General features: G+C 40.9%; 2 protein-coding genes across 2 annotated transcripts; one reads left to right on the top strand and one right to left on the bottom strand.

Annotated features, from left to right (window-relative positions):
* The first annotated feature begins 40934 nt into the window (after positions 1-40934).
* LOC140480039 (probable ATP-dependent RNA helicase DDX60) lies at positions 40935-129659 on the top strand. Its single transcript, XM_072574627.1, has 37 exons — positions 40935-41279; positions 41374-41443; positions 50315-50504; positions 57621-57974; positions 59425-59538; positions 59960-60118; positions 65461-65616; positions 68482-68626; positions 69923-70078; positions 74275-74380; positions 76401-76516; positions 77064-77257; positions 83134-83389; positions 85574-85743; positions 87216-87374; positions 87886-88035; positions 91581-91700; positions 93801-93896; positions 95254-95369; positions 96564-96697; positions 100395-100504; positions 101196-101300; positions 102078-102206; positions 103423-103550; positions 105956-106114; positions 108703-108841; positions 109840-109992; positions 112108-112212; positions 114811-115011; positions 115879-115983; positions 119897-120050; positions 120704-120828; positions 123102-123249; positions 124449-124597; positions 126234-126385; positions 126474-126536; positions 129378-129659. Exons 1-37 carry the CDS (start codon positions 41003-41005, stop codon positions 129481-129483), a joined length of 5469 nt encoding a protein of 1822 aa, XP_072430728.1. The 5' UTR covers positions 40935-41002; the 3' UTR covers positions 129484-129659.
* A 7764-nt stretch (positions 129660-137423) lies between these two features.
* On the bottom strand, positions 137424-170194 carry LOC140480088 (uncharacterized). Its single transcript, XM_072574762.1, has 11 exons — positions 169485-170194; positions 163119-163205; positions 162619-162852; positions 158489-158511; positions 154829-154983; positions 152941-153044; positions 152711-152794; positions 148781-152252; positions 144822-144977; positions 143195-143265; positions 137424-140276 (listed from the first exon to the last, which is right to left on the bottom strand). The coding sequence occupies exons 1-10, from the start codon at positions 170016-170018 to the stop codon at positions 143207-143209; spliced, it is 4908 nt and encodes a 1635-aa protein (XP_072430863.1). The 5' UTR covers positions 170019-170194; the 3' UTR covers positions 137424-140276; positions 143195-143206.
* Between the last annotated feature and the right edge of the window lie 44258 nt (positions 170195-214452).

The raw sequence follows: 214452 nt of genomic DNA on the forward strand, positions 1-214452 counted from the left end.
ACCTCAGGTCGGTGTCTCTTTATGCCTTTTTTAAATCATGTTTTTGTTAGCTTATCATCATGTCCACTGTGTTAATCAGAATTATCTCACTCCAGCTCGATAATAAACCAATGATGTTAGTTCCCATTATCCCTCTAGTTCTGCCACTATGGTTTTTCCTGCGTTCTACTTAATATTATTCTAATGTCACAATTAGATAACTTACTGTCACCTCTGCAACAATGGTCTTCCATCTCAGACCGTACTTAATATTATTCTAATCCTTATAGGATTATAGCCTTATCCTTATTGGTTGCAAAATTCATGTGTTTGTTAGGTACCTTGGTGTATTTTTGCAGTGTATCTTACAGCTGGTCCACACTGCTGCCACTGTGAGTTGATGGTGGAGAGAATAAATGTTGAAGGTGTCTGATGAGGTGCTAAACAGACAAGCTTTTTTTATCTTGAATGGTGTACATGCTCCTTGAGAGTGCTGTCAGAGCTGCATTCTGCTGGAAATACATATGCAATTATGCACTAAGAGAAACTACAGTGTGGAACTAAAAACCAAAAGAATTGTGGATGCTGTAAATCAGGAACAAAAATAGAAGCTGCTGGGAAAAGCTCAGCAGGTCTGGCAGCAACTGTGAAGAGAAATCAGAACTCATTTTGGAGGAGAGGTCACCGGACCCGAAATGTTAACTTTGACTTTTCTTCAAAGGTACTACCAGCCAGGGTGAGCTTTTCCAGCAACTTTTGCTTTTGCAGTATGGAACTGTTTGAACATTTCTGGCTGAAGAGGCTACATCATGTGATTACTTGGAACTGAAAAGTCAAAATGTCAAAGAAAAATTTGCTTACCTGCTATTTACAAAAAGTTGAGTTACTTTTGGAGAATTAAGATTTTGAGAGAGATCAATTTTATGACTTTATTTGAGAGAACATTCTAGTGGAAGATGCCCCGAAGATGCTGAAAGTTCTCCAGCAATAGCCTCTAATCTGCAGTTGCTCATCAGTAAATATTGTAATTTCTGACTTTATTTTTAAGGGAAGGCAATTGATGAAGCAGATGAGATGGTTGGGCTGAGGATACTGCTCTGAGGAACTCCTGCATTAATGCACGGAGATGACTGACCTTTAAACACAAGCATCTTAGAAACACAGGAACATGGGAACTAGGAGTAGAACTAGGCAATAAACTGTGTTGGGTTAGTCAAAGAAATGCCTGAAAACTGGAAATGCTAGTCTCTGACCCTTCAGAAAATAATAGAAAGCCTTAAAGCAGAATCAGGTGCAAAGATCTATCTTAGCTGAAATACTGTAAGAACTTGCTAAGGTCAAATATCAGGGCTTCTAACCAATTCTCATGTATACTGCAATCAAATTTGAAAATCTCTGGCAAGATTGTATTCTTAATGACGGCAAATTGACTGGACTGTGTGAAGTCTCCCATTATTTTATCCTAGAGTTTGGATTGTTGATCCCACTAGGGTGTTTTCACATTTGAATTAAACAAACACATATAATCTCTGAAGAGCTATGATGTTTTATCTTATCATGGATGAATACTTGTGTTCCAGATTGAACAGAGATCATTTGATTCTGAACAGTATTTTACTTGATAACCAGTTTTTCTACTTGTTTAAATAACAAATTTATTTCAATAAGCATATTATTTCTGAGACCGGGTGAATGCCTCTTCTGATCTAGCCAACAGGAAAAAAAATCGAATTGATTTAGTATGGCTTATGGAGTAGTAGGGCTTGATTATTAGCTTGATTGTTATTATCCGGTCAGACATGAAACAATTTATCCAGACAAGTGGAGAATACTCTGTTACATTGTTGACCTGTGCTTTGTTGATGGTGGATAGGCTTGGAGGATTCTGGAGGGAAGTTACTTGTTTTAGAATTCTCATTCTCCAACTTGCTCTCATATTCTTAGTGGTTTGTATGGCTGGTCTAGTTCAGTTTCTGGTCAATGGTAACCCCGAGGGTGCTGATAATGAGGAATTCAGTGATTGTAATGCTATTTAATTTCAAGGAGAGACAGTTGGATTCTCTTTCAGTAGAGATGGTCATTGCCTGCCACTTGTGCAGTGAATATTGAATATCTGAATGTTGTCCAGGTCTGGCTATATTTGTATTAATTCATGAGCTGAGGGGTTGATAAAAGTGCTAAACATTTAGCACTCATCAGTAAATATTGTAATTTCTGACTTTATTTTTAAGGGAAGGCAATTGATGAAGCAGATGAGATGGTTGGGCTGAGGATACTGCTCTGAGGAACTCCTGCATTAATGCTCGGAGATGACTGACCTTTAAACACAAGCATCTTAGAAACACAGGAACATGGGAACTAGGAGTAGAACTAGGCAATTCAGTCCTCTGAGTCTACTCCATCATTGAACATGATCATGACCAATCTTATCCTGATCTCAACTCCACTGTTCTGGCTGCCCCCCATAGCCCTTTGTCCTGTACTTCCTCAGAAACATATCAATTTCTTTCTTAAATCTGTTGATTGATTCTGCCTCCACTTCACTCTGAAGCAGTGAATTCCATGGATTCACAACCATCTGAGAGAAGTAGTTTCTCTTCATCTCAGTTTTGATTTGATTTGAGTTATTGCTGTCAAATGTACATAAATACAGTGAAAAGTTCTGATTTGCAAGCAGTGCAGGCAGATCGTAACATTCAAGGGTGATTTATGATCGTAGGGTGTTTAAAAAGAGTGCAGCATATAAGGTTACAGCTGCACAGGAGGTGCACTGAAGCAAGATCAGCATTAGATTTGAAATTAGAGAGGTCCATTCAGCAGTCAAATGACAGCAGGGAAGATGCTGTTCTTGAACCTGTTGGTGTGTTCAAGTTTCTATTGCTTTTTGAACCTACCTCCTCTCTCTGTATATCTATGACCTACAGTTTGAGATTGTCCCACAGGGGGAAGCTTCTGTCCAATGTCTAGGCTATCAATCTCCTTAGTATTTTATACACCTCAATAAAATTGCCCCTCATTCTTCTAAACCCCAGTGAGTACAAACCCAAGCTATTCAACCACTCCTCATATGCCAGCCCTTTCATCCCTTTCATCCCAAGTGAACATCCTCTGAATTGCCTTCATTGCCACCATATCCTTCCTCAAGTAAGGAGGCCAAAACTGGATAGAATACTCCAGGTGTGATGTCATCAGACACCTTATATAATTGTAACAACACTTCTTTACTTTATAATCCCATCCTTTTGATATAAATACCAGGATTCTATTTGCCTTTCTTATTGTATACTGCACCTGCATACCCACTTTCTGTGCTTCATGCACAGGGACTCCAGATCCCTCTGCCTGAAAGACTCCAAATCTGCTTCCCATTTAAATAATAATTTTTCTGCTCAAAATGGACTTTCTCTGTACTTGGGAAGAAGGAGTCATAGATAATAATCAGGTTTCCTTGCCCATTTGTGGCCTGATGCCATGAGACTTCATTGGGCCTGATATTAAAGCTGAGGACTTCAAGGGTAAGTCTGTCCTGACTGTGTACTACTGAGTCACAATCTCCAGTCCCACTGACAAAAGTGCTGATGGTGGTGTCTAGGGCAGTTTCTGTAAGGTACGATATCATGAAGATAGTCGTATCAGGCTGTTACTTGCTTACTCTGTGGGATAGCTTTCCCGATTTCCCAACACTTTTCCAGCTGTTGGTGAGGGGGAACTTTGCAGGGTTGACACAGCATCACAGTTTCTGATACCTGGTCAATGCTGGCAGTCTGGTTAGTTTTATTCCTTCTTGTCAGACTTTGCAGCAGTTTGATATAACTGAGTAACTTGCTCAATGATTTCAAAGGACACTTAGTTTAACATCCTTGGTTTAACGTTAGATTGGATTCCCTACAGTGTGGAAACAGGCCCTTTGGCCCAACAAGTCCACAGTGACCCTCCAAAGAGTAATTCACCCCACCCCCGTGACTAATGTACCAAACAACTATGGGCAATTTAGCATGGCCATTCACCTGACCTGCACATCTTTGGACTGTGGGAGGAAACCGGAGCACCCGGAGGAAACCCACGCAGACACGGGGAGAATGTGCAAACTACACACAGACAGTCGCCTGAGGCTGGAATCAAACCTGGGACCCTGGCACTGTGAAGCAGCAGTGCTAACCACTGAACTACCATGCCGCCCCTCATTAGCCAGACCAGTTGACAATGGCAGATTTTCCTTCCCGAAGGGATGTCAATAAACCAGATGATTTTTACGACAATTGGCACTTACCATGAGACTAACTTTTGTTGTTGAATTTCAAGTGTATTAATTGAATTCAAATTTCAACATCTGCTATGGTGGGATTTGAACACTTATCTCCAGAGCTTTAGCCTGGATGTCTGGAGATACAGGCCATGAAAATTGTACTATCACTACCAATTGGAGGAAATATATTCATGAATTGTTTATTCTCAGTGATGAAAGAGCCCAACACATCAGTGCAAAAGAATAGGCTGAAGCATTTGCAGCAATCTTCAGCCATAAGTGCAGAGTGGATTGATCCATCCTGGCTTCCTCCAGTGGTGCCCAGCATCACGGACACCCGTCTTCAGCCAATTTGATTCACTCCATGTGATATCAAGAAATGGCTGCAGGCACTGGATACTGCAAAGGCTGTGGGCTAAGACACCATTCCAGCAAGAGAACTGAAGACATGTGCTCCAGAACTTTGCTGTACTCCTAGCCAAGTTGCTCTGGTGCAGTTACAACGCTGACGTCTATCTGACAATATAGAAAATGGTCCAGGGATGTCCTGTATATAAAAAGCAAAACAAATCCAATCACCACCCCATCTGTCTACTCTCGATAATCAGGAAAATGATGGAGGTGTCATCAACAGTGCAGCACCTGCTCAGCAATAACCTGCTCACTGAAGCCTACTTTGGGTTCCACCATGGCCACTCAGCTCCTGACCTCATTGCAGACATGGACAAAAGAGCTTGAATTCGAAAGGTGACATGAGATGACAGTGCTTGACATCAAGGCTGCATTCAACTAAGTGTGGCATCAAGGAGCACTAGCTAAAGTGGAATCAATGGGTCTCAGGGGCAAAGTTTCCATTGTTTGGTGTCATAACTGACAGATAGGAAGATGGTTGTGGCTGTTGGAGGTCAGTCATCTCAGCTCCAGGACATCTCTGAAGGAGTTCCTCAGGGTAGTGTCCGAGGGCCAACAATTTTACGTTGCTTCATCAATGATCTTCCCTCCATCATAAGGTCAGAAGTGGAAATACTCACTGATGATTTCACAATGTTCAGCCTCTGGTTGCAGCTCCAACAACACTCAAGAAGCTTTACGTGCTCCAGGACAAGTAGCCTGCTTGATTGGCACCACATCTACAAGGATCTACTCTCTCCACCACCAAAACTCTGTAGGAACAGTGTGTGCTATCTACAAGATGCACTGCAGCAATTCAACAAAGATCCTCAGATAGCATCTTCCATCTAGACTGTCAAGCGCATCAGATACGTGGGAACACTATCACTGCAAGATCTCCTCTGAGCCACTCACCATCCTGACTTGGAAATATATCACAGTTGCTGAGTTAAACTCCTGGAATTCCCTCCCTAAGAGCACATGGACTACAACAGTTAGAGAAGGCAGCCTGCCACCATCTTCTCAAGAGCAACCAGGATGGGCAATAAAGCCAGTGGTGCCCATATTCCTTCAGTGAATAAAAAACATATTGCTCAATGAATGCTCTTTGCTTATGTCATTATATTTTGCACAGTCATTTTGAAGGTTTGTGAGTTTAATTGTCCAAACATATTTTTCCATGTGACTAAGATCCTGACACTCATAAAAACTGCTGAAAATAATGATAGTTTCCAACCATAAATATTTTCAGACACAGTATGTAAAGAACTTGAAGATGGCTAAAAAAATCAATATACATTATTGTTTGCCAAATCTTGGCAGACCACATTTACACAGCGTTGAGGTGGAAGAGGAATAAGTCACAGTTGTGCTGCTCCATGTTTAGGAAATGTGTTACGTATCAAATGAAACGTTTTTGCATAACAACTTGGAGAATACCAAGTGTTAATTATTTTTAGTTTCATTAATGAACCATAAAATAGAAACACAAAGTTGTTGAATTTGTTATCTTTCTGACAGAAATATGTTGGTTTTCTATTGTTGACAAAGTAAACTGTTATCTGAAGATGAATGAATACAGCATTTAATCCAACAATGCAAGATCCCTGACCTAAACTCGTCTTCGCAAGTTGTCAATGTTCACCATTTTATCAGGGGAACATTCAGAATGGAGGTCATGAACTTCTGTTCAGAGGCAAAAAGTGCTGATGAGTGCATTGCCTCGATCAATGCTGTCCATACCAGAAGGAGTCTAGGAACTGATTGCATGCTCATTCTCGCTGGAAAGGATGTTTAAATGAAGCAGGCAAATCAGAAAAGAAAATTAATTAAGCATAACCAACAATAAAAATAATAATCTTCCTCTTTCTGCTGAAATTGATTTTTTCCCAAAGGCAATACTCTGGTTTGAGGTAAGTGAATGCCTGATTTGTAGTTGATTGAGGGTTACAAGGGTGCAGGAAATAGAGAGTCTTCATTGTGTTGATCTTAGACCTCAGGGTGGCTGATGCAGAGTGCTGTTGATTCAGGGTCAAGTGACGTGTCAGGAGATAATTCTGCAGGATTCTGCAAGTCTATGGCCCTGGATTTTATACTTCATTGCTGGCTGGATTGAGTCAGGGGGAAATTGTGTAAAAGTCAGTTGTTGACCAACTCACTACCTGCCCATGCATCTCTGCTCCTACTGCAGTTTCACTAATATTAGGGATGGTTTTGGGTAACACCCAAACCCGGAAGTCTGTCGGTGTCCTTAGGGAGGTAATTATTTCCCATTTCAGGCCTCCTTCTGCTTTAACTAGCAAAGGGGGAGAGGCCTACAGTAAGTGACTAATCCAGTAGATGTCCTAAAATATTATTCCCAACATTCCATGACCTTTGCAACCTCATTTCCCGACTTCCCCCCTCCTCCCACCACCCCCACAACCCTCTAAATGCTTAGAAAGTCATGATTCAGTCCAGCTTCTGCCCTCAAACACAGTCACAGTACTGGCAGTGACCACTGTTCCCCGCATTAATGCGAATATTGGAGAGGTACTGGTCTCTGATTGGTTAGCAGCTTTTTATGGTGTATCGTCCTGTTACCAAGGAAGTCCCATTATAAGTCTATTAATGTCCAATCAGGCATTGAATGGCTGCCAGAGCTGGACCGGCTCTTTTATAGTGGTCACCATAGTAGCTTGTAAAGTCCAGCCCCTTGTAAGGTATTCAGTGAAACTACAGTAGAGTGATCAGAATAATTTGTTATTAACTATTATAGAATTTAGACTATTTGGGAAACTTGCTGATGTGATGTTGTCAGCTCTTTAAAGCAGATACCTATCTATAACTTGTCAGTTTTCACCAGTGCCTAAATCGTCTGAAAATCAGTTGCACAATTATTTGAGAGTTATTCACTGTTAATGGTTCCACTTAAATTCCACAAGCTGTGTACAACTTGGTTCAAAAACATTGATACAATAAAAGAGCATTTGAATTTTCTGAAAAAGCATCACTGGATCGAAATATTGACTCTGCTTTCTCTCTACAGATGCTGCCAGACCTGCTGAGTTTCTGTTTTCATTTCAGACTTCCAGGCATTTTAATTGCCTTTTATTTATCACGCTGTCTTGTAGTTATCAGCAAATAATTCAAATTACAGAAACATGTTCTTTAAATATACACTTCAATGTCACATGGCTGCATATAGCAGTGTAAAGTACACACTTTCTAAGGCTGCTTCATCTCAGTGCATTTTGTTTTTTCAGACTGACAACAGATATTACGATATACATTGTATGATGTGAGTGCTGCGAAGAGGCTACTTGACTCCATCTCAGACAGAATGCAAGACCGGTTCTATCGTGACTCAAAGAACAGTTTCAAAATACGTTGACCAGACCGAAGTAGTTGATTTTGGTGAGTCAGAGTAAAGTACATAACTCTCTCCAATCAGATGAAGTCCTTGACCTTATTCAACTATCTTTGACCCTACAGATTCGTTGGCAGTGGGTGGATCATGAAACCAAGAGGCCGTGGAATGCACAAAAAATTATATTTGTCCTAACTTTGTATTTTTTAAAGGTTTAATTTATACAATTAAATGGCACTGTTTTTGTGGTGTACTTATACACATTTTACTGTATTTTCACAAGTACAGGTAACAGTAAGTTTCTGGCTATAACCTTTAGAACTGTTACCTTGCATGAATTTGAAAAAGCAATCAAGATACAGTAGGTGCTGGAAATCTAAATGAAAACAGAAAATGCTGGGAAAATCTTATCAGGTTAAGCAGAATTTATATAGGAAAGAAACACAGATGTAACAGACTGCATCGTACATTGTTTTGGCTAATTCCAAGTTGCTTTAGGCATTTTAGAGAATTTTCACTGCAAGACCCAGCAAGTTTTATTGCCCTATCTTACCAAACTTGCTTATTAATTATCTATCCGCATCAATGACTTCTCTCATATCTGACTTCCACCCCATCCTTTGATGCTCTGTGCTCAGAATAACTTGCCATTCCGCAGAAAACTATCAAAGTAATGGCATGCCTTATGCCTGAGCCATGTTTGAAAGGCTGTTGTTCACCCACATGAACACTGGTATTCCAGACAGTCAGAACGTGATGGAGAAGGGCAAGATGGCATCACAATTTTCCAACAGAAACCTGGACCTGGAAGAAGTTCTGACTTTTCTACCCTCTTTAAATGCTGTGGGTTACCGTGTGTGCTCCACATCAAATGCTCCACACAAATATGATTTACTCTTGTATTCAAACCAGGAGGCTGATTGCCATATGAAATACACACATGAGCATATAAGAAAGAAAGAGAAGCAAAGGAAAGGATTAACAATTACAAATAACTTTTCTAACAAAATTGAAGATTTGGGCATTACTTGACATGTTTAATTTATCCAGTTACTTGTCTGCACATGATATTTTGGGCAGCACGGAGGCACAGTGGTTAGCACTGCTGCCTCACAGCGCCAGAGACCCGGGTTCATTTCCTGCCTCAGGCGACTAACTGTGTGGAGTTTGCACGTTCTCCCCATGTCTGCATGGGTTTCCTCCGGGTGCTCCAGTTTCCTCCCACATTCCAAAGATGTGCAGGTCAGGTGAATTAGCCATGCTAAATTGCCCGTAGAGTTAGGTAAGGGGTAAATGTAGTGGTATGGGTGGGTTGCGCTTCGGCGGGGCGGTGTGGACTTGTTGGGCCGAAGGGCCTGTTTCCACACTGTAAGTAATCTAATCTAATCTAATTTTAGAACATAAAACATAAAAGCGCAGTACAGGCCCTTCTGCCCTTGATGTTGCACCGTCCTGTGAATCCAGTCTGAAGCCCATCTCACCGACACTATTCCATTTTCATCCATATGTTTATCCAATGACCATTTAAATGCCTTTAAAGTTGGTGAGTCTACAACTGTTGCAGGTAGTGCATTCCACGCCCCTACTACTCTCTGAGTAAAGAACCTATCTCTGACATCTGTCCTATATCTATCACCCCTCAATTTAAAGCTATACCCTTTTGTCCAAGCCATCACCATCTGAGGAAAAAGGCTCTTACTATCCACCCTATCTAACCCTCTGATTATCTTATAAGTCTCAATTAAGTCACCTCTCAACCGTCTTCTCTCTAATGAAAACAGCCTCAAGTCCCTCAGCCTTTCCTCAAATGACCTTCCTTCCAGACCCGGCAACAACCTAGTAAATTTCCTCTGAACCCATTCCAAAGATTCCAAGTTCTTCCTACAATGTGGTGACCAGAACTGTATGCAATACTCCAAGTGCGGCCGCACCAGAGTTTTGTACAGCTGCAGCATGACCCCATGGTTCCGAAACTCAATCCCTCTACCAATAAAAGCTAACACACCACATGCCTTCTGAACAACTCTATCAATCTGGGTGACAACTTTCAAGGATCTATGCACATGGATATCAAGATCTCTCTGCTCATCTACACTACCAAGAATCTTACCATTAGTCCAGTACTCTGCATTCCTGTTCCTCCTTCCAAAGTGAATTAACTCACACGTTTCCACATTAAACTCCATTTCCACCTCTCAGCCCAGCTCTGCAGCTAATCTATGTCCCTCTGTAACCTGCATCATCCTTTGGCACTATCCACAACTCTACTGACTTTACTGTCATCCACAATTTTACTAACCCTTCTATGACCTCATTTATAAAAACAACAAACAGCAGTGGACCCAAAATAGATCCTTCTGGTACACCACCAGTAACTGAAATCCAGGAAGAACATTTCCCATCATTCTATGCCTTCTTTCAGCTAGCCAGTTTCTGATCCAAACTGCTAAATCACTCTCAATCCCATGCCCCATATTTTGTGCAATAGCCTACTGTAGGGAACCTTATCAAACGCCTTACTGAAATCCATATACACCACATCAACCGCTTTACCCTCATCCACCTGTTTGGTCACCATCTCAAAGAACTCAATAGAGTTTGTGAGGCACAACCTACCCTTCACAAAACTGTGTTTACTATCCCTTATCAACTTATTCCTTTCTAGATGATTATGAATCCTATCTCTTTTAACCTTTTCCAATAGTTTACCCACAACCGAATTAAGGCTCACTGGTCTATAATTACCAGGGTTGTCTCTACACCCCTTCATGAACAAGGGGACAACATTTGCTATCCTCCTGTCTTCTGGCACTATTCCTACAGACAATGATGACATAAAGATCAAAGCCAAAGGCTCGGCAATCTCCTCCCTGGTTTCCCAGAGTACCCTAGGATAAATACCATCCAGTCCAGGGGACGTATGTATTTTCACACTTCCCAGAATTGCTAACACCTCCTTCTTAGGAACTTAAATCCTATCTAGTCTGGCAGCTTGTGTCTCAGTATTCTCCTTGGCAACATTGTCTTTTTCTAGTGTGAATACCAATGAAAAATATTAATTTCGTGCTTCCTCTATCTCCTCTGAGCCCACGCACAACTTCCCACTACTGTCCTTGATTGGCCCTGATCTTTCTCCAGTCGTTCTTTTATTCCTGATATACCGATAGAAAGCTTTAGGATTTTCATTGATCCTATCTGCCAAAGACTTCTCATGTCCACTCCTGGCTCTTCTTAGTTCTCTCTTTAAGTCCTTCTTGGCTAACGTGTAACTCTCAAGTACCTTAACTGAGCCTTCATGTCTCATCCTAACATCAGCCTTCTTCTCCCTTTTGACAAGAGATTCAACTTCCTTAGTAAACCACTGCTCCCGCGCTTAACAACTTCCTCCCTGCCTAACAGGTACATACCTATCAAGGACATGCAGTAGCTGTTCCTTGAATAAGCTCCACATTTCATTTGTGCCCATCCCCTGCAGTTTCCTTCCCCATCCGATGCATCCTAAATCTTGCCTAATCATATCTTATTGCCTTTCCCCCAGCTATAAGTCTTGCCCTGTGGTATATACCTATTCCTTTCCATGGCTAAAGTAAACATAACCGAACTGTGGTCACTAACATCAAAGTGCTAACTTACCTCCAAATCTAACACCTGGCTGGGATCATTAACAGTACCAAATCTAATGTGGCCTTGCCCCTTGTTGGCCTATCTACACACTTTGTCAGGAAACCCTCCTGCACACATTGGACAAAAACTGACCCATCTAAAGTACTCGATCTATAGTAGTATATCTATATATAATATTTGCATAGTTGAAGACCTCCATAATAACTACCCTGTCACTCTTGCTCCTATCAAGAATCACCTTTGCTATCCTTTCCTCTTCATCTCTGAGACTATTCAGAGGCCTATATAAAACTCCCAACAGGGTGACCTCCTTTCCTATTTCTAACCTCAGCCCATACTACCTCAGTAGACGACTTCTCAAATGTCCTTTCTGCAACCATAATACTGTCCTTAACTCACAATGCCACACCCCACTTTCACCATCTTCTGTGTTCTTACTGAAACATCTAAATCCCAGAACCTGCAACAACCATTTTCCTAGAAGACATGTTAATTTGCAGGACAGGAAGTGGATGCTGGATATAGTGTAACAATGATGGAGACAGTGGACAGTTGGAATGTACCTGTACATAGGAACAGGTAAACTCTGTGGCCTGATTGTTAAACAGCAACTATGCTGTGTAGGGAGTGCTGGTTGGCTTATTGAACACCAGTTCCCTGGTTCTGACAGTGGGCTTTTGTAGTGAGGTGAGGTGTGGTGTTTTGAAAAATGCAGGAGGCAGCTGCTTCAGAGGCAAAGGAAACTCTGATTTTAATAAAACAAGCGAAATTGAAAATATGTACGATAACTGAAAAATAAAATGAATACTTCAAAAAACCCCCAATGTTACAGATCAAATGAAGTGAGATTTATCTGATATCTAACTAGCACCCCAGTTAACCCTTGCAGTCTTGACTTGGGACTGTGGGTTTAAAATTACAGAGAGCTGTTAATTAATGGGTGACAGAGAAAGGGTAGAGAGAGAGGAAAAAATACCCACTAATCCCAGTGTCCTATCCTGCTTTCCTTCCCCTTGGGTGCCCTGCACCATTTGCTTACTCCCCTATCTAACTGAGCTGGGACAGAGGCTCTCGATGACCGTATGCTCATCCCTGAAGTGACATCTATCAGCACGGACAGTGGTGGATGTCACTGGCGCTGAGCTGGCCGATACCTCGGCGCTCCAGTCGCCTTCAGTCGCTTCTCGTCAGAACGTGGAGTTTCGTGGGTGAGAAGATCACCTGTTCTCTTTCTTTTCCTGATTTGGAGATGCCGGTGTTGGACTGGGGTGTGTAAAGTTAAAAATCACACAACAGGGCCTAACAGGGAATGCAGATGAACTCAGGGCATGGTTAGGAACAAGGGACTGGGATATCATAGCAATGGCTCAGGGATGGGCAGGACTGGCAACTTAATGTTCCAGGATACAATTGCTACAGGATGGATAAAAAAGGAGGCAAGAGAGAAGGGGGAGTGGCATTTTTGATAAGGGATAGCATTACAGCTGTGCTGAGTGAGGATATTCCCGGAAGTACATCCAGGGAAGTTATTTGGGTGGAACTGAGAAATAAGAAAGGGATGATCACCTTATTGGGATTGTATTATAGATTCCCCAATAGTCAGAGGGAAATTGAGAAACAAACTTGTAAGGAGATCTCAACTATCTGTAAGAATAATAGGGTGGTTATTGTAGGGGATTTTAACTTTCCAAACATCATCTGGGACTGCCATAGTGTTAAAGGTTTAGATGGAGAGGAATTCTTAAGTGTGTACAAGACAATGTTCTAATTCAGTATGTGGATGTACCGACTAGAGAAGGTGCAAAACTTGAGGAGAAAGTGAGGACTGCAGATGCTGGAGATCAGAGCTGAAAATGTGTTGCTGGAAAAGCGCAGCAGGTCACGCAGCATCCAAGGAGCAGGAGAATCAATGTTTCAGGCTCATGCCCGAAACGTCGATTCTCCTGCTCCTTGGATGCTGCCTGACCTGCTGCGCTTTTCCAGCAAAACAAGGTGCAAAATTTGACCTACTCTTGGAAAATAAGGCAGGGCAGATGACTGAAGTGTCAGTGGGGGACCACTTTGGGGCCAGCGACCATAATTCTATTCATTTTAAAATAGTGATGGAAAAGGATAGACCAGATCTAAAAATTGAAGTTCTAAATTGGAGAAAGGCCAATTTTGACGGTATTAGTCAAGAACTTTCAAAAGCTGATTGGAGGCAGATGTTCGCAGGTAAAGGGACGGCTGGAAAATGGGAAGCCTTCAGAAATGAGATAACAAGAATCCAGAGAAAGTATATTCCTGTCAGGGTGAAAGGGAAGGCTGGTAGGTATAGGGAATGCTGGATGACTAAAGAAATTAAGGATTTGGTTAAGAAAAAGAAGAAAGCATATGTCAGGTATAGACAGGATAGATCGAGTGAATCTTTAGAAGAGTATAAAGGAAGTAGGAGTATACTTAAGAGGGAAATCAGGAGGGCAAAACGGGGACATGAGATAGCTTTGGCAAATAGAATTAAGGAGAATCCAAAGGGTTTTTGCAAATATATTAAGGACAAAAGGCTAACTAGGGAGAGAATAGGACCCCTCAAAGATCATGGATTAGTGGTGCTGGAAGAGCACAGCAGTTCAGGCAGCATCCAACGAGCAGCGAAATCGACGTTTCGGGCAAAAGCCCTTCATCAGGAATAAAGGCAGTGAGCCTGAAGTATGGAGCATCAGGAATAAAGGCAGTGAGCCTGAAGCATGGCTTTTGCCCGAAACGTCGATTTCGCTGCTCGTTGGAAAGGGCTTTTGCCCGAAACGTCGATTTCGCTGCTCGTTGGATGCTGCCTGAACTGCTGTGCTCTTCCAGCACCACTAATCCAGTATTTGGTTTTCAGCATCTGCAGTCATTGTTTTTACCCCTCAAAGATCAGCAAGGCGGCCTTTGTGTGGAGCCACAGAAAATGGGGGAGATACTAAATGAATATATTGCATCAGTATTTACTGTGGAAAAGGATATGGAAGATATAGACTGTAGGGAAATAGATGGTGATATCTTGCAAAATGTCCACATTACAGAGGAAGAAGTGCTGGATGTCTTGAAACGGTTAAAGGTGGATAAATCCCCAGGACCTGATCAGGTGTACCCAAGAACTCTATGGGAAGCTAAAGAAGTGATTGCTGGGCCTCTTGCTGAAGTATTTGTATCATCGATAGTCAGAGGTGAGGTGCCGGAAGACTGGAGGTTGGCAAATGCAGTGCCACTGTTTAAGAAGGGCGGTAAAGACAAGCCAGGGAACTATAGACCGGTGAGCATGACATCAGTGGTGGGCAAGTTGTTGGAGGGAATCCTGAGGGACAGGATGTACATGTATTTTGAAAGGCAAGGACTGATTCGGGATAGTCAATATGGCTTTGTGCGTGGGAAATCATGTCTCCCAAACTTGATTGAGTCTTTTGAAGAAGTAACAAAGAAGATTGATGAGAGCAGAGTAGTAGATGTGATCTATATGGACTTCAGTAAGGCGTTTGACAAGGTTCCCCAAGGGAGACTGATTAGCAAGGTTAGATCTCATGGAATACAGGGAGAACTAGCCATTTGGATACAGAACTGGCTCAAAGGTAGAAGACAGAGGGTGGTTGTGGAAGGTTGTTTTTCAGACTGGAGGCCTGTGACCAGTGGAGTGCCACAAGGATTGCTGCTGGGTCCTCTACTTTTTGTCATTTACATAAATGATTTGGATGTGAGCATAAGAGGTACAGTTAGTGAGTTTGCAGATGATACCAAAATTGGAGGTGTAGTAGACAGCGAAAAGGGTTACCTCAGATTACAACTGGATCTGGACCAGATAGGCTGAGAAGTGGCAGATGGAGTTTAATTCAGATAAATGCGAGGTGCTGCATTTTGGGTAAGCAAATCCTAGCAGGACTTACACACTTAATGGTAAGGTCCTAGGGAGTGTTGCTGAACAAAGAGACCTTGGAGTGCAGGTTCATAGCTCCTTGAAAGTGGAGTCACAGGCAGATAGGACAGTGAAGAAGGCATTTGGTATGTTTTCCTTTACTGGTCAGAGTATTGAGCACAGGAGTTGGGAGGTCATGTTGTTGCTGTACAAGACATTGGTTAGGCCACTGTTGGAATATTGCGTGCAATCCTAGTCTCCTTCCTATCGGAAAGATGTTGTGAAACTTGAAAGGGTTCAGAAAAGGTTTACAAGGATGTTGCCAGGGTTGGAGGATCTGAGCTACAGGGAGAGGCAGAACAGGCTGGGGCTGTTTTCCCTGGAGCGTCGGAGGCTGAGGGGTGACCTTACAGAGGTTTACAAAATTATGAGGGGCATGGATAGGATAAATAGACAAAGTCTCTTCCCTGGGGTGGGGGAGTCCAGAACTGGAGGGCATAGGTTTAGGGTGAGAGTGGAAAGATATAAAAGAGACCTACGGGGCAACATTTTCATGCAGTGGGTGGTACGTGTATGGAATAAGCTGCCAGAGGATGTGGTGGAGGCTGGTACAATTGCAACATTTAGGAGGCATTTGTATGTGTATATGAATAGGAAGGGTTTGGAGGGATATGGGCCGTGTGCTGGCAGGTGGGACTAGATTGGGTTGGGATATCTGGTTGGCATGGACGGGTTGGACCGAAGGGTCTGTTTCCATGCTGTACATCTCTGTGACTCTACGACTATGACCAGGTGATAGTCCAACAGGTTTATTTGGAAGCACTAGCTTTCAGAGCGCTGCTCCTTCATCAGGTGGTTGTGGGGTGTGAGAACGTGTTGGACTGCAACCTGGTGTTGTGTGCTTTTTAACTTCTTTTCCTAAGTTACAGTCTGTGACCCACTGTGGACCGGCTGTGTCTGATTCTCTCCACTCTGGCTGAACCTCTCGCTGACCCGAAACCCCTTGAGACATGGGAGTTCTCCAGTTATATCGACTGTTGGTTCCCCCTATGTCCCGCCAAATCTGGATTTGATTACTGAGCTGTTGTTGCTCTTCTTGGGGGTTAATGGGCCTCCTGATTATTAGATAAGGTGTAACTGGCTCTGTGATACATGTGAATGGGTTTCTGTTGTTTTGAATGTCCAGTGTGGATGGATGGATGCAGGTTAAAGTTTTGCTGGTAATGTAAGGTCTTTACATTTAAAGGCAAATGTCAACCTGGTGTTGTGTGATTTTTAACTTTGTACACCCAGTCCAACACCGGCGTCTCCAAATCAGGAAAAGAAAGACAACAAATGATCTTCTCACCCTTGAAGCTCCATGTTCTGACGAGAAGTGACTGAAGGAGACCGGAGAGCCGAGATGCCGGCCAACTCAACGCCAGCGACATGTAGAACTATAGTGTGAAATGTTCAGTATTCCAGTATAGAATGGATAGGAGTGAGAGTGAGAGGGTAGTTGTTTTGAGGGTCTTTAACTTTCCAAATATTGACTAGGAATACTGCGGCCGAGCAAACTGATTAAAAGTTGAATGGTACTGCATTTTTGTAGGTTCCAGAACCACTCAGTTGTTTGTACTGCAAGCTGGTGTTCCTTGTCTTTAGCTGAGATGTTCATGGGGACCTTCCTTTAGCTGTCCAAGCTAAATCCCTGTTCCGGACAGCTGCTCCGAGCCTTGCATATTGCCTAGTCTGTCTCAGTCAGAGAGATAGTGAACTTTACTTCAAGTGTGAATTACGCAAACGCATGTCCCAAGTTCAGAAGGTTTTGGTCCAGAGTATCTCCCAGGTGCCAGGGTTCCTGATGTCTTGGATTGTATTTTCAGGATCCTTGAGGTGGAGGGGGAGCACCCCAAATCGTGGTCCACATCGGCACCAACGACATAGCTCGGAAAAGGAATGGGAATTTAAGGCAGAAATTCAGGGAGCTTGGGTGGAAGCTTAGAGCTAGAACAAACAGAGTTGTTATCTTTGGTTTGTTACCCATGCCACATGCTAGTGAAGCGAGGAATAGGGAGAGGGAGCAGTTGAGCACATGGCTACAGGGATGGTGCAGGAAGGAGGGATTCAGATACCTGGATAATTGGGGCTCAACCTGGGGTAGGTGTGACCTCTCCAAACAGGATAGTGTACACCTGAAACAGAGGGATACCAATATCCTGGGGTGAGAGGAAATTTGCTAATGCTGTTCGAGACGGTTTAAACTAATTCAACAGGGGGATGGGAACCGAATTTGTAGTTCCAGTGTCCAAGAGGTTGAGGTTAGTGAGGTCAGTAATATGGTTTCAAGGTCGCAAGAGTTCACCGGCAAGCAGGAGGTGTTTGAAGGTGGGTGAACTTGCAGCATGAGTTGGTACCTGGGAGTTCAATATTGTGGCCATTTCGAAGACATGGATAGAGCAGGGTCAGGAATGTATGTTGCAGGTTCTGGGGTTTAGATGTTTCAGTAAGAACAGGGAAGATGATAAAAGAGGGGGAGGTATGGCATTGCCAATCAAGGATTGTATTACGGTGGCAGAAAGGATGTTTGAGGACTCGACTATCGAGGTAGTATGGGCTGAGGTCAGAAACAGGAAAGGAGAGGTTACTCTGTTGGGAGTTTTCTGTTGACCTACGAGTAGTTCCAGAGATGTAAAGGAAAGGATAGCAAAGATGATTCTGGACAGGAGCGGGAGTAACAGGGTAGTTGTTACGTGGGTATTTAACTTTCCAAATATTGACTGGGACTACTATAGTTCAAGTACTTCAGATGGGTCAGTTTTTGTCCATGTGTGCAGGAGGGTTTCCTGACACAGCATGTAGATAGGCCAGCAAGGGGCGTGGCCACATTAGATTTGGTACTGGGTAATGAACCTGGTCAGGTGTTAGATTTGGATGTAGGTGATAGTGACTACAATTTGGTTATGCTTACTTTAAATGATGGAAAGGGATAGGTATATACAGCAGGGCAAGAATTCTAACTGGGGGAAAGGTAATTATGATGCGATTAGGCAAGATTTAGGATGCATCAGATGGGGAAGGAAACTGCAGGGGATGGGCACAATTGAAATGTGGAGCTTATTCAAGGAACAGCAACTGCGTCTCCTTGATAAGTATGCACCTGTCAGGCAAGGAGGAAGTTGTTGAGCATGGGAGCCTTAGTTTACTAAGGAAGTTGAATCTCTTGTCAAGAGGAAGAAGGCTTATATTCAGATGAGATGTGAAGGCTAAATTAGGGTGTTTGAGAGCAAAAGCTAGCCAGGAAAGACCTAAAGAGAGAACTAAGAAGAGCCAGGAAAAGATCAAGGAAAATCCTAAAGCTTTCTATCGATATATTAGGAATAAAAGAATGATGAGAGTAAGATGAGGGCCAAGCAAGGACAGTAGTGGGAAGTTGTGCGTGGAGTCTGAGCAGGTATGGGAAGTGCTAAATGAATATTTTTCATTGGCATTCACACTGGAAAAGGGCAATGTTGTCAAGGAGAATACAGGCTACTAGACTAGACGGGATTGAGGTTCACAAGGAGGAGGTATTAGCAATTCTGGATTATGTGAAAATAGATAAGTACCCTGGACTGCATGAGATTTATCCTAGGATTCTCTGGGAAGCCAGGGAGGAGATTGCAGAGCCTTTGTTGTCTTTGTCTACAAGAATACTGCCAGAAGACGGGGTGATAGCAAATGTTGTCCCTTTGTTCAGGAAGGGGAGTAGAGACAACTCTGGTAGTAATAGACCAGTGAGCCTTACTTTGGTTGTGGATAAAGTGTTGGAAAAGGTTATAAGAAATAGGATTTATAATCATCTGGAAAGGAATAAGTTGATTAGGCATAGTCAACACAGTTGTGTGAAAGGTAGGTCGTGCCTCACAACCTTATTGAGTTATTTGAGATGGTGACCAAATAAGTGGATGAGGGTAAAGCAGTTGATATGGTGTATGTAGATTTCAGTAAGACGTTTGAGAAAGACTCCCACCATAGGTTATTGCACAAAATATGGAGGTGATTTAGTGGTTTGGATCAGAAAATGGCTAGCTGAAAGACAACAGAGAGTGGTGGTTGATGGGAAATGTTCATCCTTGAGTTCAGATGTACCAGAAGGATCTGTTTTGGGTCCACTGCTGTTTGTCATTTTAATAAATGTCCTGGATGAGTGTGAGTGCATAGAAGGATGGGTTGGTAAATTTGTGGATGACACTAAGGTTGGTGGAGTTGTGGATCATGCCAAAGGATATTGCAGGTTACAGAGGGTCATGGAAAAGCTGCAGAGCTGGGCTAAGAGGTGGCAAATGGAGTTTAAAGTGGAAAAGTGTGAGGTGATTCACTTTGGAACGAGCAACAGGAATAAAGAGAACTGGGCTAATGGTAAGATCCTTGGCAGTGTACATGAGCAGAGAGATCTTAGTGTCCATGTACATAGATCCATGGAAGTTGCCACCCAGATTGTTAGGGTTGTTAAGAAGGCATATTGTGTGTTAGCTTTTATTGGTAGAGGGATTGAGTTTCGGAGCCACAAGGCCATGCAGCTGTACAAAACTCTGATGTGGCTGCTCTTGAAGTATTGCGTACAAACAGTCACTGCATGATGAGAATGATGTGGAAGTTTTGGAAAGGGTTCAGAGGAGATTTACTGGGATGTTGCCTGGTATGGAGGGAAGGACTTGTAAGGAAAGGCTAAGGGAATTGAGGCTATTTTCATTAGAGAGAAGAAGCTTGAGTGGTGACTTAATTGAGGCATAAGATAATCGGAGGGTTAGATAGGTGGACAGTGACAGCCTTTTTCCTCAGATGGTGATGGCTAGCATGAGGGTACATAGCTTTAAATTGAGGGGTAATAGATATAGGACAGATGTCAGAGGTAGTTTCTTTACTCAGAGAGGAGTGGGTCTTGGAATGCACTGCCTGCAACAATAGTAGGCTCGCCAACTTTAAGTGCATTTAAATAGTCATTGGATAAACATATGAATGAAAATGGAATAGTGTAGGATAGATAGTCTTCAGACTGATTTCACAAGTTGGTGCAACATTGATGGCCGAAGGGCCAGTACCGCGCTGTAATGTTCTATGTTCTATGTATCTGATGGGGATTTTTGCCCCACATTACAGGTGAGAGAATGGGATTGTGTGTGTGTGTGAATGAGTGTCACAAGCAGAGAGATTTTGTGGCTGCTGTGAGGAGTAATGACAGATTGTCATCCTTTGTCTGGGTGCTCAGCTCATTTTAAAGATAGTGTGGGCACACAAGGTGCCAGTCTTTTCGTGGATATCTGCTGAGCACTTAGTCATTTTGGGAAATGCTCTGGGTAAGAGTGGAATAGAAGTGGGTGAGAGGGAAACCATAGAGCGGGCAAAAAGTCCTCCAAAAAACTAGACTCAACTGGCACTTAGCCAATAAAACATGAGATTCAACTCTGCTTTGCTCTCCCCAGATGCAACATGACCTGGTGAATATTTCAAGAAAGTTTTGTCCTAATATTGTAACCATGGAATGTTAGTAGGAACCTTTTCCAACTTGAAAGTTGGTGTTGATAGTATGGCTAGACTTGGCAGGTTTACCTTTTTTATCAGTTGCTTAATGACTTGCTGAATATTTCAAGCATTTCAGTCTTTGTTTCATTTGAGAAGGGGAAAGAAAACATTTTTAGTGTCAGCCACTAGAGGGAAGTGTAGGGGGGACTGGCAGCCACTGAACTCTCAACTTGCATCGTGGTCAAATAAATGCTCCATTTCCCTCTAGTGGCAGCCACTCAGAAACAGATTGCAACAAATTGTTCAAATATTCAGTGTCATAGTCATAGAGTCAGACAGCCTGAAAACAGGCCAGTAGGTTCAAACACTCCATGCTGGCCTTAATCCCAAACTAAAATGGTCCCACCTGATGCTCCTGGCCCCAAATCCCTTCAAATATTTCTTATTCATGTATTTATCAAAATGTTCCTTAAGTGCTGTAACTATACTGCATTCACCACTTCCTATGGAAACTCATTCCACACACCAATCACTCTCTGTGTAAAATAGTTACTCCTCCTGTTTTTTAAAATCTTTCTCTCCTCACTTTAAAAATATGGTCAGTGCTTTGAGTACAGAAGTTGAAATGTTATTTTGCAGCTGTACAAGACATTAGTTAGGCCACTTTTGGAATACAGCATTCAATTCTAGTCTCCCTGCTATAGGAAGAATGTTAAATTTGAGAGGGTGCAGAAAAGATTTGCAAGTATGTTGCCAGGGCTGGAGGGTTTGAGCTATAGGGAGAGGCTGAATAGGCTGGGGTTATTTTCCCTGGAGCATTGCGGGCTGAGGGGTGACCTTATAGCGGTTTATAAAATCATGAGGGGTATGGATAGGGTGAATAGTCAAGGTCTTTTTCCTGAGGTGGGGGGAGTCCAGACCTAGAGTGCATAGGTTTAATGTTAGAGGGGAAACATATGAAGGAGACCTCAGGGCAACATTTTCACACAGAAGGTGGTACATGTATGGAATGAGCTGTCAGAGGAATTGGTGGAGGCTGGTACAATTAGAATATTTAAAAGGCATCTGGATGGATATGTGAATAGGAAGGGTTTAGAGGGGTCCGGGCCAAATGCTGGCAAATGGGACTAAACTTATTTAGGTTATCTGGTCAGCATGGATGAGTTCACTTACAGATCTGTTTCTGTGCTGTGTAACTCTGTTGCTGTGTGACTCAATATGTTCCCTAGTCTTGAAACCCCCACACAAGAGAAAAGATCTATCTATTCACCCTATTTATACCCCTCATGATTTTATGGTCAAAGGTCTGAGCACTGAAGGCAAGTGTGCAAAATGTCTTCTTAAATCTGATGCAAACTTCAAAGAATTGTCTACCTGAATCTGTAGGTCTCTCTCTTCTACAACATTACCTAAAGCCCTATGTTTAATTGTATAAGTCCTGCCCTTGTTCGTTTTGCCAAACTTCAATACCTCACATTTATCCAAATTAAACTCCATCTGTCATTCTTCAGCTCATTGATCCAATTGATCAAGATCTCTTTGTAATCTTAGATAATCTTCTTCACTGTCCACTATATTACCAATCTTGGTGTCTGCAAACTTACTAACCATACCTCCTAAATTCTCATCCAAATCATTTATATAAATGACAAAAAGCAGTGGACACAGCACCAAACCCTGTGGCACGCTGGTGGTCATAGGACTCCAGTCTGAAAAGCAACCCCCTGCCATCACCATCACACAAAGCCATGTTGACTATCCCTAATCTGACTATCTCTCATCCCTAATCTATCCTTGCCTTTCCAAATACACATAAATCCTGTCCCTCAGAATTCCATCCAACAACTTGCCCATCACTGATGTCAGGCTCACCGATCTGTAGTTCCCTGGTTTTTCCTTATCTCCTGTCTTAAATAATGGCACCATGTTAGCCAATCTCCAGTCTTCTTGAATCTCACCCTTGGCTGGTGGTGATACAAATATCTCAGGAAGGAGGTCAGCAATCACATCCCTAGTTTGCAACAGAGTTTAGGGGTACACCTGATCCAATCCTGAGGATTTTGCGGGGTGAGGGCATTGCTGACTGGGCCAGCATTTATTGCCCCTCCCCAATTGCCCAGTAGACAGTTTAAGAGTCAACCATATTGCAGAGAGTCACATGTAGGCCAGAGCAGGTAAGAATCAACTAGGAGAAAGTAAGGACTGCAGATGCTGGAGATCAGAGCTGAAAAATGTGTTGCTGGAAAAGCGCAGCAGGTCAGGCAGCATCCAAGGAACAGGAGAATTGACGTTTCGGGCATAAGTCCTTCTTCAGGAATGAGGAGGGTGTGCCAAGCAGGCTAAAATAAAAGGTAGGGAGGAGGGATTTGGGGGAGGGGTGTTGGAAATGCAATAGGTGGAAGGAGGAGACATTGGGGAGACAGGCCGCCTACTTGCGGAACATTTCAGAGAACACCTCTGGGACACCCGCACCAACCAACCCAACTGCCCCGTGGCTGAACACTTTAACTCCCCCTCCCACTCCACCAAGGACATGCAGGTCCTTGGCCTCCTCCATCGCCAGACCATGGCAACATGACCCCTGGAGGAAGAGTGCCTCATCTTCCGCCTAGGAACCCTCCAACCACAAGGGATGAATGCAGATTTCTGCAGCTTCCTCATTTCTCCTTCCCCCACCTTATCTCAGTCCCAACCCTCGCCTTCTTGACCTGCAATCTTCTTCCTGACCTCTCCCCCCATCCCCTCTCCTTAACCTCCTTCCCCCAATCGCATTCCAAATGCCCCTCCCCCAAGTCCCTCCTCCCTACCTTTTATCTTAGCCTGCTTGGCACACCCTCCTCATTCCTGAAGAAGGGCTTATGCCCGAAACGTCGATTCTCCTGCTCCATTGATGCTGCCTGACCTGCTGCGCTTTTCCAGCAACACATTTTTCAGAGCAGGTAAGAATGGCAGTTTTCTTCCCTAAAAGGGATTAGTGAACTCAATGGGGTTTTCCCGACTATCAATTCATGATTATCATTAGACTCTTAGTTTATTTATTGAATTCAAATTCCTCTATTTGCCGTGGTGGGATTTGAACCCATATCCTGAGAACATTACCTGCATCACTGAATTAATATTCAAGCGATAATACCACTAGGCCATTGCCTCCCCATTACACACTTATATACTTTTTAAGACACCCAGCACCTCTTCCTTTGTAATATGGATACTTTTAAAGGTGTCACTATTTGTTTCCCCAACTTCTCTAGCTTCCATAGTCTTCTCCACAGTAGACATTGATGTGTTATGGACCACATCAGACCCCCTCAAAACATTTCAAGAAGGTAGCTCAGACCCTAACTTTGCTAGCTGTTTTCAGCAGATGTATGTGGATATTCCGGGAGAGAATCAGCTGGCCCACCCACTTAGTTTTAAACAAAACAGAACTTATTTACAAGATTATGAAACGAAACACAAACAAAAGAGAACAGAATACAGAATGATGTAACCGCTCCCAATACCCAACGAATCATCCCGACTTAATGATGCTGTTCCAAATAATTGCAACAATCCCCATAAACACCTTTTGGCACAAAAGGCAAAATCAAACTCAGGGTCTGACAGGAGAGAAGTCAGAGAGAGAGGATGATCAGCCTGGACCTGCTTCTTTGGGGTCCAGCAGCTATTCAACACGACTGCTAAAAACCAAACCAAACCAGGGTGAAGCTGAGCTGGGAGAACTGGCCACTCCCCTTTCATTGTGCAGGTGTTTTCTTTTTTCAAAAACTTGAAAACCTGTTGCCAGAGGCAGTATCTGTTAGCTACAGTCAAACTGGCCCTAAAACACTTCAACTTAGTCTTTTCAGAGTCTGTGTCTTTTACAACCTCTCTTAAAATAAACCCCACAGACAACATAACCTTGTTAAAGGAGCAGTTTCATCACAGATGCAAAATACTTATTTGATATCTCACCCACCTTCTGTGGTTCCACAAATAGGTGACCTTGCCGATCTTCAATGGGCCTATTTCCTCCCTAGGTTCTCTTTTAGAGAGTCATAGAGTCATAGAGATGTACAGCATGGAAACAGACCCTTCGGTCCAACTCATCCAAGCCGACCAGATATCCCAACCCAATCTAGTCCCCCTTACCAGTACCTGGCCCATATCCCTCCAAACCCTTCCTATTCATATATCCAACCAGATGCCTTTTCAATGCTGCAACTGTACCAGCCTCCACCACTTCCTCTGGCAGCTCATTCTATACACGTACCACCCTCTGCATGAAAAAGTTGCCTCTTCGGTCTTTTTTATGTTTCCCTCTCACCCTAAACCTATGCCCTCTAGTTCTGGACTCCCCCACCCTAGGAAAAAAACTTTGTCTATTTATCCAATCCATGCCCCTCATGATTTTATAAACCTCTATAAGTGTGGAAGGAGGCCATCCAGCTCATCAAGTTTTTACCAACCATCTGAAGAACATCCCATTCAGACACAGACTCCAATGCTCCAGGGAAAACAGCCCCAATATATTCAGCCACTCCCTGTAGCTCAAATCCTTCAAACCTGGCAACGTCCTTGTAAATCTTCTCTGAACCCTTTCACTTTTGTCCTTAATGTATTTGTAGAAACCCTTTGGATTCTCTTTAGCTGAACTTGTCAAAGCTCTTTCATGTCCCCTTTTTGCTCTCCTGATTTCCCTCTTAAGTATATTCCTACTACCCTTATACTCCCCTCAGGATTCACTTGATCCCAGCTGTCTATACCTGAAATATGCTTGCTTGTTTTTCTTGACCACAACCTCAATTTCCCTCGTCAGCCAGCATTCCCTGAACCTACCAGCCTTGCCCTTCATCCTAACAGGAACATACTATCCCTAGAATGTTTTTATCTCATTTTTTAAGGCTTCCCACTTTTCAGCTGTCCCTTTACCTGCAGATATCCACCCTCAATCAACTTATGAAAGTTCTTGCCAAATATTGTCAAAATTGTCCTTCCTCTGGACGAGAACCCTGACTTTTGCATCAGGTCTATCCTTTTCCATCACTATTTTTAACTAATAGAATTATGATCATTTGCCTCAAAGTGCTTCCCCACTGTCACCTCAGTCACTTGTCCTGCCTTATTTCCCCGGAGAACTGGAGAATAGCCAATATTGCTCCTTTTAAGAAGGGCAACAGGATAATCTGGGAAATTAAAGTTGAGCCTTATGTCATAGAATCCCTTTAGGGTGTAGGTTTGCTCGCTGAGCTGTAGGTTTGATATCCAGACGTTTCATTACCTGGCTAGGTAACATCATCAGTGGCGACCTCCAAGTGAAGCCCTAAACCTCAACCTGAGCTACAAACCTTCACAAACCTTGCATAGAATCCCTACAGTGTGGAAGGAGGCCATCCAGCTCATCGAGTTTTTACCAACCCTCTGAAGAACATCCCATTCAGACACATAATTGCACATTTACCATAACTAATCCACCTTTAACATCCCTTGACACTACAGACAATTTAGCACATCTGCACATCTTTGGACTGTGGGAGGAAACCAGAGCACTGGCAGAAACCTACGCAGACATGGGGAGAATGTGCACACTCCACACAGACAATTACCCAAGACTGGAATCAAATCTGAGTCCTTGGTGCTGTGAGGCAGCAGTGCTAACCATGCTGCCCCACCACATCAGTGGTAGGGAAATATTTGGAGAAAATTCTTAAGGACACGATCTACTCATATTTGGAAAAATATTGAATTATTAGCAATTGATGCAGCATGCCCAACAAATATTGTGAAAGTTTATTCTGAATGTTTATACAAGAGCATTGGAATTTACCTTTAAATTAAAGTTACTCATGATATTTATTTTCAATTTATATTCACTGATACTGATCTTTATCTTCAGATCTTGCTTACCTGGCTTTTTAAAATTCATATCTTCTTGATCTACTGAAAATATGCAGTCTGTGGTAATGCTATAATTTATGACTCTTCTGCACTAATGATAAGCTAGTACAAAGGTTCTCATTATCTGTATGTTCAAACATTGCCTCAGAAGCCTGAATCACACCGTTATGTTCCTCATTTGTGAAAGATGCTCAAAATACTAAGAGTGATGCATACAAAAAACTGTGCAGTTTGTTATGATCAGATGCTACTGAACAAGAAAATCAAGCATTGTTCTGAGACAGAGAGCAAGAAAAACAGCACATGGAAGATCAGGGTGATAGGACTGAATATAAATTTCCGGGGTGCGCTGTAGAAAGGAAAGTTGAAGGCAAATTTTTGAAGCTGAAAATTCAACAAACTGAACACGCTGTCAAAGTTATTTGAGTCATTTATAAAAATTGTAATAGCGATCTGTGTAAGGGTGGGTCTTCTGCTCATTTCTCCATTCTTTATTTTATGGTGTTCTCCAATTCATTTGGTTGTTGGAGCCTTGCATTTTTATTTCAATGAGCATTATCAAAGAAAAAGAACATTTGAGGTTATTTTCCATTGTCTTCTACATTTGTGATTAAAGTAACAAGTCTTACATGTCCTCTCCCTAAAGGACCCTCCACCTGTAAGCATTCATTGTTCTTCTATTCAGACTGGAGGCCTGTGACCAGTGGAGTCCCACAAGGATCAGCGCTGGGTCCACTACTTTTTGTCATTTATATAAATAATTTGGATGCGAGCATAAGAGCTATAGTTAGTAAGTTTGCAGATGACAACAAAATTGGAGGTGTATTGGACAGAGAAGGTTACCTCAGATTACAACAGGATCTTGATCAGATAGGCCAATGGGCTGAGGAGTGGAAGATGGAGTTTAATTCAGATAAATGCAAGGTGCTGCATTTTGGGAAAGCAAATCTTAGCAGGACTTATACACTTAATGGTAAGGTCCTAGGGAGTGTTGTTGAGTGCAGGTTCATAGCTGCTTGAAAGTAGAGTCGTAGGTAGATAGGATAGTGAAGAAGGCATTTGGTATGCTTTCCTTTAATTGTCAGAGTATTGAGTACAAGAGTTGGGAGGTCATGTTATAGCTCTACTGGACAACATTGGTTAGGTCATTTTTGGAATATTGCACGCAATTCTGGTCTCCATCCTATCGGAAAGATGTTGTGAAACTTGAAAGGGTTCAGAAAATATTTATGAGGATGTTGCCTGGGTTGGAGGCTTTGAGCTATAGGGAGAGGTTGAATAGGCTGGGGCTGTTTTCCCTGGAGCGTCGGAGGCTGAGGGGTGACCTTCTAGAAGTTTATAAAATCATGAGGAGCATGGATAGGATAAATATACAAAGTTTTTCCCCTGGGGTGGGGGAGTCCAGAACTAGAGGGCATAGGTTTAGGGTGAGAGGGGAAAGACATAAAAGAGACCTAAGGGGCAACTTTTTCACGGTGAGGGTAGTACGTGTACAGAATGAGCTGCCAGAGGAAGTGGTGGAGGCTAGTACAATTGCAACATTTAAATGGCATCTGGATGGGTATATGAATACGTAGGGTTTGGAGGGATATTGGCCAGGTGATGGCAGGTGGGACTAGGTTAGGTTGGGATATCTGGTCGGCATGGATGGGTTGGATTGAAGGGTCTGTTTCCATGCTGTTTATCTCTATGACTCTATGTTCTTGCTCTATCGCCACTGAAAATTTACAGCCTCAACCATTGGCCATGATTCCCAACTCTGAGCATGGGATCCTCACCTGGGACTGGATCTAGTTATCAGTGTCTCAAACCAAGCATTCTTATTTATTTGTGTGAGTTAGTAGTAATGTTACTGGACAGGCATTACAGAATCCCAGGCTCTTGTTCTGAGGACATGGGTTAATATCAGCATCAATAATGAAATATGAATTGAATAAAAATCAGGAATAAAAGGTCAGCCTAATGGTGACCATATTACCATTATCCATAAAAATAAATCTGGTTCACTAATGTCCTTTAGTAAAGTAAATCTGCCATCTTTACCTGGTCTGGCCTGTATGTGACTCCAGATCCATTGCAATGTGGTTGACTCTTAACTGCCCTCTGGGGCAATTAGGGATTAGCAAGAAATGCTTGCATAATCAGTAATGCCCACATCCAATGAGTAAAACAAAATTACAAATGTCAATCTTCAAGTTAAGCGTTATATTCCTGAAACTGAAAGTTAGAGAATTATACATTTTTCACAGCACTTAATTGTCGTTCTTGATTTTACAATTATGCCTTTTTACCTTTTAAAGATTTTTTGTCTGCTCCTCTTAATCCAAACCTTATTTCACTTTCTTTATTCTTTACTTAACTGATTGATTCATATTTTGTCTGAATCTTCTTCATTGTTTGCCTGCTCATTTTTCAATTCTTATATCTCATTGTTTATGTAGATATACTGTTAGTCCTATCAGTTATTAAGATACCAGAGATACTGTGTGGAGGATTTTGAATTGGCAGCACCATTGTGCATCAGAAACCTATTAACAGATTCAGCGGACTTTGCCATGACTCTTTAACTAAATCACGGAATTAGCATGATGTCTGCAGGTTCCCAGATCAATTAAGGAGGGTGGGTGGTTATGATATGATATCTGTCAGAGGAAGAATTTCCAATTATAGGGACCACAGTATAGGTGATGTTGGGTCAGTTCACAGCTAAGATATGTCACAGTAAGGAAGAAAGATTATAGGAAGGGGAGAAGCTCACCACTATTAACTAGAGAAGTTAGGGATAAAAACATAGAAAATAGGAGGAATAGACCATTCAGCCCTTCCAGCCTCCTTCGCCTTTAAATATGATATAGCAAATCAAGTAACTCAGTACTCTGATCTGTTTTCTCTCTCTACCCTTTGATATCTTTAGCCTTAAGATTTGTATATCACTCCTTAAAAACATTCAATGTTTTGGCTTCAAAGACAGGGAAATCTAACCGCTCTCTAGGTGAAGAAATTTATCCTCATCTCAGACATAAATGGCGTATTTACATCTTCGGCGGACAATTCATGGCACTGGATTGCCCGGTCATAGGGAAGTTCCTTCCTGTATTTACTATATCTAGAATTTTCCAGGTTTCTTCTAAACTCTGGTGAGTATAGTCCTAAACCATCCGTACCCCTTTCATATGTCAGTTCTGCCAAATTAGGAATCAGTTGGACAACCTTTGTTGCATTCTCTCCATAGCCAGAATATTCTTCCTCAGATAAAGAGACCAAAACTATACACAACATTGCAGGTATAATCTCACCAAGACATTCCTGCTCATGTATTCAAATCCTCTCATGGTGAAAGCTAACCATTTGCCTTCTTCATCATTTGCATGCTTATTTTTAATGACTGGTTAACACCGCTTCTTATTGTACCCCTTCCTTTCCCAATGTTACCAAAATGAATAACCTCACAGTTACCCATATTATACTTGAGCTACCATGCATTCGCCATTCACTCAACTTGTTACAAATCACACTGAAGTATTTCTGCATCCTCATCACAGCTCATCCTCCAGTCCAGCTTTATGTCCTTTGTAAATGTGGAGATATTACACTTAGTTCTCTCTTCTATATTTTTTAAGGTATATTGCAAATAGCTGGGGTCTAAGCACTGATCCCCACATCCCTCAACAATCACTTCAGTAACTCAGAAAATGATCCATTCAATGCAATACTTTGTTGCATAGCATCACACTGAAAGAAAAAAAAATGTGGCGATGATTATTACTAAACCAAAGAATTGGGCAAGTTTAAAACAACAACAAAAGATGATTAAAAAATAAAGAGGCAGAGGATAAATATTGAGGGTAAACTTGTAAGTAATATCAAGTCAGATAGCAAGAGCTTCTTTATATAAAAGCGAAGAGAGAAGTCAAAGTGAATGTAGACCCCTTAGAGAATGAGGCTGGGAAATGGCAGGGTTGAATAAAATAATAGATACTAACATCATTCCAAAATTACTAAGTAATCGAGGGGCAAAAGGAAATGAGGAAATAAGTATAATAGCTATCACTATGGAAACTAATCAGGCTAAAGACCACTAAGAGCCTAAGGATGTGATGGCGTACAGTCTAGAAGATTAAAGGAAGGAACTACAGACATAATGAATGTACGGGTAGCAATCTTCCAAGAGCTTTTAGAAAAGTTGCAGAGGATTGAAAAACTGCCAATGTAATGCCGTTATTCAAAAGAGTAGACAACAAACAACAGTTACATATATGCCAACTAGGCTATCACCTGTTATTCACAAAATTCTACAGACTATTCTAAAGGATGCAATAGCACAGCATTTAGAAACAGATTAAGGTAAATCATGTCTAGCAAATTTACTGAAATTCTTTGAGGAATTAACAAGCAAGATAAATAAAGGGGAAGCAGTGGATGTAATATGTTTGGATTTTCAGGTGTCTGATAAGGTACTACATATTAGGCTACTTAACAAAATAAAAAATCATGGATTTTTTAGTAGATTGAAATGGGTAGAGGATTGGCTAACTATCAGGGGTCATTTTCAGGATGGCAATTTATAATGAATGAAGTGCCACAAGGATCAGTGCTGGGACCACAATTATTTATAAGATCTATATTAATGACTCAGATGAGGAACGTGAGTGTACTGTAGAAAAATAGGCACAAAAGCAGGTGGAAAGGCAAGTGGTAATGATATCACAGTCTGCAGAGGGATCGAGGCAGTTTAAAAATGACAAGGCAAAAATCTTGGCAGCTGGAATGGAATATAATGTCGAAAAATGTGATGTTGTACACTTTGGTAGGAAGAATGCAGGAGCAGAGTATCATTTAAATGGAGAAAAGTAGCAGAAAGTTATAGAACACAGGATTCGGGAGTCCTCATGCATGAATTAAAAAAAAAACATAGCATCCAAGTTCATTAGGACAGTAGGGAAGACAAAATGTAATGTTGGCCTTTATTTCAAAAGGAATGGAATATAGAAATAGAGAAGCCTTGCTACAACTATACAAGAAACTCGTCGGAGCTGAAAATGTGTTGCTGGAAAAGCGCAGCAGGTCAGGCAGCATCCAAGGAGCAGGCAAATTGACGTTTCAGGCATGAGCCCTTCTTCAGGAATGTCACCAGCCATCACCCGGCCAATATCCCTCCAAACACTTCCTATTCATATACTGCCCCGGCTGACCCATTGTCTCAGCCTGCTCCTGCCCTACCGAACTCATCTCTGCCTACCTCGACACCGTCCTGCCGCCTCCAACCTCATAGTCCCACAACCCTGCACCGCCCATTTCTACCTCCTGCCCAAAATCCACAAACCTGACTGCCCCGGCCGATCCATTGTCTCAGCCTGCTCCTGCCCCACCGAACTCATCTCTGCATACCTCGACACGGTCCTGTACATTGAATAATTCTTCCGCCGCCTCCGCCTCCGCACCTACTTCTTCAACCAGGATTCTTGTCCACCCTCTGATGACCCCTTCTCCCACCTCCAACACACCCCATCCACCTGGACACCCCGTGCTGGCCTATTACCTGCCCTCGATCTCTTCATAGCCAACTGCCGCCATGACATTAACCGCCTCAACCTGTCCACCCCTCTCACCCACTCTAACCTCTCACCCTCGGAATGTGCAGCCTTCCACTCCCTCCGTTCCAACCCCAACCTCACTATCAAACCAGCAGACAAGGGAGGCGCGGTAGTAGTTTGGTGCACCGACCTTTATACCGCTGAGGCTAAATGCCAGCTCGCAGACACCTCCTCCTACTGCCCCCTTGACCATGACCCCACCTCCCACCTCCCACCACCAAACCATCATCTCCCAGACCATCCACAACCTCATCACCTCAGGGGATCTCCCATCCAACCCCTCCAACCTCATAGTCCCACAATCCTGCACCACCCGTTTCTACCTCCCGGCCGACCCATTGTCTCAGCTTGCTCCTGCCCCACCGAACTCATCTCTGCATACCTCAACATGGTCCTGTACACATTTTCAGCTCTGATCTCCAGCATCTGCAGTCCTCACTTTCTCCTAGAAGAAACTCGTCAGACCATAGCTAAAATACTGTGAACAATTTTGGAGCTGAGAATGATCAGATCAGCCATGATCTCATTGAATGGTGGAGCACTCTCGATGGACTGAATGGTCTACTTATGCTCCTGTATCTTACGATCTTCTGGTTTTAACTGATCACAGGAATACAGAGAAGATCTGGACGGACAACTCACCAGATCTTCCAGTCTGAGCTGGAGGTTCTGTAATGGGTTCTGAGAGACTGCAGTAGGGTGATGTTTTCCAAGGAGGAATGAAAAGGACAACATCTTTGATCCTTGATAGATTAATGAAACACTGAAGTGTGATCCTTCTATCCTACTTTGTGATAACGGAAAAGGTGATTGGCAGAACATTGTAGAATGCCAAGCCCCACACTTTGACTTTTACAAATTTTTAAATGCACAGTAACTCTCAGAATAGCTCACCTCGCAGCTCCACCCATTCCTTTCTCTACAGGCAACTCCTCACATCCCATCCCACCGTGAATGCTCATCATCACCCTTTTGCCTTTGTTCATGCAGTTCTATTCGGATTTCCAGGCCTTTGACAAGGTGTCGTACAGGAGATTACTAAACAAAGTAAGAGTCGATGGTATTCGGGGCAAGGTATTGTCATGGATAGAGGATTTTCTGACTGGAAATTCGGGATAAAGGGGTTTTCTTCAGGATGGCAGCCAGGAACTTGTGGAGTTCTGCAGGAGTCCATGTTGGGATTACAACTATTCATTTTATACATTAATGGTCTGGATGAAGGAAATAAGGGCATTGTTGCCAAGTTTGAAGATGACAAAAAGACAGATGGAAGGGCAGATAGTGCTGAGGAAGTGGGGAGGCAGCAGGACTTGGACAGGCGAGGGTGGGTAAAGATGGAATGCAATGTGGGGGAATGTATGAGGTTATGCACTTTGGCAGGAAAAATTTTCGAAATGGGAAAAGGCTTCGAAAAGATGAAGCACAAAGGTACTTGGAAGTCCGAATTCAGGATTCTCTGAAAGTTAATCCTGTTAACCCTTAAGGTTAAGCTAGCAGTTAGAAAGGCAAATGGAATGTTAGCATTCATTTAAAGAGGGTTAGAATACAAGAACTGAGATGTACTGCTGAGGCTGTATAAGGCTCTGGTCTTACCACATTTGGAATAACTTTGGGCACCATCCCTAACAATAGATGTGCTGGCCTCAGAAGAGATTCAGAGGAGATTTACATACCTGGTCCTGGGGATGAAAGGCTCAACATATGAGGAATGCTTAAGGGCTTTGGGTCTGTACTTGATGGAATCTAGAAGGGTGAGGGGGGGGAGGGGGGGGGGGGGGTTCTCACTGAAACTTACAGAATACTGAGAGGCCTATATACTGTAGACATGGAGAAAATGTTTCCGCTAGTAGGAGAGAATACAACTGAAGACACAGTCTCACAGTGAAGGGACAACCCTTCAGAATAGAGATAAGGAGGACTTTCTTCAGCCGGAGGGTGGTTAATCTGTTGAACCCACTGTTGCAGAGGGTTCTGGAGGCCAAATCATTGCATTTATTTAAGACAAAGATCGATACGTTAAGTATGTAAGTTAGCTCGCTGAGACGGAAGATTTGTTTTCAAACATTTCTTCACCACACTCGATAACATCATCAGGGACATTCTCTGGTGAAGTGCTGGTGGTGTGTCCTGCCTCACTATTTATAGGTCTTGTTTTCTTAAGGTGGGTGATGTCATTTCCAGTTCATTTTTTTAAGGGAAGTTGGATGGGATCAAAATTGATGTGTTTATTGATGGAGTTCTGGTTAGGATGTTCTTGATTGGTAAGGGGATTGAGGGTTATGTGGAGAAGACAGGGGGATGGGGTTGAGAAACATATCAGCCATAATGGAGAAGACTTGGCCTGAATGGCCTATTTTTCCTCCTACAGCTTGTGGCTTGCGGAGTATGATGGAGGAGTAAGATTGTGAGGATGGAGTGTAGGCAAGAAGGAGGATTGCAAGAATGGAGTCATTGTGCAGGAGGAGGTGGAGTGAAGATGGAGTGAGAGTGAGCGAGGAGTGTGGATGGAGTAAGTATGGAAGACGTGGAGGAGAAGTGTGAGGGTGGAGAGTGTGTGGAGGATGGAAGAGTGAGAATGGATTGAATGTGACTGAGAAGTATTTAAGGATGGACTGAGGGTGGAAGAGGGGAGAAGGCAATGCAAGGATGGAATGAGTGTGACTGAGCGATGTGTGAGGATGAAGTGAATGTGGGGGTGGAGGAGTGAGAATGGAATGAGTGTGTGGAATATGAGGATTGTGATGATGGAAAGAGTATGGGAGGGGGGATGGAAGAGTGTCAGGATGGAGTGAGTGTGGATGAGCAGGATTATGAGGTTGGAGTGTAAAAGAGTTGGAATGTGAAGATGGAAATTGGGTGAGGAGGAAGAATGTGAGAGTGCGAGTGAGGAAGGAGGAGTGACTGTGGAGAAGGAGGAGGAATCTGGAGGAGGTGTGAGGAGGGAATATGATGGGGCAGAATGGTGTGAGTATAGAGCAAGAGTATGAAGAGGGAGTGTGGATGGGCAGAATGGAGGGAGTGTGAGAAGGGAGTGTGGAGGAGGAGGAGGGGAAGAGGAGTGTAGAGGAGTGTTAAGAGGGAGGGTGGAGGTCGATGATTGAGTGAAAGTGGAGAAGGAGGAGTATACAGGAGGAGACTGAGGAGGGAATGTGGAGCAGGAGGAGGGAGATTGGAGGTGGATGATGGAGAGAGAGTATGAAGAAGGAGACGAGTGAGTGAGAGTGTAAGGGGGTGATGGAGTGAGAGTGTAAGGGGATGATGGAATGAGAGTGTAAAGCGATGATGCAGTGAGAATGGGGAGGGAAGGAGTGAGAGTGGCAGGAATGAAGGAGTGAGAGTGTAAGGGAATGAAGGAGTGAGAGTGTAAGGGAATGATGGAGTGAGAGTGGAGGGGGTGATGGAGTGATAGTGGAGGGGGATGATGGAGTGAGAGTATAACGGGATGACTGAGTGAGACTGTCGGGGTGATGGAGTGAGAGTGGGGGGGTGATGGAGTGGGAGTGGAAGGGGATAATTGAGTGAGAGTGGAGGGAGTGATAGAGTGATGGTGGAGGGTGGTGACGGAGTGATGTGGTTGGGGGTGATAGAGTGAGTGTGGAGGGACTGATAGAATGAGAGTGGAGGGTGGTGATGGAGGGAGAGTGGTTGGGGGTGATAGAGTAAGAGTGGAAGGGTATGATGGAGTGAGAGTGAATGGAGTGATGGAGTGAGAGTGGACAGGGTGATGGGGTGGGAGTGGAAGGGGTAATTGAGTGAGATTGGAGGGAGTGATAGAGTGATGGTGGAGGGTGGTGATGGAGTGAGAGTGGAGGGTGGTGATGGAGGGAGAGTGGTTGGGGGTGATAGAGTGAGAGTGGAAGGGTATGATGGAGTGAGAGTGGACGGGGTGATGGAGTGAGAGTAGAGGGGATGATAGAGTGAGAGTGGAGGGATGATGGAGTGAGACTGTAAGAGGGTGATGGAGTAAGAGTGGAAGGAGGTGATGGAGTGAGAGTGGGGGGGTGAAGGAGTGAGTGTGGTTGGGGGTGTTGGAGTAAGAGTGGAGGGGGGTGAAGGAGTGAGAGTGGAGGGGGGTGAAGGAGTGAGAGTGGAGGGGGTGAAGGAGTGAGAGTGGAGGGATGATGGAGTGAGACTGTAAGAGGGTGATGGAGTGAGAGTGGAAGAAGGTGATGGAGTGAGAGTTGGGGGGTGATGGAGTGAGAGTGGAGAGTGGGTGATGGAGTGAGAATGTGTGGGGTGATGGAGTGAGAGTGGAGGGGGTGAAGGAGTGAGAATGTTTGGGTGTGATGGAGTGAGAGTGAAGAGGGGGTGATGGCGGGTGACTAGAGGAGGTTAATGGAGTGACAGTGTTAGAGGATGATGGAGTGAGGGTTGTGGGGGTGCTGATGGAGTGAGAGTGTCGGGGGGTTTGGAGAGTGTGTGGAGTGGTTGATGGAGTGAGAGTGCGAGGGGATGATGGAGTTGGAGTGAGGGAGTGGGGGATGATGGAGTGAGAATGTAAGGGGCGTGATGGAGTGAGAATGGAGGGGGGTGATGGAGTGAGAGTGTATTGTGGGTGATAGAGAGAGAGTGACTGGAGGTGTTGGAGGGACAGTGAAGGGGGATGATGGAGTGAGACTGTAAGGGGGTGAAGGACTGAGAGTGGAGGGGGATGATGGAGTGAGAGTGCAAGGGCAGTGATGGAGTGAGAATGGAGGGGGTGATGGGGTGAGAGTGTAAGGAGGGTGATAGAGTGAGAGTGGGGGGTGATGGAGGGAGAGTGAAGGGAGATGATGGAGTGAGAGTGGAAGGGGATGATGGAGTGAAAGTGGAGGGGGATGACGGAGTGAGAGTGGAAGGGCATGATGGAGTTAGAGTTTAAGGAAGATGATAGAGTGAGAGTGTGGGGAGTTGATGGAGTGAGAGTGTAAGGGGATGATGGAGTGAAAGTGGTGGGGGATGATGGAGTGAGAGTGTAAGGGGGTGATGGATTGAGAGTGGATGGGGTGATGGACTGAGAATGGAAGGGGGTGATGGACTGAGAGTGGAAGGGGACGATGGACTGAGCATAGAAGAGCATGATGAGTTGAGAGTGTAAGGATTGTGATAGAGTGAATGTGGGGGGAGGTAATGGAGGGAGAGTGAAGGGGGATGATGGAGTGAGAGTGTAAAGGGATGATGGAGTGAGAGTGGAGGGGGATGATGGAGAGTAGGTTGGCATGATGGAGTGAGAGTGTAAGGAGGGTGATAGACTGAGAGTGCGGGGGTGATGGTGGGAGAGTAGGGGGAGGTGAACAAGGGAGAGTGAAGAGGGATGATGGAGTGAGAGTGGAAGGGGATGATGGACTGAAAATAGAAGAGAATGATGGGTTGAGAGTGTAAGGACTGTGATAGAGTGAGAGTGGAGGGGGTGATGGACTGAGAGTGGAGGGGTGTGATGGACTGAGAGTGGAGGGGTGTGATGGACTGAGAGTGGAGGGGGATGATGGAGTGAGAGCGGAGGGAGATGATAGAGTGAGAGTGTATGGGGATGATGGAGTGAGAGTGGAGGGGGATGATTGAGTGAGAATGAAGGTGGATGATGGAGTGAGAGTATAAGGGGGTGATGGAGTGAGAGTGTAAAGGGGTGATGGAGTGAGAGTGGAGGAGGGTGATGGAGGGAGAGTGGAGGTGGATGATGGAGTGAGAATATAAGGGAGTGATGGAGTGAGAGTGGAGATGGTGTGATGGAGTGAGAGTGGAGGGAGATGAAGGAGTAAGAGTACAGAGGGGAGGATGGAGTGAGAGTGGAGGAGGGTGATGGAGGGATAGTGGAGGTTGATGATGGAGTGAGAGTATAAGGGGGTAATGGAATGAGAGTGGAGGAGGGTGGTGGAGTGAGACTGTAAGGGGGTGATGGCGTGAGAGTGGAGGGGGGTGATGGAGTGAGAGTGTAACGGGCGTGATGGAGTGAGTGTGGAGGAAGGTAATGGAGGGTGAGTGGAAGGGATGATGGAGTGATCGTCGATGCAGATGATGCAATGAGAGTGAAAGTGGGTGATGGAGTGAGAGTGAAAGTGGGTGATGGAGTGAGAGTGTAAGGGGATGATGGAGTGAGGGTGGAGGGGTGATGGAGTGAGAGTGAAAATGGGTGATGGAGTGAGAGTGTAAGGGGATGATGGAGTGAGGGTGGAGGGGGTGATGGAGTTAGAGTGAAAATGGATGATGGAGTGAGAGTGTAAGGGGATGATGGAGTGAGGGTGGAGGGGGTGATGGAGTGAGAGTGGAAGGGGATGATGGAGTGGAGCAGGGTGATGGAGGGAGAGTTGAGGTGGATGATGGAGTGAGAGTGGAAGGGATGATGAAGTGATAGTGGATGGGGATGATGGAGTGAGAGTGAAAATGGGTGATGGAGTGAGAGTGTAAGGGGATGATGGAGTGAAGGTGGAGGGGGTGATGGAGTTAGAGTGAAAATGGATGATGGAGTGACAGTGTAAGGGGATGATGAAGTGAGGGTGGAGGGGTGATAGAGTGAGAGTGTAAGGAGATGATGGGGGTGGAGGGGGTGATGGTGTGAGAGTGGAGGTGGGTGATAGAATGAGAGTGGAGGGGGTAATGGACTGAGAGTGGAAGGGTGATGGAGTGAGAGTGTAAGGGGATGATAGAGTGAGGGTGGAGGGGGTAATTGAGTGAGAGTGGAGGGGGGTGACGGAGGGAGAATGGAGAGATGATGGAGTGAGTGGAAAGGATGATGAAGTGATAGTGGATAGGGATGATGGAGTGAGAGTGAAAGTGGGTGATGGAGTGAGAGTGTAAGGGGATGATGGAGTGAGGGTGGAGGGGGTGATGGAGTGAGAGTGGAAGGAGGTATTGAATGGTGGAGGGGGTGATGGTGAGAGAGTGGAGGGAGGAAATGGACTGAGAGTAGAAGGGGATGATGGAATGAGAATGGACGAGAGTGATGGAGGGAGAGTCGAGGTGGATGATGGTGTGAGTGTGGTGATGGAGTGAGAGTGGAGGGGGCTGATGGAGTGAGTGTGGAGGGCAGTGATGGAAGGAGAGTGGAGGGCAGTGATAGACTGAGAGTTGAAGGGGATGGTGGAGGAGGGTGATGGAGGGAGAGTGGAGGTGGATGATGGAGTGAGTGTGGAGGGGTTGATGGAGTGAGTGGGGAGGGCGGTGATGGACTGAGAGTAGAAGGGAATGATGTATGAAAGTGGAGGGGGTGATGGAGTGAGAGTGCATGGAGTGAATGGGGAGGGTGGTGATGGAGTGAGAGTGGAGGAGGGTGATGGAGGGAGAGTGGAGGGGGTGATGGAGTGAGTGTGAATGGAGTGAGTGTGGAAGGTGGTGATGGAGTGAGTGTGGAGGGCGGTGATGGAGTGAGAGTGGATGGAGTGAATGGGGAGGGTGGTGATGGAGTGAGAGTGGAGGGCAGTGATGGAGTGAGAGTGGATGGAGTGAGTGTGGAGGGCGGTGATGGAGTGAGTGTGAATGGAATGAGAGTGGAGGACGGTGATGGATTGAGAGTGGATGAAGTGAATGTGGAGGGCGGGATGGATTGAGAGTGGATGGAGTGAGTGTGGAGGCGGTGATGGATTGAGAGTGGATGGAGTGAATGTGGAGGGCGGTGATGGATTGAGAGTGGATGGAGTGAGTGTGGAGGGTGGTGATGGAGTGAGAGTGGAGGGCGGTGATGGAGTGAGAGTGGATGGAGTGAGTGTGGAGGGCGGTGATGGGGTGAGAGTGGATGGAGTGAATGGGGAGGGTGGTGATGGAGTGAGTGTGAATGGAATGAGAGTGGAGGACGGTGATGGATTGAGAGTGGATGGAGTGAATGTGGAGGGTGGGATGGATTGAGAGTGGATGGAGTGAGTGTGGAGGCGGTGATGGATTGAGAGTGGATGGAGTGAGTGTGGAGGGTGGTGATGGAGTGAGAGTGGAGGGCGGTGATGGATTGAGAGTGGATGGAGTGAATGTGGAGGGCGGTGATGGATTGAGAGTGGATGGAGTGAATGTGAAGGGCGGTGATGGGGTGAGAGTGGATGGAGTGAGTGTGGAGGGCGGTGATGGATTGAGAGTGGATGGAGTGAATGTGGAGGGCGGTGATGGGGTGAGAGTGGATGGAGTGAGTGTGGAGGGTGGTGATGGAGTGAATGTGGAGGCGGTGATGGAGTGAGAGTGGATGGAGTGAGTGTGGAGGGCGGTGATGGAGTGAGAGTGGATGGAGTGAATGTGGAGGGCGGTGATGGGGTGAGAGTGGATGGAGTGAGTGTGGAGGGCGGTGATGGAGTGAGAGTGGATGGAGTGAGTGTGGAGGGCGGTGATGGGGTGAGAGTGGATGGAGTGAGTGTGGAGGGCGGTGATGGAGTGAGAGTGGATGGAGTGAGTGTGGAGGGCGGTGATGGGGTGAGAGTGGATGGAGTGAGTGTGGAGGGCGGTGATGGAGTGAGAGTGGGGGAGGGTGCGTGTCAGAGACGCATTAGTCCCCGCGCAGGCGCACTCGGAGCCGGCTGGCGGTGAGGGGCGGGGCCTCCGGGAGAGTGCATGCGCAGGCGCAGAGACCGTCACCCCCCCCCCCCTCTCCCCACAGACACACGGACACGGACAGACGCAGACCGAGACCGTGAGCCATGGATTCCGGAGATGCCGACCTGATGGAGGGCAGCAGCGGCTTCAGCAGCGACTCTGAGGCGGAGAGCGTGGGCGGCTCGGATGAGCCGGGCGATGAGGATGTAGAAGAAGAGGAGGAGGAGGAGGCCTTCTCGGATCTGTCCGGGGAGGAGGAGCTGGGCTCCGAGCTGGAGGAGGCCGCGGCGGAGGCCGGCTCTGGGCCTGGGCCTGGGCCTGGGCCTGGGCCTGGGCCTGGGGCTGGGGCTGGGCCTGGGGCGGATAGCGAGCTGCCAGCTGGTAAGCGCCGGGCGGTGAGGGTTCAGGAGTCTGAGGAATACCGGCTCATGTCACGGCGTGTGTTTTAATTCTTGTGTTTAATTTCTTGGGGCAGATGTGCAGAGGCAGCTGAAATTCCTCAACACTGTTTCCAACATCGTGCTGAGCAAACTTTCCAAGGCCGAGTGAGTAATTTTTATTTTTAAACATCCTTTTTTAAAAAAATATATATATATGAGTGAGGGAGGGTGGAGTGTGACCCCGTTGTAAAAGGTGTTTTAAGGGGGGGGGAAGAAAGGGAGTCCCTGAGATTTACCCCCTCAGTTTATTTCCAAATCCGACAAAACCCTCGAACGTTTTGTCTCTTCAAACATCCCCAGCAGCAGCAGCAGCAGCAGCAGCACTCGAGCCGGCGCCAGGGGAGTGACTTTGCTCTTCTGAGGTTTTCCAGATCCCCCACTGGTGACCGGCAGCCACATGCTTCACCTCCTTTCCGTCTGCTTTTGTTAAGGTTAAAATAAAAGAGGCGTTCCTCTGTTTCGCGGAAGTCTCGACTTCCACGGGTCTCGGATTCTTCCCCCACCGAGAAATTTGGCAGCACCTGCCTCCAAGCGGGGCTTTTGGTACCCTTTGCAAAACGTGGCGTTACCTTCCCCCCCCCCCCCACCCCCAACCACCTCCTTTTTTCTAAATTCTGAGCAGGGAGAGCAGTCATTTCAACAGTTGCAAAGCTCCCGGTTGTGGTTCCGCACTGAGAACTGTTTCCACATTTTGTACAAAAGTGGAATCTCTTGTGTTGGTCTGAGTCGTAGAGTGCCCCAACAAACCATTCCGAAAGCATCGTTTGTATCTTAAATGTCGAGGTTAGATTTTATTTTTCTGGCTGGAGTCATAGAGATGTACAGCACGGAAACAGGCCCTTCGGTCCAACCCGTCCATGCCGACCAGATATCCCAACCCAATCTAGTCCCACCAGCCAGCACCCGGCCCATATCCCTCCAAGCCCTTCCTATTCAAGGAACAAAGATTTTAAAAAAAATTCTAGTGAATTAATCTCAACTAGTCCTTTCGGGGGACTAAAAAAAAGACCTTGACCTCAAATGTAAAATGATGTAAATCTAGTGAATTTGATAGATACAGTATGTTTAGATAAAAAGATATAATTTTAGTAAGTATTGTATACATTTTACAGTAATAAATAAGTTAGATTCAGATAATAACTTTGATTTGTACCCTTGCCAATGCCAGGGCATGTTTTCAGTTATGTGCCCAGATTTAAATGGAGTACTCCAAAGGGGGAATTGGTTGGGGTTGGAGGGGGCTTGGTGGTGGAATGGTTGAGAATAACTTCTTACTTTGACGGGGGAACTTATAAAGCTTCCATTCTTTAGTGTCTGGAGATACAAACTAACAATCTGTTAACCTTTCGTACCTGTTCACTAGCTTTCACTAACTTTTGTACTTGAGTTTCAAATTCATTTTTCCTCCACAGTTCATTTGTGGATTCTAGTCCTTTAGAAAATCTTCAGATCTATTACACTTGAGTTCAAAGTTTATGATCCCACTTCCTGTGCATTTCACAGAATTAGAGAATTATTATGGTGCAGAAGACAGCAATTTTGTCTGCACTGACTCATCAAATGAGTATTATTACTGAGTGCTGAATGCACTTTTTCCCCCCATGTCCTTGCACATTATTTTTATCAGAATAGTTATCCTTGGACCTCCATCTGCCACATTTCTACTTGCGAAATGAAAAATATTTTCCTCCATTCATCCTTGCTGCTTTTGCATATCACTTTGAATCTAGTTAAAAATCTCACAGCACCAGGTTATAGTCCAACAGGTTTAATTGGAAGCACACTAGCTTTTAGAGCGACGCTCCTTCATCAGGTGATTGTGAAGGAGCGTCGCTCTGAAAGCTAGTGTGCTTCCAATTAAACCTGTTGGACTATAACCTGGTGTTGTGATTTTTAACTTTGTACACCACAGTCCAACATCGGCATCTCCAAATCATCACTTTGTAAAAGGAACTAGATGCAGAGATTCAAACAGGAACAGCTTGTCCCTATCAATTTTATCTAGCCCACATGTTTTTAGAATCCTCTATCAGACCTGTTCTTGGCTGCCTTCTTTCTGAGAACAGTTCCAATCTCTTCAGTCTATCCTCATAATTGAAATGCTTAATTCTGTAAACCATATATGCACACACTCCAATGTGTTTACCTCCTTTCTATAATATGTAATCTAGAACTGTATTCTAGATGAGGTCTAACAGGTATCAGCCATGTTTCCAGCATCTGCGGTCCTCACTTTGTCCTAACAAGTATCATGTACATTTCCAGCATCGCCGCCTTGTTCTTGTATTCTGTGCCCCTCTTAATAAAGCCTTATGCTTTGCTTACTGCTTTCCTAACTATCCTACCAATTTTAATGATCTATACGTGTATACACCCAGGTGTCTTTGTTCTAGCTCCCCATTTGAATTGTACCCTCCTATTTGATTTTGCTTCTGAATGTTTTTCCCACCAAAATTCATCAGCTGACATCTTTTGTGCATTAAACCTCATGTGCCACCTATCAGCCCACTTCAACAACTTGTCTGTGACCTCCTGTTCTAGATATTTTCAACTTGTTCAGGCATGTAATTACACATCTTTGAAGGAGGTGGAACTTAAATATCTGCATGCCGACTCAGAGTAGGGACACCTGCTGTTGTCACAAAAGCCTGCTACGCTGTCCTACACTCAGTTTCCAATTCGTAGGAGTTTTGTGTTAACTGCAACCTTTGAAATTGCCAAGATCTAAATTGTTAATACATATCAAGAAAAGCATGGCTATCACTACTCACCTATGGGAACCTCCTCCACAAACCTTCCTCCAGCCTGAAAAGTACTCATTGACTATAAGTCTCTTTCCTCAGCCAGTTCTGTACCTACATTGCCACTGACCCTTTTATTCCATGACACCTATTTTTCTTTGTGTGGTACTGCACCAAAAACTTCCTGAAAGTCCATGTACATGTTAATAACATGACCCTCATTGAATCTTTCTGTTGCATCTTGGAAAAACTCCAAGTTGGTAAAACATGATTGCCCCTTTAGAAATCCATTCTAACTCTTTGTACATACTCTACCTTTTTCTGTGTGACTACTATCACTGAAATAATTCTCTGTCAAAGCTTTAAACCCAACCCAGCGTGCATGCACGCAATTTGAGTGCTGGACTTATTCTTGCAACCTTCTTTCAACAAGGCTATAATGTTTGCCATTTTCTGGTCTTCTGGTACCTACCCCTAGTCTAGGCACAACTGGAAGATTGTGGCCAGTGTCCCTGCAATTTCCACTCTCTCTCTTTTCAGAATCATTGGAGGCATTTCACATAGTTCCAGTGCCTTGTCAAGTTTAAGTACCAATAAACTATCTAATACTTGCTGTCCTATCATTATTGAAGTGTTTCTAGTGATCGAGTCCCCCTCTTTGGCCCAAATACAATTTCTCTTGGTAAAGACATGCAAAGTATTCATTTACCACCTCAGCCATATTTGCTAAAAATCTCATTTTTGGTCCCTAATTGCCCCTACCAGTCTGAACTACTTTTATGAGCATAGAAGATTTTGGGACTCCTTTATTCCTGCTGCAGTCTTTTCTTGGAATTCCTCTTTGCTTCTCATTTGTTTTCTTTCTTCGCCTATGAACCTTTAATAGTCTTGGTTATCAATTTTATTTCCAAGCTGGCACATTTGTCATAAGCTTATTTTTTTCCTCCTTTGTCCTGATTTCTATTATCTTTGTCATTCAGGGAGCTCTGGATTTGTTTGTTCTACCGTTTTTGTTTGAAAGAATATACATTGACTGCATCCTAACCATCTCTTGCCTTGAAAATAGCCCATTGTTCAGTTTCTATTTTCCTGTCATACATTCATTCTAATCAATCCTGCCCAGCTTTGCTCTTGCCTCATTGAAAATCTGCTCTTTGCCAATTGAGTTTTTTCACTCTGGATTGTTGTATGTAATTCTCCTACATATCCTGAACCTTTTTGGCACAATGGCCAGTGTTTCCCAACTAATGCTTAATCTCCATAGCTCACTTCATTTCTAAGAACCAGGTCCCACACTGTGTCCTTTCTTGATGAACTGGAAAATATTGCTGTTGGAATTTCTGTATCCAGGAACACTTGCACGTTGATGCCCTGTACAGTGAAGATATTCCTGTATATGATGGGTATAATGGTCTTGCATTATAACTAACATTGTTGGCATCTGTGTAATGTCCCTGCAAATTTGTATGTCCACTAATTGGCAGTCTATAGACTATGCCAAACAATATTGTTATACCCTTTTTATTCCTTAGTTCGAACCAAGTTGTTTCTGTGCTTGGACCGTCAGACAGCCCTTTTCCCCAGCACAGCAATGCCCTGCTTAATCAAGGCCATTATCTCTCATCCTTTCCTAACTTTTCTGAATACCTTGTACTTGGAGTCTTGCCTTTTCTTTAGTCAGGAACCAGGTTGTAAGGTTTACAGGACAGATATGAAAAACAGCAGAGGGGATGGAGTAGTCTTATGAGAAATAAAATCATTTTAATGATGAGGGCATACATAATGAATGGAAAGCATTCAATGGGAACCTTATGGGTGGAATTGAAGAATTTCTGAAGTATGCCTGTGATGGTTTCCTCAAGCAATATTTCTGACGCATAGGGGCCACGCAGTATTGGGTTTTATTGATGAGTAATGAGCTATGTAACTAGTAACCTAATTGTGTGTGAATATTTATGAAACAGTGACCATAACATGAATCAGCTACTAGAGTTTTAGATTGAGGTAACGTTGGCTTTTGTGAGCAAAAACAAAGACAGTCCACAATAAACTGGAAAAATCTGCTAATGAGTAAAGCAATTGAAGAACAGTGGCAGATGTTTAAATAAACATTTAAAGCAATACAGAACCAGTCTATACCCAAGAGAGGAACGGTTCACTTCACAGAAAAAAACAGCCATTGGCAACTAATTAGATGAAGGACAGCATTAGACTGAAAGAGAGGGCTTACAAAAATGCAGAAAACAGCGCAGTTCCTGTCAAATGCAAAAGATACAAACACCAGCAAAGGGCCAGTAATCACATCTATCTACTAAAGTGATTAGAAGAGGAAACTTGCAATAACAAGAAGCAAATTTATAATTACATAAAGGGAAAGAAGATGTAGGTTGTAGTTTTGCTTGCTGAGCTGGAAGGTTTGTTTCAGATGTTTCATCACAATGTGAGATAACATCATTAGTGAGCCTCTGGTGAAGCGTTGGTGTTCTGTTGCGCTTTCTATTTGTGCTTGAGTCTGTTAAGGCGGGTGATATCATTTCCGGTTCTTTTTCTCAGGTTGGTAAATGGGGTCCAGATCGATGTGTTTATTGATGGAGTTCCGGTTTGATTGCCAGGCCTTGAGGAATTCCTGAGTGTCTCTGTTTAACCTGTCCTAGGATGGATGTGTTGTCCCTGTTGAAGCAGTCTCCTCCTTCGACTGTCTGTAAGGATACTAAAGATAGTGGGTCATATCTTTTGGTGAATGGTTGGTGTTCATGTATCGTGGTGGCTATTTTTCTGCCTGTCTGTCTGATGTAATGTTTGTTACAGTCCTTGCAGGGTATTTTGTAAGTGACATTTGTTTTGCTAGTTGTTGGTATAAGGTCCTTTAGGTTCATCTGTAGCTGTTTCAGCGTGTTGGTAGGTTTCTGGGCTGCCATGATGCCAAGGATCCAGAGTAGTCTGATTGATTGTCATCTCCAAGATGTCTTTCTATGGTAGTCTGGCTAGGCTTTCTGTCTATTTATTTGGGATTCTTGTTTTAAGAATCGGTGGATTGTGTTTATCAGGTACCTATTGTTCCTGAATACACTGTAAATACTTGTACAGCATGTTCAAGGTGGCAACATGCCCAGAGACTGTAGTCACATGAGCATGATGACCAGACTACTCCGGACCCTTGGCATCATGGTAGTCCACAAACTTACCAACACACTGAAACAGCTCTTGATGTATAAAAGGATCCTATACCAACAACTAGAAAAATGAATGTCATTTACAAAATACTCTGCAAGGACTGTAACAAACACTACATTGGACAGTCACACAGAAAACTAGTCACCAGGATACATGAACACCAACTAGCCACCAAAAGACATGTCCCACTATTCACTAGTATCCTAACAGACAGGTGAAGACGGAGACCACTTTGACTTGGACATCGTGCCCATCCTAGGACAGGCTAGACAGAGACACTCAGGAGTTCCCAGAGGCCTAGCATTCAAACCAGAACTCCATCGTTAACACATCGATTTAGACCCCATTTACCAACCTGAGAAAAATAACCAGAAATTATATCACCCACCACAACAGACCAAGATATGTAAATAGAAAGCAGGACAGAACACCGGTGCTTCACTGGAGGTTCACTGATGATGTTACCGAGCATGGTGATGAAACGTCTGAAAACAAATCTTCCAGCTCGTTGAGCAAACTTACAACCTGAACCTCAATCTGTGCTACAAAAATTGGAAAGAAGGGGGTCAGGAGCAGTGTTGGCCCACTGAAGTCTGAAAGTTGGGATATTGTCAGTGACTACAGGGAAGTGGCAGATGTTGAATAATTACTTGGCCTGAATATTTATAGCAGAAATGGGGGATAGATTACCTGACACCCTGAGGAAATTTCATAGTGAAGTGGGGACAGGGACTGAATAAAATTAAGGTAATTAAAACATTGAAATTGAGGAAATTAATGGAACAAGAGTGAGAAAAGTTCAGGATCTGTCTGTTAAAGGAAATTGGGATCACATTGTATTCCTACCTCCTAACTACAATTTAGCTACAGATTACTTAGTGTGGAAACAGGCCCTTTGGCCCAACAAGTCCACACCAACCCCCCCAAAGAGCAACCCATCCAGATCCATTTGCCTACATTTACCCCTTCACCTAACACTATGTGCAATTTAGCATGGCCACTTCAGCTAACCAGTGCATTTTTGGACTGAGAGGAAACCCACACAGAGACACAGGGAGAATGTGCAAACTCCACACAGACAGTTGCCTGAGGCGGGAATTGAACCCGGGTCCTTGGCGCTGTGAGGCAGCAGTGCTAACCACTGTGCCACGGTACCACCCTTTGAGTTCCTTAGATAGAGGACTCACCCATCTGGATTGGAAAATTGCATGTCCCTTTTTTAAAAAAAGAGGGAACCAGGGAATTACACACTAGTTAACCTAACAGCTGTGGGGAAATTAAAGGAGACTATAATCAAGGATGGGGTAGCTGAACACCCCAAGTGTTCAGTTAATCAGGGAGATTATGCCTGACAAACCTCTGAATTTTTTGAAGTGGTGACTAAGGTAGTAGATGTGGGAGTATTAATAGATATTGTTTATATGGACTTCGAGAAGGCATTAGGTAAATTGCCACATAAGATACTATTAACTAAGGTAGCAGCCCACAGAATTGAGGATGAATGACTGACATGGTTGGGAAATTTATGGAATGGCGGGTGAAAGTAGGGATGATGGGTTGGTAGTCAACGTGGTAAGATGTGCCCAGTGGTGTCCCACAAGAATCTGTTAGGGCTCTAGTTACTCACATTATTACTAACTTGGATAATGGGGTAGAAACTCATATTCAAATTTGATGACTCAAAGTTAGGCAGTTGTGTAGATAATATCATAAAGTTACTGAGGGATTTTGGTAGACTTGGTGAATGAGCACCACAGTCTTGCCCAATGTAAGCAATTGAGGGTATCCATTTTGAGCCGAGAAAAGATAGAACATAGGTGCCATGAAGTTAATTATAGTGCATGTCCAAAAGAACTTGAGATTTTAGATGCATAAATCTATAAAATGCTCCAAATAAGTGCAGACAGTAATCAAGGCAGCTAATGGAATGCTGGCCTTTATATCTGGAGGACTGAAGTATTTGAATGCAGAAGTTATGCTGCAGCTAAAAAAAAAACGCTGGTTAGACCCCATTTGGAGAACTGTGAGCAGATATGGGCACTCCATCTTTGAAAGACCTTGGAGGCAGTACAATGCAGCTTTACAACAATGATACCTGGACCTTCTGGGGTTCAGTCATGAAGGGAGATTACACAAATTAGGCCTTATTCTCTAGAATTTAGAACTTAGAGTGATGTTCTCATTGAAGTCTTCAAGATATTAACAGGAAAAATCAGAAACGAGAAAGGTAAACTGTTTCCAGAGGCTGGAGATTATCGAACTAGGTACATAGACTGAGAATGAGGACAATGCCATTTAGGAGAGATATTAGTAAGCACTTCTCCATACAAAGGGTGGCACGTGTGGATCTCTCTTCCACAAATGGCAGTTGATGCTGGATCAATTGTCAGTTTTATATTTTGATAAGAAAATAAATTTTGACTATAGACAGGTATATGAATTTGGGCTTCAGATCAACCATTATCTTATTGAAAGTAGAACAGGCTTGAGGGTGAAATTGTGTTGATAGCAGACGTGCATCAACATTTCACATGGCTATTTGCACCCATAACTCCCCAATCCTATTTACTTTATTTTTGCATTTGCACAAGAGCCATGATTTAGACTTAATTTTTCTTGCTTAATTTCACCTCAACTAACTTTGTCTATGCTTGCACCAGTTGCATCTCTCAGTATTTTGTGAGCTCTGGTCTTGTCTGCCAAACTTCCTTGGTTCCCACATCCTTGCCAACGTACTTTAAAACCTTCCAAAAAGCACTAGCAATTGTAATTCCTTATACCACAGTTTGGTGCACTCGTTTCTGTTTTTTTAAACTTTCTCTTCCCATCATCTTCACAGATTCTTGGGGGCGTCATTCTGTCAAGTTCAGTATAAATCAATTATTCTTTCTTTCTCATGTCTCTGCACCAGTTTCCTATCCATGTCAATAGTTGGATATAATTCCATGGACTCTAATTGTTGTTAACTGTCTGTCTTTTTTTTTGGAGAATGATCATAAATGTCTCCTGGAATTCCACATAAAGTATCGTTTGTAAAGCTATTCATTGGTTTTTCTTACAGATGTACCAGCTTGCTACACGACTCCGTGGAGTCTGAATTTTTTGTGATTGATGGGGATTCATTAATGATTGAACATGTACTAGACAGTGCTTTTCGCGAGGGGCAGAATTTGCACTTTTTCTATTTGGTGGAACGATTTTTGTTTGACATCACTCAAAAAGGAGCAAAATATGTAATTGTGTTCTTCAAGGTATGTGATGAATCTTCAACTAGTCAGAAGGAAAAAAATGTGCAAAATTATATTTCTCAATGAGATGGGGGAAGGTGGTGCTGTTGTGGTTAATCTCAGTGGACAACTGATCCAGAGGGTGAGTCTAATGCTTTGGACACATTGGTTCAAATTTGCTATGGCAGCTAGATTGGATTCATAAATATAGAATATGTGAATCTGTAATTGAGACCATGAAACTATCAGTAATGTTGCAAGAACCCACCTGGTTCAGTCTCTTTTAGATAAAGAAATCTGGTGTCCTTAATCAGGCCAGCACATGACTCTAGACCCACAGCAATGTGATTGACTTTGAACTGCCTCTGAAATGGCTAAGTAAATCACTTAAGTGCAATTACCAGCATGACCGCATCCCTTGCAAAAATAAATATTTGCTGAATTGGGTTTTGTCAATAGTACTTTACACTGAACAGAGGTAACATTTTAAATTGCTGTCTAGTAGCTGTGGTTAGACTATAATAAATGTAAAACCATATCCTGGTGGTGCAAAATGTTGTGTGAAGATCACTTGAATCTCAAGGTTCTCCCAGTTAAAGAAAACGTGCATTTTATAGGCCCTTTCATACATTTAAGACGTCCCAAGGCACTTCATTGAGTGTGTGATCTGATATGGAGTCGCTGGTTCCAAAGCTAGAAAAAGGGAATAGTTCATTTATCGAAAGCCACAATTTCCACAAAGCAGTATGTTGTGATGGTGATAGTCAGGATGTCAAGTGAACTCCTCATACCTTAAATTGGATGGTTAATATCTACCTGAGTGATTGCATGTCATCCAAACACAGCTTCAGTAATGCAAAAATTAAAATAACTATAATCTAGGTTGCTTTTTGGTATAGTATTTATTAATCAACCCTTTGGTCATGCTGTGACTTTGTTCTGGGCAGGTGGAGCCTGAACTCTAATCTTTTGATCTAGAATTAGGGAGTCTACTCCTCTACAAGATCCATCAGCCTATGTTATATGCTCAACTCTTCTGTTGCAATAGAACTCCAACTTATTTAAAGGAAACCTTCAAGGACTTTAGTCAGTTAGTTCCATCCAATGGAATCACTTAACAAAACCAGTTTAGTGTTTATACCCATTTTAGATATGGGCACCTATCTTGATAGTCATCTCTGATCTATGCATAGGCCTTCAAACTCGTCTTAACATTTGACAACTAGCTTTCTCATAATTGGGGAAAGCAGGGGAACAATCTGTCTGAAATCAGTTTTGGTTCTAATATGCAGTCCTTCTGTTTTACTTGATTTAATCCATTTCAGGATACATTGCCTGTATCTTCCTAGTGAATAGTTCCTATACACAATGCATTATTTTCTGTTCAACCTTGCTTGAAGTTTTGTGGATCTCACTGTTTCACTAGTTTCTTACTATTGTGATACTTGATGGATCTTTGTCATTATTTTTAGGCTCTGCTAATAATTTTTTTTACCCTGAGGCAATTCGTCCAGTTTGCTTACTCTGTTCAAATGTTTCTGCTTTTTCTGGGGGGTTTGTGCACGTGCCTCACGTTGGCTTTCATGAGTTTGAGGTTTCCTTTCTTTTTCAGTTTACATTTGATTCATTTTGAGTCGCATTTGGTTATTCTACAGAGGTTGCTTCATTTTAGAACAGAATTTATCCTATGTGTTCTACATCATTCCTTCAAGGGTGTTTCATTGGTACTTTGCTGTGTCATTGAGCGTTCCATCTTTGTCCATTTGTTCCAGTGGTTCCCTCATTTCCTTAAGATTATTTTTAATATTATCTTCCTAACTTGAGGTTTTGGGGTGTTTATAACTTCCAGTTCACATTATGCTTTGTTAGACTGTTGTTACCAATGACTGAAACTTTTGTTTGGAGGTTGTTTGAGCAATTAGCATAGTTTATATGATCAAAAACTACCTTTTTATGAAATTGCTTTTCTGCTTTTCAGGTGGTAAATCTCAGCAATCTTACTAAGATGACAGTGGAACAGGGGTGATAATATTACTGCAAAGGGATGAAGGAAAAAGACATTCCATTGCAGATCAGGGAGCAGTTAATTTTCTTTGCACGTGGAAACTATTTAGCCAACCATTTCACTCTGCCTTGATCTGTCATCTTTACACAAAGACGTCCGAATGTTCAATGTGTGACAGTGCTGAAAATAATGTACTAACTAGGGGCAGGAGTAAACAATTCAGTCCCTTGAGCCTGCTCTGCTATTTGATATGATCATGGCTGATCTTGTTTCAGCCTCAACTCCGCTATTCTGTCCACTCTCCATAACCTTTCAACCCATTATTAATGAACAATATCTGTCTCCTTGTGTTTACTCTGTCTAGCTTCAACTGCACTCGGGGGTAGTGAATTCCACAGATTGCCAACTCGTTGAGTGAAGGAACTTAGCCTCATCTGTTTTAAATCTGCTACCCTTTTCAGAAAACTTTTGACACAAAAACAGAAGTTGCTGGAAAAGCTCAACAGGTCTGGCAGCAACTGTGCAGAGAAATCAAAATTAACATTTTGGATCTGGTGACCTGCCCTCAGAAACTGATGGTTGTTAGGAAAATATTGGTTTATATGTAGAAGATGGGAAGGGGTAAGGAGTAAACAATAGGTGCAGTTGGAGCCCAAAGAGAGAGAAGAATAGTTGGACAGACAAAAGGAGTAGGTAGTGATCTGGCTAGGAGGGTGGATAGAGTCATAGAGATGTACAGCATAGAACCAGACCCTTCAGTCCAACCCGTCCATGCCGACCAGGTATCCCAACCCAATCTAGTCCCACCTGCCAGAACCCGGCCCATATCCCTCCAAACCCTTCCTATTCATATACCCATCCACATGCCTCTTAAATGTTGCAATTGTACCAGCCGCCACCACTTCATCTGGCAGCTCATTCATACCTGTACCACCCCCTGTGCGAATAAGTTGCCCCATAGGTCTCTATATCTTTCCCCTCTCACCCTAAACCTATGCCCTCTGGTTCTGGACTCCCCAACCCCAAGAGAAATACTTTGTTTATTTACCCTATCCATGCCCCTCATAATTTTGTAAACCTCTATAAGGTCACCCCTCAGCCTCCGACGCTCCAGGGAAAACTGCCCCAGCCCGTTCAGCCTCTCTGTATAGCTCAAATCCTTCAACCCTGGCAACATCCTTGTAAATCTTTTCTGAACCCTTTCAAGTTTCACAACATCTTTCCGATAGCAAGGAGACCAGAATTGCACGCAGTCTTCCAACAGTGGCCTAATCAATATTCAGTGCAGCCGCAACATGACCTTCCAATTCCTGTACCAAGAAAGGAAAGCATACCAAATGTCGTCTTCACTATCCTATCTACCTGTGACTCCACTTTCAAGGAGCTATGAACCTGCACTCTAAGGTCTATTTGTTCAACAATACTCCATAGGACCTTACCATTAAGTGTTTAAGTCCTACTAAGATTTGCTTTCCCAAAATGCAACACCTCACATTTATCTGAATTAAACTCCATCTGCCACTTCTCAGCCCATTGGCCCATCCTGTTGTAATCTGAGGTAACCCTCTTCGCTGTCCACTACACCTCCAATTTTGGTGTCATCTGCAAACTTACTAACTGTACCTCTTACGCTCACATCCAAATCATTTATGTAAATGACAAAAGGTAGAGGACCCAGCACCGATCCTTGTGGTACTCCACTGGCCACAGGCCTCCAGTCTGAAAAACAACCCTCCACCACCACCCTCTGTCTTCTTCCTTTGAGCCAGTTCTATATCCAAATGGCTAGTTCTCCCTGTATTCCATGAGATCCAACCTTGCTAATCAGTCTCCCATGGGGAACCTTGTCAAACGCCTTACTGAAGTCCATTTAGATCACATCTACTGCTCTGCCCTCATCAATCCTCTTTGTTGCTTCAAAAAACTCAATTAAGCTTGTGAGACATGATTTCCCACACACAAAGCCATGTTGACTATCCCTAATCAGTCCTAGAAGTTATTGGAGACTGTCGATGGTTGTAACATTCTGTACCAGTCTCCGTGCATAGCTGTTAACCCTCTTCGGTGGATTGTGATCCACACCTTTGTCTGTCCAACTGTTCTTCTCTCTCTTTGGGCTTTATCCCTACTTATCATTGTACTAACTCCTCTGAACTGCCTGCAATCCAACTGCGTCCAACCAAAATTGTACACAGTAGTCCAGAATGGGTAATGCCTTAGACAGTTGCACCAATATTTCCCTACTTGTAAAATCTCTTCCTTTCACAATAAATGCCAAAATTCCATTTGTCTTCCTTTATTACCTGCTGTACCTGCATGCTAGGTTTCTGTGCTTATGCATGAAGATCGCTGGATCCCTCTGCAGTGAAGCACACTAAGGTTTCTCTCTATTTAAATTATAAGTGACCTTTGTATTCTCTGGCCAAAATGGGTAGCTTCACAATTATTATACTTGTGTTCAACAGATCATTGCCAGTTAGGAGACGTGGTTTTAAAGCACTTCTAAATTGTACCAAGAGGATTGATGAGGGAAGAGCAGTGGATGTGATCTAGACGGACTTCACTAAGGCATTTGGCAAGGTTTCTCATGGTAGACTGGTGAGCAAGGTTAGATCTCGAACAATACAGGTAGTACTAGCCATTTGAATAAAAACTAGCTCGAAGGTAGAAGACCAAGTGTGGTTGTGGAGCCATTGCCTTTCAAACTGGAGGCTTGTGACTAATGGTATGCCAGAAGGATTGGCGCTGGGTCCACTGCTTTTCATATTTATATAATTGATTTGGATGTGATTGTAGGATGTACAGCTAGTAAGTTTGCAGATGACACCAAGATTGGAGGTGTAGTGGATAGTGAACACGGTTACCTCAGTACAATGGGATCTTGATCAGATGGGCCAATGGGCCTTGGAGTGGCAGATAGTGTAATTTAGATAAATGTGAGGTGCTGCATTTTGGAAAGGCAAATCAGAGTGAAATCTATTCACGTAATGCTAAGGTCCTTGGGAGTGTTGCTGAATAAAGAGACCTTGGAATGCAGGTTCAAAGCTCCTTGAAAGTAGAGTTGCATGTAGATAGGATAGTGAACAAAGTGTTTTGGTATGCTTTCTTTTATTGGTCAGAGCAATGAGTATAGGAGTTGGGAGATCGTGTTGTAGATGTGCAGGACATTGATTCAGCCACTATTGGAATATTGTGTGCTGTTCTCGCCTCCCCCTCTCGGAAGGGCATTGTGAAACTTGAAAGGATTCAGAAAAGATTTACAAGGATGTTGCCAGGGTTGGAGGATTTGAGTTATAGGGAGAGGCTGAATAGACTGGGCTGTTTTCCCTGGAATGTTGGAGGCTGAGGGGTGACCTTATAGAGGTTTTCAAAATCATGAGGGGCATGGATAGGGTAAATAGATAAGGTCTTTTCCCAGGGGTGGGGGAGTCCAGAACTAGAGGGCGTAGGTTGAGGGTGAGAGGGGAAAGATGTAAAAGGGACCTAAAGGGCAGCATTTTCACAGAGCGTGGTGCATGCATGGAATGATCTGCCAGAGGAAGTGATGCAGGCTGGTACAATTACAAATTTGAGGCATCAGGATGGTTATATGAATAGAAAGGGTGTAGATGGATATGGGCCAAGTGCTGACAAATAGGACTGGATTGGTTTAGGGTATCTAGTCGGCAAGAATGAGTTGGGCCAAAGGGTCTGTTTCTGTTGTACATCTGACTATAATATTCTTTCTGTATCATTTTCCTCAAATATATATAAAAAAAACCTTAAGTGCAAAATACCACGACTTCCTCCAGTGTTCTCCTGACTGTTAGCCTTGCTGATTGTACAAGCTTTCTGCATTATTTTTAACCAGTGGATTCTTTGCCTATTTATTGGAGTTGTCATGTGGGGAAAGTAACTTGTTAGGGTGAGGCTGCTCATTACTCTGGACCCGACACAGTCTGCATGTCTGTGAAGGCTGAAATGCGAGATGTCTTTGGAATATGGAGCTGATAACAATCAAATATATCTCCAGTGTCACTTTGAGCTGACCAAGTTAGAAACCCTCCCAGTTTCTCTGCACATTCTGGGCTCAGAACTGGAGTGTTGCTAAGCTTGGTTTTGATATGTCCGCATGTTGGCATGAGAAATTATAAATGTGCTTATTTAATTTGTCTTTTTAATAGTACACTGAAAAACAAAGGGTTTTTTATCCACCACAGTTATTGTGCAAATTGTTTAAGGCATCTGTGTCTCATTCCCTAATCTCACAAATTAAGTTTCTAATTTAAAGTTACTGACTTGTTCAAGCTTGTCATTGTTTTCTTGGAAAATAGTTGTAAATGTACAAATAAAATTTTCAACCGTTGAGTGGCTTAGAAGCTTGCACACTTCAGTTTTGGCTTGTTTTCACCTAAGAAAACGACTGCCAATTAATGGAAATTGTATTGGAACCGATCTGTAGGGAACTTGGAGAAATGCCAATAATATAGAGGTTAGTTCGCTCAGTTGGCTGGATGGCTGGTTTGCAATGCAGAGTATGTCAACAGTGTGCGTTTAGTTCTCATGCAGGCTGAGGTTACCATGAACGACTCTGCTTCTGAACCTCTCCCCTCACCTGAAGCATGATGACCTTCAAGTGTGTCTGTTTAGTTCATTTGTGAGATGTGGGTGCAGAGCAGGTTTTGGAGACTCACCTATTGAGATATTTGCCACAGAATTCCTCACATCTAACCTGTTCTTGTAACCACTATTTGTATGATTTTTGTTTAGGCCAGTGGTAACCCAAAGAAGAATATATTTAGGTATTCCATGATAGCAATTCCACAGGTGGACAAGAAGCGATGGTTAGATTTTCTCTTGCTGGAGATGGTCATTACCCTGTTACACTTCAAAGTTATTTCTTTTGACTTTAAAATTATTTATGTGCAAAGTGGGATGCTAAAGGATATGAAAGGTGCTGTATGGATGCAAGTTATTTGTTTGCTCTTTAGAAGGTTAGGATCTGTAGGAAAGCATGATAATAAAAATTAAGTATTCTATTTCCTCTGTTAAAATTTGACCTTTCATTATGGACAGTCATTTTTAAACATGAAAAATGTATGTTCATTAATTCTTATGTGTGAGGTGTATAAATCTAGCCTTTTTTTTGTTTGTAGGATGCTGAGTGTATGTGGGCTCGGAGTTCCTACCATCTTTCTTTGCGAACTGCATTAATTCTTCATCTGAAGAACAACACAGAAGCTCCAGTTTACACAGAATTTGTCAACTGCTTTTCTTCAAAATGGCAAGAGTTTTTGCAAGAAAAGTACCCATATTTCATAATGATCAGTGACAAAGCGTTCACGTTAGTTGACACGAGGGAGATGTCCACCTACCTGTTGAAGATGTTCATTTTTCACACGCTAGGATGTGAAATAAATGTTGCAATGACCTCTGGCATGCATTCTGATGTTCGCAGACTTTATGGATACTACCTTAACAGTAAAGCGGTTGCTACAAAAAGCAGAAAGGTGATAATGTTAATGCTCAATATTCTTATTGACAGTGCAGCTTATTTTTATTCAGTGCAAGGTGCTTGCAGAGCTTGTCGCTGAAGTTGAGACTGTCGAGTCAGTTGGCTTTCTTTCCAGAGCCCAATAGTCCATATGTCCTTTAATGACCCCCACTCAGCACCTGGTCTCACCCTAAATTTGCATTTTGTTCTTAATTCTGTTTTCTCCATGTATAATCTACAACCTCCCCTTGTCCATGTCATCCACCTGTGATCTGAATCCAGTGCCACCAGACTTCCCTCCTTCACTTCCTGACCCCTACATTTGCCACCATTGTCAATAGTTCTCTTACATGTGTGCTCCCCTCATCCCTCTGTCCTTGCAAACTGCTGCCCTGTTTTGGTGCTCAATGTTGCAGAGTGAGTATTTTCAAAAAAATGTTTTTTGAATGTGAATGTTGCTGTCAAAACTGACAGGTATTCTCCATCCCCATTTGCACTTGTCACCTCCAGAATTCATGTGTCTCTTTCCTGTATTCCACATTTGAATCCCTCCAGTTGGGTTTTCATTCTTGACACAATCCCAAACTGCCTCTTGCAACTGTAACAAGTAGCAGTAACAAATCATCACCTATATAACTGATAGGATGAGGAGGAATAGCTCACTAACTTTTTTTTTAGCAACAGTCTGAGGTTGACCCATGCTTTTACACCCTTGCTGCTGCATTTACCCTCAAATAAGCTTTCAACAATATATCCATTCCATGACTGTTTACCTATTTTGATATTGTCCATCTGCAATGGCTTTTAGTTCATCAGATTTTGAAGCCCTGACCCACAACTTTATTTGCTAGATTATCCATTAATTAAGAACAATTGTGACAGATCTCCTGTATTTTATCCTTTGTATACTTGAAGCTCTCCTATTTTTGCCCTAACTTTATCCTAAATCCCATTCATGCATTTTCCTTAGGCTTGCTGGCCTACATTAGCTGTCAGTTAAGCAGCATCTCACCTTTAAAATTCTAATATTGTTTCCAAATTCATCAAGGATTTGCCTCTCCCCTACCCCTATAATCTCCCCCAGTTGTCACGATACTCTTTTATCTGACCTCTTCAAAGTGCCCAGATTTAATTGCTGCATCACGAGTGACCGTGCCTTTAGTTGGTTGCTCCCTAATTTTGGAATTTTCTCCTTAAATCTCTCTGCCTGCTATTTCCTATTTAAGCATGCATCTTAAAACCTGCCTCCGTTCAAACCTATGAACATTTGCCGTCCTATCTCCTGAAGTAACTGTCAAATCGTGTTTTATAATACTATTGTGAAGTACTTTGGGGTACTGCATAAATACCAAATATTGAAATATTTCATCCTTATGTTTAAGAATGTTATGATATATGCCACATGTCATCAGTTCAGAACAATGTTAACAAAGTGAAATATGTTTAATTGTTTTCTCTATTTTTAGATCCAAAAAGCTATGGAACCTGCTCACCGGTCAATAGTATCATTTTTATCTCAAAATCGCATAAGTAAGCAGTTCCTTGGAAGAGACCAAAATCACAAGAGCCTGTCAGAAGAGGTACTGACCAATTTTAAATTTTTTGCCAACTGTGTGGAGTTTGCACATTCTCCCCGTGTCTACGTGGGTTTCTTCCGGGTGCTCCGGTTTCCTCCCACAGTCCAAAAATGTGCAGGTTAGGTGAATTGGCAATGCTAAATTGCCCATAGTGTGAGATACATTAGACAGAGGGAAATGGGTCTGGGTGGATTACTCTTCGGAGGGTCGGTGTGGACTGGTTGGGCCGAAGAGTTTCCACGCTGTAGGGGATCTAATCTAATCTAAATCTCATAGAAATGTTTAGAAAATAAAATCATTTCTCAAGTGCAGGATCCAAAAATATGTATTTTAAGAATGAAGCTTGTGTCACAGCTGTTAAATATAGAATAGAATTTCAATAATATTCATACAAAGTAAATTTCAGCTTATTCTATATTGTTAGGTGCAGTGGAACTTTGATCAGCTCAAGAGTTTGTGGCCAGATGGATCAGATATAAGGCGATCTGTCTGTGTTGTTTCTTGTTCAATGGCTCTGAAATGTTACATGCGCATGTTGAAAAATGAAGAAAACCATAAAGGGACAGAAACTGCTAACAGTAAGGTAAGTTATCCCTTGAGACTATTTAAGTACATCAAACACTTGCATTTCCTTCAGTGATTGGAACAGATTACACTTTGCTTATCTATACTTTGATCTAAAGTCATAACTGAACCTTTTACGTAGCAGGTGTTTTTGGGTCTCCAGGGTGAAAGTATGGACATGTCAAACCTAAAATGAACAGACTGATTGGCAAAATAGTTCATTGAATGAATCAGAATTTTGTTTCATATAAACACTGAGAGAACCAAGTAAAATTTGTTCAATATTGATATTGCCTTCTTGCTTCTGTATAAATTTATACCAGCAATTAGACTTCTGCAAATAATCGGCATTTTGCAATCGGCATGACATCTAATCATTGGGGAAAGTAAGTGATGAATTGGAAAAGTTGGCTGAAGAATGGGGTCCTGAACACTTGTCACCCAATAGAAATTCTAGTTCTTTCAAAACCTTATCTCAGCACTGAACAAGAATTAATATACTCTTTAGTGGACTGAAAATAAGCACTATGCTCAGTGCAACCATGAGACTATTGATGATTCGATGAGATTATCCATCAGTAACTCCATCTATTCTGTCTAGCATCACTGTAATGTGCTGAATTGTCCATTGACTACTGTAGTTGGCATGGATTCAGTAAAGAACTGTTTGTTAGAGTTGTTGCAGCTGCTAATCAGGTGAAGTTTTTCCAAGAATGTTCTGTGACCAGCTGAAATATATTTATTACATTCCTTATGGAATTCTGGCTAACCATTTTTATTTGCATCATCTCCAACATTAAAAAAAAGTGCCAAGATGCTTCAGATGTGAGGAAATTGGTGCCAGATTGAGGAAGAGGGGTGTTGAGAGAGATATATAAACCTGGACTGAAGAGAGGGGTTTGGAGAGAATTCAAGTAGAAGGGAGAAATTGTGGGGGGGGCAGAGAAATACGAAAATAGTGGCGAATAGTAGTGAATGCTAGTGGCTGAAGAGACAGCTTCCAATGATGGAGCAAAGAAAAGGGATGGGTTTTGTATAGGTATATCAGTGGAATGGAGAGATTAGAGTCGAAATTTATAGGGTTTAATGGATGGATGGAGATAATATCTATGGAGAATCTCTAATGGCAGAAATTCTAAATGAGGTGATAGTCCACCATTCAGTGAGGGTGAGGGATAAAGCTTTCTGTGACTTGAAGTTAATAGAGGATGGAAGCTTTCGAAGAGATCCTTGGCGAATGTGGAATCTGCAAGGGACAGAGGCTGCTATTAAAGTTGCATTGACTAATAGCCCAACACCAACAGTACCATGTACTATGTTACAAGTGAAACACTGAGAGGTAGAGTTTGAAGACAGACATTTAATAATCCTTAATTTATATGAAATTTGCAAACCTGTGTTATTCAGGGTTGCAAGATGAAGCCATCTTTAGGGTGAGAATGTGATCAAACACACTGCTCATTTGGAGGCTGAGGGGTGACCTTATGGAGGTTTATAAAATCATGAGGGGCATGGATAGGATAAATAGACAAAAGTCTCTTCCCCTGGTTTGGGCTAGTCCAGAACTAGAGGGCATAGGTTTAAGGGGAGAACGGAAAGATATGAGAGACCTAAGGGGCAACTTTTTCATGCAGAGGGTATTACATGTATGGAATGAGCTGCCAGAGGAAGTGGTGGAGGCTAGTATATTTACAACATTTAAAAGGCATCTTGATGGGTGTATGAATAGGAAGGGTTTGGAGGGATGTGGGCTGGGTGCTGGCAGGTAAGATTAGATTGGTTTGGGATATCTGGTTGGCATGGACGAGTTGGACCGAAAGGTCTATTTCTGTGCTGTATATCTCTGACTCTGTTGGCTGCAATTTTGTGTACTTTAGCTGAAGGTCAATGAATTGTGTGCTGTTATTAATGGACTGATGTAGAACCTGATCATTTCACTGAGCGGAAATTTGGCAGGATAAAGTATTATCACATTGGAATTTGGACTTGCGCGCCTCATGATATTTCTGAACCAAATGCAAATGATGTGCAGAAAGTTTGGACTGCAGTTTGGAGTAATTTCGATGATTCTTCCAGGTCTTGATATTGCTTTTGTGCATTTTTCTACAATAAAAGAAATGTCAATTATACTGTCTAAGAAATCTCCTGAAGAAACTGAATATTAATGGAAGCCAATTGTTTAGATCATTTGAGTCCTACAGCACAGAAACAGACCATTCAGTCCACCCAGTCCATGCCGAATATAAACCCAAACTAAACTAGTCCCACCTGCCTTCTGCTGGCCCACATCCTTTCAAACCTTTCCTATTCGTGTACGTTTGAATAATTACAATGCACATGAACTAGTTTTCCTTTCTACTTTCTCATTCTGTATATGTTATTTCAAATGCAGACAGATACTTAAGTCGGCATGCATCTAAGCATGTTACTGAGAATTACTATATTGTGAATATATATTGATATAAATGCAGTTATTTGGCAGAAGTAAAACATTGTGTTTTTGTAGAATCAGAAGGATGACAGTTAGCCCCTCAAGCCACGTTCGCCATTCTCGATCGTGGCTATTTATCTGCCTGATTGCCAAAATGCCATGCTACCTGTATATCCCTTGATGTCATTAGAAATTGAAATAGAATCTATTTGGACTTAATAACTGAAGGCTCTGGGATAAAGAATTCCAAATATTCACTCCTGTTTGACTGAAGAGGTTCCTCTTCATCTCAGTTCTAAATAACCTCCCTCCTATTGTGTCTGTATCCCTTATTTGTAGACCTGTCACCAGGAGGGAGCATTCAGTTTGCTTCTAACCTATAAGACAAAGGAGCAAAAGTAGGCCAGGCTCTGCTTTGTAATCTCATTTGTTTTGCTGATCTTTTTCTATACCTATAGAAGCTTTGACATTCATTGCAAGTCTTGCTATTTTGCTTCATTCTGATTTTCTTTATTAACTTCTTGTTCCTACTTTGCTGATTTCTAAAATTCTCCCATTTCTCAGGCTAGCAGTATTTTTCTGACAACGCTATAACCCTCCTTTGACCTAATATTATCTTTACCTTTATTTGTTCGTCGTGGTGCTGTTGCTTTTCTTCCTTGGGTATTTTATGCCCTTAGAAGTGTGTACATTTTTTTGAAAACCAGGTATTTTTAAAACGTTAACTACTTAATGACAGTGTTTGCATTCAAATCTTTTAATGTAGTTTTGCAGTCAATATTGTCTTCCAACCTTTGTAATTGCACTTAATTAGATTTAAGACCCTAGTTTAAGATGAACTGCAAAACTCTTAAAATGCTCACTGTTCCCTAAAGGTCCATTTCCAACAAGATTATTCATTTTCTCTTTTCGATGAATAATACTAAACCTAAAAACTTGAGTCCTGGCTGGTTTGTTTTAACATTTTGCTCCAAAATCTCAAACATTCTGGGAATTATTTCCTAATGCTATTGGTGTTGATTAGGTTTACTCACCTGCGTATAGATTAAAGTAACCCATGATTACTGTATTTTCTTTTCCAGGTGCACCTCTGATCAGCTGATTTGCACCATGACCTATATTACCACTATTGTTTGCTTGATATAACCTTACCTACTAATGTTTGTTTCCTCTTGCTATTTCTTGGCTCCACCCACACAGTCAACATCCTATTCTTCAGATTGGTGATACTATCTCAGCAATATGTTGATCCCACTGCTTTGTTATCAGCACCACTTCACCACCTTTTACCTTTCTCGACTATCCTTCCGAAATGCCAAGTAAACTTCTAATGTTCAGCTTGCGTGCAGAGAATATTATTCCTGGGCCTGTGGTCTGGGTTCACTGTACCACCTAAGTACAGTGAATGTTAGAAGATCAGGCAGAAATCTGTAAACAGAACCTAGTTGGCTTTCCTTCTATGTTATGTCTGACTGTTTCATGTTTAGTTCCAGCTTGAAAAATTAACTTTATTGTGAATGTTTTTGAATGAACTTGTTTGCACTTTTTTCTTCCTCTAAGCTATTGACTGTCTTGAAACTTCAGTCAGTCTGCACAAAAGCTTTGACAACTGAATGTCAAGGTGTTATTCACCTCCAGGAAGATGGCCACCCCTTCTGGGCTGATGTAAAGCAGAGTTACTGAACAGACTTTGGGGAAGGAATGCTGGATCATTTCTTTCCCCTTTTGTAATCTAGAAATGCTGAGTTTAATTGTATGTTATACTCTTGTCTCATCTGGTTACAGATATATTTTGACTCAAATTTACACAAATTAAAGTTGCTGTTGCTTTCAGAATAATGCTTAAGATGTCCATTCATATAATCTCTGAGCTTAAGCTTGCATTTTTAGTTGTGGTCCATTAATCAGAATTCTAATAATGCTTATCTATTCTTGATGTTTTATAATTTTTGTGATACCTTTAATTTTAGGTGTGCAAATTATTGTTGAATAGTGTTGGGATCTGAATATTGAGTGACAACAAGCTCCTGGATATTATAATTCTTAGTCTTTTGATCAACATTTTTATTTAATTCAAATAAGCACTTCAAGACTTTGCCATTATTTAGATCAGTATTGTCCACTGGAAATTACTGATTGACCACAAGTATGGTTATCAAGATCTATTTTAGTCCTGTTGCTATTAGCTTACATGTGCTTGTGTATGTGTACATAGAAAATATTTACTGACATTTGTGGACTTTCAGTAACCAAGGGATTAAAGGGCTCATAATGATCACAAAGCACTTGCACTTTGTATCCTGATGTTTTAGCAAGTGGGTTAAAATACTCATGTACATACTGAGAAAGAAGTATTGCAGTCAGATGCACGTTAATGGTTCAATGGTAAATTAGAAAAGGCAATTAGCAGCAGTATAACTAGCCACATGCACCTAGTATATTAGATAACACCGGCCTAGAAGAAAGTGACTTTTCATTTTTGCAGATTAGGTTTGGTGACATTCTGTGCCTTGATGAATTTTTGCAATCTGGAGTTAGACTGTCCTTCCATAAGGATTGTCACGCTGTTTAAATACATACTTCAAGTCACATTTTTTGCATAAAATGCTGCAAGAGATTGCTGCACCCTTGGTTTTTAATGTAAACTTTGTCATGTTTTTGATCCTTTTAATGGTACTTTTAGCTGCTTTCCATTTAGTATGAGATTTGGATGTTTCTCATATTGTTGAGGTTATCCCTTATTCAAAGCTATGTACGTATGGTCTTGCTTTGTTACCATGATGTTTGCTTCCTAGCACCAGCATTTTTGTATCTTCATTTTTATCTCTTTATTAATAGTTTTGTCTCCTGTAAGAATTAATTTACAAACTTGTAGTATGCAAAGACGTGCTTAATGTATGCTGATTACGTTTGCTCTTTGAATGTCACAGGCAAAGGATGAAAGTTTAACATTTCAAGAGGCAGCAGATATTTGCCGAATATATTGTGCACATGTGGCCTTAATGTGTCACTTATCATTGACCAAACGAGCCCACAAGAACATCAGTATAAAATGGGCAAAACAAGCCTCCAATTTTCTGCAGTTGGTAAGGACAAAAGCATATTAAATAGATTTCAAAATTAGTAAGTTATAGAAATAATTGCATAATAAATGCCATGGTTATGAATTTTTGATGCCGTCACAGGATGTAGGTGTAGCTTGCAAAAGCCTGCATTTATTGCCCATTTGTAGTTACCTTTGATTTAAATTGCATGGTAGGCCACTTTACAGCGCGGTTGAGTCAGCTTTATTGCTGTGGTGTCTGAAATTGCAAGTCGGCCAGAACAGGTAAGGATGGGAAAAGTTCTTCCATAAAGGGCATATTGAACCAGATGGATATTTGCAAAAAATGAACAGTGATTAGACCAGCTTTTTAATTCCAGATTTGCATTCAGTTAACACCTTACCATCTGATGTCGCGGGAATCCAACTATCTGCCAAGAACATTAGTTGGGACTATGGATTACTAGTCCAGGTCCACTGCCATGACATCGATGTCTCTGCATGCTTTGGGACATCTGTGGTTGAGAGCTGGCATACAGATATGTTATCTATCTTCCTGTTAGCATAAATCAACCAAATGTGAATGATCTATAACTTAAATTTTGTTTAAAGGTTACATGTCTCTACTACCTTTTAATAGCTATGATTTGGAGGAGTTGGTGTTGGACTGGGTTGGACTAAGTTAAAAATCTCAACACTAGTTTGACCCTGGTCGACCCATTGTCTCAGCCTGCTCCTAACCCACAGAACTGCTCTCCACACACCTTGATACTGTCCTATTGCCCCTGGTCCAGGAACTCTCCACATACATTTGACACACCACCCATGCCCTCCACCACCTCCATGACTTTGATTTTCCTGGCCCCCAGCACCTCATCTTCACCATGGGCATCCAGTTCCTATATACCTCTATCTGCCATGAAGGCCTACAAGACCTCTGTTTCTTCCATGTTCAGAGTTTTAACCTGCACTTCCACACCTCGTTTACTGTATCCGTTGCTCCCAATGCTGTCTCCTCTACATTGGAGAGACAGGATGCCTTCTTGCAGAATGCTTCAGAGAACATTTCCGGGACACCCACACCAACCAACCTGACTGCCACACCCTAACCACCCGACGCCAGGAGGAAGAATGCCTCATCTTCCATCTTGGGACCTTCCAACCACATGGCTTCAATGTGGACTTCACTCGTTTCCACCCCACACCTCCCCCCCCCCATGCCCATTCCAACCTTTCAATCTGTCATCGCACTTGTGACCTGTCCTACATGACCATCTTCCTTCACCCCTATGTGCTCCACCTTCCTCTCTGACCTATCACCAAAACCCCACCTCCATTGGCCTAACACACTGTTTACCCCCCCCCCCAATTTATCTCTCTGCTCCCTCGCTTACAAGTTTCATTCCTGATGAAGGGCACTGTCCTGAAACATCAATTCTCCCCACACTAAGAACTTCTTTTAAGGGATCTTAAGTATTTATAACAAAAGGTGCCATCTCAGCTCAGACAATGTTTTTAAAGGTGCAGGGTTAAAGTCTGTCTGTATTCTAACCTTGAGTCTGACTGGTTCTGTTACTAAAGTGGAATTTACACAATATTACATGGGTTGACTGCCTATAGGTAGCACATTTTTTGAGCAAAATAGAATGTATCTGTAAACACAAATTTAGCTATTGGCCTCTGCTTGGCCACTTTGCATTGTTGCTTGTCCCGAAGTCCATTTGGAGGATGGTCACCTAAAGGTGCGAAGCCGAATGTCCCTGACTGCTGAAGTGTTCCCCGATTGCGAGGGAATGCCCTTTCCTGGTGATCGTTGTACTCTCTCACTTGTGCAGGCCCGCCCACACATACATGCGTTTATGGGGTGAATTTGTATTTATAGAATTATATTTGCAGATACATTCTATTTTCCTCAACACTTCACCACTGATGCACAGTACCAGGAGCGCTGTGTACCATCTACAAGATATACCGCAGCCACTGACATGGGCTCCTTCAGCGAACCCTTCCAAGCCCATGAACTCTACTACCGAGAAGAACAAGACTTGCAAATGGACTCAACCTCTGTTATCCAAACTACATATCATCCTGACTTGGAATTATATCACTTTGTTGTCACTAGGTCAAAACCCTGGAACACCATTGCTATCTGATTCGTGTACCCCTATGCGTTAAGGTACTTCAGGAGGGCAGCTCACCACCACCTTGCCAGTAGTTAGAGCTGAGCTAGTAACATCCGCATTTCATGATTAAAGATATATAAACAAACTGAGCTGTATGACGAGTCTTGTGGTTGACCCCACCAACAAAATGAGAATTTTCAAATCTATTTTGCGACCAGCTTTTATTTTGAAACAGGATCCTTCAACAGGCCTTTGACCGGTTACTCAGATACGTTTTGGAAGATGTTGTGCTGATTGAATATTAGCAGTCTTAACTCCTGAATTGGGTATACTTTGTCCATTTTGTTTTGGTAAAATAAGTATACCCCATACAAATGAATCTGCATTTCTGAACGGTATTATAAAATGTTATTTGCATGCTGTCTGTTTATAAATGTTTTAACTTAAACATTATGCAGTAAGTGTATGAACAGAATCAGAATGTTAGATACTGAAATTTCACCAGTAGAATCCAAATTTAAATCCGCCCGAACGAATGAATGAAGTTGTTGCTTGGGAGAGTCAGTCGAGTTACTTCTGAAATTTGTCTAATTTAACAATCTCCATTGGACCCCACAAAATAACTCTGGCCTTTTGAACGTATAGAACCAGCCTTTAAAATGGTAAGTGCTAGTTCCTAGCAAAGCGTTAGGAAAAATATTTACACCACGAACAGGTGGCTTTGTTTAAAATTAGGAACGATGGGGATATTACACTTTTTCACATTTTCAAAATTTCATTCACAGCTTAATATGAATGAGCATTTAGTCCTAAAGAACCTTGATATCTCAAAGAGCTCGAGAAGTGACCTGGTGCATTTATGTGACTTGAGTGATAGACTACTATTAACAAGATTGGCAGTTGGTTGCAGCACAATGACAGATCGTGCAGGTAATGTTTTTGAAAGGGACAAATTACCCATTTACTTTGCTTGATTTTTGTAGTTTTGAACTTTTTTTTTCCCCCAACTTCAGCATTGACAACTGCTGCAGCAGTCCCAACTTAGTTTCTGTATCTGAACTGGAACTACTTTTGTAACTTATCTGTCCATTCCCCTCTACTGTTTGTGCATCTATCCAAGTAAAGTTGGCCAAAACACGAAAAGGTTGTTGCCAATTGTTTGAAGTCAGTCAAGTCGACTTTGTATCCTTGAGAGCATTATATCTCTGCAGTCCTTATGTTGAAATGTCTCATGCTCATGTCTCAACTGTTAAGTGTGTGCCTCATGGTGCAAAATAGCTTTACCCATTTTCAGATTTTAAAACATGGAGTGAAGAAAACTCGGCAATCTCATCAAGCCAGATTCTGCCACAGGCCACTTGTATGTCTTCTGAGAGTTACATGCACATAACTAACCTCAAAGGTAATTGGGCAGTGCAACAGTATTTTCTATCCTGTGTGAACAGAGACATCCACTTGATTAGCCAAGTGGCATAGAAGTATTAGAAATTTTTTATTTGAGGGTGGAATTTCCAAACCCCACAAGTAAACTTCAGTTCATGAATCACTATCCGACATCCTTGGGGATGGGTTTGCTATTGTTCAGAACTTAACTTGAACCAGCAATAAAAATACTGTGGTTACAAGAGCAGATAAGATTTTGGGAATTCTGCACATATTAACTCATCTCTGATTCTATTAAGTCTGTTCACCATCTGGTGAGCACAAGCAAGCAGTGTGATGCTATACTGTCCAGTTACTTGGATGAGTGCAGCTCATTCCAATTCTAGAGATTGGACACCATCCATGATGAAGCAGCCTGCTTGTTTAGTTCCCAATACGCCTTACTAAACATTTACTCCTTTCATCACGAATGCAGTGGTGTTCAAGATTCCGTAAAGAAGCTTGTCAATTCTGCTTTGACACCAGTGATTTCTACCACTTAGAAGGACAAAGACAGCAGCTGCCATGGAGCATCATCACCTGCAATTTCCCTTCAAAGTTTCACATCATCTTGACAAAAATAAACAAAAAAAAATGCCAATATGATTGCAATACTGACACATAATTTGGAAATGTCCTGAATAAAGCTACGCTGTAAATACTTGAATGTAATAGCACTGATTTTACAGTATTCCTAGCCAAAGACACATTGGCAATAATAGGGCTTTTCTTACTTCAAGTACTTTTGTACTGTAAAGATAGCATGGTTTACTATATTGAACATTATCTGTTTTTATTATACAGATTCAATTTCTCTGGGAGAGGTAATTGAAAAAGAGTGCAGGCAAATGTGGGGCGGTTTGACCAGCTTAATTTCGGAATGTGACATTGGGAATGCATTTCCTTTGCAAATTGCATCAAAGCTGCTGGTGCAAGAGAATGACAGCTTACTTAAAGAAGGTAATTAAGTTTTAACGCGATGGTTATGTAATATTTTCTGGTAGCTTTGATCTAAGTAAGGGTTCTTCGTACTAGGAAATATATCAAAGATTCATTGTGCACAAATATTGAATCTTTACTGTTTACATAATGCTTGAATTGAATCAGGGAATAAACAAATCCAAGAGGCTCTAGAGAGGTTTCTGGAAAGTGGAAAGATTTAGTGAGGGAACTCCTAATGTAGGTCTGAGTCATCTGAAGTCTCAGCTGACAACTGAGAAGTGGAATTGATGAAATTACACAGAAAATTTGAGTCTGAAGACACGAACTGGTTCCGGAGGAGTTGTCAAGATTGGGATAGAATAAAGCCATGACCAATTCATTGGTGCAAACAAAAGAATTGAAGTGGAGCAGTTAGATGGATCTGGAACCACACAGTTCTGTTAAAGAGGCAGTGAACAAGATTCAGTGAAGAAGTAAGACCAGTTTGGTCTGATTTTTGATATGTTGGAGAGTGGGACTGAGTATCCATGAAGAGAGACTTTTTGAAAAAAAAAACTCTTTTCAAACACTTGGACAAATTTCTTTATAAGTAATTTACTCTGCTTTGAAAGCTGCTTTGTGGGAAAGCAGTTCATGTACTAATCGGAGTGGGCCAGGAAGATGGTTGAGGAAGGTTTTGTCACAGGATTGTCACCAGAACAGAGGCCTTTCATGACTAGTTTGTCTTTGGGAATAATCTTTTGTTAGTTACTCCCAAAAGTTTAATAATTAAAACTTTATTATATCTCATTAATTTGCTCCTTTCACAGAAGCACTGAATCAATTCAAGCCTTTTTTCAAGCCTAAAAGTGTTTATTTTGATATTGTTCTCATTAGTTTAGGCTGTCTCCTTTCCACTAATCTACTTTGTATAAGAGTATACGGAACGGCATGCTATATTCTCAAATATTATCTAGTCAAACCAAATATTTTATATTCAGCACTCTTGTGTATAAGACTTAATATGGTTTATTCTTTAAACTGACTGCTTTCTGCAAGTATATTTCCTTGGGGTTTTTGCTACTTTTTCCACGTAATTTTAGCAGATGAACAAATAAATATTAGCTTTACAGAATACTTTTTTTCTGAGTAGATGGCTGCCATGCTTCTTTATTTCAATTGTGACTGGACATAGCATCACAAAATGGTTAGTGTAGGAGGCAGCCATTTGGCCTATCTTGCCTGCACGAACTGTGAATGACCATTATGGTTCCATGCCATTCACCTCCCTTTGCCCTCTAACTCTGCGCATTATTTCTGTTCAAATAATCTTCCTATCTTCTGGAGCACCTTGATCGAATCTGCATTCGCACTTGTAGACTATAACTACTTGCTGTATAAAAAAGCCTTTTTCTCATCACATTTACGGTATAAATAGATAAATGTGAGGTTATCCACTTTGGCAGCAAGTATAGGAAGGCAGATTATTTGGCTGTAAATTGAGAGAATGAATCTTCAGCAAGACCTAGGTGTCCAGGTGCAGCAGTCCTTTTTAAAAAAAGGTAAATTATTTGTCGGTCTTTAGAGCGAGGGGATGCAAGTACACGAACAAAGATGTCTTGCTGCAACTACGTTGAGCATTGTTGAGGCCATGCCTGGAATATTGAGTGCAGTTTTGGTCTCTGAAGAAGGGTCCTCGTGCTATAGAGAGAATATAGGAAAGCTTTGCCAAGTTGATTCACTGGAGGTTAGAAGAATGGGGTGGGGGTTGAATCTCATAGAAATACTTAAAATTCAAACAGCACTAGACAGGTTAGATGCAGGAAGGATGTTTGCAATGGATAAGGGGTTAACATTTTGAGATTGAAATGAATGTCTTCAGTGTGTGGTTAGGTTGTGGAATTCATTACCACAGAAGATCGGGTTGAGGCCAAAACATTGTTTTCAAGAAGGTAGAGAGACCTCTTCCGGCTGAAGGAAACGAGGCATTTGGGGAGGGTGGGTTTGGATATTGAGCTCTGATCAGCCGTGATTATATTGACTGGCTTACTCTTGCTCCTGTCTTTTATGTTTCTGTTAGCTTCTACAAACTACTTTCCAAATTTCGCATGTAGGAACAGGTTCTTCATACCTACCTATTCCAGATGCTTGAAAATGTCATCTGCCATTTTTCTAGAATGTTCACATCCTTCCTGAAGTTTGGCTGTAAATTGAGAGAATGAATCCAAACTACATGCAACATTGAGGTCTAACTATGCAAATTCAGCATAAATTCTTTGCTCTTCAGTTCTATATTCTTGTTAATGAAATCTGTATGTTTATGTACCTGCTCTCTACTGTCCTACCACTTTTAATGACTTAGACACTCAGCTCTTTACTCCTGGTCTTCTTTAGAATAGTACCCTTTAATTTTAATTGTCTCTACCTTCTTTCTACCAAAATGTATCAAATGACTCTTGAACTTTATCTGCACCTATATGCTCACTCCACCCACTTGCCCATGTCATCTGAAGTTCTACACTGTCTTTCTCACAGTTTACAATGCTTCCAAGTTTTGTATTGTCTTTAAAATGTAAGATTGTTCATTGTCCCCAAGATCTAGAAAATAAGAGTTCCAATACGAACTGCTGAGGAACTCCTTCATAAACCTTACACACCCTGAAAAAATATCCACTAATCATTACTTTCTTTCCTATCACTCAGCCATTTTAAAAAAAATACCATGTTATTATTCCTTTTAATTTAACTTGGCTGATGTGCGGCAGACTATCTAATTACTTTCTGGAAGTCCATGTACATTATGACAATTGCATTGCTTGCAACAACTCTATCTCTTTAGGAACACTCCATGCAGGTTGGACATTGTCCATCAGGAAATCTATACTGGTTTCGCTTTATTAACCTTTTGTTTCTCGGTGGGCTATTGATTCTGTCCTAAATTATTATTTCTAGACACTCTCACCACCAAGTTAAACTGAGTTGTCTGTAATTGCTGGGCTTATCCTTGCATCCAGACAAGGACATATGTCTGCAGTTCTCCAGCAGCATCCTGAATCTAAGGAAGACTGAAATTTCATTGTCAGTATTTATGCAGTTTTCACTTGCTTCCTTCAATATCCTTAGATGCATCTCACCCAATCCTGTTGCCTTGTCAACTTTAGGAATGAGCAGTTTATCTGATATCACATTATCAGACTTGAACTCTTTCAGCGACTGAATACTCTCCTCTTTCACCATGACCTTGGTGGCATCTGCTTCCTTGGTAGAAACAGATGTAAGGTATCCATGACGCTTGTTTCAACTTATACTGTTTTCTCAGTCCTAATCAACCCTACTCCATGTGCAATCTTTTTATGATTTATGTACCCATAGAAAACTCCTTGTTGTCAATCAGTAGTTAACCTTGATCCGAGTAGCTTGCTGAGATATTTGAGTGCAGTTAAGAGCCAAAGATGGCAGATTGCATTCTTGCACATACGCTTAAATGACTCTTTCATAGTCACAATTTTACTGGCTTCTAATTCCAGATTTCTAAAATATATTTGAACTTGAAATCCACTCTTTTCATGTTGGGATTTGAACCCATTTGTCTGGGTCTCCGCTTACTAGTCCAGTGATATTACTGCTGTACCATGATTTCCCCAACAGTAAAGTTTCATTTTCCCCAATAGGATTAAAGACTGTTTTCAATAGATTGTACTTAACACAAATTTGACCAGTTATGAAATAGATCTCCCCAAAAACGAACAAATTCTTCCCTATCTAATTACCCAACATGGCATCCACCTGCACTGTCATAGTGTCATTTGAAAACCAAATATATTCCTGAAAATAGGCTGCAGATTCCTGCATGCCCTTATTGTTTCAGAATATTTAGAAGTGATTTAGAACTTGCTGAGGAGGGGGAGCTTTGAGCTCATGTCAGGTTTTAATGGACCAGGAGCTAGTGCAGTATGCTTTGTGGTCGGCAAGTTAGAAGGAAGGAATCAAAAGAGCTGAATTGTAGTATCACTGAGATGGCTTATACAATGCGTAGGAGGTGAGTAATAGTATCCGCTATCCTGGAAATAAATAGATTTAAATGATATGGTAACGTGTGATGGCCTTAATAGAAAAAAATGAATGTTGCTTTGTGAAGCTTGCATGTTATCTTTCGCTACATGAAAAATTAATAGTTTTAAGATGTGTTCTAACAATTGGGTAGTGTCATTATTGTGTTGCCTTTGTTTTACCAGAATGTCCTGTGGAGGTACTTCCTGAAGTAGGTTTCATCCCAGTGAACATTCCCCTGGTTGAAGAATATGCTGGAGATGTTTTAAAGGTTATGCCTGTATTAAGCAAGTAAGTCATAGAAATGGACAGCATTTGAATAAAATTTATAGTTTTGTGCATTTTTTGCCCTTTTTAAAATTGATCTGCTGACTGCTTTGTTTTGGGGAGGCGGGGGGGCTTTGCTTGCAGAAACATGTAGGGTGTGCAAAGAAGTGGATCTTGTGAGGTGGATCAGTAGTAAGTGATAAAGGGCGGTTTGTGGTGAAAAAGAGCAGTGAAGCATAAGGAGAGTACAACAAAAACATTACCCGAGGTGGGGGGAGGGAAACTGCTCCAAGAAGGTGTTTCTAGTGATGGGGATGTATGTGATTGGTAGATTTGAAAAAAAGTAGAATGTAAGGGAAGGCCAAAAACTGCTAGTTTGGCTGGAAGGTAAGGGTATTTCTGGGGATTTGGGGAGCAGAGTAGAAGGGGGAGGGTGACAGTGTACACAAAGGTGATTTGGGAGAGAAGCAAGAGCACAGGAGTGGTGGTCTCCAATTGGAATAATGTAGAAGATAAAATCACTTAAGATGAGTGGCATGGGAGATGTGTAAAGGCATGTAATAGGCATGTAATAAGGATATCAGTGGGTCAGATGATGGAATTGGCTAAGCATAATTTAGCTGTAAATGTATTGAGGGTTGCATATGTTTTACATAGCATGTTAGTATTTTCTGACTGTAATTGGACGCCTAGTCGAACGCTTCAGTAAAGTGTTTGTCAAGGTTCCTCATGGTAGACTATTTAGCAAGGTTAGATCTCACGAATATAGGGAGAACTACCTAATGGGATACAGAACTGGCTCCAAGGTAGAAGACCGATGTATTGGTGGAAGGTTGCTTTTCAGACTGGAGGCCTATGACCAGTGGAGTGCCACAAGGATCGGTGCTGGGACCACTACTTTTCGTCATTTATATAAATGATTTGGATGTGAACACAAGAGGTATATTTAGTAAGTTTGCAGAGACACCAAAATTGGAGGTGCAGTGGACAGCGCAGAAGGTTACCTCAGATTACAATGGGATCTTAATCAGATGGGCCAATGGGCTGAGGAATGGCAGTTGGAGTTTAATTTAGATAAATGAGGTGCTGCATTTTGGAAAAGCAAATCTTAACAGGACTTATACACTTAATAGTAAGGCCTTGGGAGTGTTGTTGAGCAAAGAGACCTTGGAGTGCAGCTTCATAGCTCCTTGAAAGTGGAGTTGCAGGTGGATAGGGTAGTGAAGAAGACGTTTGGTATGCTTTCCTTTATTGGTCAGTGTTGATAATAGGGATTGGGAAGTCATGTTGCGGCTGTACAGGATGTTGGTGAGGCCACTTTTGGAATATTGCGTGCACTTCTGGTCCCCTTCCTATTGAAAGGTTGTTATGAAACTTGAAAGGGTTCAGAAAAGATTTGCAAGGATGTTGCTATGGTTGGAATTTGGAGTTACAGGGAGCGGTTGAATAGGATGGGGCTGTTTTCCCTGGAGCGTCTGAGGCTAGGTAGTGACCTTAGAGGTTTGTACAATCATGAGGGGCATGGATAGGGTAAATAGACAAGTCTTTTCCCTGGGGTGGAGGAGTTCAGAACTAGAGGGCATAGGTTTAGGGTGAGAGGGGAAAGATATAAAGGGGACCTCAGGCAACATTTTCAGAGGGTTGTGCGTATATGGAATGAGCTGCCAGAGGAAGTGGTGGAGGCTGGTACAAGTACAACATTTAAAAGGCATCTGGACGTTATATAAATAGGAAGGATTTAGAGGGTTTTGGGCCAAATGCTGGCAAATGGGACTAGATTAGGTTAGGATATCTGGTTGGCATGGACGAGTTGGACCGAAGGGTCTGTTTCCCTGCTATATATGAGTCTATGTATACTTGAATTGTGCTGATTTTAAGTTCTCCTTTGCAGATACAAAAGAAGTGCTGATTAAATTAGTGTGGGAAAGCATGAAATAGGAAGCCAATTCTTAAGCCAAAAGCTTGCATGTTTGCCCGCTGGTGATATTTCATAAGTTATAAACTGTCTCATTGTGTGGTAATGAAATTTATGTTTTTAATGCAGAGACAGTTCTGTGGTCACATCACTTTCTGAAAACAAAATGTTTGATAATCTTTTGGATTGGTCTTTGGATAAACCACTCAGTGATGATTATGAAAGGACCAAAGCGTCAACATTTGGTAAGTTTGTTAACAACAGATTTGTGCCAAGTAATCTTTTTTATTTAATCCTGTAAAATCTATGCAATATTAATCAGGTATAAGTATTCTGTTTTAAATGCCAAATCCATATTTGATTTAAGGCTGTCTGCTGTAGCAACATGTAGGGTTTTATTTCATTAGGTGTCAACTGTAACTGTTTTAATTCTTGTGTAGAAGGCTGGCACAAAGAGGACTGAAGGGCTTCTACGGTGCTGTACTTTTCTACACTCTGTCGAGTCATAGTGAAGTACAGCAGGGAAACAGACCCTTTTGTCCAACTCGTCCCTTTAAACCCTTCTTATTCATATACCCATTCAGATGCCTTTTAAAGGCTGCAATTATATTATACCAGCCTCCACCACTACTTTTGTCAGCTCATTCTATACATGCACCACCCTTTGCATGATGTTCTAATTATGTCAAGTATGTTACATTGGTAATTTCTGGGCTACTAATCCTCACTGAACGGAAAGTTAATACAATGCTCTGTTTGTGCTTTATTCTTATCAATTTGATGTCTGCACAGGAGAGAAAACAAATGATCCTGTGGTGAGGAAACGCATGCTTCGAAGTTATCAGAAGTTGGTCCGATTTCACCGATTCTATGGATCAACACTAGAGGGCAATATCACAAAGAACATTATTACCAATGTGCAAGGGGCAACAACCACAGCACCAAAACTGTCAAATGTCATAAGTGGGAAGGGCAAAAAGTTACCGGTAAGTAATACCTGAGTTTTAAAATGCCTTATCAGTTATTATTAGCTTTTATATTTTTATAAATCAGATTATGGAATTGCTATTGCATGTCTTTCTTACAAATTGTCACAAATTTAGTAAGTAATTATTTTGGATTAACCCAAATGGATGTTTTTTTTTCTTTTAGAAAGCTTTGCTGGTGAGCACCAAACAAATCACTTTAAGGCATTGGGAGGTATTTGATACCTAAAAGAAGCAATTCCAGACTGGGTATTATGTAATGAGAAAGGAATGTTTGGCAATATGTGTGCAACCCCTTAGGGTAGAGTGACCACAGTATGAGTGACCATTCTTCATTAAGATGGAGATTAGTGTAATTAATACTGGGATTAGGTTCCTAAATCTAAATAGAGGAAACTAGAACAGTATGAGGTGTGAGCTGAGTATGATAAAATGGGGAATGTTTTCTGAAGTGATAGTGTTGAATAGGTAATAGCGAACACTTTGTGTGCAGAGGGGAACTGCATCGATTGTTCGTTCCTGTCAAGCAGGAAAATAAAACAGAAAGGTGGCCCATCCACAGCTAGCAAGGGCAATTAGGGATAGTAATACTGTGGTTCTGTTTGCCGAGCTGGGAATTTGTGTTGCAGACGTTTCATCCCCTGTCTAGGTGACATCCTCGGTGCTTGGGAGCCTCCTGTGAAGCGCTTCTGTGACGTTTCCTCTGGCATTTATAGTGATTTGTATCTGCTGCTTCCGGTTGTCACTTCCGGCTGTCCACTGCAGTGGTGGGTATATTGGGTCCAGGTTGATGTGCTTATTGGATGAATGCCATGCCTCTAGGAATTCCCTGGCTGTTCTCTGTTTGGCTTGTCCTATAATAGTAGTGTTGTCCCAGTCGAACTCATGTTGCTTGTCATCTGCGTGTGTGGCTACTAAGGATAACTGGTCGTGTTGTTTCGTGGCTAGTTGGTGTTCATGGATGCGGATCGTTAGCTGTCTTCCTGCTTGTCCTATGTAGTGTTTTGTGCAGTCCTTGCATGGGATTTTGTACACTACATTGGTTTTGCTCATGCTGGGTATCGGGTCCTTCGTCCTGGTGAGTTGTTGGCTGAGAGTGGCTGTTGGTTTGTGTGCTGTTATGAGTCCTGGTGGTCGCAACAGTCTGGCTGTCAGTTCGGAAATGCTCTTGATGTATGGTAGTGTGGCTAGTCCTTTGGGTTGCGGTATGTCCTCGTTCCGTTGTCTTTCCTTTGGGCATCTGTTGATGAAATTGCGCAAGTATCAGTTTTTGGCGAATACCTTGTAGAGGTGTTCTTCCCCTTTTTGCAGTTCTGGTGTACTGCAGTGTGTTGTGGCCCTTTTGAATAGTGTCTTGATGCAACTTTTGTGTGTATTAGGGTGGTTGCTTTTGTGGTTCAGGACTTGGTCTGTGTGTGTGGCTTTCCTGTATGTCTTTGTGGTGAATTCTCCGTTTGGTGTTCTCTGTACCATCACGTCTAGGAATGGGAGTTGGTTGTCCTTTTCTTCCTCTTGAGTGAATCGGATACCTGTGAGTGTGGCGTTGATGATCCAGTGTGTGTTCTCTTTGTGTTTTTAATGATTACAAAGGTGTCATCCACATATCTGACCCAGAGTTTGGGTTGAATTTGCGGTAAGACTGTTTGTTTTAATCTTTGTATTACAGCTTCTGCTATGAGTCCAGAGATGGGTGAGCCATTGATTTGTTCATATATTTGGTTGTTGAATGTGAAGTGTGTTGTGAGGCACAGGTCCAGTAGTTTAAGTATGCCGTCTTTGTTGATGGGTTCAACGTCCTGTCGTCTGTTCTGTATGTCCAGCAGGTTGGCTATAGTTTCTCTGGCTAGGGTTTTGTCGATAGAGGTGAACAGTGTCGTTACATCGAATGAGACCATGGTTTCTTCCTTGTCTATGTGTATATTTCTGATGATGTCCAAGAATTCTTGTGTTGATTGTATAGAGTGTCTGGATCCGCTGATCAGGTGTTTCGGTTTCTGCTGGAGTTCATTAGCCAGTTTACAGACGCTCACAACAGACTTCACAAATACAGACAAGAAATTGCGCGCCAAAAATCGTTAATTTCAAAAACCACCAATCAGGAATGGATCCGGACCATAGAACAGGCCGTCACCATTGGACAGAACAGGACCACACACCGCAAAAAAACGACACTAAAAGAAAAAATGGCCAAACTAACACACGAGAGGATACCACAACACACACCTGGGTTAGAAACCTCTCCCACAGACAGCTCACAGACACGGAAAGAACAATACTGGCCAAGGGACTCCAACTAGAACCACAGGGACGCCAAGACATCAGACTTTCTAGTGGCACTAGAATGCACACTCAGGAGCAATGGACTGACAGAAAAGACACAACAAACAGTGAGACAAAGTATTGTACCTCTGATAACAAGGAAAAGACAAACACATAACCTCAACGCCAAGGAAAGGGAAGCATTAAAATCACTAAGAAATGATAACGTAATCATACTACCAGTAGACAAAGGCAGAATGACTGTCAAAGCAGACTACATCCAAAAAGCGCAACTACTTGCAGATACCAAAAGAAGGAGTTCGACCCCCCACCCCACAGCTCACCAATAGGATAAACAACACACTGAGGAACCTACAAAAAAACGGACAGATAACCAGGTTTGACCTACAAAGAATGAAACCTGAAAGCAACAACACTCCCAGATTCTATGGGCTACCTAAAGTGCACAAACCAGACATCCCAGTCAGACCCATAGTATCACTGCCAGGGACACCATCACAGAAGCGCTTCACCGGAGGCTCCCAAGCACCGAGGATGTCACCTAGACAGGGGACGAAACGTCTGCAACACAAATTCCCAGCTCGCGAGCAGAACCACAACAATGAGCACCTGAGCTACAAATCTTCTCACAAACTTTGGATAGTATTGCATCCAAGGAATGTGTGTACATATTGGTCAAAAACTCCCAGCAGACCTTAGAATTGGCAGCAGTTTAGATTTCAGCAAAGGAGGACGAAGCATGTGATAAAGTTGGGGTGGGATGGAATGGAGTACGAGAGTAAGCTTGTGTTGAATATACATACTGATTTTTGAAGAGGAGATTAGCCAAGGCAAATGCAAGTCCAAACAGGGCAAGTTATAATGGGAGCAGAGTTGCTAGACTGTCACAATACATACCTTGGTTCTGTCTTCATGAGGGAAGGTGCAAGCAATGTCCCAAAAACTTTTGGGAATGCAGTGTTTATTGAGGGAAGAACTGAAGGAATTCACTATTACTAGGGAAATGGTTTGGGGAAATTGATGGGATTACAGGCCGGTAAATCCTGAGGATCCAATAATCTACATCCCAGAGGACTGACATATTTTCTACTCTCCCTTTTTAGTGATGTTAGGAGTGACCTCTGGAGCAGGTAGGACTTGAACCTGAGCCTGCTGGCTCAGATGAAGGGAAGCTACCACTGTCACAAGAGGCCGATCCAGAGCACTCCAGGAAACGACTTGAGAAATATTGGATGCATTAGTGGTCATCTTTCAAGATTCTGTAGATTGTGGGACAGTTCCTATGGATTGGAGGACAGCTAATGTAACCCTGTTGTTTTATAGAAGAGATGGAGAGAAAACAGGGAACCGTAGATTGGTTAGACTGACATTGGTATTGGAGAAAATGCCAGAGTCGATTATAAATAGTTTAATAGCAGACCATGTGGAAAACATTGACAGGGTTGGACACAGTAAATATGGATTTGCAAGAGAGAAATCATGCTCGAGGAATGTACTGGAATTTTTGAAGGATGTAACTAAAAGCTGGTAAGGGGGAGAATGTGCATGTGGACTACTTGTACTTTCAGAAAGCTTTTGATTTGGTATCGATTAGCATATTAAAATTCAAGGTCATGGGCTAGGGATAGCATACTGCCATGGATAAAGAACTGGTTAGCAGACATGAAATAGTAAGGATAAACTTTTTGAGTGGCATGCAGTGACTAGTGGATTACTGCAGGGCCCAGTTCTTGAAACCTAGCTATTCATAAAGTACGTGAGTGATTTAGATAAAGCTAAATGTAATAACCCTCAAGTGTGCAGAGGATGCAGAGATTTTGCAGTATGATTTGGACAGATTGAGAGAGGGGCAAACAGATGGCAGAGGTAATATAATATGGATAAATGAGAGGTTACCCACTCTGGTGCAAAAGCAAAATAGCTGATTATCTGAATGGTGATAGATTGGGAAAGGGAGAGGTGCAAAGAGCCCTGGGTGTCATTGTAACCAGTTGCTGAAAGTAAGCATACAGGTGCAGCAGGTGGTGAAGAAGGCCAGTGGTATGTTGGCCTTCACAACGAGTGGGTTTGAATAATAACCAGAGAGATGTCTTGCACTTGTACAGGGCCTTGATGAGATCACACCTGGGATATTGTCTGCAATTTGGGTCTGAGGAAGGAGATTCTGGCTACGAAACAAGAGCAAAAAAGATTTACTAGACTGGTCCCAAGAATGGGAGAAAGTGAGGACTGCAGATGCTGGAGATCAGGGTCGAGAGTGTGGTACTGGAAAAGCACAGTAGGTCGAGCAGCATCCGAGGAGCAGGAGAATCGATGTTTTGCGCATAAGCCCTTCATCAGGAATGAACCTGATGAAGGGCTTTTGCCCGAAAGGTCGATTCTCCTCCTGGGATGCTGCCTGACCTGCTGTGCTTTTCCAGTACCACACTCCCTACTCTGGTTCCTAAAATGACTGGATCTGATCGATATGAATAGATGTTGTTAGGACTATATTCAATGAGGCTTAGTAGAATGAGAGGAGATTGCATATTCTATCAGGACTGGACAGGGGTAAATACAGAACAGGTATTTCTGCTGACCAAGGAGTCTATAACCAGGAGTTACAATTTAAGCATATGGGTGTAGGGCTTTTTCTTTGGTGTTAGGGTGGAGGGGGTTGTTGATTTAGCTCAGTTGGCTGGACAGCTGATTTGCAATGTGGAGTGATGTCAACAGTGTGGGTTCAGTTCCCACACCCCTGAAACTACCATGAAGGACCCTCCTCCACGTTAACCCTCCAGTTAAACCATAATCGGTCGTCTCTAACCAGAGAGTAACCGTATAGTCCTCTGGGATTATGACAGCTTTACTTTTGGCCATGTAGGACTAAGATGAAGGGAATTTACTTTGTGTAGAGTGTGGTGAGTCTGTGGAATTCTCTTCCACAGAAATCAGTTGAGGCCAAAACTTTTGAATGTTTTCAGGAAGGAGTTGGATGTAGTTCTTGGGTGTAAAGGTATCAAAGGAGAAAACAGAAACCAGGATGCTGAGATGGATGGTCAGTCGTGATATTGAATGGTAGGGCAGGCTTGAAGGGCTGAATGTCCTACTCTTGCTACGTTTCTAAACAATTCAGTGTTTGTGTAAATAAAAACCGAAAGAACTGCAGATGCTGTAAATCAGAAACAAAAACAGATGTTGCTGGAAAAGCTCAGCAGGTCTAGCAGCATCTTGAGTAAAGTGAACATTTCGGGCCTGGTGACCTTTCCTCAGAAGTATATTTTTTCAACTTTGGAAATTTGGGTAAATAATTATTGTATTCACAGTTTCATATTTCTGACCAGCGAGTGTCAAAAATTGAAAGACATAAATCGGACACTCTGATCTGATAGCAAATTTCAACTATGAGAAGTTCTGACAGCAGTGAAATAAATTTATTTCCAATAAGCCATCTATATATAAGGCAAAATGCTCTCCAGATTTCAACAATGAACCCAATTTTTCCAGTGACAATTCACTGCTTCTGTTTCAGCTTTAAGGTGGTGTCTTTGAGTTGATTGTTAATGTTCTCTTTGAAGCTGAGCAAATTAAAAGTAGATGAAATATTTATTTCGTAGCCCAAGAAGAAAGCTGATCTAATTGCTGAAGAAAACATTAGGAAAAAGAAAGAGAAGGAAGATCTGAAACAAAGGGAACAATGGACTTTAATATCAAAGAGCATTATGAAAATGATTCAGGAGAACTTTGACCATGGCATTAAAAAGCTTGAGGAGTTTTTGAAGAAATGCTCAGGTGACTCCGTGAAATTGATTGCAGAGATGGATGTGCTTGAAAACTGCTTTAAAATCTGGGTAGAACACTGCCAAATGACAGGTTAGAACAATTTTATTATTTTTCAGTTAAGATGTATGAAGTTCAGCAAATTTTCAGATGATTTTTCAACAAATGTAAGTTTTTCTCAAAACAGATATTTCAGAAATATGGTTTGATTGTTAACATGTATTTTATTACCTCCTAACACTCATACTGGTACCACTTTCCATTTAGCACTGTGGCATTGCTGGTCAATTATTGCACTTGTGGATATTTTAGGTGAGCCAGGAGAGTACTTGATGCCTATTCCAGTTCTAATCAGAAAAAAATAAGAACTCGACTACTTTTATTATCACTTGTAATTATTTTTCGGTGTCCCAGTAATGACTGGAGTCATCAGGGCCAGTTGGATGAGGGCTGAGGAAAGATCTTTAATGGAGTCCAGAGGTAACTGCAGATGCTGGCAAGGGAAGGCATTAGGTAAGAATTGAAACCAGATAAATTCTGTTCAGTCAGCGAACAAGAGCCTTTGGAGAAAATGTGGCTGATCATGTGAAAGGCTGTGGAGAGACTAAGATTCTTCAAATTTATTGTGGAGGGAAGCAGTTACCTATTCAACAAGGGAGTTAGAAAAGGGAAGGGAGTTAGAAACGAGACAAGAGTTTCCAAGATTAGAGTGGTGTTGACAGTTTCTTTAGAGGTTTGACTTTGAAAGAGATGTGAGTAGTGCTTGTGGATTTTTAAAAAATCATTCATGAGATATGGGTATCACTGGCTAGGAATGCATACATTGCCTTTCTTTAACTGACCTGGAGAAGAATTGCTGACTAGTTATGATATCATCTGGAATGAATGCCAGGAAGGGAAATTGGAGGTTAATGGGAATATGGACAGGACAGCAGGACCTACCTGCACCTCTGACACAGGATGGGCTTGGATAGATCATGAGGGGAGATGGGTGCGAAGCGAATGATTTGGGTTCTAAGGTAGGCTTGTGTGGTATAGTTGGGGAAGTTTGGCTTGATGGTCAAAGGGATGTGCCAGGCAAGGTTGAATTAACAAGCTCAAACTTAATCTATTAATTCCAGGTACTTAGTGCTACGGTCTAAGGGGACAGAGGGAACGGGTATCAGGAAATGTTTAGTCATAAAACTGATAGTGAAGCCTCTTCTGGAAGAATGAAGAAGAATGTGAAGAGCAGCAAGGCCTGAAACTGATACAGTCCATTTGGAATCAGATGATGGATGGCGGTGTCATTATGCACATATAATTTCAAATTCGTGATCTTTTGGATTTGTGGAAATGAAGTTTGGAAATGTACCAGGAGTCAAGCAAGATTGGAGAGAATATGAATTTTGCTGGGTCATGAGCAGTGAAGTTGGAAGTAGGGCAGGGTCAGCTATCAATGGCAAATAGTGTTATGAATGGAACATTGAATACTCCGAGTTGGGCAATGGGAAATACCGTTGTAAATAACTTGAAGAGTTGGACACAGGAGGAGATAGACTTAGAACCAGTCAGGTAATCAAATGATAGACACAAAGTGGTTAGCAATGACCTTGCCTGTGATTGAGATCATAATTAGGGAATCTGTTTGGTGATATGGTCAAAAGAGTGGCTATGAAATGGATGTCAGTTTATCTTAAGGGAAGGTTAAGAAATTGGAGGAGAAACTAGGTGAGGTGTGGCTGATGGTGATTAAAATCAGTGAGTTCCTCAGCAGAAGCGGAGGGGAAAAGGATGAAGCAATCTCAATAAGATTTTCTGAGGGGAAGAAAGAATTTTAAAGGAGAGTTGAGAACTTTGACGGAGAAGGTGACAGGAGTGGATGTCATTACAGTATTAAACAGGCAAACTTTATATGAATAGGATTATCTAATGTGTTCTGTGCTTTCGAAGACCATGCTCCTCACTTATCTATCCTTAGCTGTCCAATCTCTTGCACATCTCGATGGCAGTGAAACTTTCTTAAATAATGTAAAATACACCATTATAAACTTCTGTATACAAAAGCAAATCAGTAGCTCTGCAGGTTGGGATAAGGTTAAAAGTATAGCACAAGATAAACTGTAATTTAAGGATCCATGTAATTTCGTTCAATGCATTTCTATTGAATGGATCTTTGCCAGGAATGCAGAATTATACCATTTATCCCCATGTGTTAAGAAATTTTAAATCCAGGAGTGAATAAGGTGTTCAACCAAGTAAAAGTCAATATTGATCAGATTATTTTTGTTTCTTTAGAAAGCACGAAGAGAAACAATCTGATAGCAGGTCGAGTGATGAAAAGAATTCACAATATTTTGGACAAGTACGAAAAGATGATGGAGAAGAACCAACTGAAATTGATAGCTACTTATCTCAAAGAGCTTGGATTTGACAAATTAGCGCAATGTCTCCCAGACATTGATCAGGTGAAGTGAAATAGCTTTAAGTTCTCTAACCAAACAACCTGGATTCATTCTCTTTTATGTTGTCATTGAAAACAAGCTGGCTGAAGGTTAATTGCCAGTGATCTGGAGTTACTAGCCATGGTGATTAATTAAATTGATTTTTCCATGATTCTTAGTTTCCATTAATTTTCATGTTTTGAACACAAATGAAAACAGTGACAGGAAGTTAAACTCTGAGTGGTTAGTTTGTTTCATATTTAAGTTTCTGTAGGACTTAGGAGTTAAAGTAGGATATTTGACCCATTGACTCTGCCCTATCATTCAGTGCAATCATGGCTAATCTGGTAATCTTCAAATGCCCTTTTCTGTTTTATCTCCATAACCATTGATTCCCTTACAAATTAAACATCTTGTCTATCTCAGCCTTGAATGCCCATAATGACTGCCTTGACTCCCATCTTCAGTAACAAATTCTATAGATTCGCTTGCTTCTGAGAGAACGAGTTCCTCCTCATCTCTTAACTGGGTGACCCCCATAATCTGAGATTTTCCATTCTGGTCCGGTGCTCTAACACTTAGCATCTGTTGTATCCAACCCCGGCAGAATCTTAAATGCCACACTGAGGTTTCCAGTCATCCTTTTGAACTCTAAGGTGTACAAGCTGAACCCAATCAACCATTCTTCGTAAAATCTGTCTTGCCTGGAATCAATTTAATGAATCTCCGGGCACCTATAATGCCAGTTTATCTCTCCTTACATAAAGAGCATCAAAGCTGTTCACAATATTCCAAGTGTGATTTCCTAAGTGCCTTATATACTTAAGCAAGACTGCCTTGGTTTTGCATTTGGATTGCTGCATAGAAATGTTAACATATTTGTAAAAAGTTCCGTTAGCATGAGGGTCTTGAAACAGACAGTAGCAAATATATTTTGAAGATATTGGAGTAAATTATGTAAATGGAAATTTGTTCTGTACTTTATTTGAAACAATAGAATGCTGACTGCACCAGTTTATAACTGCACATTTTAGTTAAAATCTGAAGCACTTCTGATCACGAACCGCATACGACAATTAATATTGTACTTAGTTCATCTAAAGCACCGGTGGATGTGACTCTGAATGGGCGAGGGGCTGAAAGGATGGGGCTGCTCCAGGATCTATCTTGTCTCCTTCCACCAGTACCCCATGCACCCTCCTGCATCCTCACGCCATTCCCAAATTGAAAAGCATTTTCTCAGCATTCACCTTGCCAAGTCCTTTAAGAATTTGACATTGTAATCCGATCATCTAACATTGCTTTGAACGCCAGGCCATATATTCTGAGCGTATTAAATCTCTCCTTCTAGAACCATCCGTTCATATCAGGAAACAATCGATTAAATCTTTTGGTGAGACTTAGCTAAAGAATGTGGTTAGTAATGATTTAAACAATTTGTTTCTTAATTGCTGGCTTAATAGTAAAACCATAATTTTTTTTTTACTTTCAACTAGAAAGTGGCACGTTCTAAAAGTTCCAAGAAAGAGAACATGCTCACAGTTGGTGTTGAACCTGCTCGTTTCCAGTTGAAATTCATGGGTCCTTACTTGTTGCGCGATGAAAGAAATGATCCAGATCCTAGAGTTGCTCATTTCATTCCAGACACATGGCAGGTAATTACAAAATGCTACTGTATAAATTTAGTCAAGATTTAATTAAGTCAAGAAAGGTTTCAAAATAAGTGTCCTTGAGGTAAGATTACCTTGGCTTCAGCAGTAAATTTTATTTTTTGAATTCAAGCAAAATTCAAGTGTGCACGGACATTTCAATTTGTTCAATTAGTTTAAATCCAACTGTTAAATTTCAAATCAATAACATTTGCTGAAGACTTGTATGTGAGAGTGTTGAGGGATACTGGGTAGAGAAAACCTATGTGGAACTTTCAAAACTTGAGTCACATCAGGTCACCACTTTTGGCAGTAAGAGGTAAGATATCATTGGAGATAAATGTTACATTAGAAAATACCAAGTTAGCAAGTGTTTGCAACAGAAAAAATGAGTAGAATATAACCAAGTTTTCTGGTGTTGCTGTACCCCTTTTGGGAGCATGGACTGCTTTGGCGTAAAGTTTGAGCTAATCTTATAGCGTTTCTTAGTGTTGTTTTTGTGTCTAATTAATTACAGCGCGAACTTCTAGATGCTGTGGACAACAATGAATCTGCTGTGATAGTTGCTCCAACCTCATCAGGAAAAACTTATGCCTCGTATTACTGCATGGAAAAAGTTCTACGAGATAGTGATGATGGTGTACTGGTGTATATTGCACCCACTAAGGTATAATTCATTTATTGTACATAATAAAACAAAGTCCGTTTAAAAACGGAATATCTAAAGTGGCAGAATTATGGAGTTGCTTGATAAAGGGAAAATATTTGAGTTCTGGTTTGGATTTGAAACATTGCAGTTGCTGCATTGAAAGACTTCTGGATTGTAGGAGAAAGGATATACTTCCACATGAGAACCAATGTTCAGTATATGAATACATGGAGAAAGTGGACCCTATTTTTAAAATTCAATTATGGGACAGCATTTCTTGCCCAGAGAGGACATTGCTGTGGATCTAGAGTCATGTATAGGCCAGATCAGGTAAGGGTGGCCGTTTCTTTCCTTAAATAACATTAGTGAACCAGATGGGTTTTTCCAACAATAGACAGTGCATTCATGGTTGTCATTTTTAAACTCTTAATTCCAGGTTTTTTAAAATTGAATTCAGATTCTACTATCCGCCATGAGGGAATTCGAACATGGGTCCCCAGAACATTACCTAGGTCCCTGGACTAACAGTCCAGTGAGAATGCCTTTGGGCCATTGCCTCCCCTTGTAATATATGCTTAAAATATGGAAGCCTAAATGGTCTCCAAATCAACTGATAAAGAACTTATTCGCAGCCCAATTCAATTTAATTTTCCTGGATCCCAGCACTCATTAGGCCTTCTCAGACTTGTCTGCAATAATTGTTGACAAAGTCTATCTGTCTGTTTCCAAGCCAGATCCAATATCAGTTGTGAGGTCATCTACAGAGCTTGCTGTGATATCGTTCAGATCTCTTGCTCTCTTTGGTCAGTAAAAATAACAAGTAGTCTGAGAAGTCAGACCCCTTTAATCTGAATGAATCCTTGAAAAAATATTCTGGGATCTAGATCTGTGCCTCAAAGTAGTATTGAGAATTTTTATAGATGAGTCTTGTCTAAAATAGGGGGTCTTTGCATATTTTGGCTCCTGCTGGTGATTGCAAAGGCTTCAGGGGCAGTTGTGCCCACATTGTCAAGAGCATTTAGCTCTGCTATGAGTGTAGACGTAAGCTGATTTGGTGTCTGACCAGTTTAAGACAGCATCTTTATCAATTTGGGTTCAGAAAAGATTTACAAAGATGTTGCCAGAGTTGGAGAAATTGAGCTGTAGGGAGATGTTGAAAAGACCTTGATTGTTCACCCTGCCCATGCCCCTCATGATTTTATAAACCTCTATAACGTTACCCCTCAGCCTCTGATGCTCCAGGGAAAACCACTCTAGCCTGTTCAGCCTCTCCCTATAGCTTAAATCCTCCAACCCTTGCAACATCCTTGAAAATCTTTGCTGAACCCTTTCAAGCTTCACAACAGGTTTTCGATAGGAAGGAGACCAGAATTGCATGCAATATTCCAAAAGTGGCCTAACCAATGTTCTGTGCAGCTGCAACGTGACCTCCCAACTCCTATATTCAATACTCTGACCAGTAAAGGAAAGCATACCAAACTCCTCCTTCACTATCCTATCTACCTGCGACTCCATTTTCAAGGAGCTATGAACCTGCACTCCAAGGTCTCTTTGTTCAACAACACTCCCTCGGACCTTACCATTTAAGTGTATAAATCCTGCTAAGGTTTGCTTTCCCAAAATGCAGCACCTCACATTTATCTGAATTAAACTCCATCTGCCACTCCTTAGCCCAATGACCTATCTAATCAAGATCCCGTTGTAATCTGAGGTAACCATCTTCACTGTCCACTACATATCCAATTTTGGGGTCATCTGCAAACTTCCTAAGCAATACCTCCTGTGTTCACATCCAAATACTGATAAAAACGACAAAAAGTAGTGGACTCAGCACCAATTCTTGTGGCACTCCATTGGTCACAGGCCTCCAGTCTGACAAACAACCTTCCACTACCACCCTCTGTTTTCTAGCCATTTGGATACAGAAGGCAGATCTAACCTTGCTAACCAGTCTCACACGGGGAAACCTTGTTGCATGCTTTACTGAAGTCCAAATAGATCCTGTCCGCCACTCTGCCCTCATCAATCCTCTTCGTTGCTTCTTCAAAAACTCAATCAAGTTTGAGAGGCATGATTTCCCATGCGTAAATCCTGTCCCTCGGGGTTCCCTCCAACAGCTTGCCCATCACCGATATCACGTTCACCAGTCTGTAGTTCACTGGCTTATCCTTAGCGCCTTTCCTAAATTGTGGTAGCATGTTAGCCAACCTCCAGTCTTATGGCAACCCACCTGTGGTTATTGATGATACAAATGTTAGATATCTTAAAAACAAATGCAGGCATTTTACTTCTCTGAATTAACAAAACACAACCCCTCAAACATACCTACACTGCCAAAAATGTAAATATGGTGTTCACTTTTTTTAATGCATTCTGATGAGCTGAATTGTCATGTCATAAAATTGAGTGTTCATGCTCTGAAGTCATACCTCAATGTCATGTCCTAAAGCCACTCAAGTGAAAATCAGGTGCTGTTCCTCAGATTGTGTTGAAACTAGCTGAAATGCTGAAACTGTCTCATTTCAGTTAGCTGATCTTGCTAACTGAGTTAATAGTATTGATTTGAATGAAGGGCATTCTGCTGTGATTCATCCACTCTAGATAAGTCTGAGTCAATTGGTGGAGTCTAAAGTTGCTTTTTGGACACAAATCTGCAAATAAAAATTGATTTCAGGTCATTTGGTCTTGTGCATTTTGTGAATGTATTTTGAAAATTGGAATGTGTTTAATTGGTGTCTGGTTCCTGGTGTCTGTTCAGCTGTGTAAACTAACCTTCATAGAATAACTCCTTTGCAGAAATTGGCAGCTATTATGTTGCCCATGATATAAATGGAATATGTTTTAAGGACAATGCTCATTGCTGGCTAGCAATTGAAGCTTCTCTGCATAGCACTTGAGCCATGGGAACAATTCCCCTATGTTTATCTTTGATAAAATATTAACTTTGAAATGTTTCTTAATGCAAGAGCTTTTCAATTAAGGGCAACTTTGAAAGATGTATAATAACATTTAAAGCATCGGTATGCATGCAAAGAGCACTAACACACTGGAATCAACTAGTTAACATTGTTTGATAGAAGCGGTCACTTAAAAGGATTGCATTATCGTTATACAAATTACATGCTAGTTGTTTTTGATTAAATTTGTTTTGCATGGGATAAGCAACAATGCTAAACCCGCAGTGATGAATTGTGCCTGGAAACCATAACTAACATTAATGCACTTGAAATATGGATGAATTCAACTGAAAGCAAAAGATAATAGTGGGATGTATACAGGTAGCTGATTCTCCACTTGTTTTGGGGGCTGGCAGGCAAAATAAAAAACCAAAATAAAATCTACCATAGATGCACTGCCCCTTTCTCAGGTGCAGTTGTAAGAGCTGATCTGATCTGATGCCTAGCTTCTTTTGATATGTTGCAGTTAATTGTCATTCTGTTGCTGGTAAATGTGTTTACTCAAAACAACACCAATCATATCTTGGTGCTTAAAATTATTTTCATTGGTTATTTTGGAGGTTTAATGGTTTTGAAGTACAATCTATTTCATGTTTTAATGACTAGGCTCTTGTGAACCAAGTGGTAGCAACTGTTTATAACCGATTCAGCAAGACTTTACCTGATGGAATGGTGGTCTGTGGAGTATACACGCGAGACTATCGCCAAGATGCTTTAAACTGTCAGGTATCTTTTTTGCTCATAATTAAGCTAGAAATTTGTGACTTTTCTCCCCCTCTCTTAATTTATGTGACACCATTGTTTTGTTCCAGTTGTTTGGCTGGTAGTTTATTTGCCTCATGTCCTGATCTTTTGGCAGGTGGTAGGAGACTTGAATGCATTTTTTCTTCAATTGCTTAACTTAATTTTCACTGAAAATATTTAAATATTCCTCATCTTCTAAAACTGCCAAATTTGTACAACTGCGCGTTGTAAGAAGCAGATCCTATGACTTTAGAAGCTACTGTACATTTAAGAAAGGTCACTCATTTTCAGATTTAGTTGGCCGTGTTATGTTTGCACATAATTACTTGCAGTTTTCCTGATGGGATGAGCATCGTTTTAAAATGGGCTTCCAAAGAATTAAGTACTTTTAGGTTATGGAAAGGGTGTATGTATTCCAAACAAGTCTTCAATTTTTAAAATATTTACTATGTTTTTTCCTTCCCCTTATATGTTCCCATGCACCTTTATAGGTCTAACTTGTTTCCACTGCCACCGCGCCTGACACCAATCATCTGCTCAGATGTGCCTATATTTAGCATGTTGGGAGATAGAGTTGACTTCATGGGAGAAATGTCAGGCAGTTGTGCATGCAAAAGACATGCTCTCAGCCCACCCAAAGGGACATATTCACATTTCGAGAGGTTAAAAATCTCCTATGAAAGAGCATCAGTACAGGTGGATGGTCCATTGAGTCTGTTCTGCCAATCAGTGCCTAATCTGATACTCTTCATGCCCACTTTCGTGCCCTTTTTACCTTACCCTTGATTTCCTTACATGTTCTCATATGCCTTTATTGGTCTAACTTGCATGTGACAGTGCTTCACAGCGCCAGGGACACAGACCTGGGTGACTGTGTCTGTGTGGGTTTCCTCCCACAGTCCAAAGATGTGCAGGTAACTGGATTGGCCAGTCTAAACTGCCCATAGTGTTTCGGGATATGCTGACTAGGTGGATTGGCCAGGCTAAGTTGCCCATAGTGTTTAGGCATATGCTGACTAGGTGGATTGGCCATGGCAAATGCAAGGTTACAGGGATGGGCTGGGTCTGGATGGGATACTCTACTAAAGGTTGGTATGGACTCCTATATTTCTGAACCAAAGAAGAAATATGGCTGTGTTCCTAATGGGTGTTCATTATGCCTTTCTTTGGTTAAGTAAATGTAACCTGTACCTTGGTATTCAGGCAGGGAGTGATCAAGCTTTGGGCAGAAAGCGGAGGAAGTCCTTTGCAGTAATTGGTTGGATGTGTATGGGCACAAATAAAGGAGAGTCCAGTTTTAATAAGTTCTGGTGATGGTTGTGCATGTGCTGGAAGTATGAATGTTTTTTTGCCCTGAAATGGAGTGTCTTGGGGTTAGTTGTCCTACTGCTACCCTGACATTGATTTGGCACAAAGCAGTGATCACCGTTTAAACTTTCTACCATCTGTGTGGCTCAGCTGCTCACTGAATGAATTCTCTGAAGAATTATGAGACCATTGTTTTGTGTACTAACCCTTTTGGAGTTAAAGAACAAAGTAGGAACCAATTAAAATGGTTGTACCCTCATGATCCAAATTTAAGAATGAAACTGGTGAGCACTTCACAACTTTGAAATGGCATAATTTTCATCAGTATTTTGTTACCCAAATGCTGTTGAAGCAAATAACTTGACGACATAAACTCTGCAAACGATCAAGCGAGAGTCTCAATTAGATTCCTAAAGAAGGGCTTTTGCTTGAAATTTGTTTTCCTGCTCCTCGGATGTTGCCTGACCTGCTGTGCTTTTCCAGCACCACTCTCATCTAGACTATGATCTCCAACATCTGCAGTCCTCACTTTTGCCTAAAAGATCATGCGAATCAACTTCTGGGGATAATTCAATGAAAGCAGACACAGTAATTTGCAGTTTTTTTTTTAATCGAGTGGTAGGTTAGAGTGGATTGCTTGTCTTTTGTGGAGGTCACCTGACTTTGCCATGTATTTTAGGATTCCTCTGATCAGATTTATGCAGTGATATATTGAGACAAACTGCAGATGTATTGAACTTGCCAAATCCAGTTTTGTCCAATTCTTTGTTTCAGATTCTCATCACAATTCCTCAGTGTTTAGAAAGTCTCATTCTTAATTCTCAACGACAAGCTTGGATTAAGAAGCTTAAGTATGTAATTTTTGATGAGGTAAGATGAAACTTTAATTGTGGCAATTTGAAAAGTAAAATGGCATTCATCTAGGAACAAAAATATTAACTTAACAGGTGCTTTTGCATTGCGCCCCAATGTGAGACCACCTTGAGCTATCAGTACGAGTAATGTGAGAAGAAATGATGTTGGAAATAAATGAATGCCCATACAAATACCTGCTCCCAGAAAATATTCAAAGCTGAGCATTTATAATTCTCATGTTTGCTATTACTTCCCTGGTAGTATATTGGGTTACATACATTGAGCTGAGAGATCAGGCAATTCTTCTCTTGGGCCTTGAGTGAAGGGTTCTCAGCGAAATAAGAGTTGGAAGATGTGGCAGTTGCTTGTCACTGGGCTATGTTTTCATTGTTAACATTCAATAAATGTTGTTCGAAGTGTCCGTCCCTATTTCAGCTGATGGCAGAATCACATTTATCTTGAATAATTTATTGTCATTTAATCCGTAGTCAATTATATAGACTTGTACGTGAAAGGTGATTACTTAGATGGGCAAGCAAAATATCAACATGATTATTGAAACTATTCTCCGATTATGGCCGTCTTGAGAGGAACGAAGCAAGATTTTGCTTCAGAGGACAATGTTGGAAAATACAATCTCACAATTGTATTGCTAAAGTGTTTTTAGATAAGACTGCTTTATTTTGTACAGATGATATGTTTTGTAAGGTGAAAGTGGAATGTTTTAAGTGAATCTATGGTCATCTAATGTAACTAAATTTGTATTAGAGGACTCACCTTATCAAATTTGATGTTTCCTGACTGATTAAAGCAAAAATTAATATTGGGTCTATCTTATCCTGATGTACAGAGCTGAATTCAGAAAACCAATTTTGCTTTCTGCTGTTGACCACTTTCTTTATTGATACATGATGCCACAAAATCATTTACAGGTTCTCCCAACAAAATATGGAAGCCTTATTTGGTAGTACTTTGGTGTATTACGTGAATGATCATAATGTTTCTGGAGGAGTGGCTGGGACAAGAAATTAAAAACAGCCAAATAAAGTGAATCTGAAAAATACATTCTTCTGACCTGCCATGAAGCATTTCCGATCAGAGGAGGTGATAATTAGATACTTAAGAATCATCTATCTGAAGAAATCCTAGGCACATAATTTTCTTAAAAGGCTGATTCAAAATTTATGCAATCATCTATCCATCAATGACTAATCTTTGCCATAAAACTTGCAGGATCCTTGCTATTTGATATTCTGAAATCCACCCTTATTTGATGTAATGAAATAAGCTTGCTAAATTCTTGTTGGTAAAAATTACTTGATTTGAGGTTTAGTAGTCTTAATATCAGTTAGTTACTCTGTTTTGTTCATAGGTCCACTGTCTCGGTGGAGAGATTGGCGCAGAAGTTTGGGAGCATCTGCTAGTGATGATTCGATGTCCGTTCCTGGCTTTGTCCGCAACAATCAGCAAACCGGAAGCGCTCTCCCAGTAATTTTTAGAATAATTTATACTTGTTACTGATTTACACAACAGCATCTTGTTTTTCTGAGTAATACTAGTCGATGTGTCATACTGGTCAAACATGTGAGATTGCGAGCTGATAAACCATGGGTTCATGTGTTATCCTTTGTGAGGTTAAATTCTTCAATTTGCCAAATGTGTTAAATCCTGTGAACCAAAAGGTAGTGAAATTCTACTTTAAAGCCATGTACACCTAGAAAGGGATGTGGTAAGAAATCATAGGAGTTGTTACTTTAGAAATTGAGGAATTATGATCTTCACAATTAGGTTTGACCAATCCTCTGACATAGGATGGACCTCAAGTTTCTTGCTTGATCATGTTGGTCTGACCATTACCAATTTGTTGGGTTAGAAGACATTCTGTGTAGATGTTTTTCTCCATCAGCGTCCTATTCCAATACTGTTCATTATTTGTAGAGTTATTTTCAAAATTTCAAATGTTACGTTGTTAGAATTCCCTTTGTGGAACGTCTGATCCAGTTAAATTGACACTACTGCATAGTCGAGCATGGTATCAAACTGAATTTGATTGCTGGGAGCAAATTAATTATTTATAGGTATGTGAATGTTATGCCACCCATGCCAGTTTTCTAACTCAGTGCAATTGAGTCATTTGCTTAATGGGAAACCACTCTTCCCTCACCTCTTGCCAGGTGTTAATACCTTTTTTTCCTGGTTTCTACATTTGATCCTCATTTAGTGTATCAATTTCTACAGTTGCTCATAAACAAGTTACTAAACCCTGTTAAGTGACTTCACTACATTGATAGTGGACTGACTTTCGTACCCAGCAGAAACTGAGTGGCCATTTCAACAGCATTTTATGAATTTATTCTTTATTTAAAGACCAGGGACAATGAGATTGACTCAAGTGCAAGAAAAAAACTCTGGCAGAGCAGTAATAGACGGACAGTGAATAGGTTAACAATAGAAATATGAGGTGACAGAGGAAGAAAATGAGGAAAACAGAAGCAGAAACTTGTAATGTTCTTTATTACTCTTCCTAAGTAATTACCACCCTGTTTCCAGTGTTGTCTTCTGTAGCAATGATAAGCATCACTTGACTGCAGCAAAGAGCATTGTACCTTAGAACTGAGAAGAAGGGAACTCTGGATGTTCTCACTTAATTTAGTTATGGTCTTATCATGCCTGTTTTAATAGGTGGCTTCAAACAGTGAAGAATTTCTGGCAACGAGCAGAGAAGACAATGGAAAACCCTGTGAAAGTTAGTGGTGGAAAGAAGAAACAGCAAATTAAAATTCCAAGGGACCAAAAATCCTACAAAGTCAGACTAGGTATGGATGGCTGTTGCATTATGTCTTTGGGATACAGAGGCACCCACAATGATATTAGAATGGGAATTCCAGATTTTAAATCAGTGACAGTGATCTACTTACAGGATGATGTGTGGCTTGGAGAGAAACTGGCCATCTTCCCATGCGTTCCCTTTCCTTCCAGGTGGAAGAGGATACGGGTTTGTAAGGTACTGTCGGAGGAGCCAATCTGAGTTGTTGCAGTGCATCTTGTGATCTTACACACTGCTACCACTAAGCATCAGTGGTGAAGGGAGTGATTGTTGAAGGTGTTGAATGAGGTGCCAGTCAAGTCATCTGTCTCTTTCCTGGATGGTATTGAGCTTCTTGAGTGTTATTGAAGCTGGACATCAAGGCAAGCAGTGAATATTCCATCGCAACCCTGATTTTTGCCTTGGTGGGTGGACAGACAATGGGAGTCAGGAGGTGAGTTACTTGCCACATGATTCCTTAACCGTCTGACCTGATATTGTAGCCACAGATGTGTAAAACTGATATGCTTCAGTTTCTGGTCAACAGTAACCTTTCGGAAGGTTTGTAGTAGATGTTTCAGCAACACTAATGCCATTATATGTTGCATGATGATGTTTAGATTCAGGAGATGATCATTGGCTGTTAGTTGAGTAGTGAACATGTTACTTATCAGTCCAAACCTAGACTCTGTCTCTGTCTTGCTGAATATGGAGATAAGCTCCTTCAGTATTTGAGGATTTGTGAATGGTGCTATGCCTTTTACAGTCATCAACAAACGTCCCTTTTCTGGCTTTATTATGGAGAGTGGATTATTGATGAAGCAGCTGAAGATGGTTCATCTTAAGTGCCACATTGATTAACATCTGCGGTGATGTCTTGTGGCTGAAAATCCTCATTTAAGACCCTCAAATTTTCACTTCTGTAATTTCCTTATTCGTGGAGTACAGGCAGCGCTGTCTAATGTTTTGACACTCCATCCATAATTGGTTAATTAAACCTAAATAGGTTATATTTTTCTCTTTCTACACTTGTGTTGGATTTTCTGGACATGACCTTGAGGAAAACTGAGCGACGTTGTACCCGTTGCTTAGCAATTTTCTCATGCATGTGCACCTATTCCGCATCCAGGAAATTTTGCAATGTCGTGCGCCTGTGTGCAGTGATAGTGTCCCTACCCCTGGATCTTTAAGAACTGTTCCAAAGGTGTGTAATGACACCTCTGAACAGGTTGATTAGAAAAATAGGTTAGCTTTTTTAAAAAGCTGGATCGACTATCTCTGTTGCCATATCCGTTAAGACTCTAGGGCATGGCACCTTGTCTGCTTTCAAACCCAATGGTTTGCCCAGTACCTTTTCCCTAGTGAAGGTAATTGTTCTAAGTTCTACCCTTTCTATAACCCCTGCATTCCCTGTTGTTGTAATGGTACTAATGTTTTCCACTTTGAAAACTGAGATGAAATAATTGTATCTCTGCCATTTGTGTGTTTTCCCCCCCCCCCCCCACTATTAAGTTGCTGGTCTCATCTTTCCAAAGACCAGCATTCACTTCAGCTACTGTCTTCCTGTTTTTAGACTTGAAGCTTTTAAGACATTTTAAGAAGCTTTAAAGAATTTCTACTCTGCATGCTGAATTTGTGAAATTTTTACTGCATAGGACTGTAGCATCTAGTTTAAGAATATTCAAGGGTGTAATAGATTTTTAATTAGTAAGGGAATCAAAGTTTATAGCGTAAGGTAGGACAGTGGAATTCAGGATTAATAGATCAGCCATGATCTTATTGAATGGCGGAGAACACACAGGTCTACTGGAACGTTCCTCGTCAATTCATCTGCGATTATATCATCTGTTCGGCAACTTCATCTTTCAGGCAGGTAATATTTTAAGGTGATTGGATGAGCACAGAACTGATTATCTAAATGGTAAAGCGTCTTTTATACCAGTCTTACCTTTTTTAAATCAAGTTACTGATTTTTATCATTTTAAAAAGCAGCAATGCCAAGGTGTGAATCTTCTTAGCAGTTCTTTTTTGGATGGTGGGGGAACTTGTGTTTAATTTTTCAATCATGCATGCTGAAGTTTGAATATTATGACTTACACTGCATTGATAACCTAGGTTCATGTTAAATACATGAGAATCAGCCTTTAATCCCATCAATTTCCCCAACACCATTCCCTTACTAATGTTGCTTTCCTTCAGTTCCTCCTTGTTCTCCCCAACATTTTTGCAATGATACTTATGTATGTCTTTGTGAAGGCAGAACCAAGCACATGCACTTAATTGATCTGTCATCTCTTTGTTACCCATTATGACTTCCCATGTTTCTGACTGTAGGAGACCTACATTTATCTTCACAAATTCTTTTCTCTCCACATACCTATCATGCTTCTCCAGTCCATTTGTATGTTCTCCACATGCTCACTCTGCTCTCTTTTCCAGCTTTTCAGTCAATCCCTTTGTCCTCCTTTGCTGACATCTTAACTACTCCCCATCAGGTCTGTTGCTTGCTTGTTTTGGTAAATGTTTCTAATGCTGTCCCTAATTTACCTTGTTGGCCATGGTTGGGCTACCTTTCCTGGTTTTTGTGCGTCAGAATATGCAAACTCCACATAGTCACCCAAGGCTGGAACTGAACCTTGGGTCCCTGGCGTAGTGAGACAGCAGTGCTAGTGACCATGCTGCCCAAGTTTCCTCTATCATGGCTTCCTATTATTTAGATTCGAGGCTGTAGCCTCAGAATCACCTGCATTGCATTTCATCTTAAGGAAGAGTTTTTCCATGTATGGTCACTTTCCTTAAGGGGCTTCGCAGAGATAGATTGGCACTGTAATGAGAAAGAAATAATTGGCAATGTATGATGGCCTGTTCTCTAGTTGGTTGCTCAACATATTGATGCAGAAAACTATTTTATACACACTTCTCTGGAATTCTTCTTCTATGGTATTGTTACTGATTTGAGTATACAGATTAAAATTGTGTATAATTGTAATTGTACCTTCATAGCATATGTTTCTAATTTCATGTTTAAAGCCTTCCCTAACATTGCCGCTACAGTTTTGGGGGCCTGTATACAATCCCCATTATTATTTTCTGCACCTTGATGTTTTGAAGCTCTGTCTATATTGCTCCATTTCACTGTATCTAATGTCCTTCCTCACTATTGAATTAATTTCCTTCCAAAAAACTGAATACTCCTGGATGTTCAATTCCCATCCCTGGAAAGGCTGCAGCCATGATTCTAGCTAATTATTATCATACCGATTTATATCTATTTGCATGACACATTCATCCACTTTATTGCAAGTGCTTCATGAGTTAAGACACGATGTATTATGGCTTGTCTTTTTAAATTTTGAGTCCTGTTTGTATTACTGTGCACTGTAGCTCTGTTTGATTTTTGCCCTCGAGTTTTCTGCCTACGACTTTTCTTATTTCCCATTCTATCTTCTGTTTTTACTCTTGTTTCCCTTTCTTTTCTCTCCCTGTATAAATTCCTACTCCATGCCATTTCGGTCCAAACCAGCCCAATCGTAATTGGCAGAGTGCTGTGTTTGTCCAGCACAGTTTTTGTTTTAGATTTCCATCATCCACAGTTCTTTGTGTTCCTTTCAAAATCAGTTGCATCATCGTGGTAATTGGGATTTTGTTTGAACATCAGCATAATGGCAACTGAGCTCACTTTGGTATTTATTTTCAACATTTTTTAGTGGTCTATGGAGAACGATACAATGATCTGGAAAAGTATGTGTGTAGTTCAAAAGATTCTGGGCTTGACTTTGTTGCCTATCATCCCTGTGCTGCTTTAACTGTGGATCATGTAAGTACTTCAGTCACTTTACTGTAGAATTCCCACTTAATGAATCTGCATTTAGCAGCTCTGATGTTTTCATAATATGTATAAATAATGACAAATACAAAAAAAAATCTTCCATCCAACCAGGCCTGCACAATAGTGGTCAATACATAAACTCTCAATGTAGCTCAGTTTATTGCCACCAATATTCAGAGAAGCATTTTATGTGATGTCTTATTAAAAATGTTTTTTAAAAGTTTGTGGAAATGTCTAGTAGTTTTCCTAAATCTGCCAGTTTAGTAACTTGTATTGAATGTCCCAAGTGAGCAGCTTCTCCATCCAAGCACTATTTATACTCCAGGAGAAAGTGAGCACTGCAGATACTGGGAGATCAAATGAAGGGCTTCTGCCCGAAACATCGATTCTCCTGCTCCTTGGATGCTGCCTAACCTGAGCTTTTCTAACACCACACTCATTACTTATACTCAACCTAATGAAATGTCAAGATCATTTGTTTAAGGTGGCAATTGCAAGTGAAGGTGGAATTGGTATTGTGTTTTTTTGGTTTAATGGAATAATTTGTTTAGCTCTTAAGGATTGGCCATTGAATGAGAGAAGAATGACTATTTGGAAAATTCAACTTTGATCCTTTTGACAAAGTTGAACAATAGTTCAAATAATTTTACCTTTTTTTGTTGTTGTATTTGGTTGTTAGATTGAGACGTACGGTTTTCCTTCAGACCTCAGTCTATCTCCTCCAGAGTGCTTACGGTTGTATGATACGATGGCTGAAACCTGGAAGGAGTGGCCTCGTGCACAGGTACTTTGGCTAAGATCTTTCCATAATGTGATGGCCCATATAGTCTTAGGGGAGAAAGCAATCTTTTATGTTGGAGCGATAGTCCCTTCAATAATTGGCTTTCTCTGAAATGTGTGAATTAAAAAAAACTTCTAAAGTGAAAATACATCCCAGCTGCCATTTGACCTCTAGTTTTATCGGACATTAGAAGATTAACTATTTACTTTGAGTACTGTTCCAAAAATTTGTTTTAGAATTGAAATTTCTAGAAACGGCTACTTCCTTTTGGTAAGGTTTTTGTTCAAATTCCCTCCAACCATCTTAGTTGTAGTTTTGAGTTCAGCGTAGGTGTTACATCTGTCTTCAACATAATCACTTCTGATTGGGACACTCCTGGTTCTAATGTTCTTTAACACCGGTATCTTGTCAATAGTGTTCTCTCTCTGTTTCTCCTTCCATTTTTTTTCCTTTCTCAATTTGGCTTTCCTTGAAGTCAACTCAGAACCTCTGTTGAAAGAACTACCTGCAGCCAGCTTTCACAAAACTTAGTTGTTAAAGTAGATGTTCCCTGCAATAAATGTCATGTTTATAATGTTGGAAAAAGAAGCTTGTTTCAAAAACTGATCCTGTAATTAGGCTAACTGACAAATAGAAAAGCTTTTAGTAAAATGTGAGGGTCTTCAGATATTAAAATGGAAAAAAGTTTTTTGTTTCTCCTGGCATCTTAACAATATGGTCTAAGTATGCTTCTACTTAAACCTCCATGCTTGTTGCTGATTGCTTCGTCTTTCCTAAAAGGAACTCGAGCCGGAAGAATATAAGGGATTCAAGGATAAAATTGTTATTAAAAAGAATGATGTAAGAAAATATGAGGCAGAATTAAAACAAGAATTGGAGAAATGGATCACTTCAGGACAGAAAAATCAGGTATCAAATCATTAACCTGCGTGTATTAAGATCAAAAAATTAAAAATGTGAGAGATAACGTACAAGGTAATATTGATCTGATTTTCATGGTATACTTGTACTGAAGTTGCATGGTTGACTATAGTGCAAAGTAGCTCTAAAAATGTGGTTTTGCTCATTAGAATGATAACCTGAACAGAGGTTTTCCTATGTTCAAGTGATACACGTGGATTGCCAAAAATCTTTCTGCTTGCTGTAAGGCAGAGTTCAGAAGTGTGATGGAATCCTATCTACCTGATTGGCTAGTCCAGTTGCATTTGAAACTCTACGCCATCCAGGAAAAATGCCTGCTGGATTGACACCCTCGCCACCACCATCACTTCATAGCTGCAGTCTATAGATATTTTCTAATTGTTCTGTACTGATGTGTTAACGTGCAACTCGAGGAATTGAGACTTAAATTTTCTAGCTTAGAGAAAGGGGCTCATCCACTGTAACACGAAGACGTTTTTGGCTGTTCTGTATGCTTTTTTGATAGTTCCACCCAAACCAAGCACTCAGATGGACAAGTGCATCCAAACTCTTACACTAAAATAAAACGAAGTGGTGGGAATGCTGGAAGCCTGAAGCAGAAACAAACGTTGCTGGGAAAACTCAGTCTGGCAACAGCTATAGAGAGAACAGGGTTAAGGTTTCAAGCCCTGAAAGAAGGAGCACTGGACTTTGTCTACACAGATGCTGCCAGACCTGCTGAGTTGCTCCAGCAGTTTTTGTTTCAGAACTACTACATCTGCAGGTTGTTATCAATGTTCACATTCACTTCCATTAAAATTCCAGAATAGAAACAATCTAACCCTGCAGATTCCTGACTCTTGAGTGCCATTGTTTTTCTTCATTGCTGAAGGTACAAGCCGACATCTGGCTCGTGCTAAAGAAACAATATTTGATATTTCTTAACAAGCCCCTGCTCTGCCTAGAATTCTTCAGTGTGTTCTCCACCAACCTAAGATCAGCAAAATTGTTACTGTCAAAAACTCTACTGTCATTGTCTACACACGAGATTTGCTGTTTGTATCTTGGTATTGAGATCAGGCCTTCTAGCTGTGGTTTTAGTAATCTTAATGATATTCAATTAATTGAAGTATTTTTGCAAAATGCTTATGTAAATTTGTGTACTATTAATGATTTATTTTGTGCTTATGTATGTTATTAGTAATTCTGTCAACATTACCTTAAGGCTCTGGAAGTGTTAGACAAGCTGAAACCCACAAGTGTTGTGAATTCTACAGCAACAATGGTGAAGCAATTTCCCATGTTGGTGGAAGCCTTACAGAAAGAGAACCAGCTGCCAGCTTTGTTTTTCTCGTAAGTTTTAAAATATGTGCAGTTTTTAATATTTGCTGTTGAATAGGGATTTTTAACCGTTTTATGGTCTGCAGTTGCCATCTCACTACACACTTGAAAAAAAATTAAGGTGTACTTATACCTTAAAGCTTTTGTTCTTTGTGGAGGATCTCAGTTGACCTCATGATCAGTGGCCAGACAATACAACAGTTTTGCTGCTTTGTTGACAGATCCACTCCAACATAACACATCTGAGTTATTTTTTGAACTGTGCATTGTTTTTCTATTCATTCATGTTTGAAGTTCACTTTTGCTACAAAATTTCAACAATTGCTTGTCATTATTAAATTTTATATGGTAGTGACACCAACACTGTACTCTACACCCAGTCACTTCACAGATGCATCATTGTGAAGGATTTGTGACAGGTCTTCTTTGCTATTGGTAATGCTTCCTTTGTCTTGTACCATCACTAGGGGCATTTTTGGCCTCTGACATGTTTATTGGAAAAATAAAACTACTTTTGCACTAAAGTTATATGATGTCAATAGTGTCACTAAACAGCTGATTTTGACCGGCTTCAAATCGGAGTTGGTGATGGCCCTTTGTCGAGGTTGGTGACGGCCTTTTGTCGAAGCATCAAAGTGCAAACAAATGACCTTACATTGACAGTGTGTTTTCTGGGGTGACTGCAGTACTGGAATGTAACACTGAGGCTGGATGAAAATTACCAGCTGAAGTGTTCAGGTCCCAGATTTCTTACTCAAATTGACATGAGGGTGTGTTTGAAAAAATCTGTTTTTAGTCATTTTAGGTTTACAATGTGCGGTTAAAGGATACCTGACCTATAAACTCCAATCTAAAGTCATGAGGGATGCAACTCCATTATGCTTAAAAATATCTTAAACTTCAATATTTATCATTACTCCCTGTTGTTGGTGAAAATTATGCATTAACTACTGTTTTTTTATGTTTCTGCATTAAGCTGGTCTAAGGATTTAAAATAAAATAAATCATTGTGATGGGACATGTAGGAAATAACCTCGTGATTCACCAAGATAAAAATGAAACAGCATTTTTTCGTGCTTTGCTATTGTCCCTCTATTGACTATATTAAAGTCATGAAATTGCATATAATTTTATGCATGTATGGAAAATTTCCATTCTTATGTAGACATTATCCATTGTGTAAACTCAGGTTGGCAGCCTCTGTGGGGAAGCAAAATTAATGTTGGATATAACTTTTGGCAATTGTGTTGAGTTCACTCATATTTGTATGTGAACATTATCCCTTTTATGTAATGTATTTGCACCTTCACATAGACACTGTCTATTCTATGCATTATAATTCTATTCATGGCTGCTATTTTACTTCTATACAATCCGGTTAAACTTGTGTATGGTTGTAATTCCCCCAATTTTATTGACCGTTCCTCCAATTGATAGGAAGTAAAATTAGACATGGATGACTACTCTAAATTAGGCTGGTCTATTAGCCCAATGATCATTGAGCCTTCAGTGATTGAATTTTTTAACCCTGCAAATGTGTTCATGATGCCCCAGAAATGGTTGTCAACTGACAGTGGTTCATTCATAAGCTTTTTTTTTAAAGTTTCAGTTTAAAGGATGCTTCAGTGCTTTAATCCAGTCCATAGTTTTACCCTTTTATAATGTGCAAAAGGATTTAGATGACAAAGGACTGTTTGGAGAAAGGATATTAGTAGCCTCTGAAGGCAAGCAGGACAATAGGGAATGTGGTTTAGAAGTGACCTTCTTAACAAATGACAAATTCAATAATTTTAGAAAAGTGATTTATGGTCTGAGCTGCAAAGCTAGTAAAATTTCCTAATTCACTTATGGTACAGTAATTCAAATGATGGCCACAATGAAGTGTTTGATGTAGCCCAAGTGAAGCTATGAGTCAGCTGAACATTTGTCATTTGAAGTTGTGCTGTGGTTGGAGAGGTTTATGTGCAACTGATTTTATTTCACCAACAAACCTATGAGGAAGTTTTGGAAACTCAGTGTTGGAGAATTCATTTGAGAAGGTACTGGGTGATTTTCACATCAAGGATATTTGAACACTGAAACATGGGATTGAAGCAGCTGTTTGAGGAGTGGCAGTATTGTTTATTGCACCTGAGAATGCAAAACAATGCTCTGGCTAGAGCAACATGAAGGGAATTAAGACTGTAGTCTCAAAGATTTATTTCAATCAGATGGGAATAATGTGCTAGCTGAAGTGAAATGACGTCTTTAATTTGCGAACTCCAATTGCAAAATGATAAATGTTGCGATGTGCTTGTATGTATGTGCTTGTATGTACGTGAGATGGCTTGCTGAATCTCTGCTTATTTTAATGTTGCACAAAGACCATAGCTATATCTTGTTTTATTGTATATTGTCCTCTTTCTTTTTCATTGTAGATTTAGTGCTTCTGTAGTGGAGCGTTTAGCCAAAGAAACGTTCGTACATGTCACCAACAAGGAACAGATGAAAAGAGGTTCAGATGATGCAAAGAAGAGAATTGAATTTGAAAACAAGCTTCGCAAATTATCAAAGCGTGCTGGAAAAAAGCAACCCTCGTAAGTGCCGTTGTTTGCTTCATGTTGGTGTTTTCAGATAGTGTAACCTGATTTAACTATGTTCATTTGAGAATGCAACTTAGCACATTGAGAGGTACCACTTAACGCTAGATTGTGCTGGATTAATGCAGAACAAACTGAGTTGTGATCTTAGTCTAAACTGTTCAGAAGACTAACTTGTATACTATATTTGATTTAGCATTCTGTATTGAGTCAAGGCAGGGTAGAATTAAGTGGTATGAAAAGATCGCGGGTGGCATGGTGTCTCAGTGGTTAGCAGTGCTGCCTCTCAGCACCAGAGACCCGGGTTCAATTCCCGCCTCGGGCGACTGTCTGTGTCGAGTTTGCACATTCTCCCCATGTCTGTGTGGGTTTCCTCCCATAGTCCCAAAATGTGCAGGTCAGCTGAATTGGCCATGCTAAATTAACCATAGTGTTAGGTACATTTGTCGGGGGTAATTTTAGAGTAGGGGAATGGGTCTGAGTGGGTTGCTCTTTGGAGGGTCGGTGTGGGCTTGTTGGGCCGAAGGGCCTATTTCCATACTGTAGGGAATCTAATCAATATTTGATATGAGCTCAATAAAAACATAGGAACAGCCTATCTGTTATTCAGTATTGTTGTGACTCATTCAACGCTTCGATGCCTTTCACTCACCCATTCCCATAAGCCTGTACATCACTAGAAATTGAAATCTATCCACCTCTACCTTAAATACACTCGAGCACAGTCTCCACAGCCCTCTCTGGGAGAGAATTCCAAGGGTTCAGAAACCCGATTGAAATGATCTCAACTTCAACCTAAGTGGTACCCCCTTGGTTTTAGGCTCCCCAATATGGAGAAATGTCTTATCTGCAGCTACGCTGTCTATCCCTTTTAGTACTTTGGAGGTTTCAATGAGATTGCCCCTCATTCTTCAGAGCTCCAGAGAACACAGGCCCAATTTTCCCCAATCTCTCTGTCTAAGGCATTTCTGATGTTCTGTGAATAAGTCCCGTGAAATTTTGATGCATTCTGTCAATGGCAAAAATATCCTTTCCGAGATAAGGAAATGAAAACAATTTAATCATGCTTTCATGCAACTCAAACAAGACTTCACTGTTCCTGTACCAGTGTAAGCAGCAATCCCATTTCACAACACAGAAGCCCTAAGGCAGAACCAAGAGATAGGCTTCAGCCTTCGATATTTCTAATTAATCTGTTCAGAACTGTTATGACACGCCTCTGGAGTAGCTCGGATTCACATGAGAATGACTGACACTAGCCCCCATGTGCTTGGGAAGCTCACTGTAATGGCTTAATTTTGTGTGGAGCTAAGAAAAATCCAGGGAGAACTACATTTTACATTTGGATGCATGTTTATGGATATTGACTACTTGTGAATAAACAGAGGCTTATTCATCTAAATTACTATCCAAAATTAAATTATTGCAGTAAAATGCAAACTGGAGAGATTGGGGTGACAATCACAGAGGCCAATCAATTTGAGGTTTGATCACTTGGGCTGGCAACATTCTTTGGCATGACAAGAATAGCCCTAATAGTGGTAAGGTCCTCTTATTTCAGCGTGTAATCCTGTTCCAGATGTCTGGATGAGTGCTACTGTTCTCTCTTCAATGATGGTTTTATAAAGCTTGGTAACTGTAACAAAAAGTCATGAGGCCAACAGAAACTTATTAAAATTAAACCAAAGTGTCACTAACTAATGGTGGTGATGCACTTCAGAAGCGTAGTGTTTCTCTGCCTTGACCAATATCAAGATGACACACTGTAGTGTCCCTTTGTATTACCTAGATTGGATTTTTTTAATATTGGATATTATTGGTGATCTTTGGCACCAAGAAAACTTTGTGCAGTCCCATTTAATTTCTCAGCTCAATGAGTTATTACTGTAGTATTCCACGTAATAAACTTATCTATGTAGTCTGAAATATTTTCTGCTCAATCTTGTCCCTGTATCTGCTCTTCCCTTCTCCCTGAAAGTGATGAATTCATTTGTGGATATAAATGCATGATCAGCCTTTTTATGGTGGCTTCTGGCTTTTGAATCTTTATTTCTAGCAGTCGCTTGTATTGGGCAAACAAAGCTAAATTCCTGTTCTGCTGAATTGGTTACAATGATGTGATTATTCTGATGACCTGAAAGTTGTTGGAACAGCATAGACTGAAGTTATGCATTGGCACCGCTTCAGATTTCCAATATAGCTGACTTTGAGAATTGCCCAGGAAATTGAAGATTCCACAATTTTCCTATGTCTGGAATCCTCAGAGAAGTTCCATTAAAGAGAATTTGATTGCTTGCAACTTGGTTGGGCTTAACAGTTCGCCCTGAGGCTTGCTTTGTTCATGGAATGTGGGCTTAATGTCTAGGCCAGCTTTTATTGCCCATCCTTAAATGCTGTGGAGGGAGTGTGGTGAACTTTCTTAATGCTGTATCTATTTTCTTTGACAAATGGTTCCAAGACACACTCTTGTCTCCATTATTGTGTTGCAAGTCGCAGTATTTCCATTGTTCCCAAATTACTTCATGGTCATTGGCTTGTGCTTCAACCACATTGTGTTTGCAGTAAATGGTTACTTTTGGTTGCAGTGATCCAAAGGAGTCCCATGTATCTGACAACATGGTAATGAAAGAAACTGAGCAAGAAATGCTATACCAGAAACTTCAGGAAATGAGAAAGATTCCTGCGGACTGCACCTATGCAGTGGAAACTGCTGCAGACCGTAAGGTACAAATCTGCTTTGTACTATCAATAGATATTAAATTTGTTTTAACTGTGTATAGACAATTATAGTTTCCAAATAATGGCATTTTTGTCAACTGTTTTTTCTGCAATTGGACCACACTTGCTGAATGTTTTCATTGTTAGTGCACTGAGAACCATTCAGATTTGTAACGTGGCTTAAATGTGGACGTAGGTTTGCTCGTTGACCTGGAAGGCTCATTTTCAGACTTTTTGTCACCATACTAGGTATCATCTTCAGTGAGCCTCCGGCCGAAGCCAATGTTACCTAGTATGGTGATGAAATGTCTGAAAATGAACCTTTCAGCTCAGCAAGAGAACCTCAACCTGAGCTACAAATCTTCTCTAAATTCACTAACAGCTTAAATATGCTTGCTAGCCATGATATACATTCGCATGCAAGTTGTGGTTTTCTGTAAACAAAAAGAATATGCTCTAGTTTTGAGTCTTTTTGAATTGCTTGTGGAGATGATCGCTCCCATTTGTTCCTACCATAGGAACGGCTCGGTCATCAAAGTCAGGCTGCCTACCACTCAGCACTATTTTTCTCCTGTAATACGTTGTGTGGTGATTTGAAATTTGGCATTATTATGTTTGACGTACTCCGTGCAAGACAAAAATGTCAGCTGCCTATCTGTTTCGTCTAGTATTTTGTTTGCAATAGTGGAAAAACAATAAATATATTTGAGTCACACTCAGTACTTAAACTTCTTTGTGAGCTATAAAATCTTAATATTTGGGTAAGTCTAAAAATGTAAAGTTGAATTATCATATAACAATTGATGCAAGAATTCAGATTCAGATGGGTGGGTTATAAAATTTGAATGCCATGAAGGGAAAGGTATTTTTGGCTTTAAAAAAATCAGCACCATTATGCTCTCTTTTGTTTTTTAATTTGAGTTTTTATATAAAAAAAGCTTTGTGCAGCATAGGAAAGAATCAGTTTTTCTAAGTGATGCTTAACCAATTCTTTGTTTTACTAGATTCTCGATACAATCTTCCAACGATTGCAGCAAGTGAAAACTGCCAATCAGCTACGTTTTTATTTGGAAAGAGGCATTGGATTTCACCATGCTTCACTGAACAGTAAAGGAAGGCAAGCTGTGGAGATGCTGTTCAGACTTGGATTTGCCAGGGTGAGATTTAATGTTCTGTGCCTTTCCTTACTGTGAGACTGTTAAAGTAGGAATACCGATGTTATAACTTGGTCAGAGTTCCGCAGTGACCATTGCTGCCTCAGAGCTCACAGCCCTACTTCAGGAGGTTTGGTCTCAATGTTTGTAGAAGGTAGGCCACAGCATGAATAAAATATCTAGAGGATTCGTTATCCATTTCACTGATTGTTGGTGTTCTTTTGCAGTTAGCTTTGTACTTCATTGTGTAGAGACCAATTCTTTTTTATTATGCATTTTTCACTGAATTCAAAAGAGAACAGGATTGATTTTTAAAAATAGAATCAAGGATTGTAGAATTTTGCACAAAGAGAGTGTGTGCAAAATGGCTGACAAGTCTGTGATTGACTCCCAAGTAACTGAATGGCTTGTGGGTGAGAAATATTTAGTCCTTTGGACCTCTGGGAAAGGCATGTGCTGTCCTTCGCCCTACAATTTTAAAAAAACCCTAAAGGCAATTTATTTTCTATGATCAGTTGCTGTAAACTGGCTTCTAACCAATAAGTCAGAAACTTTAAACATGTGAACCAGTTGCATGTGCCTTTTGCAGGCAAGTGAAAGTATCTGGAAGAGGATTAAGTCTTGATAAGTCAAAAGGGATAGCCTCTGTGGATGGACATCATTGAACTGCCTTCCCCATCTTACCCTCCAACCACAACACACTGTTTCTTTTCTGTCTGTCTTTGTGTGTAGGGAGAGTTTTAACTGATAGTTGTATTTGTCAGTTCAGATTTGTTGATTTGTAGCTAGAATCTATTTGTTTCTAACAAATTGTAGTCCTTGTTAGTACAAAAACCTGGTCCAAAAGTCAAGTAAATTGGGGAATTTTGTGTACTTCAATTAAAATAACTTCCCGGCAATTTATGGAACAGAGAGGCTTGAAAACTAGTGCAAGTACTTCAGTGAGGCATAACAGTTGTTTGTAACTACGTGTCTGAATTTGTGCTGTAATCTGCTATTAAAAATGTTTTTTAACTAGCCATCACCATTGATATTCTTTTAGATATATGGTTAATTGAAAAAGAGAATCTTTCAGGCTTGAACCGCATTTCTGCAGCGCAGTGGCATGTTTGATTAGTAATCAAATAGGGTTATGATGACGAGATTAGTTGAAAGTTGGGGTTAGTCTTGCATTAACTTTTGTCTGGTACATTTGGATCCAAAGACTAGCGGGGACATGAGGTTGGTCTCCATTATCCCTTTGTCAATAATTCGTTTGCAACTGCCTCACTATTATCAAGCTGTATAGAATCCTCATAAAAATGAAAACTGCCATGTCTGAATTCTAGCCTAATTTGCAGCCCGAACGGTCATTTAAGACATATCTATGGCAAGGGTGCACTGGGAAGATTTCCTATGAGTGCTGCCATTGCTGCTTATCAGGAGTGAAAATTCATAATATTCATATGACAGTCTTCTGAAATTGTACTTGAGTCCACGTCTATTAACTATTCTTCATTAGGATCAGAATCAGATCATGTGAGGAATTCTAACATTGGTTGGTATTCCTGTTATATCCTCATCAACAGGGAGACTTATTTTCTGTTTGCATCCAAGATATGCAAATTAATTGTATTTGAGAATGTTGTTATAATCACTTTTTCATTGTCCTTTGTGCGTCATCTACATGACCATTTGATCTTTATTCTGTTAGCAATACTGAGGTGATTAGCAGATCTTTATTCTAACAGATCAAGGAACCGTTTCTTATAACATGGATCTTCTATGTGTCTTTTGGATACTTTTAAAGTTTAGTATTGGTGAGATGAAAACAGTATGAAAGCCTGTTTCCTGCTTTTATTTTTGCACTGGCTACTTGTTCTGTAATGAAAATGATACCATTATTTTTGAAAAACGTTTGCTGCAAATTTGGTCATTTTACAGCTAATGCTGATTCTGCTATATAAAATAAAATTTATGTAAATTAAAGTAAAAAAGAAAATTGATTTCTGAATTGAATATTGGGAGTAACTTACTGTGGAATTGACTGATCTCTGTACAGTCATTCAGATTCAGTATGTACTTCAATTAAACTTGCTCTTTATGGAGTACTTATTTAGAGAAATATTTTTTCCACAGGTTGTGACTGCTACTGGAACTCTTGCTTTGGGAATTAACATGCCATGCAAAACTGTTGTCTTTCTCGATGATTCAGTATTTCTGGATGCTTTACAATACAGACAGGTATCCACATCCCATTATTTCATTTGGCTTGCTTTTAAATAATATAGTGAAGTTTATAATTTCTAAGCTAAAACATGTTCACATTTTGATTCTAGACTAACTTCTAATTTTCTAACAAATAATTTCATATCAACAAACTCTGGTTGTTTCAAACTATTGCAGCAATTTTTAATCTTTTTAATGAAAGTCATTTCAGCTTTTGATCATGTATTATCATTGCATAAGATCATGACTAAGCATGGCATCCATTTGCTTGCTTTTTGCTTCATGTCATTTGTCTGTTAATATCAGAAAATTTTGGCTGGTGAGTATTCTGTTTGATACTGACTATATCTGTGAAAGATATGACATGTGCATGGGCATTACTTTTACAATATAATCCATTATTTAGAATTTTATTATGTTTACATGAAAAACCTAGCTTTTAAGCCTTTCCTAAGTTTACTTGAAATTTATCCCATGTTATGGTATCCAGACACATGCTAATTACTGATATTACTAATATTTAGTTGTCTTCCTTGAAAAAATGTGTGATATCCTCAGCCCTTCATTATTCTCTTTTACCTTTGCGTCCTGTTGAAATATTTCGTCAGACTGTTGTTTTCTGCTATTACTTCCTGTGATTTTCCTTAGCTTTCTAGGATCTGTGCAATCAGGCCTCTAGTGGTTTTTTCAGTCAAACTCCTTGTCTCTCCTGTTAAATTTGGCCCAACATTTCACAGGTCGGGCGCAAAGTGAGGGCTGAGGGCCTGTACTGAGCTGTAACGTTCTATGTTCTTTGAAAACCAAGTTGAAGTACCCAGTATCCCTGCGATTCTGTTATCACTAATCTACCCTGCCTGCCAACGTTTTACTTAAAACCCATTGCACTTTGCCATGTCATTTATTCATCGTTCTCTTAGTCTTTCTAATTTTTGATTTGCTCCTCTGCCTTCATTTTAAGAATGTCTGTCTGAGATTTGTTTAGTTCATTCTTAATTTTTTTTATTTCTGAAGAAAACTTGAGCTTTTGCTGAACAAATGTTGAAATAAGCCACCATATAAACCGAAGAACAGGAGAATGCAATCCAGCCCCTTGAGTCTGCTCTTGCATCAAAAGACTAATCTCATCGCGGCCTCACCTCTCCATAACTTTTCAACCTCTTGGTCGTTAAAATTTCCCCCCCCCACTCTCTTTTCCCCCCCCCCACTCTCTTTCCCCCCCCCCCCCCCCCCTGCTGCTTGAGTGTCCTGGCAGCTACTGAACTCTGGGTCATCTGTGCATTTCACACATCCTTTCCTCCTCATCTCTCTTAAATCTGCCACCCCTCAACCTAACAACCTAACCTAGATTTGTCTCAAAAGGAAGCATCTATTCAGTGTGTACTTTGTCAAACTCCTTTAGCTTTTAACGTATCTCAATTTGATCTCCTCTCAATATTTTAGACTCTACTGAGTATAGGCCTAAACTGCTCATTCTTTCTCAGCAAAGCAAACTCCTCATCTCTGGAGTTAACCTGGTGAACCTTCTCTGATCTGCCTTCAATGCAATTATATTCTTAAGTAAAAGGGACCAAAGCTGTATGGTCTCATCAGACTAAACCAGTAACTTAGAGTCATAAAGATACACAGCACAGAAACAGACCCTTCAGTCCAACTCTTCCATGCCGACTAGATATCCTAAATGAATCTAGTCCCATTTGTCAGCATTTGGCCCATATCCCTCTAAACCCTTCCTATTCATATACCCATCCACATACCAATTAACTGTTGTAATTGTACAACCTCCACCATTTCCTCTGGCAGCTCATTCCATACACACCACCTTCTGAGTGAAAAGGTTGCCCCTTACATCCTGTTTAAAGGTTTCCCTTCTCAGCTCAAAACTATGCTCTTTAGTTTTGGACTCTCACAATCCTGAAAAAAAAACACCTTGGCTGCTTACTCTATCCATGCCCATCATGAATTTATAAACTATAAGATCACCCTTCTGCCTCCGATGCTTCAGGGAAAATAGCCCAAGTCAATTCGGCCTCTCCCTATAGCTCAAAACCTTCAACCCTGGCAACATCTTTGTAAACCTTTTCTGATACCTTTCCGGTTTCACAATGTCCTTCGTACAGCTGGGAGACTAGAATTACATGCGGTATTCTGATAGTGGCTTAACCAATGTCCCGTACAGCTGCAGGATGACCTCCCAACTCCTATAATCAATGCTTTGACCAAAAAGGCAAGCATACCAAATGCTGCCTTTACTATCCTATCTACCTGTGACTCCACTTTCACGGAACTATAGGCCTACATTACAAGATCTTTGTTCAGCAACACTCCCCAGGACCTTACCATTGAGTGTATAAGTTCTGCCCTGATTTGCCTTTCCAAAATGCAGCACCTCACATTTGTCTAAATAACATTCTATCTGCCACTCCTTGGCTAGTTGGCTCGTCTGATCAAGATCCAGTTGTACTCTGAGATAACCGTCGCAGTTCACTGCACCTCCGATTCACTCTTTAATTTGTTGAAACAAATTTCTTTCTGCAAATAATAATTGCAGTGATCTCAAACGAATACAGTAATTTAAATTTGTAACAACTAATCTTGCTTATCTTCTCTCTTCAGATGTCTGGTAGAGCTGGAAGGCGAGGTTTCGATTTGATTGGTAATGTGGTCTTTTATAGTATTCCAATGCCGAAGGTACAGAGACTTCTCAAAGCAAGTGTTCCCTTACTGAGTGGCCAGTTCCCTCTATCTGTCTCCCTTGTGCTTCGTCTTCTGCTGTTGGTTGCTAAAGCTGAGGATGTGATGGATGCAAAAGCTAAGGTATTCAAACGTGAAAAATTGATGAAGCAAGCATTGTATTATTTGGATACATAAAGCTGGATTGTAACTTTGCAGAAGCTTCTTTTTTTGTTTACCCATACCATTTAGAAATGTTCATCGTAGTTTTAACTATTTCCAAATTTTGGGGTGCTGCCAAATTTGGGGAATAGTCGATACTGAGGAAAAATGGAACAAATTGCAGCAGGACATTTGCGTGCTTGCAGAATGGGCCAGTAATTGGCAAATGATCTTCAGCCAACATAAATTTGTTGGTATATCTAAGTAGGAAGATTAGGAAGGCCACTTAGTACTTGGAAGGTGTACATCTATGTAAGATGGAGAGACAAAGGAAGTGGAGTACAGATATATTGTCACTATAGGTTGTAACACAGTTTAACGTGACCTTAACGAGAGCAAACCATGCCTTTAAAATTATGAAGCATTTTGATAGAGGGAATGCTTCTCCTGTTACAGAATTAGAAAGAGAGAAATAAAAAAAGTGTAAAAAGTTATTAAAATTTGGCCTTTTGTTGCTCTTCTCATCTTGCATTCAAAGTTACAGAAATCAAATGAACTGTTCTATTACATCGTAATAGCTGGAGAAAGTTATCGGCATTTCTTCTGTAGCTACTCTAGTCACTACTTTGGTTATCTCATTCTACATAATTTTAACGTTTAATTACTAATTTGTTTATTTATCAACAATGCTGTTTAAATAAAGTTTTGACTCAAGATATTTCACCATATCAACAATGCACTTATAATAGAAATGAGCAAAATAAATTTTATAACTTGACTAAACCTATTAAATATGCTTTTGAAATGTTGTATTTTGACAAGCATTGACAAGCTCACTTCTTTCCTCAGGCTTTGTCTCTGTTGCAGCATTCGATGTTGTGTTATAATAACCCGAAAAAGCAATGGGTATTGAAGCTCTACTTCCTATCCTGCTTGCAGTTTCTTCTCAAGGGGGTAAGATTTAAAGCTTTTGAGAAGATTTATAACTCAGGTTGAGGTTCTGGATGTAGGTTTGCTCGCTGAGCTGGAAGGTTCACATTCAGACGTTTCGTCACCATTCTAGGTAACATCTTTAGTGAGCCTCCGGACAAAGCCTGGGCTTCGTCCTGAGGCTCATTGAAGATGTTACCTAGTATGGTGACAAAACGTCTGAACGTCAACCTTACAGCTCAGTGAGCAAACCTACATCCTGAAGATTTAAAGCTGTTTTGCCAAACATGTCAACAGATAAGATTATCCGAACACAACGTGGGCTAAGAAATTAACCCAAAATATTTCTTTTTATGGCTGATCTCTTATTTGATGGGACAATTTGGGATCTATCTTATGACTCTTTTAAAGAAAATGATGAAAATTTATTCTTTATAAATGTTTTCTAAATCAACTACCTCAAGAAGAACCACCAAAACATTTGACAATTTTGTTGAATCAGGTATATCGTTTTGAAAAGTTAAGTAAGTATTGAAAAGACCATTAAATACAATAATCCCATTTATTGAAGTAAAAGCAAAATGCTGCACAGCTGGAAATCTGAAATTAAAAATAAAATGCTGCAGAGGAGGGTGAAAGTTTTATCAGACTCAGTGCGAACTTTATTTTTCTTTCCACAGATGCTGCTGAGTTCCTCTAACTACTTTGTGTTTAAACCCCATTTGCTGACTTTCTCAACAGAGCTTTCTGCTCCATTCAGGAAAAAACATTGCTCTGATGTATGAACCAGCACCAAATTTGTTAATATCTTATAATCTTAAAGTCATCGCTACTTAAAAATTCTTGTCTTTCAAAGTGTATATTTCAAGCTTCTGAGGCACTCTTCAAATTCATAGAATCATTATCATAGAATCCTTTAAAGTGTGGAAAGAGGCCATTACGTCCAACAAGTTCACAATGACCCTCTGAAGAGTAACCCACCCAGGCCTATATGCCTACCCTATTATTCTACGTTATTAGTATTCTACTAATGCACCCAACCTACACTTCCCTGAACGTTGTGGGCAATCTAGCATGGCCAATTCACCTGACCTGCACATCTTTGAGTTGTGGGAGGAAACCGGAGCACCCAGCGGGAACCCATACAGACACGGGAAGGATGTGCAAACTCCACACAGACTGTAACCCAAGGCAGGAATCGAACCCAGGTCCCTGGCATTGTGAAGCAGCCATGCCATCCACTGAGCCACCGTGCCACCAAAAACTTGTTTGATTTACTTTTATTTTCTTGTTCTTGTTGTGACTGTTACAGTTTTTAAACATGTTCTATCAGGTTTCATGAGTGCAATGACAATGCCCAGTTCGATTTCACCACTACCTCACTCAACTCTTGTATTACTGCAAGATAATGAGACTGCTTGAATCACATCCAGGACAAGAAGGGCTTATGCCCGAAACTTCGATTCTCCTGCTCCTTGGATGCTGCCTGACCTGCGCTTTTCCAGCAACACATTTTTCAGCTCACATCCAAGACAGTGTGATTAGTAGTTTCATCCAGTTAAAAGGCATGTGATTGGAAGAAAGACTGAAACCATTGTCTTTGGTCCACATTAAAAACTCCATCCCTTTACCAACAAGTATATCCTTGTTCTTAGCAACTGTCCAGTTGCTGAACCAGATTGGTCTTGACTTTGGTGTCCAATTTGAACCCAAGCTTCCACCTGCATGAGACAACCTGGCTTTGCCCATACTTCCACCTGACTATTGCTGAATTCCTCATCCATTCGTTTATTACTTCCAGACTTCACTCAATGCACTCTGCCAACATCCTGCATCCTATTCTCCATGAATGGTCAGGGCATCGTCATCTAAAACTCTATTACATGTGTCCTTACTTGCTTTATTCATCTGCTATCCCTGTGCTTACTGACCCATATTGTCTCCCAGTTAAATATCACCTCCATTTTAAAATTTGCAACTTCACAAGAAACTGACTTTAAAGTCCCCCATTTTCAGTAAAGCACTTTAAGGTGTCTTTAGGTCATAAAATAGCTTGTATAAATGCAAGTCTGTCTCTTCTCTTTGTATTTGAGTCTCTCGCTGACCTCAACCTTCCCATTCTCTGTAATCACTTTTAGCCCCATAACTCTAAAATATCTAATCTCATTCATGTCTGTCCTTGTGAGCATTATTTTGTAAAGACTACATTTTAAAAAAAAATTCTTTATTTTTGGATTATGAAAGAGGAAGTGAAAAGAATATTGCTTTAAATGAAGGAAACTGTGGAAGGAAGTGTTGCATTTTTAAATAAGTTACTGGAACTAATCATGAATGCTTGAACCTGATAATGTTAATATAAATGGTGACAGTTGCTGAACTCATCAGCACAATCGGTGTATGTTCAGGGCAGTTGCTGAGACACATTGATGTTTGGTTTTTCAGTCAAGACCAGGAATCCTGATCATGACAGCAACTCTGGTTTCTCGCAGGTGCAGAGCCTGTGTGCACAATACAGAGGCAGAAAGCCTCCAGACTCTTAAAAAGACAGCATCTCTCTTTTCAGACAAAGAATTGGAAGATAACTATTCTCTCTCTGTTTTCCTATGAGCTGCTGCTTCTAGCTAGTGACTGGGAGACAGAGTAATTAGTATGCTAACTGCCCAGTGTCCTCAGTAAATAACTGAGAATACTTAGGATGAAGAAGGTTGGTGATTAGAAGAAATTTGGACATATGTGGACTAGTGCTGTTGAACTATGCATATCTTTTTTCCTAACATCTATTTTCTTCTGCTTGTCATGTCTGTGTTTGTTAATCATAAGGGTTTAACAAACGGTAGAGTTTAGAGAGGTAAAGGTTTGTTTTTGAATTCATTCATGGGATGTGGTCATTGCTTGAGGCCAGCATTTGTTGCACCTCCTTAATTGCCTACAGGACAGTTAAGAGTCAAGCACATTTCTGTTGGTTTGTAGTCACATTAGGCCAGACCAGGTAGGGCAGCAGTTTCCTTCTCTTTAAAAAAAAATTAGTGAACCATACATGTTTTTTCCACAATTGACAGCTGTTTCATAGTCACTATTAGACTCTTAATTCCTGATTGTTAATGAATTCAAATTTCACCATTTGACATGGCAGGGTTTGCATTCTAGCCCTTAGAATAATATCTGGGTCTTTGGATTAATAATCTATTGCCACTACGCCATTATCTCTTGTTAAGTGTAGAAACCTGGTCTGGCATTTCCGTTAACAATTGAGTACTTTAAATAATTTGATTAAGACTTTATGCCCAGAATTATCACAAAAGCTCGTTGGTCTCAAGTATAGTATGCTTTCATAAATAATTTGAGGCACTTTATTTTAATTGCTCCACCTTTGGTGGGCATGCTTTCAGATATCTAGACCGTAAAATCTGAAATTCTTTGCTTAAAGCTCTTGCTTTTTTGCTCTGTCTTGAAATTATTAAACTATTCCTGACCATATCTTTTACCATCTGGCATGATGTCATTTGTGGCTCCTGGCATTTTGTTTCTCTGTTCATGTGAAATGCTTTGGAGCATTTTGTATTTAAAGTGACATACAAATAGACTTGATTTTTCATGAGACAGTAGTTATGGTAAAGAATACACACCACTCTGTATTCCGTCTTCCTATGTATCTGTGCCATTCTGAACCAAATATTTTGAGACTTGAGTAGTGGAATGGTTGGGGTTGTATGTTTGTCAGTTCTGTACAAAATTATTGAAATTTTTAGAAAAACTATAAAATGTGCAAATTATAAGGAATGAAAATTTAACCATTTGAGCTATATCTGAAATCCCGTGCATTTTCACTTTAGTGTTTATGTATTTCTGTTGATTAAAGATGACAGTATTAATATCCCGATCATGGTAATGTTATACTCCTGTGACTGAAAAATAATGCATGTCTGTATTTTTGCAGGGCTTTGTGGATTTAGATGGTACACCCCAAGGGCTTGCAGAACTGGTGACCCAGTTGCATTATCATGAGCCAGCAAATTTTGTTTTTGTCAGCTTCCTGGTAAAAGGTCTGTTTCACAAGATTTGCTCACAGCCTGATAAATCGGCAGGAAAAGGTAGGATTTCAATTTTGTCAGGTTTTAAAGCAGCAGTGTGTAATGTTTATGATCAGAACTCTGATCGTGTCTTATGCTGGATAACTTTACAATTTCAAAACAAATTTTTGAGCTCTGGTAATTTTGAATGTTGTTTGTGACCAGGTATAATCAACAATGCACTACACAGTAGCAGTAGATTAATCTTGCATATTTGAGTCGACTTGCAAAAATCAAACTATGTATAATTCGTGTGTCAGGTGGTCAATGTGGACTTGCATTGCTGAAGGGACCAAGAACAGTGTTCATCATCCCTCTTGGGCACAAATGGTGCATGTCCCAGGAAGTCATTAGTGAGAGTGGGTTTGGTAGTTTCACAGAATCAATAGATATGATTATGCTGGTTTGATGTGATTTTGTTAAAAGTAATAATTTATAATCTGCAATAATTTGATTGGTTTAATAGATCTGGTAGTGCATTTCAAGATCAGTCAGAAAGGTGAAGTTGAAACCACAATCAGAGGTGCCATGATCTTACTGAATGGTGGAGTAAGCTAGAAGGATCAAATTACCTATTATTATTTGTATTTGTACAGCTGTAAATGAGAATAACGTGAGTTTTACTAAAATGCCAGAATAATGATCATTTGTATATTATTTCAATAATTTTATAGGTTCAGACTGCTTTTCTGATGAAATTATGGAGTCTTTACTTCTGGTCCTGTCAAATCTCTTTGGAAGGGTATATCTTCCATCATGTTCAACCGAAAAGGAGTGGGCTACACTCCACCAGTCAAAGGTACGCAAGAGTGAAGCATTACATTTGGAAGACAAAGCCATGAAACTTAATTTACACACAATTAATTTGTTGCGTATCTCAAATCTCTCATTTGAATCTGTTAGTCATGATATCTGCTTTATTTGTATTCCTACTCCATTGTCTGTGCCTTCCTACTCTGTATTCCCTAGTCATTCCAATGGTTGTTCTTGGTACGCACCACTTAAGCTAGCCACAGATTTTTATTTTTGCCCTAAGAAAATTTGCTTTGAAAATTGATTTGTAAAGGTCTGTTTGGTGTTATGGTTTATTGCTGTAGACTTTTATTTCGCTGTCTTGGGTTTATATCTAGTTCTGATAAGACAAAAATCTCTTCGCTTTTCAGCCAACTTCTGGCGCAGGCTTTTAGTGGATCTCTGGAGAGGTGCTTTTGGGGGCCTTTTGTGATGGTGAGGTGGGAGAGTCCCAATGTTTTCCAGCTGCCATGGGTGTTAGCATGGATAGATTCTTTGCTATTTGATGAGACTTTCTGTGACCTCCCAGTTGGCTCTCGTTTAGGATGGGTAGATCCAATTGGGTGTTCAACAGAGCAGCTCTCTGCAGGAATCACCTCCCCATGGAAACATTCTCCCTCTTCAGGGTCTACCAACTAGCCCCAGTATTTCCTGATGCCACTTAATAAGAAAGAAATATCCAACCTTGTATCTTCTCAGCTGGATGCAGTCCAGTGATGGCCAACACTCCTGGTGGTGCTGGGAATGTGTTGCGTTAACAGCCCTCCATCTAGCTGACAGCTCCTGTCTGTGTGTTGTCATCTTTTAAAGGAACTAGAGCCATGATGACAGCTCATTAGAAGCCAGATAGACCTAAAATATGACCCGGGTCCAGCATGTGGCTAAGGCTGATTGTGTCCAGCTTTTGGCCCACTCTAAGGGCTATTTTATCCTTACTATATTCAGCCCTGATTGGGCATTTGACCAAACCTAAAGGTTTGCTTTGGTTTGCCAATAAGTTGACCTTCTATCGGCATGTCGGCAGAGTGCAGGTTTGACAAGTAAATGTTAGAATGCTATATGACTGGCATAGTAAGAAGTGATTTGCTGAATTTCGATCAAATAATGTTGTTCCAAAAACTGGCAGATTATGTCAAAAATCATTCCAACCAGCCTGGGCTTGCAAATCTTTCACACAGTGACTTGCATTGAGATGTGATTCCGCAATTGAGCAACATTTACTGGATAATCTTGCGTGTTAAGGAATTACATGGACAACCAATTTAGGATTGTCAGTTGGAGTTGTTCTGTGGTGTTTGTCTCTGTGTGTTCTGGAAGCTGTATATTAGTACAAAAATAACACAACACTGTGCCTGTTTCAACTCATCAGAATATATGGCAGCAATTCTCTGGTTCATTTCTCAGGGCAATGCCTTGATTTATGTGTTTTTAATTGAGACAAAGCCTAGCATTTTACTGTGATTCAGCACTACCAGGTACATTCTCCATGGCAGCATCTGTGCCAAGTAGAGTCTACTGGCCAATCCATTAGCATTCTCCTTTCCTACAGAATAATTATTGCTTTCTCCTTAAGTTGGTATTTTTGCTAATTGTCCTGATCTTTAAACAATGCTGGAATGTTATTTACTGGTGCAAATGTGGATCTTTAATGAATGAGAAGTATATAATTATCATTTTTTTAAAAAAACAAATTGTGGAATCCAGTAATGTTTTTGCAAGAAATTTTGCAGTGCTTCAGATTGTGCTTGCAGAATTCTGCATGGACAAAATATTATATTTTAAAAAGCACAACTATGATGCAAGTTTAAAATATCTTTTGACACTCCAGTGGATATTTCAGAGTTGTCATTGAACTCCTTATCTGGCATTATTGAATGCCAATTTACCATTTATTGGTGCAACTGAAATGCAAATTAAAAAAAGGAGTTGTAATTTGGAAAATATGTTTGATAAAGCTTATTTATCTGAACTGAGGGATTGGATGAGTATGAAATAATAACTCTTTGAACTTGTTTCTTTCTAACTTTAAGTCCTAAAGTCAACTTGCTTTAACCCTGTCGTATTATTGCTTCATGGTTTGGATTGCAGGAGTGTCAGTGTTTTAAAACCAGCTATAGCAATTATGGACCAACATTTCATTGTTATATAAAGTGATCAGAACATCAAAGTTGCGTAGAGGTTTCATTTTCCTGGGGATCCAGATTGTAGAAACACTGAATGAGGAACATCCTTTGATTATTATGATAAAATGTATGAAAGTGAGCTTTTTTTGTTCCCTAGGTGTTTCTGGAGGATCTTCCAGAAGATTTTGCGGCTGTAGTCGATGAATACAACAAAACTATCCAGGAGATCTTTGGATGTTTTCTTCTTTCTGCTTCAACTCAAGCTGATGTGGTGGAAGAATGTCGTCTTCCTCTTTCAGGAATATGTAAAGAAAACATTAAGCTAGTTAACATTTATGTTCAGCTATATTTTAATTTGCAAGTTGGAATATAGTGCTGAGCCTGAAGATCTATTGAGGAAGTAGGATTTGAGATATGCTAGTAATTAGTGTACTGACTAGCACACTATAGGTTTGAAATTCACTTGCCCCCCCCTAAATCTGGTAATTTGTAGATCAGTGCCAAGAGAACGTAACCGTGAAAGCATAATGAAAATATCCATTGGGGTCTCGTCCTTTAGGGACTGAAATTCTCTTCCCTTCACTTGCTCTGGCCCAGCGATGATGGCTGTTAATGCACTTCGAAGTAATGTTTGCTCTTTTGGTGCCAAAAGAAGGCCTCTGACTAATAATCAATAAATGTCAGCATCCTCCACATCCCCAGTGGCACTATTTTAAATGAAACAGCTGATGTAAAACCAGTTCAATCTTCTCAGCTACTCTGCTTACAGTTGACTACGAGGATCAATGTTTATTGGGAAATAAGCAAATATGATCTTTATTTTGCACAGATGCTGAGTGAGGGAGCTTAAATTAGCTTAAATCATAACTCTTAATTTCTCTAACGCTACTCTTCATCGCTGCTGAGGGGAGAGTAATCCCAATTTCTGTAACCATCCACATATGAAAATTTGTCATCCCTGGAACTTTGTTTACAAACATCTTTGAACCCTCTTGTTTCATCCTTCATCAGGTGCAATATTACAATTAAATACAGTTCTCCAATTGAACCTAACCAACAATTTATAAAGGTTTAGAATAGTGTCTTTTGACTTTTCCCTTTTTAATCCTATATTTATAAAGCCAAGAGTCATGTATATCAACAAGATCATCTACCTTCGAAGATTTGAGAGTTTAAGTTCCTGCATATGCCTTCAAAACCATTTGGTTTCTATCACCGTAAATTTTATTAATTCTCCAATAGTATATCCACTTTTTGAATGTTTGATGTGCATCTCAAGGGGTTAGTAGAATTATATTTTACAAATTTGCCTTTCTGCAATTTTTTAGAAAAAGCTACACTGCTCCTTAGTCTTGCTCTTTGAAATTACATGGTTGGAAATGCAGCATATTGAAGATACAGACCCTGTAATTCAGATTATTTGACTCTGATTATTGTGCAACATTTATAGAGCGTGAAAACCTACAGCTGTGCAATTCTAATCATTGGGTTTCCTTCTCCCCAGCTTTTGAAAGTGTTCAGCCTCTCCAAAATTGCACGTTTGTAACTGAGTTGACTACATCTGGAAATCATCCAACAACAGCTGTATCTCCATTTACATGTTTATCTGGGATTTCCAATCTTGATCTGTTCAAAACGTACAATATTGACAATGTAAGTTTCTCCTTTATTACCCATGAAATTAATTGCTTTACAGCTGCACCAACTAGGTTTTATATTGTTCCCTTTGGCACAATAAGGTGAATCAAGGCAGTTCTTAGAGATTTAATCAGGCAAGCAGTTGACACTGAGCCGAAAGAAAATATATTGGGACTTGTGATTGTAAGTTTAATCAAAGGTAAATTTTAAGGAAAGCCTTAGAGAAGTATAAAGAGATGGACAAGTTTGAGGAAATACTTCCAGAACTTGGTTAAGACTAATCAGAAAGAAATGATTTGGAGATGCCAGTGTTGGACTGGGGTGTACAAAGTTAAAAATCACACAACACCAGGTTATAGCCCAACAGGTTTAATTGGAAACACTAGCTTTCGGAGCGTCGCTCCTTCATCAGGACAACCACCTGATGAAAGTGCGAAGCTCCGAAAACTAGTGCTTCCAATTAAACCTGTTGGACTATAACCTGGTGGTGTGTGATTTTTAACAAAGAAGTGACTAGTATTGTCTCAGAAATCTGTTCTGGGGCCTCAACTAAACTCTTGACTTGAATCACAGCAGTGACATACATCCAGGTTTTCTGATGCCTCTATGATTGATGGCAGTGTAAGCAATCTGGAGAGGAATATAAAATGACAGACATAATCATTTGAATGGGTATGCAAAACTAGCCACTGAAATTTAGTGTTGATAAGTGAGAGCTTATCTGTTTTGGCCCAAGAAAGAAAAAAAAGTATTAGTTAAATGGTGAAGTGCACAAAGTGGAGGGAGAAAAACTTGGGGCATCCAGTTCTCCAGGCAAATGTCACCAGAACATAGGTATAGAAAGTAAATAAAATAGTTCATGGAATGTTGAAGCTAAGGTTTTTGTCAAGCTGAAACTAAGTGTAATGAATTGTATAATGACCTTGGTGACAAACCATTCCCTTGTTGGTTGAAGCTTTACAGAAAGAGAATCAAAAGGCAGCATTTTCCTTAAGTTTCAAAAGTACACATTTACTTGATCTATTTGTTGCTGTTGTAAAGCTACTGTTGTGTTTCCACTAGCGATGTAACTAGCAGACTATGCACGGTTTCAGAAAGACTGGTATGAATGTGTTAGAGGAAATTATTTTTAATTAGAGAAAGTAATCTATTAGTATACTAGGTCTGGCCGAGATGCTATTCAGATGGTCAATGCAGACTCGATGGACCAAATGGCCTCTTTTTGTATTGTAGGGAGTCTATGATTCTGACTTGTCTGAAGAGCTTATTATTCAGGAATTCTTACTGAGGGAATTTCCAGAAAACCTTCAAGGAAGGCTTCAGATTTGACTGGCAGGCTAAATGCACGTTTGTACAATCCCTGATTTGGGTGGGAAAAGTCCTGGTATAAACTTAATGATCCAAGTTTGTTCTTTAGTCAACAATTTGGATTTATTGGCACAACTACTGGGGATGGTGCGAATTGAGGAAATAGAAATTTCTTACTTGGGTTAGGAAGGCTAGCCCAGAAATTGAAAATCTCAGTAAAATTCATAATGGGTTGAATTTTTGAGAGTGCGTTTTATTTTCATGTTTGAGTGAAATTGAGCTCAAAACCTACTTCTGGGTGAGAAAACAAAATCTCTCAATGGTTGTACTTTTATCATTGCAGATTGCTTTACGCACACTTGAACTTAGCTCAAGCAACATCCCTGTGTTAAATTTAAGGAAGTATGACCAGCAAGGCAGGAGAATGCCACTGAACGCTTATGCCCTGGACTTCTACAGACACGGTTCTTTAAAGGCTTTATTAAGTGACAACATGTAAGTTGAGCTGCTGTACAACTTGCAATGTTGACATGGAAAAAACAATTCAATCAGTTTGATGTTTCATTCTGTGTATTCCTTTCAGGTTGCATTTGGGAGAAGCCTATAATGTCCTGAACGAGTTCCAACTAACTCTTTCTTCAATCAGGTATGAATGAAAATCCGTTCTTAGTTTGTATGGTATTTTGGCAAATAATGTATTATATTTTAAGTCCGTCTACCAGAAGAGAAATTCATAAAATAATGTCACACATTGATATCTAATGCTGATGTTTGAGAGATTAGGCATATGTTGTACACAATGCTATTGGACGTATTGGAAAATTATCCCTGTAAAGGACCCTTGCAACACTTGAAATGTTGTTAAATTGGATCTGGTTTCCCTGATTAAAGTACTTACGGTTTTCTGATCATTAATCTTATAAATTGTAAATTCTGTAAAATAGCACACTGTGGACAAACTTGCTAATCCTTGATCTAAATTTTTAAGTGACAGTTTGACAGTTGAAGCTTGTATATGTTTTGAAATAAAACAACCTCCGGGAATGCTAGAAAAACTCTGCTGGTCTGCCAGCATCTGCAGAGAGAGAAAGTGTTCAGATTTTGAGCCTGGTATGACTCTTCAGAACTAAGTTCTTATGATGCTACTGACCTACTGAGTTTCTCCAGTATTGTTTGGTTCACATTTCCAGCATTCACAGTATATTGCTTTTATAATTTTTGTTACTTACCTTGCAGAAGAAATATGATTAAGCTGCATATTTTGGTTTAAGCAATTTTCTCCAATTGTGCTTTGCCATGTTGCATGCTGTTGTGAAGGATAAGGCAGTGCTGATGTATGACTGTGCTCACATATTGCTTAATATTGCCTTACTGTCGTAAAATGAGAGACTTCTACAAAGATAATATTGTATGATTATAGAAATTATAAATTAATATCACTTAATAACATTTTAAAAAATAAATTAACTTCTACCCATCTACCAATGGATTTACTATAGTACTGGTGCCCATCATTTTTACCTTCATCTATATCAGCTCCCTTGTTTTTTTGCAGAATATTTTTGCTGCAAAACAATGGAAAGGAATTGGGAAAATAAAGTTTGCAATTTAACTGCAACTCCCTCCACTTTGTTTGTATTTAAAGTTTGTTTGAACTTCAAGTTTCCTGTAAATTTTGTGATAGGATCATTCATTTCACCATTCTATTTTGTAAGTTTATCGGTCAGCCACACATTCTCGTTATACAAAAGCACAGTGCTGAAAATATTCAGGACAAGCAGAATCTGTGGAGAGAGGAATAGAATTGATATTTCAGGATAACAACCTTTCATCTGAGCTGGAAAAAGTTAGAAATTTAGTGAATTTAAATAAACACAAGGCATGTGGAGGAGCGGTGGGAAAGGATGAAGAGGAAGGTCTGTGATGAAGATGAGAGAATTAATGATGAAAGCCTTGGTAGGACAGGTTCTTAGGAGTGCTCATGGTGCAAGTAATGAAATAAAAGATGTGTCTGGGAGGGATATGGAAGGCAGAATAATGAACAGCTGTTGACAAATCAAAGACAATTAAAACTGAAACCTGCAAAACAAAAAATGATTGTTGCAATATGAAATTGTTGAATTCTGTATTGAATGCAGGCAGCTGTTGAATTGAAAAATGAGGTGCTCTTTCTTGAGCCTGTTTCCAAATTCATTGGAGCATTACAGGTTATTGAAGAAACAGAAGTTGGTCTTGAATACATTATAGGGTGTTAAAGTGACATGACAGGAAGGTCAGTATCAGCTTGCAAACTAAATGGAGTTCTGCAGAGCAGTTATTCATGTGTGCTTGGTCTCCTCTGTAGAACAGGGTACATTATGACCAATAAATTGACAACATAGAAAAAGTATGTTGCAATTCACTGGTTCCCCGGAAGAATGTTTGGGAAATTTGGGAAATGGAGGAGGAGATGAAAGAGTAGATGTTGCAACCATTATGATTGAATGGAAAGATCGTTTAGAACAAATAAGGTTGAAGAGTGGAGCAGGAAGTGATGGAGGGGACAGTCTCCTGCTTAAAGGGATGGGGACTGGCTGCAGCAGTGAAGAAGAAAAAGCACAGCAGGTCAGGCAACATCCGAGGAGCAGGAGAAGGGCTGGTGATGAAGGGCTTATGCCCGAAACGTCGACTCTCCTGCTCGAATGCTGTGCTTTTCCTGCACCACACACTCTGCTCTGATCTGCTCTGATCTTCAGCATCTGCAGTCCTCACTTTCTCCATGCAGCAGTTGTGTTGGTGAGGAGGCAAATAGGGTCAAGTTGAGGACAAGGCGAATCCTATCATGGTTCTGGGAGTTGGGGTGAGCAGTTGTGGGAAATGTGGCAGAGAAGGCTAAGGTTTCTGTCAACTATGGAAGGGAGAATTCTTGGTTGAAGAAAAAGGGAAACCTGCCATAAATGCTTTTGGCCAGGAAGGTATTAACATGACAGGTGCAGTGGGAAAGTAGTAAAGGTCCTCCACAGGAAGCAGTCTGTGTGGAAGGACAAGTCAAAAACTCGGTGGGCTTATAGTGAATGTTTGTTGGGCTTGGTAAGGAGAATGGCTACAGTGGAATTGGGGAAGGAAGGAATTGCAGATCGGCTATATGAAGGTGAAAGAAGGATGGAAATTGGAAGCAAAGTTGAAGTTTTCTAAGTGAGAGCAGAGAATGGCTTGTTAGTCATTTCAGTGAATTTGTTGAAAATAATGGAAACTAGCAACAATTGAGTTTGGAGCAAGCATTTTATTCCTAAAGGTTGGTTGTAACACTTACAAAGGTTGGTTGAAACTATCCAGTTTGACAAACAGGTGGTTTGTGAAATTTGAAGTTTACCATTTTCCTCACTTGCTCACTTCCATTGTTTTATAGATCCTTGATCAGAAAATTTCATATGCTACATATTGTGGTGACTTTGAAGTTAATTCACAGCTGTATATAAAAAAAAATGTTTTTCTTTTTTTCTCCTAGCACCTCTCTCAAAGAACTATGTGACAACAAAGATGACATCGTTGTTTTGGCTTTTGAACAACTGAGAGATACATTTTATCAAAAATTTGAAAAGATCAAAAGTTAATATCAATGCAGTTAGAAAACAAAACTGTCATCCACAAATGCTTTGTGGATTCTTGCTCCTGACTGTGGGGACTGAATACTTATACATGACAAAAACAAGTTGTGAAGGGCATATGAAATTTAAAAAAAAGCCCAATGATGTCAACAAAAAATAAAATTAAATAGTAGATAATTTAATGTATTGTGTTGAACTTTAATTGCACTATGTACAAACTGTTAAAGCTGGACAGCTTTATAGGGAAATAACTTTGAATGCCAAACTTCACATATGACCTCTGCATTGAATTAGTATACATTTATCTCCATTCTCTTTTGGAAATATTTTGGTTAAAGGTGTGCCACATGACAGGAGGCACTGATCATGCTTGTTGCTATCCCACGTGCAATACTGATATTTCAACTAAGACAGTTGGGAAATTGAGTTCTAGTTGAGGTCGCATAGAAGTGCCAATGCACTGTGCCACAAAATGATGTGATTTGAGTTTGGTCCTCAGAATTCCCACGAGCAGCATTCTTGACTTTGGCCATGCACAGCTGAAGAAAAAAACAAACCATACCTACAGGTAAAGCGAGTTGGCAAAGAATCAGACTTGGCCACTCTTCCATTGTCCAGTTTCATTGACATTGATTGTGTTAAATCCTCCCTCTTGGTCATACTTAGGCATTATAATAAGGCTATCTGTGACATTGGCACATGGAATCGTTTCATTCCTATAATTCCTTATACTTCGAATTCAATAATTTCAACGGCACAGGCAATGAGTTAATGCATGAAAGTCAGGGTGTTCCCCATACTGACATTTTTTTTCCTAGAAACTAAAGATAAATGCCCTTCAACTGCTTGCGCCATGCCTCCTAAATATTGGAAAAAGAGCAGCAGTGGTAGAAGTCTGTTAGGTATGCATTTTTAAAAAGAGCTTCTAAGTTTCATTGTTCTTTGTGGTCAGAAAAGCGAAGTGGAGTTGGCAACTAGCTTCCAGCTGGAAGGTAAAAGTCATGTCAAAAACATTTTAAGGTATTCTACACCTCGTTATCATGTGTTAAGTTTCTGATATGTTTTGATATTTTAAGGTGATTTCAATAGTAAGGTCTAATAAATTGCAAAATATCTTCACTTTTTAAAAAAATCATAAAGCATCTCTTTAAAACAATATTTTGCTCAAATAAAGATGTTTTTTGAAAAAGCTTGATATTTGCTTAATTGTGACAACCTGTTTGTCCTTGGCTTATTGCAAACCAACTGTTTCCTTCTCATAAATGGCTAATAAATGAGATCTTTTCAGTAACACTCCACTGACTCCAATATGAGATTAACTTGACACCATTAAGTTTTGCAGTTTGGGTGTTGCTGACTGGGTTTAAGTGATTCCATTTCATTTCTGCTGAATTTAGATCTATGAGCTTGAGGTATGCCTAAAAGAGCTACAAGCTTTACCGCAATGATTCTACAAAAGTCAGCAATAGATATAGATATATCATTAATTGAGGCAAAAAAACCTGGTTGCAATGTTAAGTATTTGGAAACAAAGCAAAAACCTGCTAACAGAACTGTGTATATACCTTTTCAAAGGTAACACATGTTGACCTTGCAACATTCCTATTCCCTGAGAGAATTTAAAAAGGTGGAAATAGTCTATTGTAAATGTAGAAGATGTGCTGACACCATATGAAATAGAGCTCAGTTTTGTTCACTATTAATTATGAAAAACAGTGGAATAGTGCGATCATTGACTGCTATTCCATGAACATAAATTGAGGAGACTGCAATATATACTGTGAAGTAGAAAATATTGAAATGAAACTAAATGAATCATTTAGGAGAATAATTTAATAGAAAACTTGAGGAATAACCTTGTAATTTGCTCTTAATTTCCAAGCTATGGAATAAGTAATGGATGTCGGAACTAAGGAAACAATTCAAACACATTACGTAGGAGATGGCACTAATGGTCTCCATTGTTATCTTTTATATCATTTGTTTTTGACAAACTTCAATGACACCTTGATAGTGGAGTACCCAGTGATGTGACTGAAAAACACTTTTGAAGGTTGCATTTGCTGACACAACTTGTCACCCATCTGGTTTCTGGGCCTTCATCCCTCCTCACCCCAAGGGACGCCCCTCTATTCTATAGCTAGTGTCTGCCCTCCCCATCACTGAATCTATTTCAAAAGTGTGCATTCCCCTCTGCATATACAGTGCTGCATTATTTTTGTATGATTATATGTAAACTGTGACATATTGTTTGGAATTGTACACATGCATGTTCCCAAATTTGTGGCAATGTGTAGTTGTCTGCAGTTGTGGGTTTCAGCAAAGTTTTTTTTGAATAGCTTTGTTTGCACCTTTGTACTGTACAAAAAGAAACAGACTGAGAAAAGAAGTCAATGAGAAAGCAACTTCTAGTCACATTCTTTCTCAAAGCTTGAGTTAGAACATAGAACATTACAGTGCAGTACAGGCCCTTCGACCCTCTATGTTGCATCAACCTGTCATACCAATCTGAAGCACATCTATCTTACACTATTCCATGTACGTCCATATGCTTGTCCAATGACAATTTAGGTTTTGAAAGAATTCTGTATTTCACTTAAAGCGAGCGAACTAACTTCCCCATGCACCTGATTTACATTGCTTTGTCGTCTTTGCATGTCACAAAAAAGATTTCTGCTAGACACAATTGTGTAACCACAATTGTGGTTGTCTTACTGAACTCTGATTCATGTGAACAAATGCCAGTATCCCCGATTTGTAAGTGATTTGTAATTATAACTTACTTTCCTTTTCTGTTGTTTCTCCCTTGTATATTAATGTATCTGTATGCATGTTATTCTTGATGTTATGATTTAGAGATACCGGTGTTGGACTGGGGTGTACGAAGTTAAAAATCGCACAACACCAGGTTATTTTTTTAGATTAGATTAGATTAGATTACTTACAGTGTGGAAACAGGCCCTTCGGCCCAACAAGTCCACACCGCCCCGCCGAAGCGTAACCCACCCATACCCCTACATCTACATTTACCCCTTACCTAACACTATGGGCAATTTAGCATGGCCAATTCACCTGGCCTGTACATCTTTGGACTGTGGGAGGAAACCGGAGCACCCGGAGGAAACCCACGCAGACACGGGGAGAACGTGCAAACTCCACACAGTCAGTCGCCTGAGGCGGGAATTGAACCCGGGTCTCAGGCGCTGTGAGGCAGCAGTGCTAACCACTGTGCCACCGTGCCGCCCACTATATTCAAACAGGTTTAATTGGAAGCACACTAGCTTTCGGAGCGACAATCAGACAATCACCTGATGAAGGAGCGTCGCTCCGAAAGCTAGTGCACTTCCAATTAAACCTGTTGGACTATAACCTGGTGTTGTGATTTTTAACTTCATTCTTGATGTTGTGTGCTTGGGTGGATCATTGTTTATAACCCTAGAGAATTTGTTGAGAGTGAACGTCACAAAGTGGGCTTAAAAAGGATGGCTGGGGTGTGGAGGACAACATTTTCAAAATGGAAACAGTATGATTTTTTTTAAAGAAACATTCCATTTTGGGCAGAAAAGGAGAATGATGAGGTTATTAAATTCACATCTCCTTGTCAGAACCAATGACGGTGAAAATGGAAATGAATGATCACAAGTGAATTTCAGTTGTTCTGCAGAAAATCTGAAATTAAGAGTCTAATAATGACCATTGAACTGTTGTTGATTGGTTGTCAGGAAAAGGCAACTGCTTCACTCATGTCCTTGCAGGAAACAAATTGCAGTCCTTACTTGCTCTGACCTATGTGTGACTCCAGACTCCGTAATGTGGGCCTCTGAGTAACTGGGAGTGAGCCATTGCCAAAGTGCAACAAAGGCTCAGAAATTGTGGAAGAACAGATGTATCAGCAAGTGCAGAACCAGCAGCTGTATCTAACAGTTACCAAAATACCTCCACATGAGGAAACTCTACAGGAGACCCAGAAACCTGAATGGCCTTCGCATGTGCAGGATGCATTGCCGTTACAGAATGAGAATGGCCCAGGACACTGTCGCTGAAGAGTGCGGTCTGCTGGAGCAAGACCTGTGACCTGAAGGTCATCCTACACAAGTGGCTGTCAAGGTGAAAGCTGTGTTAAACTTCTGTACAATTTGCTGCTTCCACTGATCCACTGAAGAATTGTGCAAGAGCTCAAACCTCAATTCACAAATATATCAACTTTTCCAGTGCAATTTGTGTCCAATTGCATCATTTTTTCCGATGTGTTTCCCTATGACAAGGTCAATGCTGCAGCCTAGACCGTATGCTCAGGCTGCATAATCATTGTAGTGGGAACTCCATTGCATGATGTGACAGATCTCATCAACAGAAAAGGGGTTCCATTCCATCAATGCACAGTTCATTTCTAATCATTAAGACTACATTTTAGAAACTTGTACCATTTACTCAGAGCGACCAGGATATCTGATTTCTTAAGAATGCTTACACTCCTGTTTTATTTCAAAGCTGATAGCTAACAGGAGACAAGGGCTGCACTCTGCAACCATGGTTGATGACTTCATGATGTAAACCTGACTGAGGCTAAGCCTAGATCCAATGCAGACCATTTTGCAAGGGCCATCATGGAGGAGACATTAGACCTACAAAGGTGTGATGATGATCCTTTAACAAGGCTGTGTTGTCTTTGTTTTTTTTTGTGTGATCATACAAACACAGATTCTGAAAAGTCTGGTTTCAGGACCAGTTTGATTATGGCTAACAATTGCTGCCTCAGGCAAAGGTTTTCAAGCTTTTTAAAAAAAAGACTTTAACTGGCCGCTCTTGAGAGTCTTTGTGTATTTAGCCTCTCCCTATAGCTTAAATCCTCCAACCGTGGCAATATCCTTGTAAGAGTCATAGAGATGTACAGCATGGAAACAGACCCTTCACTCCAACTCATCCATGCTGACCAGATATCCTAACCTAATGTAGTCGCATTTGCCAGCATTTGGCACATATCCCTCGAAACCCTTCCTATTCATACACTGATCCAGATGCCTTTTATGCTGTATTTGTACCAGCCTCCACCGCTTCCTCTGGCAGCTCATTCCATACACATACCATCTTTTGCGTGAAAAAGTTGCCCCTTAGGTCCCTTTTATATCTTTTCCGTCTCACCCTAAACCTATGTTTTCCAGTTCTAGACACTTCCACCCCAGGGAAAAGACCTTATCTATTTACCCTATCCTTGCCCCTCATGATTTTTATAAACTCCTATAAGGTCACCTATCAGCATCTGACATTCCAGGAAAAACAGCCTTTGTGTATTTAGCCTCTCCCTATAGCTTAAATCCTCCAACCATGGCAATATCCTTGTAAATCATTTCTGAACCCTTTCAAGTTTCATAACATCCTTATTCAGTTTGGAAGCAAAAGCAAGGCAGCAGATTGCCTCCTGAATGGGTGTAAACTGGGAGACGGGAGTGTGCAGCAGGACCTAGTGTCCTTCTGCACCAGTTGAAGATAGGTATGCAGGTGCAGCAGATGATAAGGAAGGCAAATGGTGTTTTGGCCTTCATTGCAAGAGGTTGAGTACAGGAGCAGGGATGTGCAGTTACAGTTGTACAGGGCCTTGATGATGCCACATCTGGAATACTGTGTGCAATTTTGGTCTCCTTTTCAGAGAAAGGGTGCATTTTCTAAGCTCAGCTTTGCTCTGGTTTGGTTTGGTCTGGCTATTCACTGAAAGCAGTCAGGCAGTTGTACAAGAAATAGATCCATCCTGATTCCCCTCTGACATTTCTCCTGTATTCCACTCTTTGATTTTACCTTTTGTGCAAAGGGGTAGTTATGGGGATTGTTGTAAGTATTTGGAACAGCAGCATAAAGTTGGGGTGATCTGTTGCATTTTCAAATAGGTTGTTATTATGTACTTTTTTGCATTTCATTCAGTAATCTTAAGTAAATTCTCATTTGACAAGTGCATCCCTCCTGGAATATCCACATAACACCTGCTTAAAATAACTAGCAAAGTTAGGATCTGGGCTACTTTCTCAATGTTTTGAGGGGGTCTGGTCTGGTCTGGCCTGGCCTGGCCTGGCCTAGTCCATAACAAAGTTCCAACTCTTGCAGTATTGGATAAAGAGTGTGCCATATAATCCTGGCATGCTGCACTCTGCACAATTGGAACAGCAATGAGGGGAGTGATGGAGAATGAAGACCTGAGAGAGTGACAGCAGTGTTTCAGAGAGGAGGATATGTATGTTAAATAGGCGGGGCATCATATTCAGCTAGGCAGGCACAACAGGCCAGAAAGAAATGAACTGGAACTTTCTATTATTTAAGTGCTGATTCAAAAATCAAATTACAGGTAATTCTCTTGTAATGCTGCAGTTGCATCGTTTTGTATAAATAATAGGGCCTGTGTGTGTGTGGGGGGTGCAGACCAGCAACAAATACCATGCATGCTTGCTCAAAAATCACACAAAAGCCTAACATCATAGCACAGCCAAAATGAATGTATACATCATATTTATCAATGAAATGAAGGTAAATTTACACATTTAAAAAAATATTGTTAATGCAGGGACAGAGGGTCATCATTGTGTATAAGATAAACTCTCTTATTCCTGTTAAGCAAGCTATATATTCTTACGCTCAAAACACTTTCATATCTGACTTCTCTTCTGGTGTTACAGCCTTTGTTTTACATTCACCATTGCAATTTTATTACCAGGATGTTTCTTGCTAACATTCTTGTCACTATGCTCCTCCACTTTTGTTTAAAAAAAAATGGAATATAGGAGTGTACCTTTCACAGGAAGCTCCTCTCACGCCAGTACCTCTCACAAAGCTGCTGTTAGCAGCTGACATCGGTGCATGCACAGAATGAAGTGCATTAAACTATCACTGCTAGCATCGTGCTGTTGCAAACAGTTATGTTCTCAAATATCATTCCTTTAATTCCTCAGCAACATTAGAAAATCATATTGCCGGAATGTACGTTATCTGAGAGCTACCTGCAGTCTTTGCTTGAAAGGCAGGTAGCCTGTTTCTGAATTTTCTTTGTTGCTTTTCCCGAAAGTTCAATAAAAGTCATTGTTCGCAACTGTTTGAAGGCTTTCCATTATGCAGTGATCCTACATTGAATGATAACGTGTTTTGTTATACTGGGTAGTAGGGAAAGAGTAGCACTTAAGTAGGGTGCTAACATAGTATGACAGCAAGGTCAGGTAGTCTGTCAATTGATTCTTATAGCTGCAGTTACAATGATAGTCAATCAATCAGGCAGATCTGATGTAAATAGCAAATGTTTACAGATCAGAGATTCTATTTGCAATGAAGTGTAACCTCTACCATTTGTGCACCCTCAGAAGCTTTTCATTTCCCTCTCACTACATGTACTCATGGCTGTTATGATTGACCTAGTGCACAGCTAGGCTTAAAATACAGTACCAGTTATCCCTGCAACAGAGTGTATTTCTGTTGCTGATGAGGTCAAGATAGCTTTGCAAGGTGCAACAGAACCATGGCGCATACAGCAGCATAAAAACTGAGACAAATTGCCAGAGCCGAGAGAGAAATCATCCTTAAAACTCCCCAAAATTGAGGCTCAGCCAATTTTTAGCTAAACTCAGTCTAAGGAACTTCTAAAGACTGCAGTTTGAGCAGGAGCTAGACATCTATTTATATAACTATGTTAGCATCCTACTTAAGTGCTACTCTTTCCCTGCTACCCAGTATAACAAAACACGTTATGCAGACAACTAGGGGAAGTTCCTTCTTCACCAGAAGAACAAATCAAAGAATAGAACAGAGTTACCTACATTATAAAAACCTGAGGAGGGATTAACATTAAACTCAAATGCAAATCATAACTCATCTGAATTAACTGAGTGGATAACATCATAGTCATGGTTATAGCTCCAGTGTTGCAAAAATAAGAGCAGAATCACTAAAGGAAACCAAGTGACATGCAATAATGACTATAAATATGAACCTTTTCAAAATTCTTTTATTATAGTAAAGCATCACAAGTTCAAATATAACATAAAATAGATAAGACTGCAATGATGGTTGCCTGTCCTAATAATACAGCCAGACTGTGCACCTACCCAGATGGCATTCAACACGAGTACAATTAAGACCTTTGCTTTTAAATATAAAATAATTCCTCATCCTAAAGTAATTGTTGTCAAGTAGCCTTGTAATCTTGCTGTACTGATCTTCTGCCTGAGCAAAACGTAAATTTTAAGTACATTAAAATTTAAATATACAAAGGATGAAAATTTGCTAAAAAGTTATTTTCCCTCAACCAAAAGCTCCCTGAGATACTGCAAAAATCCATCTCTTTTAAATGTTAATGTAAATCAATAAAGGGGAAGGAGTACTTTCATTGATAGGTAAATAGGATGGTGATTCCTCAATATCCAGACAGATATTTCTGTTTCCAATGACATGCCACATTTGGAGTAGTGGAGGAAGATCCAGTCTGGTGTGTCAAAATGACCCCTCAATGCACATTTCATTGATTATATGGTGATATCAGATCACTCCCATGGCTGAACTTGTGTGGCATGTTTTTCTCAAATTCCTTGGAATATTTTCTATAAGAATAATCACTGGTGGAAGTGTGTTCTAAATTTAAGAACAAGCTTTACACGTTTAGCTATTAAAAGGGTTCTTTATGTCCTACAAAAGTTCTGTTTCTCCAATTCTGGCTTATTATGTACTCCTGACTACCTGTGCTATGCCATAGGTTTCTGTGTGTTTAGCAATCCATGCCCTAAGCTCTGGAAATTTGTCCCTAGACTACTCGCTTCTTTTGACGCTCCTTAAAACCTCTTTCTGGCTGTGGGGTTGGTCATCTATCCAAAATGTTTCCTTCTTTGATTCAATGCCAATTTTGTGTGATTATGGTCCTGGGAAAGGCTATATATAAATGCAGTCTGTTACAGAGTTCTCTTTATAAAGCTAAACATTTGTGTGTTTACAGAGAAATTAATAATTTTATTTTGTGGCATCAGTTTTAGAAACAAGCAATATATTAGAGGATGATAAGGACTGTTCAGATAATATGGATTAGAAATCAATCTAGAGTGATTCCCTTCCCTGAAAAATGAAAGTGAAATAGTTGAATTTTCTCAGTGTTCAGTTTGCAGGCACAGGCAGCCCTGTGAAAAGAATCTGATAGTTTGGCAGCTCTGACTTCTGGTTAGAGAGGGAGTTGAGGCACATTTTCTTTTATCTCACACAGTAGACTGAAGCTCTTTTTGAGCTAATAGACCTTGTATTTGTACTATACCTTCAAGATTCTACCCCCCTGCTTAACTAGATAATGAACACACTCTTTGACTACTAATTTGGTAGCTCATGAATAATAACTGATGGGTGACTGTAGCCCACACAGTTCAGGGTTGGGACTTCTGTTTGATTCTAAAACCCTATCCAAGATCAATCGAAGAATCTTTACAAAAGGAAAAAAGAACACTTCACCAAATCCTTTGACAGTTAGAAGGGGCAGACCAGAATATTTTGAACCAATTCTAACAAGTTGTAAAATTAAAGTTAGAAATATTGAATATATTAATCCAGAATTGAATTGCCACATAAAATACTGATTAGCAAGAACTGAAATCATAAATATGTACACTAGATATATCCCTAATTGATCTGATGAATTTTTTCAACATATTTTTCTAAGAAACATTTTATCACATCCAGTTTTGATACAACAAATAATCTTATAATTTTGTCAGACCTAGAGGCGCAACTAACATTTTCAACCCTGCTTCTCAAAACCAGAACTTAGTTAACATCTCCAAGTTGAATCAGACATAGTTGAGCAATGAAATCTTTTTTTTTGCTTCCAAGTATGCAATGAAATCCAACTTGACCACGTAATGTTGGATTCTGCTCCTTTTACTTTAATCTTAGCCGCTGATAAATGCTGTCTTTCGTTACATTTCTTCCTACAAAATCTTTTTAAGATAGTGCTTCTGTCTGATAACAAATTAAGGAAGATTTTAGCACAACAGACTTGTATTAACCAGGCCTGTTAAAATTCCTTTCCAATCTTAATCATGATTAGAATTTGTGCAGTACTAATATTCTGATTACTGGACTATCACTGAATTTTACCTGATCATCTATTTATGAATTCAATAACATGCTCCCACAATGCCATACAAGACAGAGTGTACACATTTAATTCCACAAAACGCTAACACCAGTGCAAATAGAAAGTTAACAATTCTCCAAGGTTTAGCAGAGTAATGAACAAGCCAGAGCAATACTGAATTATACATATCAGGATGAGCTTAGCCCAGGAATGATGGGACTCTACAATTAGCCACTGGTAATTTCCAGGTGAAAAGGAAGAGAAGATCAGCCATGTTTTGTGCTTCTGATTGATATTCAGTGATTCATGCTGAAAAGTGCAGTATGAGCTGTTCCAAAGCCTCCCAACAACTAAGGCTCAAACTGAAGAGAACAAGTCTGAAACTTCTACAGAAACACTTCTGGACATATACTCTTGTATGTTAAAATGTGAAACTAATTAGTTTTAAAAGCTTTTGAAATGAAAGTTGGCACATGGAAGAGGTAAGGTGCTCTTTGGGAGTGGTCAAATACATGAGTAATGAGAGAATCCAGTTATAGAAAAATCAACATTTTATCATATCAATAGATAAAGCAAAAATGGAGAAATAATAATTTATAGTCTATACAGACAAATGAGAAATACTTTAATTTTTGGATAGCACATAAGTAAACATGACTTTGATCCACTCAGTACTTGAAGTATTCTTGGCACTCTTCGATTTCAACTCAAGGCACTGAATGAAAAGATATAAACAAGCACATAGGTATACATTAGGTTCTGTTGGCTTTGGCCCTATCTATTCATCTACAAAAGCAGTCATTCAAGTAGAGTTAAAAACAACACAAGTCATTGTTAGTCAACTGGTTCATGAGATGTTTGGCCTGGTAAGGGCATGTGGGAGGATGAGAGAGATTCAGATCCAGATTCAGATCAAACACCAACACTACAGGCTGAATTAAGTCTCGACCATTGCGACTAAAAGGTCCATGATCTTTGTGTACTTATTGTGAAGGGGAGAGTGGAACAGGGACGACAGGATTTAATCAGCTGGCTGCTGGTGGCAAGAAGAAGCCGGTGTTTATTATTGCTGCTGACCAGAATACGATAGTGATGGTTTTGGCAGAGGACAATGGCAGTATTTGATGTGATCAGGCCATTTTTGGTCACAAATGCCAAAGAAATGCAAAGTTTTTAAAATTAGGGAGACAGATAAATAAAACTATCTTATGTTACTTTATCCAAATCAGTTTTGTTTCTTTATCTCCCTGCAAGGTTTCCAACTAAGGTGCAAACTTGTGAAATAAGTGGAAAGCAGCCTAAAAACTGACCTTTTTTTTGTTAGCGAATGTTCAAAATAGGATTTGTGGGTTTTACACATTTCAAAAGAATGCTTATTTTACACATTTCAAAAGAATGCTTATAGGGTACTATTTTGGAGGAATAAAGAACCCTTTTGAATAGGTCCAGGGACCCCTCTTGAAAAGGTACTGTGCTCTTTGGGAGTGGTCAAATGCTTTGGATTGTTAAATGCAGACATAGATATTGTTAAGCATATTCGAACTGTTTAGCTGTCAAGCCATTTAACTCTCTGCTTCTTAACTAAAAATAAGTTTAGCGTTTATAGTGTTTGCTATTTCATTCTGCCTGTTGATACAACCCTGAAAACAATCATTATTAGATTAGTACTCAATGACAATTATCACAGTGGGGTGCATGTGTTCAAAGTTTGATTAACAGCTTCAATTGGGTTTAAAGTCTTTGATGTGGAGCTATGAATACAATGCAGCTTGTTCTGCCACAGTGTGGGTTTCGTTAGTGTGAATTCACTATAAAGGTTTGACAAACTGGGGACAGTTTATAAAGCACGAACTTTTAAAACCTGTGATGGCTGTAACACAATTGTATCACCAACATTGTTTCTAAAGCACGATTTTTCTATAACATGGGGTTGCACAAGAAAGCAACTATCGCATTATAGAAGAACTATCTGTACTTGTGTTAATGAGGGATTAAGTAATTAGAGTATTTTAAATATGGGCTTTCAATCAATGAGTTTTCAAATATTAAAGTCATCAACGTACATTTAGACCTGTTTTGTTTAATCTCAGCATGGCTCTTAAGGCCTTTTGGTGGTGAATGCTGGGTAAATTGGCATAGAGGTGCATTATGAGAAAGTGACATGTTCGTTGGGGAGCCATGGGTTAGCAATGGAGCAATAAAGGCCCATGTTAGTGAGGGCTTAAGGGCTTCTCTTGTTGCCTTTTTTTCAGAAAGAGCTGAGCCAGAACACCAAGATAGGCCTTTCACACAACTAGTCTTGGAACGGTCAGTATCTGTGGCTAACTCTGCATTGTTCCTTGGGTTAATGATTGTGACTCCCACGAACACATATCCATGGCAGCAACAAAAATCAGACCACTTCGGGTGCTTAGGCCTGCTCCTTGCTCCTGACTCAGGATCAAAAATTCAGGCCCAAGAGAGAAATAAAAAACGTTCAAGCTTCTAGATACATAGAAATAACCCTTTCATTTTGTATAGAATTCTATAGTGCTAAGAGCATCACAGCATATTAGGGGACATGTATGATAATAGATATTCTGCAGCTAAGGTCTGCTTGGATTGCCTCATTCTTAGAGGTCACTGAATATTTTTTTCCACAGCTTTTCCTGAGTTTGGTGCACAGTTTCATTCCTTTCTTCTTTCTGGTTGGAATTTGCAGTAGGTAATTGGGTGAATAGTTTTGGTGGATAAGCACTGATGAGCTTCATTGTTCCTTCTCTTCATATGTTCATAGATCAGTTCTCAAACAGCATGACAAAACTGACAGGACACTGGACAATAAGCAGGACCTTTACTAATACAGAGGAACCTCAACTATCCGGCATCCAATTATCTGGCAAGGTGCTGATGCTTGGCTAAACTGTTATCTGGAATTCGATTAACCGAACGAAATACTACCCACCATATCCTTCTAATAATTGAGGTGCCTCTCTCCATACTGGTGTTCAATTATGCAATTTAATTTAAGTCAATGTCAGCTTCCCTACATTTTTCTACTTAAAATCTCCAAATTTTTTTTTAAAAGATTAGATTCCCTCCAGTGTGGAAACAGGCTCTTCGGCCCAACCAGTTCACACCGACCCTCCGAACAATAACCCACCCAGACCCATTTCCCTCTGACTAATGCACCTAACACTATGGGCAATTTAGCATGGCCGATTCACCTGACCTGCATATCTTTGGATGGTGGCAGGAAACCAGAGCACTCGGAGGAAACCCATGCACACACGGGGAGAATGTGCAAACTCCACACAGACAGTCGCCCAAGGCTGGATTTGAACTTGGGACCCTGGTGCTGTGAGGCAGCAGTGCTAACCACTAAGCCACCATGCTGTCCTATGCTAAGTAGGCTGTACCTTTAAGAGAGGGACAATGCACTCTATAAACCCACAAAGTTAACCGTAAAACCATATTTATTTCAATGTCACGAGAGATGAATCTTTGGGAGAGTGTCATTCATCACTCTGACACTGTGAAACAAGTACAGAATAAGACAGGAGAAGACACATAACAGAGCCAGAAGACAAGATTGCAAGTTCCGATCACATCAAAAAACTGAATTTTTAAAGTGAAAATGTAGCTGAGACTTACCAGGAGAAGGTATTAAATGAATTTATTGTAGTTAGGGTAGAGCTTCTTTACTGCTGTCTCAAAACTGTCCTCTGGAGAAGAACAAAATGAAGATTGAAACACGTTTATCCATAAATTGACAACATTCAATGAAATGATGGTGCAATTATACAGAATTTCTGTATTTATACATATTTCCGCCCATGATGAATGAGTTTCACAAAATATAATCCAGAGAGAGAGAGAGAGACACACACACACATAGACACAGAGAGACAGAAAGAGAGAGGCAGACAGAGGCTAAAGCTATTAAAGTAAAACCTCAGTTGCGCTGGTGTGTAATGCAGTATTAAGACTTCCAGAATCAACAAAACCACAATCTTCACAAATAAATGCAGAAATGACAAATATATCCCATCACAGTAAAATCCAATGTTGTCCATCACATACCAGGAACGTGCCAGTAAACCAAAAATGTCAACTGATGGAAAGTATATCGATTTTGATATTAACTATTACTATTCAATCATTTGAATCCTGTCGGTAGCTAATGGGCCTGGGGAGCTGCACGAGAGCAAAAGTCCATTTTGGTGGGTGGAGGTGTTATGATGGTTTCCTGCTCCCCCCTCCTCCAAATCTGGAAGTGGAAATGTCAATGCCTAGAAGAAGCCTGTCCCATTTGGAGTCCTATGGAGGGCTAAACTGATACAGTGGAATTTTCACCCCCTCAGTGGAAGTAAGTTTCACCCTTTGAGGTTGCTTGCAAATCTGACTGCTCAGTAGATCTGACAGCAATTTAGTATTGCAGACTGAAACCTGCCTCAAGAAGATGGCATGCAGGTAAACAAGAGGGGAACTGGGCAGGAGGTTTTAAGGTCTAGGTGGAGAGTGATGGGAGATACTAGCTTCTTGGGTGGAAGTTTATTCAGTGTTCTGGTGCATGCAGGTTATCTTCAGATGATATTCCCCATTCTCTGCACTTTAAAAATCTGTCAAAGAACAACAACCTTCCCATTTCCACTTGGCCACCCACAACATGATGGCCCAGGAAGCATAATATTTCAATATAGTGGTCAGGCTGCTGATTTCAGTGCCTGAATAATGGGAGTGAGTTAGGTACCAGTCCTATTTTATCCACATCCCTAACTCCCTCGACCCCTTAAAACACACACCAGAAGTAAAGAAAATGCAGCTCTTGGTTTTGGAAATTGCTGAATGAATATTGCAAAAAGAAGTGATCATATTGAAGGAACATCAGTTACTTTTAGCTGATGGCCTGTAGAGAGTTGTCTTGCTGTTACGAGAGTGCTTGGTTGCTGCTTATCATTGGTGCAATTTCCAGGTAGCTAGGTGCTCATGCTCATTGGGGTTGATGTTGGAAATACAATGCCGAGGGCAACATTTCAACTTTCATAGAAGTAGATAATAGAAATATTACTGCATATGGGTCTCCAGAGAGTACAGGACTCTGGATTTCTTTTGCCATTAGGTTAAAATTTTCCTCATATTTTAAAGTGGAAGCAGACAAATAGTTGATGCTTTATTAGAATGTCATGAAGCTATCACCAGTTTATTTCAGCCTTTTTGCAAATCTTATATTCATAAATTGCAAAATCTTGCAGAATTACAATGTCACTTAAAATCACACCTTCGTCATCACTGCTTTGATAACCTGGCCTGTTCTTGTAACAGAAGAAGGTTGGCGGAAGAAACAGCTCTAAGGCAAGGGCCCTCTGTTCTGGAGTTGGTTTGACTTCACTCAGCATCACCACATCGTCTCCATCTTCTTCCTGTTCTTCCATCTCTGTAAAATCAGTCATAAAAAAAACTAAAGGAAATGCTTGAAATACTCAGCAGATCAGGCAGCATCTTGGCAACAAAAAACAATTTGCGTTTCATGCCGATGAACCTTTTGGCATGTTGGGGGTTTCAAGAATCAGTAATTTCCTGGAGCCAGCCTCCCAGCAGCATTGCAAACCCCTCTGCCTACTTCAGCCGCAGTAACAAGCCACCTTGCTGAGATGTTCCCGATGTTGAGGCTATTTTTAAAGTTATTAAACATGGAGACTTTTTACCTACAAAGAACAGTCTGTTGCTGCTTCTTCACAACCGCAAGGCCCCCTGTTTTAATTGGCTCAACAGCTTTGAGAATTCCATCCATTATCATTAATTGGAAGGTGAACCTAGCCTCTGGCTAATAATTGGCCAATTCAGGGAGACTCACTATTCCCTCCACACTGCAGACTTCTCACCCTTAATTGCCCATATGGCAGGGATCGGAAAACAGATAGGCAAATTAACTTGATGTTGTGGTTCTGTTCGCTGAGCTGGGAATCGGTGTTGCAGATGTTTCGTTCCCTGTCTACGTGACATCCTCAGTGCTTGGGAGCCTCCTGTGAAGCGCTTCTGTGATGTTTCCTCCGGCATTTGTAGTGGTTTGAATCTGCCGCTTCCGGTTGTCAGTTCCAACTGTCCGTTGCAGTGGTCGGTATATTGGGTCCAGGTCGATGTGCTTATTGATTGAATCTGTGGATGAGTACCATGCCTCTAGGAATTCCCTGGCTGTTCTCTGTTTGGCTTGTCCTATAATAGTAGTGTTGTCCCAGTCGAATTCACGTTGCTTGTCATCTGCGTATGCGGCTACTAAGGATAGCTGGTTGTGTCGTTTCGTGGCTAGTTGGTGTTCATGGATGTGGATCGTTAGCTGTCTTCCTGTTTGTCCTATGTAGTGTTTTGTGCAGTCCTTGCATGGGATTTTGTACACTACATTGGTTTTGCTCATGTAGTGTACAAAATCCCATGCAAGGACTGCACAAAACACTACACAGGACAAACAGGAAGACAGCTAACGATCTGCATCCATGAACACCAACTAGCCACGAAACAACACGACCAGCTATGCTTAGTAGCCACACACGCAGATGACAAGCAACATGAATTTGACTGGGACAACACTACTATCATAGGACAAGCCAAACAGAGAACAGCCAGGGAATTCCTAGAGGCATGGTACTCATCCACAGATTCAATCAATAAGCACATCGACCTGGACCCAATATACCGACCACTGCAACGGACAGTTGGAACTGACAACCGGAAGCGGCAGATTCAAACCACTACAAATGCCGGAGGAAAGATCACAGAAGTGCTTCACAGGAGGCACCCAAGCACTGAGGATGTCATCTAGACAGGGGACGAAACGTCTGCAACACAAATTCCCAGCTCAGCGAACAGAACCACAACAACGAGCACCCAAGCTACAAATCTTCTCACAAACTTTGAATTAACTTGATTTCTCTCTGCACAGATGATCTCTGGCCTGTTTTGTATTTCCAGCATTTTCTGTTATTTCAAATTTCTTGTCTCTCAGGCATTTCGTTTTTGTCACAAAATCCAAAATTAGCTCCATTCCTGCTTCGATACAGGATGTGTTCTGATGAAAAGTCACTGGACTCGAAAACTTTTTTTCCCCCCCACAGATGCAGCCAGACCAGCTGAGTTTCAGCATTAATATTCATTTTGTTTCAGATCTCCAGCATATGCATTTCTTTGTTTTCTTATTGAGGCGGATAGTAAAAGCACTCAGATATTTTCTTGAAACCATGGCTAAATTCATAAAAAACGTGCACAGATCAAATTGTGATGGTAGAATAGAAAATTAATTTCAAAGTTATGACAGGACATCTCTGCATGAATTCTGCAGGGTAGTGTCCTAGGTTCAACAATCTTCAGCTGTTTCATCAATTATATCACCGCCACCTCACGTAAAGTCAGTAGTTGGAATATTCACTGATGACCTCACGATGTACAACAACATTGGTGATTCCTCAAAAACTGAAGAAGTCTATATACAATTGCAGCACGGCCTGGACAATATCTAGGTTTGGGTTGACAAGTTAACATTTATGCCACACAAGTGTCAGGGATGAACATCTCCAACAAGAGAGAACTTAATCATTGCCCTTGACATTCAATGCACTACTATTGCTGAATCCTCAATTATCAATATCTTGGTGTATACCATTGACCAGAAACTGAACTCAGCTGGTCATAGAAATGTTGTGGCTACAACAGCAGGTCACAGACTAAGCAAGTAACTCATCTCTGATCCCCAGGCGTTGTTAACCATCGAAACAACACAAATCAGGAGTGTGATGGAATACTCCCCACTTGCCTGGATGAATGCAGCTCCAACAACACTCAAGAGGTTTGACACCATTCACAATAACAGCTCACTTGATTGGCACCACATCCATATCCTCCACTACCAACATTCAATAGTCACAGTATGTGCCAACTACTAAATGCATTATAAAAATTCACTAATCCTTCTAAAACAGCTCCTTCCAAACCCACAACCACGACCACCTAGAAGGACAAGCAGTAGCTACATGGGAACACCAACATCTGCAAATTCGTCTCCAAGTCATTCAGCATTCTGACTTGGAAATATATTGCTGTTCCTTTAGTGTCGCTGGGTCAAAATTCGGAATCTCCATCCACAACAGCATTGTGGGGGTACCAATACCAAGTGGATTGCAATGGTTCAAGCGGTAGCTCATTCACACTTCTCAAGGACAAGACATAGGCAATAAATTCTGGCCCATTCAGCTATGATTACATCTCATTAATGAATGAAAAATGAAGTATGATCGTCAAGTGGCTCATCTAAGGCATAGCCCATTTTCTTTAGCACTATGGAATAAATGAAATCAGCTCCAGCCATCATAAAGACCATTTTAGCAGTAACTCTTATTGATGCAGATGAATGTGTGCCTTCAATTATTAAATACTGTAAGAACAGCAGCAGAGGGTGGTACGTGTATGGAATCAGCTGCCAGAGGATGTGGTGGAGGCTGGTACAATTGCAATATTTAAGAGGCATTTCGATGGGTATATGAATAGGAAGGGTTTGGAGGGATATGGGCCGGATGCTGGCAGGTGGGACTAGATTGGGTTGGGATATCTGATTGGCGTGGACAGGTTGGACCGAAGGGTCTGTTTCCGTGCTGTACATCTCTATGACTGTAACAGCCTTCTGAAGTGAAAGCCAACATAAACTATTGACAGTATCATATCATCAGATGAATCCCTCAAACCAGCAACATAATCTGTAATTGATTCCTGGCTTATAACATTGTTTTGTGATTGACTAAGGTAGAAGAATCATCCATCAAAAAAAAAAGAGATTAGAATCAGTACTTCACAGTCAAATTGTTGGCTGATACATTCTGTGGAGAAATAGTTCTATGGATAACATGCCATAAGATGACCCCTTTCCAGCAAGGAGTCAAGTGCAAGATGAAGTAGGTGAGGACAGAAAATTAATGGGGAAAAGAAAACTTTACAAATAAGTTTTTATATTTGCTCCCAAAAACTTGGAATTCCAAGCACTTAGGCTGTTATATTGTGTTTTATATTCTCGAGTAAAAAAATACGATTTACACTGTTGCTCAAATAAAAACAAATGCCTATGGTTGTTAAAAATGCTACTAATGTGGATAAGCATTCCATTAATTCTTTTATTGATACATATACATGCAACTTGAGCAGCACAGACTAAAATAATGCTGTACTGAAAGATTTATAAAAAGTCATGAGATTTACCTCGTAGAAACTTTCCTCCTTGTTTCAATTCAGATGCTCCAAGTGAAGTATGATCATCATTTCCATTTTGATCATTCTTTTGTTTTGTTAACTCAGCAATCCCAGTTGTGCTCTGCACTGTCTCAATGACTTGTTTGAACAGCTGGGCCATTTCTTTTAGTTTAAAGTGCACAGCAAACTCTACAAGGACTTGCTTATTCTCTGAATAATCCAGTGCGTGCCAAGTCCAGATGCAATTACTGGTCTTTGCATGCTTTAGTTCCAGATCTCTTGTGATCCAGTGATTGGCACAGCATTTATTAGTGGCATTCCACATCACTAATCTTGATAACTTTGTTATTTTATCTTCTAAAACTCTGATTTCTCCAAATGCTCGCTCCTTCCACCGCAAGGACATCCTTTCAAAGCAGTACAGCTTTCCTCTGTTAGAAAAGAGAACATTTTCTGCATCTAAGATGGTAGCTGGATCATTAACTGGAGGAGGGGATGGTAACATTGTTTTCTGTGCAACTTTACAATCTTCCTCGTTCTTCTCTTGAGATTCTGCAGAATTTGTTAGGTTACTTGTACCCAGTGTGAATTGAAAATCATTACCTGCACCAAATTTAAAAACTGGGCAAAAAACTGGAGATGTAGCAGTAAAGAGTGAGCAATCTGTTGCTATTCTCTTGATGTCCTCTTGTGCATTACCATTACTAGCTTCTGCAAAACTACTAGCAACAGATGCAATAGACTGTGGAATACATGCAGAATCTCCTGTGTGAGACAAATTTAGTGGTTCAATATTTGTCCATCTCCTTCTGCTAAGATTAGGGCTCTCTTTAGCAGTTAAGCTATCTGGATGTTCCATCTCACTAGTGACAACAGAACTCTGGCAGTCATCAGAATAACCTTGGTTTTCAGTTACATGGGATACTTGTGTATTGCAACCTTGCTCACCAAATATGAGAGGGTTTTTGCCTTCTTCATCTGTATCACTACTACATCTCCCCAAAGGATTTTCAGGGATAGATGTTGCATTACCAAGTTGCGAGAAAGGAATTTTCCCAATTACTGATTGTTGTGTAGATTTTGGCACTTCAACGGATTTTGTTTTGCAAGTTTTGATAGCATCATCAACAAATGGAACTTGAGTTTGTTGTGTACTGATTGAAGGGAGCCCTTTGTTGAAACCTGCTGCAAAATCCACACAGCCAGAGTTAGCAGATTCGATCCTGTGAAATATTTCTGGTTCAGAAGTTAATGTTTCTGCCAGCAAAGTTTCTTTTAGTTTGTGGGTTTCAACACCAATATCAGTTGGTGCTTTCTCAGAACTCTGCTGATTTACTACTGGTGATGAATCCTTGCAATTCAAACCGGATGAATGTGCTCTGTTAAACGTAGATGGTTCAGCATATATTGACAACTCTGATGTTTGTATTTCATTCACTTTGGCAACATCAGCTGGCCTAACACTGTTCTGTTGCTGACTGACTGTTGGTGTCCAACCTTGATTGAGACTGGTTACAGCATTAAAGCAGATTGAATTTGCCCTGGAGCAAACAGAGGTCGTTTCAACACATCTAGCAAAAAGATTCAATGGCTTTGTGCTGTTTTGAGTTGGCAGAACATTTTGTGCAACAGGAGTTGACAATGATGAGGAATTGGAGTAAGTTGAAACAAATGATGGTGAAGCAAGCAAAAATGGAGGAGACAGGACAATATCTGGATTTTCTAACTTAAAATCGGAGTTTGGTGATTTTGACCTGCCGACAGTTGATACAAATGGCTTTTCATTCAAATTAGGAACATCATTTTTGGATACTTGGGTAAGTGCAACAAGGTCAGGTACATCTCGTGCAATATCTGGTGGAGTGATTGGAGTTAGACCTTTACAGTTTCTTAAAGCAACTGTTTCAGCACTTATTGACAGTCCTGAGGTTGACATTTCCTTCACTTTGGTAACACTGTCTCGTGTTGCAGTGCTCTGCTGCTGAGTGATTGAGTAAGTGGGTTCTTGACCAAAGGCAGGTGTAAACACCATTGAATTAGAGCCAATTGAATTGGTCCTGGTGAAAATAGAGGATGTTTCAGCAGAACTAGCAACATGCTTCAAAGGGTTAAAGCCGCTTTGAGATGTTACACAGCTTTGTTCACACAGTGTTCGGCTTGAGGTTGAGGAACCTGATGATGGCGAAGTGAATAAAGTTGAAGCTGATGTGATAATACCAGAATCTGCTAATTTAAAATCAAAACTTGGTGTGGTGGATCTGCTAGTAGTCGACAAAAATTGCTCTTCGTTCAAAGTTGGAACATTGCTTTGGGGTACTTGTAAAAACATCTCTCTTCCAACAGTTGAACCTGTCAGACAAGCTGGATTTTCTGGGTTTCTCAAAGATTCACTTGATTTGGTTGTTGATTTTATACTGGGAAAAGGTTTCGATGAAAAATCCAACGTTCCAGTTCCAGAGTTGAAAAAGGAAAATGACGCCGTTGGCTTGACTTGACCACTCAAGAATCCTGAAGTACCAAACAAATCAGGTTTTGGTGAGCTTTCTTGTGAACACTGTTCTTTCCCTTTCCCAAACTGAAAAGAGGATGATGTTCCATTTGAATCCAAAAGCACTTTGCTAATGCAAGTGGATGATGTGCTGTAGCTCGTTTGGCTATTTTGATGTTTCATATGTTTACCAGTTGACTCACATATAGTTTTATTGTGTAACACAGAAGTTGAAGTACTGGTTGGAATTCTTATAAAACAGCATGAACCAGGCTTCTCAAATGTGAAACCTGTTGATGTTGCCAGTGCTTGCTGATCCTTTAATTTGTTGGTTAAGGTATCTGCACTGGGCAACTTGGATGACGGTGAACTTCCACAGGTGACTGCGGGCTGAAGGAATCCGACACCAACATTTGAAATACTGGATTCTTTTTGTTTGGATGGTGAGCTGGAGCATTTAGATACAGCAAAACTAATAGCACCAGAGCTAAATAGCTTTTGCTGACATTCGCCTGTTTTGTCAGAGCTTGCCATTGTTGAACATAAGTTCAGAGTAACTGGAAGAGATGCTGTTACCGCTGTTGGCATGTTTTCGACAGTGCTTGTGATGCTGGAGATGGTTTCAGATTGAACTGATGTAGGAGGAACAGGATCGTGTTTTTGCTTTTTATCTTCCACAACAAGTGATTTTTCAAAAGCACAGGGTGATGACACCTCTGAGTTTGAAACTGATGGGATACTTGCAGTGGATCCTGAATGAGGAGGCAAAGGCACGTATAAATTGCCACGGAATTTCTTTTTCACTTTTTTAATGGATTGACCAAAACTGAATAATTTAACATGAGGCTTCTGTACTCCATCAGGTGTTTTGAGCAGCTCTACAGGAACTGAAGACAGTGAAGGCTCGAGATTATTTTCACTATCAGCATATCCTTCAGTCACAAAGCAGTTCCAGTCTTTTCTGTAGGATTGATAGTGTTTATAGCGCAGTTCCTGTAACAACAACAGAAAAAGAACTTGTCATTTTGCTTTTGAATGCATCAATGCTATTTTACTCAACCAGTTCCTGTGATAGCTAGTAGTGTCTTCTTCCCATGATGAAGGATAGTGCGCCAAAAGCTCGTCATTTCAAATAAACACGTTGGACTATAACCTGGTGTCATGTGACTTCAGACCTTGACCACTCCAGTCCAACACTGGCACCTCCAGTGAAACACTTTCAAATGATTTAAGAACATTGAACTGTTACATAAATTGATCTCATTATTTATTTCTTAATTTCATAACAAACTTTAACACTTCATGACAACATAAAGTTTCTGGTTTGCAGAGGACAAGTTACTTATAGGAACTGGTGTTAGGTGGTTGTTGGAAATGTTCCTTCTGTAGAAATCCTAACAGTGACAGCTAAATGAACAAACAATGTAAAGATCCAAACTGTACTAACATACCTCTGGACTCATGTTTTGATGGTCTTCTTTTGCAGAAATACACCAAATCTGGTCAAGACAGCCATATTCAAAAATAGTTTCTGGCTGAAAAAGAGGTTTGTTTAATTCATAGATGTCTTACTTTAAAAATTCATACTTTAAAAATTATTACTTTGCATTATAAAAAAACTACTTGCAAATGAAATCCTGGTTATGTATATAAGAATGACAAGCTGTTAAAGTTAACTTACAACAAACTTTGGCTCTTTAAATTCCTTGGGCTGCTTCCACATTTTTAAGGTAGTTTTAAATTGGTAGCCACCTGTGCGTAGCTCACTTGCAGTATTTCCAGTATCTGGAAAATAAAATTAACAGATATAATCTGTAGTATTCCTGCCATTTCAAATAGCCATACACAGTAATCTACTACAGTGATGTAATATTGATTGCACATGTTTCATTATTTTTAACTACAGACTTTCTCGGCACAAAACTGTATTTGAAAATGCAACCTAAAAATTCATCATAAAGTTAAAGGAAACCAACTTTATTAAGTACATTTCTTCAAGTACAAATTCAACCCTCATTCACATTGAGCTTCAAGAGCTGGACAGAATTTTAAGCTCCCAGCAAAAGCTTCTAACTCTGACAGACTATTACCTATTGAACTATGCTAACAGATTTAAGCATGTTCTGTTTTGAAAGGCTTAGATTTCTTCTCAAGAGGCTCAGATTTATCGCAGGCAGCAACACAAACCATGTTAACTGTGCTGTCTGCTAAAATCTGCCCTAAAAACAAGCCTTAACTACAAGGATTACATTGCTAATGAATCAAGTTCATAGTTACCCACACACAATCTCCATCTGTGAGTGTTCTAGTCTGCCATAGGCCACAAGTACAACATTTGTCACTCAGCCCAGACACATCAACTAAATCACTGATGCTTTGCATGTTACTTTGTTTATCAGAAACTGGATTTAATCACATTTGATAAGGAAATGAAAGAATCTGAAAGATCAAGACATAATGAGTGCTGCTAGTCAGAAGAGTTGCAAAGAACACAAGACAATGGGGACAACAAATGTCACAGGATACGACTCATTGATGTCCAGCTCAATATCATGTAGATCAGTGCCTGCTCTTCATCGAAAATCCATGATCCTTCCATTTTATGAAAATTATCAATGCCTGGGCCACTTAAATGAGAAGCTAGATTTGAACTCTGAGAATACAAAAGGCACATTCTGCAGCCCTGCAGTAGCAAGCTTGCAAGACCTGTAACCAAAATGTGCCAACATCTTCAGGTGACCCCAGAACCAATACTATCAAATTGAAAAAGCATTTTAGATGTATTACACTAGAACGTCCAAGAGTAGGTTATGAGATAATTAAGGCAGTATTAATACCAGATCAATATACTGGGATGCTGAAGGGAAATGAAAGCAAGAAGGAGTGAAAGACTGAAGAGAAGTTACAGAACAGTAATGCAAATTTCAAGAGTTAAGTCTTGAAAATGATAGAAAGTATTTAATCAGCATTAGAAATCTTATTGAATTGAGGGGTCACAATGACAGACCAATGTGCTTTCATTTGTAATAATCAAAACTAGTCCTGTTTTGTGATGGTCAAACAATGGAAAAATTGGTTTCAAATTGTTCCAATCTGCAAAGTCATTAAACATATCAGGCAAAGAAACAAATATTAAAAACGAAACCACATCAGGTGCATCTTCCATTTTAAGCCCTCAGTGCCAACATCACTAGCTCACAGGTTGAGAATAAAATGGTTACAAGTAGCATAAAGACCTCTTCTGTGTCCCAAATAGTGTACGTCAATCACAACTTCAGAATAGTACTTCTATAAAATTCTTCCATTTACCACGACAACCATTTGTGGTTTCTGTGACTGATTATGCCAAATTTGTTCCATTAAGACCTGAACTGAAAAAGGTGTAATGCTACCACTCTGTGCTCTCTTGGTATTGAATAGACATTGCCAATGCTTAAGATTTAAGTGATGTTTACAGTCAGATAAGACTTGCATCATATTAGTGAAGCTTCATTCAGATATGGAAGACAAAATCTTTTAATATAGAATCAAATTATAAAAATATACTTTTTTTTAAACTGAAAGCTTACCCAAGATGCTATTAGGCTTTTCGGTATCTTTGGTCAACTGAAGTGCAGAGATACTGTCCAACACTGGTTTTACAAGAAACTGGTGTGGTTGCAGACAAGTCAATTCATTATGCTTCTCTAAAGTAGGAAGGACGATAGCAAGGTTGCTCTTTACCCTTTAGGGAATAAAGTACAAATGAAAACTACAATAGACAAGATATAGTAATAAACAACTGCAATATTAACTAAAAGCTAATTTATTTAGCTCATCAAATGTAATGGCAAACTTACTTAAGAAGGTCATGCTGCAGAAACCACCCCGTAACAGTACCAATCAAACTTTACAGTTGGGAACACTCAATTCTCAACGCCAAAGTTCAAAGTCTGGAATAATTCTGTTTTATTATTATACTTTGTACATTAAAAGCCACTTTTGGGATATTGTGTCCAGTTCTGGTCCCTCTCCTATAGGAAGGATGTTGTGAAACTTGAAAGGCTTTAGAAAAGGTATACAAGGATGTCACCAGGGTTGGAGGGTTTGAGCAATAGGCTGGGGCTATTTTCTCCTGATCAGAGGCGGAGGAGTGACCATATAGAGGTTTATAAAATCATGAGGGGCATGGATAGGGTAAACGCACAAGGTCTTTTCTCGGGAGTAGGGGAGTCCAAAACTAGGGGGCATAGGTTGAGGGTGAGAGGGGTAAAAGGGACCTAAGGAGCAACTTTTTCACACAGAAGAAGCAACTTTTTCACACAGTGTGTGTATGGAATGAGCTGCCAGAGGCAGTGGTGGAGGTTCGTTCAATTACAACATTTAAAAGGCAACTGAATTGGTGTATGAATAGGAAGAGTTTAGAGGGATATGGACCAAGTGCTGGCAAATGGGGCTAGATTAATTTAGGATCTCTGGTTCGCATGGACGAGTTGAACCAAAGAGTCTGTTTCCGTGTAATACATCTCTATGACTACCTGTTTAAATGGGCAACATCTTATTTTTAGTTTATGGCCCTGGTTCTAGATTCTATCACAAGAAGAAACATCCTTTAATGATCCACCCAGCTAGATCACCTTAGGCTCTTACATGTTTCATTTAAGTCACCTTTCATTATTCTAAACTCGAGAGAATACAGGCCTAGTCTATCTGGTTCTTTCTTAATGAGATAATCCACTCATTCCAGGCATTCGTCCAGTAAACCTTCTCTGAACTGCGTTTTATACATTAACATCTTCTCATGTATACAGTGACCAGCGCTTCAATTCCCTGGATAATTGAAGCATAACCTCCTTACTCTTGCATTTAATTCCTATCACAATAAACATAACATTCTATTAACTTTCCCAATTACTTATCGTACCTGCATACTAATATTCTATGAATTATGTATTACTAACCAGATCTTTCTCTGCATCCCAGAACTCTGCAACCACTCACCATTTAGATAACATGTTTTTTAAAAAATTCTTTCTGCCAAAATGGACAAGTTCACTTTCCCGTGTAATGCTCTATTGCCAGGACTTTGCCCACTTACTTAATCTATCTACAGTCCTTTGTAAGCTCCTTCACAACTTCACTTACCTACTTCTGTGTCATCAGCAAATTTAGCTACTAAAACTTTGATCCGTTCATTCAAATCATTTTTATAAATTGTAAAAAGAGTTAAGGCCCCAACACTGACCCCACAGTATATCATTTGTGACAAACTCTGCAAGATGGAGGCAGAGTTGGATTCCGCAGTCAGAACTCATCCGCTCTGTTCATTTCTCTTTATTTCCTCCTTTCATATTTTTTCCCTTCTTTCTTCTTACCTCCTGCCCTTGAGACTAGAGTGAAGTCATAGCAGATCCAGGCATCAGCGTGACTCCTGGCCTCAAGAACCTCAAAGCGAAACTAGCACAGACTCCCGGCCTCGAGGCATAGCCAGCACGGACTGAAGATCTAGAGCTCTTGTGGACTGGGTTCGAAGGACTTATTCTGAATTTTTTATTTCTTTACTTTTCTCACTTTTTGCTAAGAATTTAAGAATAGATTCTATACAGAATGGAAGCAGGCCCCTCAGCCGAACAAGTCCACACTGACCCTCTGAAGAGCTACCCACCCGACCCTATATTTACTCTTGACTAATGCACCTAACACTATGGGCAATTTAGCATGGCCATTACACCTGACCTGCACATCTTTGAATTGTGGGAGGAAACCCATGCAGACACAGGGAGAATGTGCAAACTCCACACAGACAGTTGCCCAAGGCAGGAATCGAACCCAGATGCCTGGTGTTGTGAGGCAGCAGTGCTAACCACTGAGCCACCGGCCACCGTGCCACCCCAGTATTTATTAATCTGTACCTAGGTACATTTGTACTAAGATGGTGCCATAAGTGGCAACTTGCCAACTTTTCACTGTAGTCACGTGAGTGCATGTGACAATAAAGCTAATTCTAATTCTAGCCTGAAAACTTATTCCTTCTTTGTTTCTTGTTAGCCAGCCAAACTTCTATCCATGTCATATGTTACAACCTATGTCATGTGCTTTTACTTTTCACAATACCCTTTGATGCGGCACCTTCTCAAATGCATTCTGGAAAGTTAATGCAATTCATCTACTGATTCCCTTTTATTTACGATATAACTTACTTCTTCAAAGAGCTAAATCAAATACCAGGAATCATTCATTTTATATTCATTAATACATTATTTCTATAACAATGGATAAATCATCAATAATTACACAGTGATAGTATCATCTAAATGAAAATCATGCTATGACAGCAAGTAAGAATTTTATAAAATGATGGTATAATCTTCAATTACAAGTTCCTATTTACATATTACATGTATCATTTTATTAATGGTTTAAATTTTGATTGTTAGAATTTTACTCACACTCAAAGAATTGCACTTGGTTATCACCCTGAACTAGCAGCAATTAAGTATTGGAAGACTAACTCAAGTAATAATAGCTAGAAATTACATGAGTGCTTTTGATGAAGTAAAACGTAGCAGTTGCTTCACAGAAGTAACCAAAGAATACTGAAATTGATCAAAACATGCAGGCATCAGAAAAAATGAGGTAAAGTTTAATGTGCTTCTTACAGAGTGGTGCCTTAGGGTTCTTGTGGTGCAATAGTAGCATCCCTGCCTCTGAGCCATGAGACCTGCGTTCAAGACCCACCTTCTCCAGAGGTACATCAGTGCATCTCTGAACTGGTTGGTTAACTAAATTTCTAAAGTGGTAGCTTTCCTCATGGTCTAATGTTTGGGATCTTGCCATTTCACCACCATGATCCCAGTTCGATTCCCAGTAAGGGAATTTATGTTGGGGCCTATTGTGGTGCAGTGGTAGTATCCTTAGCTTTGAGCTAGCAGATCTGGGTTCAGGTTCCACCTGTTTGAATCGTGTGTAGTAAAACTTTCTAATCAATCTGTTCAGAGATATCTAAAGGAAGAAAATTCCAGAGTTTACAACCTAAACAAATGAAAACATGACTGCCAATGATGGAATAACAGAAGTCAGGAATGCACGAAAGCCCAAAAATTAAAGATGGAGAGTTTGTGAAGGGTTGTATGACTGAAGGAGGTAATAATTATAAAGATGCTCTTAACATTGAAAGAAAGCTGGACTGAAAAGGCAATTAACACAGGAAAGCATCTGCAAAGCTAATGTACTGTAGACTTTTTAGTTACCTTTCATTTAGGTCACAGGCCACCTGTAAATGAAACAAGCAATGCATTAGAAATATTGGCATAATAAATTTTACAGTTATTTCTATGCCTTTATTACATAGAAAGACCTCAATCCTTCAAAACTCAGTTTCTGGTTCTCTAACCTCTGCAGAGATCAACTTTGTAGTCCTCTCAAACCTGCTTTCCAAAGCTGGCACACTTCCTTGGTTCCTCCAAGACCAAAATTTAACACAGGATTCAAGGTACAACCTGGCCGGAGCACTATACAACTCAGCACAACTGCCTAAGTCTTCAAATGGATTGTTTTCATTATCTGATTTCAGCAGTTAGTAAATGTAATCAGAATTGAATCTACTCCTGTACTTTCAGCACTGTTTTTCTAGATAATTCAATGTCTTTCTGTTCCTTAAACAGCTTTTCAACATACATGGCATGTTAGTTAATTATGCTGAGTTTCATCTGCCACGTTTCTGTCCACTTGCAATTATTTTATTTCTACTGTAACTCCACAGTAATTTTCTTAAACTCTTTGGCAGCCATCCTACCATAGCCCCACTGCTTTTCCATTTTTAATATCATTCACAAATACACAAAAATTATAAAACCAGGTCATTAAAGATCAGAGACGATCGAGGCTGAATTAAATACATTCTTCTTAGACAAAAAGTCATGAGGTATGGGTTGGGTGGGTGGCATTGGCGGGGAGGGGTGGGAGCTGTTCACAGAAGATTGATTGCAGTCATAATTTTATTGTATTATGGAGCAGGCTCAAAAATACTCTTGCTCCGAAGCCCAGCATTCTTGGATGCTTATTCTTCACGACTTCCTCGCTCTATGTATAATGCTCAAGCTATCCCGTGCCTTTCTTGCAACAGGCCCTGTTGTTACCTTTAACAACTGCTTGAAAAGGTCACTTGCCACGTGTTTGCTGATTTCAACAAAGTGCCGAAGTCCTCCTGGAGGTTTATTACTATAACTACATTATTAACGACTACAGCTTACCCTCAATACTAGATAAAAATTCTGTACGAATAGCCTGATTTGCATCGATTAGGAACTCAATGTAGGAAAATGGCAGTGTTTCTCGACTCGCAAGAGGAAAATCCAGCCATATACACAATACATTCAAGCACTCCACCCACATCAACTTTCTCGACCATTCATCAAAAGAACAAAAAAGTTCATCAAACATGATGTATGTTTAACAAATTCATTCTGACTTTCTTTTATTAGCACAGATATTTCTGAATATTAATAAAAAAAAGTTTCAGATTGTTGGCTCTAAAACTTCACAAGTTGATTGTAAGCTAGATTGCTTGCCACATCCCCATTTCCTTTAAACAAATGCATAACATGTGCAATCCTCCATTCCTCTTGTATCACCCGGATATTGGAAGGAGACTGGAAAACAGTGGCACAGCCACTACAACTTTAAGCCTTAGAATTCCCTAGAATGCATCGTGTACCAGGCAATGTTTCTACATTAAAAAGTCCTAAATTTTTAAATTTATCTTTTTACTTCTCTCTAATACAATATGACTACTATCTCAAATTTTACTGCAACATTACATCTGCCTTCATTGAGGAGATACTGCCAAAGTACATAAGTAGTACCTTATCTGCATTATCTGCTCCACAAGATGATCTCAGAGAATCATACAGCACAGAAACAGATCCTTTGGTCCAACTTGTCCATGCTAACCAAGTTTCCCAAACTAAACTAGTCCCATTTGCCTTCATTTAGCCCATATCCCTCTAAACCTTTCCGATTCATGTACCTATCCAAATGTCTATTAAAATTTGTAGCTTCCTCTTGCAGCTCATTCCATATACAAACCATCCTGTGTGAAAATATTGTCTTTCATGTCCCTTTTAAATCTTTCTTCTTAAAACACGCCCCTTGTTTTGAATTCACCCACACCAGCGTAAAGATCTTTGCTATTTACCATCCCAATGGCTCTCATGATTTTATAACCTTAAAAAGGTCAACCCTCAACTTCTTACACTCCAGTGAAAAAAGTCCCAGCCTATCCGAGCTATCCTTATAACTCAAACCTTCCAATCCTGGCAATATCTCAATGAATTTTTTTTCAGAACCCTCTCCAATTTAATAATGTCCATCCAATACCTGGGCAACCAAAACTCCAAAAGTGGCTCACCAATGTCCTGTACAACTTCTACTTGACATACTAGTTCCTATATGCTGTAGTCTAAAGCAACTAAGGCAAGCGTACTAAACGCCTTCTTCACTACCCTGCCTGCATGTCCTACAACTTTCGAAGGACTATGTACCTGAATCTCTAGGTTTCTCTATTTGACAACACCACCCAGGGCCATACCATTAACTGTATAGGTCCTGCCCTTGTTTGTTTTACCAAAATGCAATACCTCATATTTATCCAAATTAAACTATCTGCCATTCCTTAGCCCATTGGCCTAATTGATCAAAATCCCTTCCTAATCTTAGGCAACCTTCTTCACTGTCCAGTAAACCATTAATTTTGGTGTCATCCACAAAATTACCAATCATACCTCCTAAATTCTCATCCAAGTAGTTTAAATAAATTACAAACAAAAGTGGACCAATCCCTATGGAACATGACTGAACACAGGTATCCAGTCCAAAAAACTTGTCCCCTACCGTCAAGTCAATTTTCTATCTAGATTAGATTAGATTACTTACAGTGTGGAAACAGGCCCTTCGGCCCAACAAGTCCACACCGCCCCGCCGAAGCGTAACCCACCCATAGCCCTACATCTACATCTACCCCTTACCTAACACTACGGGCAATTTAGCATAGCCAATTCACCTGACCTGCACATTTTTGGACTGTGGGAGGAAACCGGAGCACGCGGAGGAAACCCACGCAGACACAGGGAGAACGTGCAAACTCCACACAGTCAGTCACCTGAGGCGGGAATTGAACCCGGATCTCCGGCGCTGTGAGGCAGCAGTGCTAACCACTGTGCCACCGTGCTGCCCACATCTAATTGGGAAGTTCTCCCTGAATCCCATGTGATCTGACTTTACTAATTAGTCTACCATGCGAAACCTTGTCAAAGGCTTTACTAAAGACCATGTAGACATCATCTACCACTCTGCCCTCAGTCATCCTTTTGGTTACACCCTCAAAAATTCAATTAAGTTTGTGAGACACAACTTCCCACACACAAAGCCATATTGACTATCCCTAATCAGACCTTGCCTCTCTAAACGCATGCAAATCCTATTTCTCAGAATCCCCACTAACAATTTATCTACCACTGATGATAGACTCACAGGTCTACAGTTCCTAGGCTTCTCCTACAGCCTTCCTTTCTGTCCCTCTTTTGTCCCAATCTTTTTCTGACTACACTTCAAATATTTCTGTGTTTATACAAGATGTTCAGAGTTGCTTTTATGTAAGTCATCAATCGAATTTCATAAGTGAGGTTTTAGAAGAAATCATTTACATTCAAGACCAGTGATAAGTCAGATTAACAGCTATGATAAACCTTCCAATTTTCCTAACTTAATGAACCAGGAGCAATCATTCCAACAATACATCAAATTGAGTGGAATGGACCAAGTCAGACACTTTCTTTTCTATGATTTGATATAGTCAAGAACCACAATCTTATATAATGTTGCCACAGTTGCCATGCAGTGAGTGTGCTGAGAAAAGCCATGAACTTGTTGCAATAAGTCAACCCACATTAGCTAATTATGCCAGGAGGACTAACGAAAGCAGATGTTGCTAAATGTGAGGATTTACTTAGTGACTGAAATTATTGACTGAAACATCTAAACAAAACAAAACCTTATCCTTTTTTGGTGTAACTGAAACTTAGCAGCACTGGTTTTACTCAAACCAAATCCCATGATTTTCCCAACTCCATCTATAACTTTCTTGTAATTCCCACTGACAAGTCAATAACATCAGCAGTTATTAAAAATACATCAGCTTTGCCAGATGTTTACCTCCCAAGTTTTCATATCTGTGTTTCAAAAGTGAATAGATATAATTTCTTATGAACAATTGGCTGCATACTGATTGTTACTGGATAAGTAATTTAAAAATTAATCATGCAGAGACACGAGCTGCTAACCAATTATCAAATTCATACAATGAGCCAGTAAGATGACTTACCTTCAGAAAATTCACAGGGTTACATTCGTTTACTAATTTTTCACATTCCTTCAGGTACTCCTCAATTGTTTTCTTCTGTGTTCGTTTTCTTTCCAGTTGAGCTTTACGCTCACGCTCTTTCCACTCTTTCTTCTTCTCAATTTCATCTATCAACTGCCTTTTCTTCAATTCCACTTTCTCCAAAATCCTATCGATCTTAGTTATAATAATTTCTTTGTCATAGTCTAAAACGTACTAGATAAACAGATAAACATCAGCTTGTGCCAATCATTGGATTATAATTTCTGCATAATATAGTAAAAATTGTAAAACATTTCACCACCAAGTATCCAACAGTCAATTCTGAAAAATTACTGTATTTCCAGTGTGATTTTAGCATTTCACATTGAGATGAGCACTAGGGTTTGGTCCAATCTGTCTAACGATAAGGAAGAAATTAACCACTTTGGACCGTGGAACTTTAGGAGAAAAATATTCACTTAACAACCAACACTTCTTACCTCCAAATCTGATGGGTTGTCTGCAATTTCAACCTTTAGTCTGTTATTCAGCTGCCTCAGTTCTCTCAGGTTATTGAAGTATTCAAGCTGTGAAAAGTGCACATGCATGTTTCGGTTTTGCAGGTACAATATTAAAGTCATTTTCCAAACTTAAATTAGCTAGTAACAATATGAAAATTTTGTAATACTGCTCTTCCACTCGGTAGCACATCACATAACAAACTGTACACTTATTGAGAATGTCATTGACTGGTACTATTATCTCTCCATTAAAGAAACTTACATTTAAAAAAGCTCTTTTCACAACTAATGGACATCTCAAAGTGCTGATAAAGTCACCGTTACAATGCAGAAAACATGGAAGCAAAGTTGCTCCCACAAATGTGATAATGCTCAGATTATCTACTTTTTTGTTTACTGGATAACAATTGGCCAGAACAGCCGGGTAATTCACTGTTTTTCCTCCAAAATAAAACAAGATCATTTACATCCACCTCAACAGGAAGATGGGGCCTTAGTTTAATGGCTCATTTGAAAGATAGCACTTCTGACAGCCTCCGTACTGCATTGAAATGTCTACCTTGATCTTGATGTTCAAGTCCTGGGTTGAAACGTCTAGCCAGAACACTTTTATGACTCGGTGGTAAGAGTGCAATGAACTGAACATAGCTGGTAAAGACTTCAATGTGTGAAGTACCAGGTGTTCTCAACTGAACTTGGGTTAAGAGTGTGGTGCTTATGCCCGAAACTTCAATTCTCCTGCTCTTTGAATGGTGCCTGACCTGCTTTTCCAGCACCACACTCTCGACTCTGAGCTTCAGCATCTGCAGTCCTCTCTTTTCCTCTCAACTGAATTTGGGACGAGGATTAGACCATTTAGCCCCTTGAGTTCTATAGATCATGGCTATACTGCACCTTTACTCCATTTACTTACTTAGGTTGCATAAACCTTTATATTCAACAAAAATCTATTAACTTCAGATTTGAAGTTTTTAATTGACAATTTTTTAAAAAGTTTTTTATAGATGGGAGAGAGTTCCAGATTTCCACTACCCTGTGGAAGATAACCAAAACCAGAGGAAAGTCAATTAAAGAAGTTAATATGTTTGTGAAGGTGCAAGACAAGGACATCGTTCTCAATGAATAATTTATATTCCACAAAACAATTATTGAAAAGCAATAGAAATAGCACATATTGAGATACAAACAGAGAGGAAGCATAAGCGGAAAACCATCAGACCCAGATAAAATGTATCATCCAAGGTTAGTAAGGAATTCACACTAACAGAGGCTACAAATAGCAGAGGCTCTGACCATAATTTTCCAATGCCCTCCGGTTACAATCACGGTCCCGGAAGAGTGGAACATAAATGTTTAAAAATTGATGAATGGACACCCAACTAATTACTGGCCAGTCAGTGGTAGGCATGTTACTGTAAAAGTTCTGAGAAATTATGTAAATCATAGCTTAGAGAAGCACAGGCTAAATAAGAACATTCAGCACAGATCTGCTGAGGGAAAGTTGTGTCTGACTAGTTTGACTGAAATTTTTGAGTAAGCAACAGGAAGAGCTGATGAGGATATTTTTAAAGTTGTGTACCTGGAATCTGGCATGGCTTTTGACCAGGACTCGTGCAGTAAACCGGTCATAAATATTTATCAATGAATGAAGACTTAAATATAGGGGGTCATGATAAAAAAAATCTGTAAATTACAACAAAACTGATTGATAGGAAAATTGGAAAAAAACACAAAACTGTACATAAAATGAATAGTTCTACCATTACATCCTTGCTCTTGTATTCAATAGCTTGTCCAATGCAGGAAAGAATCCAATACTTCTTTATATGTATCTATTCTACTATTTCTAGAGACCTATGGACATACACTCCAAGGTCTCTTACTCCCTCTACTCCCCTCAGTACCCTTGCTTTGTTTGCATAACCTCCACAGATGAATAACCTTGTGCTTCTCTGGATTGAATTTCATTTGCCACTTTGCCAGCCATACAATCAAACCATTGATATCGTCTTGCATACAACAGCCATCCTCTTCACTATCAACTACCCAGCCAACTTGTGCATGGTTTGCAAATTCCCAATTGTGCCATCTACGTTTAAGTCCAAATCATTAATATATCTGACCAATAGCAAGGGAGCTAACACTGACCCTATAGAACACTTGAGGAAAACAATTTCCATTCACAAAAATAGCCATCAACCATTACCATTTAATAAACCAAAAAACTGTGGATGCTGGAAATCTAAACAAAAACAGAAATTGATGACTATTCACCTTTGTTTCTTATCGCCGAACCAATTTTGGATCCAACTGGTTACAATCCACTGTATCCTTTGCACTTTAATTTTTCTGACCAGACTGTCATGAAAGACCTTATAAACTGCATTCCTAAAACAGCTCTGATGAAGAGTCATCTAAACTCAAAATGTTAGCTTGCTTTCTCTCCATGGATACTGCCTGGTCTGCTGTGATCTCCAGCGTTTATTGTATCCACTGCAGTACCTTCAACTTTCCTTGTTACTTATTCAAAAAATTCAATAAAGTTAATGACATTGCCTTACTTAGTGTAAAAAGATAATACTCACTACTCTGATCAATCTATGCCTTCCCTATAACACTTAATCCTTTCTCCCAATATTCGCCAATTATCAAAGTCAGACTGACCAGTCTACAATGATTTAGCTTATCTCTTGCACCTTTTTTGGATAGCGGTACACCGTGCGCAGACTTCTAATTCTCTGGGAGCTCACTTATATCGAATTAGGTTTGGAAAATGACTCTCAGGGCATCTGCTATTTCTTCCCTGCTTTCCTTGAACAGCATAGGATACAACTCATCCAGCCCTGGCGATTTATCCACCTCAAGCAGGTCAATCCCGCCATTATTTCCCATCTGATTATGCTTATTTCCTCCTTCACACTCTTCCTCTTTAACTGGAATGTCTGCAGCAAACCCTCTTCCTTATGAAGACAGAGGGGGAAAAAAAAGACTCATTCAGAGGATGTGAGCAGCACTCTTAATCTACATGTAAGTTACCATGTACATCACTGAGAGGCCCAACCCTTTTCTTAGTAATCCTGTTACTCTTAATTTACTGATAAAACACTTTTGGATTTTCCTTTATTTTCCAAGCCAAATTTTTAAAAATTATTCCCTCTTTGCTTTTCTAATTTGCTTTTTCACTTCATTCCTATACTTTCTATACTCTGAGTTTTCTGAAGTTTACTTTTTTAAGAGGCTTTTTTTTTGCTTCAGTTTAAATTGTTAGCTTCTGGATAACCAAGGTAATCTGGATTTGGTGCAATTACTCTTTCTCTTTGTGGGGTCACACCTACATTACATCTTTTGTATCTTGCTTTTAAACACGTCCCATTGATTTGTTACATCCTCAAGTTGCTGCAAACAGCATTCCCTATAAAATTTCTTTTGCACTTGTATGTTTAAAAATAAAATATCTAGAATGGCAGAATTATAGAATTTCTTGATAAGTGGAAAATGTTTATTTGATGACTTCTGGTTTGGACTTGAAACATTGCACTTGCTGCATTTAAAGACCTGTGGATTGTAGGAGAAAGGATATACTTCCACATGAGAACCAACGTTCAGTATATGAATACATGGAGAAAGTGGACTCTTTTTTTAAAATTCAATTATAGGACAGCATTTATTTCCCAAAGGGACATTGCTGTGGGTCTGGAGTCATACATAGACCAGGTAAAGGTGGCAGTTTCCTTCCTTAAAGAACATTAGTGAACCAGATAGGTTTTTCCAACAATAGACAAAGCATTCATGGTCGTCGTTTTTAACTCTTAATTCCTGTTTTATTTAAAAAGTGAATTCAGATTGCACCATCTGACTTGAGGGAATTCAAACACAGGTTGAATTACCTGGGTCCCTGGATTAACAGTCCAGTGACAATGCCTTTGGGCCATTGTAATATATGCTTAAAATATGGAAGCCTAAGTAGTCTCCAAATCAACTGATAAAGAACCTATTGGCAGCCCAATTCAATTTAATTTTCCTGGATCCCAGCACTCATTAGCCCTTCTCAGATTTGTCTGCAATAATTGCAGACAAGTCTGTCTGTTTCCAAGCCAGATCCAATATCAATTGCCTGGTGGTCATCTATTGAGCTTGCTTCGATATCATTCAGATCTCTTGCTCTCTTTGGTCAGTAAAAATAACAAGTAGTCTGAGAAGTCAGCCCCCTTTATTCTGAATGAATCCTTGAAAAAAATGTTCTAGGATTTAGATCTGTGCCTCAAAGTAGAATTAAGAATTTTTACAGATGAATCTTGTCTAAAATAGGGGGCCTTTGCATATTTTGGCTCCTCTTGGTGACTGCAAAGGCTTCAGGGGCAGTTGTGCCCACATTGTCAAGAGCATTTAGCTCTGCTAGGAGTGTAGACGCAAGCTGATTTGGTGTCTGACCAGTTTAAGACAGCATCTTTATCAATTTGGGTTCAGACAAGATTTACAAGGATGTTGCCAGGAGGATTTGAGCTATAGGGAGAGGTTGAATAGGCTAGGGCTGTTTTCCCTGGAGCGTCGGATGCTGAGGGGTGACTTTATAGAGGTTTATAAAATCATGAGGGACATGGATAGGATAAATAGACAAAGTCTTTTCCCTGGGATGGGGGCATCCATAACTAGACGGCCTAGGCTTAGGGTGAGAGGGGAAAGATATAAAAAGGACCTCAAGGGGCAACCTCTTCACGCAGAGGGTGGTGCGTGTATGCAATGAGTTTCCAGAGGAAGTGGTGGAGGCTAGTACAATTGCAACATTTAAAAGGCATTCAGATGGGTATACGAATAGAAAGGGTTTGGAGGGATATGGGCCGGGTGGTGTCAGGTGGGACTAGATTGGGTTGGGATATCTGGTCGGCATGGACAAGTTGGACCGAAGGGTCTGTTTCCATGCTGTACATCTCTATGACCTCTGAGCAGCAGAAGCCATTCATCCGCACACTAATGGATGTGTGTGGAGCTTTCCAGCAGCTGTGCAGCTTAGAGAAAACATTGATGTAATCAGCCCATTTTTGCCAGATCATCTCTCAGCTTTGTGAAGGTTACCTATACTCTACTTTTACTCCTGTTCTAACTTTGTCCTCTTCCATAATGACGCTAAAGCCAACTATCATGATCATCACCTCCAAAATGGTCAACACTTCCACCTCATCATCTTGCCCGGCTCATTTCCTAAGACTAAATCTAGAACTGCTTCCTCTCTCAGTGGCTAAAAATGTTATTTTGAAGACAGTCCTCAGTGGCTTTCACACTATTCATATGTTAGTTCATATCTGGATAGTTTAAGACCCGAACAATTGTTGCCAAATTCTTTTGCACCGAGAAATGTACCTACACATTTGCTCCTTTAACTCCCTCCCACTGTTCTGGGGTCTATAGTAAACACCAATGAATGTGGATGATCCATTTTTGTTTCTGAGCTCAACTCATATATCCTCAGTCCAGATAAGGTCAAATATTCTGTACCTCCTTTAGTTGATTAATCTCCTCTCAGCTACGATTATTATTTATAAAAATAATACTACACCCAATTTGTTTTCACTCCTTTCTTTATCCTTGTTTGATAGCTCTATATCTAGAGCTGCCATACTTGTTCCTCTTTAAGCAAGGTTTCAGTTAGGTTTGGGAGGATATGGAAGTATTTCGGGTGTATAAAATTATGAGGGTCACAGGTAGAGAGCACATAAGAACGCATATCTATTAGCAATTAAATCAACAGCCAGAAGTTTTAGATGTACAACAATAGGTGAAAGAAACAAAGCAGCAGGAATAGACCCTTCAGCCCCTCAAGCCTGTTCGACCAAGGATTAGAGGAATGTGGAGGATGTGGAAATCTCTGACCGAGACAGTACCAAGGAAATAAACATGACTTGGAGATGCTGGTGTTGGACTGGTATGTACAAAGTTAAAAATCATACAACAACAGGTTTATTTGGAAGCACTAGCTTTCAGAGTGCCGCTCCTTACTCCACAACCACCTGATGAAAGAGCAGTACTCAGAAAGCCAGTGCTTCCAATTAAACCAGTTGGACTATAACCTGGTGTTGGGTGATTTTTAACAACCTTCATCATGTTTAAAAATACTTTAATGTCCATGTGACATATCCTAATTTACAGGGCATGCACCAAGAGCTGAAAGGTAGAATTAGAATGGACACTTTTTCAACCCTAAACATCCCCATGGTGGTCTAACTGCAATCTTAACCTTGCTCTGGACAGCGCCAGTCGAGGGAGGGGGACGGGGGAATAAAGGCTAAGATAAGAGAAGCCGGGGGGGGGGGGGTTCCCCTCTCACCCCCACCCCACCCAACACCATACCTTCTCCTCCTGGTAGATCATGTCGACCAGGTTGACGGCGTGGAAGACCCCCCGGTGATCCTCGGAGACGCACTGGCCGCACGCCAGCTGCTTGCAGACCTTGCAGAAGAGCTGCAGCTTCCTGTGCGGGTGCCGCTGGCAGAGCTCGCGCTCGCCGGCATCGCCGCCGGGGGCCCGCGTGCCGCCCGCCAGCGGCTCCAACGGCTCCGGCTCGCGCCCGCCTCCAACCGTCAGCTGCTGGTGCTGCTGCGAGCGGAAAAGTTTCACCACCTCGGCCAAGGTGGTGTTGCCCGGCATGTTGACGGCTCCCTCGGCGATGAAGTTGCTCTTCCGGCAGAGGGGACACTCCAGCTGACTGTTCTTCCAGATGTTGCTGCCGCCGCCGCCGCCGCCGCCGTAGTCCAGGCCGTACGAGAAGGATTTGGTGACACACTCCAGGATGCATTTCTTGCAGAAATTGTGCGAGCAGACGGGCAGGGTGGTGGGGTTCTCAAACACCGACAGGCAAACCGCGCAGGTCAGGCTGGCCTCCATTTGCAGCTTTCAAACAACGACAACAACAGGCAGAGACAAAAAAACAAAACCCAAGTCACCTCCCACCCTCCACCCGCCCCGTATCTCTCTCCCTCTCACATAATCTCCCGGTCCGGCGTCCGGGCTTTCGTCTTCTCGCCTGACAAGAAGCGCTCACCCCAGACGTCCAGGAATTGAAAGTAAAACTCCAGCCCCTGTTACAACACGTCGCCAGGAAGTCCTGCCTTCAACGTGTCCGCCTGTCACGCAGCATGTCACAAAGAAAATACGGGAAATGCATCTGCAAAGGTATAAAAACCTCGGGCGGTTGGGTGCCTTTGCTCAGCATCGTTCGTCCATCAGTGTCATGTCTGGAGTGACTTTCTGTCAACTCAACGCGCTGCAGTAAAAGCAACAAAATCTAAAAAAAAAACAACGCGGATTCTGGAAATCTGAAATAAACAGAGAAAATCTTGCAAAAAAAAAATTAGCAGGCCAGCCTGAGCTGGGGTGAATGGTTTCAGGTCTTTAGAACCGAGAAAAGTTAGATATGCTATTGAGCAAGTGAAAAGAAAAAGGCAAGGACAACAGTTGGAAGGGCAGGGTGAGAATAAATGACCAAGGGTGTCATTGATACAAAGACAAAGGCTGTGCTAATGTGATAATATTTACATCATAACCCTTGACCATATGTTTTTATATTTACTTTTCTGTTTTGTTTTCGTCCCCTTGTCTCTTTTGTGATCCATCTGGGTTTGGATAGTTGCTATTTTGCCACTCACCCCTCGTTGCAACACATCTTTTGCTTCTTTGTTTCTCCTATTATTGATTTTGGAGAGGGATGTGTGTGATTTGTGACTACAATTGCCTAATACAGGCAGTCAACAAATTGTAGCAATTTTCTGACGGTTGAGATTTGTTCAGAAGCAGCAGTCAAATACTTTAGACAAAACAGATGAACTGAGTGCACAAATAGAATTGAATAAGATACAGGACACTTCAGAATGACAGGAAATAAGGAAAAGATGGAGGGATGGCTCTTTTAGTTAATGTTGATATTAGCACAATACAGAGGGATCACCAAAACTCAGTAAATAAGATGTGGAAACAGTTTGATGGAAAAAAATGATAAAGACAGGAGTCGCTTTTAAGAATAGATGTATAAGCCCCCTAACAGTAACTACACAGTAATGTGGTCCATGAACAAAGAAATTACACCAGCTAAGACAGACTATACTAGATCTGGTTTGACCAACAAGATCATATTGATTACTGACCTCATAGTGAAAATGCCTTGGATAGCAGTAATCATGAAATGAAATAATTACCCTGGCGCAGGTGAAGAGAAAAATCCAAGATGGGTGAGTCTAAGATTACTTTTTTGAATTTAAACAAGAATAATTATAAAGAATGAAAGTTGAGTTAGCTAAAGTGAACTGGTTAAGGATAAGATTAATAGAGATGCAGTGGTAAACATTTAGAGGATTATTCCAGAAAGTGCAGGATTGAAATAGTTCAACAAATTTGAAAAATTCTAAAGGATGTACCTGCCATCTGTGGTTAACCAACATTGTCAAAGATTAGTATCAGCCTCAAAACTAAGATATATAACTTAGTATGAAGATTCGACACAATATAAAGGAAAAGAAAGAATTACCAAAAGATGAATAAGAAAGGACAAATTAGAGTATGGAGAGAAATTTAGCAAAAATATGTAGACAAATACAAAAAGGTTCTTTAGGTAATTAAAAAAGCAAGAGTTAACAAAGTAAGCTAGAGTTCTGAAGGGTCACTGGACCCAAAGTGTTACCTCTACTTTCTCTCCACAGATGGTGCCAGACCTGCTGAGATTTCCCAGCAATTTCTGTTTTAGTTTCTGTTGTCCAGCATTTGTTGTTTGTTTTGTGTCTAGTAAGTTAGTTGATTCTTCAGATGTTATTTTCCAAACCTCCTTTCATTCAGAAAACCTCCATTATATTGAAAGAAAGAAAATGTAGCAGAGGATAGAGAAAGAAAACTACAGGCCTGTTAGCTTAACATCTGTAGTAAGGATAATATTGGAAGCTATTAGTAGAGATGTGATAGCAAGGCAGTTGGATAAAATCAAGATAATTGGATGGAGTCAGTATAGTTTTATAAGAGGGAAACCATGTTTAACCAATCTATTGGAGTTCTTTGAGGAAATTGCACATGTGAATAAAAGGGAATTGTTTGATGTACAACACTTCGATTTCCAGAAGGCTTTTGATCAAGTGCCACACCAAAGTTATTTTGGAAAATAAAAGCTCATGTTGTAGTGGGAACTTATTGGTGTGGTTAGGAAACTGGCTGGTTAACAGGCTGCAAAGAGTAGGCTCAAAGGGTCTTTTTTAGTTTGACAAAATGTAGTGTTAGATCGTTAATAGGACCTCAATTGTTTCCAACTTACATAAATTACTTAGCTGCAAGTACGGAAGTATGTTGCCAAATTTGCTGATGACAGAAAGATTGGTAGAAAAGTATGTTGTGAAGGGGATACAAGGAGGTCACAAAAAGATACTGATAGGTTATGTAAGTGGCAAAAATTTAACAAATAAAGTATGATGTGACAAATAATGTGAAATTGTCTATTTTGGTCAGAAGAATAAAAATTAGCTAAATGGTGAGAGGTTGCAGAGGGATCTGAATGTCCTCAGGGATGAGTTACAAAACGTTAGTGTGCAGCTGCAACAAGCTCATAGAATGATAAATTTATTACAAGGGGAAACTGAATACAAAGTAGAAGGTTTCCCTTCAGTTATATCAGGGTCTGGTGTTGTGGAAATTAAATCGACTCGACTCAAATGCTAACAAGAGCATAGAAAAAGTTTATTTTAGACCTTTGCAAAGGGACCCGATACATTGGCACGATGCCTCATGTAAGGGGCGCCTGATAGCTTTCCCATATTTCCTTTATACTATAATTCGCTTCTTCTTATCAACACCTCATGGTCAGGGGTCTGGAACATTCGAGTTCCTTTCCAGATATGGAGTTGCTTTTCTCACTCCTTGACTGTTGATATGGTAGTTTAATTGGCCTTGTAGGTCTGCTGTTCGGTCGGTTTGCCTTTACATTTTTTCTGTCTGTCTGCAATACTTGCCCATAGTTTCAGTCAGGCCCATATTTCTTTGTTTTCCCAGTAAATGTTAATTTTCCATTACATTTCCCCCCTTTTTGTCATTTTATGACAACAAGGACAAAAACAAACATACAGAGCCAGATAGCTATACATCAAACCGCTTAGGGAGCACCACGCCTTTCCTCAGACACCTGTAACACAGCTTTCTGGTGGTATCATCACTTGCTCTGGTATGCCCTGTACATAGCCCATTTTTCACACGTCGCACACTTCAACGTTACGGTATGGTGGGATCCATGCAATCGGATCTTCCTGCTGTGGGGCCTCTGATCGTTTTACCATTTGGTGTCCTGCTGCACTCATAAGCAAATGCTGTAGTGTAGGCAGGTACACAAGCAGGGTCCTATACAAAGCACTATGAGTAAGACCAGTCCTACAACTAGTAGAGTGTGTAGGATCCAATACCTCCATCCTCTCCAATGAGAGGTAAGCCATTGGAACCAGGAGTCATCTGCTGGGGGAGGCAGTCTTATTGCTGCAATCATATGATTTATTACACTAGTGATATGCTGGGACTCATCAGGAATATTAAAACAGCATGAAGTACCTAACATTTTGCAGACACCCTCTCTCTCGGCCACCAGTATGTCTAGTACTGCCATTAACTGAGTATTAATGAGTGTTAGACCTTCCTCCGTCTCATTTGCTAACAGTAATACACTATATGTGAGGCCATTAATCTTGTTTATTGCCACCATTGTCCCTGCTCCCAAGAGAATAGACCACCCAATGTTCGATCTGTGAGTGTGTGCCCATTCCAATACAGTGGGATGTCCCTTTGGGTTCGCCCGTTACTGGCCTTTGAGATGAACACTGTCATGCCAGTAGGCAGTACTGCGGGGTAGCAGCACGCCTTCCATCACAGGAGGAAGTGGTGGTACCCTCTCTCTCCAAAGGCCCATATTATACCCGCCATCATGGTCTGATTATTGATAAAAGAACAAGTAATATTGATGATCGTACCATTTGCGTAGATTACTGAGCAAGAATCATTATTTAAGTACAGCATCACTGGATCCCCAAATGGAGTCTCCCCTGATTTGTGCAAATACACGTTTCTCCCCTGCCTTCCGCTATATGGAAGGCTGTGGTCAGCAGCATGTCAGCATTGGGACTGCAGTTTGCCTTGAGTTTGGGTGGTGGTGTGAAATTTGCCCTAATTGCTCCCCCTATCAGGGTCAGGGTAGTCGCTGCCCACGGAAGCAGGCAGCTAGCATTTCTTGCCAGGTTCTCTGTAATTTGTTCAGCAGTCCACCGTTAGGCTGTGTGCAAACATATCCGACAAGGGTAGCCAACTTCTAATCTCTGGTGTTGTATTAGGGCCAAGGCACAAGCTCTGTTCCCCTCACATCAAGCCCTTCGCACCTCCCAACGTGCTGGCGTCACATTTATGCCATTTATCTCATGAAGGGCCAATTCCACTACTGAGTTAGACCTGCTCCCGAGCCCCGGCCGGCTCCCTCCAGGTTCTGCCCTGCTTGGGGTTAGGTCCATGATTTGGTTTGGTTGGTTGCCGTGCCAAGGTGCTACTATTTCCTGTAGGACCTTCTGCACTGCATCTCGGGAGGGCGGCTGTACCACTAAATTCACCTGTCTATAGATGTCGGAGAAGGGTCTATCTATTCCACACCACCAGGCTCACTCATCAATCTTCTGAGTCTTGGTTATTATTACCCGTGCCTTGGCACCTCCTTCCTTGATAATAGAATACCTATTTCCCATGTCAGGGTCCCTGTAGCCGTGGTGTCCACTACTAAGTGCCAGACACTGGGACCACAAGGATCCTTGCATAACTATTTGTCATCCCGTTTATAGTAGTCCTGGTTACTAGACAGCCATGGGTCGCATGTAAAGGTCCCCTTAGCACCCTTGGTGAAGATTACCATCTGTCGCTGTATCCCAGACGCCCCTGCCTTCACGAATAGTTCTGCTAGGGCGCTTGCTAACAGTGTGAGCTGGGGCAGCCCCATATTTGTATGAGGCTTCTAATCACTACTTGCACTTATTTGGTTCCAGTGTTGTCCGATGTCTCGTCAGGTCCACCTACACGTTTGCAATGGCTGGCGTGTATCCACGTGGCTCTTTCAGTAATCGTAACAGCTGTTTGTGTTGTAAGGAGCACTTGAAACGGTCCCAGCCACCTTTTCACCTTCCAGCTTTTCCTCCTGAGGTCTTTCACCACTATCTAGTCTCCAGGTTCTAGATCGTGCAGTTTCCCTTCTGCTGGTTGGGGTAGTGCTGCTTTCACTTGATTCTGTATTTGAGACAAAAATGTAGAGAGTTTTATATAGTAACATAACATCTCATCCTCACAGTGGTCTGTTATCTGTCTTACTTGAGGTCTCGGGCCAGTTCCTGTATTGAGCGGCCTACCAAACAAAATCTCAAATGGGCTAAGATTGACTCTTCCTCTCCTTCTAGATCTCATATACATTAGCACAATTGGAAGTAACTTTGCCCATGTCACCCCTAGTTCCTCACAACATTTTATCAATTTATTTTTTAGGCTAGCATTCTCTCTTTCCACTGCCCCATCGCTTGCTGGGTGGTTGACACAGTGTTATCTCATGTTTATTCCCAAGTAGTCACTGATCTGCTGTAGGGCATTATTGACAAATGGTGTCCCATTGTTGCTACTAAGCCTTTCAGGATGTCCCATCTCGGAATTATTTCAGTCAGCAAAGCCTTGGCTACTGCACTGGCATCCTGTTTAGATGTGGGGAACGCTTCCACCCATTTGGAAAACGTATCAACTATTACCAGATAATACCTTTTCCCTTCACTGGGTATTAGTTCAATAAAATCCATCTGTAAATGTTCAAAGGGTCTTTGGGTTGGGGTGTGCTGACTGACTCATCTGTATTCCCCTCCTCTCATTATTAGTGGCACAGATATTTCTGGGAGTAGTGAGTAAATCCCTTAGTGTACCAGTGTGCCGAAATACTATCGTACACCCCTCCCTTTTGACACATGGTCCTTAACGTGTGTCAGTTTGGCATAGAACGAGAATAATGATCACGGTAGACAGGGTTTACTATTGGGGCCACACCACACCCCTTCCCTCATAGTGCACCCTGTCCTTGTCCACTCACGCTTCTCCTCCGGCATGGCCTGCGACTGTAACTCCTGTACGTCTGCTGTTGGGGTACAAATTTTTGTCATACACGTATCAAACTGATCACTTGGCGACTGCTGGGCTGCCATTCTTGCCGCTGAGTCTGCCTTCGCATTGCCTTGAGAAATGGAATCGTTATTTTTCATGTGGGCTTCACATTTACACACAGCAATTGATTTATGCAATAGGACTGCTTCCAGGAGGTCAGAAATCAGGCCACGGTGTGTGGTGGGCTTTCCGGTGGAGGTCAAGAAGCCCCTGTGTTTCCACAGGGTTCCAAAATCATGTACAACCCTGAATGCATATCTGCTGTCGGTGTAAATATTCACTGTCCTTCCCTTAGCCAATGTACATGCCTCAGTCAAGGTAATCAGCTCTGCTGCTTGCGCTGACAGATGAGAAGGGAGTGATCCCATTTTGACTACCTCGTGGGTAGTTACTCCAGTATACCCAACACAATTCTGGTCTGTCTCTTTGCTCCTGAATGCTGACCCATCCACAAAAAACTCCATATCTGGATTCTGAGGTGGTGAATCCTGCAACTCTGGTCTAGGGCTGAAAATTTCATTTGTTACAGCAACACAGTAATGTGGATCTCTGTCTCCTTCTGTGGGGAGAAGGCTAGCAGGGTTAAGAACGTTACATCGCTTTATTGTAATGTTAGGCGTCTCCAATAACACAGTACTGTATCTGAGCCAACGTGCTGCCGACATGTGTGCTGTCTTTTGTTCGGACAGCAGTAAGGATACTGCATGTGGGACCAGAAGGGTTAATTCACCATAGCCGACTATATCCCTGGACGCTACAACAGCCTTTTCAGCTACAGCCACGGCTTGCAGGCATTTAGGCAATCCTGCCACTACAAGATCTGGTTTAGCCGAAAAATAAGCTACCGGTCTCAATTTTCCCCCATGATCCTGCATCAGCACAGATGTCATGCCGCCACACTTCTCATCTACCATTTGTACAAAAGACTTGTTTGGATTCGGAATCCCCAGTGTAGGTGTAGTTTGGAGTGCTTTTTTCAATTCAACAAAGGCACTCTCAGACTCTGGGGTCCATACAATGGACTCTATTTCTGCAACCCTTTGCCATGGGCTATGTCACTTAGGGGCACCTCAAGGGTTGCGTAACGTGGGATAAACATTCTACAGTAGGAGCACATGTCCAAAAAGGATAGCAATTATTTCTTCATGTGAGGCATTGGAATTTTGGATTGCTTGAACTCTGTCCAATGGCCTTCCCTGGTTCAGATATTAAGTGGAGAAAGTGAGGACTGCAGATGCTGGAGATCAGAGCTGAAAATGTGTTGCTGGAAAAGCACAGCAGGTCAGGCAGCATCCAAGGAACAGGAGAATCGACATTTCGGGCATGAGCCCTTCTTCAGGAATGAGGAAAGTGTGTGCAGCAGGTTAAGATAAAAGGTAGGGAGGAGGGACTTGGGGGAGGGTCGTTGGAAATGTGATAGGTGGAAGGAGGTCAAGGTGAGGGTGATAGGCTGGAGTGGGGGTGGGGGCAGAGAGGTCAGGAAGAAGATTGCAGGTTAAGAAGGCGGTGCTGAGTTCGAGGGATTTGACTGAGACAAGGTTGGGGTAGGGGAAATGAGGAAACTGGAGAAATCTGAGTTCATCCCTTGTGGTTGGAGGGTTCCTAGGTGGAAGATGAGGTGCTCTACCTCCAGCCATCGTGTTGCTGTGGTCTGGCGATGGAGGAGTCCAAGGACCTGCATGTCCTTGGTGGAGTGGGAGGGGGAGTTGAAGTGTTGAGCCACAGGATGGTTGGGTTGATCCCGAAACGTTGATTCTCCTGTTCCTTGGATGTTGCCTGACCTGCTGTGCTTTTCCAGCAACACATTTTCAGCTCAGATATTAAGTGACCTAAGAAGTTCACCTATTGTTGCACAAATTGTAGTTTTGCAAGACTAGCTTTGTGCCCTTCCCTCGCTAGATGGCAGAGCAAAGCAAGGATATCTTTTTCACATTGTTTTTCTGTTGCTGCTACTATTAAGCGATCATCTACATACTGCAGAAGCGCTGACCCCGGGGTTAAAACAAGAGTCTCCAGACTCCTGCGTACAGCCTCATTATATATGGTGGGGACTCACAGTAACCTTGACAAAATTGCGTGAAAGTATATGATTTGCCTTTAAATGAAAAAGCGAACAAGAATTGACTCTCTGGGTGTACCGGTACACTAAAGAAGGCATTTGCTAAATCACAATAGGGAACCATTTACTGTCCGGTGGAACTTGAGCCAATATAGTATAGGGGTTGGGAACATTTGGGGCGCACGGAACAACAGTGTTATTGACTGCCTGCAGGTCTTGAACAAATCTCCATTCCTCCAGTTCACCTGGAATGTTTGCCTTTTTGACTGGAAAAATGGGGGTTCTCTCCAGTGAGTTTTCACTCGAGCTTTTAGGAAGGATTCAAAGACTGGAGTAATTCCTTCTATAGCCTTGGGTTTTAATGGGTATTATGCTCTGCAAGGACGATACTCAGACTTTGGGGTTATTCTTATGGGTTCACAGCCTCGTATGAGCACCACATCATGTTTGCCTTTTGCCCTCAACTCAGTAGGGACACTTCTCAATCTTGGGTCTGAGACTTCTTTCTTAGGAAAACGCCAGGCTACCCTCCTAGGCTCTTCAGGGCTAGCGGGGATTACCTGGACTGTCCTATCTGCCTTAGTTAGCCAATTTAGCCTATATGTCCGCGTATCTTGATTGAACCAGATACCCACATCGTCCCTCCAGACCCAATCATTCGTTTTTTGTGCCTTCAGTAGCCATGGTCCCAAATCCTACCACCTATCGTTGGCTGCCTTCGCCAATGACACGTGATGAAAAGAACCTTCCCCATCAAAAAGATAGGGTCTACTTGCCATCACAAATACTTTAGATAAGTTTACACTGACTGCACATCTGTGATCATTCCAATAAAATTCGCACAATAACAACTGATCTGGTTTAACCAATCTCCTGAACCAATCCTTCTCATAAGATTAATCAGGGCCGTCACGGTGTATGTGCGCTGTGCAGTGCAGCATATCCCCAGCAAGAAAATCGGTAGGATTAACATGGTTACTTGCTTCCAGGGTGAGTGAACTTATTGCTCTCTGGCTTAATCGCCACTCATAGACATACATCAGGGGTCGTGAGTCGTATTTTGCAGCCTGTACTGGTAAATCTTAGAGTCATAGAGATGTACAGCATGGAAACAGACCCTTCGGTCCAACCCGTCCATGCAGACCAGATAGCCTAACCCTATCTAGTTCCACCTGCCAGCACCCGACCTATATCCCTCCAAATCCTTCCTATTCATATACCCATCCAAATGCCTCTTAAATGTTGTAATTGTACCAGCCTCCACCACATCCTCTGGCAGCTCATTCCATACACATACCACATTCTGTGTGAAAAAGTTGCCCCTTAGGTCTCTTTTATATCTTTCCCCTCTCACCCTAAATCTAAGCCTCTAGTTCTGGACTCCCCAACCGTAGGGAAAAGATTTTGCCTATTTATCCTATCCATGCCCCTCATAATTTTGTAAACCTCTATAAGGTCACCCCTCAGCCTCCCACGCTCCAGGGAAAACAGCCCCAGCCTGTTCAGCCTCTCCCTGTAGCTCAGATCCTCCAACCCTGGTAACATCCTTGTAAATCTTTTCTGAACCCTTTCAAGTTTCACAACAACTTTCTGATAGGAAGGAGACCAGAATTGCACGCAATATTCCAACAATGGCCTAACCAATGTCCTGTACAGCCGCAACATGACCTCCCAACACTTGTACTCAATACTCTGACCAATAAAGGAAAGCATACCAAACGCCTTCTTCACTATCCTACGACTTGCAACTCCACTTTCTAGGAGCTATGAACCTGCACTCCAAGGTCTCTTTCTTCAGCAACACTCCCTAGGACCTTACCATTAAGTGTATAAGTCCTGCTAAGATTTGCTTTCCCAAAATGCAGCACCTCGCATTTATCTGAATTAAGCTCCATCTGCCACTTCTCAGCCCATTGGCCCATCTGGTCCAGATCCAGTTGTAATCTGAGGTAACCCTCTTCGCTGTCCACTACACCTCCAATTTTGGTGTCATCTGCAAACTTACTAACTGTACCTCTTATGCTCGCATCCAAATCATTTATGCAAATGACAAAAAGTAGAGGGCCCAGCACCGATCCTTGTGGCACTCCACTGGTCACAGGTCTCCAGTCTGAAAAACAACCCCCCACCACCACCCTCTGTCGTCTACCTTTGAGCCAGTTCTGTATCCAAATGGCTAGTTCTCCCTGTATTCCATGAGATCTAACCATGCTAATCAGTCTCCCATGGGGAACCTTGTTGAATGCCTTACTGAAGTCCAAATAGATCACATCTACTGCTCTTCCCTCATCAATCTTCTTTGTTACTTCATCAAAAACTCAATCAAGTTTGGGAGACATGATTTCCCACGCACAAAGCCATATTGACTATCCCGAATCAGTCCTTGCCTTTCCAAATACATGTACATCCTGTCCCTCAGGATTCCCTCCAACAACTTGCCCACCACCGATGTCAGGCTCACTGGTCTATAGTTCCCTGGCTTGTCCTTACCACCCTTCTTAAACAGTGGCACCACGTTTGCCAACCTCCAGTCTTCCGGCACCTCACCTGTGACTATTGATGATACAAATATCTCAGCAAGAGGCAAAGCAATCACTTCTCTAGCTTCCCACAGAGTTCTCGGGTACATCTGATCAGGTCCTGGGGATTATCCACCTTTAACCGTTTCAAGACATCCAGCACTTCCTCCTCTGTAATCTGGACATTTTGCAAGATGTCACCATCTATTTCCCTACAGTCTATATCTTCCATATCCTTTTCCACAGTAAATACCGATGCAATATATTCATTTAGTACCTCCCCCATTTTCTGTGGCTCCATATAAAGACCACTTTGCTGATCTTTGAGGGGCCCTATTCTCTCCCTAGTTACCCTTTTGTCCTTAATATATTTGTAAAATCTCCTTAATTCTGTTTGCCAAAGCTATCTCATCCCCGTTTTGCCCTCCTGATTTCCCTCTTAAATATACTCCTACTTTCTTTATACTCTTCTAAGGATTCACTTGTTCTATTCTGTCTGTACCTGACATATACTTCCTTCTTTTTCTTAACCAAACCCTCAATTTCTTTAGTCATCTAGCATTTCCTATAGTTACCAGCCTTTCCTTTCACCCTGACAGGAATATACTTTCTCTGGATTCTTGTTATCTCATTTCTGAAGGCTTCCCATTTTCCAACCGTCCCTTTACCTGTGAACATCTGCCTCCAATTAGCTTTTGAAAGTTCTTGCCTAATACCATCAAAATTGGCCTTTCTCCAATTTAGAACTTCAACTTTTAGATCTGGTCTACCCTTTTCCATCACTATTTTAAAACGAATAGAATATTGGTTGCTGGCCCCAAAGTGCTCCCCCACTGACACCTCAGTCACCTGCCCTGCCTTTTTTCCCAAGAGTAGGTCAAGTTTTGCACCTTCTCTGGTAGGTACATCCACATACTGAATCAGAAAATTGTCTTGTACACACTTAAGAAATTCCTCTCCACCTAAACCTTTAACACTATGGCAGTCCCAGTTGATGTTTGAAAAGTTAAAATCCCCTGCAATAACCACCCTATTCTTCTTACAGATAGCTGAGATCTCCTTACAAGTTCGTTTCTCAATTTCCCTCTGACTATTGGGGGGTCTATAATACAATCCCAATAAAGTTATCATTCCTTTCTTATTTCTCAGTTCCACTCAAATAACTTTCCTGGATGTATTTCCGGGAATATCCTCCCTTAGCACAGCTGTAATGCTATCCCTTATCAAAAATGCTGCTCCCCCTCCTCTTTTGCCTCCCTTTCTATCCTTCCTGTAGCATTTGTATCCTGGAACATTCAGCTGCAAGTCCTGCCCATCCCTGAGCCATGTTTCCGTAACTGCTATGATATCGCAGTCCCATGTTCCTAACCATGCCCTGAGTTCATCTGCCTTCCCTGTTAGGCCCCTTGCATTGAAATAAATGCAGTTTAATTTATTAGTCCTGCTTTATCCCTGCCTGCCCTAACTGTTTGACTCACTTCTGTTCTCAGCTGTACCCGTCTCAGATCGATCTCTTTCCTCACTATCTCCCTGGGTCCCCCCCCCCCCCCCCCCCCCCCCCCCACCTTACTAGTTTAAATCCTCCCAAGCAGTTCTAGCAAATTTCCCTGCCAGTATATTAGTCCCCTTCCAATTTAGGTGCAATCCGTCCTTCTTGTACAGGTCACTTCTACCCCAAAAGAGATTCCAATGATCCAAAAATGTGAATCCTTCTCCCATACACCAGCTCCTCAGCCATGCATTCATCTGCTCTATCCTTCTATTCCTGCCCTCACTAGCTCGTAGCACTGGAAGTAATCCAGATATTACTACCCTTGAGGACCTCCTTTTTAAAATTCTACCTAACTCTCTGTAATCTCCCTTCAGAGTCTCATCCTTTTTCCTTCCAATGTCGTTGGTTCCAATGTGGACAATGATCTCCTGTTGGCCCTCTCCCCTGTGAGAACATTCTGCACCCTCTCTGAGACATCCTTGATCCTGGCACCAGGGAAACAACACACCATTCTGCTTTTTCTCTGCTGGCAACAGAAACGTCTGTCTGTACCTCGGACTACAGAATCCCCTAACACAATTGATCTCTTGGAAACTGACGTACGCCTCATTGCATTAGAGCCAGTCTCAATACCAGAAACTTCGCTATTTGTGCGACGTTCCCCTGAGAATCCATCACCCCCTACATTTTCCAAAACAGCATACCTGTTTGAAATGGGTATATCCACAAAAGACTCCTGCTCTAGCTGTCTACATCTCTTACCCTTCCTGGAGTTAACCCATCTATGTGACTGTATCTGAGACTTTCCCCCCTTTCTATAACTGCCATCCATCACATACTGTTACAAATTCCTCATCGCTTCTATTTGTCTCTCCAACCGATCCACTCAATCTGATAAGATTTGCATCTAACAGCATTTATGGCAGATGTAATCCGCAGTAACCCTTAAACTCTTTTTAAACTCCCATATCTGACAAGAAGTACATATCACTGCAAAGGCCATTTTTTTGCTCCTTCACAATCTACAGACCCAGAAAATAATATCGTCTTATTCCTCTACAAACACTGCCCCAGGTTAAATTAATAGCTATGGCTTATATTTTAAGTTTAATCAAGAGACTTATCTCCAAAAACATATAATCAAGAAAGAATCCACTGTACCCACTACTACAGCCTTTCTCTTGGACAGACTTAAAACAACAATTAACTTATTTGATTCTGTGCTGTGAACTTCACCAAACAGTTCCTCCAAGATTAGTTGTGAATTTCATTGTTTGTTAATTTTCCCAGATGCACTCCGATGTCCAGCGATACACAAATTCAAACAGCAAAGGTGGTAACTGTGCAGATTTTCTCTCTCTCTCTCTCCTGCACTGTCCTCACCATGTGCTTCCTTTGTCTGCCCTTCTCCCTTTTAAACTGCTGTTGTTTTGACTTTTCTTTTCCAAAGTTCCAAAACAATGCAACAGCATATAAAACAGTAATTGCTGCTCCTGGAATTTGAGGAAATCACCTCCAACACCTAAAATACCCCCCAAAAAGGAGCAGCTCTTACAGCCAGAAAGTTTTCCCGTCCTCCATCTTGTATTACCCAGAATACTTTTCATATTACCTGCAAGCCCGTTGGGGTATTGAGTAAATCCAACCCCAGTCTCACTATGCGATCCCGAGCCATCAGATTTAAAGGACAGAATTCCGATAACAAAAATGGGAATTGGAATGTTTCCCCATTACTGGTTTCGCACAACAAGAGTGCGGTAAATCTCTCTCGTATCATGATTCCTGATCCACCCATTGAGTTCAGGAACCTTCCACTTATCCTTATTTGTGTCGACCCTCTGAACTAGTTTGACTTAAGGACTGAATATATTGCCCCTGTATCTACCAAAAAGGTAACTGGTGTACCGTCCACATATAACATAGAGGTAGGCATTGACTTATACGCATCGTCGTTGTACTGAACATATGGTCCATGCTCCGCAATCTCAGCGCTCAGTATGGAGGTGGGGAATGTTTCAGTGCCCGTAAGGTTAGTAGAAGAGATTAGCATAAGTGAGTCTTCTTTACCAAGCATAAAGGAAAGAGGCTAACCTGTACCTTGTGGGCTGCCCACCTCCACCTTAGCCTTCTCCCTGTCAGCCACCCTGCTGTCCAGCCTGTAGTGAAGTTCTGTATTAATATCACCTGACTCAGCATTAGCACCCAACAGCCACCTAGAAAATCTGTCCATGGATTGAAAAATTAAGGTACTGGAGACTGCCAAAGGTTGAATGCATCATGGCAGATTCCTGAAATGTTCTCACATATTTGCAGAATTCTGTTCAAGTCTTCGAATGCCATTTCCACATTGAAGGAAGAGGATTCCTCCTTTTTTAAAAATACAGCTAGCTAGTCAGATAGAGCCTTGATGGACTTATTGGTGTGCTCTATTGCACACCTTGTAATTGAGATTTCTAGCATAAGAGCAAAGTTATTAAGCTACTGAGCCTGACTGATGGTATCCTCCTAATGTAGTTTGAGGTCCTCACATACAAAGTATTCATCACATGGAATGGAGTTACATATTTTTTACTTATTCACTTGCGGGCATCGCTGGCTGGGTCAGCCCTATTCCTGATGAAGGGCTTTTGCTCGAAATGTCAATTTTCCTGCTTCTTGGATGCTGCCTGACCTGCTGTGCTTTTCCAGCACCACTCTAATCTAGACTCTGGTTTCCAGTATCTGCAGTCCTTGTTTTTACCTAGCATTTATTGCCTGCCCATAGTTGCCCTTGAGCTGTTTTCTTGAACCACTGCAGTCTATGTGCTGCAGGTAGATCCACAATGCGCTTAGGGAAGTAATTCAAGTATTTTGATCCAGAGACCTTGAAGGTATAGCAACACATTTTCAACTCAGGATGGTTAGTGGCTTGGCGGGGAATGCACAAGTTCCTATAGACACACAAATCTATATCATGTGTTGCATATTGCAAGATACTATAAATGTCAGCAGTAGACGCAAAGATTCACACACAAATAAATTAATTGCCGAGATCACCTTGAAGTTATGTACAATTGATGTGCAATTGATGCCCTCAGGTCCTCCACCAACAGGATGCAGAGGTTAGTGACTACCTCTTGTGACTCTTGGCAGGCACTGATGTTTAGAAAGTCTAAGAAGCTGAACCTTTGTCTGTACACCTGACACAGAAGGTATCAATATCTTCCATCTCCTAGTCCTCAAGTAATCTCTCTGTGCTATTCAATTGCATATGACTATATTGAGTTCTGCAGCTGCTCATCCTTTCCCAGGCCTTTGCCCTGTGATTGTGAGGTGGGTCATAATCCATGTCCCCTCAGTAGTCCACTTGACTTCACAACATCTCCCTTTAGCATCTTAAAAACACAAGCATCTGTAGCCCCACTGAACTGACAAACTGTGCTACTACAATTCTGCAATTTTTTTTTATAATGGTATCAGTAACAACAAACGTCAAGGATCTGTTTTGTAATAGGAAAGCTCTGCATGTACCTGACCTCAGGATATCTGCTTTTTCTCTTTACTGTTCTAAATTGCAGGTCAGATCCAAATGTCAATGACTTCCCATTGTCCCTTGTCTGAATTAACGAGTATCAGACACTGAGTGAGTCCTTTGTTACTGTATATATTGCCCCTGTATCTACCAAAAAGGTAACTGGTGTACCGTCCACATATAACATAGAGGTAGGCATTGACTTATACGCGTCATCGTTATACTGAACATATGGTCCATGCTCCGCAATCTCAGTGCTCAATATGGAGGTGGGGTATGTTTCAGTGCCTCTGTAACTGGTTCACTTGGCATCTCAGCTTTCTGTATGCATTGCCAACAAGAAAAGTAACCTGTCCCTGGAAAAGGTGGGATGAAGTAGAAATGCCACAAGAAACCTACTCTCTGACTTTACAAACATACAAACATATGAATCAGCAACAGGAATAGGCTAGTCAACCCCTCAACCCTACTCTGCCACTCAACAAGATCATGGCTGAACCAACTAACCTTAAATCAATTTTCCTGTCTACCCCTGCCAACCTTTCAAATCCTTGCTTAATAAAAATCTACCTACATCTGTCTCAACAATAATCAAGAACTCTGCTTCCATCACTTTTTCAAGGAGACAGTTCCAAAACCTGATGACCCCGCCTGGGAAAAAGAAAATTGCCTTGTTTTTAAATGTGTGCATTCTGATATTTAAGCAGTGAGCCCTACTTTTAGATCCTCCCATAAGAAGAAACCTCCTTTCCATATCTACTTGTCAAGACCCCTCAAGGATTTTATGCATTCAAATAAAGTAACATCTTACTGTTTTAAATTCCAGTAAATATAAGCCTAGCCTTTCCAACTGTTCCTCATAAAACAACCTGCCCAGTCAAGGTATCGATCCAGTAAGCCTTCCCTCAACTGGCTCCCATGCATCCTGTTCCTCGGATGCTGCCTGACCTGCTGTGCTTTTCCAGCACCACACTCTTGGCTCTCATGCATTCACACCATTTCTTAAATAAGGTGACCAACGCTGTACACCATAAGACTATAAAGTGTAGAAGCAACAATACCAAATTCAGCCCATTGAGTCTGCTCAGCCATTCAATGAGATCATGGCTGATCTGATAATCCTCATTTCCAGTTTCCTGCTTTTTGTGCATAACTCTCGATTCCAAGATGGGGTCACCCCATGAGAAAAGGAACAGGAAGTGACTTCACCACAGGAAATATCATCACCACAGGAAATGACATAGTCAACCCAAAGAAACCCAAACATATAAATAGAAAGTAGGAATTTTCTAGATTAGATTAGATTACTTACAATGTGGAAACAGGCCCTTCGGCCCAACAAGTCCACACCGCCCCGCCGAAGCGCAACCCACCCATACCCTTACATCTACCCCTTACCTAACACTACGGGCAATTTAGCATGGTCAATTCACCTGACCTGCACATCTTTGGAGTGTGGGAGGAAACTGGAGCACCCGGAGGAAACCCACGCAGACACGGGGAGAATGTGCAAACTCCACACAGAGAGTCACCTGAGGCGGGAATTGAACCCGGGTCTCTGGCGCTGTGAGGCAGCAGTGCTAACCACTGTGCCACCGTGCCGCCCACTGCAGTGCTTTGCCTGAGGCTCACTGAAGATGTTACCTAGTAAGGTGACGAAATGTCTGGAAATGAACCTTCAAGCTCAGCGAGCAAACCTACATCCAAAACCTCAACCTGAGCTACAAATCTTCTTAAATCTTGCCATGAGAGAAACCTTTTCACACAGCTAGTAATCAAAGTAAGGCACTGCCCAGACTGTGATTGAGAAATTCTACAGTGCTATTATCCAGGCAAGATTCATCTGAGAGTGAGGTTGCTATTCTACACACTTGACATCCTGGTCCCTGTGATATTAGTCTGACTGCAAAACCACAGCATTGCCCATAACAATTGCCTTCTGGATTATGATGCCCATGAAGATACTTTAAATGCAAGCTGGCTTACCTGCATCTCTGCAGAGTGACCTCGGTCATGGGTAGTGGATGCAGGTTTTGTGCCTGTCAGAGGGACTGAACAGATGCCTAGAAACTAGGCTGGCTGCTATGAGGAAAGTCTACATTGCCTTCATCCCTCCTTCCCCCTGCTTTTTCAGGCCCATCTGCATCTCCCTGTTAACCAAGATCTTGAGAGTATTTAGCTGCATGTCTATGCATTTCTGAGTCATCACTGCAACTGACTAATATAAGGTGCTGAAGCTTACTGACTATGTTGAAGCTAATATGCAATGGCCTTCGGCAAATAATTCTCGATGAAGGTGGCCAGTCTTTCACAATTAGCAATATTCCTGAGTCATCATACTATTCCTCTATCTTCTGGCCAAGGATATGCACTGTCACAGAAAACCCTGACTGCTACTGTATAATTCAATTTACTGCTCTACAAGCATCCACTTCATATGTGACTTAATTTACATTGTGCAGTTGGAACTGTCAGTCCTTTGATTGTGGCTATCTACAGTTGTCATTTCCTCTGTAACCTGATTCTCCTTGCACATGATGTACTGCTCCATCCCGTGTTCCCCATCCAGGTTCTACAGAGGAGAGTGCATTTATATTGGTGGGCAGAGTGGATGCGAATAGATATCCTCAGACTGCTGGTTTTGCTCGGAAGTCTGCAGCTCTCATACCATTGCAGGTCTCCCACTTGTATTGCTGCTATAGGAAATAGTAGTGAGCATCTACACTGTATCATTGCTCAATAACTCAACTAGTTATATGAATCTTCTGGTGCTTACCAATTAGAATCCACAGAGGTATTGTCAACCATCTTTGAAAAATGCATCCTCTGTCCCGAGTAGATCTCCTTTAAGATTGTGGATCTGAGCATAGTGAGGGTGTTGGACTGAAAGCCTCATGGTAGTTCAAGGGGAAACTGTGTCTTTGGTTTTTTATTCACATGTCACAAACTCAATCTGAAGCTAGGAAATCATGTTTGTGGCAGGCAGTAAATAAAATGATTTTGGTATTTCCTGTGATTAGTTGGAGGAATTTTGTGTTCATCCAGTATTGGATGTTCGTCAAGCTGTGTCAAAATTAGAAACAGTGGAGAGATTGAAATAGGTGATGGTGAAATAGTGTTAAGTGTCAATAGTGTGCACATGAAATCTATTTTGCTTTCAAAAGATGTCACTGAGATACAGTGTGTAAATGAATAATAAGAGGAGCCAAGGATGGATACTTTGGGGCATGAGAGGAAACAGTACAGGAAAAGAAGCTATTGCAGGTAAATATTTGGCTACAGCTGGGTAGTTAATTTTGCCAAGTACAAAATCTGGAATTGGTTTCTTCAAGGCTGCTCCACCACTCAACAAGTTCATTGGTGATCTTCAACAATGAACTGGAAAGTCTACCTTGGCAGATCCACTATCAACATCTACTGAGACATTTCTTATGCTATAGAATTAATAATATATTTAAATCCCTAGATTATCACTCGAAAATTAAGCTAAAATCAAAGCTATTTATGCAAAAGGGGAAGGTTGCACCTATTTTAATGACTGGAGTTTTATTGTCCTGAAAATTAACTCAGTACAATTGCAAGACATTGCTGCTCCTGTACCGAAAGCCTCTCATAATGAAGACTAACAGTCTACTGCCTACTACACCTGCAGAAAAAACTTCCATCAACAAGGACACCAAGGTCGAGTTGCTCCTACCCCTATCACAATTCAGATAATAATCTACCTTTCTGTTTTTGCTACCAAAGTAGATAACCTCACATTTATTCACATTGTACTTCATCTATCAAATATTTGTCCACTCATTCAATTTATCCAAATTACACAGAAGCATTTCTATATCTTTCTCACAGCTCACCCTCCTGTCCAGCTTTGTTTCTTCTGTAAACCTGGAGACATTACTTTAATTATGTATTGTCTGTAGATTCTTGTTTGTTTTGCAGACTGTCATATTGTAAGGAAACTCAGTTTTCCTTTCATGATGTTTGACCATCAATAATTCACATATATTCTACAGACTTTGTAGTGTCTACAATAAATTTAAAGGGACTAAAGGGGACAGGCTACCCCTTTTAGATCCTTACCCAACTCATTCATTCCATCTTTTTGCTATTGTCCTCTTCTTCTCTCCTGGTATATTGTTGTCCTTTACTAATGGGAGACTAGTTTTCTTTATAATGTTCATATAAAGTTGCTGGAAGGACCACTCGTTAAATTCATGCCATAGGAGCAAGTGTAAAGTTTTGAGGGCGAGTAAGCAGAGCCTTCAGTGTAAAATATGAAAGGGATGAGCAATTGAAAAGTTTGGAAGAAATAACAGTTGAAAAGAAGATGAGGGACAGGAATGGTTGGGGCAAAGTAATGATGAGGCTCGTGAAAGGAGAAGAAAAGAAAAGCAGCGAATAATACTGAGTGCACTCTGCACTTATAGATCTTGTACAAAAACCATATATTAGTTTGAAGTTTGTGTCATGACTCATAGAGTATCTATCAACCATAATGAGAAGAGAACTCATGAACTCACATGTAGTATATTTCAGTAACTACTATTATACATGCGTATACATGGAGAGAGCGGGAGAGATAAGAGATTTCTGTTACAATCTTGAGGTTATGTTGTCACAATTTACGTTTTTGACACTAAATAGTGCACTCTGAAGTTTTGAAAATGAAAGTGAAGCAGTAAACCTCACTGGTAAATGGTAGGAAACTTTAATATAAACTTCAGTCTCATTGCATGCAATTGAATGTTACTAAATGTTATCATGAAAGCTAAAACTGTTGAATTCCATCTTCCATGATTCCAGAAGGCTCTAAAGTGACTGTTTGAAAGACTAGGTTTGTGAACTATACATTAAGCCTTGCTGAAACTTGGCAGTAGGCTGTAGGTAGAAATGTCATCATGAGAGATTTGGAGTTAAAATGACAGGCTGTTGGAAGCTCTGAGTCAAGCATATGGACAGAATGGAGGTGTTCCTAAAAGTCGCCTAATCTTGTGTTTGGTAAAGGTCACTGTATTTTAAGCAGCAAATATGATGACTAGATTGAAAAAGAAAATATATAATTCCTGCTTCATTTGGAAACAGCTTGGATTGTGAGGTGATGAGGTAGAAAGACAGGGGTGCATCTCCTCTGTTTACTTGGAAAGGTCCTGTGGGAAGAGGGCAAGGTAACAGAAATGATGGAGGAGTGGATCATTATCTCAGGAAGGAAATGGTCTGTTTGGAATACTGAAAGAGGATGGGAAGGGGAAGATGTGTTTGGTGGCTTTACAATGAAGATACAAATGATCCATTGAACATGGAAGCTAGTAGGATGCAAGATAAGAGCAAGGGGAACTCTATCATGGTTATGGAATGGAAGGATAAACATGAGGGTAATCATGATAAATGTAAAGGAAACTGAGGAATTGGGAGAATGGAATGCAGTCTTTACATGGCGCAGGGTTTGCAAACGTAAAGTTAGGGTAGATATGGGAGTCACTGCCCATTTCTTATGAACTAGTTGATAGTCTTTTGCCAGACATGAGAAAGAAAGTCAAGAGAAAAAAGAGTTGGCAATGAACCATTTGAGACTGAGAGAAAGGTAGAAATATGAAACAATACTGAAATTCCCCAACTTGGGGTGAAATGTGATATGACACCAATACAATCATTGGAGAAAGAGTTGAGGGAAAAGGTCCAATTAGAACTAAAATGAGCCATGTTTTATATAGCTACACCTGCTTTTTTGTAAGATAAGGTTCATGTAGGTACCTTTAGCAATTCTTTTTATTTGAGGTGAATTGCATTGATGGACAAACTTTGAAGTGAGAATGGTACACTGCTGGATGGGGACTGATTGGTTTTCTGTTAAAGGAAGAAACAGAGTTTTCAGACTGATCTGGTGGAGGATGGAGGTGTAGATGGTTTGGGTTTCCTTGTAAATTTCAAGGAAATTGTAAATTGTAAACATTGCTGATGCCCTCCATTATTTTAAGAGACATGGATTTAAGTGGGAAGAGGCTGGACAAATGGAGAAAAAGTCAAGGTAGGAAGAAATCAGTTTGATGGGGCTGAAACAATATGTTTACCAGGTTGGAGTATGAATGGACTTTGGGAAGGAGATAGAAATGAGCTGAATGAGGTGGGAATCTAGAGGGAAGCCCGCAGATTTGATGAGGTCAGTGACTATTTTGGAAACTTTGGCTTGAGGCTCAGTGATGGAGTCAGTGTCTGGGGATAGTTAGGAGGAAATGTCAGGGAGTTGATGTGCAACTTCTGCAAGATAGAGCTCAGTTTTCTAGGTGACAACAGTACTACCCTTGCAACAAGGTCAGGCTTAGGCCTGAGCAAGAGTGCAGTAAGTTCAGAAAATAAGTTATAGTGAGTGAGGGAACAGAGAAATTGAAATGGCTTGATGATGTACTGGCAATTCTCAATGGCAAGATTAAGAGTGGGTAAGAGGCCAAATTTAGGGTTTCAGATAGAGAGACAATATTGAATTCGGGTGAATGAGCCTGTTGAATTGAAGATTCCTCCAGGCCAAAGAATGGGCAAAGAACTAAAAGTGACAGAATAAACCTAAGATGATTGTTTGACAAAAAAAGGCTCTTTCAGTCAATACTGAATCTGTCTTTGATTGATAGCTACAAATGCACTGTGTATTGTGAATTGGTGAGGAAGAACATTTAGGTGTGGGTTGTTTCATAATGATTTGAAAAAATTGCATTTTAATATAAGTATGCAGCAAACAACACAAGTACTTTATACAGAGGAGTATATCAATAACTGTATTAGCTTGCCCACTATGGTCATTGATATTCTAGTATCTCTTCACCTCTGTAGAAAACTCATGAGAGTCTAGGAATTAGAATTAAATAGTGACTAACAATGTCAAAACTTACATGCACAATTTTCTTTGACATCGCTAGTTGTTTTCTGAGTACATTAGATTTTGTGAACACCTGCATTGATTTCATCTTTCCTGAGGTAAGTTTGAATCTAGAACCAAAATAAGGGATTCTGGGTATCCAATATTGGAGATGTCATCAAATAAGATCAATAACCAGTCACATTGATGTATTCTGCAAGCAATAAAGAAAGTTTAATGCACTGATTATCCTTCAACTTTGTACTATAACTTTACAAAGTCCATAATAAAGATTGGAGCATTACACAGACTGAGATAGATGCTAAAATATTCTAAACCCTTTTTTAAAAAATGTATTGGAAGTCTACTATCATATATAAATTTGAATTTCCCAATAAAAGTTAGTTTTCAGGGTCATAAAATTTATTGAACCTTTTCGCTTCATTTTAAGAATCTAGTTTCAGCTCATTTCAATAATTTCTTTGGGATTTTTACAAAGACTAACAGCATAAGAGTCGTTGTTCTAAAATGATTTCAACTTAATTGTGATTATATGACAACTTCCTTATAGAGGTTTATAAAATCATGAGAGGCATGATAGGTTGAATAGCCAAAGTGTTTTTCTAGGGTGGGGGAGTTCAAAACTAGAGGAAATATGTTTAGGGTGAGAGGGGAAAGGTTTAAAAGGGACTTGAGGGGCAACTTCTTCACATAGTGTCTAGTGCACGCATGGAATGAGCTGCCAGAGAAAATGGTGGAAGTGGGTACAATTACAACGTTTAAAAGACATCTGGATGAGTATAAGACTTGAAAGTGTTCAGAGAGATATGGGCCAAATGCTGGTAAATGGGACTGGGTCAGTTTAGGATATCTGGTTGGTGTGGATGAGTTGAACTAAAGGATCTGTTTTTTTGATGTCTAACTATATGACTCTATGACTAATTAAATGAGTGGGTCATGAGCTATCAGATCCTTGTACATTTAGCAGAGTCTAATGTTCCCAAGAGGGATGAGCTTTTGTCGATGAGCCTTCAGTTAAAGTGCACAATGAGGAGAGAAGGCATCTCAATCAGTTTGCAGGACCGCTCAGAGGAACTGAGTGATACATCATTGCAGTAGCTGCCTTTCAGCGGGGTAAGCAGCGGTATAGGGTCATGGGTAGCAGGTATATCCGAAGGCCTGGAGTCACCGAATGAAGTATTCAGCAAATGCAGAAGACAGCACAGGGATACTGAAAATGTAGTTATTGGTCTCGTGATCCTGACCAGGCTAATGCTCCAGGATTCAAATGGTTCAATTTAAATTTAAATCTGGACTTAAAAGTTTGTCTCAATAATAATCGGCATTGAACTTAATGGATTGTTGTATAAACCCATCAGGTTTGATCTCACTGAGATAACATTTAGGGGATAGTGATCACTGTGTCATAAGGTTTATGGCGACCATGGAAAAGAATAATAAGTAAACCTGAATAAGATTAACTGACTGAAAAAGCCAACTTCAATGGGATGAGAATAAAGATAGGAAAGAAAATGATAACTGAACAATGGGTTTCAAAGAGGAGATGGTTCAGGCACTGTCAAGATAGAATCCATTTGAGGGAAAGTACAACAAATAAATCCATAGTCCGGTGAATGGTGAAAGAGGTAGCTGTTACGATCACAAAGAAAATAAGTTCTGATGTCAGTTGTCAGATAGAAATTACATTTAAGCACCAGTCTGAATACAGAAGGTTCAGGGGAGAGGTGAAAAAGCAAATAATAAAAAGAGAGAGTATGAAAAGAGACTGATTGTTAACATAATAGGAAATCCCAAAGATTTCTATAGGTCTTATAAATAGTAAATAGATAGCAAAAAGAGAAGTGGAGCCAATTGTTATGAAGTTGAAGGCATGTACTATACCTTTAAGAGAGAGTGAATGCTGTTCCTGACTGAGAGATTACAAGCACCTGTGTGTGTGACTAGATGGCAGTCCCAGAGAGTACTGGAAAATTGAAAACATGTAACATTTGGCTGTGAAATGGATATCTGAGTTTTGGTTGTTGTTTTGACAACAATGTGAATTAAACCAATCAGTTTAAATTATGTCCCTGGATACTAAAACCCAGTTGAGTTTGAATTTATTGTTTTGCCAACATTGAATCAATGAAACAAACCGATGTTGGTGGGGGTGGAGGTGGGGGATGATAAAATGTGGATCTTTTGAAAATTGGTAAGAGAGAGGATCTACTGTTGAGACAGAAATGCAGGGAGAGCTAATATCTTGCTCTCCAAGAAATTAGAAAACACTCGATCAAGAGTACCTTTTCATATGAAACATACTCGCAGTAAAAAGAAGACAGCTGAGGCAGATCTTCAGCTGGAAGAAGAAAGTCACCGAAAACAACAGCCGGTGTGTGGTTTTTAAATTAAGTTGATGTAATTTTAATAAATGTATTATTCGAACAGCATATTGTTATAGAGTTGGAGGCAGATAATAAGCAGTTAAAGAAAGGGGGGCTTGGAGTTGTGAATAGTTGTTTAATGTTCACTTTTAGAGTTAAAAAAAACTGATGTTATTTTCTTTAAATAATGGAATTTAGGAGTTCTCTGTCACTCATGTTCTGACAGATTATGAGGTAAGGTGAGCTTTTCTGGGTGTTTTTGGTTTAATTAACAGAAGGGTTGACCTCCATGTCGTAACAGTTTGGGGCTTGGGTCCGTGATTTGGACAGATTTGAACTGATTTAGGGTATGAAAGATCCGACCACATTTAAACACTTGATGATTAGTGACCTAGATCTTTAAATAAAACTTAGCTGAGAAAATTTGTTTAATTGTTGTTACTTGTGATTGCTCAAAATAAAATTGAGGGAAATGGCTGTTAAGATTGCTAAAGAGATTCTGGGGTTTGAAGATACTTCCCAAATTTACCAAGGAAGTTTAGAAAGACAGAGGAAGGACATACTGTTAGAATTAGCAAGTAGGTTAAAACTGGGTGGCACAGAATGAAAGCTGCAAGTGTAATCATGTTGGTCAAGCACTTAGATGTATCAGAGAAACAGGCACGCAGTAGAGTTAGAAAAACCTAAATTGCAAAAGAGGCAACTGGAGTTAGAAGATAAAGAAATGGAGAGAAAGTTCTTAGCTGAGCATAAAGAGAGAGAAGAAAGAGAGAGGAAAATGAAAGGGAAAGAAGGTTCTTAGCTGAGTAAAAAGAGAGAATTTGAACTTCAGAAGTTGCAAATTAGTCAGGAAAATCAAGTTAAAAGGATGGAGATGAAGAGAGAAGGTAGTGATCTATACAAATATGTTCAAACATTGCCACATTTTGATGAGAAATATGTGGAAGCCTTTTTATTTTATTTGAAAAATTGGCTAGGCAGATGGAGAGGGCAGCGAGTTTGTGGGTAATGCTAGTTCAGACTAAGCTGGTAGGCAGAGCTAGTGATGTATTTGCAGTGCTGTCAGATGAGGGTCAAGAGATTATGCAGATGTCAAAAATGCTATCTTGAGTGCTTATGAATTGGTACCAGAAGCTTATCAGCAATGGCTCTGAAACATAAAGAAGGAACTAATTCAGATTTATGTTGAGTTCGAAAGAATTAAACATAGCAATTTTGATAGATGGGTGTGGGCCTTAAAAATAGATAAGATATATGAGGCTCTAAGAGAGATTATTCTGCTGGAGGAGTTTAAAAACTCACTTTCAGAGATGATAAGGATTTATGTGGATGAACAGAAATTTCAAGAAGTGAGAAGAGCGGCAGAGATGGCAGATAAATATGCATTGGTACATAAGGTGAAATTTAGCTTCTGGCAGGAATTCCATCCTGTGAGGGATAGGAATTGGGAGAAGGGAAGATCCTTCACTACAAAACAAAGAGTAGAGCACATTGGTAATACTTCACCATGGGTGATAAAAGAAGTCCAAGAGGATGGAAAGGAGGTGAAAGGCCTCAGGTGTTTTCGCTGTAATGGAGTGTGACACATAAAATCACAGTGCTGGTCGTTGAAGAAAGGCACTGTGGGAAAAGATGTGTTAAAAGACACCAGGCCAGGGACATTGGCATAAGTAGTAAAGGAAACCCCCAAAAAATTAAGGAGCTGCAGGAGAGTGCACAGCCTAGGCAGGAGCTGGTAATGAGTTAGTGTCTGATCTCTATAAAGACTTCAACCTCTGTGGGTAAAGTTTACTTGGGGAGAAGGGAAAGAAGTTATAATTTTGAGAGATATGGGAACTTATCAGTCTCTAATAGTAAGAGATAAACATATTTGCACATTTTCTGACATGTTATCCAAGAAAGTGGTAATTTGTGGAATAGATGGACAGAAATTTAGCGTTCCCCTATGTAAGATCAGGTTGGAGACCCAAATCCAAATTGGGGAAGTAACAGTGGGAATGAGTGACAGAGTGACAGTTCTAGGAATAAGCTTTGTTCTTGAAAGCAGGATCCAAGATGGGAGTGATACCCCTTGTTGGGACACCAAAGAAAAACCAGGGAACTGAGGAGTTAAAAGAAAAATACTCTGGAATCTTTCCAGACTGTAGTAACAAGATCCCACTGTCATAAGTCACAGCAAGAAGCAAAAACTAAAGAGAAAGACGAAGGAGTTGAAGTTCAATTAGCTGACACCCTGCTTGATGTAATAGTGCAGGAAAATCCTAAACAGGTAGATCCTGATGAGATCTCCTCTACATTGGGGAGACTGGACGCCTCCTAGCAGAGTGCTTTAGGAAACATCTCCGGGACACCCCCACCAATCAACCCCACTGCCCTGTGGCCCAACATTTCAACTCCCCCTCCCACTCTATCGAGGACAAGCAGGTCCTGGGCCTCCTCCACCTCCGCTCCATCACCACCCGACGCCTGGAGGAAGAACGCCTCATCTTTCGCTTCGGAACTCTTCAACCCCATGGCATCAATGTGGATTTCACCAGTTTCCTCATTTTCCCTTATCCCACCTCACCCCAGCTCCAACCTTCCAGCTCAGCACCGCCCTCATGACCTGTCCTACCTGCCTACCTTCCTTTCCACCCATCCACTCCACCCTCCTCTCTGACCTATCACCTCCAGCCCCACCCCCATTCACCTATTCTACTCTATGCTACTTTCTTCCCACCCCCACCCCCCTCTCATTTATCTGTTCACTCTGCAGGCACCCTGCCTCTATTCCTGCTGAAGGGCTTTTGCCCAAAACATTGATTTTCCTGCTCCTCGGATGCTGCCTCTCCTGGCATTGTTCTGTCCACCGAAACTTTGTGTTCTTATTTAGTAAATCTGATAGTGCCACCACATTGCTGAAGTTTGGAACAAACTTTCAAAAGAATCCGCTTAGTCCCAAAAACTGAAGCATCTCTTTCTTCAGGGATCGTCATGGAAATTCCTTGATGACCTTGGTCTTTGCATTCCTTGGGGTCAACCTTCCATGACCGATGTTATGTCCCAAGAACATCACCTCTACCGTCGCAAATTCTGTTTTCTTTAAGTTTATTACCAGTTTCCTTCTCGTAATTGTTCAAAGAGCTCTGCCAACTGTACCATGTGATTTTTTGAAGACTAGCTAAAGATCACTGCATCATTCAGTTAAACTGCACAATTTGTTAATCCTGCCACAACTCTGTTTATGAGTCTTTGGAATGTGGCTGGTGCATTCTTCATTGCAAGGGCATCACTCTGAATTGATATAGACCATTTGGGGTTACAAATGCAGAAACTTCTTTTGCTTATCTCTGGACTAAACACTTCTGCCTGAAATGGCGTTGGATGATGTGGCTTATGCGAAGGTTGGTAGGGTGGAAGGTGAACACCGGGGGGGGGGGGGTTGTTTGAGGGCGGAGGGGCAGGATGTGGACGAGATGCGTTGTAGGGCATCTTTAACCATGTGGGAAAGGAAATTATGGTCTCTAAAGAAGGAGCCACCTGGTGTGTTCTGTGGTGGAACTGGTCCTCCTGGGAGCAGATACGGTGGAGGCGGAAGAATTGGGAATATGGGGATGGCATTTTTGCAGGAGGTAGGGTGGGAAGAGGTGTAATCCAAGTAACTGTGGGGTGGGAAGAGGTGTAATCCAAGTAACTGTGGGAGTCGGTGGGTTTGTAAAAAATGTCAGTGTCAAGTCAGTCGTCATTAATGGAGATGGAGAGGTCCAGGAAGGAGAGGGAGGTGTCAGAGATAGTCCAGGTGAATTTAAGGTTGGGGTAGAATGTGTTGGTGAAGTTGATGAATTGCTCAACCTCCTCGTGGGAACACGATGTGGCGCCGATGCAGTCATCAATGTGGCGGAGGAAGAGGTGGGGAGTGGTGTCGGTGTAACTACGGAAGATGGACTGTTCTATGTAGCCAACAATGAGACAGGCATAGCTGGGGCCCATACAGATGTCCATGGCTACCCCTTTGGTCTGGAGGAAGTGGGAGGATTTGAAGGAGAAATTGTTAAGGATGAGGACCAGTTCAACCAAACGAATGAGAGTGTCGGTGGAAGGGTACTGTTGGGGACATCGGGAGTGGAAGAAACGGAGGGCTTGGAGGCTCTGGTCATGGCGGATGGAGGTGTAGAATGATTGGATATCCGTGGTGAAGATGAGGCGTTGGGGGCCGGGGAAACGGAAGTCTTGGAGGTGGTGGAGGGCATGGGTGGTGCTTGAACGTATGTGGGGAGTTCCTGGACTGGGGGGATAGGACGGTGTCAAGGTAGGTGGAGATGGGTTCGGTGGGGCAGGAGCATGCTGAGACAATGGGTCGGCCAGGGTGGCCATGCTTGTGGATCTTGGGAAGGAAGTAGAATCAGGTAGTGCGGGGTTCCCAGACTATGAGGTTGGAAGCTGTGGGTTGGAGATCTCCTGAGGTGATGAGATTCTGTATGGTCTGGGAAATGACGGTTTTCTGATTGGGGGGCATGGTGGGGTCATGGTCGAGGGGGCAGTAGGAGGTGTCTTTGAGTTGAGGTTTGGCTTCAGCAGTGTAGAGGTCAATGCGCCAAACTACCACTGCACCCCCTTTATCTGCTGGTTTGATGGTGAGGTTGGGATTGGAGCAGAGGGAGTGGAGGGCTGCGCATTGTAAGGGTGAGAGGTTGGAGTGGGGGAGGGGGGTAGACGAGTTGAGGCAGTTAATACCTCGGTGGCAGTTGGAAATGAAGAAATCGAGGGCAGTTATAGGCCAGCATGGGGTGTCCAGCTGGATGGAGTGTGTTGGAGGCAGGCAAAGGGATCCTCGGAAGGTGGACAGGAGTCCTAATTGTAAAAGTAAGCACGGAGGTGGAAGAAGTGTTCGATGTCACGGCATGTATTAAATTCATTGATGCGTGTAGCGAGGGGGATAAAGGTGAGGCCTTTGCTGAGGACTGATCGTTCGTCCTCAGTGAGGGGGAGGTAAGGGGGAATGGTGAAAACTTGGCAGGGCTGGGAGCTAGGAGCTAGGAGCTAGGACCTGGTGCAGGTGTGGAGCTGGGGGTGGGGGCAGAGCCTGTAACTGGAGTGGGTGTGGTGTTAGGGGGAATGGGGGTGGAGTCATGAGCAGGGGTGGTGTTCCCCTCAGGGTTCTGGGGAGGGCGGGGTTGGTGACAGTGGGATCTGTGGGGGGGGCATGTCAGCAGAATGCAGGTGAGTGGCGTTGGTGGGGGCCGAAGTGGTGGCGAACACAGCAGCGGGTGGGGGCGGAAGTCACTGAGCGTGTGACATCAACGATGATGTGAGGGATTGAAGTGATGTCATGTGTGGCGCATGAGGAATTGTGAGGGTGCGGAGGTGACATCATCCAACACCGAGGGGATGGTAGCTACAGCAGCTGCATGGCTAATGGCGTCCAAGAAGTTCCAGGGGATGGGGGAATCTTCTGGAATGTTTGAGGAGTGCGGGTTATGGAGTGGGTACATAAAAGTTTGTTGTACTTAACAGTTTTTGTTGTTTGAGATGGTGTCGAACTACTGTTTGTTGAGAGTATGAATTCTCCTGAGAATATAGTTACAGAAGGGGCCCTTTGCAATTTTGAGAGAGTGTGGCCCTCAGCTGAGGCAGGGCTGACTGTAGAGAGGTTAGGTGCCGGCGCATGGCTGCGAGTGTGGAGTGAAGGATCTTGAAGGAGAACCATTGCTGGTGTTTTTGAATCTGTAGTCTGTACTGTTTGTTTGGTTCCGAATTCTGGTTTAAAGGTGGTCTGGAGTCCGTGTGGGATGAGTTGGTTACGGAGGCAGGCACTGAGAAACCAAATGTGGCTGTTTCAGGACATGGTTGAAGAGCTTCAGGGCAGAGGAGATGACCTGGGGGTTGCAGTGAAAGACTCACTGAGATTCTTGTAGAGAGAAAAGGAAAACTTCTTCAAGGCAGGCATCCTTGCAAGAGGATTCGCAGTAGGATTAAAATCAATTAGGTAAAAACAAGGACTGCAGGTGCTGGAAAACAGAGTCTTGATTAGAGTGGTGCTGGAAAAGCACAGCAGGTCAGGCAGCATCCAAGGAGCAGGAAAATCAATGTTTCAGGCAAAAGCCCTTCATCAGGAATAGAGGCAGGGTGCCTGCAGAGTTGAGAGATAAATGAGAGGAGGGTGGGGTGGGGAGAAAGTAGCATAGAGTACAGTAGGTGAATGGAGGTGGGGATGGAGGTGATAGGTCAGAGAGGAGGGTGGGGGAAGATCACAAAGAGTACAATATGTGAATGGGGGTGGGATGAAGGTGATAGGTCAGGGAGGAGGGTGGAGTGGATAGGTGGAAAGGAAGGTAGGCAGGCAGGACAGGTCATGAGGGCGGTGCTGAGCTGGAAGGTTGGAGCTGGGGTGAGGTGGGGAAGGGGAAATGAGGAAACTGGTGAAATGCACATTGATGCCATGGAGTTGAAGTGTTCCGAAGTGAAAGAGACAGGCATAGCTGGTTTCCGCCACTTCCAAAAGGATCCCACCACCAGGGATATATTTCCCTCCCCACCCATTTCCGCTTTCCGCAAAGACCGTTCCCTCCGTGACTATGTGGTCAGGTCCATGCCCCGCCAACAACCCACCCTCCCTTTCTGGCACACACCCCTGCCACCACAGGAATTGCAAAACCTGTGCCCACACCTCCTCCCTCACCTCCATCCAAGGCCACAAAGGAGCCTTCCACATCCATCAAAGTTTTACCTGCACACCCACCAATATCATTTATTGCATCCGTCGCTCCCGATGTGGTCTCCTTTACATTGGGGTAACTGGACGCCTCCTAGCAGAGCGCTTTAGGGAACATCTCCGGGACACCCGCAACAATCAACCCCACCGCCCTGTGGTGCAACATTTCAGTTCCCCCTCCCACTCTGCCAAGGACATGCTGGTGCTGGGTCTCCTCCACCGCCGCTCCCTCACCACCCAACGTCTGGAGGAAGACCGCCTCATCTTCTGCCTCGGAACACTTCAGCCCAAGGCATCAATGTGGATTTCGCCAGTTTCCTCATTTCCCCTTCCCCCACTTCACCCCAGCTCCAACCTTCCAGCCCAGCACCGCCCTCATGACCTGTCATATCTGCCTATCTTCCTTTCCACCTATCCACTCCACCCTCCTCTCTGACCTATCGCCTCCATCCCCACCCCCATGTACTCTATGCTACTTTCTCCCCATCCCCACCCCCCTCTCATTTATCTCTCCACTCTGCAGGCACCCTGCCTCTATTCCTGATGAAGGGCTTTTGCCCGAAACATTGATTTTCCTGCTCCTCGGATGCTGCCGGACCTGCCGTGCTTTTCCAGCACCACTCTAATCTAGACTCTGGTTCCCAGCATCTGCAGTGCTTGTTTTTACCTAGAACAATGCCAGGAGGCATTTGAAAATTTAAAAGCAGTATTAACCACTGCACCCGTTCTAGCTACACCAAACATTTTGAAACCCTTCAAAGTTGCAATCGATGCTAACAATATAGGAGTTGGAGCTGTACTGCTACAGGAAAATGATGATGGAGTTGAATGACCAATTGGCAACTTTTCAAAGAAACTCAACATCCACAACAGAAAGTACTCTACCATCGGAAAATAATTATTGAGCTTGGTACTGGCCTTACAATATTTTCTTGTTTATGTGTTGAACAATGTGTTGCAGATGGTTGTGTACACGGACCAAAATCCTCTTATATTCTTGGAAAGATTTCAAGACAAAAGTATGAGACTATTTTGTTGAAGTCTTATGTTACAGACTTTCAATATACAAATTGTACATGTTGAGGTTCATAAAAATGTGATAGCAGATGTGTTATCACAGATTTAAAGGAAAAAGAGGAGATAAGATTGGACAGATTCCAATGTTATCTATGTGTACAGAAACTAATATGAAAAATAGAACTTAGATTAATGACCTATGTATTTCATCATAATGGGATTAAGAATTAGAAAAAAAGTCATCTTTTCATTATGAAAATATTATTCATAATGTGGCGGCGTGCTATCAAGTTGAAGGTGTGACTGTACCTTTAAGAGACAGAAAATATTGTTCTGAACTGAGTGATTACAAGCACTTGTGTATATGACTAGATGGCAGTTCCAGAGAGTACTGGAAAATTGAAAATATGTAACATTTGGCTGTGAAATGGACACCTTAATTTTTGTTGCTGTTTTGACAACAGTTTGAATTTAACAAATCCAGAGGTGGGAAACCGTTTCATGTTGGAAGGCTACATTATGTTAGTTGTAATCTAATAAGACCGCATCCAAGAAACTTCAATTATATATTCTTCAAAATTCACATTTTTAAAATTCTGGCGGTCAGTCTATGAGGATTATTTCGTTGAATTTTCTTTTACTCTCTGGTATATTAAATACATTCATTTTTAAGATTAAAATAAAAATAATAAAGGATGAAAAAAAGCATATTAAAAAATAAAAGATTTGTTCTGCAAAATTTGGATTCATTCAAAAGGCCACACACAATGGCCTAGAAGGCCGCATGTGGCTTTAAGGCCGCAGGTTCCCCACCCCGAACTAATCAGTTTAAATTATGTCTCAGGCTACTAAAACCCAATTGAATGTGAATTTATTGTTTTGCCAACATTGAATCAATGAGACGATCCAACGTTGCGGTCGTATAAAATGCAGATCTTTTGAAAATTTGTCAGAGAGCAACTGCCGTTGAGACAGAAATGCAGGGAGAGCTAACATCTTGCTCTCCAAGCAATTAGGAAACACTCTATCAAAGGTACTTTTGTGTTTGAAACATATTGCCAGTAAAAAGAAAGAAGACAATCCAGGGAGACTTTATGGTGTGACAGCTGATGAGCGGTGGAGGATCTTCAAAGACATTTTTCAAAGTGCTCAGCAAAAGTATATTCCGGTGAGAAGGAAGGACTGTAAGAGGAGGGGTAATCTGCCATGGGTGCCTAAGGAAATAAGGCAGGCTATCAAAGTGAAAGAGAAGGCATACAAAGTGGCCAAAAACAGCATGAAACTAGAAGACTGAGAAAACTTCAAAGGTCAACAGAAAGCCACAAAAAGAGCAACAAAAAAAGGTAAGATAGAGTATGAGAAAAAACTAGCACAGAATATAAAGACAGATAGCAAAAGTTTCTATAAATATATAAAACAAAGAAGAGTGGTTAAAGTAAATGTTGGTCCTTTAGAGGATGAGAAGGCGCAGTTAGTTATGGGATATGATGAAATGGCAGAAGCATTGAAACAGGTACTTTGCATCGGTCTTCACAGTGGAGGATACTAATAACTTACCAGTAAGTGACAAAAAGTCGAAGGTAGGTGAGGACCTGGAAACAATTATTATTATGGAAGAGCTAGTGTTGGATAAGCTAATGGAGCTAAGGATAGATAGGTCTTCTGGCTCTGATGGAATACATCCCAGGGTACTAAAAGAGATGGTGGGAGAAATAGCAAGTGGACTGGCGGTAATTTTCCAAAATTCATTGGACGCTGTGGCAGTCCCAGCAGATTGGAAAATAGCAAATGTGACGATACCATTTAAAAATGGAAGTAGACAATAGATGAGGAATTAAAGACCAGTGAGCTTAACCTCTGTAGTGGGGAAAATACTTGAGTCTATTATCAAGGAAGAAATAGCAGTGCATCTCAAAAGAAATTGTCCCATTGTACAGACACAGCATGGGTTCATGAAGGACAGGTCATGATTCACAAATCCTTTGGAATTCTATGAAGACATTTCAAGCAAGGTGGATAATGGGGACACAGTGGGTATGATGTACCTGGATTTCCAAAAAGTCTTTGACATGGTGCCGCACATGAGGCTGCTGCATAAGATAAGGATGCATGGTGTTAGGGGTAGAGCATTAGCGTGGATAGAGAATTGGTCAACTGACAGGAAGCAAAGAGTGGGGATAAATAAGTGCCAGCCAGAATAGCAATCAGTGATTAGTGGCATGCCTCAGGGATCAGTTTTGGAACCACAATTATTTACAAATTATATAGATGATTTGGAGTTGGGAGCCACGGAGAGGGTGTCAAAATTTTGCTGATGATACTATGATGAGTGGCAGAGCAAAGTGTGCAGAGGAACATAGATGCATTGAGTGACTGGGCATAGGTCTGGCAGATGGAATACAATGTTAGTAAATGTGAAGTCATACATTTTAGTAGGAGTAACAACACAATAGATTATTATAGTTGTGTAGATGACTTATAGCATCATACAGCATGGAAACAGACCCTTTGGTCCAACTAGTTCACACTGACCATGTTCCCAAACTAAACTAGTCCTGCTTATAACCCAAGATATCCTCAAACTCACAGTAAAACTTAAGAGTAGAGTTAATTTCGGTTTAACTCATCCAGATTCCCTTCAATGTGCGATGGGAGGGCTGTAAACTCATCTCAAAAGCACAAGATGTTCAGAATCAGACAATTTTATGACATCCACTGCCATGATTAGATACTGTTCATTAAAATACGAGCTGGCCTGCATAAAAAAAATTGATGCCAGAAAGTTCCTAGCTAGAAAGAAAATTTTAGCATATTAAGTTTTTATCATGCTTCCCTCTTTAAAATATTTTCCCAAGAAATTGACTGAAGATCTCTACAGAAGATCATAGATTCCCTAGTGTGGAAACAGGTCACTTGGTCCAGCAAGCCCACATTGACCCTCCAAAGAGCATCCCACTCAGACCCAACCCATATCCTATTGCTCTATATATCCCCTGACTAATGCTTGCAGCCGACATATCCCTGAACACTTTAGGCAATTTAGCATGGTCAATTCACCTAACCTTTCGACTGTGGGAGGAAATCGACTGTGGAGTTTGAATTCGAAACCGGGCCTCTGGTGCTGTGAGGCTGCAGTGCTAACCTCTGAGGCACCGTGCTACCCCAATGAAGCTGAAGACATAATTGAGTACACTTACTTTGTTACTTAAGAATAAGCTTGTTGTCTAACATAATGAACTTGCTTTCCAATTTGTCCAAGTGTCCTTTTATTTGGCAATGTTGTCTATTTTCAATTTTTATTTTCAACTCTTTTCTGTCTACACTAAACTTACTGAGAACCATGCATGGAACCTATTGGCAAAACTTTTTGTTTTTGGACGTGATTGCTTCCCACATAGCATATTCACTACAGTAAGAATAGCCAGTGGACTGCAGACACAAGTCCAAGTCCAAGTTCATCATATCAGACTTTTGGACAATATTTCTCTTTGATATTTTGAACAATTCATTAACTTGAAGCAACCAACTCAAGTATACTGAAATGCCCTTCAACCACTGTTCCCTTCAGAAATATAGAATAACATTAAAAAGTCTAAATAAACATTAACCCTTATAATCAAAGTCATTACCAAGACAGCTAATTAGCCTTTAGCAAATGCAAAACATTTAGGTTGCTTTTCCGGAATTAGCAATGAACTGATGAGAGTTGTGCAGTTCCATAAAACATGGTGATGTATAGTGAATGGAGATTATACTTTTTTTTATGTATAGGGAATTACTCTTACTATTCTATTAATTTCTCCTCTTGCATTTGTCAAGTACAGCCATCAGGTACCCACCTATTTTATCTATCATGTTTACACTTTAAGGTGCAGTATTCACAATATTTGAAAGGAATCTGGGAGGGGGTAGCTGGAATGTAAAGTATCCAGTACAAGAGGGTGCATGCATGGATTAACATCAATCTATTTCATCGGTGTAATGGCATTTGTGGTGAGGACCCTTAATAAATGGAATGAAATTTTTGATTTACTTACAAACAGGAAGTCCATAAACAATTACTTCAACTTTACTTGAATGTTAAAAAGTTGCAGCATGCTGATTTGCAGAGGAACCTGGGTGTCCTTGTGCATGTATCGCCGAAGGTTGCTCTGCAGGTACAACAAGTGATAAGGAAGGCAAATGGAATTTTGCCCTTCATTGCTAATGGGGTTGAGTTTAAAAGCAGAGAGGTAATGCTACAGTTGTACAAGGTGCTGGTGAGGTCGCACCTGAAGTACTGTGTGCAGATTTGGTTTCCATACTTAACAAAGGATGTACTGGAACTGGAGGGGGTGCAGTTGAGGTTCACGAGGTTGATTCTTGAGTTGAGGGGATTGACTTATGAGGAGATGCTGAGTAGATTGGGATTATACTCATTGGAATTCTGAAGAATGAGAGGTGATCTTCTAGAAACATATAAAATTATGAAGGGAATCAATAAAATAGAAATAGATAGAATGCTTCCACTGGTTGGTGAAACTAGGACAAGAGGGGATGGTCTCAAGATTAAAGGAAGTAGGTTTAGAACTGAACTGAGAATGAACTTCTTCACCCAGAAGATTATTAATCTATGGAATTCCTTGCCCAGGGAAGTAATTGACGCTATTTCAGTAATTTGCTTTTACAGCTAAGGTAGATACTTTTTGAAAAATAAAGAAATTAAGAGATATGGTGAAAATGCAGCTAAGTGGAGCTGAGTCCACAAAAAGATTAGCCATGATCTTATTGAATGGCAGAGTGGACTCGATGTCCAAATGGCCTACTCCTGCTCCTTGTTCTTATCTTCAGCCAGAAGAAGAAGGACACTGAGGATGACAGCAGCTGTATGGTTTTGAAATTAAGTTGATGTAATTTTAATAAGTGTCTTATTGGAACAGCATGTTGTTATAGAGTTGGAGGCAGATAATAAACAGTTAAGAGAAGGGGGCGCTTACAGTTTTGAATAGTTGTTTATTGTTCACTTTGAGAGTTAAAAAATAAATTGACGTTAATTTCTTTAAATAGTGGAATTTGGGAGTTCTCTGTTTTAACAGATTACAAGATGAGGAGAGCTTTTCTGGGTGTTTGGTTTAATTAACAGAGGGGTTCACCTCCATGACCAAAGAGAGATTTACACGTGGAGGCAGATGGAATGGCTGAAGCATTAAATGAATACTTTTAATCTATGTTTACCAAAGAAGAAGATGTTACCTAGGCCATGGTGAAAGAGGAGGAAATTCAGTTGCTGGAACCATTTAAAATTAAGGAGGAGGTATTGGGTGAGTTGTCTATACTTAAAGTTGAGAAGGCATCTGGACTGTATGAGATGCATAGACGGAGAAGTGAAAATAGTGATTTTGGAGGGACTGGCAATAGTTTTTCAGTATTCCTTAGACTCAATGGTGGCACCAGAACACAGGAGAATTGCAAATGTTATGTACTTGTTTAAAAAATCATTTAGCTAACTTGTAGGATCGGTAAGGACAATACAGTTGATGCAGTATATATGGACTTCCAGAATGCATTTGATAAAGTGCTGAACAATAGAGTTGAAAGTAAAATTAGAGCTCATGGGATAAAAGGGAAGGTAGCAACATGAATACAAGATCGGTTGAGTAGTAGGAAACAGAGAGTAATGGTTCATGGATTTTTTTTGGGCTGATGGTGGGTTTGTAGTGGCTTTCTCTAGTGATTAGTATTAGGACCTTTTCTTTCTCTGAGACATTATAATCCATATCTTGGTATAAAGGACACAATGTCAAAATTTGTGGATGATACAAAATTTGGAAATGTTGTAAACTGTGAGGAACTTCAAAAGGACATAATTAGAGGAGTGGATGATTAGGTGGCACATGAGGTCAATGCAGGGAAGTTTAATATGACAGATTTTGTTAGGAAGAACATGGAGGGACAATATAAAATAAAGGGTGCAACTATAAAAGGGTGCAGGAGAAGAGGGATCTGGATATATGTGCACGTAGGTCATGGAAGGTGGTAGGGCAGTTTATAAAGTATACTGTATCTCAGACTATGTTAGTAGGGGCATTTATTAGAAGAGCAAGAAGATTGTGTTGAACCTAAATGTTGTCTTGGCTTCACCTGGTGTATTGTATCCAGTTCTGGGTACCACGGTTTAGGAAGGATGTGAAGGCAGTGGAGAGAGTGCAGAAGTGGTTTACAAGAAAGTTTCCAGAGATGAGAAAGAGAATATCTAATTGAAGTATTCAAAATCATCAGAGATCTGGAAAGAGCGAATAGGGAGAAAACGCTCCCACTCATAAGAAGATTGAGAACAAGAGAACACAAATTTTAAGCAGTTGGTAAAAGATGTGTAAGTGATATGAGGAAAGCATTTTCATGCAACGAAAGGTTAAGGCCTAAAAGCCGCCTGATTGTATCAAAGATCCACAGAAAACTCCAAAATGTTTATAATTGGATGGACCATCTCGCATCGACCTAAGCATTGGAAATGACAACAGCACATTTTGTTCAGTCACTCCTGCAAATTCCTCTTTACTACTGTCTGAGAGATTGCACAAAAGTTGGGAGAGCTGTGCCACAGTCTGGTTCTTATTGAATTATAACAAATTCGATATCCCAAAGAAAAACATAAACTGCTAGAGAAACTCAAAGGTCTGACAGCATCAGTGGAAAGAAAGCAGAGTTAATGTTTTGGGTCCAGTGTCATAGAGTCATAGAGATGTACAGCATGGAAGCAGACCCTTCGGTCCAACCCATCCATGCTGACCAGATATCCCAACCCAATCTAGTCCCACCTGCCAGCACCCGGCCCATATCCCTCCAAACCCTTCCTATTCATATACCCATCCAAATGCCTCTTAAATGTTGCAATTGTACCAGCCTCCACCACTTCTTCTGGCAGCTCATTTCATGCGTGCACCACCCTCTGTGTGAAAAAGTTGCCCCTTAGGTCTCTTTTATTTCTTTCGCCTCTCACCCTGACCCTTCTTAAGAATTGATTAAAGTTAGGAAAATCTACTGTATATCTACTGAAGACAGGGGATGGGAGCAGACAGTAGATTAATAAGCAGTAGGTGGTGATGGAGCCCAGAGAGACAGAAAAATCAGCAGTTAGCAGACATAGAAATGAATAATGAGGAACTGAAGAGGAAGAAAAACTGCAAATGGGAACCATTAGTGAGTGAAAGTGAGTGGGCTGTGATGAAGCAACCCCATGCGAAAACAAGGCCTGGAGTCTGGAGGTGGGTAAAGGACATGGAAGAAAATACTCAGGCCCTAAAATTATTGAACTTGAATGTGTAGGTCAGGGGTAAGGGTGGGGGAAATGGGTAGATTATTCTTTGGAAGGCCTGTGGGGACTTGTTGGGCCAAATGGCCTGTTTCCACACTGTAGGGATTCTATGATTCTGTGATCTTGAGTCCCGAAGGCTGCAGCGTCCCCAAGCAGAAAATGAGGTGCTGTTTTCCCAACTTGTTCTGAGCCTCACAGGAGCACTGCGGAGAGAGAAATGTGTTGATGTGGCAGGTAACTGAAAGCTCAGGTTCACTTTTGCAGGCAGAACGTAGGTACATTGTGAGCAGTGAATACAGGAGACTAGATTGAGTTCCATGCAAGTAACTTGCTGCTTCACCTGGAAGGTGTGTCTGAGGTCTTGGATAGTGAGGATGGAGGAAGTACCCCCATAAAAATATTAGGTACGCCCTGCTACATGGACAGGGTAGATCCACAGAAGGTGGTGATGCAGTGTTATACAACTAGGGAGGAGTTGCCCTGGGAGTCATCAACATTTATCTGCATCTCATGAAGTCTCATGACATCAAGTTAAACATTGGCAAGAAAATCTACTGATTACCAGGTATAATTGTCACTCAGCTAACCAAATACTGCTCCATGTTAAACACTAGGTTAGTGGGGGCTTATAATGTAGGCTGTGTCTGAAATTACAATGCAGTCATCAAGTAGGCCATTAGTACTGATACTGATCCAACTGGCTAAGTCTGTAAGGAAATTTCTGCTACACTGCACTTCCAGAAGGTATTGAAGGAACAAACAGGACAGAAAAACCTACTCCTGCTAACTCATGACCTTCTTAACCTACCAGTTGTAGACCGTTTGCTCATAACAGTATTGAATGAAATGACTGCATACAGCCTTTGTGGAGGTGAAGTCCTGCCTTAACATTGAAGATATTCTCTGCTGTGTTGTAGATACCATCACCATTCTGAATAGGTTACATTCAGAACAGGTCTAATGACTTAAAACTGGAAATCTATGAGGCACCATCATTTATCCACAAAGCACAAACCAGGAGTGTGATGGAAAAGTCTCCACTTTGCTGAATGAAACATTTAAGAAACTCAATTTCATCGAGGACAAAAATGTGCAGGTCAGGTGAATTGGCCATGCTAAATTGCCCATAGTGTTAGGTAAGGGGTAAATGTAGGGGTATGGGTGAGTTGCGCTTCGGCGGGTCGGTGTGGACTTGTTGGGCCGAAGGGCCTGTTTCCACACTGTAAGTAATCTAATCTAATCTAATCTAAAAATCAGCTTGCAAATCTGGCATCTCATCCATGCTCTTAAATATCCATTCCAATTGCTCAATGCTCTGCAGCGACTAGCCAAACCTCCTTTGACAGTACCTTCCAAATCTCTAGCTTCTGCTACCTAAAATGAAAAGGGCAGCAGGTGCATGGGAACCCTATCATCTGCTGGTTCCCCTCCAAACAATGTACATCCTGACTTGAAAATCTTGATAGTCCCTTCATTGTCACTAGATTAACAATTTGGAATTCTTTCCAACTAGTATTATGGCTGCATCTACACCAGACAGACTGCAGCATTAGAAGAAAGTGGCACACCGCCACCATCTCAAGGACAACAGGGGAGGGCAACAGCTGCTGACATTGTGGGCAATGCTCACATGCCACAAAAGAACAAATAAAAAGGCATGATACTGGAATATTTTATGGAGAAATGTTGCAAGGAAATCTTAGATATGCAAGAATTATAGTGTGATAATTTCAGGAAAATTTAATTAGCCAAATATTGCTTGGAATAATATTGAAGGGTAAGAGGCAAGAATCTCTGAAACTTATTCAGGAGAACTTACATCACCAGTATGTTCTTTGACCAACTAGGAAAGTTTGTTGTTGGCTCTTGTACTATGGAGTGAAATGGTATAGGTTTTAATGGATGTTAGGGGTTTTTTATGATCATTTTTAATGTATTTATTAATTCCCTATGCACTAAGATTAAATCATGAAGCATTGTTGCTTACCTTGCTGAAAGGTAAGCATGCTTGTACAACAAGGGACAAAGAAGGGAATGGTATGTTGGCTTTCATAGTTAGAGGATTTGAGTACAGGATTGGGGTTATCTTGCTACAATTGTACAGTGCCTTGGTGACACTGCCCCTGGAGAAATGCATGCAGTTTTGGTTCTATTTATCGGAGGATGTTCTAGTTATGAAGGGAGTTCAATAAAGGTTTATGAGACATTCCTGAGATAGGCAGGACTGAAGAATGACAAGAGACTAGATTGGTCAGAACTGTATTCACAAGAGTTTAGAAGAATGAGGGAGGAATCTCAGAAACCTATAAAATTCTAACAGGACTGGATAGGGTAAACATCGGAAGGATGTCCCCAATAACTAGGATGGCCATAACCAGGATTCCCAGGTTAAGGATATACGGTACGTCATTTAGGACTGAGATGAGGGAAAATTTCTTCATCCAGAGAATGGTTGAGTATGGAATTCTCTATCGTAGAAAGCAATTGAGGCCAAAACATTGAAAATTTTCAAGACGGAGTTAGCTATTATTCTTAGCACTGAAGAGATCAAAGGGTGTGGGGCAAAGTGGTAAGAAGGTATTAAGTTGGATGATCAGCCATGATCATATTGAATGGTGGAGGAGGCTTTTAGAGATTGAATGTCCTACTCTTGTTCCTGTTCCCTATGTTTGCTCAAATAGTATCAAAGTAAGAGAATAAATGTCTGTTAGTACCGAATTTACGTGTTGGAAAAAGGAGACAAAATGTTGATGCATGCAAGAGGAGAAGCTTCAAGTTCTCGTTGTCTTTTAGCAATGTTTACATTAAGAGAATGTACTTAGTTAGCAGGAATGGACTTGCAATGAGGATTGCTTCAATTAATGAAGAAAGAGACATGGTACGGGAAGTGAGCTCAAAAATGACTAGTTAAGTGGATAATGTTGGAATATGGCTAAATATGGTAATGTAATAACTTAAAAAGAGGATCCAAGAAGGGAGTTGAAAATCTACCATTGGTATATTTTGAAGACACAGAAGGAGGACGTATAGCAGAAGCAGATGCCTACAAAGATATTGCCTGTGCTATAATGATGTGAAAAACAAAAAAACAAAAATTTTTGTAAATCACTGTCTATGTTAGATATTGTATTATTGCGCGTTACTGAAAAAATGACACATTTTGTTGAAGCACACTTTGATTTTGTCTGGAACTTATCAGAACAATTTGCATTAAGTATCAATATAACAGGAAAATAATATTTTATACTATATAAAAAGAAATTGCTGATTGTTTAGCAAGTGGATTCTGATTGGTAGAAGCATTGTCATGGAGAATGTACTAGTTATATGATGACTGACAGCTAACTGACAAGCTTGGTTTAAATCAGACAGGTAGTGTCTGATTGGTCAAGGCATAGTAGTGAGAGATGAACCAGAGAAAGGCTACAACCTGGTTACTGAGTTGAAACATTCACAATGTGTGTATTGCCACTTTATATCTCCAAAGAAAAGGATTCTGATCCTAATATAGTAAACTTCCAGTACACACACGTGCACCCCTTGACTGGCAAAACTAAATTAGTTTTCAACATTTTTTTTCACATTCAGAATATTTAACAAATGATCTCGAAAGTTGGAAACTGTTTTGTGCTTTGTAAGTAAAGGCTAGGTATTGTCAGTACCTTGCCTTCTGCAAACAGCCAAAGAGATATGCTGTTTGATTCAATTGCCAATCTTTGGGACATGTAGTCTAGATAACTAGCGTCAAACTGGCATTGAAATTCATATACCACATGACACATTTGGAGGGTAGAACATTTAAAAAGTTTGAGCAACAGGGGAAGCTAGCAGTTTCAAGCTACTACTAGTCAAGATGAGTAGGGTATTTCCCAGCAACAGGATGCTGCAATCAAGCTAAAAAGACCTTTGCTTATTATACAAATGATAACTGTGCATAAGGTGTTATCTTAGAAATCAATCTTTGATGTCTATTGGAGGCCTAAAGAATAATGAAATCCGGCAAACTTTAGAGTAAAAACAAAAAAAAAGATGCAGCAAGAGTCTTGCAATGAAACCAAAATGTTGGAATTGCCAGAAAGATATAGTTGCAAGGCAGTTGTTTTTAACTCTACTTTGTTAGATCCAGGCCACAACAGCTGTTTCCAGTTTCAGAGTCAGAAATGTACTTGTGGAGAAGTGGTGATATCCAGATGACATGTGGAAGGAAAGAAAAGAACAATGGTGCAGGTTGCAGTAAAGTGTCAGATTGCTGCAATGCATCAGGTTGAAATCATGGTAGACCTAATGCTAGTGCAGGAATTTGGAAATTCTCAAGTA

This window comes from Chiloscyllium punctatum, chromosome 1, assembly GCF_047496795.1.
Source record: "Chiloscyllium punctatum isolate Juve2018m chromosome 1, sChiPun1.3, whole genome shotgun sequence".
Classification (NCBI taxonomy): Eukaryota; Metazoa; Chordata; class Chondrichthyes; order Orectolobiformes; family Hemiscylliidae; genus Chiloscyllium; species Chiloscyllium punctatum.

What these genes read in the sequence shown, in the direction of transcription:
- LOC140480039 (XM_072574627.1), top strand. Translation starts at nt 41,003, where the DNA reads ATGGATTCCGGAGATGCCGACCTGATGGAGGGCAGCAGCGGCTTCAGC. An exon ending in TGACAGCTTACTTAAAGAAG is followed by an intron (nt 70,079 to 74,274) that starts GTAATTAAGTTT and finishes TTGTTTTACCAG; the next exon opens with AATGTCCTGTGGAGGTACTT. An exon ending in AAACTGCTGCAGACCGTAAG is followed by an intron (nt 108,842 to 109,839) that starts GTACAAATCTGC and finishes TTGTTTTACTAG; the next exon opens with ATTCTCGATACAATCTTCCA.
- LOC140480088 (XM_072574762.1), bottom strand. Translation starts at nt 170,018, where the DNA reads ATGGAGGCCAGCCTGACCTGCGCGGTTTGCCTGTCGGTGTTTGAGAAC. An exon ending in AAAGCCTAATAGCATCTTGG is followed by an intron (nt 153,045 to 154,828) that starts GTAAGCTTTCAG and finishes TTTATTTTCCAG; the next exon opens with ATACTGGAAATACTGCAAGT. An exon ending in AGGAGGAAAGTTTCTACGAG is followed by an intron (nt 144,978 to 148,780) that starts GTAAATCTCATG and finishes CTGATTTTACAG; the next exon opens with AGATGGAAGAACAGGAAGAA.